General features: G+C 42.6%; 4 protein-coding genes and 1 pseudogene across 6 annotated transcripts; 2 read left to right on the top strand and 3 right to left on the bottom strand.

Moving 5' to 3' along the window:
- Positions 1–21,791: 21,791 nt before the first annotated feature.
- Positions 21,792–22,262, top strand: LOC122915764 (60S ribosomal protein L23a-like). The gene has a single exon (XM_044262509.1). The coding sequence runs from the start codon at positions 21,792–21,794 to the stop codon at positions 22,260–22,262; it is 471 nt and encodes a 156-aa protein (XP_044118444.1).
- Positions 22,263–24,646: 2,384 nt separating this feature from the next.
- Positions 24,647–127,993, top strand: ANAPC1 (anaphase promoting complex subunit 1). 3 transcript variants are annotated; one of them, XM_044261622.1, is made up of 49 exons: positions 24,647–24,905; positions 25,537–25,654; positions 26,641–26,877; positions 28,079–28,240; positions 31,941–31,992; positions 32,224–32,324; positions 32,855–32,937; positions 34,016–34,089; positions 35,846–35,991; positions 36,217–36,437; positions 37,140–37,349; positions 39,853–39,948; positions 41,565–41,655; positions 41,746–41,811; positions 46,058–46,192; positions 49,202–49,342; positions 50,297–50,357; positions 52,693–52,880; positions 57,962–58,036; positions 61,604–61,872; positions 63,105–63,196; positions 64,199–64,347; positions 67,957–68,035; positions 68,427–68,463; positions 68,556–68,626; positions 71,185–71,363; positions 74,652–74,866; positions 77,584–77,702; positions 82,349–82,620; positions 84,727–84,961; positions 87,507–87,598; positions 89,616–89,750; positions 89,937–90,019; positions 90,936–91,014; positions 91,730–91,804; positions 96,750–96,826; positions 97,352–97,442; positions 97,531–97,584; positions 98,481–98,674; positions 103,439–103,525; positions 106,007–106,124; positions 107,009–107,086; positions 107,442–107,509; positions 109,177–109,315; positions 111,771–111,857; positions 113,238–113,333; positions 114,948–115,146; positions 122,837–122,971; positions 127,621–127,993. In XM_044261622.1, the coding sequence occupies exons 3-49, from the start codon at positions 26,665–26,667 to the stop codon at positions 127,734–127,736; spliced, it is 5,835 nt and encodes a 1,944-aa protein (XP_044117557.1). In that variant the 5' UTR covers positions 24,647–24,905; positions 25,537–25,654; positions 26,641–26,664; the 3' UTR covers positions 127,737–127,993. The 3 variants fall into 3 exon arrangements, with proteins under 3 accessions (XP_044117557.1, XP_044117556.1, XP_044117558.1); XM_044261621.1 differs by lacking the exon at positions 25,537–25,654; XM_044261623.1 differs by lacking the exon at positions 25,537–25,654 and having other exon boundaries at positions 41,749–41,811.
- Positions 104,690–105,754, bottom strand: LOC122915839 (annotated as a pseudogene).
- LOC122915096 (protein S100-A10-like) lies at positions 120,410–120,853 on the bottom strand. The gene has a single exon (XM_044261624.1). The coding sequence runs from the start codon at positions 120,835–120,837 to the stop codon at positions 120,526–120,528; it is 312 nt and encodes a 103-aa protein (XP_044117559.1). The 5' UTR covers positions 120,838–120,853; the 3' UTR covers positions 120,410–120,525.
- A 7,593-nt stretch (positions 127,994–135,586) lies between the features above and the next one.
- Positions 135,587–148,127, bottom strand: LOC122915464 (speedy protein E4-like). Its single transcript, XM_044262235.1, has 7 exons — positions 147,987–148,127; positions 147,690–147,821; positions 138,432–138,789; positions 136,829–136,887; positions 136,423–136,508; positions 135,734–135,908; positions 135,587–135,646 (listed from the first exon to the last, which is right to left on the bottom strand). Exons 1-7 carry the CDS (start codon positions 148,125–148,127, stop codon positions 135,587–135,589), a joined length of 1,011 nt encoding a protein of 336 aa, XP_044118170.1.
- Between the last annotated feature and the right edge of the window lie 100,375 nt (positions 148,128–248,502).

A 248,502-nucleotide genomic window follows, 5' to 3' on the forward strand; every position in this document is an offset into this window, starting at 1 on the left:
GAGAGAGGATGAGGGGCAGCAGGAGCCAGAAGAGAGAATCTTAAGCAGATTCAGAGCCTCATGGCTCCATCCCATGGCCCTGCTGAGATACCACCTGAGCTGAAACCAAGAGTGGGAGGCTTAATTGTGCCACCCAGGTGCCCCAAGATTATTTTTGACAACGTTAGCCAGATTATTGTCATTTCTCTGCTCAAAACTTTCAAAACTCTAGTGTTTCCTGCTTTTGTGCTGCATAACGGCTGAAGGCCTGCAAAGTCCTAGGGGATCTGGTCCCCTCTCCCCTCTGACCTCATCTCCTTGCTCCAGTTCTATTTATGCTGGTTTGCTGTCAAACAGTCCCTGAACCTTAGGCTGGCTGGCCTCCTTGGATAGATTTGGTTGTAAAGAGACAACAAATCCAAATGGATTTAGGCAGGTGGTTAAACTGACAGCAAAAGCAAAATTAGCATGGTGTCAGGTCCTTGTGTCCCCAACCCCATAGGAGGACACCAAAACAGAGGGGCCAGATGTACATACTCGAGCAGTAGGGGGCTCTAGAGCAGCCAACTCTAAACTATTGCTAAGGGGTTGTATGGACTTCCACTGGGGCCTGCAGCTGTATCCTTCAGGGGAGGGGGAGGCATGGAGGGAAGAAGATGAAAAGTTCTGTGCTCAGCTAGAACTATGGAGAAGAAAGAAAAAAGGCTTGCCACAATGTCCCTGCCTTCCAAGAGCTGCTCACCAGGCTTCGCTGCTCTTGTCCCAGGAGGAATCATACAGCTATCTGTCAAGACTTGGGTAACACTACAGTCAAGCCCTGCCTACATGCCTATGTGGAAATGTGCAGGGTCACCAGAGCATCTCAGCAGGATCGTTCTAGAATTTTCCTACTGTAGTTCATATACAGTAGACACTCTGCCAGAGCAGGGTATTACACTGACTGTTTGCTCAGAATGCTCTTCCTCCAGACTCACACCCTCTTGGTTAACTCTACTTCAAGTTTGCTCAAACCTCTCTTGGTGAGGCCTACCTTGCATATAACATTCCCATATCTATTTCTATGTGACATATCACCCCAAAGATAGTGGGGATAAAACAATAGCCATTATATTAGAGTCATGGATTCTGTGGGTTAGAGATTTGGACAGAGTACAGGGAAGATAATTTATCCCTGTTCTCCCGTCTCTGCTGGGATCTTAGCCTCAAATGACTGGGGACTAGAATCATCTAGAACAGGGGTCAGCAAACCAACAGCCTGCCAACCTATCGCCTGTTTTTGCAAATAAGCGTTCTTGGAATACAGCCATTTGTGCTGCTTTTGTACTATGACAGCAGAGTTGAGTAGTTGTGACAGAGATCACATGACCTTGTGATCTGGCCCATTTAGAAAAACTTGGCCAACCTCTGGTCTAAGGGCTTGTGCTGGGACTTGCACTGGGATGACCTGAAGACTAAGGTCATAGACCAGAGCACTTAACAAGGCTTCTCTATGATGGCCTCAGTGTAGTTGGGAGTCTTGCATGGTGGTTTGGGCCACCAAGAGCAGGCATTCGCTCTGGTGAACAAGGTAGAAGCTGTAAGGCCTTCTAAGACCTATAGCCTCTGAAGTCATCTGGTTCTACTTCACCAGACTCTCTTGATGGGAGCAGGTACAACCCTACTCTCACAAGGAAGAGCTGTAAACCCCCTTTCACCTCTTGATGGTGGAAGTGTCAAAGAATTTGCAGCTATGTTTTGTAACTTCCACAAATAGGAAAACATAGCTAAAATGTGGGATGTCAGCTCTATTGTATTAATTTCACACAAGCCATGCATCTAAAAGACATTGGAATTTATTTATTTATTTAAATATTTGAGGTTTTTAAAATTTAAATCAATTAATTAACATATGGTTATTAGTTTCAGAGGTAGAGATCAGTGATTCATCACTCTTACATAAAACCCAGTGATCACTGCATCATGTGCCCTCCTTAAGGTCCATCACCCAGTTACCCCATCCCTCACTCCAGTTCCCCCCAGTAACCCTCAGTTTCTTTCCTATGTTTAAGAGTCTTTTATGGGGGTGCCTGGGTGGCTCAGTCAGTTAAGCATTTTCCTTTGGTGCAGGTCATGATCCCAGGGTCCTGGGATTGAGCCCTGTGTGGGGCTCCCTGCTCAGAGGGGAGCTTCTCCCTCTCTCTCTGCCTGCTGCTCCCCCTGTTTGTGCTCTCTTTCTGTCAAATAAATAAATAAAATCTTAAGAAAAAAAAAGAGAGAGTCTCTTTTGGTTTGTCTCCCCCCCCCCCAATTTCATCTTGTTTTATTTTCCCCTCTCCTCCCCTATGATCCTCTGTTTTGTTTCTTAAATTTCACATATGAGTGAGATCATATAATTGTCTTTCCCTGATTGACTTATTTCACTTAGCCTAATATCTTCTAGTTCCATCTATGCTATTGCAAATGGCAAAATTTCATTTCTTTTGCTGGCTGAGTAGCATTCCATTTATATATACCACTTCTTATTTATCCATTCATCTGTTGATGAACATCTGGACTTTTTCCATAGTTTGGCCATTATGGACATTGCTGCTATAAACATTGGGGTGCAGGTGCCCCTTTAAATCAATATGTTTGTAGAAAAGTATTCTAGAATATGTATGTTCTGTAAACTTAGGTCTTAGTAATTTAAAAATAAAAAATAAATAACACCTCCAAAAAATAATCGATGTATTTGTATCCTCTGGATAAATACCTAGTAGTGCAATTGCTGAGTCATAGGGTAGCTCTATTTTCAACTGTTTGAGGAACCTCCATATGGTTTTCCAGAGCGTCTGCACCAGCTTGCATTCCCACCAGCAGTGTAAGAGGGTTCCCTTTCTGCGCATCCTCGCCAACATCTGTCATTTCCTGACTTGTTCATTCTGACTGGTGTAAGGTTGTAACTCCTTGTGGTTTTCATTTGCATTTCCCTGAGGCCAACCAATGTTGAGTAATTTTTCATGTGTCTATTGACCATTTGGATGTCTTCTTTGGAGAAACGTCTGTTCATGTCTTCTGCCCATTTTTTTTTAAAGATTTTATTTATTTATTTGACAGAGACAGTGAAAGAGGGAACACAAACAGGGGGAGGGGGAGAGGGAGAAGCAGGCCTCCCACAGAGCAAGGAGCCTGATGCGGGGCTTGACCCTGGGATCATGACCTGAATCGAAGGCAGATGCTTAATGACTGAGCCCCCAGGCGCCCCTCTTCTGCCCATTTCTTGATTAGATTATTTGTTCTTTGGGTGTTGAGTTTGGTAAGTTTTTTTATAGATTTTGGATACTAGCCCTTTATCTGATAGGATATTTGCAAATATCTTCTCCTATTCTGTCGGTTGTCTGTTGGTTTTTTCGACTGTTTCCTTCCCTGTGCAAAAGCTTTATATCTTGATGTAGCCCTGATAGTTCATTTTTGCCTTTGTTTCCCTTCCCTTTGGAGACATGTCTAGCAAGAAGTTGCTGCAGCCAAAGTCACAGAGGTTGCTGCCTATGTTCTCCTCTAGGATTTTGATGGATTCCTGACTCACATTTAAGTCTTTCATCCATTTTGAGTCTATTTTTGTGTGTGGTGTAAGGAAATGGTCCAGTTTCATTTTTCTGCATGTGGTTGTCCAATTTCCCCAACACCATTTGTTGAAGAGATTGTCTTTCTTCCATTGGATAGTCTTTCCTGCTTTGTTGAAGATTAGTTGACCATAGCGTTGAAGATCCTGACTTCTCTATTCTGTTCTGGTCTACGTGTCTGTTTTTGTGCCAGTACCACACTGACTTGTTGATTACAGCATTGCAATAGAGCTTGAAGTCAGGGATTGTGATGCCACCAGCTTTGGTTTTCTTTTTCAACATTCTTTTTGCTATTTGGGGTCTTTTTTAGTTTCATACAAATTTTAAGATTGTTTGTTCCAGCTCTGTGAAAAAAGTTGTTGGTATTTTGATAGGATTGCTTTGAATGTGTAGATTGCTCTAGGGAGCATAGACATTTTAACAATATTTGTTCTTCCAATCTATGAGCATGGAACGTTTTTCCATTTCTTTATGTCTGCTTCAATTTCTTTCATGCATATTCTACAGTTTTCTGAGTAAAGATCCTTTGCCTCTTCGGTTGAGTTTATTCCTACATATCTTATGGGTTTTGGTGCAATTGTAGAATGGGATGGACTCCTTAATTTCTCTTGTGTCTGTCTCCTTGATAGTATATAGAAATGCAACTGATTTCTGTGCATTGATTTTATATTCTGGGACACTGCTGTATTCCTATATGAATTTTAACAATTTGGGGTTGGAATGTTTTGGGTTTTCCACATAAAGTATCATATCATCTGTGAAGAGTGAAGGTTTGACTTCTTGTTTGCTGATTTGGATACCTTTTATTTCTTTTTGTTGTCTGACTGCTGAGGCGAAGACTTCTAATACTATATTGAACAACAGGGATGATAGTGGACATCCCTGCAGTGTTCCTTAGCTTAGGAGGAAAGCTCTCAGTTTTTCCCCATTAAGAAGCTGTGGGCTTTTTGTACTTGGCCTTTATGATATTGAGGTATGCTCCTTCTATCCCTACATAGTGAAGAGGTTTAATCAAGAAAGGATGCTGGGGGCGCCTGGGTGGCTCAGTGGGTTAAAGCCTCTGCCTTCGGGTCATGATCTCAGGGTCCTGGGATCGAGCCCCGCATCGGGTTCTCTGCTCAGCAGGGAGCCTGCTTTCCCCCCCACCCCCGCCCTCTCTCTCTGCTTACTTGTGATCTCTTTCTCTGTCAAATGAATAAAATCTTAAAAAAAAAAAAAAGAAAAGAAAGGATGCTGTACTTTGTCAAATGTTATTTCTGCATCTCTCTCTTTTTTTTTTAAAGATTTTATTTATTTATTTGACAGATGGAGATCACAAGTAGGCAGAGAGGCAGTCAGAGAGAGACAGAGAAGCAGGCTCCCTGCCAAGCAGAGAGCCCAATGCGGGACTCGATCCCAGGACCCCGGGATCATGACCTGAGCCGAAGGCAGAGGCCTCAACCCACTGAGCCACCCAGGTGCCCATATTTCTGCATCTCTTGACAGGATTATATAGTTCTTGTCCTTTCTTTTATTAATGTAGTATATCATTGATTGATTGATTTGTGGTTATTGAACCACCCTTGCATCCCAGAAATAAATTCCACTTGGTGGTGGTAAATAATCCTTTTAATGTACTGTCGGGTTCCATTGGCTAGTATCTTAGTGAGAATTTTTATATCCATTTTCATTAGGGATATTGGTCTGTAATTCGCCTTTTTGGTGGGGTCTTTGTGTAGTTTTGGGATCAAGGTAATGGTGGCCTCAGAGAAGGAGTTTGGAAATTTTCTGTCCATTTCTATTTTTTTGAAACAGCTTCAGAAGAATAGGTATTAATTCTCCTTTAAATGCTTGGTAGAATTCCCTTGGAAAGCCATCTGGCCCTGGACTCTTGTTTGTTGGGAGATTTTTTATTACTGCTTCAGTTTCCTTGCTGGTTATGGGTCTGTTCAAGTTTTCTATTTCAGAAAGGCTTGTGTTGCTATATTATTCCCTCTTAGGACTGCCTTTGCTGCATCTCAAAGTTTTGAACAGTTGTATTTTCATGTTCATTTGTTTTCATGAATTTTTCTAATTATTTTAATTTCCTGGCTAACCCATTCATTCTTTAGTAGGATGCACTTTAACTTCCATGTATTTGAGTTCTTTCCAAATTTTCTGTTATGATTGAGTTCGAGTTTCAAAGCATTGTGGTCTGAAAATATGCACAGAATGATCCCAATCTTTTGGTACTAGTTGAGAACTGATTTGTGATCCACTGTGTGATCTATTCTGGAGAATGTTTCATGTACACTTGAAAAGAAGGAGGATTCTGTTGCTTTAGGATGGAATGCTCTGAATACACCTGTGAAGTCCATTTGGTCCAGTGTGTCATTCAAAGCCCTTCTTTCCTTGTTGATCTTCTTCTTCGGTGATCTATCCATTACAGTGAGTGGAGTGTTAAAGTCCCAGACTATTATTGTATTAATATAAATGTGTTTCTTTAATGTTATTATTAATTGGTATAAATAACTGGCTGCTTCCATGTTAGAGGCATAAATATTGAAAATTGTTAGATTTTCTTGTTGGATAGACCTTTTAATTATGATATTGTATCCTTCCTCATCTTTTATTACAGTCTTTAGTTTAAAATCTAATTTGTCTGATAGAAGGATTGCTTCCCTAGCTTTCTTTTGATGTCCATTAGCATGATAAATGGTTTACCACCCTCTCACATTCAATCTGGAGGTGTCTTTGTGTCTAAAATGGGTCTCTTGCAGACAACATACTGATGGGTCTTGTTTGTTTTAATCCAATCTGATACCCTATGTCTTTTGACTGGAGGTTTTAGGCCATTTACATTCACAGTAGCTGTTGAAAGATGTGAATTTACTGCCATTGTATTACCTGTAAAATCACTGTAAAATCACTCTGTTCCTTTCTGGACTATATTATTTTTGGGCTCTCTCTTTACTTAAAAAATTCCCTTTAATATTTCTTGCAGGGCCAATTTAGTGATCACAATTCTTTTAGTTTCTGTTTGTTCTGGAAGCTTTTTATCTCTCCTTCTATTCTGAATGACAGCTTTGCTGGATAACATATTCTTGGCTGCATATTTTTCTCATTTAGTATCCTGAATAATCATGCCAGTCTGCCAGGTCTCAGTGGATAGGTCTTCTGCCAGTCTAATATTTCTACCTTTGTAGGTTATGGACCTCTTATCCTGAGCTGCTTTCAGGATTTTCTCTTCATCTCTGAGATTTTGTATGTTGAAGTGTTTACCTATTTTCATTGATTTTGAGGGGTCTCTATGTGCCTCCTGGATTTGAATGCCTGTTTCCTTTCCTAGATTAGGGAAGTTCTCAGCTTTACTTTGTTCCAATTACCTTCTGCCCCTCTCCACCCTTTCCTCTTCTTCTGGGATCCCAATTATTCTAATACTGTTTCATTTTATGGTATTATTTATCTCTTGAATTCTCCCCTCATGATCCAGTAGTTGTCTATTTCTCTTTTTCTCAGCTTCTTTATTCTCCATCATTTTGTCTTCTATATCACCAACTCTCTACTCTGCCCCACTTATCTTAGCAGCTAGAGACTCCATTTTTGAATGCATCTCATTAATAGTCTTTTTTATTTTGACTTGATTAGATTTTAGTTCTTTTATTTCTCCAGAAAGGGATTCTCTACTGTCTTCTTTTTTCAAGTCCAGCTAGTATCTTTATAATTGTTATTCTGAACTCTAGTTCTGACATCTTACTTACATCCATACTGATTAGGTCCCTAGCAGTCAGTTTGTACTACCTCTTGTTCTCCTTTTTGAAGTGAGTTTTGTCACCATGTTGTTGCAGAATGTGATTGCTTTTCTATTTGTTGAATTGTATCAGTTCTTTTCTTAGATTTCCATTTGAGTTCACAGGTGTTCATAATGATTTGATAGGTATCTAGCTGAATTCCTGGGACCAGACAAAACTCAGGTCTCCTACAAAACTCAGGCCATCTCGGAAAGCCCATTACATTGTAATTTCATGTCTTAATTATTCAAGTGATCAAATATGTGAAGGGAAATTTGAACCAAAAAAAAATTAGACCCCCACACTAAACCAATATTTTCATGCTAATAGAACCTCTGGCCCCAAATGCTACAGGTGTACAACTTCAGCAGGGCGACACCATACTTAAATGCCTGCTACATATCTTACATTTACTAAGAGTCTGTGTATAACAAGGAGGAGCCCCTACTGTTAATTACCTAAGAAAAAGAAGGAATATCAAGGGCCCGTAGTTGCATTCATCCAGGGTCTAGGGAAGACTACCCCCAATGTTTCAAGTGTAGAGGGCTGTGCCCCAAATCAAGGGGCAGTGTGATGACAATCTGAATTTACTGTGTTCAACATAACAGTGACTAGATTAAGACTTCCAATCAATGCAAAACTTGGGTATTCATCCTTTCTGATGGATGAGTATATTCCATTTTGTATATGGACCACATCTTCTTTATCCATTTGTCTGTTGAAGGGCATCTCAGCTCTTTCCACAGTTTGGCTATCATGGACATTGCTGCTATGAACATTGGGGTACATAAAGAGGGCACGTATTGCATGGAGCACTGGGTGTTGTACATAAACAATGAATCTTGGAACACTGCATCAAAAACTAATGATGTATTTTATGGTGACTAACATAGCACAGTTAAAAAAAAAAAAAACTTCCAGTTGAACTCCCCATGAGCACACATGAACTATGAAGGGACTCATTCTCAACCACCCCATTGGAAACCCACACCCTACTTCTCTTTGTCCTCCTGGTATCCCACACTTACCCTTTCAGCTTTGTTCCCAGATGCAGTTTGTAATTTACTTCCCCCTTCTACTTCCAGTCTACCACATGGACCCCCAGTTCAGAGCTGGTCTCCTCTTGTCCACTTTCACATAGTGCAGACCACCCAATATAGTATTTACACACCTGGCTTGGCCTCAGGATACTCTGAATGAGGATGTACTGAGTAATGGCTTCATCCCTCTTTCAGGGCCAGAGAGCCATTCATTCATTCACCATTTCACAGACATTGACTGAGCACATGCTCAATTCCAGATATAATATCGATACCTAGGACATATGCGCAACACCTCCCTCAGGGAGCTGGTCCAGTGAACCCTCATGCTAGTCATAGCCTGGACTCACTCACTCAGCAGCCATTCACGGTCTTCCAGTCACAGCTCCCTGGATTTCCTTAGCAGGACCTTGGCTCACACACTCACATTCCTTCTTGTCCCTGAGTGCTGAGGTGGGGTTCTCCTTTCTGCCTTAACACCATTCCCTGACCCTCCTCTCTAAAGTCTGTGGCTTTGATCATTATATTACCAGCCCTGCTTGCTGCAGTTATCTATAGACCCCTGGGGCTTTCTCTCTCATTCCTTCAAGATTTCAGTACTTGCACCACAGTCACTCCTTCATGGTATCCTTTTAGGGATACTGTGATTATATATACACCATATAATGACATTCCAGCACTATATATTTCAAGCTCCTTGACTTCTTGGACTCTATTCAGTGTGCTGAGCAACATGTAGATGTGCGTGCTAAGTTCTCAAAATTTACTGGGTAACTGAGTGGTGACAATAAGATAGTCAACTTAGAGTGCCCCACATCTTTCTTTCTTTTTCTTTTTCTTTTTTTTTTTGAGAGAGAGAGAGAGCACGCACGCGTGCACAGGGGCAGTGCTGGGAGGGGCAGAGGGAGAGAGAGAATCTCAAGTAGACTCCATTCTGAGTGCCACACCTGATGTGTGGCTTGATCTCTTGACCATGAGATCATGACCTGAGTTAAAAGCAAGAGTTGGATGCTTAACTGACTGAGCCACCCAGGCACCCCAGTGCCCCAAATCTTAAGGAAAGCATAGCATCAGAGCACCTCCGTGGCTCATTGGTCAAGAACCTGCCTTTGGGGATGCCTGGGTGGCTCTGTTGGTTGAGTGGCTGCTTTTGGCTCAGGTCATGATCCCGGAGTCCTGGGATTGAGTCCTGCATCAGGCTCCCTGCTCAGTGGAGAGCCTGCTTCTCTCTCTCTCTGCTGCTTGCCCTGCTTGAGCTCTCTCTCTGTCAAATAAATAAGTAAATCTTTTAAAAAAAAGAAAAAAAGCAAGCACAGCATCTTGTAGTTTCTTGGGCAAAAAAGATGGTGCATGGAAGAGTCAGTCTCCATTCAGTAAACCGAACAACATATTAGGTGTACAAGTGTATAGCTCTTGGAGGCCTGTGTTGTAGGGAAGGCAATCCACTAGGAATACTGAATCTAACACGAGTGTGCCACAGCACTTGTAGACCTGCTAAGCGGCAATTAGACAGAAATCCATTGCTAAAGGAGACTCACCAGATCCAAATCCTACAGTTTGTTACAAAAAGAGAATATGGATAGAAACAACAATAAAGTAAGACTATGCATCACAATTAAAGGTTAGTTTATGGGAAGGGGTCCAGAGAGGCCAGGTACAGGATCCTTTGTCCTCCCTTCTGTAAGGCACGTGGCCAGATGCACTTTCTCTTTTGGATCAGGAACCACCTGAAACACATTGGAAACAGGGAGCTCAAAATAGAGGCTCAGCTGGGAATTTTAATATTTTTGTTTGGTCATCTAGACATATTTCCAAGGCATAACCAGCCTCAACAGCAGAGTCCTCTTGGGGGTCTGGCTGAGACCAGGTGCAAATCATCTGTCTCAGTGTTTTCAATAAACAAGGCTGACAAGCTGGTACAAATCTGCTTGAACCTCTACAAACCCATGATTACAAAGCAACATTATTAATCAGTATGCTTCATGCCCTGACCAGGAATCAGGGCCATGCAGGAACTTCAGCAAAATAGCTCAAGCTGACTCCAGGCCCTCATGGTACAATAGCTTTTGTAGTCGTTGCAAAATGAAATGGTACAAGTAGAAGTTTACATTCAGCACAGTGATTACCAAAGTGAAATAAAGGCATTTCCTTTCATGGTATTGGGAACTCTTTTGTGAGAAAATCCATTCACTAGACTGAAACACTTACTGAAAGTAAAATTGTCTAGCTCAGAAAAGGGATAGTACTGTTTAAAGATGCCCCTCAATGTATTGAACAATTGCATAAAAGAATTGTTGGGCTTTTGCAATTCACGGGAGAAGTGATGTTGGGCATGTCAGAGAGTCCATTGGGTGTCCGGGAAAGAGCAGAAGTGCAAGTATTCAAGTGTTCCATTTTGTTATAAAAATGAGATGTGTATGTTTTCACCATGGTGGAAAAAAAGGGGAAGTACTCTTGTGTGGCATCTATAATTTGTTATGGGGCCGAGAGAATTTTGGAATACTTCATTCAGCCAGCAGACTGAATAACACAGTAGAAAGCCAGGTGCTCAGTTCTTGAATTTTTGGGGTATAATAATGGGGTATTTAAGATACCTCATTCCACGTGCTGAACAGATTGGAAATTGTTCAGCTCATGTATCCACATGTATTTGCATGGGTGTGGTGGGGGTAGGGAGGGCAACTTTGAATTGTGTGTTTAAAAGGCTCAAATCACAGCCAACAACATATGGGAAGTACAAGTATAGGAGCATGTAAGTGACTGCATTTGGAGGAGTAAATGACAAATAGGAAGGACCAGTGTCCAACCCTTGCAGCTTTTCGAAACCTGAGATGGCGTTGATAAGATATTCCTTCACGATGCTGAACAACATCTGGGATGTTTAAGTGTCTAGACATTAGAATTCACTGAGGCACTCAGATGGTGCTTAGCAGAGTCTCAGATCAGTGTAAAAGCATTCTGGATGTACAAGTGTTCAACACTTGAAGCCTGGGGGATACTGAGATGGTGGATGTAGAGGGTTATTCAGCATGCTACAAAACATAGTAGAAGCATAGAAATCTAGATTTTGGGGGCACCTGGGTGAATCAGTCATTAGGTGTCAGCCTTCAGCTCAGGTCATGAATCCAGGGTCCTGGGATTAGCCCCACATCGGGCTCCCTGCTCAGTGGGAAGCCTGCTTGCTTCTCCCTCTCCCACTCCCCCTGCTTGTGTTCCTTCTCTCCCTGTGTCTCAGTTCATAAATAAAATCTTCAAAAAAAACAAAAAAAGAAATATAGATTTTATAGTTTAATGGGAAACTGAGCTGATGCCTGTATGCAACTCCATTTAGCTTCTTGTGCAAAATACCAGTAGTCAAAGTGTTTTGCCTTTGTAGTTGTAGGGAGACCTGAGCTAGTTCACGTAAAGGACTCCATTTTGCTTGCCAAAACCATTCTGAAAATAAGAAGTTTCTAGTTCTTATAGTTTGTTGGCAAAATGGAGATGGTAAGGATATGAGGTTTCATTTGCTGAACCACATGCTGAAATTACAGGGGTCTTGTTTTGGTGGTTTCTCAGGAATGGCTGCTGTCTGGTGATCTCCGAGGTAGCAGACAACAGAATCTGATTGATAATAGCTTTTGATCATCTACTTGGATACTTGTACTTCTGTCATCTCCTCACATTCTCTGTGCTCTTTGATGTGTTCATTTACCACTTACAGTGCAAAGACTGTGTGCGCGCGTGCGTGTGTGTGTGTGTGTGTGTGTGTGTTGGAGCTGCTGGACTGGTGTTTTTGAGTTTCAGATTTCCTGTTAACCCTTGGCTGGAGCTGTAAAACCTAAGCTTGTAGTTCTTTTTGTACGGGTGAACATTTAATTTTATTTTACTTATGTATTTATTTTAAAAAAGATTTTATTTATTTATTTGACAGAGAAAGAGAGAGAGAGAGAGAGAGCACACAAGCAGGTAGAGCAGCAGAGGGAGAGGGAGAAGCAGGCTCCCTATGGAGCAGGAAGCCCGAGGCGGGGCTCCATCCCAGGACCCTGGGATCATGACCTGAGCAGAAGGCAGATGCTTAACCCACTGAGCTACCCAAGTGCCCTTGTATGGGTGAATATTTTTAAAAGGAGTATGAGAGGAGTGCCTGGGTGGCCCAGTCAGTGAAACGTCCAACTCTTGGTTTCAGCTCAGATGGTGATCTCAGGGTCATGGAATCAAGCCCTGTGTCGGGCTCCACACTTAGCAGGGATCTGCTTGAGGTTCTCTCTCCCTCACCTTCTGTCCCTCCCACTCCTTCTCTTTCTCTGAAATAAGTAAATAAATCTTTAAAAGGGAGTCCAGGGGTGCCTGGGTGGCTCAGTGGGTTTAAAGCCTCTGCCTTTGGCTCGGATCACGATCTCAGGGTCCTGGGATCGAGTCCCACGTCGGGCTCCCTGCTCAGTGGGAAGCCTGCTTCTCCTCTCTCTCTTTCTCTGCCTGCCTCTCTGCCTACTTGTGATCTCTCTCTGTCAAATAAATAAATAAAATCTTTTTTAAAAAATAAAATAAAAGGAGTCCAAGAGAGAAAAAAGACCTTTCTTCACCAAAGATGACAATCTTTTTGCAAAGGCTAGTTTGTCAATAACCCTTTCTGTATCTCTCTTGTCTCTCAATTTAAGGGGAAAGCTCCATAGGCAACAATAAAGTGTTATGAACTCTTAAAAGCTATGCCACTAACTTCAGCCACAAGCTGCCCAGACAAGCCTACAGCTAAGGGTGTGGAACAAAATAGCTAGAGGTAATCTAGCTATTAACTCCTTTTTAGGGTCCTCTTGCCTGAGATGAAATGGTCTTTGGAAGAAACACCAAAAGAACCACAGTCAAGGACTGTGGATACAGAATAGACTGACACTGTCAGCATAGACTGCTGTCAACCTGAACTAAAGGACTGGGGTAGGTTTTGCAGACTTCTTAGTCCAGAAGCAGACAAATGCATGAAAATACACTGCTTAACCCAGGAGCCACAAAACCTACTTTTGATTTAATTATGGGTAATATTCTACTTTTAGTGAACATATCAAAAAGCTTTTTCCTTCATCTCTAACCACCAATTTTACTGCCATACTTGTTCAAATTGGAATGAGATATCCTTTATATAGTATCCTGTACAAACTGACCCCTTGGAATTCAGAATAAGCAATCCCATAAAGAGTATAAAGTAGATTAAAAGCTAACAATGAAAACATATGATAAAGATTATGTTATGATTAATGATATAGCTTGGTTAGCTTTATCTACAAAACTGCTCAGAATAATGGTAACATTGGTTAAATATTATGCAAAGTGTCTTTACCCAGTTCTCTTCTTTCCTAACCATAATTTTTTTTTTTTTTGCATAGCTTCACTAAGAATCTGTCTTCTTTTTTACCAGGTTATAATTGGATAAGTCAATTTATAACCATGATCACGATGAAGATTTCATTTAAGTACAATAAGCTTTATCAAGGAACAAGGTGGTATGTTTCCTTTTTTTTTTTTTTTTGAGTTTTGAGAATTCTTTATATATTCGGGAAGAAAAGATCTGTCACTGATGTGACTTGCAAAATTCTTTTCCAATCTGGGCTTGGCTTTTCTTTCTCTTAACAATGTCTTTAACAGAGCAAAAAGTGTTAATTTTGATGAGGCTCAATTCACTATTTTTTTTTCTTTTTTGGATTGTGCTTTTAGTGTCTTATCTAAGAACTTTTTTTTTTAAAAAAAAGAGCTTTATTCAGGTATATTTCACATAGGATAACATTCTCCCTTTTTAACTATATAATTCAGCAGTTTTTAGTATATTAACAGACTTGTGCAACCATAATTATTTTAGAGCATTTCATCAACCCAAAAAGAAACCCCATACCTATTAGCAGTCATTTTCTGCTCCTTCATCCTCACGCTCTGTCCTAACCCCCAGCCCCTGGCAACCACTAATTTATTTCTCTGCCTATTCCAGGCCTTCATTATAAATGGAATTATACAACATGTGTCCATTGGTTACTGAATTCTTTCATTAGGCATCATATTTTCAAGATGCATTCATGTTGTAGCATGTATCAAAATTTCATTCCCTTTTATAGCTGAATAATACACCATTGCATGTGTATGCCACATTTTGTTTGTCCAGTCATCAGTTGATGGCCATTTGGGTTACTTCCACCATTATTAATAATGCTGTTATTAATTATGAATTAATTATGAATATTATGGCTATTATGAATAATACTGTTATTATAGCATTCATGTAGAAGTGTTTATGTGAGCATATATTTTCAGTTCTCTTGGGTATATAGCTGGGAGTAGAATTGCTGAGTCAGATGGTAACTCTAGGTTTAAATTTTTGAGGATCTGTCAAACTGTCTTATGGAGTGGTTACACCATTTTGCATTCCCACCACTAATGTGGGAGGGTTCCAATATTTTCACATTCTCATCAACATTTGTTACTGTACAACTTTTGGGTTACATAACGCCACCCTAATGGGTGTGAAATGGTATCTCACTGTTTTGAGATTTGCATTTCCCTGATGACTAATGATATTGATCATCTTATCATGTCCATTTTTTTGGTCCATTTGTTCATCTTCTTTGGAGAAATGTCTATTCAAATCCTTTGCCCATTTTTAAATTGTGTTGTCTTTTTATGTTGAGTTATAGGAGTTCTTTTTTTTTTTAAGATTTTATTTATTTATTTTAAAGAGAGAGAATGAGAGAGAGAGAGAGAGAGACCATGAGAGTGGAGAGGGTCAGAGGGAGAAGCAAACCCTCCGTTGAGCAGGGAGCCCAATGCGGGATTCAATCCTGGGACTCTAGGATCATGACCTGAGCCAAAGGGGTTTCTTAACCAACCGAGCCAACCAGGCGCCTGAGTCCTTTACATATTTTAGATAATAAATGCAGATGTATGACTTGCAAACATTTCTTCCCATTCCATGGCTTGTCTTTGCACTTTCTTGATAGTATCCTTTGAAACACAAAATCATAAATATTTTTATGAAGTCTAATTTTTTTTGATTCCTTTGGCTTCTGGTGCCATTTCTAAGAAATTAGTGTCTAATTCAAGGTCACAAAAATATACACCTGTATTCTGTTCTTCTGAGTGTCTTACAGTTTTACTTTTACATTTTTTAAAAGATTTTATTTATTTATTTGACAGAGAGAGAGAGATTACAAGTAGGCAGAGAGGCAGGCAGAGAGAGGTGGGGGGTTAGGGGGAGCAGGCTCCCTGCCTAACAGAGAGCCTGATGCAGGGCTCCATCCCAGGACCTGAGACTATGACCTGAGCTGAAGGCAGAGGCTCAACCCAGTAGGCCACCCAGGCACCCCTTACTTTTATATTTAAGTCTTTGATCCATTTTGAATAACTAGTATGAAGTACAGATCAAGTTTCTTTCTTTCTCTCTCTCTCTTTTTTTTTTTTTTTTGCTCATGGATATCCAATTTTTCCAGCACTAATTGTCAAAAAGACTTTTTCCTCCATTGAATTGTTTTGCAACTTTGTAAAAAAAAAAAAATCAATTGGCTCCACTCTTTAAATGAGGGCTGCACATATTGTTTTCTTTAAGGGGGAACAGTAATTTTAAAGTATATAAAGTAATACGTCACAAACATGACTTTGGCCAGGGACCACAGTTAAAATCAGTACTAAATCATGTGGTTGGTATACTTACGATGGGATGAAATGGCACTTTATCTCTATAATCTTCCTCCCTCAAATCCTTATCTCCAGTCTAATCAGAAGGAAAACAGCAGACAAATTCCAGTTGAACATTAAACAAGATACCTGACCAGTACTCCTCAGAACTGTCAAAGTTGTTATAAACAAGAGGAGCCTGGGTGGCTCAAAGGGTTAAGCCTCTGTCTTCAGCTCAGGTCATGATCCCAGGATTCTGGGATCCTGGCTCTCTGTTCGGCAGGAAGCCTGCTTCCCTCTCTCTCTGCTTGCCTCTCAGCCTGCTTGTGATCTCTCTCTCTCTCTCTCTCTGTCAAATAAATAAATAAAATCTTAAAAAAAATTCTTTTAAACAAGAGGGGCCTAAGGAAACACAGCTACTTAAATGTAATGTTGTATCCTAAATGGGATTCTGGAACAGAAAAAAGACTTTAGGTAAAAACTAATGAAATCTGAATAAAGCATGGTTTTAAATTAATTGTGTATTGATATTGATTCATTAATCTTCATAAATGTACCCACCTTACATTTGATAAATGTAAAAAATATCAATCATAGAGGAAACAGATTGTGGGATCTATGGAACTCTCTGAACTATCTTTTCAATTTTTCTGATAAACTGTTCAAAAAAATAAAGTTGATTTAAAAATACCAATTGACCCTCTTTGTGTGTATCTGTTTCTCAACTCTACCTGTCCATGGATCTGTGCATCTAACTTTTCCCCTATAACCCACCCTCTCTTTTTTTCCAACTTTATTGAGAGGCATAGTTGACAACTACAATTGTAATATATTTCAGGTGTACGACATGATGATTTTATGTATGTATACATTGTGAGAGGATTTTCTCCATCAAGTTAATTAACACATCCGTTACCTCACTGATTTCCTTTTTTTTTTTTTTTTCAAGTGTTTTCTCCACTACTGTCCTTTTGACCAACGTAAGTCATATGGCCAAAGCCATAGTCAGAGAAGAAAGGGACTACAAAGTTACATGGCAGGGGCACCTGGGTGGCTCTGGGTTAAAGCCTCTGCCTTCAGCTCAGGTCATGATATCACGGTCCTGGCATTGAGCCCTGCATCAGGCCCTCTGCTCAGCAGGGAGCCTGCTTCCCCACCCCCCACCCCACCTCTCTCTGCTTGCCTCTCTGCCTACTTGTGATCTCTGTCTGTCAAATAAATAAATAAAATTCTTTAAAAAAAAAGTTACATGGCAAAGTTTAGGGATATAGGGAGGCCTTTAATTAGGGCCCTTAATGCAGTCAGTCTATCATGGGTCTGAAGCCATTCTGACTCTAACACTTTGTGTAGAAGATCTGTTTTATCTTTTCAAAAATGTATCTGAAATTTAGAACTAAGAGTTGGTGTACATCTTTTCTCATTCACTGTGGGGCACTTGGTGGGTCCTTTTAATAAGTAAATCATGTTCTGGACAATTTCGGTGGTTTTATTGATTCTGTGCTCTCTCTTTTTCCTATTCTCTCTTTTCGGAACTCCTGTTTGAATTTTGATTTCTGGGACCATTCTTCTAATTTTCTTACCTATTTTCCATTTTCCTGTCTTTTTGTCCTACTTTTTGGGAGAGCTTCACTTTATAACTATTCTAGTGAATATTTTTCTTTCTATAACTACATTTTTAATTTCTTAGAATTCTTTTTTGTTCTGGCTATTCCTTTGTATGGTATACTCTTCCTAGTTCACATTACCGTATCATTTAACTCCTCTTATCTGCTTGAAAATCTTAACTTCTTTTTTTGAGAAGTTGTCTTCTCTCTCTATATTCTCCCTCTACTCCAAGTTTCTTTTTATTGTTTTTGTTTTAGTGTTAGATGCTGTATTCATTTTTTAGGGCTGCTGTAATGATTACCATAAACTGAGTGGCTTAAAATGATGGAAATTTATTCTTTCACAGTTCAGGAGGTGAGAAATCCAAAATCAAAATGTTGACCTGGTTGGTTCCTTCTGGAGATTCTGAAGGAGAAACTATCCCATGTTTCTCTCCTAGCTTCTGGTGGTTGCCAGTAATCCTTGGTGTTTCTTGGCTTTTGGCAACATGACTCCAATCTCTTCCTCCTTCTTCACATGGCCATCTTCCTTCTGTGTGTGTCTATGCCTTTTAATCATTGGATTAGGTTTAACCATAGTCTGGTATAAATTCACTTTAACTTGACTATATTAGCAAAGACCCCATTTCCAAATAAGGTCACATTCTGAGGTTCTGGGTGGATATGAATTTTGGGGGAGGATGGGTGTAGGAGCTACTATAGATTTCTACTACAGTTTTCTCAGATGTGTGTTAATTCCTCACTGTCTGTCTGTTCCAAATGTCTATTGCTGTGCAACAAGTGACCCCAAATTTAGTCCCAAATTTAGTGGTATAAAATAACAAATATGTTATTTTAACATTCTATAGAAACTGTGAGATAATAATAAATGTGGATTGCCACTAGGTTTCTGGTAATGTTACAGAGCAAGAAATGACTAATACATAACTGATGTGAAATTAGATTCTGTGTCTTTTAATTTACCTGGATGGAAGAAATTTTGATCGATGATAGAGTTGTACTTTGCCATGCTGGGAGACACGTCTGCTTGCCTTTCAAGGGGGCAGTCTGACCTTGTTCCTTTGGTAGGAAACCTTGGAAGATAGAAATAGTGTCTGTGTCTGGTGCAAAGGGCAGGTTTGTTTATAGCCTTTAAAGACACAGATTGTGTCTCCTTTTGAGCAAAGGGCAGATGTTCTTACTGCCCACTACTAAAGGTTTTTCTAATCTCACTGTTCCTTTCCTGTGATGCAACCCAATGTGTATGCAGCTGTCATGTGGCCCTCTTCACCGCACTCTGGAAATCAGGGCTCAAGGCACTGGCACAGTAATGTGGCTACTGGGCTGTTATAGCTTCAAGCAATAAATTACCCTTCATCTCTGACCCAGTGGTTTTCTGGCTTCCACTGGCATTCATGGAACTGTGGCAGGCAGATAGGGTAAAATTTCAGACCCTTCAGAATTCTTAAAAAGCTACAGAGAGTGGTGCCTGGCTGGCTCAATGGATTAAGCCTCTGCCTTCTGCTCAGGTCATGGTCTCAGGGTCCTGGGATGGAGGGCTGTGTCAGGCTCTCTGCTCAGCAGGGAGGCTGCTTCCACCTCTCTCTCTGCCTGCCTCTCTCTCTACTTGTGATCTCTTTCTCTGTCAAGTAAATAAATAATATCTTAAAAAAAAAAAGCTATAGAGAATGATATACAGCACATATTTACCTGTGGAAATTGGAAAGCATTTTTTTTTTGCAGAGGTGGAAATGTAAAGACTATACATTTATACATATATTATATATATGTATACATATGTATACACACATATACATGTAAATACACACTTATACATTAAAGAGGCAAGTGAGAATTCAAGCTGTGTAGTTCTTTCTCAGAATATGGTGTTACTTCTTCTCAACCAGCCTCAACTAGTCACCCTCACTTGGTAAAGTCTCCCTACCTGGGATTGGTTAGGCATGAATGATGGCTAAGAATACCTTTATCACGGAGGGATTTTAGAAACCACTACCTTAATTGTTGCTTGCTACTTTATGGGAACTGTTGTCCCCTCCACAGAGTGATTGCTTGCTGCCATTTGTACTTCAGGTACCGTACGATAACATTCTATACCGTACGATAACACATTCACTGTACTATGAAGAAGTCCACTACCATCACCATGTCAAGTCTTATGGCCTAGTTTAGCAAGTATAGTAACAGCAAAGAGACCTAGAGGCCTGAAACAGTAAAGGATTGCTGGTTAAGATCAGAAGTGAGGGGTGCCTGGGTGGCTCAGTGGGAGGCCTCTGCCTTTGGCTCAGGTCATGATCCCAGGGTCCTGGAATCGAGCCCCGCATCGGGCTCTCTGCTCAGCAGGGAACCTGCTTCCTCCTCTCTCTCTCTCTGCCTACTTGTGATCTCTGTCTGTCAAACAAATAAAAAATAAATAAATAAAATAAAATCAGAAGTGAGAAGCAAGAACTTGTTATAAAATGTACTAATTGAACTAACCTGAGTTGCCTTTGGAAAAAAAATGGTAGAACACAATCTTTTATTATTTAGTTTCCACATGCCACCTACTCTCAGTTTAATCTCTAATTATAGTTGTCTGATTGTTGTGTTTTTCTTGGGGAAAATGGGCCATTATTGGAAGAGGTAGCATTTAAATTGTGTAATCAAAATATTGTAAACCATCTGTTTGATAAAGAAAAATTTTAGATCAGAAATATGAACCTTATCGTTAAGATGAGACAGGCTTTGATTAAATGAATAAAACCTCTAATTTCCTAGGTTTTTAGGCTTCCTGTTTGCTCAATGCAATGTTGGAAATTGTTCCTGATCTTGCAAGTGTTTTTTGCAAAGACATTGTGAGACATAAAGTTGGACCATCCAGGCAAGCCATGTGTTTGAAATGGAGAAGACACTGTGTTTTATATGCTGTTTTATATATAGGGGTTCATGTCCCTGAACTGTCCCAATACCCAAGATCCAAGAAAGTAAGGGTTTGCTCAGCTGTGTATAAAGCCTGCATTTTGTCATTTCAATTGAGGGTGACAGTAGTCTCATTTGCTGTGGGACGTCTGTTTTTAAAACTGCAAGTCCTGTGTCCTGGGAAACCCTAGTCCTGGGAAAACTGGGATGATTGGTCACTCTACTTCAAATATAAATCCTAACCCTTTTGCTTGAGTTGACTTCACATTTGCGAACCATGTTTTGGAAAACTGAATACATTCAGAAAGCATTATGTTATAGCTCGTTAATTGTACCTCTTGTTATTCACTTACCGTGTAAATGAACTGGTAATGGTCCCCTGACTTTTTGGGTCCTTTTTCTTCAAATGTATAAAAATCACATATGATTTCAGGCATTTGAGAAGCAGTCTGCCTATCCTCTGCAGTAGTTAAAACACAGAAAACTTGGCTTTAACCAAAGTCCTTTCATAGTTTCTGAGATTATGAAGTTGTTGAGAACTGGAGGGCGGGATGTGGTCAGCGGTGGGCCCAGGACAAGCCTGGTAGACAGGCAGATAAAGGGCGCTCGGCAGGCCCAGAGAGGAAGGGCAGAGGAGGGGTAACAGCAACGGCTCAGAAGAGAGGAAGAACCTGGCATACATTTCACTCTCAGTTAAATTGGGTAGTCTAAGGCCTTATAGTTACCAGATAGATGTTGGAGACAGCAGTGGGTTGCTTCTGAGAAGGCCTCCGGTGCTCCCTGCTTCCTTATGTAATGCTCCCTCACCCCTGAGGGTGACTTCCTTCTAACCCTCAAAGGTGATTAGATATCACTTTTGTGGTATTGTGACTGACTTCTTGCTAGTAAGCGCTATTGCCTTCTTGGCTTGCATGCTTTGATGATATTGGGGAACTCCAAGTGGCAAGGAACTGTGGGTTGCCTCTAGTTTCTGAGGACAACCTCCTGCTGACAGTCAACAAAATGCTGAAGCCCTTAGTCCTATAACCACAAGAAACTGAGTTCTGAGTGAGCCTGGGAGCAGAACTTTCCCCAATAGAGCCCTGGATGAGACCATACGCCAAGCAACACCTTGACTGCAGCCTTGCGACACCCTAAGCAGAAGAACCATATATGCCTCTCTCTCAACACACAGAAACTGTGACATAATAAATGTACATTATTCTAACCCGCACATTTTGTGGCAATATTGTTATGCAGCAATAGCTAATGCAGAAACTTGTATATTTTGTCACAAATAGATTGAAAGGGACAAATAGGCCTTTTACGAAGATGGCCCCAAAAGCTAAGAAGGAAGCCCCTGCCCCTCCCAAAGCCGAAGCCAAAGCAAAGGCTTTGAAAGCCAAGAAAGGGGTGCTGAAAGGCGTCCACGGTCACAAAAAAAAGAAGATCCGCACATCACCTACGTTTCGACGACCCAAGACTCTGCGTCTCCGAAGGCAACCCAAATACCCTCGAAAGAGCGCCCCCAGGAGAAACAAACTTGACCACTATGCCATCATCAAGTTCCCCCTGACTACTGAGTCAGCCATGAAGAAAATAGAAGACAACAACACACTTGTGTTCATTGTGGATGTCAAGGCCAACAAGCACCAGATCAAACAGGCTGTGAAGAAGCTCTGTGACATTGATGTAGCCAAGGTCAACACCTTAATCAGGCCTGATGGAGAGAAGAAGGCACACGTTCGGCTGGCCCCTGACTATGATGCTTTGGATGTTGCCAACAAAATTGGGATCATCTAAACTGAGTCCAGCTGGCTAAATCTAAATACAGTTTTTTCATGATTAAAAAAAAAAAAAAAGAAAGGGACAAATAGGGATTTTATTCATTTTTTTTTGGCACACCAATTACATATGGAGAATTTTGCTAATTACTGGGTAAGTACACCAACAGAAGAGATCTAATTCATAATACTGGATATACCTGTACCTGTATCCAAAATGCAACCTCGGGAGGCCTCAAGGTAATCCATGCTTCTTTGGAGGACATGGCAGAAGTGCAGTAAATTGGCTGCCTGTAGGAGTCTACACCAGGGCTTCCGTGTTCTGACCAAGGGGATACCTCAAATGCTAGCAGAAGAGAATGGGAGGATGATGGAGATAACAGGAGATGACTGTTCTCTGAAACTTCTGGGTTTGTGGTTTGGACCCCCAGGAGTGCAGGTTAGCAGCAGAAGCTAGATTTGCTTTCTTAAGAGGTTTTGTTAGATCATGAGAGCAAGCAGTGCTGTGATTGACTCTGGAGTGCTGTGATTGGAGAGAATGACTTGTTCGGCCACTCTGCGGGGAACACAGCCCTGCTCTGGCACCTGAGGACGGATGGTCTTTGAGACTACTGGAGGGGCAATGTCAACATCCCCCTTGGTGTCTTGACAGAGGGCATTGTCAGCTGAGGTTGCAGAGAAGCATCTTGAGAGAATTTGCAAACAGCAGGGGAACACTCAGGACAGAGAGCTGAGTTGAATCCTTTCAGTGACTCCGCTTTACAGATTGGATAACTAGCAGCATAAGAAGCTCTTTATGGCTTATGCTGCCTGCATTCCTTAAAAGACAAGTTTGATGAGTGTTGATGTTCAAGCTGGAGAGCATGAAGGAAAAGGAAAAGGACGCAGGAAGCACAAGAAGTGCTGAGTTGGAGTTGCTTCACACAGGATGCCAGAACATCAGGAATCAGCTTGGCAGGTGGCGCGCTCAGCCACACACATCTCCTGACAGGTGTGCAGAGAAACCATGCCTTACACTAGTCCACATGGGGGAGAAGGAAAGGGAATTTATTTGTCTGGCTCCTTCTGGCCTTATTCCTACTGATCAATTTGCCTTGATCAAAATTTGCTCCTTGTATCAGGCCAGGGAAGTCTGGGGTATTTTGGTTTCAGGCAAATGACTATACTGAAAGGCAGGTCTACTCAAGCTTCTTAAAGAGTCTCTGGCTTAGTCCTTTTGGGCTACCATAACAAAGTACCATAAACTGCCTGGCTTATAAGCAACAAATATTTATTTCTCACAGTTTTGAAGTCTGGGATGTCCAAGATCAGGGTGCTGGCAGATTGGGTATCTGGTGACACCTGCTGTCGGCTTCACTGATAGCTGTCTTTTGCTGTGTCCTCGCTTGGTGGCATGGGCCTGGAGTTCTATGGGATTTCTTTTAGAAGTACATTAATCCCATTCATGTGGGCTCCACCCTTATGATCTCAGCACCTCCTAAAGGTCCCATTTCCTAATACCTTCCCATGGGGCATTGTTTCTACACACGAATTTAGATGGGACACAAACTTTCAGTCCTCAGCAGCCTCTTTCCTGTTGGAGCGAAGAATTTGAGAAAACTAAACCCTAAGGCTGACATTCCAAATAAAAGGAAGATAATGGACCAAGATACCAGAGCCAGGAAGTGCAAAACGTGTTAGGGGAATCCCAGTGGACTTAAAGTTTCGGCCCACTTTACATTTCTGGATGAAGCACTTGAACTTTATTTTTTAGGCAATAACACGCTAATCAATAGTTTTAACCCAGAGATATCACGCAATGGGAGATTAGAGTTTAAGAAAAGTTTTCTAGTTTCTGTAAGTGTGATATTGTACAGTTGAATCCACACAGAGGGAGGGATAAAGCTGGATTAACCTCTGTCTGTTGGGGGAAGTGTCTGTGAAGCTCAGAAATTGCACCCTACGTTTTTATTGGGGGGGGCTGCCTAACTTTCATCAGCTTTTCAAAGGGTCCGGAACCCAAAAAGTTATTAAGTGCCCTGCCAAAGGGAGAAAATCAGCACGTCCCTTTCTGTCCTAAGCCTGGAAGACATAGCTCCCGTTGGGGGACTAGGAGTCTGGAGTGAAACTAGCCTGAATATCTCCTCATTCAGAGTTAAGAGGCAGTTTCAGTTGTAATGACATGACCTGGAGAAAGATCTTGGATGCCAGGAGGGACCTATCACGGTACACACTCCAGCAGACACAGGCCGTATTCGGAGATCCACGTTGCGCGCAGGGAGATGAAGCACCCAGCACATCCTGCCTCACACTTTCTTCCCCCAGCTGCGCAGGCGCTAGGACCCAGGCCCGGCCGCGCGCCACCCGCGCGCCACCCGCGACGCTCCACCCCGCCCCGCCCCTGCGCGAGGCAGGACGGGAAAGCCAAGATGGACGCGTTCATTTGAACATCTCGCCTGAGTGGCTTCCTAGCACTCCTGCCTGTACCTGCTTGTCGTTCGCTGTCGCGCCAGTAGCTGCTGCCCGTTCTTCCTCCGGAATAGGGGAGGGAGAGGGAATGAGAAGCTGCAGCGGCCGAGGAGTCACCGTGACCGACCCCGCCGCTGCCCTCGGGCCCCCTCGGCCCCGCGCCTCCGGGGAGCAGCCGGGGCTCGCCGCGCCTGACGCGTCCCGAGTTACACAGGTGTGGGCCTGGGCCCGCAGCGTCCGGTGGTTCACCGCGTGCCCTGTGACCCTGCACCCGCCCCGAGCTGACCTGCGTTTGGTGACCAGAGGGCAGGGAGCCTAGGAGCAGGCCCTGAGCGCGCGTTTGCGCCAAGTGGCCCCCGGCCTGCGGACTGGGCTTTCCGGGGTGCACCTCCCCGTGCCGCTCCTCGCCGACTTCCTTCCAGAGCTAGACGCAGTGTCCCATGTGGGCCTCAGCTTCTATATTTGCCCCTTGCTTCTCCGACAGGATTTTTTGAGGCCCAAGGGCTTAGCTTGTTGGGTTTCATCTAACCCTAAAGAGGCTGTTCCTGCTCTGCCTTTTTGCGGAGACTATGCATGATGCCTTTCCTGTGCATTTGGGTCTCTCTCTTGAAGCAGTTTTGTGGTTACCTTTGGCAGGGTAGTTTTTGTTTATTGTAAACAATGCCGATAACTTGATTTATAGCTTATCAATGTAATATAGTACTTTTATATGTAGCTTTTTATGTTGCCCTAATAAGTAAGCACATAGAAATTTGGGGTACTATAAAGGTATTAAATATGTTTTAATCGTACAAAAAGATACTGCACTGTTAAAATAATTTTGTAATAATGTAATTTTCTCAAAGTTTTAATAGAATAACATTTCGAAATTGCACAACTGAAGTTGGATAAAGTCGCAAGTTTAATGCTGGCTGTCCTGTTGACTAGGAAATAGGAAGACCAGCAGAGTTTTGTTGTTTTCTTGTAAGTTTTATAAGGCACGTTATTAGTTATGTCCTAAATTCAACTGTTCTCAATTCTGAATTTTAGCAGGAGGAAGTAAGTGCCACCATTGTGACATACAGTTTTCTCAGGAATAATGTTAATTCACAGCAAAATAGGTTTGCAACCTTGGTTGCTGCATAGGAGCTACAGAGGCTTTGAGATAGTGCAGCAAGGAAAACTACTGATGCCAATAAAACCACCTCAAATGAGAACTCTAAATCAAATTTAATTAAACTCTTCATTTTGAGTGCTTTCCAGATACTAAACGTTGTCTGTGGTGTTGACATCTAGTGTTTGTTTTGATTCCTTTGTTCGAGGATTGCAGTTTAAATGTGTTGCCACAAAACCTATTTCTAATGTAGGTGTTGTCTCAGACAGAACTGACTTCCACTTTACATACCATATTGCAGAGTATCAGAATTTTATTAGCTGTCAGTTGCTGTGTACAAAAATGTTTTGGAGGTAAAAGAGTATTTTTCCACCCACAGCTCATCTACATCTAATGAACTGTGCTGTAATAGATTAAAAGCTAGCACTCTTAAATTTGCTACAGGCATGAATATTTCATGGCCATGGTTATTCTTGCCTTGGTTCTGGTTTGACCAAAAATTGGAATCGGTTGTAATTACATGTTTAAATGAATTGGGGTGTCAAAACTGTGGATGACACTTGACAGTTTATTAGGTCTTTTGTGGACTGGTCAACCAAAAGCAGTACTTCAACTACTGATGAGTTAGAAGTAATTTTTTTGTTGTTGCTTCCTTTCAATATGCCAGTGATCCTTTTAGTATGCTTCTCATGAAATCTGGAGTGCCCTTTGATGTTATGATTACTTGTATACCTACAATACGATAGGATTGTTTGACATTCATCTAAGGATTAATGACTCTTCTGTAAACTTTTATGATATTTTTATTCTGGTTTTGATGTTAGAAGCTGACAAGAATGTGTTTGAATTCATGCAGAAATAATGTTGATATTTGGAACCCATGTCGAACTTCTATGAAGAAAGGGCAACGATGATTGCAGCCGGGGATTTGCAGGAATTTGTTCCTTTCGGTCGAGACCACTGCAAGCACCACCCTAATGCTTTGAACCTTCAGCTTCGCCAGCTACAGCCAGCATCTGAGTTATGGTCTTCTGATGGTGCTGCTGGCTTGGTGGGATCCCTTCAGGAGGTTACAATACACGAGAAACAGAAGGTTCCATTAAGCTTCCCATTATATTTTTGAAATGTAGAGTGATGTGATCTCTGTAATTTAAGGCTACTCAGATGCAACAGAAAGGAATATGATGCAACTTGTAGAGTAGAGATTCAAATTTCAGTCAAGGCTAAAATAATGACATTATTGTATTATAGGGTCATAACTGTTTATTTATTTATTTTAAAGATTTTATTTATTTATTTGACAGAGATCACAAGTAGGCAGAGAGGCAAGCAGAGAGAGAGGAGGAAGCAGGCTTCCCACTGATCAGAGAGCCCGATGTGGGACTTGATCCTGGGACCCTGAGATGATGACCTGAGCCAAAGGCAGAGGCTTAATCCACTGAGCCACCCAGGCGCTCCACATAACTGTTTATTTAGACATGTGTAACTCCTGGTGTCATAATGAGTGTCAATTTCAATAGTATGATTATGGTCTATTTTAGACCATATTCATTTAGGTCTTCTCTTCACTTAGTATGTAGTGACCAGATTTCATGTTATTTGATGAGTAGATTGTAGAGTTAGAAATGGTCCCTAGTGCAAAAGACCTGTATGTTTCTAGAGGAGAAAAGAATTGCTACACAAGTAGATAGAGTAGGGGAATGAGATGCGAGTGTGTGTCAGAAAATCAGTCTTTCCCACCTTATGCCCTTTTCCTATCCCTTTGTGATACCAAAATATCAAGAGAGGGGAGGTTTAAACCTTTCTGGTTCCCATTTCTTTTGATGGCTAGGAAAAGGGAAGGAAGGTGAGCGTATATGCAGTTGTGAAACAGGGAAATCTGTATTATGCATTAACTCTGCTGGTGATTCCCATGTGTACCTCACTACTCCCTTTCCATCATCCCCACATACACTTAATACAGCTTTTTAGTCTCCCAAGTATGTTGGTTTCATTCTATAGATAAGGATTATTTTTGTTTGTTTATATTTTTTGCAGGTTAATGTGTTATAAGGCAGTTAATATAGAGAATTTTGAGTACATTTTTGTTCATGAAGACATGTAAGATTTATAATACACACCCACTCTGTTAATCAGCAGCACCAGACCTTCTGAGAGATTGAGTCTTACTCCACAGGCAGAGAGAGAGTAGGAGACTTGTATCTGGATGACCATTTGATTTAATTAATTAATCTTGTTCCATACTGTTGTAAAAGAGAGTGCTTTAACATGTCTTACATTTATTAATTTTTAAGGAAAGCTGGCAGTTAAGGAAAGGCGTCAGTGAAATTGGAGAAGAAGTGGATTATGACGAGGAACTCTATGTGGCTGGAAATATGGTGATCTGGAGCAAAGGAAGTAAAAGCCAGGCATTGGCTGTTTATAAAGCGTTTACAGTTGACAGCCCTGTTCAGCAGGTGAGTTGATTGGAATTTTAGCATTTCATTGACTATTTAAACTTTTTTTAAGAAAAGCTTTTTGTCCTAGAATTTAACAGAAATGATGAAAACATAGTTGAATGATCCCAGCAGCTGGACATATATTTAAAAATGTAGTGAAGATAATAGTAGGAAAATAAAAATTTCACTTGTTTTCTTTGTCCTCACTTTTTAAATTCTGTCCTTTGTCAGTTTAATGATAATCTTTAAACATTGTCCTTGATTAATTTGATTTATTGTCAATAAAAATTTATAAGATGTTAAGGGTACAAAAATGTTTTAACACATGATGATTATAATTGGTTGCAGAGTATTGAATAAAAATTTGGGTTCAGAGTAATAGAAAGGGAAAGGAAAATAGCCTACTTTGCTATCATTATAGTTGGCTATTAAAACGAACTCTTCTAAAATTGGTAATTAAAGGGAAAGAATTAAACACTTGCCCTGCCTTTTTGGAAGACATGCAGTCCATCTCCATTTAATGAGAGAAAACCCTTATTTATAAAATGCTGGTGAATAAATTAAAAGGGGATGGTAGGATTAGAAATTACCATTTTTTGGGAGCCTGGGTGGCTCAGTGGGTTAAAGCCTCTGTCTTCGGCTCAGGTCATGATTCCAGGGTCCTGGGTCGAGCCCCACATCGGGCTCTCTGCTGTGCGGGGAGCCTGCTTCCTCCTTTCTCTCTGCCTGCTTTTTCTGCTTACTTGTGATCTCGGTCTGTCAAATAAATAAATAAAATCTTTAAAAAAAAAAGAAAAAAAGAAGTTACCATTTTTTAACCTCCAGTGTAAACTGATAATAGACAGTGATTGTTAATGGACACTAACTAACACAACTGAGTAAAAGGATGCGACCATGGCACCGAGGTGTCACCCTGTGGCTTACTTGTTAATGTGAAGGAACAAATGTATCTCTACTTGGGAGGTATCGCTGGTCTCTGCTTCAACCACATTGATTGACTTTATCAAGGTAGTGAGGCAAAGGAGTAATACGCACCTTGAGCTGTCATGCAGCATGAAATACATGTTGACATCTACTAAGTTTTCTTCCCAGAAGTACTTGACTATCTAGAGTTAACTTTTAGTTTTAGGAAATATGGGGATAATAGGATTGGTTTTTAAAATATCAGGAAATGAGGAGTGGGTTGGAGATGTAGATGAAACAAGAATGGCCAAAGCTTGATAATTATTGAAGCTGGCAGATGGGAATTCATTGCTATTCCTTTTACTTAATACATATTTGAAATTTCTCATAATAAAAAGTTAAAAAAAAAAACACTATGAGAAAACAATTGCGGGGTATAATCTACAATTCTGGTCTCTTTAAAAAGTTAGGGACGGGGCGCCTGGGTGGCTCAGTGGGTTGAGCCTCTGCCTTTGGCTCAGGTCATGGTCCCAGAGTCCTGGGATGGAGCCCCGCATCGGGCTCTCTGCTCGGTGGGGAGCCTGCTTCTCCCTCTCTCTGCCTGCCTCTCTGCCTACTTGTGAACTCTGTTAAATAAATAAGTAAAATCTTAAAAAAAGGGACAAAAAAAAAGGTCAGGGAGAAAGAAAGAAAAGGTGGGGACTGCTCTAGTTAAAAAAGAATAAAAGGGCATCAAATGCAGTATTTTTTGAAACTTGTTGAATGAACTTCCAATTGAATCCTGGTTTTGGAAAATTGGCCAAAAAGACATTTTGGGGGAAAATTTGCAAAACTTGCAAATGGACTGGGTATTAAGTGATGTTAGAAAGTTTTTCTTAGGCAGTATGATGATTTTGTAGGTATAGGAAAACATCTTTATTTGTAGGAAGTGCATGATGAAATGTTGAGGGGTAAAGTGTCATGACATGATCCACGTGTGCCTCCTCAATCCCACATGGACACAAACAGATAGGGTGAAATATTAGTAACTTAGATTTAGGTGAGACAGATTTTCAGTGTACTACATCAGCTTATTGAGGATTTTTAGAAAGAAAGTTGAGGGAAAAAGGAATACATTTATAGTAGTTGGATTGTTAGGCTGTTTATGAGATGAGGCTTTTGACTAATATTAAATTTCTTATTGGTATACACTGAAAACTTTGTACCTGATACTACTTATTATTTATTATTTTTCCATTAACTCTTTTCCTGATGAGCACTAACAGTTTATTGGGAAAGATAAACTGAATTATTTTGAAACCTGAGGGCATGTGTGAAAGTGTTCCTGTTCCGAAGTGTTAAAGTCAATGATCTGGGAGGTTGGGGTACCAGGTTGTGGGTATTGGAGAGGGCACAGATTGCATGGAGCACTGGGTATGGTGCAAAAATAATGAATACTGTTATGCTGAAAATAAATAAATTTAATTAAAAAAATAAAGTCAATGATCTTTTTTTAAAAGATTTTATTTATTTATTTCAGAGAGTACACGCATTCATATGCTTTTGCAAGCTGGGGAAGGGGCAGAGAGTGAGGGAGAATCCCAAGCAGGTTCCACATCCAGCATGGAGACCTAGGTGGGGCTCAGTTTCATAACCCTGAGATCTCAATCTGAGCTGAAATCAAGAGTTGGCGTGTTTAACCAACTAGGCCTCCTAGATGCCCTGCCAGTGATCTTTTTGATGATGATTTTTCTCTATGTAATTCATACGGTTAGTATAGATGTGAAAAATGGATTTGATGATGTCCAGATAGTTCTTTGCTTCTGTGTTTCCATCTTAATTTCTCCCAAGAATGATTGTCTGTTTACTAGATTCCATTGGTATGTGGTTAGATATATTGTCTCTTTTTCTTGTCTCCTTTCTCTTTTTTTTTTTTTTTTAAAGATTTTACTTATTTTATTTGACAGACAGAGATTACAAGTAGGCAGAGAGGCAGGCAGAGAGGGGAGGAAGCAGGCTCCCTGCCGAGCAAAGAGATGCGGGGCTCGATCCCAGGATCCTGGGATCATGAACTGAGCCGAAGGCAGAGGCTTTAACCCACTGAGCCACCCAGGCGCCCCTTGTCTCCTTTCTCTTAAGATTGTTTATAAGTAGGGGTGCCTGGATGGCTGAGTTGATTAAGTATCCAACTCTCATTTTCTGCTCAGGTCATGATCTCATGGTCATGAGATTGAGCCCCAAGTCTGGCTCTGCACTGGGCATGGAGCCTGCTTAAGATTCTCTCTCTCCCTCTTTCTCGCTACCCCCCATCCCCCAAAAATGGTTTAAGTGGTAAGTTTTATGTTGCATATATTTTACCACAATTAAAAAAATAAAACATAAAAATGCTGTTAAACAGTTTCAGTAAGTGATGGTCAAGCATAACAGTTGAAGTCTAATGGTTTTTCTTAATTTGTATTTTTTAAGAGGGGCCTTTAAGAAAGGAAAATGTTAATTTTTCTAAAGCTTTTTTCTAAAATGAGTCTAGGAGAGTCTGAGAATGTTAAGATCATTGGGTAAGTCTGGAGATTATAAAATGGCTTTGCAGTTTTGAACTCTTCTGATAACTTTTTAGCTTTCTAAAACTTATTTGCAAACACCGTTTGTCTTTCCTTCTATTTATCATTAATCTTATTTTATTTTATCTTATTCTTTTTTGTTCCAGTGGTGTATGTATTGAGCTGATAAGGAGAGACAGGTATTATGTAGGTGTAATTGTTATTAATCAGATACCATTACTGAATAGGTTGTTATTTAGATACAATTTTCTCAGGTAAGCATTTTGTTTTGATTTTAGGCATTGTGGTGTGACTTCATCATATCACAGGATAAGTCTGAGAAGGCCTACAGTAAGTTTCTTTCTGAAATTTTACTTCATCTTACTCCAAATGTTTATCTCTTTGCTTATTTTTTTTTGTTGTTGTTCAAAGTAAGTAGCCACTAATAATAGTGATTTAGCCTAATCATATTTTTTTTTATGGTATGTTAAATAACTTGTCCTGTTGGGAATTGTAGTTTGTGATTGTTGAGTTTTTTTTTTTTTTTATTAAATGTATAAATCTTGTATCGTTTCTTTTCAGGTAGTGATGAAGTAGAAAAATGCATATGTATATTGCAAAGCTCATGTATCAACATGCATAGCATAGAAGGAAAGGATTACATAGCTTCTTTACCTTTTCAGGTAAGTTGAGTATTTCACTATTTTTGTGTTTTGTTGTAGAATATTCTTGAATTAATTAGGTGCAGAACTATTGCTATTCTTTGTAGTAATCAAGACCGGCATTTTTATTCAAATAAAGTAACCAAATTTTAACAGTTTTAATCCATTTTTCCATCCTTTGCATAAAAAAATAAATTATTTAATGAAGTGGATTATGGAGTTTTTTTCCTGAGAGATTTTTTTCAGTTTAAGTTATAAAAAGAAAGCATTTTGGAATATTAAAGCATGTGAAGAAGATTATTGTCTTTTTCCTGTTTCCCATCATCACATTGTCATTTTGGTACTGTTATTAGCCAGTGGCAGTAATTTCTGATTGCACTCTTTCTTAAATTTGACTTTGTCTTGGACTTTAAAAAAATGTTGCTAATGATCACATTGTTTTGTGAAGCTTTAAGTTGGAAGAAAATCTTAATGTTCTACAGTTTCCTAAGCACATGTTACAAAGAGTAATTTCTTTTACTTCTGTTTTTTCCTATCCTTTTACCTGATAGGTTGCAAATGTTTGGCCCACCAAATATGGATTGTTGTTTGAACGAAGCAGTTCTACACATGAGGTACCTCCAGGTCCACCCAGGTATCCTACTCAGTTCAGTATATTATTCGTTGGGCTTTTTTGGTGCTGGTTTTGAGGTAAAATTTTTTACCTAAAAGTTCAGGACGATGATAATTTCTGTGCTGACAGCATAGATAAATGTGATTTTCTCATATCAGTACTGTACACTTATGAGGGTTACTTCCGACATGGCACTTAATTATCTACTGCTTCCCTCCTCCCCTCCATAGTAAAATTAAACGAGCATATACTCAGTGGATATGAAGATTGTTCTTAGAGCCATCACTGTTTTACTGTGTTACTTTGTGCAAGTCAATAGAGCTTTCTTAGCTTTAGTTTCCTTATCTGTCACAGAAGTACTGTCATTTACCTCTGAGGATTTATGCAAAGATTAAATGAGCTGACATATGTAATATATGATGTAAGATTTAGTACATATTAGATGCACAACAAATGGTAGGTGCTTATTGGTAGCATGTTTACCTTGTCTCCCTAATAAATTGTGAGCTCACTTGTCATAGTCCGGTGTAAGTAATAGACACTGTTTTTAAAAAAATTGCTTGTAGATTTTAATCTTTCTGTGTTTAGACAGAAGGCCTGTTTTTTTGTCCTTTTTAAATCACTCCTTAAAAAAATACAGCCTTTTTATTCACTCAGTGTTTTTCTTCCTTTTTTGTGACACTTTTTTGTAAATGGATATAGGACACCAAATTTCTTTCTTAGCTGCCAGAGACACACTGCGACCAAGGAAGGTTAAAAAAAAAAAAAAAAAAAAAAAAGACTACCTTATGCATATTACTCCATTGGCTCTGTAATGTGATGATTCCTGTATGTAGAGATTCCCTGGGCTGTATTGATTTCCCTGTGTGTGTGAATGCATAGAATTACCATGTACAAGAAGAGATATTTCCAGGAATGAAATAGAAGATACTGTGAGAAATAGTATGTAAAAAGTTTAGAGGCTTGCTTTTTGAGATGATGGATTTCTAGTTGCTTGTATAATCTGGAAAAGATATTTCTTTGCAAGGAAAGTACAAAATTTGCACATACATGGAATCATTTTGTGTTGGTGATTGACTGATTATTTGTTTATTACTAGAGAACCTTTACCCACTATGTTCAGCATGTTGCATCCACTAGATGAAATAACCCCACTTGTTTGTAAATCCGGAAGTAAGTGTATTTTTATAAATTCTTTCATTCCTTTTTTTTTAAAATAAATTCTTTCACATAAACTTTTTTAAATTTGGGGGATAGGAGGAAATGGAAGAGCTTTATGAAAATTGGGCTTGTTTTATAGAAATAATGTAGTTTAAACATTTTTATTATGAAAAATTATATTAAAGCAAGAACTTGAATACTATGGTATTGTTTTTAATTGTTATTTTATTAACAATTTTATTGTTAAATGTTATTAATTTTATTAATAGTTATTCTTTTATTAAAAATAGGGCCTATAATCAATCAGGAATATTGATATATTTGCTACCCTATCTGTAGATGACTGGATTCTGTTCTTCATTCATAAGTAAATGAACAATATTTAAATGAACTATAATTGTTTTTTGTTGTTGAAGAAAAAAGTATAGGTTCTTAGGCCTCTTCTGTGTAAATTTTAATAACTCATTTTCTGTGCTCATAATAAAAAAATTTGCTGAGATGCAGAACTTTTAGTATTTCCTAAGGTATTTCTAGTTGCTTATCTTAAAAATTTAAATGTGGCCAAACATGATAGGTAATTATAAATAATGAGGACTTGAAAACTGAAAAAAAGTGTTTTATATTTTTTGACCAATTTTACTTGTAGGACTTTATCTCAAGAACATATTCTGAAATTCCCCTGAGGTTTTTAATCTTGTGTATCAGGGCTTGGTAAACTGCAGCCCATGGGCTAAATCCAGCCAACAGCTTATTTTTGTATGGCTTATGAGCTAAGAATGGTTTTAATCTTTTTTGAAGGGTTGTAGAAAAAACATTATGCAACAGTCATTATGTGGTCCACAAAGCCTAACCTATTTATTCTCTGGCCTTATACTGAAAAGTTTATTGATAATTCTGTATTATAGTGGTAACGATTACAGACAACCTAAATTAACATGTTAGGATGGTGTGAACCATTATTGATCATGTTTTTGAATAATATTTAATGACCTCAGGAATTGCTTGTGCATAATGTTAAGTAGAATATAAAACTAGGTACGGTGATTCTAATTTTTGTAAAGGCATTAAAAAAATGTGTGTATACATGTAGGAAAAAAACACTAAAAAAGGAATATTCCCTAATGTATTAAGAGTGGATATTTTGAGATGGTGGAATTATGAGTGATTTTTATTTGTTTCTTTATAAAATACCTCTTATTTTTATAAAATATTTAAAATTAAAAAATATTTTTTTTAACTGGGAGGGAAGGGAGGCATTTAGGAAGCTGTCAGATAAGGTTATAGAAATCAATTCAGGGTACTGTAGAAGTAAAAGCTAAACTCACTAGGAAAAACTTATTTTGCAAGTATACTTAGTAAATAGTGTACTGTTCAGCTCTGTTTGAATAGTTATTACAGGGGACAGATTTCATACGGAAGAAAAACAGTCAAGAGGTCAAACATGGCAGGATAGTTGATTGCAGTTTGCAGATCAGTTAGTTGTTGAGTAGTCACAGACCTACCTGTGGCCCATGGGATAGTGAGTCAGCATGCATCTTCAACATGTAATTGCATGTATGTGAATTGAAACTGGTAATATATTTTGTATGTAGGTTGAGGAAGTTGTTGCCCAAAGTAAATTTAAAAATTCAGGGTAATTGTGTATTAGTGGATTTTTGTGTCTTAATTGGCTGGGTTTCTCTTTAGGAATTATAGAAAGTCATTTCATAAATAACTGTCTTGTGAAGTTCATTGTTCAATACCTGATCATTTCTATTTTATCTTTAAGGTCTTTTTGGTTCATCAAGAGTGCAGTATGTTGTAGATCATGCAATGAAAATTGTTTTTCTCAACACTGACCCCTCCATTATAATGACCTATGACACTGTTCAAAGTTTGCATTCTGTGTGGGCTCTTCGGAGAGTCAAAACAGAGGTAAGGATAATGGCAAGTCACTCCTTAGCATGAAAGGATAGTTAACACTGAAAACTTTTCACATGTATTTGGAAGAATCATTTGTGAAATGCATTGAGCTTCTTAGGAAAAAAGAAGTATTGTGTCTTTAATAACTGGCTTCTACCCTGAATTCTCACCAGGAAATTACCCTTTTAATCTAATTATTGCCTTTTTTTTTCCTCCTTCTCATCATTTTGACTTAAGGAAGAGAATGTTGTCTTAAAGTTCTCTGAACAGGGGGGAACCCCACAGAATGTGGCCAGTAGTAGCTCCCTCACAGCACACCTCAGAAGCCTCTCCAAAGGAGATTCCCCTGTGGCTTCACCTTTCCAGAATTACTCCTCCATTCACAGTCAGAGTCGCTCGACCTCCTCACCCAGTCTACACTCTCGTTCACCTTCTATTTCCAACATGGCAGCTCTAAGGTGGGAATTAAGTGTGGAAGTGTTTCCTTGTTTTAAACAAGATATCCCAATAAAGAGATTCCTTCTTTTCAAACTTTCTTTTAATGTTTTGAAGGATTTAAAATCTCTGTTGATAGCTCTTGGGTTTTTTTAGGGAAAATAGTGATTATCCCAGTCGTGTTGATAAGTAAAAGTTAGTTTTTTTAAAGTGAGTCCTATTTAGAAACTGCCTGTGCTTGTCATAAGATTCGTTGCCTCATTTCCATCAATAAGTGGCAGCAATTTGATGAATATTAATTGCAAAAATATTTTGGTTTCTCTTTCCTTTCTTGTTTTTGGTCTTTGAGCTTTTTCATTTTTACTAGTATCTATCTGGTAATGGGGGGACATATTTTTATTGGTATATATATATCAATATGTAGGAATGTAGTTTGGACCTTTCTGAATATAAAAACAGTTCATGTTCTGAGGCAGAAATGAATAAATTTTCCTTTTTAAAATTATAAAGATTGAATTTTAAGAAGAATTTAAATCTTTAGAATACAATAAAACACGTAATGTGAGCCATTTAAATAGTTATTCCCCTTAAAAAAAATTTATTCCTGACAGAGATTATACCAGGAATGCAGTTGTTACATAAGAGTTTCAGGAAGTGTGATTGGAAAGCATGTTCTGTCAGCCCGCCTTGTTAATTGTGATGCCCTCTCTCTGTTTATTTTGCAGTCGTGCTCATTCTCCTGCCTTAGGAGTGCACTCTTTTTCAGGGGTGCAGAGGTTCAACCTTTCAAGCCATAATCAGTCTCCAAAGAGACATAGTATTTCTCATTCTCCAAATAGTAATTCTAATGGCTCCTTCCTTGCACCAGAAACAGAGCCAATTGTTCCTGAACTTTGTATTGACCATTTATGGACAGAAACGATTACTCACATAAGGTTTGGGATATATATTTTTATATTCAAAGAAAAATGTTGGTACAAGTCTTAGAAAACCCTTGGTGTTTTGCTCAGAGTTTCCTTTAGTCTTTTAATATAATCAGTTATTAATACTTATAAAAATGTAGAGATAAATGTTAAGGCTGCCTCAGTTTCAAGAGGCTATTAATGATATTAAAAGTGATTATAAAAGTATTCTTTTATCATTTCCTATTTCTTTATAGTAGTAAGAATCTCTTAGATTTGAGGTGTTTGATGTTTTAGAGAGAAGCAACTAATTTCTGTAGATTAAGGAACTCGGGGTTTTATTAGTGTTTTTTTAAAGTTCTGTCTTTATGTTAGTTGAGTGTCAGGAGTTGTTTCTGGGATATGCAACTTAGACCTCTATTCTGGGTGGTCTTTCTCCTTTTATGTTGTCTTTGATCAATCATTCATTCGGCCAGTTCCAGTGTGTATGCTAGTGGTTGTGGGTTAACAGGCAGATTGGTCACTGTCCCTATCCTGAAAAAGAGATAGCTGAAGTTGGTGACACAGAGGCACTGCCTGCTTTGTTGGTAGGGCTTTGGGAAGATGAATAGGAGGTATTTGCTGGGTGGGAAAGGGAAGAAGTGTGCAGTAGGCAGGATGATCAGAACAGAAATTTAGAAGTATGAGTGTGTGATATATACAAATGCTCTCACTTTGCTTATGCTGGAAGGAAGGGCAAGGGTTGGGAATGGGGACGGTTGAGAGGAAGATTGCCCTTTAGGGCTGCTCTATTTGATGAGGGCTGTTAAGGTGCTTTATGTGTGGGTCATAAACTTAGGGGATAGAGCAGAGCAATAAATGTGGGAGTTGTTGGCTTGTACGTGGTGATTGAGGCAAGGGAGGTGGATTAGAAGTTAAGGATCGTGTAGACATCAGGTTCCTGGAGGGCCTGGGGATGAGCTTGTGGTTGCAGAGGGCCTAGTGACCTAGCATCATACGGTAATCATGTGCACATTAGTTTATAAGACTTTTCCTAAGGAGAAGGTTTTAACATTTATTAGATTCTCATAGGGGGTCTGAGACCTCCAAATAATAGATCTGGTTGTGTAGAGTCAGAAGAGAGTTAGGGACTGAAGTCTTGGAAACCTAAGCTTTTGGGGGTAAAAAGAAAAAAAATACAACTGCTATAGAGAGACACAGCAAGAAAGCTTAGGTGTGAGAGGCAGCAGAAATGTCATGGGACACTGGAAAAGAGAGCCTTTTAGAAAGAAAGTTGCCAGTATTGCCAGGTGTTGGTGAGGTGTGGCACTAAGCGAAGAACTCAGGACATACCTAGTTGGCAGTGAGTTCGCTGGTGACCTTGGCCAGAGCACTTGGGAGAGGTGCTGTGGAGTGGAATGACGTGAATGGGGACTGAGGAAGTGAACGTTGACATATAGATTATTTTATGGATTGGGGATGGGGATACAATATTAGAGGGAGTCTCAGTGTCAAGAGAGAGTTTTGTTCCTGCTGAATTACATTAGAGAAAATTAGTCTTTGTGACTAAATACCTCAGCGAGCATCTCTAAAATATAAGGACATCTTACCTAACCACAATACCATTTTTTACACCCAATTAACAGTAAGTCCTTTATATCATTTATTATTCAGGCTATCTTCATATCTCAAGATTTTTATCTTTATATGAGAGAGTAGGCTGCAAGGATGATACTCAGTGTAGGGAAAGCATCGGAAGTACAGGAGAGAGGAAATGACAGATTGAACGAGGAACCAGAAAGGAGCGCAAGCAGAGAGATTAGCCTTCAGGAGAAAGACAAAAGGCACTGATGGTTATTAGATACATAGGGCAGGAGGCTGGGCTCAAGCCTTACAGTCCCATTTTCTCTGTTACGCAGAAGGCAAATGCATGTTCTTAGGGGTTAGGGAATAGTAAAGTGTGGAAAGTAAAGTGTGAATACAGTGTTGAAGTAGCTTCTCTGGTTTTGTTCCTCATAAATGAAATAAAGGTTTCCTACATTTAAAAATTGTTTGTCTTTAAATATCTGTTGGTAAATTTAATATATTGCAGATTATTATTTTATAGAATTCTGTACCACTCCAGAAAGAAATCTTTGGAAATTAGAGATATGGTTTCAGAAAGAGGGATAAAGTAGAGCCTAATCTGAGAGAGGATGAAGAGGAGAGGTCATGTTATAAGAGGTCTGACCCCGTACAACCTTTAAAGGATAGGAATCCAAGTTTGCAGCTTTAACAGTACATAACTTTACTAGTATGGAATTAAAAAGGTCATTGTTAATGATTAAATTTATTATAATTTATTCCCCAAAAAGCTATAGAATGGACTCAGAATCAAAGAACTGAAAGGAATCTCAGAGATCAATAAGTTCCAGTCTTAGAAGTGTTGTGGGGTCTTCAGTGTTACTGCTTGGTCCAAGTAGTTTTAAGATTTCTTGCAGGATATTTTCATTAAGAGTTACAGTGGCAGATTTTGGAACCAATGCTGACAGTTACTTTATTAATGTATCTACTACAGAGAGAAAAATTCACAGGCCTCAAAAGTGTTTATTACATCTGACCTATGTGGGCAGAAGTTCTTGTGTTTTTTAGTGGAGTCTGAGCTTCAGTTACGGTAAGTATGCCTACTTCCCTTTGATTCTGTACAAATAAACTTAGGGCTGCTTTTTTTTTTTTTCTTTTTTTAACTTAAGTAGCTTCACTGAAATAATTTACATGCCAGGGGCACCTGGGTGGCTCAGTGGGTTAAAGCCTCTGTCTTCGTCTCAGGTCATGATCTTGGGGTCTTGGGATTGAGCCCTGCATTAGGCTCTCTGCTCAGCGGGGAGCCTGCTTCCCTTCCCCTCTCTCTGCCTGCCTCTCTGCCTACTTGTGATCTCTGTCAAATGAATAAATAAAATCTTTAAAAAAAGAAAATTTACATGCCAAAAAATTGACATTTTTTAAGTGTACAATTAAGTGATTTTTAGTAAAATTACAGTTAACACAATCATCACTATAATCAGGTTTTATAACATTTCTGTCCCCTTAAAAAGAACCCTTGTGTTTGATTGGCAGTTAGTCTCTCTTCTGATTCTCAACTTCAGGTGACCACTCTATATGTAGGCTTTCTGTGTAGTAGATTTACCTTTTCTGGAGATTTTATAAAATCATGCCAAATGTAGTTTTTTGTGGCTAGCTTCTTTTACTTAGCGTAATATTTTCTAGGATCCACCATGTTGTAATGTGTATGAGAACTTTATTCCTCTCCCAGTGTAGTAGTCCGTTATGTAGATATACCACATTGTGTTTATCCATTCATCTGTTGATGGACATGGTTTCCACTTTTTGCCCATAGTGAGTTATGGCCCTGTGAACATTGGAGCAGAAATCTTAGTGTGGACATACATGATTTCTTTTTTCTTGAGATAGCTAGGAGTGGAATTGTTGGGTTGAACAGTAAAAATTCATGTTTAACTTCTTAAGAAGTTGCCACTGTTTTCCAAATAGGTTACATCCTTTTATATTCCCACTGGCAATCTATGAGGGTTCCACTTTCTTTATCGTGTTGTCCTTTTCTTTGTAGCCATTCTAGTGGATGTGATGAAGTGTTTGTAATTTGCATTTCCCCAATGACTTAATGATGTTGAGCATCTTTTCATGTTCTTACTGGCCAGTCATTTATCTTTTTAGGTAAAAATGTGTATTCATATCTTTTGTCTACTTACTTACCTTTTTATTTTGAAATAATTATAAAACACAGGCAGTTGCAAAATATTAGGGGGGCAGTCCTGTGTACCCTGTACTCTTTATCCCCCAAGGGTAACATCTTACATAATTATAGTACATTATCAAAATAAGGAACTTGGCATTGGTACAATCCACAAACCTTATTCAGATTTCATTAGTTTTATGTGTCCTCATTTGTATGTTTATAATTCCGTGAAATTTTCTCATGTGTAAATTTATGTAAATATCACAGTCAAGATATAGAACTTCTTTATTACCTCAAAGATGTCCCTCCTTTATGGTCCCGTACACTAAACCCACCCACCCCATCCCTAACCACTAGCGACCAGGATCTGTTCTCCATTTCTAAAATTTTTGTCAATTGGAAATGTTACATAAATGGAATTATACAATATGTAACCTTTCAAAATTGGCTTTTCCCAGTCAGCATAATACCTTAAAGATCACTATAAGTTGTTGCACATATCAGTAGTTTGTTTCTCTTTTTATTTTAATGTTTAGCTGTGTAAAGTTTCAAGAGAGTAATGATAAAACTCAGCTCATCTTTGGGTCCATCACCAACATACATGCAAAGGATGCAGCACCAGTGGAGGTAAATGCAGGCACATTTCTTGAGAGTTGAAAATCATTATGTTTTATAATTTGCACAGATTGGCAAATAAAATTTTTGTCTTTCTCTCAGAAGATAGATACCATGCTGGTCCTTGAAGGCAGTGGAAACCTGGTGCTGTACACAGGAGTGGTTCGGGTAAGTAGTAAGTAGCCTTTCATCCTTTTGTAGGACCACCTCCTTGATTATTATTATTATTATTATTTTTAAACATCCTTTTTTAATGATTTTATTTATTTATTCATTTGACAGAGGGTGATCATAAGCAGGGGAAGTGGCAGGCAGGGGCTGAGGGAGAAGCAGGCTCCCTGCTAAGCAGAGAGCCAATGCGGGGCTCAACCCCAGGTCCCTGGGAGCATGACCTGAGCTGAAGGCACTTAACTGACTGAGCCACCCAGGTGCCCCTGATTATTATTTTTTAATGTGAGTTTAGTTTAATATTTGTATTAGTGACCTAATATTAAATTTGGTTGTAGAATTTGGCAGAAGATTTTTTTTTTTTAGTTGAAAATGAAGTTCCTGCCCAGGAAAAAAGAAGAAAGAAAATGAAGTCTCCTGTTAGGTTGGTCCCAATTTGGAGGCCTAGGACTCATTGCCATTAGGTGGATTGGTGCTTTCTGGCACAGATGGGGACTCATTAATGAATATAGGTAGATTATTTAAAAAAAATAAAAAATTATATATATAAAATAAATGAGTAAATCTTAAAAAAAAGAAAAAAGTTAACCTGAAGTTTTATAAAGAATGTAGTTTTGAAATTGATGTATGGGTGGGTAGCTTTGTTAAGTCTCAAGGTTTTTATAAAATTTCATTAAATGTGTAGTCTGTTTACCATATAGTTTTTTTTAACAGTTGTGAAATTTACATATAGAATTATGTTAATTTTTAACAATTTAGATTGCAAAATTTAAATACATATACACAGTTTGAAGACTAATGAAGTGGCCCTTACAATGACCACTGGCCACCAGTTTGGGCAGTATCTTTATTGTCTGTAGGGTGCTGTTTTCTTACTTACATCCTCATCTCCCACCTCCCCCTGGATAGACTGACTTTTTACAATAAATCTTGTATATTTGTTTTTTATTTGGAAAGCTTTTCATTGTTATTGTCATTTACTGAGTTAAAGAAGTGGCAAGAGTGGACATCCTTGTCTTGTTTTTGATCTTAGGAAGAAAGTTTCAGTCTGTCACTATTAAGTCTGATGTTAGCTCTAGGTTTGGATTTGTTTTGGTTTTTTTTAACATACTCTCTATACATTGAGGAAAATCTTATTTTTATTACAAGTTTTTTTTTGCAGTTATGTACATGTCACTAAGGAGTAAATTGTTTAGTTTTCCTTAAATTTGAATTTTTATATAAAGGAGATCATATCATATGATCTTCTCTGGACTTCATTATTTTGTTCAACATTATTACTTACTTTTAGATTTACCTATGTCCATGTGTAGCTGTATTTATTCACTGTTCTCTAGTAGTCCATTGTATGGTTATACCAAAACTTTTACCATTTTATTGTCACTGGGGGTGTTTGTGTTGCTTCTGCTGTTTCCTCTGGTAATGCTTTAAAAAAGTTATTACACATGTCCCTTAACCTTCAGAGTTTATGCATGTTCAATTTGGCCACAGGGGGTGGGGCACCAAATTATCTTCCAGGATGTAGGTTGTACCAATTTACAATATGTCCCCTTCATCCTTGCATTCAACAGTGTATGAGAGTTCTGAATGATGCTTTATGTAGCGTTCAGATTGGTGCCTTGTTAGAATCAGGTGAGAATGGAAATCTAGGCTCCCCACTTGGACTTTGTTGACAGGACTGAGAGGTAGGACACAGTTTTTCCCATGGTGGTTTTTTTTTTTTTTTTTTAAGATTTATTTATTTGTCAGTGAGAGTGCAAGCAGAGGGAACAGCAGGCAGAGGGAGAGGCAGGCTTCCCACTGAGCAAGGAGCTGACTGTGGGACTTGATCCCAGGACTCTGGGATCATGACTTGAACTGAAGGCAGACGCTTAACTGACTGAGCCACCCAGGCATCCCTTTCCCATGGTGTTTGTCTGGAGTAGATCACTTATTGTCTAAAAGTTTTTGATCTTGTTAAGCTATTTCTTTCCTGATTTTCTTTTGGCCAAGGAGAGAGGTATTTCTGGGGCTTGGTTTTTTTTTCTGGTCTGCTCTTACTGAAACTGTATCTGCCCCAATTTCTTTGCTACCCAGAGGCCAGCTTGATGAACTGAGTGGTGTTACAGATCAGTGTTTAGTTCTTAGATCTTTTACTGTGTTATTTTTGATCAGTTTCACACATAGCTCACTCAGAGGTCTGCCCAGGATTTCATACACATACTTAAGAAATCCTTCTTTCCTCTCATTCCCTAGGTGGAACAGAGAGGGGCTACTGCCTTGTTACTGCAGGGTGGTGCTGGAACGCAGTGCTCCACCCATAATTTCTGTGGAGGGGAGAGGTATGCTGCCTTACTATTGTAGAGTAAGGATGAAAGCCAGTGTTCCTCCCCCTGCACCATGGGGAGGTGCAGAGAGGCTGCCTCTTGGCTATGAAAGCAGCAGTGGTCTGTCCATAGTCTCTGCACCTGCAGTGCCTGATGAGGAGGGGAGGAGATAACCAGCTAGTTACCACCATGAAGAATAGGCCTGACCCACAGTCCTTGTGCTGAGGGAGGGATGCCACCTATTCCTTGGAGAGGGAATGATAGAACTCTGCCCATAGACTCCAGACCACAGCTCCTGATACAGAGGAAACTGAGGGCCGTGACTTTTTTCCTAGTGTTTCCTGGAGTGGGGCAGGTATGGTGAAGATGTCTCTGTCTTGCTTTGTCCCTCTTTTCCTGACATTTTTCTAAAAAGAGCAAGGTTTCTCTTGGTTTGCTTCTGTGGCCATTTCTGAGTTGCAGGCCCCTTGAGAATGCAAAAACTAGTTATGGAAAGAGTGAAAGAAACAAAAACACCTAGGGAATTCATCATAGGTTATTTCTGGTTCTCAGGTTCCTAGCCAATGTCTTCTTTTTCTCAGCTTTCAGAGTCTTCCATTGCATTATAAATTTTGTGCAGATTCTATTGTAAATAGTGGGGGGGATAGCATGAAATGTGCTTACTCCATATTTTCATTAACTGGAGGTTTCTCTTAGCTTATTTTATTTTATTTTTTAAAAAAAGATTTATTTATTTCTTTGAGAGAGAGAGCATGAGCAGGGGAAGGGGCAGAGGCAGAGGCAAAAGCAGACTCCCCACTGAGCAGGGAGCCCCATGCAAGGCAGTGTGGCGGTGGATACAGGGCTCAATCCCAGGACCCTGGGATCATGACCTGAGCCGAAGGCAGACACTTAACTGACTGAGCCACCCAGGCGCCCTCTTGTAGCTTTTTAAAAACTTTATGTTTGCTGGTTTTCACCCTCACTTTATTTTCTAATCCTGAGGATTTTGTTAGGGTAACTTTGCAATTTTATTAGTTTTGGGGTAATATACGGACATAAATATGGATTTTGTTAGAATTTCACTTGAGTTCTGATTATTTCTTTTGAGTCTTTTTTTTTTTTTTAAGATTTTATTTATTTATTTGACAGAGAGAGATCACAAGTAGGCAGAGAGGCAGGCAGAGAGAGAGAGAGGAGGAAGCAGGCTCCCTGCTAAGCAGAGAGCCCGATGCGGGACTCGATCCCGGGACCCCGAGATCATGACCTGAGCCGAAGGCAGCGGCTTAACCGACTGTGCCACCCAGGTGCCCATTTTTTTTTGAGTCTTATCAGAGTTTTCAGCCTGTGTGGATTTGAACTTCTGTTGTTTTTCCTGAGAACCTCATGAATAGCTCTTTTAATGAAGAATATACATAAAGTTTTTTGAGGAAATATTGAGAGTTTGTGAGGGAAGAAGGCAGATTATGAGCTCAAGAGCACAGTTCGGTTTACATTGGATTTAATATCTGGAGCATCACCTAGAGTTTTTTAAGCCCCTTGAAAGTAATTGATGTTCATTCTTTCTGACCGGAGATGTCATCAACAAGATTGCTGCTTACAGTTTCAGAATGCTTAGTGTCCCTGATCTCTTTACCACCAATATGGTAGGAAAATGCATAGTATATGGGATTTTGCATTATGTTCTGACTTTATTAGCATTCACCCACTTTCCTATGCCAAAATAAGTCCTCAGTAATGAAGAAAAGGAATCAGATGAAGAAAAATTGTATCAAGATATTTGTAGGGGATAGTGGAATTACTGAAATTTTAGTTCTTTTAAATTAATTTTTTAGATGTGTTCAGTGTGTGTACAATTTAGAATATGAAAAGAAATTTATGCTTATGTGCCATAACATTTTATTTAAGGATATCCTACATTAAAGCCAATATTTTTCCCCACATCTTTTTATTGCTTAAAGGTGGGAAAGGTTTTTATTCCTGGACTGCCAGCTCCTTCCCTGACAATGTCTAACACGATGCCTCGGCCCAGCACTCCTCTTGACAGTGTCAGTACTCCTAAGCCTCTTAGTAAACTACTTGGATCCTTGGATGAGGTGAGTAATGAATTAGGTATTGTCTAAAATTAGAGACTCTCTCTTTTTTTAAAAAGAGTTTATCTGTCAGAGAGCACAAACAGGGGGAAAGGCAGGCAGAGGGAGAAGCAGGCTCCCTGCTGAGCAAGGAGCCCAATGTGGGACTCAATCCCAGGACCCTGGATCATGACCTGGGCTGAAGGCAGATGCTTAACCAACTGAGCCACCCAGCTAGCCCTAGAGACTCTTACTCATAGGAAACAAACTGAGGTTTTCTGGAGCGGATAGGTAGGGGAATGGGTTAATTGGGTGATGGACATTAAGGAGGGCACATGTGGTAATCAGCACTGGGTGTTATATGAGACTGATGGTCACTGAGCTCTCCTTCTGGGACTAGTAATGCACCATATGTTAATTCAATTAAAAAATACTTAAAATTTAAAAAAGTCAATAGTGTTTTAAAGAAGTTTGGTTCAAATATTAGTTCTTCCCATGGTTAACTTTTTTCTGTTTTAAAAATGACAGGATTAGAAGTTTAGGTAATACTTGGTAGAGTATGTATATTTTCAAACACAGGTGATTCAGTAAACTTACTGATTGCCCTTGTGATGTGTAAGGTACTACAAAGATGAGAATGAGACATTCTTTTTCATCTATGGGTGGTACAAGTGTAATGCTGCATGAGAAATTATAATTTAAGGTAGATTATTAAGATTTAGGAATGAGGAATAGAGAGTGCCACAGCGGATTTGCTGATAGAAAGATATATCCTGATGTGTTGATGTGGCAAAACCAGAAGCTTGTATCTGAGGGGCATGTTTAAGTTGGTTTGGACCTTTACAGTAAGTAGGATATCTATAGATTAAAAGGGGCATTCGGAGCAAAGAGGAATCTCATGGGAAATGAGTTTGGAGGCAGGTTAAGTGCAGAACATTTCTTTGGAATATTCATATTTCCATCATGTTGTGTGTAAGACTGGAATGAATGAGTGCTTAATAAAAGTACAAGTCGCCTCTTGGGTGGGGCAGGGCAGGGGATGGGTAATAATAACTTGCTTTTGAGTGTTTTCTATGTACTAGGCACTTTTCTAAAATGTTTTATATGTATTAACTCATTTAATCCTTAGAATGGCTTTGTTGGGAAGATACTGCTCCCCATTTTACAAATGGGTACATAGAGATAAAAGGTTACTTATCTAAAGTCATATAGCTAGTAAGTGTTAGAGTTGGGATTTAGACTCTAGCATGTTCTTAAAGGCAGAAAGGATGAAAAGATTTTTATTCTGAATGCTATCACCAGAACATTACAGGTTTTTGAGGATGGAGTTATATTAGGCTCTGTGTTTTAGATGTTTATTTTAGGACTTAGACAAAAGAGATTCCAAGTGTTGTTTTTTGTGCTAATTCAAGAGGCATAAAGAGGATCCGAGGAGTTATGCCAGCATATTGGAAAGGAAGGGAGTGAGATGAGAGGTCTGGAGAAGTGGAAATGGCAGAGTCTGTTAGCTGATTGGTTTTGTGCTCTGCTGGGGAGAGGTGTTGGGGAACAAGGCTCAGAGTTCTCTGAGCAAGCTGGGTGGACACCCATGCTTACCAAGTTAGGAAGCCTGGAGAAAGGGGGTCTGTATTTGAGAGACATTTGGATGCAGATGTTTAGGGGCAGTTGAAAGTGAAGGTTGGTGCAAGCAGTTTTATTGGTCAATGTCTAGGCCTTAGTTTTGTTTTTTAAATATGTGCATTATTGCATTTTTTTCCCTTAAAGCAGGACACTTACAGAATTTTCAAAAGGCAGCTGGAGAAGTGTCAGAGTTTCGTGTGATTTGGAGGGATTTTTGTCTTGGTGTTTTTGTTTTGTTTTGTTTTAAGATTTTATTTATTTATTTAACAGAGATCACAAGTAGGCAGAGAGGCAGGCAGGCAGAGGGGTGGGGAGAGCAGGCTCCATCCCAGGACCCTGAGATCATGACCTGAGCCGAAGACAGAGGCTTTAACCCACTGAGCCACCCAGGCACCCCAACTTTTGTCTTTTGTAATGTAAAATGGTTCCTAACTTTCTTAGAATTCCATTAACCCAGGAATGATTAGTGTCTTTGTGGTAGCCATGGAGTCACAAGATCATTGTATTATACATTAGCCGATGACTTCCCACATCTCTGATTGATTGTGCAGTTAGTCTTACCTTCAGGACTAGTGGAGCTCAGCTCCCTTTTTGTGGTAGCTGTGGGAGTAGAAGCTTGAATATAATAAATAATCTTATACTTGATGGGCTATCCGTATTGATAAGATATTCACTTAGAGATGTCCTGTGATTTGAATTATGGAATTACAAAAAGGGTCCGTGTTTAGGACTCAATCTAAAGCTGGAAGCATGTGTATGTAATTAGTAATTAAGATCATTTAAGTTTTTTGTTTGCATGTCTACAGTTGAGCAAGTAAATATTCTCATATGTTCAGAACAAACATTTGGCTGTAGGGGAGATATGACTATGTACCTGTCTTGTTTGTTTGCTTTCTCATTGCTCTCCTTTCACTCTGGGCTCTTAGATCCTCAAGTCATCTCTGCCTTGGCTGCCTCAAGTTACAGTTTATTTATCTAGCTCTGTAAGATTGCCAAAAGTGTTGCTATCTCTTTTTCCTCTTAGCACTGGCCTTCCTTGCCCACTCAGTGTATCCATACTCCCTACCAAATCCCTACCAAATATTGCACATGCCAAGACCAGGAAAAGTGGTATAAGAATTTTGGACCATCTCCCTGTGACTCCCTTCTTTCTCTCCTAGATCTTGGCTGCTCAGGTCTAGGTTGACTCCATAGCTCTCCAGTGCTATTGATCAGATGTTTTACTATTTTACTGACTTTTTCAAGTTGCTTTGGGTGAAGATCTTGGTGTGCTGTAAGGTGCTTCATCATACCGAGAACAGAATGGCTTTAAATCATTATGTACAATTGTTAGACCATGTACAAAAAGAGCTTTCTTTATCCTTAATTCCTCAAAAAATATTTCATCTGTGTTATATTTATAACTGTTTACAGGTGGCTCTGTTCTCCCCAGTTCCAGAACTGAGGGATTCTTCAAAACTTCATGATTCTCTCTATAATGAGGATTGTACTTTCCAACAGCTTGGAACTTACATTCATTCCATAAGAGACCCTGTCTGTAACAGAGTAACTCTGGTAAGTATATTTATTTTTAAAAAAGATTAGGTAGCTCTCTAAGAAATACAACTATCATTTCAAATTTGTCAGAATGGAGAATTCTGTTTGCAACATGAAAACGTATTTTTTATTTTTTAAAAAAATAGGTCTTTTTTTGTACTATTTTACTTTAAAGTAATTTGAAGTAATTCTGCTTACCTTTCTACAGTTGCTTTATTATTAAAAATTATTAAAAAACAAATCTTATTTAAATAGTTGAATTTTGGGCATCTGGGTGGCACAGTCAGTTAAGTAGTTGTTTTTGGCTCAGGTCATGATCTCAGGGTTCTGGGACTGAGTCCCACATCGGGTTCCCTCCTATGTGGGGAGTCTGCTTTTCCCTCTCCCTATGCCTGCTACTCCCCCACTTTTACTCTCTTTCTCTCTTCGTGTCAAAGAAATAAGTAAAATCTTAAAAAAAATAGTTAAATTTTATATTAATAGGATTTTTGTCTTTTTTAAAAAAGATTTTATTTATTTATTTGACAGATCACAAGTAGGCAGAGAGGCAGGCAGAGAGAGAGGGGGAAGCAGGGTCCCCGCTAAGCTAAGCTAAGCTAAGATTATTTATTAGAGAGCGCATAGCAGGAGAGAGGTAGAGGGAGAAGAAGAAGCAGACTCCTTGCTGAGCTGGGTGTCCCAACACAGGGCTCTAATCCAGGACTCTGAGATCATGACCTGAGCCAAAGGCAGATAGATGCTAACATGGCTGAGCCACCTAGATGCTCCTGGAAATGTTATTTAAATAAGGACATTTACAGTTTCTGAAATTTGAAAGTATTCAGTTCTGTTTGAAAAATATTTTTCATTTATTGTATGAATTTTACTTTGACAGGCAGTCTTATAAAGCATAGCCATTTTTAAGACATTCAGAGACTTAGAACGCACAAATTCTAATTATGTGCTCCTGTTTGTTTTCATTCTTTCCCCTAGGAATTGAGTAATGGCTCCATGGTTAGGATCACTATTCCTGAAATTGCCACCTCTGAATTAGGTATGATTGAGGTCAGACCTCGCTTCCGTGTACTCTCAGTTTGATTGCTAAGATTTGTAGTATTTGCTGATTTGCAATAGGAATTGGGATTTTAAAAAATTTGCTGTTTCTGAAGTTGTGGGATTGAGGTTTTTACTTAGTGGAGAAGCTGTGAAGAGCTGGGGATCACTTTTCAGTGTCTACTCCATATGTGCTCTAGGACTAGGGGTATACTTGAAGGATGTACTCGTTCTGTTTCTCTGAGATTTCATACGTTGAAGAAGGCCATAAGTGAGTAGATATGCCTCTTGCAAGAACATCTGAGAAACAAGGAATCCTAAGCAGCTAAAACATCTTTTGGCGTATGTGGTGGCTTTAAATCATGAGAGACTCTTAATCTCAGGAAATAAACTTGAGAGTTGCTGGGGGGCGGAGGGAGGATAGGGTGGTTGGGTTATGGACTTTGGGGAGGGTATGTGCTATGGTGAGTGCTGTGAATTGTATAAGCCTGATGATTCACAGACCTGAACGCTTGAAACAGATAATACATTATATGTTAATTTAAAAAATAAATAAATATTTCTATTGTTAGATAAATTGAGAAATTAACATAATTGACTTAATTGAATAAAACTCAGTGTTATAGTCAAAATACAGTCAGGTGTATTTTAATAAAATTAGTCTGTTTAAGTTATTGAAACACAATTTGAAAAATACTAGGAGGATATTTCTGAATAGAGAATAGTAAAACTTCAGAATTGGCAGGATTTATCAACAGTTGTAAGTTAAGAAAAGAATGTATAAGAAAATTCACAACATCTGTTAGTTTCAAAATCTAAGTGGCAAAGCAAAGCATTGGCAGATTGAGTGGATTCTGGAATTTGGTTAAGTAGGATAGAATGACTTTTTGTTTTAGGAACTATCTTTCATTGGTGTGGTAAAATGATACTGTGAGAAGATGTAGAGATACCTTGCTTTTCTTTTCTTTCTTTTTTTTTTTTTTTAATTTATTTGATAGACAGAGAGAGATCACAAGTAGGCAGAAGGCAGGCAGAGAGATAGGGGGAAGCAGGCTCCCCGCTGAGCAGAGAGCCTGATGTGGGGTTCGATCCCAGGACCCTGAGATTATGACCCGAGCTGAAGGCAGAGGCTTAAACCACTGAGCCACCCAGGCGCCCCGAGATACCTTGCTTTTCTAAGAGGTATTTAACCAAGTAATTTCAAGGGTATATACCTCAGAAGTATAAACCTAAACAAAAAATATATGAAAACAGATAACAGACTAAATAAAATAAAATGAAAGCAGAGTAAAATCTTACTCTCTCATAGCCAGATAGAAGTCACATAAGTTTCTGTACTTTGCTTAGAACTTTCTGTACTTATAAACATTCCTCAGCCCCTTAGGCAGTATCTGGTTTACACTTGTTCTGGATTCAACTGTGACAAACTTGGTTATTTCATTTTTCTAGCATTTATTCTATTTGACTCTAATCTTTGCTGTATGTATACACACATAGCAAATTGATGAGAGAGGATATGCTGCTGAGGATGGGCCTGGTGACAGTGGGAAGGGAAGAAGAGAATCCTCTAAAGAGAAGATGTGAGAATACAAAAACATTGCAGTTTGAGGCCACTTAACTATGAAAAGCAGACCCAGGCCTCTTCAGCACAGTAGCATGATAGTGTAGCACTGTGACTGATATTTCTACAGCACTAAGGAAGTCACTAAGGAAGGTATAAATTATGTAATATTGGCTGCTCCCATGATGTAAAATATTTATAAAGTAAATGGTGTCAGAAATAATTAAAAATTATAAAGTTTTGGTTAACAGGGATGTTAACTCATTGAGAACATCGTTTAATGATAGTTAAGCATTACTATTTGAAGTTGCGTATTTTGACTATTGAATATTTACTGAAGTATTTCAGTAGTATTTTATATGAACTTATTCATGTAGAAATTACATGTTTTTGATAGAATGTCCTTTATTTTCCAAGCTAGAGTATTTCTTAGAGGAAAACGGGAGCTGTTAGTAATTGCTAGGGCAGTAGGTATAAATCAGTTCTGTCTCAGGCTAATCTGGACTGTGGGATGTCTTATTTCTGATCCACAATCAGTGAGCGAGAGGAAAGCTGCCCTGAAACCTCTTGCAGTTCCTGTTGGATTCAGTAGTTGGTTTAAGTTTCAAGTGATCAGCTGGGAATGTTTTTGTCCCACTGGGTCTGTACAGTTCTCTTTTCAGAGTAATTGGCATTTACACTGAAGTAGTTAAAAAAAAACAAAAAACTTTCTTATTGAAAGGGGAAAAGAAATGCATATGGGAAGCATACTAAAAGTAATCTTTGCTTTTAATAGTGCAAACATGTTTGCAAGCAATTAAGTTTATTCTGCCAAAGGAAATAGCTGTTCAGATGCTTGTCAAGTGGTACAGTGTCCACAGTGCTCCAGGAGGACCCAGTTATCATTCCGAGTGGAATTTATTTGTGACTTGTCTCATGAACATGATGGGTTATAACACAGATCGCTTAGCATGGACCCGAAATGTAAGTACATATAATTGTGTTTTTTTTTTTTCTGAGTTATGCTGTTGTTACCAATGTAATGTTTGCATAATTGGTAATATAGTATTTACAGTACGTAACAGATCAATTTACTAATAGGTAGAATAGACCCAGGCCTCTTCAGCACAGTAGCATGATAGTGTAGCACTGTGATATTTCTACAGCACTAAGGAAGTCACTAAGGAAGGTATAAATTATGTAATATTGGCTGCTCCCATGATGTAAAATATTTATAAAGTAAATGGTGTCAGAAATAATTAAAAATTAAAAAGTTTTGGTTAACAGGGATGTTAACTCATTGAGAACATTGTTTAATGATAGTTAAGCATTGCTATTTGAGGCTGTGTATTTTGAGTATTTAATCAACAAAGTAGAATAATACTAAGGCTTATTATGTCTACCTGTATGGTAAATCACAGTCATTTAATATTTAAAGATCGTATTTTACTAGTAATTATAATTATTGAGTTTTGTAACATGGGAGAACATGTTTGACTATAATTTCTCATTTCATCTTTGTAAAATGCCTGGAAGTTATGCTAGGATTAGTAGTAATCATCTTGGTTTTATTAATGAAGAAACTGAATCAGAGAGAACACAGACTGGTGATTTGCTCAAAACAGGGCCTAGACAGTGTCTTCTGAATGATGGCTTAGTGTTCTTCTCTGTAGTTCATACTGTTTTCACAAAACAAATTGCTTAGTCTTTGGGGAGGAAGGTTTGATTTGAGGGTGATTTAAAGGACTTTAGTCTAAGTATCTACTCTGTTAATGATACAAAGCTGTATCCCTCATTCTATCCCAGAAGCTTTCTTATAGGCCTTTAACAAGGTTATTTAGAAAACCAGTAGAGTAGTGTCTTCAGTATTGGTGATTCCTTTTGTGTCTAGAGATAACTCCCAGGATAACCTTGCCTGGGTTACTCTGAAGAAAATCACTCTAGAACATACTTACCTCTCTCTGGTAACACAGCTATACATTTTAGTCTCATACTAGTAAATTCATTTAAAAAATCATTTTTTTCTTCATTATGACTGTACATTCTTACAGAGGAAAATCCGGAGAATTGAAGAATTAAGAAAATAATTCTACTCAGATAACCACTCTGAACATCTTTGTATTGCCTTTTAGATAAACACAACAAATGAAAAATTCCACTATCATTAACAATTCTTAGGAAACACCCCCATTTTATCATCTTCATAATAGGCTACCAAGTGGTTTTATCAAAATTAACCAGCAGCTAATAATAGAGCATTGTTAAATCAGTTTTTTTTTCCCTCATTAGGAATAGTTTGCAAACACATATCTTATAGCTCTAGTCCTTTCCTAAGAATTTAACCTTAGAAGAGCTATTACTAGGTCAAATAATTTTCAAAAAGGGTTGTCCAGTTGACATTCTCACTAGTTTTATTTAGAAGTGCCCATTTCAGTATAGTGAAATGGTGTGGTGTGGTGAACCTTTGCCAACTTAGTGAGATATTTTCTCTTATTCCTGTCTAAGTAAATGGGAATGGGCTTTTCAGATTCTCACTGGTCATTTATTTATATAGGCTCCATGCCCAGTATAGGACCCTGAGATCAAGACTTATATGCTTTATCAACTGAGCCAGGCAGGAGCCCCTCTCATTGGTCATTATGGTTGCCGGTTTTTGACTCACATTTCATGTCCTGACCTGTTTCATTTTCTTCTCTGCCCAACAGTCAAAGTAATCCTGTCTGACAAAGTCAGGTCATGTTACTCTGTTTAGAATCCTCTAGTACCTTTCTTTCCTACTCAGAGTAAAAGCCAGAAGCCTGCAAGGTGCCATGTGACCCATCCCTCTCTTACTTCTCTCATCTTGTCTCCTCATCCCTGCCTTGCTCACATTGTCCCCGCCACACTGGCATTCATTTCTCTGCTTAGAACACACCAAGCATGTTCCTGCTTCAGGATCTTTGCACTTGCTATTAACTCCGGAGAAAAAGCCTTCTTAGACAACACAAGCCTAGGTCTTCTTCAGGTGGCATCTCAGTCTAGCCTGCTCTGTCCATTCCATGTGGAATTGTTACTATTCCACATACTTTTTTTTTTTTTTAAGATTTTTTTATTTCTTTATTTGAGAGAGAGACAGTGAGAGAGAGCATGAGAGGTGAGAAGGCCAGAGGGAGAAGCAGACTCCCCATGGAGCTGGGAGCCTGATGCGGGACTCGACCCTGGGACATCCGGGACCGTGACCTGAGCCAAAGGCAGTTGCTTAACCAACTGAGCCACCCAGGCGCCCTATTCCACATACTTTTTTATCCCCTTTACCTGTTTTATTTTTCCCTTAGCACTAATTAAATATGCTGCATATTTTACTTATTTATGTTGTTTGTGTGTCTCTCTTCCTTCTAGAATGTGAATTTTATGTAAGCAGGGATTTTTGTTTAGTTTTGTTCACTGTCTCTAGGACCTGTAGTAGTGCTTGGCATAGATGGATACTCCATGAATTTGTTAAATGAATGCCCTTTTACATCTGAATGAGATACTGTTTTTAAGAATTTGTGTTTATATTATCATATGGAAGAATTTTCCTCTGAAATTTCCTTGAGAAAAACCTTCCTGGGAAAATAGGGACAATTTTCTTATTTTAAACAGTTGCATGAAAACTACTTTATTCCACATTTTCTCATTCTTCATTAAATATGAAGAAATTGAGCCTTACTAGGAACTGAGGATTTCAGTAATGCTTCAGCTTTTTGTGGTTGTTGTGTGTGACTGTGCTGTGGAACTCGTTGATGAATACAGGTTCTTCTGCCCCATTCTCTGGCAGAGAGCCAGGGCCTCCCCTCAGGTTTCCATGTTATGATGGAGCACTCACCATTTTTTCTTTTGTAAAGCGGGATGGGGCTCTCTGACTTATTTATTGGATAACAGTCCTAAAAGAAGGAATAAGGAAATCAATTCTGAGGCTGAGTTGCTTCACATTTATTTACAGGACTGCATAATTAAGCCCTTGCTATTCTTTTGTCCTTACATCAAAGCTCAGGATGAAATGGCCCTCAGTGGCAAATGGTTTCCATTTTGCTTTGTTCAGATTTATTCTTTTTTGTTTTCATTGTTTAAATGAGTAAACATCTGCGGGGAGAGCAGGCAGTACAGAATTTTTGCCAATGACTAGTTAAATGATTTTTGGCACTTCTTTGGGCCTTCCTTAATTTACTGATGTGTTAGATGAGAGTACTGGGCCAGATTATGTTTCCTTCTGGTTCTTCCATTCTGTGAACAGTTGCATCTGGGGTTAATGTTTTGTGTCCTTCAGGATGCCCATATTTTCATTAGTTATAAGTTGAACCTCTGCTGAAGGCCAGGTGTGATGCCAGGCTTTTCAGATATGCAAGGTAGTTAGTAGGTAGTTAGGCAAGGTAGTTCCACTCATGGAATTGACGGTGTGAGGAGAAGCCAGGTAAGTATTTTACATCAGGTTATGATAAAGGTCAGGAATTTACTACAGAAGTGTATAACAGGTAGGTAGCCTGCGGAATATTAAAATAATGAAAATAAAATAGATCCATATATGCTACAAAGAGGTATCCGTATCAGATAATTTCTGTTGTTTTCATAACCCTAGGTCTTGAAATGTGGTAACCATAGCAGGAATGAACATTCTTTAGACTGTGTGAGAGAGAATGTGCGTATGTAGGTGTGCATGTATGCACTAAATTTTGGTTGAAGCTTTAAGATAGCTAACAGAAATGCATTCTTTGATTTTTACTCTCATCATTTTGTTTTTTGATAGTTTTGTCTGTGAGTTGGATGTGTTTCCTCTGAATAGTTCTTAAGAAAACCTTTTCTATTGATCAGTTTTAAGAATTACTCAGTTTAAAAAATACTTTATTCCATTTTATATTTAGTATTTAAATATCTTATATTTACTACATATTAAAAATAATTTATAAAAATTAAAATATTTATATTTAAATATTCAGCTTTAAAAATTACCTTATTGCTATCTTTAGTCTTTTTTATAGAAATCAACTTTCATGTCAGTAATATTGATTGATAAAATGTAAATTTTTTTAATAAGGCATTGGAAAATAGCCATTGTCATTTATGGGCTTATGGTTGATTCATTGGTAGTTCAGTGCCCATGTGAAGTAGCAGAGGTGGCAAAGGTGATGCGGGGGGAACCAAATAAGAGTAAACGTTAAGAAAAGTGCTTTTATATAACTGTATTAGTTAGGACAGGCTAAATATGATAGAAAGCTCTCAAAAGATATAATGACTCACACAATAAAAACATTAAGTCTTGCTCATTTAACGCCACTTAGCAGGTAAAGAGGCTGCACAGTTATTAGGGACCCAGGCAGAGAGAGAGAGAGAAAGAGAGAAAGAAAGCAAGCACAAGAAAGGGTAATGACAGGCAGAGGGAGAAGCAGGCTCCCTGCTGAGCAAGGAGCCTGATGCAGAACTTGATGCCAGGACCCTGGGATCATGACCTGAGCCGAAGGCAGAGGCTTATCCCACTGAGCCATCCAGGTGCCCCTTAACATCCACTTTCATTCATGGTTATGCTGTCACAGGGTCATACCTAACTTTGAAGGAGGCAGGTATATGTAGCGTGGCTGTGGGTCCCAGAGGAGGAGGAGAACTCTTTACTTTAAAGAGTAGGTACCTGCCTCTGCCCTAGAATTGTTAGCCTGTCCACTATAGACAGACTCTAAATAAATGTCTGCTTGGTTCTGACATTTGGCTAACATTGGGTGTACTTAGCGTATTTGGGATATGGCTCAAGGTCCTCGTTCTACTAAAGCAGTGTTGATCTGTGTCATCACAGAAGTTGGGTTGGAAAGAAACCACAGTTGCAGTGCCTGTGAGCCAAGGCACTGTAGTAGATGCCTTGCATATATGATTTCGTTTCTTTTTCACAGTGACCTGAGAGGAAAAGTATTCATACCATGTTTTTCTGGATGAAAAAATGAGTTTTGGTGACTTTCTTTAGTTTCCGTAATTCATGGAACTGATATTCGAATTCTTTAAGTTGAACAGCTAGCAGTGATAAATGTATATGATTTTATCTTTTTTGTGGTTGTCTTTTTCAGTTTGACTTTGAAGGATCACTTTCCCCCGTCATTGCACCCAAAAAAGCAAGGCCTTCTGAGACAGGATCTGATGATGTAAGCATTATTATATCTTGCTACTACAAGTTCATTTTTGGGTACTCTTGTTGATTTGTGTATCTTTTTTTTTTTTTTTTTAAAGATTTTATTTATTTATTTGACAGACAGAGATCACAAGTAGGCAGAGAGGCAGGCAGAGAGAGAGAGGAGGAAGCAGGCTCCCCGCTGAGCAGAGAGCCCGATGTGGGGCTCGATCCCAGGACCCTGGGATCATGACCTGAGCCGAAGGCAGAGGCTTTAACCCACTGAGCCACCCAGGCGCCCCTGATTTGTGTATCTTTTAATACCTTTTGCTTTAATACTGTATAGCAGTTATTTTGAAGATTGGATATGTTATGTTTTCTGTGGTTATTCATACACTTTTATCTTTAATGATCATTTAAAATTACTGAACATAGGTAATACTGCATGATTTGAATTTGATTTGTTGATGTTTTCCTGCTAATTCTCTGAGTTAGGTTCTCAATCATATTAGATTCCATGGTTATATTCTTTTTTTTTTTTTTTTAAAGATTTTATTTGTTCATTTGACAGACAGAGATCACAGGTAGACAGAGAGGCAGGCAGAGAGAGAGAGAGAGAGAGAGAGAGAGAGAAGCAGGCTCCCTGCTGAGCAGAGAGCCGGATGCGGGACTCGATCCCAGGACCCTGAGATCATGACCTGAGCCGAAGGCAGCGGCTTAACCCACTGAGCCACCCAGGCGCCCCCCATGGTTATATTCTTAAGTGATTAAAAAAATTTTTTTTTAAATTGAGGTATAGTTTACGTAAATGAAATGCTCAGATCTGAAGTTTACAGTTTGATCAGCTTTGACAAATGAATACTCAAGTAACCCATACCCCTCTCAAACACAAAACATTTCTATTATTCTGTAAAGTTTCCATGTGCCATTTTTTTAAAAGATTTTATTTATTTATTTGACAGAGAGATCACAAGTAGGCAGAGAGGCAGGCAGAGGGAGAGGGGGAAGCAGGCTTCCGGCTGAGCAGAGAGCCAGATGATGGGCTTGATCCCAGCGCTGAGATCATGACCTGAGCTGAAGGAAGAGGCTTAACCCAGTGAGCCACCCAGGCGCCCCCTCCAAGTGCCATTTTTAATCATTCTCTTTCTCTATTTTTGAAGCAACCACTAATTTGAATTGTGTCACTATAAGTTAATCTTGCCTGTTCTAGAACTTGATAGAAATCAAATGTGGTACATAATCTTTGGTATAAGGTTTCTTTGATTCAGCATGATATTTTTGAGGTTCATCCCAGGCATTGCAGATATCAGCACTTTGTGTCTTTTATCGTTGAGTAGTATGAATATACCATAGTTTGTTTATACATTCTGCTGATGGATACCTAGGCTATTTCCATTATTTGCCCATTATGAATAAGGCCACCATCAGTATTCAGTGACAACTATCTGTGGACGTATATTTTCATTTCTTCTGGATAGATACCTAGTAGTGAAATTGATGGGTCCCAAACTCATTATACTAAATTACACTCTAATGAGTGATATATGAGAGTTCCTCTTGTTCTTCATCTTGGCCAACATTTGCTGTTGTCAATCTTTTTCATTTTAACCATTTGAATGTGTATAAAGTAATTTCTCTGAGGTTTTAATATGCCTTTTTCTTAGGACTAATGCTGTTAAACACTTCTTTAAGTGCTTATTAGCCACTTACATATCTTTTTGTCAAGTTTGTGCTCAAACCTTTTACAATATTTTTTAAAATTTATTTATTTTCAGAAAAACAGTATTCATTATTTTTTCACCACACCCAGTGCTCCATGCAAGCTGTGCCCTCTATAATACCCACCACCTGGTACCCCAACCTCCCACCCCCCCCGCCACTTCAAACCCCTCAGATTGTTTTTCAGAGTCCATAGTCTCTCATGGTTCACCTCCCCTTCCAATTTACCCAAATTCCCTTCTCCTCTCTAACGCCCCTTGTCCTCCATGCTATTTGTTATGCTCCACAAATAAGTGAAACCATATGATAATTGACTCTCTCTGCTTGACTTATTTCACTCAGCATAATCTCTTCCAGTCCCGTCCATGTTGCTACAAAAGTTGGGTATTCATCCTTTCTGATGGAGGCATAATACTCTATAGTGTATATGGACCACATCTTCCTAATCCATTCATCCGTTGAAGGGCATCTTGGTTCTTTCCATAGTTTGGCGACCGTGGCCATTGCTGCTATAAACATTGGGGTACAGATGGCCCTTCTTTTCACGACATCTGTGTCTTTGGGGTAAATACGCAGGAGTACAATTGCAGGGTCATAGGGAAGCTCTATTTTTAATTTCTTGAGGAATCTCCACACTGTTCTCCAAAGAGGCTGCACCAACCTGCATCTTTTACAATTTTTAACTGGATTTTTAGAAATATTTATTGAGCTGTAGAAGTTCTTTTTAGGGGCGCCTGGGTGGCTCAGTGGGTTAAGCCGCTGCCTTCGGCTCAGGTCATGATCTCAGGGTCCTGGGATCGAGTCCCGCATCGGGCTCTCTGCTCAGCAGGGAGCCTGCTTCCCTCTCTCTCTCTCTCTCTGCCTGCCTCTCCATCTACTTGTGATTTCTCTCTGTCAAATAAATAAATAAAAAAAAAAGTTCTTTTTATATTCTGAATAAGAGTTCTTTGTTTTGTATGTCTTAGTATATGGCTTAATAGTGTTTTTTAATGTGATTTTTTATTTTATTTAATTAATTATTTGACAGACAGAAAGAGAGAGAGACAATGAGAGAGGGAACACAAGCAGGGGGAGCGGGAAGAGGGAGAATGAGGCTTTCCGTCGAGCAGGGAGCCCGGTGTGGGGCTTGATCGCAGGACCCAGGGATCATGACCTGAGCCAAAAGCAGACGTTTAATGACTGAGCCACTAAAGCTCAGTCAGATTTTTAAAATTTTAGTTAACAATTTTTTACTTTTATGGCTTATTCTTTCTGTATCTGGTCTAAGAGTGTTTAAGTTAGAATAACACACTGTATTAAACCTTACAAAAGCATCAGTAAATTCCAAGACCTGAAAATAGGATAAACCATATTCTCAACACAATACAATAAATCAAAGTAGAAACCAAAACAGACTCAGTACTTGGAAAATGGAGTACAATCAGTGTGAATGTAAAATTCAGTTGATTATTAGGTTGTAATTCCTAGCCCCAGCATCTTATAAATAAATATACAAACTGAATACAAGTAGACTTCACTCTTTATCGAAACAGATCAGTGTAGTGGTCACTAAACTTGCCTATCTACACTGCCTACCTTTTATTCTTTACTTTTGTCCTCATAGGAAATCACCTAAGATAATCTTAATTTCTTCCTCAATCTCTATAAATAGTGGAATTCTTCTCTCAGTCTCTTTCCTAATACGGCACAACTTAAACTTTTCAAATGGCTTTTGAAGTGATTTGTCTTAATGTCTGTTGCTGGCATCTGGAAATTGCTTAGCTATTTTGATGTAGGTTTTAATTTTTTTCAACTTATCGTAAAAATAGAACTTGTATAGTTTTAATGATGACATTATAAGGAGGTATTATTTAAAAAATTAATATCTTCTTTATTTTCTCAGGACTGGGAGTATTTACTGAATTCAGACTACCACCAGAATGTTGAGTCTCATCTTTTGAATAGATCTTTATGTTTAAGTCCTTTGGAAGTTTCACAGATGAAGGATGAAGATTTTTCACAGAATCTCATTCTGGATTCTTCTACACTTCTGTTTACTCATATACCTGCAATTTTTTTTGTTCTTCATCTTGTCTATGAGGAGCTTAAGTTGAATACTCTAATGGGAGAAGGAATTCGTTCACTTGTTGGCCTTCTTGTTCAGTTGGCAAGGTAAGTGTTACTTGTAGATCAGAAACTCTCAAGAGGTCCTGAGATGACTTGATCTCAGCCATGAATATCATAAGGAACCTTATAAATAAATTTTTGAAATCTACTTTTTCAGAAAATCCAGAGCATTTTCTATAAACCACAGAAGTGTTTTAAGGTACTGCCTGTATAAAGCCTTGTGGGCTGTTAATGGGGTTCTTAGTCTTTGTCCTAAGATTAGTGGGAAGTCACAAAACTGTATTAAATAATGGAGGTGACCTGTTCAGCTCTTCATTTTGACGAGATGACTTGGCACACTGGTGGGCGTTCTGTAACACCTGCTGTTTTGTAGTAATACCGAAATTCAAATAGGAGGTATGGTTAACATAATTGTAGTTTACGTAGATGAATTATAGATATTATGACCTCTATTTTAATGATGATGAAACTTGTCTAAGGTTGTTCCTAAGAACATGAATATTATTTGCTAGTTGAGAGTTCTTTAGCTGTGTTTTTGTTATCTCAGTCTGTGGTTGTCCCTGTCTTTGAGGCTCTTGCAGTGTATCCATAATAAGATTGTGTTTGGCTCTGAATTCTGAAGGTCACCTTTAGGTGCTGTTTCAGCCTTTGTGACCCTTGGTAATAAAGAAAATTGAATTTGAATTGAAATGTCAACCTCTGAGTTAAGATTATAGCACATTTTCTAATTTCTAGATCTTCCTTGAAACTTTGAAATTCTTTTCTGAAATGTAGCAGTTTTAATTGATGGTCAGTTTCTCTTATGATGAATCATTACTATCATGAAAATTCTTTTGTAATGAAATGACTTCCAAACTCTAATCATGGCTTTCTGAAATAAGTAACATTTTTATAATGTTTACATTTTAAAGCTATTTTACATATATTTATTATTTAATCTTCAAAACTTCTGCATGAGTGAAGGAGAATTTGCCTTCTTCCTGGAAGAAAATACTGATGTTCATAGAGATAACTTGCTGAAGACAACAAAACTAACAAATAATAGAGGAGAAACTAGTTTTACCCCCATAAAAGTTACCTAGTAAAAAGTTCGAGTTGCATTTGTTATACTGGGCACTTCAAGGTCCAGAAATAGAGTAAAAGGTTTGTAGATTTGGTTATCTTCTTTGTCATAAGTTTTTTAAATTAAGAAGTTGAACTGATGAATCCTTTCTTTGGGGGAAAATACTCTAGTATCTTTCTTGGGATTTCTTTTTTATATGCTTTTATTGTTTTAGGGATTTAAAATTGGAGCCTTATGTAGATCATTACTATAGAGATTACCCAACACTTGTCAGAACTACTGGACAAGTGTGCACAATTGATCAAGGTAAGTGTTTTTATCATTAAAGATTTTCTAAATGGTGAGTGATGTTTGCTTGTATTTTTATCGGTGAATAGCACTATATTTCCTACCATTAGTCTCTCTCTTTTTTTTAATTAATTTATTTATTTTCAGAAAAATAGTATTCATTATTTTTTCACCACACCCAGTGCTCCATGCAGTCCGTCTCTAAGTCAGAGGTGATATCTTTCCATCAGGTAGATTTCAGTTTATAGTGTTTGATCTCTGACTTACCTAGATAGTAAGAGATAGCATTAACTTCTTCATTGTGTGGGAAAAATTCTACCCATCCCCATGTGCTAAGGATGCTTTTGCCTTAGACTTGTCTAATCAGTAGCCAACAACCATCTGTTATTTCATACTGAAAGTTCAGTTCCTTAGTTGCATAAGCCACATTTCAAACTTTCAGGAACCATATAGGGTAGTGGCTGCCATATTGGATAGTACAGGTTATAGAACATTTCCATCACCACTCTACTGCCCTAGACCTTGAACTATAGGTACTCACGATCGGAACCCAATTGTTAAGAGTGGAATCCTAGGTTTCTCTTGTTTTCTCACCGTTAGGATTAGGGTACGAAATTTTAGTTAAATTCTTTATGCCTTGAGTACAAAAATTTGTTAAATTTCCATCCAGAATGGGATAGTAGTCATTTGGTTTACATATTATAATATAGTAAAATATTTTCTGTGGCAGAAAACATGAAGTATTTTGGAGAAAAATGTTATTCTGTTTCCAAATAGCACATACTGCCCATTTTCCCTTTAGAATAAAATGGTATTGTGGGGTGCCTAGGTGGCTCACTTGGTTGAGTATCAGATTCTTGATCTCGGCTCCGGTCCTCATCTCACACTCAAGAGTTGAAGCCCCATGTTGGGCTCTGTACTAGTCATGGAACCTACTTTTAAAAAAAAGGAATAAAATGGTATTATCTTAATGTATTCTTATTCTTACATTCTTTATAAATGTTTGCTCTAATTCTAAAGGTCAAACAGGATTTATGCATCATCCATCATTTTTTACTTCTGAGCCACCAAGTATTTATCAGTGGGTGAGTTCTTGTCTGAAGGGTGAAGGAATGCCTCCCTATCCTTACCTTCCTGGAATCTGTGAAAGAAGCAGACTTGTAGTCTTGGTATGTATTGCCTACCTTGTTTATTTTTTTCTTTTTCTTTTTCTTTCTTTATTTAATTAATTTATTTTTTAAAGATTTTGTTTATTTATTTGACAGAGAGAGAGAGAGATCACAAGTAGGCAGAGAGAGAGGAGGAAGCAGACTCCCTGCTAAGCAGAAAGCCTGATGCAGGGCTCGATCCCAGGACTCTGAGATCATGACCTGAACCGAAGCAGAGGCTTTAACCCACTGAGCCACCCAGGCGCCCCTATTTTTTTCTTTTTAAACTTAATTTTAAAAACTATACAAAAAATGAACTTTTTTCGTTTTGTGTACATTCTGTGAATTTCAGCAAATGTATAGTTTCATGTAGTACCACCATAATTAGGCCATAGAACAGTTTCATCACCCCCAAAACTTCGCAGAAGCTTTCGCGATTCATCCAAGTTGTTGTCTGGTCAGCAGTTTGTTGCATTTAATTGCTGAGTGCTAGTCCTTTGTGGGATATTTCACAGTGGTTACCCATTTACCCGTTGAAGATATTTCGGTTGGTCCCAGTTTTTGGCAGTTATGACTACAGCTCCTATAAACATTCATGCCTAGGTTTTTGTGTGAATGTAAATTTTCATTTCTTAAGGGTAGATATCCAGAGATAGGATTGATGGTTAAAAAAGTAAGTATTTTTCGTTTTCCATTGGATAGTCTTTCCTGCATTGTTGAAGATTAGTTGACCATAGAGTTGAGTGTATATTTCTGAGTTCTCTATTCTGTTCCACTGATCTGTGTGTTTGTTTTTATGCTAGCACCATACTGTCTTGATGATTACAGCTTTGTAATGAGCAAGAAGTCTGGAATTGTGATGCCACCAGCTTTGCTTTTCTTTTTCAACATTCCTCTGGCTATTCAGGGTCTTCTCTGATTCCACAAAAATTTTAGGTTTATGCCTTGAGTACAATGAAATGAGTTCCATTTCATTAAAAAAAGTTGATGGTATTTTGATAGGGGTTGCATTAAATGTGTAGATTGCTCTAGGTAGCATAGACATTTTAACAATATTTGTTCTTCTAGACCATGAGCATGGAATGTTTTTTCCATTTCTTTGTGTCTGCCTTCATTTCTTTCATGAGTTTTCTATAGTTTTCTGAGTACAGATCCTGTGTCTCTTTGGTTAGGTTTATTCCTATGTATCTTATGGTTTCAGGTGCAGTTGTAAATGGGATCAATTCTTTAATTTCTCTTTCTTCTGTATAGAAGTTGGTGTTGGTGTATAGAAATGCACCTGATTTCTGTACTTTGATTTTATATCCTGGGACATTGTTAAATTCCTGTATGAGTTTTTAGCAGTTTTGGGTTGAAGTCTTTTGGCTTTTCAACATAAAGTATTGTATCATCTGCAAAAAGTGGGAGTTTGACTTCTTTGCCGATTCAGATGCTTTTTATTTATTTTGGTTTTCTGATTGCTGAGGCTAGGACTTCTAGTACTATGTTGAACAGCAGTGGTGATAGTTGGACATCCAATTCTTTTTTTTAAAAAAAGATTTATTTATTTATTTGAGAGAGAGTGAGTGCAAGTAAGAGAGAGCATGAGAGGGTAGAAAGTCAAAAGGAGAAGCAGACTCCCTGTGGAGGTGGGAGTCTGAAGCAGGACTCCATCCTGGGACTCCAGGATCATGACCTGAGCTGAAGGCAGTTGCTTAGCCAACTGAGCCACCCAGGAGCCCTCCAATTCTTTTGATACCATTTGTTGAGAAGACTCTCCTTTCTCTATTGTTTTTGCACTTTTGTCAGAAATGAATTTGCCACAATATTGTGGATCTCTTTCTAGGCTTTCTATTGTAGTTCATTGATAGTATTGCTATCCACACTGTGTTGATTCCTTTTTTTTTTTTTTTGGATTCCTGTAGGTGTATAGTAAGTCTTAAAAATTGGTTAGTGTAGGGGCACCTGGGTGGCTCGGTGGGTTAAAACCTCTGCCTTCAGCTCGGGTCATGATCCCAGGGTCCTGGGATTGAGCCACACATTGGGCTCTCTGCTCGATAGGGAGCCTGCTTCCTCCTCTCTCTCTGGCTGCCTCTCTGCTTACTTGTGATCTCTGTCTGTCAAATAAATAAATAAATCTTAAAAAAAATTGGTTAGTGTACTTACTCCTTTTGTTACTCTTCTTTTTCAAAATTGTTTTAGCTATTTTAGTTCCTTTGCCTTTTCATTTAAATTTTATGTTCAGCATATTTATAGCTACAAAATATTCTGCTTGAATTTTTTCTCCAAAGAAACTTTATTACTTACTTTAAAAAAATTAGTTCACTTTAAATAGTTAATACATGTCCAAGGTCAAACCTTCAAATAGAACCAAAGGCTTTGGTAAAGGTGAGTCCCTTCTCCCAAGGGCAGCTGACCTACAGGTCCTTTGTGTAGCTTTCCAGAGGTGGGGCCTTCCTAGGCTTATAGGAGAACCCCATGCTTTTGTTTCCTCCACAGATACCACCTGAATGTAAATGTCTTTGTATCCCACATCTTTTCCTTATTCTGCATTCTGCTTTGCTTCATGTTGAGAGAAGCTTTAGAGTCCCGACCTGTGGCTCTGAAACAGACATGTAAAATGGTGATTGTGCTTTTTTAAAAAAATGGTGGTAAAATCGACATAACATGATCTTTATTATTTTAACTTTAAGTGTACAGTTAATTCAGTAGCATTAAATACATTCACAGAATATTAAGATCAGGTTAATCGCAGAACTTTCACATCCCTTGATGCTTTTGTCGAGACATTTAAGTGAAACCACCAAATACCTTGGTCCTTTCCACCTCTGCTGAATGGGGGTTAGACTTGGTATAGTCGCTAGCCACAAAGAGGAGCCAGAGAAATATGAATATACCAAGCTGGTCAACCTCCAACTTAAATTATGTTAGTCAACTTATAGATACTCAGATTATGGCCTTTTTTTTTTGGTTAAATAATGATGTCAGTTAGGTTCAGGATTATGTCATTTGCGATGCTTATATAGGATTTTTAAGATTCTCCAGCATTGTAGTAAAATTTTAATAGTATTGTGCTACTTTTTTCCAGAAAAAAAATAAAAGCTACTTGCAGGTACAACTCTTGGTGGTAGTAGCAAGTAGCAAACACTCAAAGGAGAACTTTGAAGGCCAAAGTGGAGAAGGGTGTGGGGTAGGGTTCACCTAACAGAAGCAATCCAGGTTTATGAATAGAGAAAGTTTGGTAAATCTGCATAATGGAATACTACTCAGCAATAAAAAGAAGCAAACCACTGCTGTATGCAGTAATGTGAATGAATCTCAGAGGCGTGCTAATTTAAAGAAGTAGGACATCGAAGATTACCTATTCTAAAATTCCATTTATGCAACATTGTAGAATAGGCAAAACTGCAGGGAAGGAAAACAGGTGAGTTGTTTCAGGTGCCGGGTATAGGAGGAGTGGATTGACTACAGAGGCTATAAGGGAAGTTTTTGGTGTGATGGAAGTGTTGTATATCGTGATTGTATTATTGGTTATATTATTGCATAATGTTTGTCAGTACTCAGAGCTGTATACCTAAGATGGATGGATTTTCCTGTACATAATTATATCTCATTCCTTTAACAAATAATTTTAATTTTCTCCTTTTGCAGAGTATTGCACTCTACATACTTGGTAATGAGAACTCTGTTTCTGAGGATTCCTCACAGTATTTATCCAGAATAGCTATAGGTAAGTCAGTGTAGTGATAGGCTTCCCAAAATGAATTTTTTTCCAAAACAAATTTTCATAAATGTTGATATCAGAGTTGAAATTAAAAAATGAAAAACTTCCTAAGTGTGTGTTTTAGAGGCCATGTCTTGCCTCATTTTTGAGGTGACCTCTTGTACTGTTGTAGCCTGCAGTCCACAGCTGATTTTCAGAGACCAGGAGTACTTCAGATTTAACAAGTTTTTTGTTTTCTCAATGAATGTAAAAAGGGTTAGGGTTAGAGTTAGTATTTCCAGTCTGCCAATGGACAGCTTATTTTGTTATTTTTTAGGAGTTGTTTGTGAATTTTTATTTCCTAATATCTTCTACATGTTCTTCTATCTAAATAAAATTTCATTTTGCTACCTTTTAGCCCCTCAAAAGTCACAAGCAGAACAAGAAGAAAACAGGTAACTTTTGTTCAGATTGTACTTGTATATTAAAAATAGAAAGCACTATTGTGTTTTACTGTTGAATAACTTCATGTTTCATTCCCTTACAGGTTTAATTTCAAGCATTCTACATCAGTTTCTAGTCTAGCTGAAAAATTAGTTGTCTGGATGACTAATGTAGGTAAGGTAGTACTTGTTACTTTCTACATGTCTTTGAGATGCTGGTGAGAGCCACCTGCTTTCCGCAGACACATCTTTGTTAGTAGGCCCTGTTTCCTCCCAGTGAGCTAGAACTGGGTGGCAGGACAGGGGCGCTCACTCTGTGCAAATGCCCTGCAGGACCAAGATTGTGGCCCATCAAGCCACAGTTCCTTTCCCTGACATTGTCACAACTTCCATCTCATAATCCTGCTATATCAGCTTTTTATCTCTTACTGGGTAGTTTGCCTCTTATTTGCTTATTTGCCTCTCACCTTAGAGCAGTCAAAGCTGTGACTCTGCAGACTGGCCTCAGAATGGAGGACTGTGGTTATTACACATTCAAACTTGAAGCTATTGTAGTGCTCACATATCAGAAGGGAGGATTTCTGGCAAAATCTAAAAGTAATTATACAGACATTTCAGGGTGCCTCTGAAGAATATAGGTTAGTGATTTAGGCTCCAAGATGAGGATACAGTTGGGAGGGAGGGAAAGGGAAGAAAGGAGTTCCCTATTCCCTTTTCCCAAAGCTGGTGCTCTTGGGCTTTAAATGGAGTAAAATACTAGACTTTTTTTTTTTTTAAAGATTTTATTTATTTATTTGACAGAGAGAGAGAGAGAGAGAGAGAGAGATCATAAGTAGGCAGAGTGAGAAGGGGAAGTAGGCTCCCTGCTGAACAGAGAGGCCGATGTGGGGGCGCCTGAGTGGCTCAGTGGGTTAAAGCCTCTGCCTTTGGCTCAGGTCATGACCCCAAAGTCCTGGGATTGAGCCCCACAACAGGCTCTCTGCTCAGCAGGGAGCCTGCTTCCTCCTCTCTCTCTGCCTGCCTCTCTGCCTACTTGTGATCTCTGTCTGTCAAATGAATAAATAAATAAATAAAATCTTTAAAAAAAAAAAGAGGCCAATGTGGGGCTTGATCCCAGGACCCTGAGATCATGACCCGAGCTGAAGGGAGAGGCTTAACGCACTGAGCCACCCAGCTGCCCCTAGAAATTTTTTTTGAAAATGAAGAACTAAGAAAAACTTTAAATTATGGATATGAAGATAGAACAAAATGGCAGTGTTCTAGAATAGTATGTTATAAAGTAATGAATATTATAGGTTGTCTAAATTCTTATTTAAAGAATATTTTAAATGACTTAGTTTTTGCTTTTATTTTGTATGCTTCCTTGGAAAATTATAATAATTGTCATATAAAATTATAGATAGGATACCTATGCTGAAAAGTATTAGATAAGCTAGTTATATTTGTATGCTGTATAATATTTAGTAAAAGTGTTATAAGGAACTATTTTTAGCTCAATAATTAACTTTCAATATTAATAATATATAATAGTATAAAATTTAGAAAATCATTATAAAAATAAATTTTATCTGAGGATCTTAAAAATTTTAAATATGAATGTATTGGGTATGTAGAAAATAATAGTAAGGTGAACATTGTTGTATACTGGTTACCTACCATTAGAAGTAGAACATTACTAGTGTACCAGAAGGCCCTGCAACTCTGCTCCACATGTAACCTTCCTCTCACCCACCTTCCTACTACCCATAATCACAGCCTTACCTGAATTTTGTATTAGCTCTTTTTTTTTTTGTAGTTTCATCATCCGTGTTGTATGTCTTTGAACATCATATAAATGGATATAGAGATAAATTATTTTTTTCACTTACTTCCTCCATGTTGACTTGTATAGCAGTAGGTCATTCATTTTCACTGCTACATAATGCATTGTTTGACTACAGCACTATTTATCCATTCTGTTGATGAGAGTAGCTGTTTCCTCCCTTCCCTCTTTTTGTCATAGTGAATAGTGTTGTTACTGAATGTTTTAATAGTTGTGTCCTGGTGCACTTGTGTACAAGTTTCTGTTACTTCTATTAGTGGACCATAGAGGTGGACCTATCTGTACCTGCCATGTGTTTTCCAAAGTGATCGTACCATCACCAGCTGTGGGTGGGAATTTATATTGCTCTATATAGTTGCGAACACTTTCTGTTGATTTACCTTAATATTGGTCAGTGAGTGTGAAATTATAATTGTAGTAATTTTAATTTGAGTTTTCTTGATCACTTTTCATATGTTTATTGCCCATTTGTGTTTCCTCTCTGGGAAATATTTCTGGGTTTCTGGTTGTTTCTCTCTTTCTTAAGGTTTTTCTTTCTTTTATTATTATTTTTTAAAGATTTTATCTATTTGACAGAGTGAGTTGAGGGAGCACAAGCAGAGGGAGGGGCAGAAGGAGAGGGAGAAGCAGACTCTTCACTGAGCAGGGAGCCTGATGCAGGACGATCCCAGGACCCTGGAATCATGACTTGAGCTGAAGGCAGACACTTAACTGGCTGAGGCACCCTGGTGCTGTTTTTAGTTCTTTTCATTCTTATACTAATGCTTGCTGTCTAGACACTAGTCTGGCAGTAAGATGAAAAAAATCGATCTGTCTTTTGTCAGAATAGATACTGATTAACTAGAGTCCGAGGATAATTGGGACAGTGGCAGGTTTAAATGAAACATTTTCTCCCTTCGTTTCATCACAAGGTTTCACTTTGAGAGACTTGGAAACTCTTCCCTTTGGAATTGCTCTTCCCATCAGAGATGCAATTTACCACTGTCGTGAGCAGCCTGCTTCAGACTGGCCAGAAGCTGTCTGTCTCCTGATCGGACGTCAGGATCTTTCCAAGCAGGCCTGTGAAGGAAACTTACCCAAAGGGAAATCTGTGAGTATCAACATAGAAAGTTCCAAGTTCAGATTTAGTCTCAAAATCAAAGTAGAAATACTCCTCAATTTTTTCTTAAGTGTTTTTACAAGTGGATATATCGGTTTGTCTTTTACATTGTATGCCATATGGGATTTACTATTGGGCAGATTTTCTTACTTGTGAAGTGAACATGGGAATAAGAGATTTTGTGAAGGTTTTGTCTTGCCTAGAACTTTCTTTCCTTTGAGTCAGGACAAGTACTGAGTCAGTAGATCCACTGCCATGACTATTTACTTGTACTGTACTGGTAATTAACTACTTTATAACTATTACATAGAAAAAGAGGGAGCACAAGTATCTTCAATTTGAATATGTTAACTATTTTCTCTTTTATACTTTTTTGATGTGTTGAATTTCTAGAATTTAATCTTTTAAATAGGTGTAAATATATCTTTAATCACATAAAATTGAAGTTGCAGGCAAGAGTTTTTTTTGGGAGCTGGGATGAGATACACTGAAGTTGTTTAGAAGATGTCTTAGGTTATTCCTCCTGATTTTCTGTCCTTCATCAGTCTTCCTCTGCTTTTATAAAGAATGGGTTCTGAGAAGCCTACAAGTAGAAAATGAAATACATCATTACTCTTCGATTATCTCTCTTTTAAAATCAGCCTCTTTTAAAACTTAAACATGGAATTTTGACTTTTTCTAGAACTCTGTTTAAGTTAAAAAAACATAATGGTAGCACTGCATTACTCTGAGGGTCATAGGATTCAAGGATGGTTTTCTCACTCTTGGTAATTCTTTAACTTTGGATTTTTTTTTTCCCCAAGAGTGAGCGGGGTGGATGGGGGCAGGGAGGGAGGGAGAGAATCCTGAGCAGGCTCCACCCAGCTTGAAGGCTGACATGGAGCTCTATCTTACAACCCTGAGATCATGACCTGAGTGGAAATCAAGAGTTGGACTCCCAACCGAGCCACCCAGGCAGCTTGTTTGTACTTTGTTTATATCCCCAAGAGAACAACACAAGCTTGCCTCATCTTATATTAGCTTTTGAACCAACACCTACTCATCAAAATGGTGTAACTATTTATAATCCACATTAGGTCTTAGGCTATTGATGCTTCTTCAGAGCTTCAGAGTCTGTATCAAAATTTTATTTCTAACATCAGAGTTGCCTACTCAACCTATGAGAGTAGCAGTTTCCATGGGATTCCATCTCCAGCAGGGTTGGCCCAGCACATCTCTCTCTTAATCTGCACTCATATAATAGCTCTTAGTTGAACTAGTGTTTGTCCTACTTTAAACAGAAAACCATTTTTTTTTTTTGCTAATAATATGATTATCCTTTCCTTTACCAAGATAAGTTTTAGCTTTAGACCTCATTTGTTACTATGAGTGAGAGCAGTTTAGTATCATTAGCATTAAAACCAAATGACATTGATAATCTTTGATCTATTTAGATATTGTTTTGAGTAATTCTATCTAAATTCAGTTTGTTCCATTATTCGAGGTTATATTTTATGTTATTTGAGGCTACCTTTTATGACTCATTGAAATTCAGTTTATCAGCTATTTGGATCTATACTTTATAGTTAACTCACCCAGTAGAATAGTTTTTTTTAAAGTTAGATATTCCATAGGACCTATAATGAATATTTATGAACTAAGTAAGGGATTAATTAGTCATATTTGCTATAATTTTTTTGACTTTTTTTTTTAAAGATTTTAATTTATTTATTTGACGCAGAGAGAGCACAAGCAGGCAGAGAGGGGGGAAGCAGGCTCCCTGCTGAGCAGAGAGCCTGATGTGGGGCTTGATCCCAGGACCCTGGGATCATGACCCGAGCCGAAGGCAGAGGCCTAACCCATTGAGCCACCCAGGCGCCCCTGCTATAATTTTTTATAGGTTAATGTTGCTTCCATGTTAAATGTTGCAAAAATTTAGCATTTTAACTGGGAATTAATCTTGTTAAAGGAGTGTAAAATTCTTGAGAGAAAATGAGAAGATTTTATACTGTGCTCATCAAGGTTGCAGTGTGATTGAATTTTTTGATGGGGAAGACTCATAGGAAAACACATGCTAAGCTTCTGAGGACAGAATGATAATTAAGAGATTAACCTTCTTCCATTTGTTTTGCTGTTGCCACTTTCTGATTAAGAAATTTTTAAGACATCCTTACTTAAAAAAAAAAGATGAAAATCAATAATGACCCATTTAAAGTACTAAAGTAAGGGCACCTGGGTGGCTCAGTGGGTTAAGCTGCTGCCTTCGGCTCGGGTCATGATCTCAGGACCCTGAGATGGAGTCCCGCATCGGGCTCTCTGCTCGGCGGGGAGCCTGCTTCTCTCTCTCTCATTCTGCCTGCCTCTCTGTCTGCTTGTGATCTCTCTCTGTCAAATAAATTAAAAAATAAATAAATAAAAATAAAAATCTTTAAAGTACTAAAGTAAGAAAATATTGTTCAACTTCCTCCAGCCCTTGGCTTATATCCTTCCAGGTTGTTTTCTTCTGCTTATATTAATCAAAGATAATATTTGTTTGTATGGGTTCTTTAGTAATAGTGAGTGGGTTTCATGTTCCACTGCAGTAATTCGTTTCCTTTTTAAGATATAGTTAGGATAACTATATCTTAAGATATAGTTTAGGATATAGTTAGATCTTTATCAGTTATTTAGAATGTTTCAATGGAATCAGCTTTTTTTTTTTTAAATTTTATTTATTTATTTGACAGAGAACACAAGTAGCAGAGAGGCAGGCAGAGAGAGAGAGAGAGAGAGAGAGAGGCAGGCTCTGCACTGAGCAGAGAGCCCGATGCGGGGCTCAATCCCAGGGTCCTGGGATCATGACCTGGGCCGAAGGCAGAGGCTTTAACCCGCTGAGCCACCCAGGCGCCCCCGGAATCAGCTTCTTGACTATTGTCCTAAATTTAATGTGTTTCCCTTGGCTCAAAAAAGAATTTTCCCAAGTGAGCAATATAATTGTACTTTTAAAAAAGACTTCTAGATAAGAGCCCTAATATACATGGGAACCCAAACCAGCCTTGCTTTGGAATGCATATTTTCTCTGTATGATAGAGAGATAGATGGTTATAAATGCCCCTACTTCCACAATTCCTGTTTGAATTTGCTTTAAGGGGCTACATGGAATGTGATTTAACATAGAAACAAGTAAGTGTGGTGTATTAGTTTCAAAATATAGCCCACTGAAGCCATTTTAACTCAAGTACATCACGTGTATATCCTTGTGTCAGTAAGTGCATGGTGTTTGGTTTTTAAATTATTATTACAACCAAGTCTGTTACTCAGGTGCTCTCATCAGATGTTCCTTCAGGAACAGAAACTGAGGAGGAAGATGATGGCATGAATGACATGAATCAGGAGGTTATGTCATTAATATGGAGTGAAGATTTAAGAGTGCAGGACGTGCGAAGGCTTCTTCAAAGTGCGCATCCCGTCCGTGTCAATGTAGTACAGTACCCAGAACTCAGTGACCACGAGTTCATTGAGGAAAAAGAGAACAGGTAAAAGAGGCATGTTGTTATCTGTTATCAGTGTTTAACACTGAAAACCCTAAAAAGATAGTTAAGAATTAAAAGTACCATGTGATTTAAGTTTTTATCCAACCTCGGTAAACCATACATTTTTTTCAAAATATTTTGGCATTTGGTAACCCAAGAGTATCTGATGACATAAGTGATCCTCCTTCTCCTAAAATACAGCTTTGTGCTACTTAGAAAAGGTGACTCAGACCATTTTGCTTAGCTACCATAAGAATTTACTAACAAAGCAAAACTCTGAACTCATTCTTCTGTATCTTGAGGAGGAAAAAAATGTGTGTGTGTGTGTGTTTAGTGTAGCTTAAGCTTATACCAGTATTTTTTACCTGATGTGACAGGTAATACTCTATAAATCTTCTCTACTGCCAATCTCTAACATATATTATATCCCTTGATAATAGTAATACTCAGTAGTAACTATCCTGTGACATTCCAGAGTCATTGCCTTGGGACAATTCAACTTGTATTTGAAAATTCTCTCCTGTCCTATTACCTGCCGTGTCTCTGTCACCTGTCACTTTTCACCATTATTCTCTGGTTCTCCTTGCATTGCTTATGGTGGTCCTGCTTTATGGAGAAGGATCATCTATTACCTAGCTGCAGGGTGCTGAAGATCTGAGTTCGTCTTAATCTGCCTCTCACTGTTTCCTCTCCATCTCTATTTACGTGTTAGTCACCCATAATTGAAGACTCTGAGGGACAGAGAAATTGTGTGAAAACATAGTTGTTATTGTGGACTCTGGATCTGATGGGTGTCTTTGCATGAATTACTTAACTTCTTGCTGCCTCCGTTGTCTCAACTTTAAGAATAGGCATAATTGTAGTATTCATACCTCATGGGGTTGCTCTGTGTGTAGAATGAGTTATGTCTATATCGTGCTTAGAACACTGCTCTGTATGTAATAAAGCTTAGTGCAGTTAGCCATGATTATTAACTGAGTTTATTGATATATGAAGCTAGGTTTTTTTTTTTTTTTTTTTAACCTTTATAATCAGTGACATCTCAGAAGGGATTACAGTGTTTTGTTTTCATTATTACAGTTTTCTGGTTTCTGCTGAAAAGTTCTGTGGGATATGGCCTTGAGTTTTTCAGATTCTAAATTAACATGGGGCACTATTCCTAAATAACCTTGAGACCAACAGATTTTTCTTACCAGAAAAACTAGAAAAGCAGCTGTATGTATGTACAAGTTAGGGAGAGAACATGCTTATGAATAGCTTTGAAGAGAAAAATGTTAGCCTCTGCTTGGGTATTTCTGTCCCTTAACAACACAAATACCTTAACAAGAGTTTGATTGTTGAGTGTTTCCTCGTTATAAATGCCCCTATTTCCACAACTCCTGTTTGAATTTGCATTAAGGGGCTACATAGAAACAAGTTAAGTATGGTGTATTAGTTTCAAAATATAGTCTATTGAAGCCATTTTAACTCTAAGTATAACATTTATAGTGCTATTAATCCTGTAAGTCTTGGGCACCTGGGTGGCTCAGTGGGTTAGGCCTCTGCCTTCGGCTCAGGTCATGATCTCAGGGTCCTGGGATCGAGGCCTGCATTGGGCTCTGTGCTCAGTAGGGAGCCTTCTTCCCCCACTTCTCTGCCTGCCTTTCTGCCTACTTGTGATCTCTGTCTGTCAAATAAATAAAATTTAAAAATATGTATATTAAAAAAAAGATATTTGAAAAATAAAATCCTGTAAGTCTTAGCCATCATGTAAGTGAAACTAATTCTTGTTTCCCTGGACACACCATGAAATCCACTGACTTCTAATATAGGAACTTCTTCCTTTCTGTCAGGTCACAGAAGTGACACTTCTTTTTTTTTTTTGAAGATTTTATTTATTTGTTAGAGCATGAGAAAGAGATCATGAGGGGCACCTGGGTGGCTCAGGGGATAAGCCTCTGCCTTCAGCTCAGGTCATGGTCTTGGGGTCCTGAAATCTAGCCCCACATTGGGTTCTCTGCTTGGCGGGGAGCCTGCTTCCCCCTCTCTCTCTACCTGCCTCTCTGCCTACTTGTGGTCTCTCTTTGTGTCAAATAAATAAATAAAATCTTTAGGGGAAAAAAAAAAAAAGGGAAGGAGATCACAAGCAGTGGGGAGAAGTAGAGGGAGAATCCCTGCTCAGCAGGGAGTCTAATGTGGGACTCTATCCCAGGACCCCAGGATTATGATTTGAGCCGAAAGCAGATGCTTAACTGACTGAGCCCTTCAGGCGCCTGCAGAAGTGGCGCATCTGAGGCTATGTTGGCAAAAGGGATGGCAGGAGGATCCCAGATATACTGAAGGCAGCTAGACTGAAAATAACAAAATGAGGAAACCCAAAACATGTTATTTTCCTTTGATCAGGTTAGCATCAGAATGGCATTTTGGGTTTCTCTTTTTGGTTGCTGAGGGAGAGTTGGCTTGGTTTATAGACCAAGTTTTTCACTCAAGGACTGGTTTTCACTCAAAGCAAGTATGGAACAAAAGAAATGTGTATCTCCCTTAGAGTTTCTAAGAACAGGAATATTAAAATGAGAATAACCATGTTTGGATGATTCATCTACATCTTTGTATGAATTTACTATGATGTGATTTCCTCTTACATAGCAGTTTTTCTTTTGGAATGCTTAACTACAGATTATATTCCAGGTTTTTTTTTTTCTTAAAGAGTTTTCACATGTTGGTTTTGATTTTAATTATAGATTGCTCCAGTTGTGTCAGCGAACTATGGCCCTTCCAGTAGGACGAGGAATGTTTACCTTATTTTCATACCATCCTGTTCCAACGGAACCACTGCCTATACCCAAATTGAATTTGACTGGTATGTTAAATTCTGGGCTCAGTGAGAAAGGAAAATGGTTAAGTATATTTTTAGTGGAGTTATTGAATTATTTTAGTTAAAACCAAAGTAATGTCCCTACTGATTAAGATATCAGCCACTCTAACGGATGTTAGAACACAAATAGGAAATCAGACTAACCACTGTGGAAAGTCACATGCAGCCCATTACTAAATTTTACTTTTAATGAGACTGTTCCATGATACAAAAAGGCACTTGGGAAGGTTTAGAAAGATGATGATAGTGAGATTACTGGACTTTAAATAATCTTAAAGTATAATATATAAAAACGTTGTATCTTAATGTGTTTTGCTTTATCTTATTATGAGTATATGATCCTTGTACAAAAACACAAAAAGATACTAAGCAGAAAGAAACAATGCTCATGTATAGTATAGTATAATATAGTAGTCCCACTTGGTAGAGTGTTAACGTTTTGGTATATATCAATTTTATTCTTCTAGTTTATGATTTTATATATTTTTAATTATCAGAAAATTTAACTCTGTTTTAGAAATTATTTTCAGATTTAGAGTAAGCATCCTTTCATATCTAGCATACATAGGTATACAATTATGTATATATGTAGGTAGGTAGGTATTATGTACAGATATTTTTAATCAACTTCATTTTAATTTTTACTGGTGGAATATAGTATAGGTAAACAATGTGATTTTTGTTGGAAATTACCATTTTTTTGCTATTATAAATATGCTGTCAGGTTATAGTCATTTATTTATATTAATTGCTTTAGAGGTAGAACTACCAGCGCAGCAAGATTTTAAGGTTTTGATATAACATATTGTCAAATTACCTTTCTGATTTGTTTTTTGAATTTTTACTTCTGTGAGATAGAAGTGTGTTCCTTTCCTAATATTGATATCAATATTAGGAAAGGGTTTTATAGTGTATATTCATACCTGATGCTGGTGAGAATATGTTCTAAAGGTGACAGTTGTGTACAGTTGAAATTATCATTGAAAATTCCTAAAGGTATAGTATGTGTGGTTTTATGAGACCTGTACGAGGTGTATTTATCATACACGTAGTAATGTATAGTGTAATCATATATACTAATAGAATTCCACAATGTTTTAAATTGCATAATTTAAAAAAACTAGGGTCCCATTCAGATACGTGGAGAGCTCATACTCAGTAACATATGGAAAATGAGATCAGCTGAATGAAGAATACATTCTCATCTCCAATATTATACCTATTGTGGAGCCCTGATCTTATTTAGAGACATAGCAGGCAGAATTACCTTTAATATTTGTATTGTTTTCTCTCTTAGAGAAGGAGCTGTATGGCAAAATCTGAATTAATTATTGAATCTTCATGGAGAGTGGGCTATATAGGTGTTCCTTCTGTTAGTCTTTCAGCTGTTTGAGGTTTCCATATAAAGAATTTGAGTTAAAAAGAAAAGAATCTCATGTAAAACTGGCAAATGTTAAAATGTATTAAATTTGGGCAGTAATGCTAGGGTGGTATTAAAAAAAATAAATACATGAGTCATCTTTTTTCCCCCTGCATACATTTAGTTGAATTTGCATGTTTAGAATGTATTTCTGACATTAGTCTGAACTTTTATTCTTTTAGCCATTCTGGTAACCCTCCCCCGCCAAACAAACATTCTTAAAATACATGCAAGATACTTTCTTTTTTTTTTAATTTTTAAATTTTTTATAAACATATATTTTTATCCCCAGGGGTACAGGTCTGTGAATCGCCAGGTTTACACACTTCACAGCACTCACCAAAGCACCTACCCTCCCCAATGTTCATAACCCCACCCCCCTTCTCCCAACCCCCCTCCCCCCAGCAACCCTCAGTTTGTTCTGTGAGATTAAGAGTCACTTATGGTTTGTCTCCCTCCCAATCCCATCTTGTTTCATTAATTTTTCTCCTACCCACTTAAGCCCCCATGTTGCATCACCACTTCCTCATATCAAGATACTTTCTTAAAATAGCTTCTTAACTCACACTGATATCAGTACTTTTGTATGTCATTATTCTTACTGAAGAAAATTTGGTTTTCCCTTTGCCTGTCATTTTCTCTTGTGTGTAAATACTCTGGTGAATATGATGAATTCTTTTAGAAAGTTCATTTGTTTTTTCATTATTAATCTCTCTGCCTTTTGAGAAGGTGAAAGTATACCTCATGAGCTTGTCGCCCATTGTGGCACTGTCATACACCAGTATTTGAGTTAGCTCTTAGGTACACAAAGCAAATGGTAAAAACAAATATATTTCACTTTGTATGTTTGTGTATACATACTCCAGTTAAGACATTGTGCTTCTATCTGAAATTTATTTTACATAACTTCAGAACTCCTTTAAAACCATATTTTCAAACTTGTAGTGAACTATGTAATTTTATGCAATATTTAGAATAGTTATTTTAAATATTCATCTAAGACCTGACCTAATTTATACAGAACATTAAAGATGTAAAAAGCATTCAGTATTTCCATGTACACAGTGGAGATCCAAAAGAGAACCAGAAGACTCAGGGAAAGGAATTCAAAGAGAGCTTAGTAGCATTATGAACATTTAATTTACAGTATTCTTACATAAGTTGATCATAAAATTTAATTTAACAAATATTCTTTATGGTTCACTGGGTAACTCAGGTCTATAAAATGATACTTTTTATAGTACTATCTGAATGCAATTTGGCATTTTTAACAGGGGCATGTAATTAGAAACATATAGAGAGACAAACATATGTAGTAAGAGAACAAATTTATAAAGGTCCTTGTCTCTTTTTACAATGTATTTAATGTTCAGAGAAAAATATAGGCTGACATGTTTGAAAGTAACATCATTGTCATCAATCACAGGTTGAAATTTATTATTCATATAGCTTGACTGTGATGTTAGCTTTCATTTTATTTTTTAATAAGCTTACTTCTGTCAGATTTGAAGTAGTGGGTGTCCTAATCAGATCTGTATAAAGTTAAATTGGTATCCATTTTCATAACTTCATGTGTATTAGCAAAAAGGATAATGGATTATCTTGTTTTTAAACTTTTTTTATTAAAAAATTTTATTTGAGTATAGTTGACTTACAGCTGTAGATTAGTTTCAGCACAGTAATTCAGTAACTCTGTATGTTATGCTCACCACAAGTATAGCTACCATCTGTTACCATGCAGTTTTTTTACAATATCATTGACTGTATTCCCAATGTGGTATGTTTTATTTCTATGACTTATTTGTTCCATAACCGGAAGTCTAAATCTACTCTCCTCCACTCATTTTGCCCATTGTCCTACTCTCCTTCTCTCTGTTTATCATCTCTTATCCTCTGTATCTATAGTACTGATTCTGCTCTTTGTTTACTCATTTCTTTTGTTTTTTAGAGTTCACATATAAGTGAGATCATATGGTATTTTTCTTTCTCCATCTGATTTATTTCACTTAGCATAATACCCTCTAGGTTCATCCATGTTGCAAATGGCAAAATCTCATCATTTTTAGTGACTGAGTAATATTCCTCTGTGTGTGTGTGTGTGTGTGTGTGTGTGTGTGTGTGTGTATACGTACACGTATGTATACTACATCTTCTTCGTTCGTCTATTGATGGTAGATGTTTGGGCTGCTTCCATATCTTGACTATTGTAAATAATGCTACAGTGAGCATAGAGTGAATATATCCTTTCAAATTAATGCTTTTGTTTTTGGAAAGTAAATACCCAGTAGTGGAATTATTGGATCAAATGATATTTCTGTTGTTAAATTTTTGAGGAACCTCAAAATACTGTTTTCTTCAGTGGCTATACCAGTATACATTCTCACCAACAGTGCATGAGGGTTCCTTTTTTCCCCCACATTCTCACTAACATTAGTTAATTCTTGTCGTTCATTCTAGCCATTCTGGCAGGTATAAAGTGATATTTCATTGTGGTTTTGATTTGCATTTCCCTGATGATGAGTGATGGTGAGCATCCTCTCATATCTGTTAGCCATCATATGTCTTCTTTGGAAAATTGTCTATTCAGATCTGTCTATTCAGATCCTCTGCCCATTTTTAATTAGTTTTTTTTTTTTCTGATGTTGAGTCATTGTAAGTTCTTTATATATTTTGGATATTAACCCCTTATTGGATACATGATTTTCAAATATCTTCTCCCATTCAGTAGGTTTCCTTTTTGTTTTATTGATGGCTTCCTTTGGTTTTGTAAAAGCATTTTATTTTGATGTAGTCCCAATAGTTTATTTTTGCTTTTGTTTCCTTTGATTTAGGAGACATGTATAGAAAAATGTTGCTTTGGCCTCTGTCAAATAAATTACTGCCTGTGTTCTCTTCTAGGAATTTTTTGGTTTCAGTTCTCACATGTAGGTCTTTAATCTGTTTGGAGTTTATTTTTGTATATGGTGTAAGAAAGTGGTCCAGTTTCAGATGATGAATTATTTTAAATACGTTTTTTTTTTTTTTTTACCTTGCATCAAATTTGATGTACAAGTTAAAGTTTAAGTACTCATAATAACTAATGTCATTCCAGATATTATGGGGTTAAGGGTTTTGAATGTAGAAAAGGTAATCACTGTTCTCAAAAATCTAAATGGAGCAATTTTGGATTTATGAATTAGTCTCTCAATTTTAAATTCGTTTGATTGAATAGGACGTGCCCCTCCTCGGAACACAACAGTAGACCTTAACAGTGGAAACATTGATGTGCCTCCCAACATGACAAGCTGGGCGAGCTTCCATAATGGTGTGGCTGCTGGCCTGAAGATAGCTCCCGCCTCCCAGATCGACTCAGCTTGGATTGTTTACAATAAGCCCAAACATGCGGAGTTAGCCAATGAATATGCCGGCTTTCTCATGGCCCTGGGTCTGAATGGGCACCTTACCAAGCTGGCTACTCTCAATATCCATGACTACTTAACCAAGGTGAGACTCCCAGCACCTGGCAGTGTGCCTCATCCAGGCCCCTGCAGTAGCTCCTAATTGTTCTATTTGCTCTTCCTTCTTCATTCTTTACCTTTCAGTCCATTCTTCCCATAGTAGGCAGAGTCATTTTTCTGAAATGTCGATTAGCATGTATCACTTCCCTGGTCAAACTGTTTAAAGACCTTTCGTTGCTCTTGATGTACATTCTAGGAGTCTGTGTGATCCCTCTCACTTATCCAGCCTTACTTTGTATCACTCATCCTCTTGCTTTCCACACTCCAGCCACAGGGACTGGCCCTTTTAACTCCTTGGCAAACCAAATTCTCTCACTTCAGAGTTTGGCAAACAAACTCTTTCTCTTGGCATAAACTCTTCCACTTCTATGCCGTAAAAAGAGTATACAGTTCTGTGGTTTTAGTGCATTCAAAGAGTTGTGCATCCATTCCTGCTGTTAGTTTTGGAAAGTTCATTGGTCCATAAAGGACCCTTATAGCAGTAGCAGTCACCCTCCATTCCCTTTCCCTCCAGCCCCTGGCTACCACGGATCTACTATTTGTCTCTGGATTTGCTGATTCTGGGCCTTTCATTTAAATGGAATCCTATAGTAGGTGGTCTTTTATGGCTGGCTTCTTTCTGTTATAATGTTTTCATGATTTGTTCATGTTGTATCATGTATCAGCACTTAATGTCTTTTTTTTGCTGACTAGATAGTTCCATTTTGTGAATAGACTGTGTTTATCCTTTTATCAGTTGGTTGGTAGTTGGGTTATTTCTACTTTTTAACTGTTAACAAATAGTGCTGCTGTCAACATGTACATGTTTTTGTGTGGACATATGTTCTCATTTCTCTTGGGTTTATTCCTAGGAGTGGAATTGCTGGGTCATATGGTAACTCTTTGTTTAAATTTCTGAGGAACTACCAAACTGTTTCCAGAGTGGCTGAAACCTTTTTACAGTCCCACCAGCAATACATAAGGATTCTAGTTTCTCCACATTCTTGCCAACATTTGTCTGTCTTTTTTAATTATTGTCATCCTAGTATGTGTGAAGTAACATCTCATTATTTTGGTTTGCATTTCCCTGATGGCTGATGATGTTGAGCATCTTTCATGTGCTCATAGGACGTTTGTAAGTCTTCTTTGGAGAAATGTCTATTCAGATCCTATGTTTATTTTAAAGTTGGGTTATCATGCTGAATTATATTCTCTATGTATTCTGGATACTAAGGCCATTAACAGATAAAGGATTTGCAAAAATTTCTCCCATTCTTTGGGAAAGATACCATCACTTTCTGATGGTATCTTTGAAGCACACAGGTTTTTAATTTAATGAAGTCCAGTTTGTCTATTTTTTCTTTAATTGCTATGCTCTGGCGTCATATCTCAATGCCAAACCTGTGGTCCTAACCCATTAACACCTATTGTTTTCTTCCCGGAATTTTACAGTTTTAGCTCTTAGTTCTGTGGTCGCTTAGAGTTAATTTTGGGGAAGAATGTAAGGAAGGTGTCCAACTTTATTCTTTTGCATGTGGTCTGCAATTATCACCGCACGAATTTCTGAAAAGACTGTTTGGTTCCCACTGAATTGTCTTGGCACCCGGTGGTCACTTGACCATTACTGTGAGGGTTTATTTCTGGATCACATCAGAACCTTTTACATGTTGTTCTCTCACCTGACCTCATTTTCTCTTATTTCCTAAAGCTGCGTACCTCCCTTTCTACCACTTTTCCTGGTTAATTTGTATTAATCCTTCAGGTCCTGTTGTAAGTTTTACTTCTTTAAATATTCCTAATAATTCTTCAGCTCCTCCTAATTGAAATTAGGCTTTCAAGAAATACTACTTCATATTACTTTGTATTTTTTCAACATGCTGCTTTTTAATAATGTATTTATTTTTATATTTTTACTTTGATGCTTTTCCCCCACTTAGGGCGCTTGCCTCATGAGAGTAAAGACTATGTTCTTTAGTTTGCTGTTGTATTCTTGGTGCTTCTCACTGTGCTTGTCAATAAAAGTACTTACTGAAAGTCTGGCAGGCCTTACTTTATTCAAGATTGCATATTTGTTTTGGTAGTGACTTATATTTCATTTTACTTTCTACCATAGGGTCATGAAATGACAAGCATTGGACTGCTCCTTGGTGTTTCTGCTGCTAAACTAGGCACCATGGATATGTCAATTACTCGGCTTCTTAGCATTCACATTCCTGCCCTCTTACCCCCAACGTCCACAGAGCTTGATGTTCCTCACAATGTCCAAGTGGCTGCAGTGGTTGGCATTGGCCTCGTATATCAAGGGACAGCTCACAGGCATACTGCGGAAGTCCTGTTGGCTGAAATAGGTATGGCATTAACAGTGCTGTGTCTTCATAAGCGTATACTGCCCTCTCCACAGGAATCCAAGTAAAAACGATAGTAAAATTATAAAAGTTAAGGAAAAATAGTAGCTTTTATTAGAATGTTCTTATGCTAATTTAACAAAATAGTATAAGTAATATTTTCCAAGGCTGATACTCGTGTGCAGGTTATTTATGTGGGTGTTTATTTGGTCAGCCTGTTGTTGAGCTCTAGAGATCCTATTTAATGAGCTAACCTGTGTTCTTAATCACTAGTGAGAGTGCTATTTATAGTTCTTTGTCTTTGCTAGGCAATATCTGGCAGTGATCTGCACTTGAAATGTGAAGTTGATTACTTTGATCCCTAGAAACAGTGTTCATTATGTTAGGCAATTCTTACTTTCAGGAGAATGGGAGTGATTGACTCTTGCTTTTCCTCCTTTCCATGCTGGCGGTTATGTTGTTAATGAAATGCATTTGCTCTGTCTGTAATTGAGTCTAAACCTTTTGGAAATGTATCTTGTGTATTGTTAATCTTTTTCTGACAAGTGGAAATACTGTTGGCATTACTAATATATTCCCTAATTTAGATACATAGTTTCATGTCTTGTTCTATATTCAGGATCTTTTCTATATATATTTCAGGATATATTGTTGAAGATATATTTTCTCTGGACTTTTGTTAGCTAGCTATTGCCTCAATAATGCTACCTAACAAACAACCACAAAATTGGCCCAGCATCTCAGCTTTAGGCCATAGATCTAAACGTGGGTGTGCTGCTCTGGCTCCTGCTCCAGATGACTTATTCTGGGGCCCAGGCTAGAGGATGTGCTTGTTTTATGGTGATAACAGAAGGCCAAGAGGGAGAACCAAATAATGGAAGCACATTTCAGGCTTTTGCTTACGTTGTGCCAGCTAAAATCCCTGGTTAAAGCTAGTCATGTGTTAAGTCAACCATCAGGCTCTGTCAAGAGTATGGATGTGTACATATGAGCACTATAGGGCAGTGAAATATTTCAACAATTTAATCTACTACAGGATGAAATAAATTATTTATAAAACTGACATTTTTCTGTTACCAAAATACATAATAGCATAAGTTGGTCTGAGAAACATTTATTCAGAAGATACTTAAGAGTAGCTTTTATTTTTTATTTTTCATTTTTAAAAGATTATTTATTTATTTATTTGACAGACAGAGATCACAAGTAGGTAGAGAGGCAGGCAGAGAGAGATGAAGGGAAGCAGGCTCCCTGCTGAGCAGAGAGCCCGATGCGGGGCTCGATCCCAGGACCCTGGGATCATGACCTGAGCTGAAGGCAGAGGCTTTACCCACTGAGCCACCAAGAGTGGCTTTTAAAGCTTGTTCATCTGCAAGGTGAATCAAAGCACACCTCTTTTACGTGGTATATAGATTTCATCTAGATTCGTATGCATATGCTCTTTCATAGAATTATAGTCAGGTATACATACTATTTTATATTGCCCTTTATATGTATCATTGTCATAAATGTTTTTTAAAATTAATTTCATATTGTGTAATCTCATTGAATTGGTGTTCTGTAAATTGCCTGTTTTCTGATTTTCAGGACTTTTTAGTTTATTTCTAATTCTTTGCTATTATATATAAATACTGCTTTTGTATAATATTGCTTACTTTTGTATAAATTTCTTTTTTTTTTTTAATTACTTTTTTCTTGTGGGTAAAATCCCAGGAGTGTGAAATGTTTTGGACAGAGGGGTCTTTATGTATAATACATTTTGCTGTCCTAAAGGGTAGAATTAGAATCAGGAGGTACTTTTTAAAAAAATGAGCTAAGTATCTGAAAACATAATATTTGGCTTAAAAACTTAGTCTTTCCTGTCCATTGTTAGTATTTGAACAGTGAATTGGAAATAGTAAAATAAAAACAAAATGCAAGAGATTAAAAATTAAAACATTTTTAAGTGCTCTTCTTTTAAAATTTTTTTCTATTTCTTGATAATTTTTTTTCCCCAGAACATCAGTTTTACTTTAATAACGGAGAACATGTGAACACATCCTTTTTATACTAAACCACTTAAAATGTTTAAAAATAAAACAGATTTTTATATTTTAAGACAAAACAAGAAATACCTTACATGTAAAGATATATATTTATATGAGATCTCACAGACTCCATGGTGTGTCAGTTGACTTTTCCTTTTATTGAGATAACTTTTAGAAATATGGTATTAAGTCATTATCTTCTATTCTCAGTTTTTCTCATATGTATATACTTAGAAGTGGTCAAGTAGTTTTTTTTTTTTTCTTTAATAAAACCCAAGGTTTCATAGTGTATAAAAGTCACTGCTTTCAAATTGATACATTAAAAGACCCATCTTGAGCTTTACATTGTAGTAAACCAACAGTTGTGCATATCATCTGTGATAATGTCATATCTTTCTGAGTGGGGTTATATTGAATCCATGGTTCTTATGCAACTTACTAGAAAGCTAATTCTAAAACTTATGATAGAATTTTAAGAGGCCAGGAGGCCAGCTTGAACTGTGTTATTTTCTATTTTATAGGACGGCCCCCTGGTCCTGAAATGGAATACTGCACTGACAGGGAGTCTTACTCTTTAGCTGCTGGCTTGGCCTTGGGCATGGTTTGCTTGGGGGTAAGCATTTTCTGTGCCTTCACATGCTTCATTTATGATGTCTGCATGTTGAGACAAATGATCCTGACACTTAACTCTGAATACCACTCTGCCTTACTGTGACTTAACCTGATTCTCAGCTCTTTTTTCTTTTTTTCTTTCTGGATATTTTTCAAAGTGCTGGATTTGGAAATGGAGAGAATTTGAAGTGAAGAGTGGGGCTCTAAGGTTTTTATTCCCCTGGCTTAGATGTCAGTGTTCATGAATGAACCAAGGGAATGAACTGTCTTTGAAGAATTAAAGACATAAGATGAAGTGATAGCCCCTCAGACAGAAAAAAGAAAATTATACATGATCAGGAGCTCTAAGTGTCTGTAGTAGTTTCTAGAGATAAACTATGTCCTTTTGACATCTTGGTATTCACTGGGATCTCATGTTGTCACCATAGTATTTGCTTTGTTACAGAATGCAGTATGACTTTGTTCCATCTTTAAACACATCCATGAGACATAGTATAGAATTATCGGAAACGTTTGATCAAATTGACTGTGTCACCTGAAATGTGGGTTCTTAAGAACCACCAATACTGATTTATACCGAAACTAAATTCTAAAAAGAAAGTTCAAAATAACATGGAGGACATGGGGAGATGGAGAGAAGGGAGTTGAGGGAAATTGGAAGGGGAGGTGAACCATGAGAGACTATGGACTCTGAAAAACAACCTGAGGGTCTTGAAGGGGCGGGAGGTGGGAGGTTGGGGGAACAAGGTAGTGGGTCTTAGGGAGGGCACGTATTGCATGGAGCACTGGGTGTGGTGCAAAAACAACAAACGCTGTTACGCTGAAAAGAAATTAAAAAGAAAGAAAGAAAGAAAGAAAGTTTGCTGTTAGGTTTTTGATTCTTCACATTTGACACATGAACTAAAGAAGCAGATGGTATAATGGAAAAGCCGCATACTGGAAACTGGGACCTTGATTTGGTTCTGACCAGTGAGTCATGTCCTTTAACTACAGTATTGTCTAGCGGTTAAGCAACTCTATGGATTGTTTTATTTATTTTATTTTATTTATTTTTTTTTTTAAAGATTTTATTTATTTATTTGACAGAGAGAGATTACAAGTAGGCAGAGAGGCAGGTAGAGAGAGAGGAGGAGGAAGCAGGCTCCCTGCTGAGCAGAGAGCCCGATGCGGGACTCGATCCCAGGACCCCGAGATCATGACCTGAGCCGAAGGCAGCGGCTTAACCCACTGAGCCACCCAGGCGCCCCATGGATTGTTTTATATCCTTGTTTATACCCAACCCTGCCAGGTACTAGCTCTGTAACCTTGGGCTTTATGTGTGCCTCACTTTCCTCATCTGTAAAATAGTAGCCATTTGGTAGAATTGTCATATTAATTAAGTTAATCCATGTTAAACGCACAGAATAGTACCTGAAACAGTGTTCAATAAGTTTATTATTATACTTATTATTGCTGAAATAGTTGGTAGGTACAATAATGAAAGGACTCAGATATTCAGAGTTCAAGTTTCATTTTCATACCTCATATATTGTTTTTTATTAGTATAATTAACTGTATTTTGAAGCCTTTATTTTGTGATAATGAAAGTATTATACATATAAGTTTGTCATTTTTTTTTTAAAAGATTTTTTATTTCAGAGGGAGAGAAAGCATGTACACTAGCACGTTTGGGGGAGGGACAGAGGGAGAGGGAAAAAGAAAATCTCCAGCAGACTCCCTGCTGAGTGAGCATGGAGCCCAACCTGGGGCTTGATCTCACAACCCTGAGATCATGACCTGAGCCAAAATCAAGAGTCGAACGCTCAACCTACTGAGCCATCCAGGCATCCTGAAGAAATTCTTAATGTGAATAATTAAGAGCTTGTTTGAATGTTAAGTCTTGAATAATAGTTATTTTAATTTAAAAAACCCAAAATACCTTGTTTGAAGTTAGTTCATTCTTTTATTTGCCATGGGTGTGTGTTATGAGTCTTATTCCATAAGATTTGCTTTCATATGTTTGTTATCTCATTTTCCAGCATGGCAGTAATTTGATAGGTATGTCTGATCTCAATGTGCCTGAGCAGCTTTATCAGTACATGGTTGGAGGTCATAGGCGCTTTCAAGCAGGAATGCACAGGGAGAAGCATAAATCTCCAAGTTATCAAATCAAAGTAAGTTCAAAATAAAGCAACAGATCAAAATTCTGAAAGCTAAGAAGTTAATTTGAAAATAGTAATTTTCTTACCAACATTTGTAAATCTGTTAATTTTAAGCATAGGCTAGTATGCAGAAGAATTTGTAATAATTCAGAACTTTTTTACATAAATAAACTTTTTTTTTTTTTTTTTTTTTGATAGGAAGGAGATACCATAAATGTGGATGTAACTTGTCCAGGTGCCACTCTTGCTTTGGCCATGATCTACTTAAAAACCAATAACAGGTATCACATTCTCCCACTTCACCCCTTGCTATGATAGTGTGACTTCTTTTATGACCTCAGTAGTAAAAATAAATTATTTAATGTATTTATTTTCCTTATACTAGATTAACTTGATTTTGATTCTCTCCAATACTCAAGTTCCACAGATTTTTGTCTAGAAACAGTATATTTTGCTATTTTAATCTTTGATAATATAGTTGCTAATTTTTATTGATTTTTGTTTTGTAGTTGATGTCACAACTAGAAAATACCCAAATACCCAAAATACCCTTCATTAATTATGCATGTTATTTGAAGATTGGTTAAACCAGAATCACTTAGCATTATTCTATTCTTGGTTACCATGTATAAAAATGATTTCTGTTTAGTTCAAGAACTTGCCTAATAATCATACCAGCTTCCTTCCCAACTCCCAATAATTAGGGCTGGACATATAAAAGTAGACTTTTGGCATTTTTTTTTTTTATATTTTATTTAGAAGAGTAAATTAGGTAGGAGACATTAAACTATGTTTTATATTTTAAGTCTTTTAAGTTAAAAAATGTTCTGAGATTCAAGAATTTTTTCAGCATTGTGAATTTCCCCGTTAGAAAAAGTGAATGTATGTAAATTTACAAAATGGTTAAAAACAGGTATTTATTCATCTGTTTTGGTGACTGTGTATGTTAGTGCTTTCTTGGTAATGGAGATATTTCAGTGAACAAAAAAAAAAAACCCGAAAAATTCTGTTTTCATAAAGCATATGTTGTCATAGGACAGGCATTTATCCATGACAAATGCTGTATTAGAGGGTATGAAGTACTATGAAAAGCAAATATGGTAATGGATGGAGTGGGGGTTTCTCGAGTGTCTTGGGGTTCCTCATCTTTTTTTCTCTAGTTGAGCAATAATGCCTCCTGATACCCTCCACCAACAGATCGATTGCAGATTGGCTTCGCGCTCCTGACACTATGTATCTGCTGGACTTCGTGAAGCCAGAATTCCTCTTGCTTCGGGTATGGCACTTCGTCATTTTTTATTTCTGCTAACATGAGGAGTCTATTTGTGCTTCTCAAGTTTAGCTCGTGAATATAAATGTTTCTGCAGGGGAGCCTTTTGCTATTAATCCATCATCTAGATGTAATTGGTAGTAGTCTTTTGAAATTTCCCAAAGTAACTTATAGGAATGCCAGGAAACACAACCATATTGCTATATAATACTAGGAGTTAACATTTCAACTTCTTACTTGATTCAACAAGCAGTAAGTGGCTGGGGCTGCTTTATTTTATGTTCTTTCATTATTAAGGATGCAGCATTACTATTTAGGGTATAATTAGTGACAGTAACTATTTGACATAATTGCCTACATTTTTCCCTTTATTCTTTAATGTTTCAACTTGTATATTTTTAGCCCATGAAAGCTTTTAAGTTATATAGACAGTGCTAAGATTCCCTGTGATTTTTCTTTTATGAAGCGAGTGTTTAAAAATTCTTTAAACTTTGGTAACAGTTAATTCAATTTAGGGTTTTTTTGTGTGTTAAAATTTAAATCTTCAATTTATTTTAATTTATTTTAATGAGTTTAGCTTAGGTTGATATTTTGTACCATTTTTCAAATTGTACAATTTTTCAAATTGCCTTCAGTTAGGAACTGATTTTTAATATGATCATTGTTATAAAATCTATGAACTTTGCCTGCTCTAATTGATTTTATTTGTTACATTTTTAAGACACTTGCTCGATGCCTGATTCTGTGGGATGATATTTTACCAAATTCCAAGTGGGTTGATAGCAATGTTCCTCAGGTGAGTATATATAATAAATATTGTTATATCTTTAATAGCATAAATTATGATTTCTTGTGGGGTTTTACAAAACCCTGTAAAATACTTATTTTTAATAAAGGCAATATTGATAATTACAGTATCTCTTGAAAACATGGGACCTTTTGGTTTAAGATTGTGTGCTGACCAGACCACAGTCTTCTGTTTTGTCCCCAGATCCTGAGAAATTGTAGTATTAAAAATTAAGTATACCAAAGTACCCTAAAAAAGTATTTTGACCTTTTTATCCTCATTAAGCTGCCCTCTATAGCACAAACCAGGACCTGTCCTCAGTCCAGAAGCCATGAAAGAGGAAACTTACCAAGTGGTTTTCCTGTCTTCCAAGTGTCACCTCTCCTCTAGAAACTGCTTGCTTTTGTTTGATCTCTAGTGCATTTAGGTCAAGGATTGGGGAACCATGGCCCACCTATTTTTATAAGTAAAGTTTTTTCAGAACGCAGCTATGTCATTCATTTACTTATTATGTATAGCTACTTTTGTGTTAAAACAGCAGAAATCAGGAGTTGCTTTAGATACTATATAATTGACAACCCAGAAATGTTTACTCTTTGGCCCTTTAAGGAAAGGTTTGCTGACTCCTGCCATAATAGTTAATTTTTATAATACTTAATTTTTGTATTTTGCCTAGAGTTTATACTTGTTTCCTTTTTTTTTTTTTTTAAGATTTTACTTATTTATTTGACAGAGATCACAAGTAGGCAAAGAGGCAGGCAGAGAGAGAGGGGGAATCAGGCTCCCTGCTGAGCAGAGAGCCCGATGTGGGACTGAGGACCCTGAGATTCTGACCTGAGCCAAACACAGTTGCTTAATCCACCCTTGTGCCCCTATACTTGTTTTCTTTTTCTTCTTTAATTTTTATTTTTTATTTTTATTTTTAAGATTTTTATTTATTTATTTGACAGACAGAGATCACAAGTAGGCAGAGAGGCAGGCAGAGAGAGAGTGGGAAGCAGGCTCCCTGTTGAGCAGAGAGCCTGGTTTGGGGCTAGATCCTAGGACTCTGGGATCATGACCCGAGCTGAAGGCAGAGGCTTAACCCACTGAGCCATCCAGGCGCCCACCCACACTTGTTTTCTGCAAGAGAGTCAGTCTGATAGTTTATTCATCCATTACCTAAACTCCTAGATTTATTTCTATTTGTTTAGAAAACTTTACTTATAAAAATAGGTGGGCCATGGTTCCCCAATCCTTGACCTAAATGCACTAGAGATCAAACAAAGGCAAGCAGTTTCTAGAGGAGAGGTGACACTTCTAGTTTGTTAGTGAGGAACAGGTGAGGAGGAGTTGTTTTAATTGACTCAGCCATTTGTCAGCCAAAATTTTAACTCCTAGCACATCTGAATATCAGAGATGTCAGTTCTTTCTCAAAGTGCCATTTAAAATCTATATTGTAGGATAAAATTAAACTTTTTCCCTCATTGCTTCATTTAATGCATATTTTTTGATCTTCTTTAAATGAACTCTATAAATGTTAAACTCTAGGCTACATTTAACATGGATCTGACTTGTGGACTGTCCTCAAGAAACGCTAATAAATTTACTAAATTAGTTTGCAAAGTTAAAGATATACACAAAATAACTGTATTCCAGAACAGAAAGTGAAAATCCATGCCAGAGTTCTCTTTTTAACTTTTGTGGAAATGTGGCCCTTGGACTTTGAATACATAGTTATCTTTCTCACATTTCTTTTACTTCAGACTCAATATTTTAAAATTTGGCCTTTTTATATCAGGGATCCTCAAATACATGTTAACAAATTCCCAGTTACATTCATTGATACTTTTTGTCACTCTCCACTTTCTCCTAGTTTTCACCTATTCCTTTCACTGATTCTGTAGGATACAACCTAGTGTCAAAAGATGTATTAAAAATGTCACTTTATAAACGGCTTTTTTTTTTTTTTAAGATTTTATTTATTTGACACAGAGAGAAAGAGAGAGATCACAAGTAGGCAGAGAGGCAGGCAGAGAGAGAGGTGCAAGCAGGCTCCCTGCTGAGCAGAGAGTCCGATGTGGGCTTCGATCCCAGGACCCTGAGATCATGACCTGAGCTGAAAGCAGAGGCTTACACTGAGCCACCCACGCCCCAAACTGCTTATTTTGTTTGTTTGGACTTAAGGCACATCTAAAATAACAATAACTACATCTTCATAGCACTTTTTCCTTCATCACAAGCTTTACTCTATAACCTCATGTTATGCTCCTAGGCAGTGTTGTACTGTGAGTTGTTCAGGTATTGCCCTCTGTGCATGGGTGGGAACAGTGTGCTCTTTCTGTTATCAGTATGTCTTTGCATCCATAAGACTGTGAACTTCTCAAAGTCAGCTGCTATGTGTGTTCCTTCTTTCCCTCCTAGCAACTAGCACTTAGTAGCAAGAGCTACTGTGACACTGTTAGAGTTAGACTCTTAATTGAAAGAAGGCAGACCATGGCACTAGACTAGACTAGAGTCACCCAGTTAGTCAGAGCTGGGGTAAAACAGAAACTAGCTATTAGGACCTCAGATATTAAGGGTTTTGCATTGTACTCTCTACAAGACAGGAGTTTGGTGGTCTTTTTTTGTTCATTTCCTGTATGCCTTACCTTGCCTTTTTTTTTTTTTTTTTTAAGATTTTACTTATTTTATTTGACAGAGAGAGAGATCACAAGTAGGCAGAGAGGCAGGCAGAGACAGAGGGGGGAAGCAGGCTTCCTGCTGAGCAGAGAGCCCGATGCGGGACTCAATCCCAGGACACTGAGATCATGACCTGAGCTGAAGGCAGCGGCTTAATCCACTGAGCCACCCAGGCGCCCCCTTACCTTGCCTTTAAAGGACTACATTTCTCCCTTTGATTACTCCTTATATTTTTTATTTTTTTAAAAAAAAACTTCCGGAGACCATAGGAAAGATGACAAGGACCAGATTGAGGAGGGGTTCTCCCTCTCCTCCCCCAATTATTTACAACCCAAGTTCTTAGTGATGCTTTTTAATGGTTTATGATCAAGTATAGTGTTAGAATACCTAGCTTAATGATAATGATGGTGATGATGATGATAGCAGCTCACAAGACTTAGGCATTAATTTTAAGAGCTTTGAGTAGATTGAGTCTTCTAGTTCTCAAAGGAACGTGGAAGGTAGGCACTTAAATTGTGCTCATTTTACAGAAAAGACACAGAGCAGTCAAGAAAATTGCTCATGGTTACAGAGCTAGTGTGGGCCCTGCTGAACCTAGGCCTTAAACTCCAGTTTTAAAGACAAAAGGAGCTTATAAATGCCTGCTGTGAAAATAGAAATATTCCATTCCTATATGATATAATAGACACTTTATATAAATGTTATAATTAGGTTATTTATGTATATATAAATTACTCACGTTGACTCACGTTGGAGTTATAGCAGTTTTTTAGAATGTCAGTCAATTTCTGAGTAAGTAACATTCAAAATTAAAAATTAAGTCTGAAGAGGAAGGAAGAAAGATGGAATTAGTTATCAGCCTATATTACACAGCCAGCATAATTGCTTACCTCGTTGAGATTATCAGAGAGAAAAGGTATTTCAAGTTTTTTGATTTGGTGATGTTCAGTACATAAAAAGATTGTATCAAGGGCACATGGGGTGGCTTACTTGGTTAAGCGACTGCCTTTGGCTCAGGTCATGATCCTCGAGTCCCAGAATCGAGTACCACTTCAGGTTCCCTGCTCAGCAGGGAGTCCCCTTCTCCCTCTGACCCTCCACCCTCTTGTGCTCTCTCACTCTCTCTCTCTCAAATAAATAAATAAAATCTTGATTTGTATACTTTTTTTAAAAAAATATTTTATTTGAGAGAGAGAAAGAGGGAGCACAAGTTGTGGGGAGAGGTAGTGGGAGAAGCAGACTTCCCTCAGAGCAGGGAGACTGATATGGGGCTTGATCCCAGGACCCTGGGACCAGGGCCTGGGCCGAAGGCAGGCGCTTAACCAACTGAGCCACCTAGGCACCCCTAAATAAAATCTTAAAAAAAAAAAAAAAAGATTGTATCGTTAGTGAGTTTACAATATTTATTGGTTTATTATAGAAAGCATCCTGAAATGTTACTCTCCTAAACAGTCTTTGAAAAGATTATAAGAATAATTTTCAACATTTAATTTAAAGTTAATTAAATGATTTAATTGAGTAATTTAAATCAAATTTAAATTTGATAAAGTTGTTTACTAAAACTATAAGGAAAGGGATGTGTTTCTTAATAGTAGTTAAAGATTAATATATCTATGGCTTAGTTTAGCTTAGGTAATTTAGTGACTAACCTTACTCTGGTGGGCATAAGGCTAAAAATACCTCATGAATAAGAAGTATATATTTCTGATTAGAGTTATTTCTAGTTGCTTTTTACCTTCTTCCCACTGCTTTCTCATATCCTTGCTCCAGCCCTATTCTCCAGTCATCTTTGCATTTCACTTCACTGCTGTGAAGTATTACATCAGCCTGTTACTGACTCAGAATACACTTCAGTCCTCCAGTTCATATGCATTCAGTCCTAATCAGTTATTGTTGGGTCTATCTTAGATTGGAAGTTGGATTGCATTCAATGTGATTAAAATATATGTCTTTGAATGGAATGGCTTACTTTATGTAATATGACCATGAAAAGCAGTTATGTTCTTCTTTTTTTTCTTTTCTTTTTTTTTTTTTTTTTTGTGAAGGGGCCTGTGGGGCAGGGCAGAGGGAGAGGGAGCAAGAATCAGAAGCAGGCTTCCCGCCTAGTGCAGACCCCTTTGTGGGGCTTGATATCACAACCCTGAGGTCATGACCTGAGCTGAAATCAAGAGTCAGATGGTTAACTAGCTGAGCCATCCAGGTGCCCCAAAAAGCACAATGTTATTTTTCAAATCATGTAATATTTGTAACTTGAATATTAATGTCCAGGTAATCTTGCTTTCTTTCTTAACAGATTATAAGAGAAAATAGTATCTCTCTCAGTGAAATTGAACTTCCTTGCTCAGAAGATTTGAATTTGGAAACTTTATCGTAAGTCAGGAAATATGTAAATCAAATGAGCTATTATAGAATCTCTCATAAATAAATAGAAATATACTGTGTGGGAGAAGTACTCCTTGATTTGAGTAATTCTGAATCCCCTATGTTTCTAACCATTACTTACCAGATGCTCACAGAGTTAATTTTTTCTTTGTTTTTTGTTTAGGTCTCTGAAGTGTAGAGCTTTTGCCCTCAGAAAACAATATCAGAGATTTAGCTTGTACATAGTCCTCATTTATCCTTTTCATTAAAAATATTGGCAGTTATTTTTAAAAATTGCCTTCTTTGCTGTGTGTGAAACATGCAGTCAAGAGGCATACTTTATCAGTAAGGGTTACATGGTCCTTCTGCTGAAGAAATTCGCTGATGGAGTAGAGGCACAGTTGAGCATTCCCTGAAGAGTGTAAACTAGTTTTGAAAACAGGAATATTTATTATTTTTATCCCCAGAAAATAGTAATAATGAATTTTAAAGCAAAATAAAGGTAGTATTAAATTTCTTGTAATCTGTTTTCAGGCAAGCACATGTCTACATCATTGCAGGAGCCTGTTTGTCTCTGGGTTTTCGATTTGCTGGCTCAGAAAACTTATCAGCGTTTAACTGTTTGGTAAGAAGTATCTTAGTTTATTCTCTTTCTTTAAACAAAGTGTTAATAGGCTTCTTTTAACCTCAGATTTTTTCTTTTGTTTTTCCAGCATAAATTTGCAAAAGATTTTATGACTTATTTGTCTGCACCTAATGCTTCTGTAGTAAGTCTTTTTAATGATCATTCTCCTTGGGAATAAAATTGAACCTGAAAAAATTTACTGGTAACTTAGTTACTTATGGATTGTTAAGTATCTCTGCAGTTTGTTGAGTATGGGAGATTTGAAGTTTTGGCTCATCTTTGTATTTGTGGTCTGGGGTATTAATTAGGTCAGAGTATGCTGACTCTTGAAGGATATGCAGGTCTCTAATTCTTGTGATATCAAAAACCATATCTTTCATGGATTGTCATACCCTATGGCAGGGATCTCAGGACTGAATATTGGTAACTGGTTTTTTTTTTTGGTAACTGCTTTTTTAAAAAGAAATTTAGTCCTTAGTAAAAACGCAATTCCTTTTGAGGCATTGCTACTCTAATATAGGAGATTGTAAGATTTTCCTGATAAAAACCACACAGATTTCTGCAACATTATAATATGAGAAAACTAGAAAATCAAAAAATCTGAAAATAGTTAGGTAAATTTGATTATGGTGTATCCAGACATTGTTACACAATGGAGCTATCATACTCGTGCTCTAAGAATTTTTTATGAGTAAAGATTGGTTACATATAATAGATTTAAAAAGTGAAAAATATGTGTAGTGATATCTCAGTTTAATTAAAAAAAAATTCATAGATACAAGAAAAGATTTGAGGAAAGGCCAAAATATTTATGGCAGTTTTCTTTTGGTGTTAGTATTCCAAGGAATTGTTATTTCCTTTTTGATACTTTATTTTCTGACTTTTCTACGTTGAACTTAAATTTCATAATCAGAGAAAATTTTTGTTTTGACAGATATTTTTAAAGTTGTAAATATTTGTAGTCTCATGATGGCCAATTTAGTTTTGATAATAAATGTAATGCAACAGTTATAGTATGTCATCTTTTTGCATTTCCAGACAGGTCCTTACAACCTAGAAACCTGCCTGAGTGTGGTGCTTCTGTCTCTTGCCATGGTAATGGCTGGCTCGGGGAACCTAAAGGTTTTACAGCTTTGTCGCTTCTTACACATGAAAACAGGTGGTGAAATGAACTATGGTTTCCACTTAGCCCATCACATGGCCCTGGGACTTCTCTTTCTGGGAGGAGGAAGGTAAGTGAATATATATTTTTTCTTCAATGAAAATATCTCATGAATAAGATCTGTAAGAGTGAGTTATTTTGGTTTTGAAGATACTTGAAAAAAATTTTTTTTTAAAAAAGATTTGGTTTATTTGACAGAGAGAGACATAGTGAGAGAGGGAACAGAAGCAGGGGGAGTGGGAGAAGGGGAAGCAGGCTTCTGTCTGAGCAGGGAGCCTGATGCGCGCCTTGATCATGTGGGCCTGGGATCATGACTTGAACCAAAGGCAGATGCTTAACGACTGAGCCACCCAGGCGCCCCAATACTTGAAAATTTTTGATCCTGACTGGCTGTTAACATATTGAGGAGCATTAATATACCTTAAAAGGGCTTTTTGTTTGTTTGTTTGTAGTTTAACCATCAATTATACCTTACTTAGTAGAGTTATCATCCTTGCTCTATATTTGCAGAAGAGTCAGTACTCATTTCTTCAGCGTGTCACCTCTTGTTCCCCACTGTTTAGTGACTTTGCCTTTCTACTGAACTGCTCTCTCATAAAGGTTGTGAACACTATCAGTCATCAGGTCCTATGAGAGTTTCTTGGTTTTCCCCTTATTTGCTCTTTTCAGTATCTGTCATTCCTGACCACCTCATCTTTTTGTAAGACTTCCCCAGAATACCTGTCTCTACCCCTGCTGTGCCTCTCCTGTTAACTATTACTTCACTTGTACCCAGAGGTAATCACTATTTAGTCTCCTAACACCTTAGACTGGCTTTGCCTGTTTTTGAAATTCAAGTGGAATCATACACTCTGTGTTATATCATACTTAGAGTGGACCCTTGACCAGCATGGGTTTGAACTATGCATGTCCACTTACACACAATTGTTTTGGTTAAATAAAGTGCAGTGCTGTAAATATATTTTGTCTTCCTTATGATTTTTCTAATATTTTCTTTTCTGTAGCTTTATTGTAAGAGTACAGATTATAGTATATATGTTCAAAATATGTATATGTTTATCCACTTTTATCTACTTTCAGTCAACAGTAGGCTGTTAGTTAAGCTTTGGGGAAGTTCTAAGTTATTCATGGACTTTTTTGACTATGCAGGGTTGTTGGTACCTCTAAGCCTCACATTGTTCAGGGGTCAACTGTACTTCTTTGGCTCAATCTTTTGAGATTTGTCTATGTTGCATGGAGCAATATTGTATTCATATTTCTGTGCTGTTGAATTCCATTGTCTGATTATACCACAGTTCTCAATCTACTCTGCTCTTGATGGATGTGTTGTTTCTAGTTTGGGGCTGTTATAAATATTCTTGTACATGTCTTTGATTTTGTTATATGTAAATCTATACATGGATCTGTGCATATGTATGTACGTATGCTTAACTTCTGTAGATAATGCCATCAGTGCTCCAAATACACCCATCAGTGTTGTATACCGTTCTAGTTGTTCCCTGTCCTTCCCAACACTAGTTTTATTGGGTAGTCTTTTTGATTTTGCCATCTGGTAGTAGTTGTGGTTTTAATTTCCATTTCTCTGAATAATGATATTTAGTACCTTTTATATTTTTAATGGCTAATTGGAAATCTCCTTTTGTAATACCTAAGTCTCCTGCTACCCATTTTCATTGGCTTATTTATTTAAAAATCTTATTTGTGGTGGGGCGCCTGGGTGGCTCAGTCAGTTAAGTGTCTGGCTTCAGCTCAGGTTGTGGTTCCACAGTCCTGGGATCCAGCCCCAGATCGGGCTCCCTACTCAACGGAGCCTGCTTCTCCCTCTCCCTCTGCTTGTTGCTCTTCCTGCTTGTGCTCTCTCTCTCTGTCAGATAAATAAAATCTTAAATTTATTTGTGGTAATATACATATACATTAAAATTTATCTTCTTAATCATTTCTGAATGTACAGTAGTAGTAGTTAAGTGTATTCACCAATCGCCAAAACTTTTTCAACTTGCGGAACTGAAGTTCTGTCCTGCTTAAACAACAGCTCCTCATTCCCTCCTTCCTCCAGCCCCTGACAGCCTCTGTTCTACTCTCTGTTTCTATTCATCTGACTATTCTGTATGGGTTTATCATTATGATCCTGAATCCTCTGTCACTCTTACATGTTGTACTTACCTTCTGCTGTGTGGTTCACCTTTTTGGTGTCTTTTGATGAACAGTTGTTAACATTTTTCTTTTATGGTTTGTACTTTTTTGTCCTTTGGATAAAATATTTCCTTACCCCTCTCCCCCAAATGAAGATACTCTATTTTCTACAAGTTTTTTAGCTTTTCAAAAATTCACATTTGGATATAAAATCTACCTGTACTTGATTTTTCTATAAAATTTTTTAAAAATATTTAATTCATTTATTTGACAGAGAGAGAGAGAGAGAGAGAGCGAGCACAAGCAGGGGGAGCAGCAGAAGGAGAGGGAGAAGCAGGCTCTCCCCTGAGCCGGGAACCTGATGTGGGGCTCAATCCTAGGACCCTGAGATCATGATCTGAGTTGAAGGCAGACACTTAAGGTGTCTATCCAGGCGCCCGTCTATGTGATTTTTTGATAATTGTTGCCCCACTATTACTGAAAAATTTATCCTTTCTTCACGGTTCTGCAATACCATTTTTATTATAAATTAAGTGTCCATATATATACATTTATTTCTGGGCCATTCTGTTCATCTGGTCTATTTATCCATACTTGCACCAGTACCACAGCCTTAGTGCTTGTAGTTCTGTAGTAAGTCTTGATGTCAGGGAGAATGAGTCTTCCGAACTGGGATTTCTTCTTCAAAAGTGTGTTTTTCTGTTTGAATTTTTATATAAATATTTTAATTTGTTTATGATTTTCCACACTAAATAACCCGATAAAATATTGACGAGAATTGCATTGAGCCTATATATTGGTTTGGGAGAAATTGAAATCTGTTATACTATTGAGTCTTTCAGTGTATTGTTTCATTTATTTAGCTTTAGTGTGTGTAACCTTGGCCAACTGATAAAATTTCTACAAGTCATATAGGTTTATTTTCCTCTCTTCTGTAAGACTGAATTAAACATTGGAGCTCACCTTTCTAGAAGTATAAAAGGTAAAGATTGTCAGAAAGAGTGCTTTCCCTTTTAACAGGTTTTGTAGAATTTTTCTTTAATTGTTTAGAATTAAGAATAGTTAAAAAAAACTTACTGTGAAAATACTTATTTTATGATTTTTTAAGAAGATTTTATTTATTTGACAGAGAGAGGGTACAAGCAAGGGTAGCAGCAGGGAGAGGGAGAAGTAGGCTCCTGCTGAGCAGAGAGCCCAATGTGGGGCTTTATCCCAGGACTCTGGGATCATGACCTGAGCCAAAGGCAGAAGATTAACTGACTGAGCCACCCAGGTGCCTCTTATTTTAGGATTTTTGAAAATTTATTTACCTTTTAAAGTAAACCCCTGCATCTCTTGTTCTCTTATTCATTCTTTTAAATTTTAATTCCAGTGTAGTCTTACTCAATGTTAATCTTTCATTGTTTCACACTGTGACCCTACTTGCTCTGCTTTCATATTGAGTAAATTTTCTCCCACTCTGCTCTGCTTTTCTAATGATTTGTGGTCTTTAAATGGTTATGTGTACTTAGTGACAACATTTAAATTTCTCATTGCATAGCCACATCCTGTGTTTAATCTCAAAATTTCTAACATTAATATCTAATATTATCTTTGGGTTTTGGTTTTGTCAAAATGGTAAAGAGACAAAGGCCTATTTTATGCACATGTGAAAATGGATATATTTTCTTACTTAGATTTTGAAATATCTTCTTCCTAATTCATTAAATATATGTATATATGATAAGTGCTATGTTCTTACTTGATGCCTAAATTATTAAAATGATAAATACTTGGGGATATATATGTGTATGTGTGCATGTGAATGTATATAATGAAATGTATATTGATTATCTGCAACAGTGGTTTTATGTGATGTCCAGTACCATCTTTACTTCAAGATTTTTGTAAAATGTTTGTAAGAATAAAAATATTCTTATAAAACCTTTGTAAGAAAAAAAGAAAACTTTGTAAGAAAAGCTTTAGAACTTTAATCTGCCTGTTGGCCATGTAGAGTTTGAGCAGCGGTAAAATAATATAAGGAAAATCTCAAAAGATTTTATTAAGAGTATGTGGCTTTTATAAAAATAAGTTTATCACAGTGATAAGAAAAAAACTGTTTATACTTGGAGTTCTGTACATACCTCGTTATTGTCATGTCTTCATTCATGACTTTCAGTATCTGTAATCTCTAGGATTGCACTCATGGTCCTCACTATTGTGATATTTTCGGTTGAAAAACCGTGTTTACTAATTCAGGTTTTGAAAGTTAGCATCTGTGGAATGTTTCTTCCGCTTTCAATAGTAGATAATCTTAAAATGGCTTAAAGACTCACTGAAGGGGCGTCTGGGTGGCTCGGGGCACCTGGGTGGCTCAGTGGGTTAAAGCCTCTGCCTTTCGCTTAGGTGATGATCTCAAGGTCCTGGGATCGAGCCCCCACATCAGGTTCTCCGCTCAGCAGGGAGCCTGCTTCCTCCCTCTCTCTGCCTGCCTCTCTGCCTGCCTGTGATCTCTCTCTCTGTCAAATAAATAAATAAGTTTTTTTTTTAAAAAAGACTCACTGAAAAGTGAAACGTTCATAGCACTGGCACACTAGTATCTATCAAAGCATTTCGTCAGTGGGCCTTGCTAGAGTACCCCAATTACCGGATTCTCAAGAAGGCCTTGGAAGTTTGCACAGTGTATTTAATAACGTTTTTCCCTCCTGCATTTGTTTCACAGGTACTCTTTGAGTACATCAAACTCTTCCATTGCTGCTCTCCTCTGTGCCCTTTATCCGCACTTCCCGGCTCACAGCACTGACAATCGGTGAGTCTGATGATTGTGTCCTCAGTGTGATCTTCTGTAAAGTCTTCAAGGGGTAATTTGATGGTGCTTTGGTTCCATGGACTCATTTCCAAATTAATTTGTTTTCTTCTTGGACTTAGTTACCTTCCTGACTAAATCTTCTAAAATGTTTCTCCAAATATTAGACCAAAAGAGAACTTTGGACGTCTGATGGACTGATGGATCCATCTTCCACCATTCTTTAATCAGTAGAACTGCTCTGAACCCAGAAGTAGGCCAAACAGGGTTACCTTTAGGGAAAAATTAATCAAACAAAAGATAGTAGCCAACAGAAGCAAGATGATGTATTTTATATCATAATTGTTTAATTCTAAGAGAGAAATGGGTCTGATTTAGTGGCAGTGTCTATATGAAATTCCATTTTCCCCTCTTTCACATTAATGCTGAGAAGTTTTGTATAAGTGAAATAAAAGGGACATGAAAAGCAAAATGCAGCAAAGAATCAGAGATAACTTATAAGTGGCAGTGAGCCCTAGAACCTCAAACACGTAGGAAAGGAGTGATTGTACAGAAGCTCTGCATTTGAGAGCACAGACGGCCTTCAGCAGTGCAGTCTCCCTGGCAGTTTCAGGCATAGCTGATTCCTGCTGCATATGGAGGAGGGGGAAAAAATAGTTCCTTATGCTCCCGTGACATCCAAGGTGACCAGTGTGTTCGGCTCATCTCTCAAGAGACGCATCAAGGATTGGAGCACTAAGTAGTAACTGAGCTGTCATGCTCTAGTGTAATGTCGTTTAAAATAGTAATAATAAATGAAAGTGGCCTGATCTGACGTCCAAACTCTGATGATAGGTGGAGCACAAGCATATTCTTGTTAAATTATTGCAGCTCTGACAAGTGGTCTCTTGCTTGTCAATCAATTTAGGAAAAACTTTTTGAGCTGTTAATGTCAGTAATTAGTGGTTAGGGTACAACAAGGAGTCTCACTTCCCTATTGCTGGGAGAATTGTTTTGGTTTAGCTATTTTAAGCAAAGCTGTTTGGTGATAAGCACCAAGAACCTTTATGTAACTGATAAATACCTTTCTTTTCTTCCTGGCCTTGATTGTTTTTAATTTTTTCTTTTTTAAACAAGAACATATCTACACATTTATTTATTTATTTATTTATTTATTTTTCAGTAAGGTTAAATCCTTGAGGGGTACGGCATCACACAGATTCTGTGGCCAATGACTTTAACAGGAAGGTGGCTTTGGAATTAGGCACGAACCATGCCACTGTTTCCATGAGCATGAGTTACTTTTTCCCAGATTACTCTGGTTTTGTTCAGTTTGCCACCAGGAGTAACTGTGTCATTTTTTGATTTGTATATATAAGCATATCTCTTGCCTAGATAGAATTCAGTTTCATTTCAAGCACAAACACTTTCAATTTTAAGAGCTATGTGCTCCCTCTGGTTTCAGAGACCCTGCTTATAGCCAGCAAAAATGGCCTTGGACCACAGCCTTCATTTGTCATTATAGGAGTCCTCTTCTCAATAGGCCCCACTTACTTGCACCCAGAGTTTAGCAGCAGGAGCCCCCCTCTGCTTTTAATTCTGATTAATTTATAGGAAAGGGTAGGTTTGGGTGGGAGGAGGGAGGCTATTGTTGTAACTTAAATTTAAAAAGAAAAATTTGAAGTCTCATTTGATCCTTTTATGGCATCTTAAAATCTAAAAACTTTTGGTATCTAAATGCTAAAAAATAGAGGAGTGCCTGGGTGGCTCAGTCCATTTAGCGTTCCCCTTCAGCTCAGGTTGTGATCCTGGAGTCCTGGGATCAAGCCCTGTGTCAGGCTTCTTGCTCAGTCTCCCTGTCCCTCTGCCATTCCCCCTGCTTGTTCTCTCCTGTTCTCTCTCTCTTTCAAATAAATAAAATCTTTATAAATAAATAAATAAATGCTAAAAAATAAATGGTAGTTAAAAAATTTTTTTTTGAAAACCTAGAAAAGCATCATAATTTCCCCCATTAGTTTTCGGTGTCCTGGATCCCAGGTGTGTGTGTGTATATTTGTGTATAAGGGTGCATACGTAGACGAGCTTTCCTTCTCCCTACCAGCCCTTACGCCAGAAAAACAAAGACCTAGAAATAAGTCCCTTGGAAGGTAAAAAGGTGCCTATGCAGGTCATTAGAGGATTATTTGAGAACTGATTTTATAAGTGATGATTTTTTCAGTAAATATTTTCATGTTAAGGTAATTTTTACCTCATCTATAAAACCTTTTAACTATGAAAATGCAAGTAAAGAATTCTTGAGTCAAGGATCATGCATCTATAATTTTTTAAAGAGAATCTCTTCGTTAGTTTTTAATTGAATCTTGTCATCTTCCTAAATTTAGGACCGCTGTCATGGGAAGATAACAACCCCAGCTTCTGTCAGGGTTCAGTGTTGGCAGCAATGGGGTGGAGAGCTCACACTGTCTCAGCAGCTCGTTACCTCCTGTCTGTGTTTTCTGTGAACAGATATCATCTGCAGGCTCTGCGGCACCTGTATGTGCTGGCTGCGGAACCAAGGCTCCTGGTGCCAGTGGATGTGGACACAAACATGCCCTGCTATGCCCTTTTAGAAGTTACCTATAAGGTCATTCTCTCCTTTCATTTATCTGTAGTTTTGTTACCACTCATGCATCTTTGCAGGTCAAAATATTTCAGAACTGTTGTCCTTTAAAAGACGACAGAGTGAATTACTCTCTTACAAAAATTGAAGCTTCTAAAGTTCTCGTACATCCTGTCAGGCCATTCGGGCTCACTTGTAGTTTAGAAGGGTAATAGTGTAGAAGTCATCAGCTGCTCTTCTGTCCCAGAGTCTAGAGTTTGAAAATGTCCTTGTTCACAAGTTTTGAGTTAGAACTATTCTAGATCTGTTTGCGGAGCGTATTTGATGAGAGATCTTTGATTTAGATGCACACATTGTAAATCATGTGTATCCTTCCTTCATTCAGAATATTATTAAGTACCTTCTGTGCATCAAACTATGCAAAGGCTCTGGGGTATAAAAATTACATCTTTGTATTCCTTAAGGACCTGCTGTCCATTAGGTAGCCAGGCATGGATGCAGTAAGAGTAGCGCATGGGGGTATGTGTAAAATGCAGGGGAGCAGAAGAGAAATGTCCCCTCCAGCTGTTGAGGGCTGGGGAAGTAGTCCTGGTAGACACAGTGTTTGGGCTGAGGTTTGCCAGCCGAGCAAAGGCATGTTCCCAGAAGATGACATGTGTGTAAACCCAGAGGCTTCAGAAGTACAGATCTTCTGAACTGCTAGTATGTGAAGTGGTATAAGGTGATGCAGGCCTTCCAAAGGATTGTACACTTAGCCCTTAAGACTTGATACAACGAGGATTTTGCCATCTGGCCATCTGTATAGAAACGGTGGGGAAAGAGACGTACAGAGTAGATGGAGATCTTTCTTCTTTGTAGCTTCCCCTAACTACATAGTGAATTGTGGCTGTTCTTTTACTTCTGTAAAGGGTACTCAGTGGTATGAACAAACCAAAGAAGAATTGATGGCTCCTACCCTTCTTCCAGAACTCCACCTGTTAAAGCAGGTGAGTGGGATGTGATTTAGGGAGATCTGTGCAAGAGGTTAATTCAGCCACATCAGTGTGCATCAGAGGTAACTGAGATGAAGCCTCTGCTTTCTCAGTGTTCTGTAGGAAATAGGAAAGCAGCCCTGGGAGGAATTATCATGAACAGAGATGGTCTTTACTTGCAGATCTTTACTGAGAGGTTAGATGGCCATAGAATTTGATTCACATACATTTTTGTGTAGTAATGAAGCTTGTTGACTTTTCAGTGTCTCTTTCCGGCTTATTTTACTTCCTCTGAGAAATGTGGGTTTCATTTTGCCACAGTAGCACCTCTTTAGCGTTTGATTGATTGTGTTCACATTTATCTTGGCAGATTAAAGTAAAAGGCCCGCGATACTGGGAACTGCTCATAGATTTAAGCAAGGGAACACAACACTTGAAGTAAGTATACTGAATTTCTTAGATGTGTCTGTGAAGTGAATAGAAGTAAATGGGAAGGTAGAAATTGCAGATTATTATCTAGGATGGTTCCTTGTCATTCTTTGATCTCATGCAGGACAATAGAGTATATATTGAATAAAGTCTGTAACTTTGAAATGGAGTTTATATTAGAAAATGAGTTTTCGGGTTCTTTTTTTGAAGATTTTATTTATTTATTTGGCATGGGGGTTGGGGAGAGCAGGCACAAGCAGGGGGAACAGCAGGCAGAGGGAGAAGCAGGCTCCCCGCTAAGCAAGGAGCCCGATGTGGGGCTCGATCCCAGGACCTTGGGATCATGACCCGAGCTGAAGGCAGATGCTTAATCTACTGAGCCACCCAGGTGCCCAAGTTTTAGTTTAGAAGACACCCTAAGTAGTTAGTTATATTTATTTATCGAGAAGCTTGTAGTGATTTAAGTTGGTACAGAATTGGAATTATCTGTTGGAGCAGTAATAAAAGATAATCAGTGTAAAAAAGTCAGGCTGGGGTGGGTGGTGCCTGAGTGGCTCAGTTGGTTCAGTGTCTGCTTTTAGCTCAGGTCATGGTCCCCAGGTCCTGGGATTAGGCCCCGCATTGGGTTCCCTGCTCAGCGGGAAACCTGCTTCCCCTTTCCCTCTGCCTGTCGCTCCCCCTGCTTGTGTGTTCTCTCTCTCTCTCTCTCTTTTTCTCTGTCAAATAAATGAATAAAACCTTAAAAAAAAAAAAAAAGAAAGTAAGATTGGAAAAAAAAAAAAAAAGGCTGGCATGTATGTCCATCTACAAAGGGAACTTTGTAACAATTGATATTTGCCAGACCACATCTTGGATATTTTTATTACTGTTTTGTTGAATTGTTCTTACAAAATTAAGATTATGATAGATAACTTTTGAGTGGAAATAGTCATATGCAAGTAATTACTTTAATGAACAGAGTGCTAATTTTATACCTTGATTAGGGTAAATTAAGTCTTTAAATTTCTAGAAAGTTTAATAAGCCCATAACAATTTGGTTTGAGAGGGTTGGGGGGTGGGGGTTGGGGTAACAGGGCGATGGGTGTTAAGGAGGGCATATTTTGTGATGAGCACTTGCGTTGTGTTACATGCAACTAATGAATCATTGAACACTACATCAAAAACTAGTGATGTACTATACAGTGACTAACTGAACATATTAAAATAAATTAATTAATTAAAAAAAGAATTTTATAGTTTGGTCCCAATTTATATTTCCCTTAAACTATATATGATGGCTGTTTTCTCTATTGTTCTCTTTAGATTTGCGGCATCATTTTTTTTCTGCTACTAACCAATCAATAGATATCTAGTACTTCCAGAGGATAGAGGATAAAGGGAATATGGAGAAATGTTAGATAAAATATTGCCTTTGAAGCACACACTTGAGCAGGCAGAGCATGAACTGAGTTCTGGGAACTTAGATACCAAAGAGTAGTAGAACTTTATTTTGGCTTTCTCATAGGGACTGATTTAATTTTAGATACAGTAAATAATCATATGCCCTACTGGAAAATGATGAAGGCTTCATCTCATGTGAACATGATGTTGGGAGACACTGTGTTTCCAGCTGAGAACTACAAATAATACCTCACATAAAATTCATTCTTGTTTTTTTTTCTCCCCCCACCCCCCAGATCAATCCTTTCTAAGGATGGAGTTCTGTATGTTAAGCTCAGAGCAGGTCAGCTCTCCTACAAGGAAGATCCAATGGGGTGGCAAAGTTTGTTGGCCCAGACAGTGGCCAACAGGAACTCTGAGGCTCGGGCTTTCAAGGTAGTATTGACTGGTTAAAAACTGAAGGATGAGTTGGAATAATTACAAATCCCACTAGCCCACTTAAAACATGCACTTCTGTGGTAACATTTATCGTACCATTTGGGTGAATCTGCTCTCTCATCACTGCAGATTATAAAGACTGAATGACCTTGGATCTGTTTCTTGTTTTATGTAGCAGCTACAGTAAAATATGGGCCATCTGCCAGGACTCTAAGGATGACTTACATTCAGCAGTAGGGACAGTTTATCTTTTTTAATTTATTTTTTAGTTAACATGTAATGTATTATTTGCCCCAGGGATACAGGTCTGTGTATTGTCAGGCTTACACACTTCACAGCACTCACCATAGCACATACCCTCCCCAGTGTCCATAACCCAACGCCCAGGTCAGTATATCTTAACACTATAAAAATGTTTAGTTTAGTAATTTTACTTACTAATCTTCACATCTGTTAAGATTTGTTTAATTCATGGCAGAAATAGATAAAGATTTTTACAAGGTAGCGCTAATTAGTATTTTTTTAAACCCCTCATTTGTTGGTTAAATCTTGGTGAGGCTAAAAGAATGACAGGTTTAGGGGCACCTGGGTGGCTCAGTGGGTTAAGCCACTGCCTTCGGCTCAGGTCATGATCTCGGGGTCCAGAGAGTCCCGCATCGGGCTCTCTGCTCAGCAGGGAGCCTGCTTCCTCCTCTCTCTCTCTGCCTAACTCTCTGCCTACTTGTGATCTCTCTCTGTCAAATAAATAAATAAAAAATCTTTAAAAAAAAAAAAAAGAATGACAGGTTTATCAGTTTGCTTTATTATTCTCATAGTACTTGACTGCTAATTTAAGAGTATTTCAAATGAAAAAGCAGTTAAAGTAAGAGTGTATGAAACAATTTCATCCCTATTGTGGTCAGTACGTATTTTACTCTATACTTAAGAAGTTAAATATGTTCCCCACACTAGAAGTGTGTTCCACAGGGACGCCTGGGTGGCTCAGTCAGTTAAGCGTCTGCCGGGGTCCTGATCCGGGAGTCCTGGGATTGAGTCCTGCATCGGGCTCCCTGCTCAACGGGGAGTCTGCTTCTCCCTCCCTCTGCCTGCTCGCCCTGCTTGTGAGCTCGCTCTCTCTCTCTCTCACACAAATACATAAATGAGATCTTAAAAAAAAAAAAAAATGTGTTCCATAAACTAACATTAAAATTTCTCAGTTTAAGTATAGTTTTCAGGAATTTAATGAGCAAATGTGCTCCTGCTGAAGATGTATCAAGTCGCAGTATAAAGTGGTCAGAGCCCCTGGAGGGTGGCGGTAGAGGCAAAAATGTGGCTGGTGGACTGGCTAAGTGGTCGGCAGGGGACTAAATGAGCCACCTTTGTTTTTCCACATAAGGAGATAGCATTTATTTTAATTTAACTCATATTTCGTTTTAGACCAGTTACATACAACTGAGCCTTTATAATAGTTCCCAGGGTTTAAGTAGATGTAGTTGACATTAATGAATTTTGTTGGGCAGTATTTGATAGGATGTCTATGAAATAGATCTGAAGGACTTTTGGATATGGTTTAACTTAAGCTCTCTTGCTTGTATAAATTAGAGCCCATCTCAAAGACCCTAATCTAATTTGTAAAGAAAATAGAAAAGTTTATACTCGATTTTGAATTGGGAAATTCTGTAAAGATTAAAAGGCATCTCAATTCCCTGCTTCAAGGGAATTCAGAAGCAAGACATAAACCTCAGTGGAAAATTGTAATACCTTTGTATTCCATATATTCCATATTTCATTTTCTTGAACCTTGAGTGTTAATCTCTTTTTTTCCAATTTTTTTTATTGTGGTAAAATATACACAAAATTTGTTGTTGTAACCCCCTAAATGTATAGTTCAGTGATATTAAGTCCATTCATATTGTTCTGCAGTCATTAGCCACCATCCATCTGTAGGACTCTTTCATCTTGTAAAACTGAACCTCTGCACCCATTCAACAGCAACTCCTGTTCCTGCTCGCAGCCCCAGGTGCCCACCATTCTGCTTTCTGTCTCTGAATTTGATTATTCTAGGATCCTCATACAAGTGGAATCCATACAGCGTTTAGCTTTTAGTGAGTGGATTGTGTGGTAGTCTTTTTGCCTTACCTTATCGGTTTCAGTTCTAGTTTCTTATTTGTTTTTCAGTTAATGAGGGAGAGGGGAAAGCCTTTTGGGGGCAAGTTGTATAAGAAAGACCTGTTTATTATTGGCCTTTTGAGAAGTCAGTAGCTTATGTTTGGCTTACGTGAAAAAGCGTCTTGTAACTTCTCAGCGGAACAGGTTGGTGAAGCTACAGCAAATTTGTACAGCCTTGGGCTTTATGGGAACGTTGTGTGAAAACAGTGAGGTAGTTTTCTTACAACTGCATATACTACAATTTGAGCAATAAGGAAAATAACCTCTGATATTTCACATTTGTTGCTGTTGTTTATTTTTTCAGCCAGAAACAATTTCAGCATTTACTTCTGATCCAGCACTTCTGTCATTTGCCGAATATTTCTGCAAACCAACTGTGAACATGGGTCAGGTATGTATCGTGTTTTACTCAGCTACAGCTTATTGTAGGCTACAACTTATTATTTATCTGTGAGCACCACCGAAAAACTCAGGTACATTGGATGATTTTTGCTTGGCAAATACAGATTTTTCATAGTCTTTTTTTTTTTTTTTTTAAGATCTTATTTATATGACAAAGAGAAAACAGGAGTGTATAAACAGGAAGAGCAGCAGAGGGAGAGGGAGCAGGCTTCCCGCTGAGCAGGGAGCCTGACACAGGGCTCTATCCCAGGCCCCTGGGATCATGACTTGAGCTGAAGTCAGTTGCTCAACCAACTGAGCCACCTAGGTGCCCCAGATTTTTTGTAGTCTAAAATTATTAAATTTGGTAACTCCCTACCTTGATAGAAGAAATAACTTAAGGTTTCTAAGGTGTTAATTTCAATAGGTGATATTTTCTTATGTGCCTTCTTGTACTGATTGATATTTTCATTGTTTACTGTCTCTTATTTTTATCTAATCTTATTATTTGTTTCCTCGCATTTTATAGCTTTTTTCTCTTGGTCATAAAACTTGTTCTCTTCAGGATTCAAAGGGTGCCCAGTAGATCTTTTATTTAATCCAAGGCTTGAATGCAGTTATTTGATATCTGGGATTGAGGGCCTGTTGCCTATAAGTGTGTGTAGCTCTGGGAAAATTTTTTAGCCTCTCCAAAATGCAGTTTCATTGTTTCTAAAAGTGGGATTATGATAGAACCTACCTTACATTGTTGTTTAAGTGAGATAATTGTAACCCCTTTAACTTACTGAATCGTGACTATTTATTAGACACTTTGTTCAGTATTTTATGTAATTTTCTTATGGATTCTGACTCTGAGGGTAGGTACTTTACCATTCCAGGTTTGCAGATGAGGAAACTGCCACTCAGCTAGCACATGCCCAAGATCACACCCCTAGTGAGGGCTGGGCAAGCATTCAAGGTTGCAGGTCTCTGATGAAAGTCCATGCCTGTCCTTTAGCCCAACTGGGTTTGGTTGTGCTGCCTCCTCCATACCTGTTCTGCTCGGTGTTTTTAGTGCATCTTTGTGGATGCTGGGTTTTCTTTCTGGATCTTGCTCTTGCCAGCCTAATCCAAGGCACGTCTCTGCAGTGTCTTGTCAGCTCATTTTACTGCAGCCAATACTTCCTCTCCTCACAGCACTTATAGCCCTAACTGTCCCTTCAGACTTAATTTTACCACATTTGATTGATGTTTAGTGTTGCGTTCACTATGCTTTTATAAAGAGATAGCTGTTTTACCCTATGTATTATTGACTGTTGAGCTTAAGAAGGGCCATGTCGTTGCTCTACAACGTTGAATTGATTTTGGAATATACATTGATGTGCTACAAAAAGTTTCTAATTCTCCACAGAAACAGGAAATTCTGGATCTGTTTTCTTCAGTACTGTATGAATGTGTTACTCAGGAGACCCCAGAGATGCTGCCTGCATACATAGCAATGGATCAGGTATGGTTCAAAAACCAGTTCAATTCTGATGACATTTATACTGTATTTTAATTAACATACTGAACAGTGAGATAAGGTTCCCTGTGTGTCCATCTTTTTTGGTTTCTCATTGCTTTAGCGATTCAAAAAAGGAAACCCTATAAAACTTAAAAGCTTTACTTATGACAAAAAAAAGCTTAGAATTTATGATGCCAGGAACTCTAGGGCTCCCAGTCTCCCCTTTTTTCTCTTCCTTTGACTATCAGGGGAAGACTACGTTCCCTTCCTTTCTCCCCTAGCATCCTTCTCTTGACTCCTTCCTGCAAAGTCTCTTCATGGAAAAGAAATGCAAATGAGCAGTAAGTGAACAAACAGTACTCTAGCGATGGCAGTAATGTGAAATTATGCTTGTGTGATTGAGCGTGCAAGAGGTTATAGTATTAGTATGTAGGGATTTAGGAAGCTGGAGTTCATTTTTAAATTTATTTTATTTTATTGCTGTTTTAAAAGAGCCTAGAAGTGGTAATGCAGAAAATGATGCTTAACTGCTTCCCTAAAGGATCAGGCCAATTTATTCACTTTGGGTTATTAGTAATAAACAAGACTTTTTAATAGTATCAGACCCAAAATTGCAGTTAAGCTTAGCCAGTAGTTTTCTAACTGGGCTTAAATTTATAGAGTAATTTTCAGAATACAGATCTTTAAGTCCCGTTCTGTATCATCTACAGAATTTTCTGGGATGAGGTCCAGATATGTGATTTTTAAAGAATTCTTTAAGGGAATGTGACACGGTGAGTTCACAGATAAGCATGTGGGACTCATTGTCTAAATGCAAAGGAAGAAATCTCTAATGGCAAAATAATCTTTATTGAAAAGTAGGAAATGACAGTTAGGAAGGAGAGAATTTCCCAAAACCTGAAGATCACATTCTATCAAGTTATATTCTTAATTAAAAGGCAAGTTCTAATATAACCAGATAGGCCCAGAAGGGCATGATTGTCTGGTATCCATCCACATCTTTTAATTGGAAAGTATGATTTTGTGATGTCCACACTAACACTATTTGTCACAGGGCTCTCTATATAGCAGTTAAATAATGAGTTTTGTTTTTCTTTAGTTGGCCGAAAGTGTTCCCTTTTTATGCTCTGAACCTTTATCCCTTCACAGTCATGGGCAGGTGTCTACAGAAGAACATCCCTGCTGGTTGCAGCCATGGTGATTTTGCAGATGGGTCCCAAGAACAGTATTATTAGTAGTATTGTTTTGCCTTCTGACCCCTGGGTTCCCTGGCCAAGCCATTGTACTCTATTTGGGTTTCCCAGAAGTGATGGCAGTAGACCTAGCGGGTCTTCATTTTTCAGAGCCATTGAGCCAAGAATGAGGTCATTTGCCTTTGTTGCTTTTGCCTAAAAGCTATTTATGTGGGGACCACACTGAAGAGGGTGGACATGTATCTGCACCCTCTCCTCTGGGGCTAACTGCATCAAAACATGGAATGGATTCCCCTCTGCCCTTTATTGATCTATGAGCCATATTTTAAAAATACTCTATTATACAACTCTGAGCAAGAGATGATTATGGCAATTTCACTCTTTCTTTCATTAAGTGGACTGCTGTTACTTTTATCTCCTCAAGGCTATGAGAAGACTAGGAAGAAGAGAAATGTGTGAAACATCTGAACTTTGGCAGATAAAGCTGGTGTTAGAGTTTTTCAGCTCCAGGAGCCATCAGGAGCGGCTTCAGAATCACCCTAAGCGGGGGCTCTTTATGAACTCTGAGTTCCTCCCTGTTGTAAAATGCACTATTGATAATACTCTGGACCAGTGGCTACAAGGTAATAATTGCATTATGCCCAGTGCTTTTTTATTTTTTAAAATTCTTTATTTAAATTCAATTTAATAAACATATAGTATATTATTAGCTTGAGGGGTAGAATTTAGTGATTCATCAGTTGCATAGAACACCCATGTTCATTACATCAAGTGCTGCCTTAGTGCCCATCACCCAGATACCCCATCCCCCTCCACCTCCCCTCCAGCAACCCTCAGTTTGTTTCCTAGAGCTAAGTGTCTCTTATGGTTTGTGTCATTATTTTCATTTTTTTAAAATTTTTCCTTTCCTTCCCATATGTTCATCTGTTTCTTAAATTCTGCATATAAATGAAATCATTTGGTACTTATCTTTCTCTGATTCATTTCACTTAGTATAATACCCTCTAGTTCTACTACATCATTGCAAATGGCAAGATTTCATTCTTTTTAATGGCCAAGTAATATTCTGTGTGTGTGTGTGTGTGTGTGTGTGTGTGTGTGTGTGTGTGTGAGTGAGACATCTTTATCCATTCTTCTGTTGATGGATGTCTGGGCTCTTTATATTTGGCTATTGTGGACATTGCTGCACTGGGGTCCAGGTGCCCCTTCAAATCAATATATTTGTATCCTTTGGGTAAATACCAAGTAGTGCAATTGCTGGGTTGTAGGGCAGTTCTATTTTTGACCTTTTGAGGAGCCCCCATACTGTTTTTCAGATTTCCTGGTGCTTTTAAGATATTGGAATTCAGGCTTTTCAGTTGTAACATTTTCTTTCATTGTTAACCAAGATAAACCTGAATATAAGCTTGAATGGCTTTAGATGTAATGTTCTCAGTGAGGTGAATTGGACTCTGCTTATTTACTTCAACTTCTTTAAAAAATATATTTAACTCTGCTTAATACATTACGAGAATGTATATACGTCCACATATATATGTATGTATATCTATACATTTTATTTTATTTTTAAAGTTTATTTATTTATTTGACAGAGATCACAGGTAGGCAGGGAGGTAGGCAGAGAGAGAAGGGGAAGCAGGCTCCCTGCTGAGCAGAGAGCCCGATGCGGGGCTCGATCCCAGGATCCTGAGATCATGATCTGAGCTGAAGGCAGAGGCTTTAACCCACTGAGCCACCCAGGTGCCCCTATTTATACATTTTAAATACCACATGACACTTAAGAACTTGTTTTATCTTTTCTAGCATCAGATCCTGTTTCCTTTCCAGTGTCTCTCTCTGCTGTTTCTTAGGGGTGTGGCCTGTCACCTAGCTATGAAGTCAATAGGCTGTTTTCTTCCCTTCCCTTCTGCCCTGTGTACACTGAAAACTTGATGTGTGCTTAGAAGGAAGGTTTGTTTTACCAGCTCTTTGAGTCAGTCAGTGGGAACCTGGGACATCATGTGACTGTGGCTTAGAAGTATAGACTTACAATTGCAGGGGAAGAGTGGAGGCAAATGAGGGGCCTTTTAATTTTGGGAAACCTGTCTAATGTGTGATATATGTTTGAAATTGATTTTTAGCCAACATCTTGATCTTTTTATTCTCTTCAGTTCCTTTAAATAACTTCTGGTACATACCTGACAGCAACCTGTTTGGGGTAAATACTAACCTTAATAATAGCAGTAGTAATAATTCTTGATGTTTTAAAGCTGTTAGTAGCCAGTAGAATCTGCATTTGCATATGATTTAGGTAAAAACTATCTACTGTAATATAGGGAATAAATTTCTGGAAAAAAAAAAGTAAACCAGATTATGAAGAGTATACATGAAAAACAGCAATTTCAAACTCCTCGTGTTTGATTAACAACTACATTGTTCTGTCATTTTCTCTTACAATTCAAAAGATTATGCAGTTTTAAAATGTTTTTTTAAAAATCTAATTTTTTGGGAAATATACAAGTTAATACATGGGTTTTGATATTTTGTTTGTATTCAGTTCAGCATGATCATCTATGGCAGACCTTTGCTGTTGATAAGAAGTATGTCCTTAACCTTTGCAGCTTCTCTGATTTGCACATTTCATATCAGTAATGAACTTCGGCAGTGAGTGGAGCAGTCTCTAAAACAGTGCTCAGAGTTACTGTTTCTCTTACTGCTCATTAGGGCATTTGGTAGTTTACAACATTGCTCTTTACCAAATTTGACTTGCCATTGCGATTACCAAAATTTGCATTTATTTTTCAGGGAAGAACCATCACTTTTAAATTGAGGTAAAATTGATTGCATCAGTTTCAGATAATGCATTTATATTAGTTTCAGGTGTATAACATAATTTGATACTGACATATACACAAAGTGATCATGATAGTAAGTCTAGTTAGTTACCATCCTTCATCATACATCTGACTCCCTTCACTCTTTTTATCCACCTCTAGCCCTCTTCCCTTGTGACAACCATCTCTCTCTTTTTTGTATCTATGAGTTTTGTTTTTTAGGTTCCACATATGCACAAAAGCATACGGTATTTGTCTTTCTCTGTCTAACTTATGTCAGTTAGCATAATACCCTCAAGGCCTATCCATGTTATTGCAAGTGGCAAGATTTCATTCATTTATAAGGCAGAGTAGTATTCCATTATGTATATATAACCACTTCTTTATCTATTCATCCATTGATGGACACTTAGGTTGTTCCAGATTTTGGCTATGGTGAATAATGCTGCAACTAAGTAAATATCTTTTTGGTTTAGTGTTATTTTTCTTTCTACCATATATGATCCAGCAATTCCACTGCTGATTAATACCCAGCAGTGGAATTGCTGGATCATATACGGTAGATCTATTTTTAAGTTTTTGAGGAACCTCCATACTGTTTTTCTTAGCAGCTGTACCAGTTTGCTTTCCCACCAACAGTGTAAGACAGTTCCCTTTTCTCCACATTTTTCCAATACTTATTTCCTGCCTTTTGATGATAGCCATTCCAGCAACTATGAGGTGATAGCTCATTGTGGTTTTGATTTGCATTTCTCTGATAATTAGTGATGTTGAACATCTTTCATGAGTCTGTTGGCCATCTTCATGTTTTCTTTGAAAAAAAAAAAGTCTATTTGGATTTCCTGCACATTTTTTAAAAAGATTTTTTAATCATTTGACAGGGAGAGTTTGAGCACACGAGGGGGAAGAGCAGGCAGAGGGAGAAGCAGCGTGCCTGCAGAGCAGGGAGCCCGATGCGGGGCTCGATCCCAGGACCCAGAGATCATGACCTGAGCCAAAGGCAGATGCTTAGCCAACTAAGCAACCCAGGTGCCCCTCCCAGCACATTTTTAAAAAAGGTTTATTTGTTTATTTTAGTCAGAGAGCGCACATGTGAGGAGGGGGAGGGTCAGAGGGAGAGGGAGAGGAAGAGAGAGAATCTCAAACAGACTTCCTGCTGAGTGTGGAGCCCAAATGGGGCTCAGTCTCATGACCCTGAGGTCATGACCTGAGCTGAAATCAAGAGTTGGATGCTTAACCAGCTGAGCCACCCAGGTGCCTCTCCCTGCACATGTTTTAATTGAATCTTTTTTTTTTTTTTTTTTTTTTCTATTGGGTGGTTTGAGTTTTTTAAAATATATTTTGGGTATTAACCCCTTATTGGATATGTGATTTGCAGATTTTTTTTTTAATTTTTTTTATTTACCAGGTTGCCTTTTCATTTTGTTGATGGTTTCCTTTGCTGTGCAGAGCTTTTAATGTAGTCCCACTTGTTTAATTCTGCTTTTGTTGCCTTTGTTTTTGGAGTCAGTTCCAAAAATTCAGCACCAAAGAATGAGGTCAGGGATCTTACTAACTCTGTTTCCTTCTCGGAGTTTTATGGCTTCAGGTCTCACAGTCAGGTCGTTAATTTTGAGTTATTTTTTGTGTATAGTGTAAGATGCATATAGCTGTCCAATTTTCCCATCCCCATTTATTGAAAAGACTATCCTTTCCCCACTGTATAATCTTGACTCCTTTGTTGTAAATTAATTAACCTTATATGTGTGTGTTTATTTCTGGGCTCTCTATCTGTTCCGTGGATGTCCTGCATTTATGCTGATACTGATTGTTTGGTTCTTATAGCTTAGTAGTATAGTTTGAAATCTTCCTTTCCAGTTGGGATGCCTTTTGTTTCTTTATCTTGGCTAATTACTGTGGCTAGGACTTCCACTACTATGTTGAATAAAAGTGACAAGAGTGGGCATCCTTGTCTTGTTCTTGTTCTTAGAAGAAAAGCTGTTAGTTTTTCATAGTTGAATATGATGTTAACTACAGCTTTGTCATATATGGCCTTTATATGTTGAGGTGCATTTCTTCTATATCCACTTTGTTGAGTGTTTTTATCATAAATAGATGTTGAATTTTGTTAAATTCCTTTTCTGTATCTATTGAGATGATCATGTGATTTTTTTTTTTCTCCAAACTCCTGGTTTAATAAGGACTTGTTTATTTTGAGAAAAAAGGGTCCCAAACATCAGGCTGTTCACAAAAATAACCCACAGTATCAACTTTAGAAAACAAATCTGAAGACTATTACACTAATTATTTTTCTAGAGGATGCATTTGACATGCCAGCTCTCATTCACAAAAATACATTGTTACGTTTGTGTTGAACAGCCCCACATAGCACTCTTATGTGGGGTATAACACACATACCTCTAACTCAAAGCTGCTCTCATGTGATTTTTATCCTTTTTTAAATTAGAAGTAGTTTACTGTCTGGGGCGCCTGGGTAGCTCAGTGGGTTAAAGCCTCTGCCTTTGGCTCAGGTCATGATCCCAGGGTCCTGGGATCGAGACCCCTATCGGGCTCTCTGCTCATTGGGGAGCCTGCTTCCCCCGCTCTCTCTGCCTGCCTCTCTGCCTACTTGTGATCTCTGTCTGTCCAATTAAAAAGAAAAAAGAAGTAGTTTATTATCTTTAGATGTAATGATGTTTAAAATGTTTTAAAAATGAACAGTTTTAAAGTTACAGAAATTCGGAATAAATGAGAATATTCAACATTTGGAATAAGGAAATAATGATTTCCTCTTAATTTATTAATAATTGCTTAATTATCCTTGGTTTTGTTATTGTGCTGCATCACTTTGATTTGCAGATGTTGAACTATCTTTGTATTCCTGGAATAAATCCCACTTGGTAGTGGTGTGTGTGATCCTTTTAAAGTATTGTGGTTTTTTTGTTGTTACTGTTTTGAGGAATTATAAAAGAATTTATTGAGGGCAAGAGGATGCATGCAATATAAAAATCAAAAGTTTATCTGGCATTCACTGACTTTTCTTTCTCTGCTTGTCAAATGGTTGGATTTTACTCGTACATTTTCTGAGGATCCTGGCCTGTTCATGTAGTCCTTTATACAGGGGGAAGCTATGGGGCAGATTCCTTAAGGGACTACTTAAGAGTCCCTTTGGGAGAACTCTGATTGGGCAGGAGTGTTCCTGAATGATTCCTACTTCTTTCTCTTCCATGTCATGTATACTACAAAATACTCAATGCATGTGGTGGTAAGCCCAGCAGTTAGTGAAAAGAAGCTATGAAAGTCCACTTTGCCATCTCGGCACTGGTCTAGGTCCAGGTCTAGGTTCAGGTCCTTCATTATTTTGTCCACAGCCAGAGGGCCATTTTGATTTTCCAAAAATCCAGGGAACTGCTTTTCTGTGAGTACTCGTAGGTCCTCCTTTGTTAAGTAGCCTTTATCCCCAGCACACTTGTGGAACATGCACATCATGGTTTCCATGGTATGTTCCATTTGAGATAGCATTTTGGTGAGGTCTTTTGAAACCGTGGCCAGAGGTATGGTGGGGACCCCTTTTGATGTATTTTTTAATTCAGTTTGTTAATATTTTGTTGAGTTTTACATCTGTGTTCACCAGGGATATTGGTGTGTAATTTTCTGTATGTGTGTCCTTGTCTAGTTTTGGTGTTAGACTAATGCTGGCCTTGTAGATGAGTTTGGAAGCATTCTCTTCTCCCGATTTTTGGGAAGAATTTGAGAAAGATCGATATGTGTTGAATTTTCTTTGAATGTTTGCTAGAATTCACCAGTGAAGCTGTCTGGTCCTGGAGGACTTTGCTTATTGGAAGGTTTTAGATTACCAATTCAGTCTTGTTACTGGTAATCAGTCTATTCAGATTTTCTATTTCTTCATGTTTTGTCTCAGACATATGTTTCTAGGACTTTGACTTTATCTATTTCTTTTGGGTGGTCTCATTTGTTGGTGTATAGTTGTCCATAGTAGTCTCTTAAGATTGTTTGTAGGTTTTTTTTTTTGGTATCAGTTGTAATTTCTCTTTTTCCTTATCTCTTGGGACTGTTAAATATGCGGCTTTCCCTCCCTACAACCTTTTTCTTTCATTCTCTGCCTACTCAACTTACATTCATTCTTATAGCCTCAGTTTAAGTCTAGCTTTCTTTTTTTTTTTTTTTAAGATTTCATTTATTTATTTGTCAGAGAGTGAGAGAGAGCGAGAGAGCAGGCAGGCACAGGCAGACAGAGTGGCAGGCAGAGGCAGAGGGAGAAGCAGGCTCTCTGCCGAGCAAGGAGCCCGATATGGGACTCGATCCCAGAACACTGGGATCATGACCTGAGCCGAAGGCAGCCGCTTAACCAACTGAGCCACCCAGGCGTCCCAAGCCTCAGTTTAAGTGCCTCCTTTCTCATAGGCCTTCTAAGACAACACTACTTCAGGCAACTTTCCTGCCCTTTTTATTTCTTTCTCCCCACCCCCTTTCTTCTTCCCCTCCCCCAACTTTTTATGTATCAAAATGCCTTTGTATACAAGTACTAGAGGGCCTTACTGAACCTGGCTTAAACAATAAGGACACATATAAGCTTACATTGTTGGAATAGGTAAGGTGGTCTAAGGAGCATCTTATTTTAGTGCCTTCAGCTCCATTTCTCTGAGGTTCCCTTATTTATACTTTGTGCCATGGCTTTATTTTCAGAGTTCTTTTTCTTTTGGTAATAAAATGACTGTTCCTTTCCTCAAGCTCAGCATTTTGCAGAGAAGAATAGAGTTGCTTCTAGGAGCTTTGTCATAATAATGAGGAAATTTCTTTCTCAGAAGTCTCTAGCAAATGTGTTATCAAACATCTCATGTCTCTGGCTTGAATTGGAACTCATACACGTTCTTCAGTCAGTCTCTGTGGCAGAGATTGTCTCTTACTGAATAGCTTAGGTCTTCCAGTTCCTGAACCAGTCATTGTGTTGAGAATGGGATTGTCTTGATTGTCCTGGACCAGTGGATTTCAAAGTGTGATCTCTGGAGCAACAGTAGCATCACCTGAGAACTTGTTTGAAATGTAATTTTTCTGACCCCATCTAAAAAACTTTGGGGATGTAGGCCCACTCATCTGTTTTAATCAGCTTCCTCAGGTGATTCTAATGTGCCTTAAAGTTTGAGAAAGTCTGGCTAATAGTAATCAGGATCCAGTTCTGGACCTGAAGTCAGTCCCCTCAAATGTTGTATACTGCAGGGAAGAAGGGGCTTAAAGTGGGTGTCTGGAGAGGAAACCTCAGTGACCACCACTCCTTTATAGCACTCATCACAATTTCTAATTATGCATTTGTTTGTGTCGTTATTTGTATAATGTCTCTGTCCCTTACAACACTTCACACTCTGTGGTGATAGGCACTCTGTCTTGCTTACTGCTGTAGCCCTAGTTCCCAGCATAGTACCTATCTGGTGTATGGTCAGTGCTTAAGGAATTCTAGATGAGAAAACAAGTTGCTTCAGTTCCATTTGTGTTTCTCTCACAGCTGGGGGTGATGGGTGTGTGCATGCCTACCTCAGTGGGCAGCCCTTTGAGGAATCTCAGCTGAGCATGCTGGCGTGTTTCCTCGTCTACCACTCAGTACCAGCTCCATGGCACCTGCCGTCTATAGGACTAGAAGGTAATTGCAGATCTAAATCCTCTCGGTACCTGTATTATTGACTCACTTATTTTTTAAGTTTCTTGGTAGGAGGCCTTTCTAGCGAGTTATTTTGTCTAGTTAGGTTTTGGTCTTCATTCATGTTTGGGTGTTACTGTTGAGAACTTTTTCAGAACAGACTATCTGAACTTTATACATGCATAAACTTTTATTTCATTCAGAAAAGGATGGGTTCTTCTTCAGAGAGTCCCAAACACCAGTGTATACTAATAAATTAAATGATTGTGTTATTTTTCTTTCATAATTTTTATTAAAGTTATTTTTAATTTTCTTCATTTTTTTGGTTTTTAGTTTGGATTTTTTTTTTTAAGATTTTATTTATTTGGCAGAGATCTCAAGTAGGCAAAGAGAGAGAGGGTGAAGCAGGCTCCCTGCTGAGCAGAAAGCTTGAGGTGGGGCTAGCCTTTATTTAACCCACTGAGCCACCCAGGCACCCCTGGATATTTCTTTTTAATCACATAATCTTAATTTCTAATATTATAAAGCTTTAAAATGACCAGGTACCTGGATTTTATATGAATTTGAATGTTTCTTATAATACAGAGTTTAAAATATTAACACCTCACTGTATTTTTCAGAATATGTAATTAGATATGGAGCTTGCCCAGTAACGTGAATCCTAAAATAAAATTAATTCTAAGCAACCTTATTATTATCACTTTCAAATTTGTGCTTACTAGTTGAGGATTCAAAAAATTGTTTTTTTTGTGTGTGTGTTTTGTTGTTTTTTTTTTTTAATTTTTTTAAAAAAAAGAGATTTATTTATTTATTTATTTGACAGACAGAGATCACAAGTAGGCAGAGAGGCAGGCAGAGAGAGAGGAAGGGAAGCAGGCTCCCCGTTGAACAGAGAGCCCAACGCAGGGCTCTATCCCAGGACCCTGGGATCATGACCTGAGCCGAAGGCAGAGGCTTTAACCCACTGAGCCACTCAGGTGCCCCTCAAAAATTGTTTTTTAAGAAGAGCAAAGATTGCTCCATTTAATCATTTAAAATTTAATGACATTACTAGTTTATTGCTGTTTTGAAAACCTTGGATAAGAATGTACTTTCTAGAGACTTCCAGTTATAGCCGTGAGAGAATTGCTTATATTGGAGTGACCTTCCCTCAAAAACAAATACAAAAGTTTGACAAATCACAGAAAACAGCTATTTAAAGGAATTGGTAGCAACTATGCTGGCCAGACTTGATTGAGGGGTCACAGCCCCCATGAGAAGGGAAGCATAATGAGGAAACTCCATACTTACTCAAGCTTTCTTTCAAAGGAATTTGCCAGTTCATAGCACAAGTAGAGTCCCAGCAAAAGGCAGTGGTGCTACTGGGCAGAGTAGCCAGAGGTTAGGTTAACAATTGCCTGAGAATCTAGAACTTGAGCTAAATCCTTGGTAGGAGGGAATAATAGGAATAATAACACAAAAACCTGGATGTACTCTTCCCTTGAGACCCATACCAAATCTTACATGCACAGGATAAGACTTCAAGAAATCTAGCAGAAGCCAGGAGACTAAAAATGTGAGCAAAGATTTCAGCAACAGCATAGTGCCAAGGAGACAAAGGGTAGTGTTCCAGGGCTGCTCAGGTGTGAAGTGGCTCTGATAAGCATCCCAGCCATTACCACAGCAGGACCAAGCCCCAAGAGTAAAGGTAAAAAGTGAAACCGAGAAGACCTAAAGTTAGCCTCAAGTAGAACAGAAATCTGCATTCTGCCTGCCTTACAGAAGAAACCATAACCTTCTTAGGAGGAACAAAATATATCCTGAACCTTTATACTTTTTAATACACAGTATCCACTTTTGAATCAAAAATTACAAGACATAACAAGAAAAGAATGTAACAGAAGCTGACTTATATGTGACCTAGATAAAAGTTACTGGTTTGGGTCTTAAAATAACTACAACTAATATTACCAAGAAAATAGATGAAAAGATAGAGCATGTCACCAGAAATCTGGAATCAATAAGAAAGAGTTAAATGGAAATTCTAGGACTGAAAAATATAACCGAAATTAAGAATTCAGTGTATGGATTAAGTGGTGTATCAGACACAGCAGATAAATGAACCAGAAGGCAGGTATGTAGAAAGTAAGCAAATTAAACACAGAAGATGGGTTGAAAATACAGAAAAGGAACATGGTAGAATATGGTGAAAAAGTCAAATATGCACATAGTTGAGATGCCAGAATAAGAGGAGAGAGAAAATGAGATAGAAGCATGTTTGAAGAGACTGGGGCTAAAAATTTTTAAAAATGGAGAATGGACATCCACTTAGAGTGAACACTAAGCAGGATAATAAGAGACATACAAGATATAAAAAGACTGTAATTGAACTTTTTGAGATGTAGAATGCAGTGTTTGAGCTGAAGGTACACTGAATGGGATTAATGGGCAGATTAGACATGCCATAATAAGAAATTAGCGAGCTTGATGACATAGCAATAGAAACTGTCCAAAATTAGATGCAAAAGTGAAAGAAGGAAAAAAGAGGAACAGAGCATAAATGAAGTGAGTTGTGGAACTTAAAACACCTAATTCACATGTGATTGGAGTCCCTGAAGAAGAGAGAAATTGAGGGAGGAAGAGGTGCAACAGAAAAAAATATTTGAAGAAATAATGCCTGGAAATTTTCCAGATTTGGTGAAAACTGTAAATCCACAGATTCAAGAATTTCAGTGAATCCCAAGCATGAGAAACATGAATCAAATTATATTAAGGCAATCATAACCAGATTGCCCAAAACTGATGGTAAAAAAGTCTTAAAAGCAGCTAGAGGAAAAAGACATGTTACAGAGATAAAAATAAGAGTGACTGTGTATTTCTCATAGGAAGCAATTTAAGTGATAGATCAGTGGAGTAAAGGACCCAGAGGAAAATAAAATGTCTTGTTAGAGTTTTATACCCAGCAAAAATATCTTTCAAAACAAATGACCATGAAATAATTCCAGAAACACAGAAGCTGACAGAATTCGTCACCAGCAGACCCACACTACTAGAAATGTTGTCAATTAAGTCCTTTGGGCAGAGGGAAAATAATATGAGATGGAGATGGGGGGGTTACACAAAGGATTGCAGAACACTGGAAATGGTAATGGCATGGGTTTATTTATGCAAGGTTTATTTCTCTTAAAAAACACTTTTTAAAATACCAGTGACAGAATAAAAGTAGCAGCAGTATGCTACGGAGTTGATAAAACATGAAAAGTGAAAAATAGGACAATAGTAGCTCAAAGACTGGGAAGGGAGAAATGGAAGCACTATGGGAAGGCCTTTATGCTAGTATGTGAAGTAGAATAATCTCACTTTGGTGACATCTTGGGTGAGATCAAAGGTAATCTTTGATCATTTAAATGTGTATATTGGAAGTCATAAAGCAATTATTAAAGTAAGAAAACAGAATCAGAACTTACTTCAACAAAGGGGCCACAGTGGAATTGTAAAAATATCATAAAAAGTAATCCTTTTAAAAGAGGACAGTGAGGAACAGAGCACAGATGGAACAAATAGAAAGCAAAGAGCAAGACGATGTGTTTAAACCTAACCATTTCAGTATTGCATTGAATGTAAATGGTCTGTTACATTCCACGGTGTATTAGTATATTGGAGTTGTTTGATATCTTCCTGGATGTTTTTATTCTCTGTGCTTGGGTTTTAGTAAGGTCTGGGGAACACCATATAATAACAAATAAGAAATTTGTCTAAATTTCCCTTGAGGTTTATTGAATATTTAATTTAGCTGGCTGGCAGAGACCAGTCAATGAAAGGAAATAGGAGTCGTAGTTGCCTCTCTCATATTGTATGTAGCAGATCTCTCTCTTGTGTTAGTCGTGCCTTAATCAGAGAGCCACATGATCACATTGTGAGACTTTTCTGTTCATCTTCATGAGGTCCCATGATCATGCACATGCCTCTGGTGTCTGCATGTCTGCTAGGATGCTTCCTGTGGCCTAGAGTCATAGGGACCATATTCACGTATATATTGGAGCTAGGAGAGAGGGAATGGTTTACCATTATATGTGGTAGGATGGAGGCAAAAAGGAAGATGATGCTTAATAGGATTTTCAGGTTATATACTTCCTACTTCTTTAAGAGCAGTGTTTCTTGACCTTGGCTGCTCATCAGAATCACCAGGCAGCCTTCAGGCCTCCAGATGCCCAGGCTCCACTCCACGTGAATTATGTTGGAATCTCTGTGGGACCACAGTTGAGAACCTTTGCTTCTTGGAGATTAAGGCATTAGATTAATTTCTGTGTTACTCATTTTGAGCTTTTATTCTTTTTTTAAGATACGTATTAGAATATATAAATTATGGTAGTTGAAAGTAGACAGGCACATTTATTAATTATATTTCAGTAATATGTAAATATTAACAGTTTCAGATGTAGTTACAGGTCACTTTTTGAAGTACAGAGTAGGATACATTTGACATTTTTATATCAAATTATATTTTACAGTGCATTCGGGAAATTCATTATTTAAATATTACCTTTGGGGAATTGTTTTCAAAGGGAAGAATGTAGCTTTAATTGTGATTATGTTTCTGAAGCTTCCTTGAAAGGGGTGTACATCTGAATTTATATAGAAGTTTGACTTTCCCTCCATTTCCATTTCTTTAGGGAGCACAAGCTTTGCTGAACTCCTCTTCAAATTTAAACAGCTGAAAATGCCAGTGCGGGCTTTGCTAAGATTGGCTCCTTTGCTTCTTGGAAATCCACAGCCAATGGTTATGTGATCATGTCTGGTGGCAAACCTACCCTGAAGCGTGACTTCTGCACAAAAACATGACCAAACAACAAAGCTAAAGAAACATTTATAAGTTTTATAATATAACTAGTGGGGAATGAGCTGCACAAACCTCAATGTATTTTAAAATCCAAGTGTTTTAAATATTCCAGAGGCTCTGTTGCTGTCAGCATTAACATTATATGATATATAAAAGTGAGTTAAAATTTACTTTTGTAAATAAAGTTTTTTGGTTTGTTTTCAAAACTCTTGATTATTTTAGTTTGGGATCTCAAAGAGATTAGAGCCATGGGGGCTGGGGTGGATATTCATTTTTTAAGTCTTCCAGCTAGGGTGATTCAGATGAAGTGACTATGTTTAAATTTGCAAGGTTTTTAAAGAAGCTGTGTCATCAAGTTTTATTCTCTGCAGCAAGAAAATGGCTTTTTAGCATCTCCTAAGATGTCGCAGTGTTTGGGTCTAAACTTGGTGTGTACTTTCTGTGACAGTGCTAGGCATCCTCATAGTATGAGCAGTCACCTTCAACAGGAGGATGTTTATACCCTAATAAGGAATGGGTCAATGTGAAGCCTGTTCTAAATAGAGAAAATGTGCAGTTTCTACTAAAAGAGGTCTTTAGAAATTGCATTTAAAAATAAATGATGGTCCATTCCCACCCAAGATTTAGAGAATGTACATCTGTATGGAGAGTTTGTAGAGTAGGTAATGATGAAAGATACTCTGAAAGAGAGGCCTGCAGCTTCAGGTTTCCCGAAGAGGAAGAAGAAAACACCGTGCTGTCTGGTGCCTGACATGTGCCCTGCGCTTTCCGAATGGCCAGCTGGATTGGTAGAAATGGCAAGATCCATTCAGTGATTTCACATTGCCACATCCTGAATTTTGCTGTTTAGCTCTCAGTGTAAAAATCAAAGCAAACAAATGTTTCCATTGAGATTCTGGCAAAAACCCATGTGGCATTTGCTTCTGTGGGGGTGGGGGCACACCTGTAGTGGTAAGGGGTTCTCTCTAGACTCAGTACTCCGTCTGCATGCTTGCTCCAGGGACTTCCTCCGGCATTACTGCACAGGTAAGACACGGCTGCCTGGGAGGACGAAATGTGCTTCCCTTTCACACTTAGCTAGTTTTTTATATAATTAAAAAAAAAAAAAGGTTACAGAAATTCCATTTGAATCAAGATTTTAAGAACTCAGTATCTGGGCAACTTTTGCTATTTTCAGTCTCTGTTGTTTATGATTTGTATTCCTTTCTCTGAATGATGACTTGAGAGACTCTTACTTGCACATTATGTATTCTCATAGATGAGGGAGAACAGTCATTAGAATGTTGTCAACAAAAGCAATAATCAGGCTTTCTAAAAGAAAGAGCAGAATACAAGATTGCAGATGGTCTGGACACAGCATTTTCTTTGTAGTTTGGACCCAGTGTTTAGGTAACAGAGCAAAGAGGGTATTCTGGGCAGTCTTCTAAGCAGACTTGCTAGGATCATCAAAGAAATGAATTCTTGCTATTTGTGGGTTCTGAAAAGATTTGGAAAGTAGTTCTCACCATCTAGAATATTTCGGCCTCCTCAAAGTTAAGACAAGGGAAGAGCAGGAGAAGTGCATCTGACTCCTAAGGGTTTTGGCCCAGAAGTGGCACATGTCACTTCCAGTCACAGCCTCTTGGCAGGAAGTAGATCAATCCACATCGTGTGACTCCTCCTCCATGTGTCCATGAAAGGGAGGAGAACAGCTGCTGGTGAGTACTGGTTACTTAATGTCACAATAGGGTTCCTAACTAACCCACATTTATCTTTTCTACTTATACAGCTACACATGCTTCCATAGATGGGCATAATTAAATAATAGTTGCACACACACCCCAAGGGAGGCTGATATTGGTGTCCCTCCCTTGAGTACGATGTCCTATGAAGAGGTGAAGGCCTGAACTTGTGTGTAGCTCTGACGCATGGACGCCAGACCCTAGCAGTAACGTCTGTTGGGTTAAGCCTTACAGAGCTCCCCTCAGTGCTGCCTGATCTTCAGTAAGGCCACTTTTTTACGCTTTGTCTAAAAACCAGCCAACTTAGCTTGACTCCCAGCTCAGAGATCTTCTTACAGCCCAGTGGAAGCAAGGAGGCAGCAGCTGCCTCTCATCTCTCAGCTTGATCAGCAGACAGACCCATTTGGTGGGAGGCCAGTGTGCCTGGTGGGCACAGGCCAGAGTTTGGGAGCCAGGATTCCGAGTAAAAGCCAGAGCATGTGGCTCCAAGGCAGGAATTGCCAGAGGAGTGGATTTGTGGACTGTGTGTGTGACATGGATTCCGAGGAAAGCTATGTCAAAGCCCAATCTGAAGATAGGAGTAGGCCAAAGTCAGGAGAGGATGCTGGTAGCTGAGCGAAGCTGGAAGGCCATGGAGCAATTTGAGATCCAAACCAGGAAGATTTAGTTGGTAGCACATAGATTAACTAATATGCCTTTTGCATATAGGGCTGGGGCCTTGTCGTCTGGGTTCCTCCATCCTCATACCACATTTTGTAGAAAATGCCAAGTTGTATAAAGATCTCTCCAATTCAGCTATGGGGGAGGGGATGGGATTTGGTCACCTTTGTACCCCCAGTATCTGCAGTGTTCAACCAGCAATAGAAGGAAGCAGAGGGGAGGTTGGAGCTGTCGCTCCTAAGAGGGTACCCCCAGGCTGGAGGCCTCTGTCAGCACATAGCAGTCACCCTGCAGATAACCATGTGACTGGCTTTTCCTGCTTCCCGGGGCCAGCCAGGTTTCCCTGACTCTGAAATACGTTGCTTGCTTCTCATCAGTCACAAGCCGTGGGAAAGTCTTTTTTGCTAAATTGAAAGAAAAGCCCTTAAAACCGTATCCTTAATTCTGGCTTGTGGATGAGGATGAACTTGCCTGTGGGCCATCCTCTTGCTTTGCTCCATGTTCTGTCCTTGAATGAAAGGGAGGCTGGCATGGGAGTAAGGGTTGCCCAGATGGCAGGACTGTCTGTCTTTAGGCAGCTGCATAAAAGGTCAGCAGTGGAAGATCTCTCTGCCCCTCTTTCTATAGCTGAGACTCCTGAGGCTCAGGGAGGGAGGTGGCGGGTTGGCCCAAGGCCGCACTATTCCTGTCACAACCCCTAACAGGCCTGGGCTTTGAGACCATACTGTTTCAACCCCTCAAATCTGATTCAGTATTCCCTCTCTTAGTGCAGTAGATGCTGAGAAAGAGGCAGATTAACGTAAATTGGAAGGATGTTGCACCAGACAGAGTCTGTGGACCCTTCCCTTCTCTGCGCATCTTTAGAAAAACAAAGACCTTTGTGTACTTTCTTGGAATTAAATTAGTCCTGTGTGCTGCTTTCTGGGTCATATAACCACCATCTTAATTTAAAACATCTCTTTTAGCTGAAAATATTTCTTCCTATTCTGTGGCACATTATAACATGAAATAGGAAATTTAGAAAAAAATTTATACCAGGTTCAATAAAATCAGTGAAAATCTATTAAAAAATGCACATTCATAATTTCCACTGCTTTTACTCCAATACTTAGGTGTGAAATCTGTTTCCTTGTCTCTGTGGTTAATGGATCCATCTCCGGTCTTACATTCAGGTACGCTGCTTTGGGAAGCTATAGTCCATGGGCTTCCAGAACCCCGATGTGCTAGATTATGATCACGTCAGTGGGAGGACTTATCACAGGGACAGTGTTTGGAAGCTAGTTAGTGCTGCCCATGTTCTTTCATTTGTCTTGTGTTCATACTCGTGTGTATTTTTCGTTCAGTCAAGGCTTTTGTTTGCTTACTGTGCACCATTCCAGAGATTAAGAAGATAATCTCATCAACTGAAGTGTGGGTCAACGTATATAGCTCTTCAACAATTGAAGAATCATTAGCAAATCGTCGTAATTAGTATCCCTAGCTGCAGCGTCTCTGCCTGGTAAGATCTAGATGAGATGAGCACCAACCCCTACTTGAAATTTCTGCAAAACCCCAGAGGGCTGTGTGGGTGCTATCTTGTCATCTTGGTGTCCTCTTGCTCCGAACTCCCTCTCTCCTCTAGTTAATTTTCATTCGCGTCATCGCACTGTGCCCTCTGCCTGGACGGGATGTCAACTCGGCATCTTCACCTCCTCCTCCTCTTGCTGCTCAGCCTCCAGCTGTTTCCCGTGTGGGGCCAGGTAAGTGTGAGCCACTGGGAGGAGCCAGTGAGAGATGCCCACGTGAGGCCTGGAGGTGGAAGAGGTAGCCAAGGCTTCATGGGTCATGGATGGGCAGGAGGGCAGATTGTGCCACCACCAGCTGTGACAGCTGTCCCCCCACCCCCAGATGAGTTTTGCAGGGCCTTCTCAGGCTTCTGTTCCCTAAACATTTCCATCTACTTTCCTTCATCAACACCCTTTCTGCTTGGGTCCCTGAGCAAACCCTGTGCTGCTAGGTGGGACATAATGACCCAGGTGTGAAACCAGCCCCATCCCCAAGTCCCATAAAAGCTACTCACACCACTCGGTATCCCCTGGTTTTGCTCATGGAATTTCCAGCCCCTTGGCTATCTCTTGAACCCCCAGTGCTGTTCACTTTCCTTTCCCATGATCACACCCTCAGGTGTGCTCTAACACCAAGATTTTATGACAGTCTTGCAACTCATACACTAACTCATCTGGATGGGGCCAAACTCAGGCCACAGTGGCAGTGACCCCCCCCTTGAGTGGCCTTGGGTTTCTCCCTAACACCCTGAGAGGACTCCCTGACTAAAGGAAGAATGCATGGTCTTTCATCAGCTGAGTACCTCGAGCGGTGTGGGTTGGCCCCATATAGTGCCAGATTTCCCAGGACTGAGTCACTAGATGCATGAGTGAGGAGAGAAACCACCTCTTAGCCTGTTTATCCCTTGGCCTTCTGGGGCTGCAAGGACTAGGTGTCACCAATAGTAAGAGCTATGATTATTTGCAATTGCAAAGTTCCAGAGGACTCAGGAAGAAAATGCTAAGCCCTCATGGGATAGTCGGGTTGAACAGCAACTGTATTGCTTCCTGAAGGGAGTCAACTTTTTACAAGACTGCATATTCTGTCTCTGCTTGACTGTGAGGTTCCTGGACACCTTGTAGTCTAAGCAGTTTTGTGGCAAATCTGGCATTTCTATGGGAAAAAAGTGATGAAGAGCTAGACAGTGTCTGTCTGGTAACTGCAATTATTGCTCAGTAATTAGACTTCCTATCTAGAATAGTTATACATGTCTTTACAACTGTATATCCATCCACCCATCTATTCATCCGTCTGTCAAGAGTGCTATAAAATCTAGGAGCATCACTGAGCACATGGAGAGGCGGTGGACCAGCCCAGGCTTGTGGAATTGCCTGGAATACTAGGCACCTACCCCCAGATCCTGCCCCCCAACCCCATCCCAAGTGTTCCTCCACGTCTCTGAAGGGTTTTGCATCTGAAGGGTTTTGGTATCAAGATCACAAGCCCTACTCTTATTGGAGGGTGTTTGCATGGTGCACCCCACACCCTCAGCCCATTGTTAGCACCTTGGCATGATCTAAGGATAATCTGACAGAGCTGGGTTTTGCTTTGTGAATCCACCTGAAAGTCTTTTAGTAGTGGGTTCAGATTTGTTCATACAAGTAATATGACTGATCTCAGTTGAATCTCTTTTTTTTATTGCTTCTGTATTATATTTCTACTATATTTCTTATATTTACCATGTAACTTTGATTTTTTTTTCTCTTAAAATTTGTCATATTCATTTATTTGGCATTCAGGATGTCTTGTATTCTTGTGCATACATTTAACACTAATATCCGCATAGGACTCTTCCAGTCACCCCCCCTTTTTTTTTAACCTCAGCTTCCATGGACTGCCTTGTTTCTGGCCTCAGTAGCACCCTGGGACCTCCCCACCTGTCCCCAGGCATCCGTTCATGACATCCTCCTTTCTTCTCTCCCTTCTCCTCTCATTTTGAAACTTGGATTATTTCGATGATGTCAGAGCCTATAATGGCATAGGATTCCCCCCCTTGACTCCCATTCTTGTTTCAGCATTAGATCCACACATCAGTGAGCGCCATGCGTCCCTCCAGTCTCCTGGCTGGAATTCCCCACCATCTCTTCTAGTAGAGTGTCAGGAAAGCCTCCAAGGACAACTGTCCCCAAGATGCTGATTGCCTAGAATGGACTGACCACATCTTGTATCCTCTCTCCTCATGTGTTTCTCCTGCCTTCCTGTCTCCTTCTCTTCACCTCACCATCTTCTAGCTGTTTCTTTGGGCTCTTCCTTCAGGGGCCTCCTCCTCAGTGATCCAGGCCTCTTCCTAGACTTTCCATCCCCTCTCCCTCTGCCTATTCTCAAGTTTCCACAGAGGCTCCTTCTCTGTCTGGTCTCTTGGCTCCTTTGGTCCCCCCCTCCATGTTACTGCTACACTCTTCCAAATTACCAGGGGGCAGGGCCTTTGCAGGCTGACACTCACTGGAAGGTTGGGGAGCCATTGTGCTATTCAGGCTGTCATGGTTCTAACTGTTCCCACACTCTCCTTCCTGCAGGTCTGAGGAAAACTGGAGGCCCAGTGCTGTCCCTCGGTGCCTCCCGGAGCCTGCCAAGGAGGCAGCAGCTTGGTGTTGGGGCAGGGAGAGGCAGGGGATGGGTGGGAGCTACAAGAAAAGAAAGCGAGATCAGAGCAGGAGGCGGACTCCCGGGTGAGGAAGTTCTCAGCGCACCACCACAGGTGCATGTTGGAAAGGGGCTCAGGCAAAATCAGCTGCCCCCCCCCCCAGTGCTTGTCTAAGCGACCAGATCCAAGAGTGGCCCCTGTAGCCACTATTTGTCTCTCTTTCTTTTATTGTGAAAATAATGCAATTTTCTCTGGAATTTGAGACTCTGACATATATAGTAGTCGTTGGTCCTCAAATAAGAAGCCTGTGGATGAATTAAACTTTATCCCAAACTTGGTTTATCACAGAGCACACTTGACCTTCTTTTTCCTAGGGTCAGAATGGGCTCCGTCACACCCTGCAAAGAGGTGGGGGGGTGGCTCAGTTCACAAGATTATTCTGGTATAGCCATCTCCCCAGGCAAAGCGTGCCTTCTGTGTTTCACCAAAGGTCCCCCCCTCCAACTTCAAGTAAACCCAAAAATAAAAACCAAATTTAAACAAAAGAAAACATGTTCTAAAGAGTGTGGTGCTGGCCAAGCGTCCACTTTCACAGCTGTGGCATCTACGGTGTGCTTTCTCACAGTTCTCTAGGTGCTTGGTGCCCTTTTATGCCCACCGATCTGATCTTTGCAGAGACCAGGAGCCCTAGAAGCTCCTTTTGCCTGTGACAAGACGAAACTGACACATCCTTCAGGGACTCAGCTACTAAGCTTGCTTTATGTGGGAGGTAAACACTTTTGATGACATGCTGGAATTAATCTCTCTTTCCTCCAAAGAGCCACCAGGGGAACAACCCCCCTTTCCAGAAAGGGTGACTTCAGTGTCTTCCATTTATTTGTTTAAAATTTTCAACTCAGATCAAAACTCTACAGAGGTTTTCATTACTTAGATCAGCATTTCCAGGAGTTTTCCCAAAAAGTTTTTTTGATATGCAAATCGGGATCTGATGTTACATACTTGATTCCATAGTCAAATGCATTTGGAGAGTTTTGATATAAACACCGGTAATTACTTTCTGTATCATGGTAGTTCTCAGAGCCCTTAGATGCTAATATGCTCAAAGGGATGCTGTACTGCTTCCCCTTCAAGCCCACCAGCCCAGGAGGTGACTGCAGGGGCACAGAAGGTGGGGACCTCCTGCCCGCAGAGCCCCAGAGCAGCTGCACTCACCTGTACCACCTGCAGCCCCCGCTCTGTTCCCCGGGGACCTAAGGGGCGCACTGGCGCTCCCGACTCCAGACCCAGTGATGCGGGTTCTGGGCCTGGATCTGGAAGGGAAACAGCAGCATGAGCACCTGGAGCAAGGGCACAGCCCCACCACTGGGGTGCGCCGCCCGCCCTCGTCCCCAACAGACCTCCTCACACAATTCCGGGGTGACCCAGGCACGGTGCCCCATTGCATGGAAGAACTCCACCTTCAACTTCAGGAACTCCTTGTAGAGCGCTGGCCAGTGCTCCCTGCCCAGCAGGAACTGGAAGATGCTCCGTTTGGATGTGGGGTTGTCCTCCTCCATGTCAGACGCAATGTAGCTGCCATGGGGAAAGGGGGGACGCTTGTCAGGCCCAAATGAGGGCCGACCTCAGGCAGCACAGGAGAAGCTGCAGAGGTCACACCGGAGAACCCAGTGCCCAGGGCGGTCTGTCCAGGAAGGAGGGTCTGGGAAGCCCTATCTGTGGGGATTCTGGCTTCAGAGGGACAGCAGGACCGTCCTTGGGACCCAGCCGGTAGGGCCCGCACTGTGCCTGGCCCAGGCTAAGGTTCTGGTTGCTCTCCATTTCCCTGGGGCTTCTCCCTCTGGTCACTCGGTCTCTGAGCAACAAGTGATGTTTCTTGGCTACTTTTGTAGCCTTCCCCTTCCCCATGACCTTACTCATGGCCTTCCCCTCCCCTCCACAGAGCCTTATGTGCTCTGTGGCCAAGAGGAACCACCACTTGAGACCCTCAGGTGCATAGGCATGGCCAAGCCCATCCTGATGGGGTGGTGAGGCTGTGGGATGGGCAGCTGGGGGGCAGAACTGAGAGCATCCCCGAGGCGGCACTCACAGGGCCAGGAAGAAGTGGATCCTGTTGTAGAGGTGGCCGGGCAGCCCGACACGGCCGAAGTACTCCACCACCATGGAAAGCAGGTACTGTGTGGACATAGGAGGCAGGCAAACAGTAGAGGTGGGGAGAGTGTCCCACATGGGCCGCAGGTCCTGCCCCATCCAACGGCCATGGCGGGAACCCCTCAGGGTGGGCTGTGCTGAGGCCCTGTGGCATGTGGAGAGGAACCCATGGGAAGCCAGGAGAAGATGCCCATAGGCAGGCCAGGCCGCAGGGATGTGTCTTCTGACACGGAGGGCGGGTCCCCCCAGGGCTTCTCCCATCCGACCAGAAATCTGGTTCTCTGGTTCTCAGGTGGTGACTGTGTGGACCCTGCGGCCCCTCCTCATTTTGGTGCTGCAGATACCTTATCAGATACTTTGAGGAAAATGTCAGCTTCCAAGAAGCTCTGGATCACAGGGTCCTCTGCAAAGGAAGGGAGAAGTAAGGGGGGCCTTGGAGCAGCCCTTCTGGGAGAACTGAGCGGAGGGCTATGGGACATTCCAGAGGGAAGGAGGAAAACCGGAACCTCCCCCCTGTCCCTTTGTCTCCCTGAAGTGGAGGCAGCCTCCCTTCCGCCAGGAGGATTGTGAGTCTTAATATTTGTGACAGTGGCTTTTCTTTCCAGTGAGGCCTGTCGTGAGTTTCAGCTGTGGGTCTTGGATTTTGCTATTATCAGCTTCCACGTGATGGGCAGGGATACATCCACTGATCACAGAGATGTGACCTGACTCTCAGTGCTTAACACCTTTGCCCCAAGCCAGAGCTTGGCTGCAGCCAGGGTCTCTGTGACCGCGCATCTATCCTTGTCACTTTATCATGCCGCGGCCGTGTGACGCTTCCTGCCGCCTCCCATTAACCGAGTGCCCTGAGCTTGTGGTGTTCGGTCCACAGCCCCTGGGGGTGCTGGGCGTCCTGCCCTCTTCCTCCTGGATCCCCTCATTTCCTGCAGATAATGACCTGACCTCTCGGCCTCCCCTGCTCCCTGCTCTCAGCAGCCTTGTCTGGGATTAGAGTTGTGCCCTGGAGGTCCCATTTTCCAGGGGAGTCCTGAGAGATTGCTGGGCGCCGTCTCTCCCTCTCTCCTTGCCTAGGACAATGACACTTGCACAGCAGGGAAGATGGAGGAGTTGAGGATTATTTCATCCTCCTGGACCCTTCTCCAGTGAGTCTGGCTCTCTGCAATAGAACTTTCTTTGATGAACAAAGTGTTCTAGATCTGTACCATTCAATACGGTAGCCATTAACCATGATGTGGCAGTTGCATGCTTGAAATATGGCTTGTGAGACTGAGAAACTGAATTTTTAAATTTAATTTTAAATGAGTTAAGTAAGATTTTCATAGCTACCTGTGGCTAACAAATGCTGCATTGGACGATATGATCACAGTGTCCCCAGAGCTATCACCCTTAATCCTGCCTCTGCTCCTGATGGCACCTTCTCAGACACACGTCCCCTGAGGACCCCATTTCACAGAGCTCCCCTCTCCTTGCTCACACTCCGTCTCCAGGCATCGTTGCCTTTGGAAAAAAATATTACTTCCCTGCATTTGTTACTGACTGAAAGCAACTTATTTCTGTAGAGCTTTGTTTATGGCTCCTCCCACCTTGAACGTAAAGGCAGCGAGATCTAAGCTGTGTTTTCATCGCTGATCTCCAAAATCTTAATTGGAGGGAATCCGTGAATGTATCTCAGTGGGCAGAGGTCGCAGCCCTTGGTTTGTTCTGAGATGTCTTGACCATTGAGCACTCTCCTCTGTAGCCTCCCCCACTCCCGCTAAGAACTTGTCCCAGAGAGGAGAAACCTGTCGGCCTCTCCAGCAGAATCAAGGTCCCTCTGTGTCGGGTACCACCAAGACCCCTGACAGCTCAGAGCCCAAGGCGGGGAGATTTGAGCATGATCCCAGAGCCACTGCCTCCAATGTGACTCTCCGCAGGGCCCTGACCGCTCCGTCCGCTCAGAGCACACACCCAGAAGTCGGTAGAATGCTTCTTGGTCTTCAGGACGGTAACTGGGTCTTCTCCTCTTGTTCATCCTGAGTTTCATTCCCTCAACATGATTGACCGTCCAGATGTTCCTCTCCTGGCCCCTCTTCTTCCAGGACCTCAGCTCAGAGACAGCTTCCAAGGTGGCGGAGTTGGAGGCCGGGACGCTGCTGTCTTGGGCCGCTGCAGAAACAGAAGATTCTGAGTGAGCGTGGATGTGACCCACCTGGGAACTGGAGTCCTTGTCTTGCCGCTCACTCTGATCACTGGACCTGGACTCAGCCTTGTGAAGATAAGATGGTAAGTGGTCACTCAGCAGCAGGTGACGCTTCGTACAGGGACGCTGAGGCACACCGGGAGACACATACCTGCTGTGACATCCATCGATTTCCTCCTCTTCCGGCCTCTCATTCTCCTGGCTCTCCGCTCAGGGACAGCCTCTGAAGAGGCAGAACTGGAGGCCAGAGGGCTCCTGTTCCGTGGAGCTGCAGGGAGATAGGAAGGACCCTGTGTCAACATGGCAGGAAGACCCACCTGGGAATGCTAGGCTCTTCCTTTCCCGCTGCCCTTGAGAATTTTGCGTATGACATCTGGAGGGATAAGAGAGTGACCATCACCCCTTTGTGCCGTCTATAGATGAGCGTAGGGATTGAGTTGTCATTTCCCTTTCTTTGCCAGGAGAAGCTGCTCTCCTGTGCCTCTTTCCATGGATTGTTCTGCCTGGAGGATACCTCTACAGAGAGAGATGTAAAATTCTCTCGTCATGATGTCTTTAATCACCACAAATGTGCACAGGCTAGTGACATCCCTGCCTCACCATGAAAGCCCTTTCCCCTGCCCATGCAGACCCAAACACATGAGAGCAGAGAGGAGGAATGGGAAGTACTATTGGAGCCATGGTGTTCTGGCAACCTCAATCATTCAGACTGGACAGAAGTCAGACGACTGTACACACCTGCTTTGCCGTCCATGCATACCCTTTTCTTCTGACTCTGCTTTGCTGGGTCCTGTTGGCTCAGAGCAGTCTCTGAGGCAGCTCATGTGGAGCCCAGAGGGATCCTGTCTTCTCTGCATATGGAAAAAAACAGAGGGCACTCAACCTGATTCTGACCGGGCCATTTCTATTTGCTTAACCTGCTCCTGGTGAAACCTAATAATAATTAAAATGGCAATAATAAGGGCGCCTGTACGGCTCAGTGGGTTAAGCTTCTGCCTTCGGCTCAGGTCATGATCCCAGGGTCCTGGGATCTAGCCCCGCAATTGGGCTCTCTGCTCAGCAGGGAGTCTGTTTCCCTTTCTCTCTCTCTGCCTGCCTCTCTGCCTACTTGTGATCACTCTCTCTGTGTGTTTAAAAAAAAAATGGCAATACAACAAAATAAAATAGCTAACAGTTATTGGTTGCTTATTGAACTTCCAATATTGGTCAATGCATAAATAATGACCTCATTCAATCCTTATAATAATGATCTGTGATGTAAGGTGTATGACTTACATGATTTAAGTCATGTAAGTCTCCATGAGGAAATGGAGACTTGAGTAAGATTTGTTCCTTGACTGAGGTTTGAGCACTTTGGACTTGGGATTAGGACTCGTGTCTGACCAGTGCTCAACGGAGGAATGGCCAGGGGCAGCGAGAGTTGAGCCTCAGTCACCCTTCTAGGAAGGCCGAGCTGGGTGGCCTTACATACTCAGTCTAGTACAGGAACGAGTGACACTCACCCAGAGCAGACCTCCTGGCTCTCTCAGGATCTAGGCCCCTTACCCTCACCCGGAGCACAGCCTCAGAACAGTGTGAGAAGAACACTTACTGTAGCCAGGTTTTTGGAACCAAATGGCTCCCCAGATTCCAGAGCCCTTGACAAGAGTCAGTGATGACATCACATCATTCCACCACGAACTGCTTTTTTTCTATAAAAGGAGGTCAAGAAATAGAAGATGCGCCTCAAAGGCAGGCGATTAGTGCCCCAGCCTGAGTACTGGGCTCACCTCCTTTTATCCCAACGTTGTCTCCACTTTGAAACTCATCCTGTGTATAACCAAGTCAATTAATGATTCCAGATGAAAGCAATGCACCCACATATCCAAAACACAAACTTAAAAGTTGACAAATTGCTCCTCCATAATAAAAGCAACTCAGGTAGTTTATTTTTGCTATCATCTTATTTCTGTTTAGCTATGATCACAGTAAGATTAAAATTTTTTAACTTTTATATTTTGAGATAATTGTAGATTTATATGCACTTGTAAGAACTCTTTACCTAAATGTTAGATGTGGCTCTAAACAGGACACTGCTAATTTTTTTTTTTTAAATGAACACATTGGGGCACACACTTTCATGAATGTCATCTTGTTTGAAGTGGTCACTCTTGGAGATTTTACATACGGATGGTGTTCCTATTATCACTCCAAATTCTTTGTGAAGGGCCTTCTGAACATGAATATCCTCAGTGGCGGCATGTTTCCATTATTTAAAATTAGTTTTTTGGCATCAATAATGTCCTTACCCTAAGGCAGGTGATGAAGTCATTTCCACCAGCTGCTCTGCTGGGCCCCAGAAGGTAGTCAATTCATATTTGTTTAAATGAACCAAGAAACCAGGGAGGGGGTGGAAAGCTGGGGATGCTCATTTGCTTGGGGAACGTTTAAATAGGATCTTCCAAACTGTTAAGACAACACTTGGATATCTTTACGTTGGTGTGTTTGCCTTGGAAAACAGATCAAAAAGGAGCTATTATGTTATAGTTCCACATCGCAGCAGGTACCCTGACCTTTCCCTCTGCATGTTTGAAAAATATTGAACCCAGTGATTGAACCTCTTGGTTTTCTCATCTCTAAAATAAGAATAAGAGAACACACCTCATCAACTGTTCAAGGGTCAAAGGACCAAAACCTATTTGTCAAATGTTATCTGGCAAATGCTATAGTTGTAAGCCATAGGGAAGTGTCTGTCCCTCATCTTTAAGTCTGAACACATGTGTAGAATAATTCTGTGATGTAAGGTCCCCTGGTCCTGAAGTGCCCTCTCGTGGGAGCAAGAGACTCAGCGGTTGCCTTAGATAATAGCTCGGGTGACCAGAGCCCTTTGTTAGGAAGCACAGGTCTGGAGCTGGGTTCCAGGGTAGGACAGTTGATTGGTGGCATTTCCTAGTCCCTCCCCCCCCCACTCCCCGGCCCCGCAGGGTGGGTGGGGCAGTGCTTTTGATAAGTTCATTGGTAGGTGGCAAAGCCCAGTCCACCCCTTTGGCTTTTTACTATGTGATGCCCACAGTGGACAGTAGGTGGCGCAAGTCCCACACCACTGCCTCTACCGCTGGCTGCTCCTTCTCAGAAGGGAAAGGTCTATTTCTAATCCAGCCTGGGCTTTATGGCAATGCTTAATCACATGGAAAGGAACATGCAATAACTACTGGTATTTCTGTAAACACACATGCTAAGTGCAGCTGCCAGTTGGGGATGAGGACAGAAGGAACACTCAGGGAGAGGTCTCCTGAGGACAGTCTATAAAAGGAAAACCCTGCGGCTTTTTAATTCAAGAGCCTCCCAGTTAACCTTTCTGACTCATAGGAAGAAACATTTAGAACCCGGAAGGACAATGATAACACATTTTGTGGATTGTAACCTGGTCCTCTGTCCACGCTGCCCCCTCCCCATTTCCCCAAATGGCCAGTTTCAGAAGGAAAGACCCGTTCCCGGGCCCAGGGCGGGCATGCCCACCTCCCAGCCCCTGGCAAGGCCTGGCTGAGGGGCAGGGCCAGCGCCTCCTGAACTGACCGTGACTTATTTCTCTCTCCTTTGGTCCTGGCAAATTGCCTGTGTCTTGCGTTCCTTCTTTCTCTGTCTTTTCCTCCTTTCTCATCCTACCATTAATAAAACCGGCGTTGGATCGCGAAGCTGAAGGAGGAGACACGTCACAACAAAACAAAGAGTGAAATCTGGTCAGGAGCAATAAGGACCGGGGTCTCTTAATTTTAATGTGCGGACACTTAAAGCACTGTCATACGGTACACATAACATAAAATTAGCCATCCTAGCCATTTTTACATATACTTAACACATTCGTGTGGTGCTACCGTCACCCCCATGTACCTCCTAAGTTCTCCTGTTGTAAAACTGAAACGCTGTCCCCGTGAAAACACCAACTCCCCATTGTCCCCTCCCCATGACCCCTGGCCACCGCCATTGGACTTTCTCTGTCTATGAGTGTGACTACTCTCTAAGCGCCCCATCTAAGTAGAGTTGTACATCCTGGTAGTTTTGCGACGGGCTTATTTCACTGAGCAGAATGTTCTCAAGGTTCATCCGTGGAGCACGCACCAGACTTTCCTTCCCTTTTAAGGGCAAATGCTATTCCCTGACGTGTGCACACCAGATTTTCCTTATCATCCATCCATCCATCGACGCTGGGATTGCCTGTGTGTTTCAGTTATCACAAATATGTGGCTGTTAATGTGGGCGTACAAAGATCACTTTGAGATGAGCTTTCTGTTCTTTTGCGTAGGTACCCAGAAGCAGAATGGCCAGATCGCGTGGTAATTCGATTTGCTAGTGTCTGAAGAGCTGCTCGATTGCTTTCCATGGAAGCTTTTACGTCTCATCCACAGGCCTCACGGGTCCTAATTTCTCCACATCCTTGTCAGCACTTGTTTCTGTTTTGTTTTGTTTTTGGATAGTAGCCATCCTAATGGATATGAGATGCTGTGTGGACTCTGAATTTGTTTTCTCTAGGGCTTTCTCTGGAGTGGACTGGGTCACCTGATATCGTCTTATGACAGTGGTCTTATGATAAAGAAGATGTCTTCCCGCCCCCACCCTTTCCTCAGAACCTCTGCCCCCAGAGCCCTCCAAGTGTGGGTACATCTAGGGCTGGCCCCTCTACCAGGGGATCCCCTTGAGAGCAGCTTCATTTGGACCAGTCTTGGGTCACCAGTGTTTCCTGAGGTGTTACCGGGTCACAGCTTGAGCTCCTCTGAGGACGGGAGCAAGGCAGGCTGATTGGCTAACTGCACTGTGGTGCCCTCCCGCTCCACAGGGGGAAGGTCCCAGGGATCTCTCCCTCAGAAGGCTCTCACTGGAAGGAGTCGAAGGAGCCTGGGAAGCTTGAAGTCCTCAGCCTGCCTTTGAAATATCTCACAGCATCTCCAGGGACATGGCGTGGGCACATTTACCCGAAGAGTGACAGGAGTCACCGGGAGTGTCTGCCCACCCAGCCTTCCGTCGCCCCAAACGTTCTCTTGGGGCCAACTGCTATATACCGCTGTGGGACAGCCTCCTAATTACAGATGCGTTTCATTAAAAAACTTCCCAGAAACAAAGTGAAACTTTCTCGCGCATCTTGTGAGAGATAGGTTTCGCGGCAGATAGCAGTCAGTAAAGGGCCATCTGCCCCCGCAGAGCGGAGACTCGGGAGGAGGCCCAGCCGTGACTCAGGGTGAGTGACCAAGTGCTGGGGTCTCTGGGGGTGCGGGTGCCATGGCCTCAGGTAGGCTTGTGCCTGAGTCCCAGACTGGCACTTAATTTGTTCTGTGTCCTTGACAAAAATGAGCTTAATGAGAGCTACCGTTGGAGTTGCCCGGAGGTTTAATAGGAGGTAAGGATGCTCTTGCTTAGAAGCTTCTGGAATAGGGAAGTGCTGTCCATGGTCTCCCTCTTTTCCCTCTTGTCGTCTGCTCAGCACAAGATGGGAGTGTTGTTGAGCCCAAGTCCAGGCAGAGAGATGAGGAAGATCAGGGAGTAAAAGCCGGAGTCTTTTGGTGGACAGCTGCCCCGGCAGACGGACAGACAGATGTGCTCCCTGCAGTGGGGAGAGGAAAGTGCAGGGGATGGAGCTCCAGCTCGGGGATTCCTGGCTCACTCTGGCCATGGATGAAGTCCCACACAGCACCCACCACTTTCTGGTTAAACCGGGGTTTGGCCTTTGGAAGGGCTCAGCTTTCCAGGTGAGGGCTTTGCCTTAATTTCTGCTTCTTCGCTGCTGCCAGGGGCCCAGCTGCCCAGAGGCAGGTACAGCTTACGAAGCTGCAGGAGAATTTCTAGTTTTATTGTTTTAGAAAAATCACATCATTCATCGAGCATTGAGCTTACCTTTTGAGATGTTTGCTGGCTGGTAATTAAAGGGCTATTCCCGATAAGGGCTTTTTATTAAACGGAAGGTAATAACTTCTATGAGGTGGGTATGCAAATCCTCTTGGTTAATTAACAGTTTACAGTTTGCCTTTCGCTGATTTCTTCTCATTCTTTCCTTTGACGCTCCTGTATGGCAACAAGGTCCCCCTTTTATAGATGTGGAAACAGAGGCTGAGACGGAGGGCCCCTGCAGGCTGTGAGGGGTGCCTGGGGCATCTCGAGGGCACACTCGTCTTGGTGGTGGCTTCCCCAGTCCCCGTCGGTTGATGTGTGTCTTTGGCTGTGGTTCGGGGACACACTTGCGGGCACTAGAAGCTCCCTTTCCAAGAGGGAAGCTTAGTTTATATCTCAGTTTTAGGCAGGGGATGCAAAACACTACCTAGTTATGTCTGGGGTGTGGACAGAGGGAGAAGACAGATTGAATGCCGATCCTGCTTTGCTACTCATGAGGAACCCAAACCTTAGCATTTCACTCTGTTGTTTCTATCTTTCCCCTTCTCAGGGCTCTTCGGTTAACTAACCAGGGGCAGGAAATGACCAGCCCTTTCTTCTCCTGGAGAGGCTAGAGAACACGGAGAATGGTGAGGAGCACAGCTGTTGGGGGGAAAGGGGGTGGGCAGAGAGCGGGGCCAGCTCATTTGACAAGGAAGCCCTGGGAAATGTGAACATTGGATGTTCTTTGCTGAATCAGAGCATCAGCTGGCCTCCTCTATTTTTTGCAGATTCCCCGAAATTTGGTTGCAAAGGGCCCGGCACCTTCCCGGGGCTTTTGCAATCTGGAAGGTAGGCAGCGTTCAGCAGAGACTGACGTCCACGGCTGGGGAGGCTCCCACAGTCCTTCCATGCCTGGCGGCTGCACTCTTTAATTTGGGGACTATTGTGGTATTGTTGGCGTTATTCAGGGTTTTGGTTTCAATAGAATCTGTGATGATTTCTTTGTTATTTCACAGAAATTGGTACCCATGGTTGGCATGTAATGTGGTAGCCTTGGTTCTCTTGCTTTTGCCTAACACCCTTCCAGAAGAGCAAGGCAGTGGGAAAGGGAGTGCGGTGAGTTTGTTGACCTGCCGACATCAACCGTGGGACCTCATCCTCTTGCTCAAGAATTTGCCCAGGCTTGGGGCATTTGTAAGTTTGCAAAAATAATATAGTTGGTCTTCACTGTTTGCCCCCTAAATATGAAGAAGCTTCATGTTTTTTGTTTTGTTTTGTTTTTTTCCCTAGTGAGAAAGAAAGAATTCTGCTTTTCTAGAATCTGGCCAGATCTCACAGGGGTGACATGTTTTAGTACTTACATCTGCTGTGTTCCTGTCCCTCTGACTTTTTTTTTTTTTAAGATTTTTATTTATTTATTTGACAGACAGAGATCACAAATAGGCAGAGCAGCAGGCGGGGTGGGGGGCGGCAAGCAGGCTCCCCCTAAGCAGAGAGCCCGATGCTGGGCTCGATCCCATGATCCCTCTGTGGATGCGACCACGCTGAGATCATGACCTGAGCCGAAGGCAGAGGCTTAACCCATTGAGCCACCCAGATGCCCCCTGTCCCTCTGACTTTTACAGACTTGTCTTATTCCTTTGAATTACAGATGCTCATGGCACATACTCCTAGGGATCCTTCACGTTGTTTATGGCGAATTCCTAAAGGTCACACCAGTGTTTCTCTCCTGGTCTAGGAACTCACAGGGTTGATCCTTGAGGCCAGGGTTCCTCTCTGGACACCTGGAGCACCCAGCCCTGACTTTACCTGTTCTCCAGATGTTGCTGCATGAGTAATCACCTTGGACACACCCTCTCCTGTGTGGGGACCCCTCTTTTGCGAGGTGATGGAATGCGATATCTCTGCGGTGGAAAGCTTTATGTCTGCTTTTCCTGGGATGCTTGGTGGCCAGGCTGTGGACCCCATTCTGGCTTTCCGAAGGTATGTCATGGTCCTGACATAGACCACCCTGTTTTAGAAGGGAGAAGACCCCAAGGATCCCTCCTAGCCTCTTGTTTCCTATCACCACCTATAACTTTCTGTAGGAACAGAGGCTCAGACGGCAAGTAAGGTAAAGAAGGACAGAAACAGAATCTGTAGACTGATTTTTTGGAGTGGGTAGGTAGGATCTTTTAAAAAATATTGAGATATCATTTACATTACAAAATCAACGTATTTTGATTAATTAACCTATTGCACCCTTAATGAATTTTGATAATTATATAGAGTCATGTAACCATTGCCACAATTGAGATATGGAACATTCTAGCACCCAGAGATGTTCCTTTGAACTTCTTTGAAATAACCTCCTCCCTTTGGCCCCAGCAACCAGAGACCTGTTTTCTATCACTATAATTTTGCCTTTTCCAGAATTTCATAGAAACACAACCAAACAGTATGTAGTGTTTGCATCCGGCTCCTTTCACTCAGCATAACTGATTTGAAACGGGTCTGTGTCCCCATGTGCACCAGTGGTCAGACCCTTTCTACTGTGGAGTGGTTTTACCTGGCATGGATGGGCCACATTTGAATTCCCATTCACCAGCTGATGTCTTGTTTCTGGTGATTATGAAGAAAGCTGCTACAGGTCTTCGTGTCCATGTCTGTTTTCATTTCTCCTGGGTAAGTACCCAGGAGCTGGTTTGCTGGGTCGTGGGATGGATTTATGATTTGTAAGATACCGCCTGTTTCCCAAGGTGGCCACACCAGTCTGTTTCCAAAAGGGGGCACTTTTAGCCCAGGATGCATGACTGCCCTTCCTGATGTCTGTGGGTATCTTTCCATCCAATGATTTTTCAAGAAGTTTGTTGTACATGTAAGGAGGGTACGTGACTTTTAGGCAAAAGACAATTGCCTCTCTGTGGATGAGACGAGCCTGGTTTTGAACTCCAGATGCTGTAGAAAGGTTTGCATTGTCCTGCTGAAGAAAGCAGGTACACCCTGACACAACACAGGTGGGAGTCACGTCTCCCCCGGGTCCTTCTAACTCTCATCTGTCAGTTTTGCGTGTGGGCCTCACATGGCAGTTCCAAGTTCATCCTGAGTTGAGATAACGCCTGGAGGCCAGAGGAAAACTATCTGGGGCTGTCATATCTGGCGGGAAGTGATTAATCACGGAGACTTTTCTGGCACACTGAACTGACCTTTCTCCCACGTGCAGCAGGGGCAGACAGGGTCAAGTTTAAATCCGAGATGACAAGTGTCTGGATTAAGGAAGGTTGCTGCCGCATACTTGGCTTGGGGTCAGTGGCTTTGTGTCTCACACCTGGCGAAAACTGAGTCCCAATTGAAGAAAGAGTTACGGGGGCTGAAGCACGTGTTGACTCAGCTTTGGTCTAGAGCTCCCTGCAAGGTTTTTGTGACCCATATGCCCTTTGCGTGTTGGGGGCATCCTGACATCCTTGCGTGTTTCTGGCAGCACCTGAATGACTGTGTTTTACCTTGGAAGCCCCTTGCTCATGGTGCCTCTGAACCTTTGGAGTGCAAAAGGGTTGCTTCTCTTGGAATCCTTGGCTGTCTCCTGGAGAGTGGGTTTTGTTGGTCTGAGCTCGCAGACACCTGCTGCTATCTGCGGGCCCCATAGTCACTCCAGGTCATGTAATTTGTGGCACTTAGACAATGTCATTTATTTATTAGCAGGTAAAATTTGGCCTCTGGAAAAAAAGGTGCTCTCTCTTGCGTTGTCTGAGGCCATGGTTCCTTTGGAACCATAGTTTATTTATGGTTCAGTGGTGGGAGTCCACGCATCAGTTGGGGGACACACAAGGAGGTTAAGGCCCAGGGTCAGACTTGGGTGAGGTTCACTCCATCTAAAGCCTTGGTTAAGAAGGGTGTGTGTCTCAATTTTCTTATTGAGAGCAGTGATTGCACACTAGAAAATGTCCCATCACGAACTTCCAGGCTATAGCTTGTCCTTTTCAAAGATAAGGAGGTCTTGTTCCAATGTTGGAAGACCCTGGGAGGTCTGCCCCGCCAGCCAGGTTGGCAGTGAGAGGCTGTCCTTGGCACGCAGCCCTGTGATATCCAGGAGCCGAGTTTTTCTTGGGGGTCTGCTTCTCCTTGGGGCTCGTCTCAGCAACAATGTCCCTGCCTGCCTCCGTATATGCTCTGGTGTTCCCTCTCCTCGCTTAAGACCAGGCTTTCAAAATCTCTCTGAAAGAGAGCAGCAGGCAGTATTACCTAATTTGTCTCTAATCCGATAGTCCTCAGATAATCCTGGAGGGGAACGTGGTCTGCTGAGCACACCCTTGCTTACTCAATAAAAAACACATTGGGAAACAGCGGTATTTTTCTGTTTTAAAATAGGTAGGTTTGGAAGGAGCTGGGAAACTGTGGGGGTGGAGTTACAAAATGACTATAATTGGGGGAGAAGTATTTTCTTTCAATTTTGAAACACATTAAACAGGATATACAATTTAGAAATAATTTACGGTTGGAGGAGGGCTCTCGCATCTGAGGGGGGCACTTCTGTTGGAGAAGGTGGTCAGAGGGGCAATGGGGAGGAGCCCCAGGGGACCCCCGTCCAGTTCTCTTCCAGCTTCAATGTGGCGAAACAGAGCAAAAAGTCATAGTGTTGGAGGAAAAACCCCTGTTTTTCTCTCTCACAGGAAGCCGGAGGATGCTGGGCTGAGTGTGGATTATCAACAGGGGAAAGCTCACCCTGTTGGTACAGATGAAAGGCTGCTGTGGGCCTTGCTGGAGCCCCCAAAAGGCACTGGTCAAATGGGGTGCCATGATGGTGGCAGTTCTCTTTGCCTGCACAGTTCTCAGCGGTGTGAGGAACCAATGTCTGCTGGATGTCTCTCTGTGCCGGGTACTGTGCCCCATGCTGGGATGTCAGGACACAGAGAGGGACGGGTCACCTTGTCACCAGGAGAGAGAAAGCACCCTGGCGCAGGGCGATGGTGGTTAGTGCTGGGTTAACGGTAAAGGTCAGGAGCCTAGGCCTGGCCAGGGGAGGGGATGTCATGGGGGGCTCTGTGGGGTGGGGCTTCCAGCAGCGTTTGTGGGGAGGATGGCACAGCAGGAATGAGTCAGAGAGAAGGCAGGGGCCTGGAGACCCTCCTGTAAAGGCCAATGGTGTGAACGCGGGTGCTCAGGAAGTGGGCACGCTGTGGGAGCAGGCAGGCTTGGGGGAAGGAGTGGCCAGCAGTGGGCTTGGGAGGCAGGGCCCAGCTCTGGGCCCCGAGGACATCCGCCCGAAGTGTTTGGATAATGGGCATCTTGGACGGCCCAGGCTGGTAACCGTGGGATGTCGTTTTTCAGACAAACCTGCTAGAGGGCCCCAGACTCATTTGCAAGGCCTTTCCCTCTTTTCCTCCTCACTCTCTCAGTCGCTGGGTCTGGCTTTGGATTCCTTCAAAATGCGTCAGTCAGTCTTCACGTAGCTGCTACTGCACACGTATGTTCTGTCAGCAGTCTGCTGTCGAACACAGGTGCTACCACCTGTAGCATGCGTGCATGTGTGCACATATGTGCATGCAAACATGTCCCATACCGACGATGATGCTCCTCTCTCCCCACCCCTCAGTGCAAGTGTCACGGGTCTCCATTCTCCTTGAAGGGCAGGCGCACACAGCCAGCTGCCGGCTTCCGGTCTCCACCCGGATCTCTCTCAGGTGTCTTGACCTCTACATCTCCTGAGCCGAGCCCTTTATCCACGCTCCCTTCCCAGCCTGCCCTTCCTCCAGGTCCCCCCTTCCCCCACAGTCTCTGCTGAAGTCCCCGCCTTTCTCCCAGCTACTCAGGTGAAAACCCTGGAGTTGTCTTTGACTTCTTTTTTCCTCTCACACCTGGTGCTTCATTCGTCAGGGATCCTGTCAGTTCCTTCTCTGAAATACAACCAGAATCCGTCAACATCTCCTGACGCCCGCACTCGCAGCTGCCATCATGCCCCGTCTGACACTTGGGGGTGCAAGCCCCCACTGGACTCCTTTCTCCCCTTGCCTCGCCGCAGCCTATAAAAACAAGTCAGATAATCCTGCTTTCCTGCTCAGTACCATTTCCCTCAGTATAACGTTCCAAATTCTTCTCTTGGTCCACAAAACTCTCCATGGTCTGGTCTGTGGTACCTCTGTATCTTTACTTGTGACTCAGTTCATTCCACTTCATCTTCTCCTCTTTACCAGATTCTTTGAAGTCCTTTGATATGTAAGCACGCACCTGCCCCAGGACCTTTGCTCTAGCTGCTTTCTCCTCCCAGAAAATTTTCCTTCTGCAGGCTCTTCCTTTCCTTTCAGGTCCCTTACCATAGAGGCTTTCCTGGGCCACCTTGTGTAAAACTTCCCCTCCATCAGTCTTTTTTTTTTAATAACTAAGAAATAAGCCTCATATTGTGTGGTCTTTAGTAAAATACCAAAACACAGGAAAACTTAATGAAACATTTCTATTCCAGGGATTTGTTTGAGCATTAAAAATATTTTTCCTAGTTCACTTGAGTTTACAGAAGGATTTCATCTGTTTCTATAGATTCACTTCTTGGGACGAGGATGTTAAGAGGCCAGGTGTAAGTCAAGAAGTTCCATGAACATTTGCAATAAATTAACCCTCCATCATTCTATCCCTTAATTAGCCCTGCTTCTTTTGGTTTTACTTACCACTGCTTCGCTTTAATTTTGTAAATGGGCTCCTTGCTCTTAAGGAACTCCATGAAAGCAAAGAACTTTGCCTTATTTTCTGATCATCAGCAGAACCCAGAACAGTTTTGGCATTTGTTTTGTAAGCTGTTCGTAAGCTGCTGCTGAATGAGTTGAATGAACTCCTCTTTTAGCGGGTTTAGAGGGGCTGGCTTGGGAAGACACTGGATACTATGGTGGAGATCTAGTCATGGCGTGATTAAGGCCTAGACTAGAGGGGCGGCCTCAGGGATGTGAAGGAAGGAGTGAATGAGGGAAGAGCCTTTAGACTGGATACCGCAGGAGAGGGATGCTCGCTTGGTCACACTTCGGAAGACTCTATTTTATAAGGGTTTTGTTTCAGACTCAAGAGTTAACCATAGGTGCTTAGAGCCTCCTGCTGTCCCTTGCCAGTCCCTTGTTCTGTGATCCTGGGCCATACCCCAGTTCCTCAGCTCTCGCCCCATAACCCTAACCCAAGCAGCTAAGCCTGAGGTTGTAGACCGACATTTAGAGGAAAGCTTAAAGTGTCTCTTCCAAGCTAAGTAGAAAAGAACAAAATAAGTTGATCTGTGATGTGAGAAAATGTAAGGGCATATAAAGGTACTAGGTTTTACCCAAGTGCTTAAATTTCTTTAAATTTTGTAGATGGTTATTTGAAATTCATAATTTAACATTATGCTTTGTTTTTAGCATGTGGTTCATTTTCATAGAGGAGTAGAGTTGGCCGATAATCATGGCTTTGGTTGTGAGGCTGTAACTCAGCCTCATCACTAACTTGCTAGATGCTGCCCACGTGGCCAGCAAGGGGCCTAGGACATGTCAAGAAAAATTAACCCAAACTTGGAACTGAGGAAAAAGGATACCTCCATGTCCTTTTAATATCATACCTGAGCATTGTCTAATAGGTCCACTATTAAAGGGCTATTAAATCTCTAGGGGGACGTATCTTTGTTTCATGGACTTCTACTAGCTGTTAGGACTCAGAATCTGTAAAGTTACATGTTGACTTACAGAGGTAAGTCGCATGTACCTTTTGCTTAGTAAAAATGCAAACCATTTCTGTCTGGTTGAAAAGGTGACCACAGATGTTATAGTTTTATTGTATCATAGAATATTAACTAGTTTTATATGTAACTTAGTGCATGAACTGAATGTTTGTGCTTCTCCCCCCCCACCCCCCCTTGGCCCCAAATTCATGTTGAAATCCTAATTCCCAAGGTGATGGTATTAAGAGGTGGTGGCCCTTGGGAGATGACTAGGTCATGAATGGATTTATTTATTTATTTGAGAGAGAGAGAGAAAGAGTGCACATGAGCAGGGGGAGGGGCAGAGGGAGAGAAGCAGACTCACTGCTGAGTGGGGAGCCTGACTTGGGACTTGATCTCAGGACCCTAGGATCATGACCTGAGCTGAAGGCAGATGCTTAACTGACCGAGCCACCCAGGAGCCCAGGGTGGATTAATGCTTTTATGGAAGAGAGCCCGGAGAAATCCCCTGCCCCTTTTGCCATGTGAGGTACAGTGAGAAGATGCCTGTCTATGAGCCTGGGAACCGGTCCTCACCAGACACCTGATCTGCTGGCGCCTTGATCTTAGCCTTTCTGGCCTCTAGAACTGTAAGAAATGAATTTTTGTGACTTATAGGCTGCTCAGTTTATGGGGATCTGTTCCAGCAACCCCAATGGACTAAAACACTATTTATTACAGTGTTCTTCCCCCTAACTGTCCATCTCTGTTTCTCTAATACTGAGAACCAGCTTTGCCATCTTCCTGGCTCCCTCACTGATGAGTTGAATAAATGTGGTTAGTATATATTTGACCGTATGAGGCCACATTTCATCATTTTGAAAATGGTGCTTTGACAGAGGAGATAAAATGTCTCACGTGCTAGCTGTGTAAACCCAAACCTACAAAATGATGTCAGTGTCTCAGACTACATATGTAAATGTCTTAAGCTACTTTCCCCCCATCTTATTTCTATTAAAAAAAAAAAAAAAGTTTTTTTAAGTAGGCCCCATGCTGGATGTGGAGGCCTTGCAGGGCTTAAACTTACGACCCTGAGATCAGGACCTGAGCTGAGATCAAGAATCAGACACCCAAATGATAAAGCCACCGAGATGCCCCCATCTTATTTCTATTTTTGAGTGTGCATTTCTCAGGGACCCCTGGTCCAAACCCCTGCTCGTTCCTCTTCCTATTTCCTTTTTAATCAATTGATTTTAAAAATATAAAGAACATGATCCAGCAACGAATCCTGACCAAATCTATAAATGAGGTCGGGGGTAGGCTCTGCCAAGCACCTTCTCCACCGTCATCTGAGGGGCTCTAAACGGGACGTCGCAGTTTGCTTGTGGAGCAGGTGTGGTCTCGCATCTCATATACTTTAGGAGACAGAAGGCCTCAGCAGAGCTGCTGTGTGGGGCGGTGCAGAGCCCGGGTCAACCTATTGTGCACGGCCTTGTCTTGCTCTGGCATTAGTGCCCCCTAGAGGAGGCTCAGTTCTGCCCCAGCTCTCACTGTGTGTGTAATTCACCAAGGTTGTCAATATCCCGGTGGGGCTTAATTCTCCCCTAAGGGCCAGTATGGAAGCTCATCTCCCTACCCACCTCCTGGAGGTGTGGAGACAATTGAGAGAAGGACACCCTCCCCGCCAGATGGAAAAGTGTTATCTGAGAGTTGGAAATATGGGTAAAAGATGACTCCCTATCCTTCCAATGTGGCCCCAGAAAACACTGCTTTGTGCAGGGTCAGTATTCTGCAGATGGGAGAAATTGTGGCTGCTTCATTCACGGGGTCCATGTCACTTAAGACCACCTTTTTATCTTTAAGGTGGGGGGGGGCATCCTGGGGGGCTACAGTGTTCCAGAAATGGCCTCATTTTGTATTTCCTCAGGTCAACAGTTGAGACAGTTTCTATTCTAAGAACCTTTGAAAGTGGTTCTTGTTTTTCTAAGACTGTTAACCAGAAATTAAAAAAAAAAAAAAATCACCGGTAAGAAAACTCAAGAAGGTCTCCGGCTATTCTCTAGGTCAGCGAGCCCAGGTTTCTGTGGCTCCAGAGTGAGTAGCCACACCCAAAGGTGGAAGGGGGTGGGGGCGGTGGGGGCTCCAAGTGGAGCTTGTTGCAGGAGGAATGGGTGGATTTTCCTGGTGGTGAAGGCCCACAGCTGCGTGCTGACAGAGCTGGACCAGGGAGTGGGTCAGAATCTGCCCAGACAGATTCTGATCTGCGAGCTGGCCTGCCCTGAAATTAGGGGAATCGTGGGCCATGCGTGATGTGTAGAAGACTTCTTTTTGTTGAGATTGTGACTCGTAAAGGTATTTGCCTCCTTGGTCTCATTTAAAATGCTTATGTTTACAAGGTGACTTTACTGGGAGCAATGTCCATGAATGTTGTATTTCTAACCTGCTGTGTTGTTAACCTCAAGGAAAAATGGGTTTGCCTTACATTATTGACTCAGCTTGTTGGAAAACGTTACCATGGTAGAGATGGAGATGGGGCTGTCATTTTGAAATAACCTCAAGCTTCACCTGCTCAGGTAGGATGCATCTTCTCCTTTTATGCACAAATGGATTTTGGAAATTTTCTCATGGTTTGATACATGCAGTGGGACTGGTTTCACTCCCCTTCTCTACTCGTTCCTAGGGCTTACATGTATGCACCCATAATACACACACACACACACACACACACACGCATGCACAGATGAGGATTTTTTGAAGTACAACTCAACACTACAAAGAGGACCCTTTAGGCTAAGAGCACACAGGAACTCTGCTATGGTGAGTTCAGCTTTGGCAGTCTGATTGTCTTGTGGTTATTCTACCCTGAGGCCAGACCACAGTGAGGGCCTCCCCTGTCCCCATCCAACCACACCAAAGTGGGGGAAGGGGCCATGGGGAACACAAGAAGAACTTGGCCCCATCACCTGTGAGAAGGTGACCACAGGAGCCTCGCTTGAAGGTCTTGGGTTGGGGGTGACTTCTTCCCAGCTCCTGTCCCTGTGGATTCTGAGAGGGTTAGAATGTATGGCCTGGTGTAAAGTAAATGAAGGCCTTACTCATCCATCTGACTCTGTGTCTGACCAGGTATCAGTAAACGGTTGGAAATGCACTGTTACTTACCCTCACCTGCTGAAGGTGGCGTGCTTGGTGAGTTTGCTAGCCAGCTGGATACATTTCTATCAAATAGCATTGTGGACAGGGAACATTTCTTTGACCTTTCTCTAGCACACTTCTCCTTCCCCACCTACTTTCCTGTCTGCCACCATCTATCATCCATCTGGCATTAAATTAAATTAAATATTTTACAAGTGAGTCCCATGAGGCTTTGTTTTGGAACCTGGATTCAGAGAATAAGGCACATCCCTGTGTTTTGGTGGTCTTTCTTGTTATTCAGAAGGGATGAAATCATTCTATGATGGGAGTTAGCAGGACTAATATCTTCCACGGTCAAAGTGGTAGATTTTAGGGAGGCCTCACTCCCAGGTAGCTGAGTTCCCACATGGACCTCAGACGGGCGTGGCCTGGAACAGTGGCCGTGCGTGTGGCCCTCGGTTGCTTCCTATGGAAATTGGAAATGATTGTATCTGCTCCACAAGACCAGTGCAAGGATCATGTGGCGAGCACTGAGCCCTGTGTGTGGCTCCTGGGAAGGGAGGGCTAGTAACTGAGGGTCACTGTTGTCCTTGGATTGGGGAAATCGCTATTGCAGGTAGGCTGAGATGGCACAGCACGCCCGTGGAGGAGGACCTGGATACGGCCTTCATGGAGAAAAGAATGTTCCCAATCTTGGCTTCTCCATGACAGTGGGAGTGAACCCCCCAACTGGCTAACACAGGAAGATTGTGGGCCTGGGGCCCCTGGCCGCACCTGGGGCTCTCTGGGAGTTCTGCCTCCTTGTTCCAGATTCGTTACCTACCCCAGATTGAGCGGGAACTCCATGACAGGTGATGACTGGGAGAGTGGCCTGAGGTAGATACAATTTGCCAGTGCGGCTGGGAATAAGAAGAGGGGGCAGGAGGGGAACACAGACCCTCATGCAAAGGGGTGGGTTTTGAATTCTGTGGGTGAGCTACTTCTTGTTTTGAGCTACGTCATTTGTCTCTGTCTTAGAAAACCAGCCCTGCCTCTCTCGCGTCAGCTGACTCTTGGATTTTGTGAGTGACCCTCTTACAGTCTTCCAGCAAAACACTTCTGAGGTAAACTCCTTACAAAGCCCCCTGAAGAGAGGAGGGCGAGAGGCAAGGGGCAAGGCCTTTGGGTTCCGGAAGAGTTCTGGCCCCCAGCAATGTACTCAGGCTAGCCCATTCTGGTGTCCCCGTGGGAGACCCAAAGCTGAGCCCTGCTGGGGCTGTTACTGGAAGCATCTGCCTGTAACTGGGCCCTGAAAGGAGTTACAGAGAATCTGGCAGGAAAAGGGGTCACTGGGTGAGCTGGCTTCCTCTCAACTGCCCCTGGTCATTTCTGAACTAAAATCTGGCCCCAGCCCTCAGGCGTGACCCCCGATCCCAGACACCTGCAAATGGTGATTTCCTCTCACGGTTCTGGGTAAGTAGTACAGTGCAGCTAGCCGGCATTTAAATGACGCCACGAACATGGCTGAATTTATGGTACCCTCCTGAAAAAGGAGATGCAAAGATCTTTGGACAAACTGTTAAAGTAAGCAAGTTGTGGGATGATGCATGTAGCACATTTTTATTACATATGAGTGTAAATATATAAAGTTCTGGAAGGTTGTGCACTAAACCAGTGGCAAAGATTGAGAGAAAAGAACTTTAGCTTTGTACATTATGGACTTTTTTTTCTTCCGGAAATTTCAGATAGTCTTGAAAGCATGGCTTATCATATAATACCTATACTCTGTACTTTCCCTGCCACCTGACAACCTTGGAAAACACAAAACCAGTTGTAGCCTCAAAACTTCCATTGACTCTGCGCACATCTGCACCTTCCAGTCCTCTCCACACGCTTCTGGTCCCAGGGACCCCGGGTCTGATCGCTCAGCTCCGAGGCCTCGCTGCTATTGTCATCTGCTAATTTCCTTTGTGGATCGTGGGCTTTATTACTGACAATTTTTCCTCATCAAGATTCAAGCTCACAAAACCATCCTTTGCCTTGTAGGGAGGCAATTTGGGGAGATATTTTTCATAGGGCGGAGGGGAGAGGGGAAGAATCTGGAATAATACAAACTCAGAAACGGATCGAAGAGTCCCACAATGCTTTTGATTTCTTCTTCCCTTTCTTCCCTGATGCTTTTGCAGGATAAGCTTCCTTTGTTTTCCGTTGTACCTTGCCTTATTCCCCTCTACTTTGATTTCTTTTTTTAAGATTTATTTATTTATTTGACAGAGAGAGACACAGCGAGAGAGGGAACACAAGCAGGGGGAGTGGGAGTGGGAGAAGCAGGCTCCCCACTGAGCAGAGAGCCCAATGCGGGGCTTGATCCCAGGACTCCGGGATCGTGACCTGAGCCGAAGGCAGATGCTTAATGACTGAGTCACCCAGGGACCCCTCTTACTTTGATTTCTTTAAGAAATCAAACTCCTAGGTTGATGGAAGGCTGTCCCGAATGCTGAGTTTGCCTCAAAGTAGTTTCCTCTCTTAACTGTGCTCTGTTGATAAACTTATCACAACCACATTTTCTCCGATCAGAGGGTTGGTAAGGTGCCATCAGAGCTCTAGGAAATGTGAACATATCACCCTCCGTCCTCCAAGGATTCCATAGATATTCGGCATCAAACGTGGCATATCCCCACCACCCCCCACGTCTCCCACTCTGCAGGCTCCACAGATCGCCTACGGCCACCTTCAAGCTGCCGGACTTCTGCCTGGAGCAATCGGGTAATTAATTCCTGAGACACTAAGTGGGTGATGGAGGCTGGGATCCACAAGCAGCCAGGCCTGGGCGGTTCAGGGACATCCTCCTCCTCTGGCCATCCAGCCTTCCCTGTCTCTGCCGTGGGCCTCCACAGGCTGCCCCGTGCAGGCTCCTGCCTCCCTGTAGCTCCCTATGCCTGCTGGCCATTGCAGTCTGCAGGCGGTGTGGACCTCGGAGTGCGCTCAGCCTGTCCCAGATTCACGGGAGTCAGAGGGCGGCGTGAATGGAGGCGTGCATGTGCCTTAGCACAACCCTTCAGACTTGGGGAAGGTGTGCGTGAGGAAGGACTTGGGTATGACTCCAGTAGTTATCAAACAAATACAAAAATAATAATCGCACAAGAATAAAGAGAGAGCTTGCCTGTGGCAGCGCCACTGGAGGGTTGTGTGGCCCTGTCGAGTCCCCTTCCCCAGCCTGGCCTCACCTCCAGGGAGTCCACTCTGCCTTCCTCCCTGCTGGAGACCCTGGGCTCGCCGCTGCTGAGGCTCTGCTCACTTTCTGCTGGGTGGGCTGCTGTCTCGGATTTCTCAGAGCCTGGCTGAGGAGCCAGAGGAGGGCTTCTTAAGGCACTCTCCTTCAGCCTAATGGGGTTGACCCCCTCTGAGAATCCCAGGGAAGGTGTGGGACCTGCCATCAGTGACAACACACAGCTTGGGTGGCATCTTAGGACCTGCAGCCTGGGTTAAGAGCTGGAGTCTTAGGGAAGGGCCGGCTCCTTGAGCTGCGGGGTCAGCCCTCTGCCCTCCTTTGTGTTGGGAACCGGAGCTGTGAACCGCCAGCCAGACAGCAGGGGGGAGTGGTGATGCTCAGGATGAAGGTGGGGTGGTCTTGGGCCGCAGGAGAGGCTTGGGCTGCAGTGGTGGGGTGGCTGCTGGCAGGGCTCGAGGTGACTGCAGAGTCCTGGGGGGACCTCCCCCACATGCCCAGGGGAGACGGATGACTGACCCAGGGCATTTCTTTTTCTTTTTTTTTTTTTTAAAGATTTTATTTATTTATTTGACAGAGAGAGATCACAAGTAGGCAGAGAGGCAGGCAGAGAGAGAGGAGGAAGCAGGCTCCCCGCTGAGCAGAGAGCCCGATGCGGGACTCGATCCCAGGATCCTGAGATCATGACCTGAGCCGAAGGCAGCGGCTTAACCCACTGAGCCACCCAGGCGCCCCTGACCCAGGGCATTTCTTAACCATACACTAGTCACTTCTGCCAAACCTCCCAATCCTGCCAATGGCAACTAGTGAGATTGGGGAGAGCACAGGACGGTGGGGACGGGGCTCTGGGGAATGCTCTGCCCCAGCACAGCCGCTCTCCCTCCTCTTTTCCCTTCTCTCCCTCCCATCTGGGTTGCTCTGGCCTCACAGGGGGTGTCGGAACCATGGAGACTTAACAAAGTCTCCCAGGGTCGCTGTTAATGTTTTGGCAGAAAGGGCCTGCACCGCACCTTGCACGGCCGACCTCCACTCCCAGCCCTGCCCCTGGCATTTGGGAGAGCCAAAGCCCTTTGGGGAGCTGCCATTCCAGCTCCATACACTCCCTTCCTTGCATTTTCCTTTAAGACTCTGCAGCGTGTTTTGTGCTGCTGGGAATTCAGTCCGACGAATCAACAGCTTCGTTGCTTAGCATAGAGATGAGAGTTACGCGTCCTGGCTGTCCACCCACTCACCGGTCACCTCTCTGGCGACTGCCCGCTGCTGGCTGGCCCTCTGTTTCCACACGTGGCTGGAGGTGGCCCAGGCCTTCTACCCAGGCCCAGTCCATGCAGCAGGCCCGAGGCTTGACCTTGTTCGCACTGGGCAGGGGTGGGGGTTGGGGGGGGGTGAGAGGTTGGCCCCTGAGAACTGTGTTCAGACTCCTGGGATCTGAACCTCCTGCCGTCACACTTGCTGGGGGTGGGGGTGAGATTTTCTCTTCCCTGGAAAGTTCAAGTCTTAGAAGGGGAATGAGGACTTTGTTGACATGTTTTCCCTCTTAGCTGAGTCACCTGTGGTTTTTGTTCCCAGAACCCATTCTGCTGCATTTGGGTTTAGGGGGGAGCCGTGTGTGTGTCTTGCTTCTCCCACAACTGAGCTGAGCCTTGCCTCACCCCTTCCCACACCCCGACCTTCCAGGGAAAGCTTCTGGGCGTGCGGTGAGCAGCTTTCTAGTGGTTGAGAGAAGAAACAGAGAGGAACATGTCTGTTTGCCTCATTTTGCACATTTTTAGCTTGGCAAAAACAACCCACCCAAACCAACCTTGCACTGAAGTCACCTTTTAGAAACACCACGTGGCCTCTTGAACCCAGTGGTCGTGGTCCTGGCACTGGCCCTTGCTGGTGCTCCGTTCTTAGCCAGGTCTGGCTTGCTCCCCGCGTCCTCCCCAGCCTGCCCGGCCGCAGAGCTTCCTTTCCCACTGCTCAGCACTGGTCCCTCTTTATTGGTTTGCAGCAGATGGCCCCAACTTGATGGTGAACCCTAGAGCGGTGGGAACATTCCTGGAAAAGCAAATCAGAGTTCAAACACGGCAAAGCTCAGGGAAGAAAGTGAGTTTCAGTTGAGATCCAGCGTTCCGCACCCAAGCAAGCGCTGGCCACGTTTGCAGTGATGTCTGCCCGCTGAGTTCCCTGGGTGGGGAACCAGGTGAGGTTCGCGGGGTCTTACCCAGATGCTGTCCCGCCGGCCATCGCTGTGGTGGGAACCAGCCAGCACGGCACTGCCTTGTAATTTCTTTTCCACTTCTTCCCCTTCCTGGCCTGGAATCTACTATAATATTTTGTAAGATGTTGGTTTTGAAAGGGTCTTCGCTGATGGCCTTGGCTGATTATTCAACACACTTTTTATTTTTATTTATTTTATTTTATTTTTAAAAGGTTTTGTTTCTTTATTTGACAGAGATCACAAGTAGGCAGAGAGGCAGGCAGAGAGAGAGGTGGGGGGAAGCAGGCTCCCCGCCGAGCAGAGAGCCAGCTGTGGGGCTCGATCCCAGGACCCTGAGATCATGACCCGAGCCAAAGGCGGAGGCCTAACACTCTGAGCCACCCAGGCGCCCCTTCAACACACTTTTAAAAGATTTTATTTATCTATTTGACACACACAGAGAGAGAGAGCACCAGCAAGGGGAACAGCAGGCAGAGGGAGAGGGAGAAGTAGGGTCCCCTCTGAGCAGGAAGACCAATGGGGAACTTGATCCCAGGACCCTGGGATCATGACCTGAACCTAAACCTTAACCGACTGAGTCACCCAGATGCCCCCAACACACTTTTCTTGAGGGGCAGAATGACGAATGATTAGGAATAGACTCCACAGATAAACTGCCAGGTTTGGAGTCTTGAGTGCACCTGTCTGACCCAAGACAGGTCACATAAACTCTCTGTGCCTCGGTTTCCTCATCTCCACAATGTTTGTGTTTGTTTTGTCTCTTATTTTTTCTTTGTTTTCTTAAATTCCACATATGAATAAAATCAGGGGATATTTATCTTTCTCTGACTTAATTTTACTTATACTAAGACCCTCACGGTCTGTTCATGCTGTCCCAAATGGCAAGATCTCATTCTCTTATTCTTTTTTTTTTTTTAAAGATTTTATTTATTTATTTGACATAGAGAGAAATCACAAGCAGGCAGAGAGGCAGGCAGAGAGAGAGAGGGGGAAGCAGACTCCCTGCTGAGCAGAGAGCCCGATGTGGGACTCAATCCTAGGACTCTGGGATCATGACCTGAGCCGAAGGCAGTGGCCCAACCCACTGAGCCACCCAGGCGCCCTCTTATTCTTTTTGATGGTTGAGGAGTATTATATCTATCTATCTATTTGTCTATCTGTCTGTCTATCTATCACGTGTTCTTGATCCATTTATCCCTAAGGATATTTCCATATCTTGGGTCTTGGCTCTTATAAATAATGTTACAATAACATAGGGGTGTATACCTCTTTATGAATTCGTGTTTTTGTTTTCTTTGGGTAAATACCCAGTAGTGGAATTACTGGATCATGCGGTATTTCTATTTTTAATTTTTTGGAGAAAACTCCATACTGTCTTCCACAGTGGCTGCACCAATTTGCATGCCCACCAATAGTGTAGAAGGGTTTCCTTTTCTCCATATCCTTGCCCACATTTGTTGTTTCTTGTCTTTTTGATAACCACAATTCCAGCAGGTGAGAGGTGATATCTCCTCGTGGTTTTGATTTGTGTTTCCCTGATGATTAGTGATGCTGAACATCTTTTCATGTGCTTGTTGGCCATCTGGATGTCTTCTTTGGAAAAATGTGTATTCAGGTCCTTTGCCCATATTTTGATCAAATTGTTTTTGTTTTGTCGTTGCTGTTATTGAGTTATTTGAGTTCTTTATATATTTTGGATACTAACTCCTAATCGTATATGATTTGCAAATATCTTCCATCACTCAGTAGACTGCCTTTTCACTTTATTGATAGTTTCCTTTACTGTGCAGAAGCTTTTTGCATTGATGTAATCCTACTTGTTTATTTTTACTTTTGTTGCCCTCACCTTTAGAATTGGATCCAAAGAAATCATTGCCAAGGCTGATGTCAAGAAGCTTACTCCCTATGTTTTCTCCTAGGAGTTTTACTTACCTCAGTTTCATCAAGGTTTTTTTTTCCTGGGGTTTTATCTTATTCTTTCATTTCAATTATATTCATCTGCTTTTTCATTTTCTTTGGCTCTCTGCATTTGTATGCGTATTCTGTGAACGAGCTACCTCTCCCAGTCTTAAAGAATCGGATTTGTGTAGGAGTTGAAACTTATTGTAAGATATTGTCCTAGCTCTTGGCTGTCTCTTGAACCTTTGTGGTTGTCTAAGCAGCCTGATTTATCCTTGAGGGGTCCCAGTTGTTGGGGGTTTGCCAAGATGTGCTGATGTTCCGAAATGAGGGATCTCCATCAGCTCCTAGTTTCAGGCTGATTGAAAGCCAGAGCTTCAGGCAACAGCTTTTTTTTTAAAGTTCACTTCATTCATTCATTCATTTTTGAGAGAGAGCGAGAGAGCACATGTACCAGTGGGGAGTAAGGGTAGGGGCAGAGGAAGAATGAAAAAGAGAATCTTGAGCAGGCTCCTTGGCCAGCCCAGCACAGAGCCCAGTGTGGGGCTTGATCTCACCATGTTGAGATCATGATCTGAGCCAAAATCAAGAGTCAGATGCTTAACCACTTGAACTACACAGGCGCTCTAAAACAACAATTTTTAAAGTCTGCAAACATATGGGGCCTTCTGGGACCACAGGTGCCAACCCTGCTAGCCTCCAACCAGGTGCTATGGAGGTATCCTCTGGGTGGCAGTTGCAAAACTCAGAGCTCCAGATGAACCGATAAGCTCCTTTCTGGAAGGTACCAGTGAGCTGTCGTGAGGCCAGCAAGAGTGCAAAGGAACCAGCCTACATTGCTTGGGAGGCTCTGCGGACTCTCGATGTGTGATGAACCTGACATGTGCCCCTTAGACTAAAGATCCAGAGAAGGAAATAGACCTTTTCTTCACAGTAAGAGTGGCTGTGTTTCAGTCTGCTGTCTGTGCTGTGCCCTGGGAGATAGCCTGCCAAGAGCCGTCTCTCTGATGGTTTTAGTCCTGAGGAACTCAGAAATGCAGTTACCCCAGCCACCAGAGCCTGGTGTTCAAGGGTGTCCCTTCCGTGAACTGTGTGCCTGCTGGCTTTAATGGAGCTGTGGGACAGCATGGGGGGGAGGGCGCGCACCCACTGGCATTAGTGGGTGGGGATGGAGCATGGGGGCTGTGTGGTGTCCACTGGCACTAGCAAGGTAGGGTACTTGCTGTGCCCCTCCATCCCTGACAGAGTCCCAAAGGCCCTGTCCCTCTGGCAGACGCTCAGAGATTAGCTGATGAATCTCTCCTTTGTGTGAGGTCTAGCTTTCCTAAACTGCGGCCTTTGTGCTGGGTGAGTGAGTCTGTTCATAAGCCTTTTAAGAGCAGAGTCTCAGTTCCCTGCTGCGCTTTGCATCTCCTGGAAGTCAGCCCTGTTGTTTTCAAAGCCAGATGTTTGGGGGGCTGTCTTCCTAGTGCAGGTCCTGAGGTGGGGGTGCCTGATGTGCTATGCAAACTCCTCACTCCTGGGGGGAGACACTCTGTCGTTGTGAGTTCGCTTCCAACCGTGGGTCGCAGAGCCAATGGTGGGGCTCTGGGGGAGACCACCTCTCTTCCTCTTGTACCTGTCTCCAGTGACCCTTTTCTCCTTTGTTGTGTGTGTGGGGGGCTGTTCCTCTGTCTTTTAGGTCTTTTTTAGATTGGATGGGTCTGTGGGAGGAGCCGAGTTCAGGATATTGTTATGCTGCCATCTCGAACTGCCAGCACAACTGTGTTTCCAACAGGGCCTGGCATGGGGCCGACACCGAGCCGGAGTCATCTTGACTGTCTGTTAAGGCGTAAGCCTGTGGAGCACGGACAGTCAAGGCTACGGCAGCTCTTACTCATGCGTACGTACACAGCAGCACGGGAAGGCTGTTGGATAGAAGTCAGCTCAAGATTTCTACCCATGGTGATCCCAAGGAAGGGCACTTAACCCAGTATGGGAGGGCACGGAGAGCGTTGCTCCTGCAAGGGTGCATCAAACCTCAGCACTCCTCGTCCACAGAGAGAAGAACATTTGTCTCACAGCCTGGGGCCTTTATGGGAGAGGTTATTCATGGCTGCAGGTGGCCAGCAGGGTAGCCTCCTCCAGGCATCCTAGTCTCACCATTCACTGCCTTCATTGGGGTGGTATGGGGCGGGCATACCCCGCCTGCATACCTCACCCATTGGGGTGGGTGAGGGGCGCTGGTGGCATCTGCCCTACCTGAGCCCCTTGGGTGCGAGCTCCCCTTGGCCCTGTCCTTTCTCTGGTCCCTTCTTGCCTTCGGTGCAGCAATCCTATGGGCCCTTTCCTTTCTCCTCATTGTGTTCTCCATCTCAGGGGCTGGTGATCCTGACTCCAAGGGTCACCGTGGAGGCAACAAGGAGCTCAGCAGTTTCTTTCTGCCCAACAAGAAAAGAGCATGATTCCTTTTCTTTTCTGGTCCAGATTAGAGAAAGGGGAGATGGGGAAAGGGCAGGATCCATGCTATTTTAATTATATACCCAGATAAATTTTTAAAAAAGTGTTTTCAGGGGCACCTCAGTGGCTCAGTGGGTTAAAGCCTCTGCTTTTGGCTCAGGTCATGATCCCAGAGTCCTGAGATGGAGCCCCGCATCGGGCTCTCTGCTCAGTGGGGAGCCTACTTCCCCCTCTCTCTCTATCTGCCTCTCTGCCTACTTATGATCTCTGTCTGGCAAATAAATAAATAAATAAATAATCTTTAAAAAAAAAAAAGTGTTCTCAGCCACCAGCCTTCTGTGAGGATGATAAGAAAACACTCTATTCCAGGGCTCACCCTTGGTCCCGAGCCTCAGCGGGGAGTGCTTCTCTGCCCTACCCTTCCCATGAGCCCTTGAGGGTAAGCGACACGGTTTCCCGAAGGGGCAGTGAGCAGGGATTCCACGATGGTTTTAAAACTCTGCTGTTTTGGTTGGATTCTCTTGTTCTGTTGGCTCCTAATGGGTGGAAATCTGTGTATGTCAAAGCTGAAATGAGCAGCAGTGTAATTCCAAACAATATATGACCCACATGTGTATGCGGCATTGGGACACGTGGTTTAAGGTTCGATCAACAAATTTACTTCACAGCATTGCATTTGGGGGTAATGGGAAAGGGGGTCACACAAGGAGAACATGGGGCATGTTGGGAGGTCTCCTGGATGGGTATGAGTCCCAGTCCAGGTGCCCCTGGGGGGAGCAGACAGGGGGTCTGGGGCTGCTTCTGACTTCACGGTGAGTCAGTCACGTGACCTTGGGCAAGTCCTTCACCCTTCTCATTCCTGTATCTTCTTCTTTCAAAGGAGAACAGTAAAACAATGTCCAGATGCATGTAGGGGTCTTATTGGGAGGGTTCCTTGGTCAAGCATGTCTGGAAAAAACACCCCTTCTGCGTCCCTTCCATTGTAAGACTCATTAGCACCTTACAGATCTGCAAATACCTGCAGGAAGAAAACTGGCAGGATGTTCAGCAAGCACTTCCCTCACTTTTTGATCAAAAATCCCCCTTTTTGTGGTGATGGTGGTGGTGGTGAGGGTACAGTTTGGGAAGCATGGGTCTAGGTGTCCTTCCTGTTCTTGAACCTGTGATGTGCAGATCGTTGCCTGCACAGGGCACACTGGTGACGGGGGTGTGAGTGTGGCTCTGTAGAAGCTTGGCCTCTCTACCAGCTTCCCTGAGCACGGCGTCCACTGTAGCCCCAGCCCCGAAGTCAGTGCCAGAAATCCTCACGGCTCCTTACAGGAGAGTAAGAGAGCACCTCCTACTGCCATCTCCTCTGTTGCTGAGTCTGGCACGCGGCAGCAACCCTGGGGCCTCTTCGTTCTGCTCCCTGCCCTGCACACCCCGTATCCTCTCTCTGCCAGGCTCTCCAGAGTCACCCTTGCTGGTCCAGGCCTTCCTCAGCCCTTCCCTGGACCACTGTCATTAGCTGACCCAGCCTCTCCCCTCCCTCAGCTCTGCCGGGGCCCTCACCACCCGGGTCTGCCCTGAGGAGAGCCAGGCTCAACGGATTCCTGGGGTTCCTTCCTCCTCCCCCATGATTCTTCAACTTGAGGCAGAAACCATCTACCTGTTACCTGCCATCATGAGTGACTGTGTCCCTAGCTTATTACTTTGTATGGCTTGAAAACTCTTTGTTTGTTAAATCCAGATAATTTGCATGTGTGTGGCTTTTTCTTTACTCTTTAAAGCCCTCATTCATGATCTCACATCATGGTCTCTGATCCCCGAGTGGGGAAGGGCAGTGATCACAGAGGTCTTGTAGGTCCCACAGCCCACAGAACAGAAGGGGCCGGGGCGGTTGTCACCTTGTCCTGGCAATGGCAGGAATCCCACGTGGCCTTCCTTCAGGAACCCGTGCACCTTGGTGGCCTGGCCAACGGGGTAGACAGGAGCATCCATGCCATCTGAAACACTGCCCCTTCTCATGGACACGGCACTGTGTGTCTGGGCCGGCTCCCAGGAGGGCCACACAAAGCCACGTTTTTCTGCTTCCAGAAGCTTGGGAGCAGGGTGCAGAACGTCCTTCCCCGGGAGGCTTGGCTTCTGCATCAGGAGCCGGGCTTCCTTGCACTGGTGTTTGTCAGGATGGTTTGGGGTGTGCAAGAGTCTGAAGCCAGATTTTTTGGCCTCTATTGGAGAAGCAGGTTTTATTATGTAAACATTTGAAGAGGGAGTGGAGGAAGCCAGCATGGAGAGCCCTGGGGGGAAAGGGGGTGGTTATGCAGAGTCTCCTGTAGCGCATGCGATGGGTCTTCAGTGCTTCGTGGGTCCTGACCTGGGGAGACACACCCGCCCTCCTTCGGGCTGTCTCTGTGGGACACCGGCTCGTCTGTCTGTCTGTCCGTCTGTCCATCTGTCCAGACTCCTCTCTTTTGCAACCAGCGCAGCTCCAGAACCCTCCAGTGGCACTCCAGGTGGATGTGCCCACTGATCAGAGTTGTGGGACAGGGACGCTGTGGACATTGTCATTTTCCACACGGGGGTCCTTGAGCACCTTCAGCACCTTCACATACCTCATGGCTTACACCTGACATCCTTTTTTCAAAAACAAAGAAACAAAAAAACCTCCCAATGTACAGAGTAATTATGGAACCTTGTCTTGCAGCCCAATACAGCATTGAAAAAAATCCTTAAAAAAATACACAAAAAGGAACCGGATGCTCTAAGTCAGCTGTATGGAGACATTTTGTTGTGAGTTTCAAACACGACTGTGATCCTTCCCTGCCTGGCCTTAGCTCCAGCCCCACTTCCTGTTGCAAACAGGGGCCAGGAGCTGGCACAACATGCCAGGCCCAGCTCTGCAAGGGCAAAGCTAGAGCAGGACTGGATTCCACTGAATTCCACAGACAGAATTTTGCTATTAGTCCATACTTGCACTGTTAACTATGAGAAACTTTTTCTTGTTATTTTTGGTGGAAGTTGCTCTTCGATAGCCTTTTATTATTTAGTTAGTTAGTTAGTTAGTTTAAGATTTTATTTATTTATTTGACAGACAGAGATCACAAGTAGGCAGAGAGGCAGGCAGAGAGAGAGGGGGAAGCAGGGTCCCTGCTGAGCAGAGAGCCCAATGTGGGGCTCGATCCCAGGACCCTGGGATCATGACCTGAGCCGAAAGCAGAGGCTTTAACCCACTGAGCCATCCAGGCGCCCCTTCAATAGCCTTTTAATTAATTTGTTTTAATTTTTAAGTAAGATTTTATCTATTTGAGAGAGAGAGAGATTATGAGCGGGGGAGGGGCAGAGAGAGAGGAAGAAGCAGGTTCCCTGCTAAGCAGGGAGCCCAATGCAGGACTCAATCCCAGGACCCTAGGATCATGACCTGAGCTGAAAGCAGCTGCTTAACTGACTGAGCCACCTACGCGCCCTTCAAATGACAAAGACAATAATACATAGAAAACATAAAGGGAAAAAGGAGAAAGTAAAAAACGAACCTTACCATTCAGACGAATCTTACCATTCAGAGATGTCGTTTGACATTTTATAGTATTTCTTTCCAGTTTATTGCAGTCTTGGAATTGTTGTGTATATAATTTGTGTAGCTATAGCTTTCCACTTAACATTACAGCACATCGCTGGTTCTCTCATTAAATGCTCTTGCAATCCCCATCTTGAAATCACGGCTGTTTCTTCCATCGTATGGATGTACCATAACCATCGCCGCATTACGAGGCAAATATACTGGTGCCAACTTTTTCCAACTGTATAGGACGCTTCAGTGAACATCTTTGCAAATAAATCCCAGTTTCTGACTTCTTCCTAGCAGTGGCTCACCAGAAGGTCTGTGAGTGGTGGAACTCGGACGGCCACATTGCTTTCCAGAATGGCGATTCCAAACATGGACGGGTGAGGCTTTTGGGGCAAGTCAGCAGCCTCAGCTGGGGACGGCGGAGGTGTCAGAATTGTCCATCTTGATTTTTGCTTTCTTCCTGTCACTCCTGAGATGACATGAGAGGTCAAGATTTGACTTGTTACTTTAAGAGGCCCAGGCCAAAAAAGAGTAAGAAAATGAACGCTTATTGAGAATTTACCTTGTGTGGCACCCTGTGGAAACAAGAATAATAACGTGATGCCTGGGAAGGAGCACTTTTCTGGAACATTCCACACACTTTCTTGGCTTCATGAAGTTTTTACTAACATCTTTATTATTTTCACTTTAAGGGTATCCAGGTTTTAAAGACTTTGTATATGAGGTGAAGTCATATAAATCATCTGAACTGTGGTAAGCAGTAATGTCCAGAGGGTGTATGGACGCCTGGACACCGGCCCTTCTTACTTCTGATTTCTCTGTTCCTGGTCAACAGCCAGTCAGTCCTGGGCGCACTTAAGCCCAGGCTGGACGCTGCCCCTGAGCAATGTCAAAATTGTCACTTGACACATCATTCTAAGGACGTAGACACCGAAGAAGGCCGTGCTGGGGGTTGGGGGGAGTCTGGAGAAGGGGAGTTGGCTTTCTGAGATAATTTTTCTCTTTCTTTCAGGTTCAGATTTTTTTTTTTTTAATTTCCCTGCTAACTGCTAAGTTCAGAGTCTCAGGGGGTGAAGTAGATTCTGAGAAACCGGTTAAGTGGAACACTATGATTCTCAAATTCAGGTTTGTTTCTTTTAAATACGCAGAAAAAAATGTGTAGAAATCTCTTTGTTAAAACCATGACACTTGCAGCCAGAGGTACACTCAGCCCGCTTTTGAGGTGCTGAAGTGACGTGACAGATGTTGCCTGGGGACATGACCCAAAGAATATTCTCCAGGAGACAAGCCCTTGGTCTGAGGGTTAGACCACCTGCTACCGTCTTCTTCCTCAGACACCCAGGGGCCGGGGATCACCCTGGGGCAGAGGGTCTAGCATTAGACCCTCCAAGCTCCTTTCTCTCCGGGGTGTTGGCCTCTGCCCGGAGTCAGCAGGAAAGTGAGAAACGGCCCGTTGTGCTACACGCCAGTATGGGACACCCCAAAACAACATGGTAGCATCTGATGTTCACAGGATTGATCAGGGGCTCCAACTGTGGCTCGTGTGGGCCTGTAAACATCACACAATCTCACTCAGCCTCAGCTTCCTCATCTGTAAAATGGGCTCATAGAACCGCCTCCCCTCTAAGTTGGCTGTGATCCTGTATTGAAAGATCATAGATTGGAAATATACCGTAAAAGCTTAGAGACTGGGAGGGAGATATTGCCCCCCCCCTCCTCAGCACAGAGATATTCTTGTGTCCTCCGACGGTGCCCACGCCACAGGCACGAGTCAGGGCGGTTCCACCTCATGGGGCTTGGAGTCCCCCACTCCTCCTTATCCTGGTGTTCCAGGGAGTCCCTTTGGATTCCTGTCCTCTGTGTCTTCCTACGCCCCACAGGTTGCCTTGGCTGAGAGACCCCCAACCCCTGTGCTCATCGGGCAGCTCTCAGGCAGAGGTGCTCCCTGGGAGCCGAAGCTGTGCAGGGAATTGCACGGAGCCCAGCCTGGTGCAGGGTGCGGGACGGCAGGTGCATAGACCCTCTGGAGGCCCATGGGTAGAGCCAGGCCACAGGCAGACGGAGGTGAGGCTGTCCCCTCTTCTGCTGTGACCTCCATATGATCATCAGACCAAAAGCAGGAAACTCTGATGCGCAAAGAGGGCCCCAGTCGCCCCTAGGTCTGTGCTCGGGAACAGGCAACTTCATAGCCCACGGCTGCCCATAGTCGAGCCCCAGGCAGATAGCCTTTGGCTTGTGGCCCAGGCCCAGTTCCTGCCAGGTGTGACCACACCTCCTGAGCTACAGGACACAGCGTGGTGACTGTCGTGCCGCCTGCCTCTTGGAGGATGGCCCTGGACCCTGGCTGGCCCTGGTGCAATCTTGGACAGCTGGGCTTCTGGCAGTTAGCCCTACAGACAAGGAAAAGGGCCTTGACCAGTGCCTGTTGCGTGGCAGCCAGTCCCCTAAGAGGAGGTTATCCCCTAAGAGGAGTCCCCTAAGAGGAGCCCAGGACTGATTTGGAGCTAACTAACCTTAGTTTCCAGAACCTGGCTTATGTTGTGCCTACCCTGGAGGCTGTATTTTTGTTTGTTTGTTTGTTTTAAGATTAAAAAAAAGAAGAAGAAGAAGAATATGTTACTCAGGGTGTAAGTAACTCTTCGCAGCTAATCCCAGTGCAGAGAAGAGTGAATGTTCTTGGCGTTTTCTCGAGGTTTCTTAAAGGAAATCTCTCACCGTTCTCTTGGGCGTGGCACTTGGCTGCTGGGAACAGACACAGTTTATCTTGCAGAGGAAACTGTTTTGCAAGAGGTTTCCCACAATTATGGTCTGAGGGAGGGTCCCTGCCAGCTTTTCTTAGTCATTTGGGCTTAGGGGGAAGGTGGGTTTTTGTTGTTGTTGTTCGCCTTTTTAAAAAATTTTTTATCTGAAGGCAAGAGCCATCTGGGAGTAGGCACACATGGGTAATTACCCCGAGTTAGGGAGACAAAAGGATTGCTGATCAGCAGCTCTCAGGGCTGCTGCAGGTGGCTGATGGCTTTTGGTGGAATGTCACAAAGTACTCAGGCTACGGGGTGAGTCAGAAATCCTTAGGTCACTTGCGGTTTTCTTTCATGGTTTTGCTGTGACTATTAACTTGTTTTTACTTAACAAGAAAAACAGGTGTTTGGGTGTCTGTTTGAGCTAGTGCTGCCCTCTCTTAGCAGCTTACTGTAGTCCCACGGCTGCCCCAGTTTGGTCCACACTAAACAGATAACCAAAAAACCCTTTAGACGGGGCCTCCTGGGACACTCAGATCTTCCTAAGGAGGGAAAGAAATCGAGCTTGGAGCCATCTATCCTTTGGTGAGTTTGAATTGCTGGCTCAGTGAGACATCCCTTGGGGCCCTCACAGACCCTTCTGGAGCTCAGTCCTCCTTTGGAAGTGAGCGTGTGTATGCTCTGCCCCTGGTTTTGATTTTTCTTTATCCTGCCCAGATGAGTTGACAGCTCTCTCCTCGAGTTCTGGTGCTTTTTGGATGGAAATAAAAGCAGCACGTTTGTCCAAACATGGTGCTGGGTTTTTTTTCCACCTGGCCATGCGGCCAGACTCTGCAGCTTTTCCGTTCCTGCTAACATCAGTGCACATACTCCAAATTCCCAGTACTGGAGAGAATGGCTGTCTCCCCAACTGCGGGCGCTTGCTGCCGCTTGCTGCTTCCCTCCGGTCCTCAGGCCTAAAAGGATGAGTTTCAGTCTTCACTGCAAAGACCTTCAGAAATGGAACTCTGTGTTTCCAATCAGATCTGCTCCATTCATAGGAGTGAAAGTGAGGGAGGTGCTGGGCCCTCAGCCTTGGGACTGGAAGTCGCTAGAATCTGCCAGACAAACACAGAGCAGGAAACTTTTTTTTTTTTTTTTAACCAGGAGTTAAAGGTGGCCCCAAATATCCTCCTTTAACCCCATTTCCACTGGACCTGCATTATACCTTGTCCATGACTTTAAGACACGGAGTTCTTCAGGGTTGCGCCCTTCATTCACAGCTTGGAGCACAGGCGGCTGGGCTGGCGACCAAATAGGGACTACCAAGGTCATGCCTTCCTGGTTCTCTGCCATAGAGCCAGACCCCAAGGCTGCCAGGCCCTGGAAATCTGGGGTGCCCGGACTTTCCCTTCTAGAGCGGGGAGCTCCAGAGATTTGCCATCTCACCCCATCACCGCAGCAGGCAGGAAGAATCAGCATGCTGGGGTGAGTCAGACATTGGGGTCATTAGAAATAAAGGTTGCAGGAATCGCTCTCAAGGGAGGGAGATGGCGATTGCAGCCGGCCATGTCCCCAGTCCTCTACTGCGCACTCATCGGTTGGAGGGACTATTCTCTTCTCTTTGGAATGTGAGAACTGGTGCAAGGTGGAACAGCTGTCAGTGCATCACGGGTCACTTTCAGGGCCATGTTTTATCTTCCTCTTCCCGTTTGTAGTTCTTGGAGGGACATGTCAGCAGGATGGCAAGTAGACACCGGGGCTGCTGTGAATGAATGAATGAACTCATTGGACGGGGGCTCCAAGGCCCTTGGCTATCCTTGCCGAGGGGTGGGCTGCCCATGGGAAACAGAGCTGGAGCCCGGCTGACCTGAACCCTGGTCAGTGAGAGGGCAGCCAGCCAATGCAAATGAGGGGGCAAGTGGCTTATGGATAGAAGAACGTTCTCTCTGGCACATCCTTGCCAGGAATGGGGAACTTCCTCAGGACGAGGCCCAGCGTGCACTGGAAGCTGCCGTTGCAGTAGATGAATTTCCTCTAGTCTCTACATTCCCCATGTTTGGAGAGCAACTGTATCCGTGCTGCACCCCCTCCCCACCAGCAGGCCTATGGTCAAGCAGTGAAGGGTGGCTTCTCACCCCGCTAATGAAGCCGTAACCGGCCACTGCGCAAAGGGCTCAGGTCTGCTGGAACAGAAGTCCCCCCCCAACCCCCGGCTCTGCCGACTCCTGAGGGTGTGGGTGCAGCCGGCTGGTCAGGCACCAGTCAGCTGCCTGCATTCATCAGGGGCAGAGGTGGCCCTGCTCAGGCTGGTGTCCTCCCAGGAGACACCTGTCATGCTGGCAGGCACCAGAAAACCCTAAGAGCTAGCCACTCAGCGTCAGAGGTGGGCAAGGGTCTTATAATCCATATGAGCCATTCCTAAGGTTTCCCTTGATTTGACCAGCACTGATTAGGCACCTTCTGTATATGGGGAAGTGTATCAGAATCAAAAGGAGGTAGCCGTCGCTGGTAACAGATGAACCAAGATACCCAAACAGGAGTTGCTGTCCTGCTCCCTGGAGACTGAAGGAGTTCTTAGCGAAATGGGGTGGCTGGGGGCGGGAGCCAGTGGTCCTCGAAAACTGTACACAGAAGACAAGTGTTAATACTTTTACTGTAAAGAACGGATCCCTAGTTTTTGTCTATCTGGCAGTAGCTCTAGGAACAGAATCTTGCCAAATACCTGCTTCCTGCTTACCTCCCTGGTCTGATCTTCCCATCTAAGATCAGGTGTGGACACAAAGCATGGAGGGTTCGTGTCCAGAAGAGGGACCAGGAAGAGAGAGACCCCCTTCCCCAAGCCCCTGATGCCTCCTCCTACTCTGTACTGGCTTCCAAAAATCCAAGGCGTGTCTGGGATGAGCTTTGCTCTATGTGTTCCCTCCTCCCTCTTCTCCCTGTGCTGGGCAGTGCATGGCCTTTCCTCTCCCAGCACGCCAAATGGCTACAATCTCTGCCCCCTCTAGAGGCAACACTCCCCCGGAATAGCTTCTCATGTTGTGCCAAGCAGCGTGCGGCCAGGGGAGAGACAGCCAGGCTGGGCCTGTTCCCAGAGAACAGTTCCATCAGGAGAGAGAAAGGACACAGTGAGCCCAGTGCAGACCCTCCCAGCACAGGCTGGGCACCCAATTTCCGAGCAGCTGAGAGCTGCAAACACGTGGGAGGTGTTGTCACTTGGACCTTCCTTCCCGAGGCCGGGCCAGCTCACTGTCTGAGCTCACATTCCAGCATGGTATCTTGGAGAAAATGGTGGACTGACCCCCACACTCCTGCAGCATTGGGATAAAGACTTTGTTTATCTCCACCCAGTCTGCTGACCTGCCTCCGGGGAGGAGCTGCGTCACATCTGACTGGGGGTAGGGGGGTTACTGGTGAGAACCTGAACACACTGGAGCACATTTACAAGGGAATAGGGCCACCATGTTGTTTCATTAATGTTCTCTCTTTTTTTTTTGCCACCCATCACCATGAGTCTCACCCATTGGGAGGAAGGACCAAGGCTCTTCTCTGGTTTCTGTCCAGATGGGAAGCACATCTGGGGTAGAACTAGTCTTTTTGACAGCCCGTTTCTGTCCTACCATCTGTTGGACCTATGGGTTTGGCATAATCTTCCAAACAGTACTTAGCAGACCCAGACTTCCCCTGGAAGTTCCAAGGCCTAGACTTGAATGTGATGCCAGAAGCTCCCAGCTTGCCTTCTGACCAACCAAGTTCTCCAATCCAACTTTTTCACAGAGCTCTGAATTTTGCAAATTTTAGGGCATGTCGTCCTTATTTTCATCAAGATTTTTTTTTTTTTCCATTCACAGGCTGCAAGATTTTAGGGAATTCTTGTTTTCTTGAGCATTGATTAGTCACGATTAGGAGAGACAAATTTGCCTCCATGTCTTTGTTGTAGTAACACCTTACAATCTCCATTGGCCTCATAGGCCAGTCTCTGCTCCCTAGTGTCTGGGGCCTCAGCTGGAGAGACACAAAATCTCTCCAGATTTTGTGGGGAGATTTTGTATCTGGGGGCTGAGGACTGGAATCATCTGAAGGCTTGTTTGTAATTTTGGTGGTTGATGCCAGCTACCAGTGGGGACCTTATCTCTGGCACTGTTACCTGGAATACCTAGGTATGGCCTGACCTTACACATGGTGGCCTCAGAGGGACCAGACTTCTTACATGGGCCTCAGGTTTCTTCTGGCTGCTGGGTGGAAACTGCATCACATTTTATGTCTTAGCTTTGGAAATAAGATGTGACCGTTTTGCTCCATAGTTTTGGTTGAAAACAAGTCCTAAACCTGCCCAGATCAAGAAGAAAGGAATTAGATCCTAATCCTAATCCTAATCTCATAATCTTTAATAAGGGGCCCAACAGGAGTGATATGTCCTTTCTCTTCTTTAGAGGGAAGATGGAATCCATGAAGGTTTCTTTCTTCCTTCCTTTCTTTCTTAAATTTTCTTTTTAAGATTTTATTTATTTATTTGTCAGAGAGAGAGAGAGAGAGAGATTGAGAATGAGCCAGAGGGAGAGGGAGAAACAGACTCCTCACTGAGCAATGAGCCTGGCTTGGGGCTGGATCCCAGGACCCTGGGATCATGACTGAGCTGAAGGCAGATGCTGAACTGACCGAGCCACCCAGGTGTCCATCTGTGAAGGCTTCTGTCTGATTATTCCTGAAAGGATTTAAAAAGTTGATCCTAACTCTTATGAGCAATTCCTAAGAGGCAAGGAATTTTGTGATAATAATTTTAATATTAATCAGTTGAATAGCTATTCAAATGGATAGAAAACTGGTTATTCTAAATACTATATTTTAATGACTTATTTTATTATGTTGTTTTGGGCCTCTGGACATAGATACATCTTATGTGTGGTAAACGTAATTATTTAAAAAAAAATCTAGATCCAAGGATCCTTTTACTACCATCTTCTTGGGCCTGCATGCTAGCTGTCTATCCCTGGTCATATAGGAAAGAAAGTTCATTCTTCCATTGTCTGAACTGAAGTGAACGGAAATATCTCAGGGACAAGGAAATTTAGGTGAAAGTCAAGATGGCTTATTGTAAGGCTTAAAAAAAAACTTTTTTTGTGGCTATCATGTTTTGATATTTAAATGCCTAGATTCAAAACAGTAGCTTTGTGTGTGGGGGAGGGTAGTGTGCAATATGGAAAGCCGGGAAATGGCCACACGTGGGTGTATGTTCTCTGCTGGATGGATCCAAGACCACGGGGATGCTCACTGAGGTCTGCCAGCTTCGATGCCAACATCAAGCAAGCAGATGGTGCTGGCAATGTTAGCAGCCATTAAAAATCATGTTTTTCAAGAATATTTAATGACACAGGGAAATATGATCCAATGTGAAGTGAATTGCATCAGTACTCCAAGCTGTGTACCAACTGTATCTAGTGAATCAGCTGAAATAACATGGGCAGGAGGCAGAGTCAGCCAAACCCTGCTTATTCATTTCCCAGGACGGGGGGTGGGAAGAAGCCCCAACAGTAGGGACAGAGGCCTGAAAGGCCAGTTAAAGCCTGATAGGGTCAGAGTGTTGGGAGGGTCTTGATGGGCAAGAAGGAGCCCAAGGCTGGTGGGAAAGAGATTAGGGGAACACAGTAGGAAAAAATTCATCACTGTAGACAAAGCTTACCACCATAGACAAGGTTCATCACTGTAGACAATGTTCATTACTGTAGACAACTGTGGGCCAAGTTCATCACTGTAGAAAAAGTTCATGACTGTAGATAGACACAGTTCATCACTGCAGGCAAGCTTCACGACTGTGGGCTGTTTCTTCATGAGCCTGCCCTGTTGTGTTATCTCACATCTGTCCTACCCCTTTGACTGAGGCCATCAGTTGCTACCCTCTTTTTTGGCAGTTCCTTTAGGTGTTCCTAAAGTCCTCTCTGCATGGTCTTCTTTTCTTCCTTCCTGCCTTTTTTCTTTCTTTTAGAGAGAGAGCACACACATGAGTAGGGGAGAGAGGCAGAGAGAGAGCAAGAGAGAGAATCTTAAGAAAGTTCCATGCATAGCACAGAGCCCAAACTGGGGGTTAATCTCATGACCCTGACCTGAGATCATGACCTAAGCTGAAATCAAGAGTCAGATGTTTGCATGACAGAGCCACCCAGGCGCTCCTACATGATTCTTATTTTTATTTTAGACTATTCCTTGAAAGGCAGCTTGAAAACAGTCTAGTCCCATGATGGAAGGGTCTGCTTAAACAAATCTACAAGCTTCAAAAGTAAGTTGCATCCCTAATTTTCAATTGTCCACTCTGACAGCTATAAATAACTTGCTTTAGGAAGGGCTTGTCATTTTCACGGGCTTAATATATTCATATGAATGGAATCTATTAACAGATTTGTGTGGCCTTTGTAGACAGTGGGGTTTATTTCTTTTCAGCTGTTGGTTTGGGTAGATACAAGGAACTTGGTTTTTCTTAAGAAGGTGAGGAGGTGGAAAGGAACAGATTCTGGTGCCCAAGTGGTTGTTTCCTTGTGCCATGGGCCCACCACTGCCACCCCTACAATTCCTGGATTACCCAAGGAGAGAATGAGAAGGCAGGTGCAGGGTTCAAGTTTTCCACCGGTGGTCTGACAAGTCTGACAACCCAGGGGTTCGACTATCTCAGTGGCATCCAGGCAGAGGGCCTCCTCATGCTTGCTTCTCAGGCAAGTTCCCTCGGCTTCTTCCTCTAATGGTTATTAACAGGCATCAGTGCATTAATTGATATTGGTCTAATTCCTTCTGAGGGATAAGTTTTGGACATTCTTATAAAAAAAGAAAAATAAAAAGAAGAAAAGCATGCATTATTTTAGGAGAAAAATGTGTTCATTATTGAAGATTCCCTTATTGACTCTTTGTTAAAAATCCTTGTGGTTCTTTTATTTCTTTAAATTTTTATTCTGGAATCTTTATAGATCACAAAAAGTTGCAAAGACAGCACCGAAGCTTCCTGTGTAACCTTCCTCTAGTCACCCCACTGGTTACATCTTGCATAATTATAGTCTGCTACTAAAACCAGGAAACTGGCCTGGGTACTATGTGTGTGTGTGTGTGTGTGTGTGTGTGTGGTTTTATGCCATTTTATTACACATATAGATTCCTGAAAGTGCCAACTCAGCCGAGACACAGACCTGCTCCATCACCAAAAAGGTCCCCCTTGTTCTTCCCCTTAAAGTCATGCTACCCTCCCTCCCCACCGTCCCTAATCCCCAACAACCACTTATCTGTTTTCCATGTCTGTATGTTTGTTATTTTGAAAAGTTATGTAAATGGAATCACAGAGGATATGACCATTTGAGACTGCAACATTTTACTCAGCAGAATTCCCCTTAGACCTCTCCCAGTTGCTTGTGTGCCCATAGCCCACTCCTTTTTATTGCCAAATAGTACTCCATTAGGATGGTTCATTTTATGTGTTAAGTTGGCTAGGTCAAGGTATTGACTCAGATAGCTGGTCAAAATGTATTCTAGTTGCTTCTGTGAAGGGCTTTTGTTTTGCTTAGTTTCTTTCTGTTGTTGTTTTTTGGTTTTCATTTTTGTTTTGTTTTGGTGAGATTAACATTTAAATCAGCAGACTTTGAGTAAAGCAGATTATCTTCCATAATGTCCATGGGCCTGGTCCAATCAGTTGAAGATCTTAAGAGAAAAAAAACTGCCTTCTCCCAAGAAAAAGGGAATTCTGTCTGCAGATTCCCTTCCGGTTTGAGCTACAACATCTACTCTTCCTTGGGTTTCCAGTCTGCCAGCCTGCTCTGCAGATTTAGGGCTGGTTGGCTTGATAATTACTTGAGCCACTTCCTTAAACCCTCTCTCTATCTCTCTCCATATATCTGAATCTGTAGACCCCTGGCTTATCCATCCATACTATGGTTGTACCTGTTTGTTTAGCCATTCACCCACTGCAGGACCTTTTGATCACTTTGTTTTGGGGTGTTATATATAAAAAAGCAAAAATAAAAACTTGTGTGTAAATTTTCATGTGAATCTGTAGACCCCTGGCTTATCCATCCATACTATGGTTGTATCTGTTTGTTTAGCCATTCACCCACTGCAGGACCTTTTGATCACTTTGTTTTGGGGTGTTATATATAAAAAAGCAAAAATAAAAACTTGTGTGTAAATTTTCATGTGAACATATATTCTTGTGATTTGTCTTCTTACACTTGTTGATGGTGGACTACATTGACTGATTTATAAGTATTGAACCAACTTTGTATCTCTGAAATAAACCCTGCTTGATCATATGGTATTCCTTTCATATACTGCTAAGTCTTATTTGTTAATATTTTGTTAAGAATTTTAGCATCTATATCCATGAGTTATACTGGAATTTTCTTTTTTTGTACTGTCTTTGTCTGATTTGGTATCAGGTAATACTAAGTTCATAAAATAAATCAGGAAGAGTTTTCTGTTTTCTGAAAGAAATTGTGTAAAATTTGTGTTAACATTTTTTAAAACATTTGTTAAAATTCCCTTCAATGATGTCATCTGGGCCTGAAGGTTTCTTTTTTGGGAGTTTTTAAATCAAAGTTAAAATTATTTAGGGGCACCTGGGTGGCTCATTGGGTTAAAGCCTCTGCCTTTGGCTCAGGTCATGATCCCAGGGTCCTGGGATCGAGCCCTGCATCAGGCTCTCTGCTCAGTGGGGAGCCTGCTTCCCCCTCTTTCTCTGCCTGCCTCTCTGCCTACTTGTGATCTCTGTCTGTCAAATAAATAAATAAAATCTTTTAAAAAAGAGTTAAATTTATCGATTATAGGGCTATTCATAATATCTGTTTCATCTTGCGTGACTTGTGGTAGTTGGTAATTTTCAAGGAACTGGTTTATTTTACCTAAGCTGTCAAATTTATGGAGCTAATGTTTTTCATAGTATTTCCTTATTACGCAAGTAATTCACTATATCTGTAGTTTTGTCCCATTTCATGGGACAAAACTACAGATATACTGGTAACTTGTGTTTTCTGTCTCTTTTTTATTCCTTTGTCAGTCTTGCTAGAGGCTTGTGAATTTTATTGATATTTTTTTTTTGCCCCAAAGAACCATTTTTTGTTTGTTTGTTTCATTCATTGTCTCCATTGATTTTTTTCTGTTTTTAATTTTAGTGATTTTTGGTTTTCTGATTTCTGGTGCTCCCCCTCCTCCCAACCAGGAGAGGCTTGGACTGGGCCATGGAGGTAAAAGAGGAGAAGTGAGTAGGAGTGAAAAAGCTATCCCCATCTTTATATTTGGAGGGTTGCTGATGGGGGGGAATGGATAAGTGGTGGGAAGGGGGGGACTCCAGCAAGTCTCACAGACTTCAGGCTGCACTGTGAAGTGAGATGTAGGTGGGGAGGGAGGCAGCCCCACCAGACCCTTCTTGGCCTCTCCTTTTTTTTTTTTTTTTAAGATTTTATTTATTTATTTGGCAGAGAGAGATCACAAGTAGGCAGAGAGGCAGGTGGGGGCAAGGGGGATGCGGAAATAGGCTCCCTGATGAGCAGAGAGCCCTATGCAGGACTCGATTCCAGGACTCTGAGATCATGACCCGAGCCAAAGGCAGAAGCTTTAACTCACTGAGCCACCCAGGCGTCCCCTTGGTCTCTCTTGAAGGGGATCCTGGATCTAGCAGGGCTCCGGACAATGAGGAAACTATCCCATTGAAACCCCAGCCAGTCAGGAAGAAATGGCAGAGGAAGATGAGACTCTTAGCTTTGAAGGCTCAGAATGTGTCCCTCCCTCTCCCAGCTTCAATCTGGAGAACTCCGGGAGACTTCTCATTTGCATTTAAGGAATGCTCTCTGGGGAGGAAATTTCCCCAAAATGTTTGCATTTGGGAACTCAAATCTCCTGCTGGTGTCCAGCATTTCTTTCCTGTTTGTGGAGGTGAGCTGGCCAGGATGGAACCCAGCCTAACCTCCTGCCCTGAAACGGCCTGGGGTTGGTCTGCATCTAATAAGCCTGCCCAGGCAGCCCCGGGTGGGGGTGGGGGGCAGTTGGGAGCAGCACAGAAGGGTATGCCGGCTTAACAGAAAGACCCAGCTTGCTTCTCACATATAAATAAACCAGGGGCAAGTTTCCCAGACCTTTCAGAGGTTAAACAGCTCTTATAAAATGGCATTTTGATGAACTGAGCATAAATAAATTGGAAACATTCAGATAACATTTCCCTGGGGTCTGAAAAACTGAGCAGAAAAGTACTTGGCAGAGGGTCTAAGGGGCTGGACCAAGAGACTGAAAAATGATTTGAGATGTTGTGATGAACCCAAATTACCAGCAGCTTCTCCTGTCTCCCATCACAGATGTGGTAGAGAGCCCAGGAGAGGGAGGCCTCAGGCAGGAGGGGAAAGCCCCTTTCTCTCCCCAGGAATGTAAGGAGGCCCTTCCATGGTCATCTGCATGGGCTTCCTACCTGAGCTGTTTGCTCTCAGGTCTGTCTGTCCACCTGGCCATCTGAAAACAGTGGTGTCTGTACCCTGAGAGTCCAGGCTGGAGACTGGACCTTGGAAAAGCTTCAAAACAAATCAAAGTACTCCCTTCCCTCGATGTATGCAGTGGCTGATTCCTGGGAGATTCAGGGTTATTAGAAACCGTGTAAAAAAGTAAATGTAAAAAAGCAATGTTGTTCAATTCATGCTCAGGGAACAATGAACAGGTTTTCACCTACACGGATGTCAAAGAAGATGTTTGAAAATCATGTGGGATGTGGTGTGAGTCTCTTGTTAGGAGGGAGTCTCTTGGAATTCCTGATTCGTATCTGATGAATGCTGTCAGTGTCCACGCCATCATGGTGACAACAGAAAAGACCCCACTGACTTCCTGAGTGTCCCCAAAGAGGACTTGCTCTCCTCGATAAAACCCATTGCATGAATGAGACATTTGGGAAAGCATGACAAAATGGGCTCGAGATGCCACAGCCTCTGTTGGGTGAAGGGACTCTTCTCTCTTTCCCTCTGAGAACAGCGGCCGTTCTAGAACTCTAGAAACTTCTGAGGTCCATCCAAAATTAGCTCCTTTGAAACACAACATCTTACAATGGTTTTCCTGGACAGGTGATGTTTTTCTTCTTACACTGCTCAAAATAAGAAAATGACTGTTGTATTCCAAAACAACTCACGAAAATACCCTTTGAAAAAATTGGTGCTTTCGAAGGCCAGCTGCTCTCAGCCCCAGCACCTACATAAATGCTGCCAATTTTTAAGCACAGAGGTGGGAAATATCATATATTTTACGAGCCCATCACCACATGGATAAAGGCAAATTTCTGTCTTGGGCACCTTTGCCTCAGGCTGTGTTGTCAGCAAGTTCCTGGTAAGGCCTCCAGGCCTGCAGACAGCGTGATGTGAGAAAGGGCCCCATCTCCTTCACAGGCCAGCAGTTCTGGGAATCTTGAGTCACCTTGAGAACCGTAGGTGGGATCTAAGTGCGAGGGGCTTGGACGACCCCATCCTCGGCCAGGCTGGAATATCCACCCATCCCTAGTGTCCCCAGCAGGGACTGGGGGCAAAGCTGGGAGACATTCAGCACGCAGCTTCCCAAACTCCTTTCCATCCAGGTCTAGACACCAGCCCCCTCTGGGAGCTGACTCTTTCCTACCAGGAAATTAGTTTGCATAATAGAAGTTAAGAGCTCGTGCTTCAGGGCTGGGCCTGGCGATATCTGGAGAGGAGACTAAGCAACAAGTGGAAATTTGGCTCTTCCTCACGAAAAGAACTCAAAGGGACTGAATTCTCCCTGAATGTCCGTCGGGCTTGAAAGCAGACCTAATGGGGGCGGGGGAGAGTTCTGGGCCCTTCGTGTGCTCAGGCCGCCCCTGAAGCAGGGCCATTCAGTTCCTGATTTCGCAGGGCAGGTCATGAGGTTTGGAGAGAGAGGGATGCCAGCTGTATGTCAAAACCAGACCGACAGCAAGAGTCTGTGGGAGGAGTGTTTGGGGAGCAGGTGTCATACCTTTAGACCCTAAACTCTTCATCCGCTGACTCTTTTCCCCTCTCTCCCTCATCCCTCACTATAGTCCTATGAGGGAGACACTCTTAAGGTCCTTGCTGGAAGTCACCTTGCTGGTCAAAGTAAAAGCACCAAGGACAGAAATGCAGGCCACCAGCTACGAAAGCTGCAAGAGAGCTGCTCTTTCTGGAAACTGCTGGAGCCGGTGTTGTCCTGAAGAAGATACCCCTGAAGGCCCAGGTTCTGGGATCTCTTGTCCCAGGGGAAGGCCCTCACCCAGCCACAGGGCTTCCCTCACACGGCAGAGCTGCGTTCTGTCAGGGAAGCCTCATCTTCCCGCTGGAAACCTGAGAGCCAATGCAAGCCCCTCCATGAAGCAGGCCGTGAGGTGCCAAGCCCAGCAAGTAGGAGGAAGCCCTCAGCACTCAGGCTGAGGGCTGAGGCTGCGTGGCCATCCACCCTCACGCCTCTGTCAGAAAACCTGCCGGTGGAGAAGGGGCTCTGGAGCTCCTGAATTGTGCGCTGTCCTCTCAGAATGCGTGGAAGACAGAGGCGGCCCAAAGGGCACTTGGGCGGGCGGGGGTGGGGTGGCTTTAGACCATCCCCAGACTCTCTGGCCATGGATAAGTGTGGGGCATCTGACAGGGAACGCCAAACCAGCAGGATTGGCTGCTGCAGGAAACCCCAGAGAGATGAAGCACCCTGCCCAAACCGTGACGTGGTGAGAGAGTCGGGAGTCGGGCTTGTTGCCAGACTACAGGGTTCCTGTCTCCCAGCTGCTGACCTGTGGTCCCCTAGGCGGAGAGCTGTAAAGTCATGATTAGGAAAGGGCCCAGGGGTGGGTGGCAGAAGCCTGCTTTCGGGAGTGCCCGGCTTTCTTGACACATAGCAGGTCTGTACTGACTTAGGACAGGAGACTCAGAAGCTGTTGTCAGTAATGTAGTCAGTAGTAGGCCGCCCTGTCTTGCTCTCTCACTACCCCTCCACCCAGCACCAATTCCACGTTTTGCCTTGACCCTGTGCAGGCAGCGCTCGCTACCCTGTGCCCCCAGAGAAGGCCTGCAGGTCCGAGAGCAGCTCAGACTGGGCCAACCTACATCCCCTACCCTCACTCACCAGCTTCAGCCCCGCACTGCAGGAAATGGGAGCAACTTCAGGCTCCTTGCCCGAGTTAGGAGATTCCTCCCCCATGGCGAGCTGTGACATGGATCTAATCCATTATCAGGGCTCAGCCTAGGCAGGGAGCCGGTGCGGCTGTGTGGGGGAGGGGTGGCCTGTTCTGTGCTTTCGTTGGAGCAGAATGAGTGGCTTTGGGTGAGCGGTTTCCACCACGCTTCTCAGCTCTGCTGAGAATTATCTAGAATCCTGTTGAAAGGCAGAGTCTGGTTCAGAAGCCTGGGTTGGGGCCCGAGATTCTGCATTTCCTCCAAGCTCTTGGGTGGTGCCAATGCTGGGGTCAGGGTCACTCTTTGGAGGTGCCCAGGCGCCCCACCAGAGCTCCTTCTAAGAACAGTGAGTGCTGGTGAGTGGACAGCCGGGTCCCCCGTGCAGGCCCCCACTCCAGGGAGGAGAGCCCTATGATGGCTTGCAGTGCCTGAGCTGTCCCCTTGTCCTCGTTATAGTAATAGCTGGTAAGAGGTTTTCAGGCTGGACCCTGCTGCACAAACAGGTTTCAGAATAGGCTAGCTTTTATTTTGGTCTCTGAAATTTCTCCAACTTGGCCACAGAATAGATTGTCAGCTCCAAAATGAGTTTCATTTTCTGGCATATTGAAATAATTAGAATAAGGGACCTTTTCCTGCTCTTTCTGGATAAAGAAGAGAATGAAGCCAATGAGCCAAGGCCAAGCCATTGCGGTAGGTGGAATTCCAAGATGGCTCCCGAGATCCCTGCTCCAAGCACACACCCTGTCCCACTCATTCAATCCAACACTAATCTAGCTGCTGCTGTGAAAGGATTTTACAGATGTAATTAAGGTCCCCAGCAGTTGACTTAAAGGAGGAGAGCTTATTGTGGGTGAGCCTGGATTAATCAGGGAGAGATTCGAAGTGTAGGAGGGACTCAGTGGGAGGGAGGTTCTCCTTTGCTGGTTTTGAAGGTGGAGGGGGCTGTGTGGCAGGGAAGGCAGGTGGCATGTGGGAGGTGAAAGTAACCCTTGGCTGACAGCCAGCAAAGAAACATGGACATTAGTCCCATAACTCATTCATCCAACATCCTGATCAACAACCTGAGTGAGCTTGCCGACAGAATCTTTCCTCCCGAGAGAGATGCTGCCAATGGATACTTTGATTTCAGTCTTGTAACACACACTCCGGGCAGAGGATGGAGCCACGAAAGCCATGGACTTCTCACCTGCTAAACTGTAAGCTGACAAGTTGGTGTTGCTTTAAGTCTTACGTTTCGGATAATTCAATATACCAACCTAGAAAACTAACACAGCCATCAGAGGAGATGTTTAGGACCTTCAGCACATGGGCTAGCAGTGTTTCACCTCTTGACACTAACTTTATGGGTCAGAAGGTCACAAATCAGGTGCTTAAAATCTGAAAGGCATCGTTTTTCCTACCTTCAAGCTGATTGTGTATGTAAAATTTGCTCCGTCTCTTCCTCTACTCTCAAGAATTTGTTTACCTCCCAAAGACCCCCCCCCCAATACCATCACTCTGGGAGTTGGGGGCTTCAATATATGAATTCAGAGGGAACATATTAGGTAAGAGGGGTACAATAGTGTTGTTGCCCAGACATGTTGGTGGTAGCATTTTTGTACAATGGTTCTCAAGAAAGGCCCCTCAGAGGGATGTCCCATTCCCCTGTGCTCCCCAGGGCAGTCAGCAGGGAGCTCTGACCTGCTTGACAACAGCCTTTTGAGACTCCAAAGAAGTTTCAGTGCTGGGATTTGCAGGGATCAACTTCTAAACCTACAGGCTGAACCCAGTTTCCAAACAACCCAATATCATTTTTTTATTACTACTCTTTCACTATTATCACAATGATACCTGGTGTTTTTTGTTTTTCGTTTTTTTGATACCTGTTATTTTTTTTTTTGAGAGGGTTTTGTTTTATTTCGTTTTGTTTATTTCTTTTTTTAAAAATTTCTTTTCAGCGTAATAGTATTAATTGTTTTTGCACTACACCCAGTGCTCCATGCAATATGTGCCCTCCCCATTATCCACCACCTAGTTCCCCCAACCTCCCACCCCCGCCCCTTCAAACAAACCTGAGGGTTGTTTTTCAGTGTCCATAGTCTCTCACGGTTTACCTCCCCTTCCAATTTCCCTCAACTCCCTTCTCCTCTCCGTCTCCCCATGTCCTCCATGTTATTTGTTATGCTCCACAAATAAGTGAAACCATATGATAATTGACTCTCTCTGCTTGACTTACTGCACTCAACATAATCTCTTCCAGTCCCGTCCATTTGCTACAAAAGTTGGGTATTCATCTTTTTTGATGGAGGCATAATTTTGATGGAGGCTGATTTTGGGGAGTGTCCATGTTTCATCTCTAAGTCCAAGTTGAAGACCTGGCTCACTTTGGGGGGATCATTCAGCCTCCTCTTTGCCACCTGCAAGTTCATCTTCTCTCAGTCCTGTTTCTTCTGACTATCAGAGGAGATTAATGACCGTACCTAAATTTAGTGGGGGTCATAAGGGATAGTTTCAGACATCCTTGTCAAGAACTTGATTGTACTGGAGGGATCTATCTAGACTCATCTTTTTGGCAGAAGGTGGGAGTGGGGGAGTTGGGGAAGGAGTGAGCAGATAGGCCTGCCTCAGCTGGGAGTGATGGGACCGGACCTGAGTTATACCAAGTTAATCTGCAGGGAGGCGCAGGAGCACTGCAGGGAGAAAGGAGAGCAGGGGGCCCATTTCAGAGCAGGGAGCCTGGGAGGCAGGAGTGAGGGACTGGGAGGTAGATTGGATGCCTGAGTACAGAAGGACAGAGGGGCGGGCCTGACGGCAGAGCTTGGGCCCGTGGACGAGGGAGAAGATAAGGAAAACCCAGTGAAACAGGGTGCCTGGTGGACGCATCCCTTCGGCTCCAGACTTGCTGTATTTGATGCGTTGGGGACAGCCAGCGGGAGAGAGTTAGAGTCTGTTGCAAAAATGTGCAGAGCTAAGGAGAGAGGTGGGGATGGGCTATGGGGGAACCACAGATGACTATACTTTCTAACGCTCATCTTATTAACCTTCCCCTCTGACCATCTCCTTTTGTATCTGTTCCTGGGGTGGCTGTAACCACTTCCCACAAACTGGGGGGCTTATAATCTCAGAAGTTGATTCTCTCCCAGTTGGGCAGGCCACAGAGCCGTCCTCTCTCTGAAGTCTTTAGGGAAGGATCCTTCCTTTCCTCCTCGGGCTGCTGGCGGTTGCCAATTGTCCTCCCTGTCCCTTGGCTCCCAGATGCACCACTCCAATCTCTGCCTCCCTCTTCATATGGTGTTCCGTGTGTGTCTTCTTGTAAGGACACTGGGCATGTTGGATTTGGGGCTCAGCCTAACCCAGCATGACCCCATCTGAATGATTACACCTACAAAAGGATGTTTTCTGAGCCTTCACGTGGACAAGAAGAATTCATTGGGGGATGTTATTCAACCCAGTATACCTTCCTTACAACTTTCATTTCAGACTCCACATGAGCAAAAGGTGGATACTAATTTTGGGACCACGGTTGCAAAACTATATGATAGTAATAAAGTTTGCATGCATGATGCCAGGCTATCCTGAAGTCAGGATTGCCCATTTATATGATGTAAGAGTAGTGTAGGTTGGCCGTCTTACTTTCTCTCTACCTAAGACCAGATGCAGAACTCAGTGCCTTTTAGCTCCCCTAAAAGGAGCCAGTGGTACAAAAACATTATGCACTCCCAAAATTCCACCGAAGATTTTCTGGGGAAGGTATGATCCGCAGGCGCCTGCTGGCCCCACTACGCTGGGCCTTGCAGCCTGGCTCTGTTTCTGACCCCAGCCCAGCCCAGCCCAGCCCAGCCCAGCCTGGCCTCGTGGCTGCCCTCATCCTCCAAGACTTCCTTCCCTCCCTGGGGAGATTCTTGCTCCTCTTCCACTGAGTGGAGTTGTGGTGGCCAGCAGCTGCCCAGCCAGGGGTCATGTCCCTGGTCCCCCCTGCATCCAGACAGGGCCCCTTGACCAGTTCTCACCAGTGAGATGGGAGTGGACAAGGCATGGGTTCCTTCTTGACGCAAGTGGTCGGCTGCGGGCAGAAGGATCCCGGATCCCTGATGGGCCGCGTGGAAGGTGGCCTGCTGAATGCTTCGTTGAACGGCCTGTGAGCACGACAGTCTCTGTGAGAAGCCTCTGGGCTGTGGGGCTCACTGGCCACAGAGCTACTCTTCCTCTCTTATGCCTCCTCCAGGGCAGCTGCCTGATTAATGGGAGCGAGCCCGGCCCTGCTGTGGTTCTCAGAGGGATGCCCATGGAGCCTCTTCTCAGAGGGTAGCAGGGATGCGGACAACTCAGCCCTCTTCTGGAGAAAGTAAAACTGAGGTAGATAGGATGCTTCAGGATACCCAGGGTTGGAGGGGAAAGGGGAACAATCCTGCAGCCTCGAGGGCCTGAAGAAGGCCCTGCCTTACCCAGTCCTGCTCTCCTCTGAAGCTTCCCGTGTCCCACCCTGTTACTTAGAACATGCCCACATCACCTTTGCCCCTGATATGACAAGTTCCGTTCTCTGACGGCAGAGCATGTGCTGCAGTGTCTTTTTTAAAAAAATTATTTTTAAATTAAAAATTTTTATGTATTTATTTTAAAGATTTTACTTATTTATTTGTGTGTGAGAGAGAGAGGGAGAGCACAAGCAGGGGGAGCAGCAAGCAGAGGGAGAAGCTGGCTCCCCGCTGAGCAAGGAGCCTGATGCGGGACTCCATCCTAGGATGCTGGGATCCTGATCGGAGCCTGAGGCAGATGCTTCACTGACTGAGCCACCCAGGTCTCCCTCTCTCTCTCTTTTCAAAAAAGGAATACTTCCTGTTTTTACCCCTGCTCACCTGAAAAATTCAGTCCCAGGTGCAAGACCCTGGTGTGTGAGCAAGGCTTTCCACCCATCTCATCTGGATACAGGATGCGTCCCAGGGGGGGCGCTATCACCAAGAAGCCTCTTGTCAGCATCCAGCGTCACTATCGGATGCCCAGATTGGGGTAGGAGAGTGGCTCATTCCAACACATTGTTATGATTTATTTTTATTTATTTTTTATTTTTATTTTTTACAAGATTTTATTTATTTGACAGAGAGATAGAGATATACACAAGTAGATTGAGCAGCGGGCAGACAGGGGGAGAAGCAGGCTCTCCACTGAGCAGGGACCCTGATGTGGGACTCGATGCCAGAACCCTGGGACCATGATCGAAGCCAAAGGCAGATGCTTAACCAACTGAGCCACCCAGGAACCCCGTCATCGCTGTGATTTTTAAAAAAAGATGTGGGCCTGTGGTTTTTGATCCCCGTGTCCATTTAGCTGGATGTCCTAACTGTGGCCACTTATCCTTTTAACTGCATGGTGCTTTAATATAATCTTTAAGGCATCAATTATTTCTGCAGGTTATTTTATTCAGTGAGTCATTTATTCACCAAATATTTATTGAGCAGATGTTTTGGACCAGGAACTGTGAGAGGCCTGGAGATATAGCAGAAAATAAAACAGGCATCCCAAAGGTGGTTTTCTCCTCCCCTACTTTGTAATTAAGTTGCCATTAGGTTTACAGTATTTCTTCTTGCCTTCCTGTTTGTATTCTGCAGCTGCATTTGACACTCAGAAGGTGACTGCTTCAGAGCCTGGCAGACGGGGCCTGGAATTGCCCCTCTGCCCCTGGGTTTCCCCTGGGTGCCTCGGGGAGGATGCCTGCCTATCTGCATGCGCCATGTGCCTCATCAGTGAGAACCAGTCAGTGAATTGCTTACTTGTATGAATAACACATGAGCATTTTGCATTTCACAAATCAGCCTGCGTTAGTGCAAATTAATCACACTGTTTGGCTTATCAGATACTTAAACAAGCTGGCTCTATTTCCAAGGCAACAGTGTCCTGGTCCCTCCACCCCGCCCAGGCTGCTGTTTCCTGTCCCTCCCCTGTCCACTCCCTGACTCAGCATCATCAGGTAAAAGGAAAACACACTTTGGGGCATTGCCAATGAGCCCTGACTGCTTAGGAGAAAGGAAGTGAAGGACTAGATTTGGGGGTGAAAGGGGCACTGTGGGAGCAGCAGATAAGCCACCCACTGAGGCCCAAGGCCACGGTTCTGTTTGTCTCCATTTCAGAGCAGAACTAGCACCATGAATTTTCCTAAGGCCTGTCCTCAGTCTTGAAGGGCTGACATTCAGACAGGCTGGCATTCTCACATACGCATTTGCTGATTTAGAATCGAAGAAGACGTATATACATATTAAAAAACAAAACAAAACAGAATGTGGTTGTTCTCATTGTGATTACACAGCCAAAACCATTTTCCCCCATTTGGCTGGAGCTCTGTCACTGGGCACCCCCAGTAGATGGAAAATGTTTTTGTGAACTTGAACTGGTGTGGCTTAATTTGCTACACCAATGCAATTTTGCAAGCACCTGGTTCTATGTAGGTAATGAGGGTTCCAGTTCCTATTTTAGATCAAATTGTCAGGAATGAAAAATAGGTGAAATCTTGTTGCCAAAAATATTACTTTACTCACTTTGAATTGATAGGTCTTTATTATAATTTTTTTTAGGTTTCATGTTCTGATGATACAAGCCATATCTACCCACTTTTCAAACTATGAAAATCAGCAAAGCACCAAGAAAAAGGTAAAAATCTCATATAATCTTACCCAGGATTTGCATTTTTACCAGTTTTATTTGGGGCTTTCTTAAGCTACTTCATGTTCTCCTCTCTCTCTTGAGAATGCAAATTCGAAAGAAGTCTTGGAAGTCTCCTGAGTGTGTCTGTCATCTGTCTTAGAATGTTCCTGCTGTTGATGTTCTTGTGTGACACCGGAGCCTTTCCTGCAGAGGGCAGCTTTAAGCTAAGGCTATGTGGAACCCTTCCCAGACTCCCAGGGAAGGCAGCCCTTAGTGAAAAGAACATTCAGGGCAGTTCCCAAGGATGGAAGGACTGAAGGCAGGGACAAGGACCTGGTAGAACACACCCATAATAACAGCTGGGGTCTACTGGAGGCAAGCCCTGGTCTGAGTGCTGGATGAGAATGAACAGGATCGCCTGACAGGTGCTGTGATTGCCTCACTGCAGGAACCATGGGGGAAGGGTGTGAAGATGGCTGAGCACCCAGGGGGACCTCCTGTTATAGGCCATGGCTGGCCAGAATGATGCCTGGCTTGTGTGTCCTGGTATCAGCCACTCTTGTATGGTATCTGAGTGAGTGGCAAATGGTGAAGGCCTAATAGTCATGTAAAGGCTGAATGTATGTTGCTGTTAAATATCACCAATAATTATTGGTATCGTAGGAAATGTTGCTAAAGAGAAACATCCGAAAGCCACCTTGGCCTAGGATGCCTAGTACTATGGGAAAGGACAGTCTCGCCTTAGAGTTCAATTCTCTGTGTTCTCGGTTTCCTGACTTAACCTCCCCACTGCTGTGAGAGTCCATCCAATTTTACCCCTGGGTGTGTAAGGTTAGGACTTTCCACCTGTTTGTTCCTATAGGGCCCCAGCCTGTGCCTGACACCCAGTAGGTGTCTTATAAAAAGTGGTGAAAAGAATACAAGAATGAATGCTATTTTATATTTGATGGTTTGAGAAAATGCTTGTGATTTAATTTTAAATTAAAAAAAAGAGGGGCGTCTGGGTGGCTCAGATGGTTGAGCACCTGCCTTTAGCTCAGGTCATGATCTCCAGGTCCTGGGATCAGGCCCTATGTTGGGCTCCCTGCTCAGTAAGGAGTCTGCTTCTTCCTCTCCCTCTGCTGCTCCCCTCTGCTCGTGATCTCACTCTCTCTCAAATGAATAAATAACATCTTTATAAAAATAAAACTACATTTAAAAAAAGATACAAAATGGATTTTGTTAAAAGGCAAAAATTTCCCTCCTCCCGTGTTTGTACACACATCCCTACAGTAGCTGGAACACCAGAATGTTCACTGTGCTTGTCTACTGATGGTCAGTACGCTTAGACATGATTTAGACATTTTTAAAAAATAATTTTTAATATTTTTCCAAAATATCAGAGTATGTATTGCCTTTATCACATGATAAATCAAATTAAAGTAAACAGAAAAACAAATATTGGATATTTTCTTTTCTATATAAAATAGTCATGAAAGTCAAATAGTGGAGGAGAGCTGGACCCTCACGGGTCGGGAGTTCTGTGCTTTAATATAATTGTGTGTGCCCAGAATGCGCACACACACGACTTGGTGGTTGGAGGTGTTGTAGGGAAAGATTAAAGATATTTGGATTTTGGCACCATTGAAAACAGGCCTGGGTGACTCACCCTGCACAGCCTGGTCACATGCTCTGCGCACAGAGATCCTGCAAGTTTGGTTCTTTATCATGTGGTACCAGGTTCTCAGGGCAACATGATTTAATACAGGTTCGGCGTCTTAGCCACGATCCATTCAGACTGAAAATGTAAGGCAGAAGTCAAGCTGGGCTATGAAGTCTCTAAACACTGAGGAAAAACAACCCTTGTGAGCCATATTCCTGCAAGGCAGCAACAGGGCCACACCTGAGACTGGCCTCTGGGCGTAATATGGCTCAGAAAGGACCATGAAATGGAATTCTTTGACTCCTTTGGCTAATTTCAAACCTTGTGGCGAGAGCCAGACTGGTTGGAGTCTGCCTCAGGCCTGTGGGTTGCAGTACCCCAGCTCCAGAACCTTGGTGTGGGGGCCTCGGTTCCTTGTGGCGAGACCAGTCACCATGCTGTGCAAGGTTGCTAAGAGTCTGTGAACGCTCCACACACAATGGCTTTCTTATTTCCTTTTTATTCCTGGATAGAGCTGATATCTAATTTTAAGGGGTTTCTGCATACTTTACTCCCTTGCTCTCTTTCATATTGAAAGACTTTATCCATTTTTTTTAAATTTTGTAGAAATTATTCCTTTCTCCCAATATGTGTCTTTTTGGGCTTAAGGATAGCCAAACAGAATTTTCTGGAATGGCTAATTCCTTTAAGAGATAAAAATCTCAAGCTAAGTTACATTTATTAAATACTTACTTAGTATGTAATACCACTGAGAAATCCAAAAGAATTGAAAGATGATGCTTTTCAAAAGGGAAATTACCTTCTTATTTTCCCTACCATAGGGCCTGAAATTAATATCATTTCAATAAATCCTTTGTTTCAGTACAACCTTGTCTTTAACTATTGCTACCATCACTACCATGACCACCACCACCAGTCATCTCCACCACCACCATCATCACCACCACCACCACCATCACCATTATCACCACCATCATCTCTATCACTACCACTATTACCATCATCACCACTATCACCATCATCACCACCACCACCATTACCATTATCACCACCATCACTGTTATCACTATCGCCACCATCATCTCCGGCACCATCACCATCACCACCAATATCTACACCACCATCATCACCACCATCACTACCACCATCATCACCACCATCATCACCACCATCATCTCCACCATCATTACCACCATCATCTCCACCACCATCATCAGCATTATTACCCCCACACCAGCCACCATCACCACCAATATCTACACCACCATCATCACCACCATCACTACCACCATCATCACCACCATCATTACCACCATCATCTCCACCACCATCATCAGCATTATTACCCCCACACCAGCCACCATCACCACCACCACCACCAATATCTACACCACCATCATCACCACCATCACTACCACCATCATCACCACCATCATTACCACCATCATCTCCACCATCATTACCACCATCATCTCCACCACCATCATCAGCATTATTACCCCCACACCAGCCACCATCACCATCACCATCACCACCAATATCTACACCACCATCATCACCACCATCACTACCACCATCATCACCACCATCATTACCACCATCATCTCCACCACCATCATCAGCATTATTACCCCCACACCAGCCACCATCACCATCACCACCTCCACCACCACCATTTGTCATAGCTGCCACTACTGCCATCATTGTTACCACCATCACCTTCATCACAACTGCTATCACCACCGCCATCAATGGCACCACCATCACTAACAATCTGTCACCACCCTCACCCCCCACTTGGATAAGACTTCATAGCCAAGGTTTCCAGATTGCATCTGCAAATCCCTCAGACTCTGATGAGCCCCTAAGGGTGGAGCATAAATGGGAATATGAAGGGCACTAAGCACATGGGGCTGTGGGCCCATCCTCTTCCACTCGTGTGTCCATTTCAGGCACCCTCATTATTTGCTTTGCAAATTAGGGTTTCTCACAAAATCCCACCTGAAGAATCCTGGACTTCAAAAACAAATTTTAATTATGGCACACAGAAACACAGCAGATTTATCATTAGAAAGCAGGGTCACATTGGGTGATGGTGGGAAGAGGACAGGACTTAGCTCCAGCTAGTCTTTGCCACAGGAAAATGAGAGTCTATTGTTGCCAGATTCTCTGCAAAAGTTAGAATCAGAATTTATAAAGTACAAAAACGTCTGATTTTAAGATGTTGACCACCTACAGCTTTAAAAAAATACATAGTATTGTGCACATTTGGGAATAGTATCTGACCTCCTAGTTGAATCCAATGAAGGATTTCTCATCTCCAAGTGAAGGTACGGAACACATGTTAGATAACCTCTGTCTAGAGAGGATTTGGTTGGTGGAAATCTGTTTTTCCAACCAGCAAACATTTAAGAATCTGTTGAGGAGGAATCCTGGTCCGAGAAGGTTTTGAAGGGTGGATGTTCAAGGCCCTTTTCCCAAGGGCAGAAAGCAATTAGTGTTCAGACCACTGGCGGTGAGCTGGGAGCACATGTATTTTAACCGTCACCAATGCCAATCGCTCCTGCCCCAGTCACCTATCTACTACATGTAAAATTAGAGAACGGGGTTGGATGGGTATTTCAGCATTTGTGTGTATCCGTGTGTGTTTAATACTCATACTCAAAATTCAAAGGCCAGGGGCACCTGGGTGGCTCTGTGGGTTAAGCCTCTGCCTTCAGCTCAGGTCATGATCTCAGGGTCCTGGGATGGAGCCCCACATTGTGCTCTCTGCTCAGCGGGGAGCCTGCTTCCCTCTTTCTCCACCTGCCTCTCTGCCTACTTGTGATCTCTCTCTTTCTGTCAAATAAATAAATAAAATATTAAAACAAACAAACAAACAAACAACAAAAACAAAACTCAAAGGCCAGAGAATGGAGCAGATGAGTGGAAAGCTTCTGCAGTTGGGACTGGGGAGGAGCCGGGAGGGTCTGAAGCCTCAAACTGCCTTTCCCTGCCAAGAGCCATGGACAGGCTTGTCAACCTCTGGCCTGTCTCTTCCAAAATCTTCACTCTATTTTTTCTCGTGCTCTTCCAAGAGCCAAGCTTTTGGGGACACAAATTTGGGCAGATGCCTTTAAAAAGGAGGAATTGGCCATAGTGCGTTCTCAATTAAAAATCAGAGCGGAAAATCCAGACCTCAAGGCAAATCATCTCTAAAGGTAAATTATATATTTCTGGGTGAGTTCCCACTTCCTGTAAGCAGAGAAATACAGCCTAAGGAAATAGGCAAGAATGGGAGGCATGGTCTTGAAGGGGGCACTTGGGTCTGGGTACTGTTTGGCCATCGTTCCTTGAACGCAAGTTCAGTCCTTAGGACGTTGATGGAAAGAACGAGATGGATTTTGTCCTGCCTGCAGATCGGGGCCTGGGGAGTGGCAGTTGTGTTCCGTCCGGCCCCTCCTGCTGAGCACTTGGCTTTCACTAAAGCAGCGACCACAGACGTTGAGGGGAAGCGTGAGGACGTACTTGCGAGGCCCCGCAGAGGGAGACAGAGCTAGGAGTGCGCTCAGTGTGCGCCTGCGCCCAGCTTGTTACTCATGAGCATGCGCACATGTGGCATTACAAATGGCAACTGTGCCCTGCTTTCTCGTCGCCCTCTGAACTGTCGTAATAGTGAGGAGGAGAGCTGCTGTGTGCCACGCTGTAGGTGGATTCCTTCACTGAATCTTCATAATGACTCTTGGAGCAAATCTTTTGGGGACACCCCGCCCCCCTCTGCCCACTCCCTAAGATGACGCAGCTGTAGAGGCGGGTGGAGGAGATTGGAGTCTCCAGCCCTGCCTATTGCCCGGGCTGTGCTCAGAGGTACCGATGCTCCTGAGAAGCCAGTTCCTGTTTACCCTACCGGTGAGTAGTATTTGTGGAAGTGTCCCTTTGGTGTCCTTGTCCGTTGCTTTTCAGCGGATGAATCCAGACCTGAGATGTGGCAGGGGTGACCTTCTGGGGTTGCTGCGGGCACGCAGTTCTCTGACGCCAGCCCGGGGAGGGTCTGTGGTTCGCTCCCATGAGGGCTGAGGCCCGAAGAGGTTCCTGGTTTGTCCTGTCCGTTCCACCTTCTCGGGCAGATTTTGGGTCGACTCAGAAGCTGAGTGTCAGGGCTGTAGACACTAACGGTTACCTGATTGCCCCTCGCTGTGGACTGGATGTTTGTGTCCTCTTCAAATGCTTGCGGTGAAGCCTAAACTCACAATGTTGTGGTATGAAGGGGTGGGGCCTGTGGAAGATGATTAGGTCATGATTAGGTCATGAGAGTGGGGCCCTCGCGAATGGGGTTAGTGCCCTTTTAAGAAGAGACACCGAAACACGATTTTGCTCCCTTTCTAGCATGTGAGGCTATAGCAAGGATACAGCCATCTGCAAACCAGGGAGAATATACTTACTAGATACCAGATCTGTTCCCAAACTGTGAGAAATACATTTTTATTGCTTAAACCACCGAGTCTGTGGTAATCTGTTATAGCGGCTTCAACGGGCTTAGGACATCCTGGTCTCCATTCTGCTGGAGAGAAATGCAAACCTAGGTCTGCCTTTTCCCTTCCCTGGGCTCTTTGGGACCACATCACTCTCAGAGTTGCAGGAGGCAGATGTGGCTTCTCTAGCACCAAAACCTAGGGGAAAGAGAAGCAGGTGCTACGTGAGAGGTGCTCCCCATGCCTCCTGGGAACCACAGGCTGGCTGGGAAGTCGGGGAAAGAAGAAGCTTTAGGCAGGGCAGGAGGAGCTCCAGAAAGGATGCCAGAGGCCAACAGGATTCATGGTTCAAGCCTCAGCCAGGCCTGGAGTTGGGGCCCAGTTAGGAAACTATGGGTACCTTCCAGCTGCTGTATCTGTGGTTCAAAGCTGGTCTCTTGATCTCAGATGTTTTCTCTGGCCAAAACCACATACTGGTTTTCACAATTGAAGCAAAGCAAGGCTTAGAAATGATTATCCCCAAGGAAAGAAGTTTGTTCTTTCCTCTTCCATTCCTTCAGCTACCCTGCCCTCCCACCAAATGAGCACCATCTCCCACTCTTTGATTTTCTTTGGCAGAATGCATGTCCCCACTAGGACCCTCAGCATTTTTGAGTTGCAAAGAGTTTGGAGCTTACTTCTTTCAGTTCCCTTCTTTCATAGAGGGGACCTTGAGGACTGGTACTGCAGAGGCACTGACCAAGGTCACACTGAGTTACTGGAGAGAGGAGCCATGGGGTTGGAGTCAGACCTTAGCTGGAGTCATGGCTGTACTATTTACTAGTTATGACATCTCGGGAAAACCACCTGATCTCTCTAAATATTCCTTCTCTCAATCGCAAAACGGGAATAATCATGGCATCTACTTGAGTATTTTGGTGAGAACTGAATAGATAAAATCATGTTCAATGCTTAACACCTGCTTGGAATAGTGACAGTTCTTATTTGGCTATTAGTGGTTTTAGTGCCTTACTCAGTTAAACCACTGGTTACTCCTGTTTATGGGTTTCTGACTCAAACAAATATTTATTGGGTTCATGTTATGAATCCAGTGATTTGGCCAAACACATGACCAATTGAAGGCCTTAGCCTGACCCCTGGAGACTTGCAGTTTCCACCTGGAGATGGTGGTTGAAGAGATTGGCAGTAGTGTAGCTTGGGTGGAGAAGGCCAAGAAGGAGCTGGACCTTAGGGATGGGGAGGTGCCAGGGAAGGAGTGATCCTTACATCCGGAGACTCAGGGAAAGGAATAGAGCAAGAAGGCCGAAAAAGATTTGAGATACAGGAGGAGAAGTTCAGGAGTCTGAGTGGTGAGTAAAATAATGGGCTTGCTGCCCATTGACCTTGACTCTGTCGACCTCATAAGGAGGAATATTAGTAGGAAGGTGCCAGGGGAAAGAAGAAGCTGCTACAGATGTGTAGGTGACCTCACATCACTGGATCAAGATCTGTTGTGTTATCTCAAGGGAACCAGGCAGGGTGGGGCTTGCCCTCTGAACTTACACCCTAGATGGATGCCCAAGAATGCATGGAGGTGGCTTTTTGCTCTTGGGGGTAAGAAACTCGGCTCAGTTGGGGTGCCTGGGTGGCTCAGTGGGTTAAGCCGCTGCCTTCGGCTCAGGTCATGATCTCAGGGTCCTGGGATCGAGTCCCATATCGGGCTCTCTGCTTGGTGGGGAGCCTGCTTCCTCCTCTCTCTCTCTGCCTGCCTCTCTGCCTACTTGTAATCTCTCTCTGTTGAATAAATAAATAAAATCTTTAAAAAAAAAAAAAGAAACTCGGCTCAGTTGCTTACTGGCTGTGTGGTCCCAAGGAATCTCTTTGGCTCCTTTGAACCTCAGTTTCCTCATCTGTAAATTGGGTCACTGATAGCACTGGTTTCCTAGGCTGTCGAAAGGAGCAAGTGGGGAAATCCATGGAAATGACCGTGGCCCAAGTGGAGTAAGGGCTTGCTGTAACTTCTGAGATTTCAGTATTCTCACATTTAAAAATGTGAACACATTAGCTTATAGAGAACACAATAGCTTTTCTGCTCTGGAAGGAAAACAGAAGGGACTACATGTGTGAAAGTCATTTGGAAATGTAAACTTGCAGTGCCGTATTTTTGTTGGAGGAACCTTCAGTTCAGTTTGTCGGGGAGTTGGAGGGAGCATAAGGGACATGGGGAATTTTTTGTCTTGAGTTGGGAGAACAAGATAGAGAATCTCATGCTGGGTTTCAAAAGAAAAAATAAAAAGGTCTTAAAGCTGTGTGTTTTCCTAACAGATTTGTGGAAAGAACATGAAATCCCCCACCACTGGCCTCTAGTTTTAGGAGAGAAAGGGAACTTGATTTAAGGGTCCTGCTGGCTCCATCAGCGATGTGTGGGTAACACCAGTGAGGGCGGAAGGGAAGTGTCCAAGGCGCACTAAGCTTTCAAAATGGGAGCAGGCTTCCTGTGTCTCTAATCCATTACTGATGTGTGCTCATCTTGAAGGTAGTCCAGTAAACGTTTATGAATAATGATACTAGCAGTGATGGTCAGCGTACATGCTGCTGAACAGAGATTCTCGTGTGTTCTGCCCATCACGTTATTGATGATGAGTCTTTCAAAGTTGTGTTAGTCTGCCCCACAGCAGAGACCTTAGTCAGTTAACACCCCTCTCTTAACCATGTGCTACTGTGTCGAACACAGCCAGTAAGTATCTGAGCTGGAGGCGGTGTGAAGGTGTGTGGTGGTGATTATTGCATCAAAAGAAAGGTGTATGATCAGAGAAGCTCTTGTAGTAGATGCTCAGGTACAGGATGGGGGCACTTTATCCAGGGGTCAGGAAGGCTGGAGGGCATGTCCAGAATTAATGCAGACCCTACAAGTTCAAGGGCTCAGTTCCATGGGATTGCCCACCATTTCAGACACCAGTGTTGGTCCTAGCTCACCAGGCTGTTCACAGTTCTGTCCAGCTTGGATATGGTTTTGGGGGTTTCCATGGTTCCATAATTTGCTAGAATGACTCACATTGTATTGCTCAGCAAAGTGCTATACTTAGAATCACCATTTTATTGTAAAGGATACAGGTGATCAGCCAGATGATGAGATGCGTAGGGCAGCAAGGTTGGGGAAGGGGTGGTGGGTATGGGGAGGTAGAAGGCAGCAATGGCAGGGGTAGAAGTGTCTGTCCTAGGGGAATCAGAGTGCGCCATCCTCCCACGGCATCCATGTCTCAACAACCAGGAAGCTCCTTGAGACCCACTGTCGTATCAGGTTTGGTCTAGAGTTTCATTATGTAGCACACCTGATTAAATCATTGACATGAGACTGGACTCAATCTCCAGCCCCTTCCTGGGGATGGCAGATGGGGCCAAGAGTTCTAGCTCTAATGATGTGCCAGGCAAGGCACTGGGCTTTCTGAATCTGGCCGTTTTGTCTTGTCTTTACATTTTAAAAACATTTTGTATATTTATTTGATAGAGGGAGAGTGAGAGAGCACAAGCAGGGGGAGTGGCAAAGGGAGGGGGGAAACCAGGTTCCCTGCTGACTAGAAAGCCCTGACAAGGGGCTCGATCCCAGGACCCTGGGTTGATGACCTGAGCTTAAGGCAGACGCTTAATCACCTGAGCCATCCAGGTGCCCCCAGGACCTGGCAGTCTTTATTGGTAAGGTGAGGATGGTAACAGGACCTGCCTGTGAGGGTTGTTATCCATATTTGATAGAGAAGACCAATGAGGGCTTTATGTATTGCCCGGCACTGCAGGAGCTCCGGAAATGGCAGGATTCAGGTGGTGGCGGTGAGGCCTGGGGTACAGATGACGCCAACACCACCTTGTTGATGTTTCTCCACCATAGTCCTGAAAGGCCTAAAAAAGTATAGTAGGACAAATAACTTGGTCAGTATTTGGAATTTGTTGTCTTGAGAGAGGGTCTTTGTTAAAAATCTAAATAAAAAACAATCTAAATCATTTGAGGTCAATGAAGATGATCACCAGCACTAAGATAGCCCTCACTGCTGATTTGGGAGCAAGGGCACTTAAGGACCTGTTTCCATGTGCTTTTGGTCCTTCTGTAAACATCTCATGTCCAGCACTGTGAGTGATGTACCCTTGTCTCAATAGCCTATGGACTTGACCCTGATGGCCTTTGTTAAGTTACTATAATTGTCTGATTACACTCACTGTTTCTCAGTAAGAGACATGCGCTCTGAAAATACTTTGTCACATTTCGTTCTTAGGAAGTTGAACTGTAGTTGTGATGAGAAGCATCTCTTGGACAAAAAGTATGTGTCAGGTCACACCAGGTTTTCTCTCACTTCATCCTTACCTGGGTAGTGTCACTGCTGAGACTTGGCAAAGGAGCCTTCACACAGCCTGGTCAACAGAGAGGGTAGGGGTGTAAGGAGGTACGGCCCCAACCCCTGCCACACCTGGGCATACCCAATACCCTTGGGAAACAAATGTCCGATTTCTGGGCTCTGATTCCTCATTTTAAGCTAAGAGGGTTCAACCAGATGGCATTTATTCTTTTGTTTTCTGGTTTTCTCCTCTATGAGAAAGCCCCCCCCACGCCCAACCAGTGACACTGTTTCATGAGCATTTACTACATGCCAGGCCTGTGTCAGGACTTTTCACACCCAGTCTCATTTCTTTTCTTTTCTTTTTAATTTTTATTTTTTTTATTTTATTATTATTTAAAAAAAAATTTTTTTTTTAAGATTTTACTTATTTATTTGACAGAGAGAAATCACAAGTAGATGGAGAGGCAGGCAGAGAGAGAGAGAGGGAAGCAGGCTCCTTGCTGAGCAGAGAGCCCGATGCGGGACTCGATCCCAGGACCCTGAGATCATGACCTGAGCCAAAGGCAGCAGCTTAACCCACTGAGCCACCCAGGCGTCCCCCAGTCTCATTTCTTCCTGGCAACAACTCAAAAGAATTAACACCTTTATTATCCTTGTTTGCCAGATGAGGAAACTGAGCCTCAGAGACTGAGAGACTTTTCCATGGTCTCTCTTCTGGTCACTGGGGAGCTGGGTTGGAATCCAGTTGTGGCTGAGTCCACTGAACAAGAGAGAGCGAGCTAAGGAAGAGTTCAATGGGAGTCAGCTCCATTAACAACTGAAGACTCAAGTAGGGATGCCCCAACGGAAAGACCAGGCTTGGTATGGTATAAGACATAAGGAAAGCTTTAAAAAAAAAAAAAAAAAAAAAAGAGGGAGCGTGAGAGAGAGACCCCCAGTCTTTAGGATAAGAGGCACACTGCCTCCCCTGCCTGGCTCAGGGCTGGCCTTGGGTGTCCTGGTCATTGTCTGCCCAGGAATAAGGGGTGGTCCCATAGTAACTTGGGAGCCATAGTGACAGCTCTTCGAGAAGAAACCATTTAGACATTTGCCCTGAGCTGATAATAAAATAAAGAAACATTCAGAGGAGGTGACACAGAACAGAAGTGAGAACCATGGCAAGGTTATCCCGAGAAAAACAGAGCAGGTTTGTCTGTTGGTCGTGGGAGGACCGAGCACTAAAGATTGCTAACCTGCTCTCTGCATGGCTTGGCTGCCAGAATTATCTTGAAGGCAGGAGGGAGGAGAAGGAGCAGGGAATTGAAACCATTTGGTCTCGGGGCTGAGATTGTATTTTGCAGATTTGGCAGAGGGATTTTTAGTCATTACTTTTATTAACCCTTACTCAGAAAACAGAGGGCAAACTGCTTGTATGTGTTGTCCTTTGCTGTGGAGACCAAGGTGGCAGGCGGAGCAGGGACTCATACGCGTATGTTTCCTGCCTGTTTAGTAGATGGCAATATTGTGTCACTTCGACAGGAAGGCACGCTAAATGCGCAGATGGTTGCAAAAATAAGATATTGTCTTTGCTAATTTTGCCTCTTGAGTGGCTTATTTCCCCATTTCATGTTTTCCCAACATGGTACCCCGACCCTGTCCCCTGACATTATCCACCTGCTTGCCAACATTAAACACGAATCCAGCCAGAAACTGTTGTCCTTGCAGGCTTTCTGTGAAGGTCTGGGCCGAAGCTGGCTGACACCATGTGGAAATCTGAGTGCCTTCCCGGAGGTGGCAGGCCCTAACATCTCTGCACTGGGGAGGGCCCGAGCCCACTGCCGGTACGGTGGTAACCCTAGCAGCACATGCTGTGACAGTTGGTAGCAGCTTAAAAACCTACTAATAAAGTCCCAGAGCAACTCTGGGAAGAGGGATTTATTCATGGCACTGTAGGTAAGCAGTAATAGAAAGGGGAAAGCTCAGTGTCGTCGTCGTCGTCTTCTTTTTTTTTGAAGAAATTTCGTCTTCAGTAATACTTGTAAACCTCTTCATCAATTGAAGACCCAAGGCAGGAGAGGGGATTGAAACACTCCTTTAAGAATTATGTGAGTTGTGGGATGCCTGGGTGGCTCAGTTGGTTGGACGACTGCCTTCGGCTCAGGTCATGATCCCGGAGTTCTGGGATCGAGTCCCGCATCAGGCTCCCAGCTCCACGGGGAGTCTGCTTCTCTCTCTGACCTTCTCCTTGCTCATGCTCTCTCTCACTGTCTCTCTCTCAAATTAAAAAAAAAAAAAAAAAAAAAAAAATATATATATATATATATATATATATAAAAGAATTATGTGAATTGTGTCCTTAGATTTTTTTTTTCCCCTCTTCTGGTAGAAAACTCTAACAACCTTATATATTTTGTGTCATATATTGATCAGATTTTGGGAAAAACCCCAAAACCGTTCTCTTAGGTTGACTAACTTCTCTTTCCTTTCTTAAAAAAAAAAAGAAAAAGAAAAAAAGAAAAATGGAACCTTTGTTCTCTAAAAGGTGGGGCAAAGTAGAATCAAAAGGTTGATGGCAGGGGTGCCTGGGTGGCTCAGTGGGTTAAAGCCTCTGCCTTCAGCTCGGGTCATGATCCCAGGGTCCTGGGATCGAGCCCTGCATCGGGCTCTCTGCTCAGCGGGGAGCCTGCTTCCCCCTCTCTCTCTGCCTGCCTCTCTGCCTACTTGTGATCTCTGTCTGTCAAATAAATAAATAAAAATCTAAAAAAAAAAAAAAAAAGGTTGATGGCAGTGCAGAGAGAGGGCCAGTGACAAAAGGGAGGTCTGTGGCTGACAGCCAGTGTCTACTTAGGAAGAAACAGCAGATGCCATGAAGGGCACCCTAAGGACACTGGGTGCTCCCAAATTAAAGCAGAGCGGTCTGGGGCTGCTGCCAAGGGTCAGCAGAGAGCACATCTGTGCATGTTTGGGGCCTTATGTTCTTTTTCTGAAGCTTAAGAGTTAGCTGCATCTTTATTGACAAAGAATCACTGAAACATCATTTTTGAACAGAAATAAGTACCAGAACTGTGGTTTCCCGTTTTGGAGACTCTGGGAGTGCAGGAGGGAGTGCAGGGTAAGGGTTGGACCAGTGCTGGGCTGTTCACAGAAGTATCCCCAGGCAGGTTCTGGCCATATCTCCCCAGCAGGTAAGAGTGGTATCTGCGCTCATTACTGAATGAGGCTCATTATGCTAATTTATTTAAATCACACAACAACCCAGTCAGTTGATCTAACTAGCCAGGTTTTTTTTTTTTTTAAGATTATTTATTTATTTATTTGACAGACAGAGATCACAAGCAGGAGAGAGGCAGGCAGAGAGAGAGAGAGGAGGAAGCAGGCTCCCTGCTGAAGCAGAGAGCCCGATGTGGGGCTCAATCCCGGGACCCCGGGATCATGACTTGAGCTGAAGCAGAGGCTTTAACCCATTGAGCCACCCAGGTGCCCCAACTAGCCAGGTTTATAGAAAGAAAAGGGAGGTTCACAGAGGCCGAGCCACCTCTTTGAGGTCACCTAGTTGTGATCAGTGATGCCGGAAATAGGCTCAGGAGGTCTCTCTACTCCCTGGGCTGCTGGGCAGAGGCAGAGTGCACAGAGCCCCCACTGCCCTGCTTCTAGGGCAGGGCCTTCAGGAACACTGTCTGGGGGCAGGCAGTCCAAGCAGATACCCAACTCTCTGGGTTATGTTTCCACAGTTGCCCCGAGAACTGGATGTGTGTCTTGGTCTCCAACACCAGAGCAGGGGGTTTGGGCAGCAACTTGCAAAGACGAGAATGTGATTTGCCTTTCCTTTCGTGGCTCAGGAGTCAGGGTAGCTAGAACACTCCCAATGTGGGATGCAGGCATCAGGTTCTAACTAGATTAGGGGCTTGGAAAGCCCGTAGCAGTATGTGTACGTCAGGATGGAGTGTCATGGTCCATAGAACCATGTATTAGAAATGGGAACACTTGCTTTATGTCTTGCATTGTTTTGGGCAGTGATTGTCACTTACACATAGCTTTGTATCGTGGTGGTTGAGATGTGGAGTTTTGTAGACACGATCTGGAGAGGACTGTGAATGTGCACCAACAGTGGAGACCCATGTTCCCTTCCCTGGGAAGGTGATCCTGGAGACAATAGTGTCCTCCACAGCAGGTGTAGCATCACGAGCCCCACACACTTAGCAACCATTTTATCACCTTTTATTTCCTGGTTGCCCCAGTGCCTTTGAGGACTTGCAGTTTAGCATTAGAAAGCAGCCATTCCCTTTGCGGCCCTGCATTTTGAGGAAGTTGTTTCCATTAGTTGCAAATTAAGGGTGACTGTGGGTGACTTGGGAGTGGCATTAATAGAAACTAATAGGATTACCAACCACAGTGCAGCCGATGTTGAACAAGTGCCAAACTGTGCTTTCATTTCTTTACCACTGTTGAAAGCTGGTCTCTTGGAAATCCCCATAAACGGTAAAACTGAGGTCTCTTTTGGAAAAGAAGCAGCTATCCCCGAATGCAGACTCTCCCAGCTTGGAACAGTTCCGGGGCGGGGATCCCCAGGCCACTTTACATGTGTGTTCCCACATACCAGCGCTTAGAAGCTGGGAGGAATGCTCACCCACACCCCCCACTCCCAGCCAAGCTCGGTTCTAGAATGCTCCAGAGAAGGAGGAGAGAGGAGGGCTTCCCAACAGGATGTTAGGGGACATGTTCTACGAGCTGCTTCAAGTGGCTGTGGCCTCACTGACCAGTGAACCACCATCCTGCAGGTACCCCCTGCAGTAGTGGTGAGAAACCCAACACAAACGATTCTTCTTACCTGCTGACCACACTCTGAGGATGTTCTCCCTGAAAACCCTCTTCTAAGGCTGGTGGCAATTCAGTTGTATAGAACAAAGAGCAGGACTTGTGGCTGGGACCGAATAAAACTTTCCAAAGCCAATATGCACCTCTTGAAAACAGCATCACTTCTAGGTGGTGAAATTTTGTGTTTGTGGTCACTTCCATAAGAAGTGTGACATTAGGCCTTTTATTAGCAATATGACACCCCCAGAGAGAGCTGCGACATCTTCCTCTGGACCATACATTTTGTCCTCTGTGCTGGGGTTAAATGTGCTGGCTTGGAATCCCTGAGGAACATTTCTCCAGAAATGAGCCCTGTGGTGCAGAAGCTGAGCTTGGGCATCTGTAGGGGTGGGGTGGGCCTGTGTTATCAGGCGGTGGCAGAGTGTAGTGATGAAGCAGGTGGGTCAGACCCCAGGTCCACTAGTAGTTGTTGGTGGAAGCTTGGCACGGTGCGTACATTTTTGTACCTCAATATTCTCCTCTGTAAATCGGGGATAGTTATGGTAACCATGCATCCTAAGCTTACTGGGGGGATTACACAAGTTAATAACACACAGAAAGTGTGGAGAACACTGCCTGACACATGGGCCACACTCAGCTGTGCCCCTTAGTGCTGTTGAATAGGTTGTGGTCGCAAGCAGCTGCAGAATCGAGGGCTGGTTTTGGTGTGGCTCATGTGCCTTCTGAAAGCTGTCTAGTATTTCCCCCTGGTCATCCTTGGAGACACTTGGAGTCAGTTCTGTGTGTACACATTCCTTCCTTTTGTGCTATCAGAAAGAAAGGAGTTGGATATGGTTCAAAACCACAGGGAGGAGGCAAGTGAGATAAAGTTTTCCACATAGATGGAGTCAGGCCTTCTAAATGGTCTGTCTCTGATCCTTGGGGAAGCAGCTGTCCCATCTCAGTGGGTCTGGCCTGAAGTCCCTGCAGGCACAGCTGATGAGAGGCGAATCTCTGTCTTGCCTTCTGACTTCACTCTCGGGTTCTGCTCAGCCTCACTCTCACCTGCACTGCCTTCTGCTCACCCTCCTCCCAGCGGTGTCTGGATGGCCTCTCCAGTGCTTTTCTGGCGAGTCTTACAGTTTAAGGAGAACTTGTGGGGGGAACCATGAGTGCAGTGTGCAAAACTGCTGCAGGGCCCACAGCCCCCCACCTGGAGAGAGACGTTGAGCCTTACCAGCATCCAGTATGCTTCCTTCATGTCTCCTCCCAAACATTACCTCCTCCCAACTTCCCTCACAACAGATTCATGTTGCCTGTTTCATTACCTTCTGGATAACTGGAACCGTGCAGTATGTGGTCTTTTGAGCTTAGCTTCTTTTGCTTAATGCTTAGTGAGATTCCTCTCAACAGTGGCAGTTCTGTCTTTCCTGTTGCTGTCTACTCATCCATTACTACTACTGTATACTCATCCATTCATTCTACTTCAAAGGTTACCTGCGCTCTTTTCTGTTTTGGGCTATCATGAATAATGGTGCCATGAGCATATCTTTTGGTGAATATATGTAGGCATCTCTGTTGGGTATGTGTCAAAGACTGGAACCGATGGGCCACAAGTTGTGCTTTACTTTCAGCATCAGTGAATATTGCCTTATGGTTGTTCAGACGGTTGAGCAAATTATATCCCCACTAGCTTTCCTTTGGAGAATGTCCTCACCAATACTTGGTACTACTAGTTTACATTTGGACTGGATGTAGAGGTATCTCATTGTGGCTTCAGTTTGCATTTCTCTGATGATTAAAACTTGGTTTTTGTGCCTTTTTACGTGTGTATTGGCCATTTGGATACTACCTTTTGTGAAGTGTCTGTTTACATTATTTGCTTAATTTTTAAGTTGGGTTGTTAGTCTTTATCTGATTGTAAGATTTTCTTCATATGTCCTTGATAGGAGTCCTTTGCCAGATATATTTGTTACAGCTACTTTCTCCTGCTGTGTGGTTTGCTTTTAATTATTTGTGCAATCTTATAGAAACTTTATTGTTTTACCTTTCTCATTTGGGTTTACAATGCTATTGGAATTGTTGTTTATTTCTGGAATCTCAATTCTAGTCCATTGATCATTCTGTGTGTATGCCTGTTCCTGTACCAGTACCAGACTATCTTGATTATTGTATCTTTTTGCAGGGTTATGTAGATTTTGAAATTTGGAAGTGTGAGCCTTCCAAACTTGTCCTTCTTTTTTAAGATTGTGTTGGCACTTAGGGTCTTTTTGTAATTCCCGATGAATTTGAGGATCCGTTTGTTTCTGGAAAAAAGCAGTTGGAATTTCAATAGGAATCACATTGAATCTGTAAATGAACTTGGGGAGCATTGCCGTGTTAACAACATTAGGTCTTAAGATCCATGAATGTGAGATATCTTTCTATAATTTAGATCTTTAATTTTGTCCAAGAAAGTATTATGGTTTTCCAGGTTCAAGTTTTATGCTTTTTTGTTTTTCTTCTTTTTAATACTATTGTAAATGGGATTATTTTCTTAATTTCATTATTGAATTGTTCATTGCTAGTATATAAAAATACAACTGATTTTTGAGCATCAACTGTGTATCTTATAACTTTGCTGAACTTGTTCATTAGCTTTAGTAGATTTTGTTGATTCTTTAAGATTTATATAAGATCATGTCACCTGCAGATAGAGATAGTTTTCCTTATTTTCCAGTAGGATACCTTTTATTTCTTTTCTTCATAAGATTTAGTTGATTTTCTTGACCAAAAGCTTCCTGGATTATGGTAAGCCTTTGGTTAATTTTCAGAGCTCTGAAAAAGTTGATTTTGAGAAATTTTGCCAGTTTTTTGGTTGCTTTTATGGAGGGGCAAACTTTCAGGTTTCTGACTTATCCATTTTTGTGGATGTCACCTCAGGCATTTGTTTACATTTACCCACATGGATGCCTTTTTCCTTGCTCTTTTTTGTTTCTTTTCTTTTTTTTTTTTTTTCTTTTTCTTTTTGTGGGGGAAGCATTTTCCTTCCACTGAAGAATTTCCTTCAGTATTTCATTCATTGTGGGTTTTGTTTTGATGAACACTCTCAGGTTTCTGTTTTAGGGACTTGGGGTCTGAAAGTGTATTTATTGTGTCTAGAGCTTTGAAAAATATTTCACTGGGTATAGAATTCTTAGTTGTAAGCTATTTCATTCCTAGCACTTAAAAAATCATTCCCTTGTTTCCATTAGAAAAGTCACCATTGGCCTCTTTGTTGTGCCTTTAAAAAACCTATGTCTTCTCTGCTCTGGCTGCTTTCAGGACATTTTCATCTTTGGTTTTCTATAATTTTACTGTGGTAGACCAGTCAGGGCTCCACACATTCTCCCTTGGATCCTGTCACTGGGATGTGATCACACTGAGGTCAAAGTAGAGACATACATCAAACAACAAAAGCACTGCAACACTTCTAATGACTAGTAAGTTTGAAATAGCACCAATGAAGTTTCTTTCCATGGGAACATTACACCTTGTAGTTCTAGAGATGTAAGGAGTCAAGTCTAGTTTTATATGTAATTAGTGCTCTGTAAGTGTTTCTCTAAATGTTTCAGTGAATGAATGAATGGTTGGATGGAAGAATTAGTCTAATTGAGGATCAGGCCAAGTTGCAGATAGGTGGGCTTTGGCTTTCGAGCTGGTGGTCATCCGGTTTTCCTGGATATGGGCCCTTTTCTTCCCTTGTACAGGAGGGCACTGGTGTGGGGCCAGTCATCTGAAAATGAAGTAGCTCTCTGCACGGAGCTCAGCAGTCAACCATCTTGGTGGCTTCTCAGCTCATCTAAGGGCTTGCCTCATCTATAATGTTTTCTCCACGATCTGGGAGTAAGGAGATGGTGCTGGGTGACTGCTTTGGCCCCGGTCAGACGTTTCCTGTGTCCACACAGCTCGCATTTGGCACCTGTGCTGTGTCACACAGCTGCATGGCTGTCTCTATGTGCTGCCTTCTTGCTCTCCCCAGTGCCCGCTCTAATATGTGGTGAGCCACATATCAGTGGGTCAGGAAGGGAGGAATGATGATACTGTGTTTCTTCTATGACAGCAGGAGCTCCACCACCCAGTATTTTTCATCAGGTGGAAACTTCTTTCCTCTTCTTCTTCTTCTTCTTTTTTTTTTTTTTTAAGATTTTTATTTATTTATTTGACAGATCACAAGTAGTCAGAGAGGCAGGCAGAGAAAGAGAGAGAGGAGGAAGCAGGCTCCCCGCTGAGCAGGGAGCTCGATGTGGGGCTCGATCCCAGGACCCTGAGACCATGACCCGAGCTGAAGGCAGAGGCTTTAACCCACTGAGCCACCCAGGCACCCCAACTTCTTTCCTCTTCCAAAGAGGGAGTTGATAAGTGATGGTGGGAGAGAGATTACTTTTATTTTTTTTTTTTAAGATTTTATTTATTTATTTGTCAGAGAGATAGAACACAAGCAGCGGGAGCATCAGGCAAAGGGAGAAGCAGGGAGAGGGAGAAGAAGCTCCCTGCTCGACGTTGGGACTCGATCCCTGGACCCTGGGATCATGACCTGAGTCCAAGGCAGATGCTTAACAGACTGAGCCACCAGAAGGAGATTGCTTTTAAAAGAAAGGAGCCCAGGGGCACCTGGTGGCTCAGTGGGTTAAAGCCTCTGCCTTAGCTCAGGTCATGGTCCCAGGGTCTTGGGATTGAGCCCCGCATCAGGCTCTCTGCTCGGCAGGGAGCCTGCTTCCCTTCCTCTTTCACTGCCTGCCTCTCTGCCTACTTGTGATCTCTGTCTGTCAAATAAATAAAATCTTAAAAAAAAAAAAAAAAGAAAGGAGCCCAAACTGCTCACTGGCTCTTCCTTGCTTACGAGTTGCTAACTTAGGGGGTAAGGGAGGAATGTGCTTGGCTCAGCTCCCCTTTTCTGCTTACACTCCTCCTCCTTCCCTCTGTGCCCTGCTTTCCTGCTCTGGATATCAGGCCCTTCATACTCAGAAGGTAAATAGGATCCTGTGCCAGAGGAAGGCCTGCTTATTTGGGAGATGGCTGTGTGCAGGTGCCCTTGTCTGCTCACCCAGCAGAGCTCACCCAGCCCCGTGTTGGAATCCCTCAGCAGCATCAGTTCCTCTTTCGGCTTCTCGTATTTTCCTTCTTCTGGTCCCTAGACGGCCTATGAGACCCTGTCTGTCTCATCTGCTCAGCCTACCTGGGGTGAACCGGTGGCTGGCTGTCACTTACTTCTCAGGTAGGAAGCCCTCTCAGTGGCAGCTGTTCCCTACATCCACCTTCCTCAAACTCGTTTCCTTTGGGGCAATGACAGTATGGTGTCTACCATGTCAATGCGAGTGACCCTTGGTAATCAGTGACAAGGATCCTAACAGCACCTAACATGTGATTGTATCTGGCTCTTGGCTTCAAATCTAGACCTCAGGGTCCACTAACTCTGTCTGGGCCTCTCTTTCTCCATCTGCATACTGGGGGCTTACAGCACTGCTGTGAATAAGTAAGAGGGTACGTGTGATAGGCAGAACAGAGTGACAAGCTCTGGTGACGCTGGTCTTTTTACAGCCTCTGTAGACATGGGACATGCTTCATATCTACTTTCTCCTTTCTTCCTGGCCTGGAGGTGTATGATCACAAGTCAGACTGATTTCTCTCTTTACTTCAGGAATCCCAAGAAGCACGTAAGTGCAAATGTCACTTCTGATGCTCCCACGGTTACCTGCTGACGTTGCAGCAGGGGCCTCATGGAAAAACTGTAACACTCTTTCAGGAACTTTTTCCTAATTTGTTATTTGCTGGACTCACAAAGTTTCTTCATGCCCAGGATTGCCCACATTTCACAAAATTGGCAGATTTACTTCTTTAAATAAAGAGATGTTTCCTTTGGAGACCAATGACAGCGATCTGGTGGGGCCAAAGTATGAGTCTTCATAGGAAACGAAGGTCCCTCCCAGGGTCATGGTTGCTGTGTCATGACTGCTCTCTGCAAAAGGAGGAAATTACACCAAATATGAAAAACAAAAAGTCATTGAGGAATTAACATAGGGTGAAACCCCTTTTGCAAGTCAGTAGGTAACACTCTGAAAAACCCTGGTTTATTATAATAATTGCTAATCCATTTCAGAATTCTGAGAATTAGTGGCAAAGGAATGTTAGAGATTGTGTCTCCTTTGTGTCAGATCATGATTTTTGTGATGTTTGTCATCTCGATCTTCCTCAGATAGTAAAAGAAACCACACCACCCTTAAAGACTCTTTTATTTCCTCCCTGCATTAAGCAAAGATTTTAATTTTAGATTTATGCATGGTTTGCTTGGCTTCTTTTTTTTTTTTTTTTAAAGATTTTATTTACTTATTTGACAGACAGAGACCACAAGTAGGCAGAGAGGCAGGCAGAGAGAGAGAAAGGAGGAAGCAGGCTCCCCGCTGAGCAGAGAGCCCAATGCGGGGTTCGATCCCAGGACCCTGGGATCATGACCTGAGCTGAAGGCAGAGGCTTAACCCACTGAGCCACCCAGGTGCCCCTGCTTGGCTTCTTAAAGAAGGGATTTTTAAGAAGACCCGTGGAAGCCAGTGGCTAAGCTCTCCCATGGGAGGGGGGCCAGGGAAATGGATTTTGGCTTAACCCTTTCTTAAGTGGCATGACCACCTTTGTTGTGGTGCTGGTTCCTGTTGGAGCTGCTAGTTTATGTCAAGTTTGCCAGAACCTAAACCAAAAAGTTCTGAACGATCACATAACCAGACCACATAGCAAGACATTCCTATACAAAAGGTACTTGGGGCCAGTCAGCACAACCATGGAGAAGCAAAGGATGGCCAGGATGTCTCTACTCTGTGTGTGCATGTGTGTGTGTGCGTGCGTGCGTGTGTGTGTGTGTGTGTGTTTATGTATGTACGCGTGTGCTTTAGGGAACCGACAACTTTTTTGTGGCTCTGTATGGACCTGGTCCTTGGGGAGGCACAATTACACGGTGGCTTGCAGACAGCCTCTGAAGTCTGATCAGTTTGGAATCCAGTCCCTACTCCCCACTCAGGGGATGTGTGACCTTGGGAAAGGGACAGAGCTTCTCTCCTCCCGTTCTGTAAGATGGAGCTGATGACAGGAGCTGTTAGTACCATTTTTGTCGTGGAGATTAAACATGATCGTGCATAGGGGGCAGTGTGCACAGGCCTGCACGATGAGTCAGGACCAGCTGTATTCATTTCAGTTGCTAATGTCACACCACCACAGGCTCTGGGACCTAAAGCGATACACGTTTATTTTCTTACAGTTGGAATCAGAAGTGTGACATGGGTCTTACCAAGTGAAAATCAAAGTGTGGGCAGGGCTGTGCTCCTTTCTGGAGAATCTAGGGGAGAATTTGCTTCCTTGTTCTTTTGGGTTGTTGAGAGAACCCAGTTCCTTATGGCTGTAGGACTGAGCCCCCTGTTTTCTTGTTGGCTGTAAACTGAGGGCCATTTCCAGCTTCCGAAGTCCGCTAGTTCCTTGGCTTGTGATACTGTCCTCCATCTCAAGGCCAGCAGTGGTGGGTTGAGTCCTTACATCACATCTGTAGCAACTCTTTGGGTCCCTCTCTTGTTTTTAAGAGTTCGTGGGACTGTATCGGGTCCAACTGGATAATCCAGGGTGATCTCCCTTATCATCTGATTAACAACCTTAAATCCTTCTGCATTCTTTGATTTTGTCACATCCAAGGTTCTGGGAATTAAGAGGTGAATACCTTTGTGGGGACCATGATTCTCCTACCGTGCCCTCATAGCCATCATCTTCAGTCAGGGCATTTAAAGGAAGTAGCTGCTCACAGGACTCAGCGTGCTGAGGAGCACCAATACCCCGTGATCGGGCCCTTCTGAAATCATCAGAATAGATCATGTTGGGGTGTGTGTTGGGGTGTGGAATGCAGGGATGGGGCTCAGGGACAGTGGTCTGGAGCAGAAGTGGGCACTGAGTAAAGCTGGTCTCAGGCGTCCACCCTCTCTGTTGCCCGTCCCTTCAGCTTGGCCATTCTGCATCTCTCACCATGCTCCCTCCACTCCTGCTGCCCTTCTGACCTGCGTCTGATGAGTCAGGGAGCGTGGTTCTTCTTTATGGTGGTTCTGCTTAGGGCCAACCTTGTGTTGGGTGCTTTGTCTACACCACTTCACAGCCTGTCTACACTCATACAAGCTATGATAGCACCAGCAATAAAAAGGGATTTACTGGAGGGCTATGGAGCTTATTTCTAGATTCCTGAGAAAATCTGAAACAAGCAGGCCTCAGTAGGAGCAGGTGTCGAGAGTCCTGGGGACCCTCGTGGCACAGTGACAGGCCTTCTGGCTTGAACGGTGCTGGGTACAGGCCTGAGGTCCAGCAGGCCCCTGTCTGGGAACTGTCAGTCACTGTGTGTTCTAGGAGTGGGACCTGATGGTCAAGTGCTTAACAGCACTTGAAGTTTTTAGACATTTCTGAATCTGGATTCAGGATCAGATAAAGCTTGGGTTTGTACTGGAATCCCCAGTTCAAAACAAGAACAGTACATACAATGAAAAAGAGGGTTTGCCACTGGCTGGCTGTTAGTCTGTGAAGGGGATTGGCCAGCTGTTTCTCCCCAGGTTCTGTCAGCTCTGGCCAGGGTCATTGAGCCCTTAGTTCCTGGGGGAGGTGGTGTGACTGGGCAGCCACCCAGTGATGACCATCCTACCGCTAGTAAGTGGAGGAGCTAAAATTTGAACCCAGGTTTGTTTGCCCCCATGCCCAGGTCAGTCTCTCCCATGATTTCATTCTCCAGAAGAAAATCAGTTTGATAGCACATGTCCTCTTATTAAGTAAGCTTCTGGTGCTTCCCACTAGTATTTCTGTCTTGCAAATGACTGTAGGAAGAGACTTCTGAAGCAGGTAGGGTTCCTGACACTGAGGCTGCTGGCAGGGGAGGTCCTGTGCCCCTTGCTTATGACAGTAGGGGAACCGCCATCCGCGTTCCCTACAGGAAGGCCCTAGAGGAGGAGGTAAGATCCTGGCTGTGAGGCACTGATGGACACGAGCCTGCCCCTGCCCCCAACAGAGGGCTGGCACATCGAGGCACCAACTGCATGACTAGATTGAACACAGAAACAAATTTGCCAGAGATGGGATTGTGCAGGCTATTCTGGGCTGAGAAGAGATTGCATTTTTTGTTTCTTTACTGTAAAAAGGAGCAAACACAGCCAGAAGTAGGAGTAGTTGAGGAGAGGGCTATCTGCAGAAACCTGAAAAAATCTGATGTTAGCTGAAATGATTGGGTCCAAGGGCCACCTCAGCATGTGGAAAACCTTGCCCTCAAGGGAAGTGTGTGTGGGGAGCTGGCTTAGGGCCTTCACTCTGGCACCAGCCAAGAGTGTGTTTCTGGATGTTTAGGTGGTGAGGGGCAAAGAGATGTGGGTCTAGAACCCAGCCCCAGGTGGCTGCAGTGATGCGTCCCTAAGCTGCTTCTCGTGGCATGGCCTCCAGTGCTCAACCCTGAGCCATCTGGAAGGATGTGCAGGTCGCTCAGCTGGCATCTCTGTGTGTGAAAGTTGACTCATTGGACACACAGACACACACACAGGACTTGGTTAGGAAATATGAGTCATCTAGAGGAGTTTGAGATTGAGTACAGAAGATGGACAAATCTTAAATCTACAGAACAGGCTGATTTCCAAGTGCTGCCAACACTGCACTCATGCTAAGCATCCGGCTCAGGGCCAGGCGCTCCTCTGCATCAGCGCACTGCACGTGCTGCACACCCTGCACAGATTTCCCCCTTGGCCCATGAGAAAACCAAGGTGTAGCAGGGTGAAGGGTGTTGTGAGAAGTCCTCCAGCTTGTAGGAGGGGGGCAAGGCAGAACCTTCATTGAGCACAAGGAAGAGATGACATTAAGATACAGCACAAAGGATTTAGGTTAGACATGAGGCTAATTTTGGGAAAATAAGGCTCACTGCAGGACTTTGCAGTGTCTCACTGTGGAATCTTCTAGATGCTTTTAGAAAAGGCCTAGGATGATGTTTGTAATAAGCAAACAGTAGAAGCAACCTAAAGGTCTATCCATAGATGAATGAATAAGCAAAATGTTGTATATACATAGAATGGAATATTATTCAGCCTTAAAAAGGAAAGAAATTCTGACACATGCTGCAATGTAGATGACTCTTGAGGTGATCAGTAAGCCAGTCAAAAAAAGAGAGAGCTCCTGTATAATTCCATTTCAGAAGTGCTTGCTGCCTGGAACAGTCAGATTCTTAAAGACAGAAGTGGACCCTTGTTGCCAGGGGCTAAGGGTGGGGACACAGGACACAGTGAGTGTTTAATGGGTACAGAGTTTGAGTTGAGACGGTGGAATGAGTCTCTGGGCAGACGGAGGGGGGATGTTGCACAACAATGTGAATGCGCTTCATGCTGTAGAATAGAACCCACAGAAATGGTTAAGATGGCAAATGTTCTGTGTATTTTAACCGCAGTTAAAACCAAATCAGATGGTTAAGTGAGGACTGGTCTCTAGGACAGGCTCTCATGCCCCTACATGCCTTGTGGCTGGTGCTGAGTACTTTTTAACTGTCCGTTGTCCCCTGGGCTGGCCCATGTCCACTGATGTTCTCTTCATTGTGAGCTATTAGTTTGGCCGCTCCTGTTTAGTTCTTAATGTCTTGTGTGGTTGAACGCACTCCACCAGGGCTCAGCGGCCTTGGGCCCCTGGGAGTGGTGCTTTCGTGGGCAAGCCTGGGTCTGTGGTTTCTAAGACGTTGACTAGGTTTCATGTTGCAACTCTGGGAAGACGGATTGGGTGCTTTTTGCATGAAAACATTGTGGCCTGATTTACACGTGGGGACTTTTTAAAGAATAATTACACATAAGACTCTCTGCTGAAAGTGTGATCCCAAGAGGAAAACAAAGTGTGATTGTATTTGTGATGCAGACGGCAACAGTTTTGTGTTGCTGTCAAAATTCCAGAAATTTGGAGGCCTAACTTGCATCGGATCAAAGGGGCCCTTTAAGTCACAATTCAGATTTTGGGGAAAGATCCTTGGATAATGTCTCCTTTTAGCACACCGAAGTTTTTTTTTCTCTATGGTTACTTTGTAGACATTCTAAAAAGGTTCAAGTAAAGAGTCTTTGCTTTTCTTTGCCTTCTCTCTTCCCCATCGCCAGGTGGAGGTGATAGGTCTTGGTGCAGAGACTAGTGAGGCTGATGTCCTTTTTTATACTCAGTGCCTGCTTGTATTTCTGCTTTTGTAGGTTGCCTATCTACCTTCTCCTGTTGAAAAAAAAGGGGGGGGTGGTTTGTTACCTTGCTGTAACACATATACAAAAGTTAAGAGAGTAGATTTCAGGAGTTCTTATTATAAGGGAAAAAAAATCTGTCCTCCTTCTTTTGAGTTTTTGTTTTGTTTTGTTTTTTGAGGGGGTAAATATCTAATAGTATCATTCTTGGATCATAGGGTAGTTCTCTTTTGAATTTTGTGAGGAGGTTTCATACTGTTTTCCAGATTGCCTGCACCAGTTCCCATTCCTACTAGCAGAGCATGAGTGTTCCTTTTTCTCCACATCCTTGTCCACACCTGTTGTTTTTTGTGTTTTTGATTTTAGCCATTCTGACAAGTGTAAGGTGATATCTCATTGTATTTTGATGTGCATTTCTCTGATGGTGAGTGATGTGGAGCATCTTTTCGCGTGTCTGTTGGCCATCTGGATGTCTTCTTTAGAGGAGTGTCTGTTCATGCCTCCTGCCCATTTTTAACTGGATTATTTGTTTCTTGGTTCTTGATATTGAGTTATATCAGTTCTTAATATATTTTGGATACTAATGCAAACTAACTATAACAAATTATATAAAACTTTTTTAGCTCTCATAATGACAAGAGCCTGTTAAATATCAGTTTGCTTTATGTAGAAATCAGAACGGCTTCTCATATGGGACATTAATTTCATCTAGCTGTACAGTAAAGGAATCTGCAGAGACTGTGTTCTAAACAAGCAGGAAGCACTTGGAACACAAACACAAAATCATTTTAGAAGTTATGTGTGGTGAGATCTATGTCTCTCTCTGGACGACTGTTCATCTAACTCTCCATGAGCATTCATTTTCTATCAACATATTGGAGTCAGGTGACTTATGCTGTGGGTTTTGGAAGATGTATTTCCAGTAGTACATACCAAGTCTGTGCAGAAAGCAAAGGAGAATGAATGATGAAATCATGGAGCTGTTATGATACTCCTAGTGTAGAAAAAAAAGAAGGGTTGTTACTTTTGTTAAATTTTTTATAATTCTGAATGCTAATTCTCTGTTAGGCATATTGCAAATATGTCGATCTATTCTTTTGTTTTTAAACTATATTTTTCTGGTCACTGTAAATGATTGAGAAATGTATATAGTCCTTTTCTTTGTAGCCTTTGCTTTTTATTTCTACTGTACCCTAATTTTACAAAAATGTTATATTTTTTGTAATGCTTGTATTATGTTTGTTTTATGTTTTTATCTTTGATTCATTTGGAATTTATTTTTGTGTGTAGGGTGTGAGTCAAGTATCAAAACTTAATTTTGTTTCAATAAATTTTATTGATCGTCCCAATAGCGTTTGATTTCCCCCTAATTTGAGATTCCCATATTTACTCACCTATGCAACACCCTCACTCACACACACAACTAAATTCTAAATTCTTGACTCCTTTATTTATCTAGGTATTGTAGCTTTCAAGAAATGAAACTTTGCTTCCTTGGGCAAACATTTATCTATGCTTTTGTATTTATTAATTCTGCATTTCTTCCTTGGCTACTTTGATTTTCTTTGCTTGTTTTTGGTTTTGGTTTTTTTTTTTTTTTTTGCTTCTTAAGTTGAATGCTCAGTGGATCCATTTCATTAAAAATTTTTCCTGATATTTGCCTTAAAGACTATAAAATTTTTTCAGAATACCTCTCAGACTGCAGTTTATAGGTTTTGATATGCACTGCCTTGTGCTTGTTTTAAAGTACTTCACAGTTCTGTTTGAAATTTGTTTTTTAATATTTATTTACTTGTATCATATACATGTTTTGAGCTAATATATTACTACCAGAAACATTCACTTTTTTGAGTTACATTCTGATCTTGAAAACCACAGCAAACAGCTTGATGAAGGAAGAGTACAATAAGTCCTACATATATATTTTTATTTTTTAGTGGCCAAGTCTCCCTGTTGAAGGTGTAAAATTAGAAAACTTATTGTACCTTTACCATACTTGGCCTACTGCAGGATATCCTAAGTTCTTATGAGCACAGTCTCTCCTCAAAGGTCTCATATTCAACAGCATTTTATTTTATTTTATTTTTTAAAAAGATTAATTAATTTATTTATTTGACAGACAGAGATCACAAGTAGGCAGAGAGGCAGGCAGAGAGAGAGGAAAGGAAGCAGGCTCCCTGCTGAGCAGAGAGCCCAATGCGGGGCTCGTTCCCAGGACCCTGGGATCATGACCTGAGCCGAAGGCAGAGGCTTTAATCCACTGAGCCACCCAGGCACCCTTCAACAGCATTTTAGATCTAAGGAGAGAGTTAGAGGATACAGGTTTTAAAATAAATTATGTTTGTTGTTTACAGGTTGAGTGTGAGAGGAAAGATGCACATACAAGGCACATTTTTCCTCTACCTGTAATACATGTTTTTTTACTTACTTGAAGACCCTTTTAGAAAAAGTACAAAAGCAGCAGTCTTATTTAGTGAAATATTTTTGAATGTACAAAAAAGGGTCATATAGAAAGCATAATGTAAAAAGATACTGATTTTAAGAGCAAAAGAATATGAAAATCTTCTCTTAGGTCCTGCACAGCCAGTTACTTCCATAAAATTTCCGTACTATGAAGATAAGCGAAGAATACTCCTACCCACATCGCCTCTGACCACAGTTCTCAATTAAGAACTAGCATACTGGATGACAAGCAGGGTTGTTGCCTAAAAATATTCATACACAGTTATCTAAGCAAATCCTAAGAGACAGACATGCTCAGAGGGAAAAAGAGCCATGTATGCAGAGAAAGAGCACTCAGTAGTGGGAGACGTCACGAGTAGCCGTCTAGGTGGAGAGGGAGAATGATTTGCTGTGTCTGTTTTTCTCCGCTGGTTTTAAAGTTCTCAGATGAAGTGGGTTTTTAGCTATTCTTTTGCCATTCATTTATATTTTATGGAATTGTGTTCAGTGAAGGGGCCCTATGAGATTTCTGCTTTGAGAACCTGTTGAGATTATCTTTGAAGCTGGTAGTGGCCAGTTTTTGTGAGGGTTTCATGTGTTTGAAATGAATGTGTATTTTCTGCTTGTGGGATACAGAGCTCTCTATTAAATCCGTCCCGTTTATTATACTATTTGTATATTCTAGATCCTCCCTTTTTGGGGTCAACTTCATCTGTTAAGTTTTGGAAGAGGCGTGTATTCATTGTGAGGGGGACGTGTCCATTTCTTGCCTTTCTGTCAGTCTCTGTATCCAGTATTTTGGAATTAGTGGTCAGGTCCATCAAGGTTGAAGACTGTTATATAGATTCCACTTTTTATTCAATATATATATTTTTGTCTTCTTTAGTGCTTTCAGCTTGGAATTCTACTGTCTGGAAATGATATTGATTCAGTATCTATTAGTGTTTGCCTGCTATGTTTTTTTTTTTTCTTTTTGTCCTTTCTGCATTATTATGTTTTAGGAGTATCCCCTAATTTTTAGAATTTCTGCTTTTATGGAAGAATTTGACCTTGACTTTTTACTGATTACTGATGTATTTGAATTCATTCCTGCCATGTTATCCTGTGTCTTATCTGCAAAATGTTGCTGTTGTCTTTTTTTTTTTAAGATTTTATTTATTTATTTGACAGAGATCACAAGTAGGCAGAGAGACAGGCAGAGAGAGAGGGAGAATCAGACTCCTTGCTGAGCAGAGAACCTGATGTGCGGCTTGATCCCAGGACCGTGAGATCATGACCTGAGCCAAAGCCAGAGGCTTAATCCACTGAGCCACCCAGGCGCCCCGCCTGTTTTCTTTTTCAATTAAAAAAAAAAAAAATTCTTGCTTTTTGTTTGATTATTGTCTTCATTTTTCTTGCTTTTTATTCTAATAGATTGAAAGTAATGCATCTCAATTCTACATTTCTCCAGTAATTACCCTTAAAACTTTAATACACACATTGACAGTTATTCTGTAATTACCCTTAAAACTTTAAAACACACATTGACAGTTATTCTGTAGATTTGAGTGCATCTACATTCCTCATGCTCTCTGATACCATTTAAACAAGCTGAGAACCACTGCTCAACTGGAGATCATCTGGAAAGGTCATCAAGATTATTATTAATTTCGGGGGCACCTGGGTAGCTCAGTTGGTTGAGTGTCCAGCTTTTGATTTTGGCTCAGGTCGTGATCTCAGTGTTGAGGGATCAAGCCCCAAGTCTGGCCTCATGCTCAGTGGGGCATCTGCTTAGAATTCTCTCCCCTTCTTCCTCGGCCCTTCCTCCTGCTTATGCTTTCTATTAAAATGAATAAATAAATTTTAAAAAGATTATTGTTAATTTTTTCTTATAACCAGTATCTATACAATTAATTATATATTTTATTCTTAACCTTTTTTTTAAAATAATTTTTTATAAATATATATTTTTATCCCCAGGGATACAGGTCTGTGAATCGCTAGGTTTACACACTTCACAGCACTCACCAAAGCACATACCCTCCCCAGTGTCCATAACCCCACCCCCTTCTCCCAACCCCCCTCCCCCCAGCAACCCTCAGTTTGTTTTGTGAGATTAAGAGTCATTTATGGTTTGTCTCCCTCCCAATCCCATCTTGTCTCATTTATTCTTCTCCTACCCACTTAAGCCCCCATGTTGCATCACCACTTCCTCATATCAGGGAGATCATATGATAGTTGTCTTTCTCCGCTTGACTTATTTCACTGAGCATAATACGCTCTAGTTCCATCCATGTTGTCGCAAATGGCAAGATTTCATTTCTTTTGATGGCTGCATAGTATTCCATTGTGTATATATACCACATCTTCTTGATCCATTCATCTGTTGATGGACATCTAGGTTCTTTCCATAGTTTGGCTATTGTGGACATTGCTGCTATAAACGTGCACGTGCCCCTTTGGATCACTACGTTTGTATCTTTAGGGTAAATACCCAGTAGTGCAATTGCTGGGTCATAGGGCAGTTCTATTTTCAACATTTTGAGGAACCTCCATGCTGTTTTCCAGAGTGGTTGCACCAGCTTGCATTCCCACCAACAGTGTAGGAGGGTTCCCCTTTCTCCGCATCCTCGCCAGCATCTGTCATATCCTGACCTGTTGATTTTAGCCATTCTGACTGGTGTGAGGTGATATCTCATTGTGGTTTTGATTTGTATTTCCCTGATGCCGAGTGATATGGAGCACTTTTTCATGTGTCTGTTGGCCATCTGGATGTCTTCTTTGCAGAAATGTCTGTTCATGTCCTCTGCCCATTTCTTGATTGGATTATTTGTTCTTTGGGTGTTGAGTTTGCTAAGTTCTTTATAGATTTTGGACACTAGTCCTTTATCTGATATGTCGTTTGCAAATATCTTCTCCCATTCTGTCAGTTGTCTTTTGATTTTGTTAACTGTTTCCTTTGCTCTGCAAAAGCTTTTGATCTTGATGAAATCCCAATAGTTCATTTTGGCCCTTGCTTCCTTTGCCTTTGGCGATGTTCCTAGGAAGATGTTGCTGCGGCTGAGGTCGAAGAGGTTGCTGCCTGTGTTCTCCTCAAGGATTTTGATGGATTCCTTTCTCACATTGAGGTCCTTCATCCATTTTGAGTCTATTTTTGTGTGTGGTGTAAGGAAATGGTCCAATTTCATTTTTCTGCATGTGGCTGTCCAATTTTCCCAGCACCATTTATTGAAGAGGTTGTCTTTTTTCCATTGGACATTCTTTCCTGCTTTGTCGAAGATTAGTTGACCATAGAGTTGAGGGTCTATTTCTGGGCTCTCTATTCTGTTCCATTGATCTATGTGTCTGTTTTTGTGCCAATACCATGCTGTCTTGATGACGACAGCTTTGTAATAGAGCTTGAAGTCCGGAATTGTGATGCCACCAACTTTGGCTTTCTTTTTCAATATTCCTGTGGCTATTCGAGGTCTTTTCTGGTTCCATATAAATTTTAGGATTATTTGTTCCATTTCTTTGAAAAAGATGGATGGTACTTTGATAGGAATTGCATTAAATGTGTAGATTGCTTTAGGTAGCATAGACATTTTCACAATATTTATTCTTCCAATCCAGGAGCATGGAACATTTTTCCATTTCTTTGTGTCTTCCTCAATTTCTTTCATGAGTACTTTATGGTTTTCTGAGTATAGATTCTTAGCCTCTTTGGTTAGGTTTATTCCTAGGTATCTTATGGTCTGGGGTGCAATTGTAAATGGGATTGACTCCTTAATTTCTCTTTCTTCTGTCTTGTTGTTGGTGTAGAGAAATGCAACTGATTTCTGTGCATTGATTTTATATCCTGTCTTCTTAACTTTTTAAAAAAATATTTATTTATTAGAGAGAGAGAGAGAGAGCGAGCCCGCGAGCACACTCCCGCGCATACGTGTGAGCACAAGCCGGGGGGCAGGACAGAAGGAGAAGAAAAAGCATGCCCCCTGCTGAGCAGAGAGCCTGATGTGGGGCTCCATCCCAGGACCCTGAGATCATTATCTGAGCCAAAGGCAGAGGCTTAACCCACTGAGCCACCCAGGCGCCCCTATTTTATTCTTTTCTTACTATTTTTTTTTCTTACTATTTTTGTTGTTGTTGTTGTTGTTCCTTGCCTCTTGAATTGTACTGTAATTTGCTAAAGGATGTCCTCTGGTAATTCTTTCAGAAAAGGGGCCTTAGTAATTCAGTAAGCTTTCTGTGTTTTTCTATTAATTACATGTTGCTGCATTAATGTTCCATAATAATTTACCCATGGTCTTGTGACTTACAGTGACAAACATATATTTTGCTTGCTTGTGGGTCTGTGGCTTAGCTGGGTTTGGCTCCTTTTGGTTAGGCTTGGCTGGGCTCAGCCCCAGCTGTGAGTTGGATTTGGATCTGCTCCATGTATTTTATTCTGGGAGAAGCAGCTCCCTGGAGTGTACTGTTTCTATGGCAAACTGGAGGAGCTTGAGAGGCTGTGCTGCAGCATGCAAACACAGCCCAAGTTTTTGCTTACCTGCCATTGGTCAAAGCAAGTCACATGGCTAAGCCCAAAGCCAATGGGGTAGGAGCTATTCCTTCTTTCTGTGCTGGGAGGTACTTCAAGGCAACAGAGCCAAGAAAGGGAGTGAAGAACTGGGAACAACAATCCAGTTTTCCATGATGTAACTGGAATTATTTCCCCCTTCTCATTTGAATGATAGTTTGGTTGGGTACAAAATTTTCTGTCCTGTTTCCCCTTTAATAAAGCTCATTTGTCTTGTATCTGAAAGATTTCACTTGTGCTCTTTTTGGTAGTTTTTACTTAAAATTAAAAAAATTTCTATCTGTGGAAGAATGTGTACATACAATTGCCATAAAATTAATTACATTTCCTTTTGGATTTTCTTCTGCTTCATCTGAATTCTTTTTCTGGAGAATTTATTCTTCCACTCATGAGTTCAGAGCTTTTTCTGGATGATCATTCTCTTTAAATACTCATTCCTCTGTGGATGTGTTTTCCTGTTTTGTCTTAAATGCTGTATCTTCAGTGCTATAATCTAGTGATGGGGTTGTGGTGGGGATAGGTGTGCTATAATCTAGTGATGGGGGTGTGTGGGGTGAGCAGGTCCACTCTCCATGTGATCTCTGATCTCATTTCTTAGCACCCCTGCCTCTTCTGGTTGTCTAGCATAGATGGGAATTGTTTTCTTTTATAAAGCATACCTTATTGTCATCTCTAGAGATCTTGGATGAGACAGAAGGCGGTGCACATGCTCTGGCTAGTTTATTCTCAGATACTTTTCTGAGAGTAAGTGTTAAAAGGGTGCAAGAGCCTGAGGACCAAGGAGAGAGGGTCAGGAAAGAAGCGAGATGAGAAAATGCTCTCCATATGGCCCTTCCTGCAGTATGGCCCTGGCTCAGGCTTTGGGGACCATCACTGGGCCAGGGTATAAGCAAGATCTACTCTTGCCCTCCTCTTCCTTCTGCCTCTCCTAGCATCCCACTCCCCCATGCTAGGGCAGGTTGAAAGGAGAAGCTGGCCATGGCTCTGGGCCTTTCTCTTCTGGTTTTTGCTGGCCATGAACACCCTCTCTCTGCATGGTTGGTAGTCACATGGTGGGAAGGCACATCTCTGTGCTCTTTGGAAGTCCCTGCTGGCAATTCCCTGATGTGGCAGGTCTCCTTGGGCTCAAGCACTTTTCTTTTGAATGTATCTTTCATTACAGAAAGGATTTGGAATTCTTTGCCAGCTGAAAGATGCATTCATTAGCTTGTCAAACATTCGGTGAGTGTTATGTGCCAGGTATTTGGGTGAAAGGCTGGGCATACAAAGATACTTTTCAGGATCGTATTTTCTCTATTTCATTCACTAGTGAAAGACCTGCGTGTAAGGCTATAATAATTACAAAAATATGTGGTGTGTCATTTCTGCTTGCTGAGGTGGGGAGGTGGATGGACAGGCTGGGGAAAGTTTTATAGAGGATAGGAGACTTAACTGAGTCTTGAAAGGTAATGAGTGTTTTCTGAGTATGTAAAGGGAGAGAGGAGTGTGGCAGTGAGGGTAGATGGTGGGTCAGACCCCCCATTCTAGACAGGGAGGCAGTGAGTCCCCAGACTCTTCTGATGAGGGGACATGCAGCCCTTCTTGGTTTGGGGGTTTCAGAAGAACCCATCTGGTTGGCACGAGAGGGAGCAACTGGATGGATCAGATCAGATGTTGGGGCACTTTTAAGAGACTAAGTCCCGAGAGCTGGTCAGGAAAAAAGTGCCTGCAAAGGTATTCCTGTTTGGCAACAATCTATGTGCACTCACACACACACAAACTCACACGTATGCACACTCACACGCTGCCAGACACCAAAGCTGTTGGACCACAGTCACTGCTCGGGCTGGTGCCACGTCACGTATACCATGGAAGGGCAGAGTCCATGGAACTGACAGTGCCTGAGAGCCCATTTCCTTAAGAAGTGTCTTTTTTGGAGCCCTGGGGACGGAGACCGGGATGAGCCCAGGCAGTTGTCATGGGGCCTCAGGATGATGTAGTTGCCCACCTCATTTTGGGGCAGGGTGGGAAAGGGGCCAGATGATCATCTGAATAGCTCAGGCTTTGTTCATCAGTGTGTTTGGAAGGGGCTGCCGACTCATCTAAGGAACACTTTTTTATCGTGCATCGGAGGGAGACAAACAGGAGGTTTGTCCAGTCCCGATCTGTGTGCCACTAATAAAGGTTTCATAACCTCAGCCAAAGGGCTCTAGGAAATCGGTACGTGATTATTTCAGGGACCCATGTTGGGTCCAAACAAGTGAGTTTACAAGTATTTGGTGGTCTATTATTTTTGTCCTGTTAAGTCACACATGTCTGTTTACCAGTTACGCCTACCTTGAGGGCCTGCGGTCTAGTCTTCCAGGTTTCCTTCTGGGTGATGAAGGCCCCTGGCACAGAGCCTCGTCATTAAAATCTGGGTCCAGGATAGGAGTGTTCTACATGTTGGAAATGGTGTTATCCGGTCCATAGTTAATGCTCGTTGTAATTGGATTTAATTTCCAACAAAACTCAACTGAAAACCCCCTTTTGCCTTCAAACAGTTTTCTTGTAGATGAGCTATAATTAAGGTACCCGTGGTAATGTCAGATGTTATTTTGGGTTGAAATATCTCATGTTTGATTTTGGCATAGAAACAATTTCTTTTGGAGAGTGTAGTAAAATACCCTTTCAGCTGTTTTCTTGTAATAGAAAAGTAGAAAAAAATGTATCTTCACTTTTGTGTACATTACCCAAAAAAGAATTACGGGGCCTTAGTCATGAGCTTGAAACTGTTAGGCGTTGTATGGGGTGAGGGGTGTTTACCAAACAAATGCAAAAACACTTCATTTATTTAGAGGCCCCTTTTTGAGCAGCCTGGATCATCTGGAACACACCCAACAACAAGGATGTGGTGAAAACAGCCACGGAGCTGCCAAAATATTATCAAAACCAAGTACCCAAGCTCTGGTTGGTAACACACACGTCTGTTAAGTGCTCCTCAGAGTTAATTTTCTCTTAATTTAGATACAATAAAAATGATCTCAGCTACATAATTTCCCTGACCCTCAGCAAATCCTCAGTAAGGATTGGAAGGAAGAGCCTTCTAAAAGTAGGTCCCCCAAAGTCAGAGGGACAAGTAGCAGGCTGACAGCAAGGCAGGAGGGAGGAGAGCTGCAAAAGTGGGCTTACTGAGCTGGAAGGACAGGAGACAGAAGTAAAGCAAGGGATGGAGGGCAGTGCCAAGCGGGGAGCCTCCCAATTTTGATCCCTTTAGTGACTGGGTAATACGGAGAAAACTTCATCCTGTGATGAAAACAAGGGCCACCTTGGAACTGTGGATTAAAGGAGTATCCACCTTTTGGGCTCCACTGATCCTTGATCTTTTTCAGGGGTTCCACTGAGAAACACAGACAGCCTTATAGTAGAGGCCACCCATCTGCATGGTCTAGGCATTCAGAAATTACATGGGGATCTGCTTCTGTCTAGTTAGCTGTGGAAGCAGAGGCAGTGCCTTGTACAGAGTGAGCATCAAAATAGATGCTAACTCTTCAGTTCCAGAACAAGATGGCGTATACTCACTCTCCCCTGTTCTTCACCTCTAAATATAATGAGACGCACTGGAAATTCTTCAACAGACAATGATACAAGGACTCTGAGAGCTGGAATGATGCCATAGGTGCTAGGGGAAGCCCTGGCCTCATTACTTCCAGGCTCTGGTAGAAGTCCTGACACCACTGTCTGGGACTACTGAAGCAGGGAGGGAATTCAGCCTTCCCAGGTGGCCTCCACTGACACCTGGTCTCCAGAGGTGGTACGGGTGCTGCTCAGTGAAGATGAGCATCTCTGCTCTCTACTCACTCTTCTCTGACACCATGCGAAAAGGGCGTTGGGGCGCCTCCTTCTAGCCTAGGGAGGGTAGAAGTCTAGTCTCTTCATTAGGGTAGGGGTGGGGCCACCTTTTTTTCTATGGTATTTGGTTAGAGTTGGGTAGTTATTGTCTTAACGGTATTCTGTCTTGCTAGACTGATTCTTCCTGTCCTTTGGCTAGACAGAGCAGGCTCTTGTTGGGGTTGCCTTTGTGTGTGTCCATTGGTGTTTCCAGTTGGCTGGCTTCTTTAACGCCAAGCATGGGTGGGGTCAGGGTCAACTCCAAGGACTCATCATTTTGTTACTCGGGTTGTGAGTTCCCTAGCTTACCACCTCCTGTCCACCTTTTAGAGTCTCTCATTCTGTCTCTTAACGTTACACTTAATGTCCAGGTTTTTTGTTGGATTCAGCAGGAAGAACAGGGAAGAGTATGTGTAATTCATCTTCCCGTGAGCTGGGATTTTGGCATCATGTTTTTAATGTTAAGAAACTTGCTTATTTTATCTAACATGTAATAGATTCCAGTCCTGGAGTCTTAATTTTATTAATGTGATCAAACTCCAAACACAACAAAAGCACCCCCAGTGGGGCTGTGTTCCATAGACCATGCACCAATTATACTGATGTTTACTACTGTGACTGACTTCTGTTAGTAGATCTTATAATCTGAACCTTCACTGTAGCTTTCTTCTTAGAAATCCATGTTGAGAAATGCTCTACTCTACTGGGGTTAGGTAAGATTAGCATCTGCACATGTTGGTTAACAAGGCTGCTATTTCTACACAAACCAATTTATGTCAGCAAATCTACTGGGCATTTCTTAAAGGAACGCAACCAGCAAGTTCACAGCCAGCACATACCTGGCACACTTGAATTAGCAGAGACAGAAACAAGTCATTCAGTAAAAATGGTGGGCTTGCCTTATGCAAGAAGGACTGTAGATGCGGAAGATGGAAAACGAGAAGTGGTCCCTGATCCAACAGTTCACTGTCAGTGGGAGAGAGAGATGCAAAGAAGCATGGGTGGCGTCAGGGTCCAGTTCAGTGGGACAGGTTCTGGGAGAGACTGTGGAGGGAGCCACCCTCTGGCAGAGGAGGGTGACAGGGCACAGATGTTGGAAAGGTGTAATGGAGAGGTGAGAAGCAACTTCTGAGCTGGGATTGTGGGAGGGTGATGGTGGGATGGAGGAAGCTGCATTTGCCGGCTCATGGAGGAGAACAGTTTCTGCTGAAGGGGATGGGATGTGGGGCAGTGTTAGAGGACGTGGCTGGACGTGCCAGCAGGGAGAGGTTACAGAACATCTGAACACCCTAGACTGGGTGAAATTCCTCTTTAAAAAGAATTTTTAAAAGAAAAAGTAGCATGGAAGGAATAACACTCGTTAGGTTTTGATCTGTAACTTTGTAGTAGTTAAAAACAGGGAAGCAAGGGGCGCCTGGGTGGCTCAGTGGGTTAAAGCCTCTGCCTTCCGTTCAGGTCACGATCCCAGGGTCCTGGGATCGAGCCTGGCATCAGGATCTCTGCTTGGCGGGGAGCCTGCTTCCCTCTCTCTCTGTCTGCCTCTCTGCTTACTTGTGATCTTTGTGAAATAAATAAAGAAAATCTTCAAAAAAAATAGGGAAGCAAGATCAAGAAGATGAAAAAATGGGAAAGCTTGTTATTTGGGAAAAAATGGAGGGGACATTCTCTAAAGACATCATTGAACCAAACAAATATGAGAGTAAGGCAGGGCCTGCACCCATGTTGGGAAACATCCAGCGGGAGGGGGATTGCTCTCCTGTTGTTGGGAGGCCTTGGGGCATAGAGCCAAACTCTGTGTGGACCAGAGTCAGGCCAGTTATTTCTCTTCAGTGATGTTTGCCCAGAGCAGTGTGCAGAGGCACAGGATGCCTCGTGATGTGGTGAGTTCCCTGTCATTAGAAGTATGCAAATGTCAGGAATGTTGGCTGACTACCCACCAAATTGTTGGAAAATTTTGGTAACCAGTGGGTGATTGGATGAGGTGATCTTCAGGGTCCCTTTTACTTCTGAGAATCTTTGCTTCTCTTTGAACCTTGAGTAGAGTCTCATGTAGAACATAGTGGATTATTGGTAAATATTTATTGATAGCCCAAGGGAAAATCATGTTGGGATCAAAACATGAAACATACAAGCCTGTCACCATCCATTCTGAGGGAAATGAAAATTTTATAATTTTTATTTATAATTTTTATTTTTAAGTTTTCTCTATCTTTTTTTTTAAAAAGCCCTTTCCAGAATTTTTAGTCCTTCCACACTTGGTATGATTCCTTTAGAGCTACTTTGGGAACCTGCCATGGGTTTAACTGGGTGAATTCTTCTACTAAATCTAGATTGGCCCATGTGCCTGGCATGCCCCAGAATCAGAGTTGGTCCATGCTAGTATTATTTCGACTCTGGGCCATTCTGTTCTGTTGCAGACTCAGTATTTTCAGTTAGGAAGGAACTTAGCCAGTCATGGTAGGGGCGGTGGGGAGGACTGGGCGGCAGAGGCAAAACACACACTTTGCAGGAAATGCTGTGCTTTTCCTTCTCTGTTTTCTCACACATTCATTTCCCCTCCTCTTCTCTTTTCCTTATCTCCTACCCAAACCTTCTTATTAATAATAAAGGTAAAAATAAATAATAGCCAACATATTGTATGTTTGTAGTGTTTGAGGCGGTGTGATACACATTCAAGTCTCCTTAATACCCCAGATGGAGGGTTTTTTTGTTTGTTATTTGATTTTGGTGATTATTTCCATTTAATATATGGGGAAACTGAGGCCCAGCATGACTGAGGAACTTGCCTGAGCTTGCAGAGTAGAGCCTCTGACTCCTGAGCTGGAGTCTTAGAGTCTCACTTGTGAAGGCTCATTTGATCTCTCTCAAAGGTTCAAGGAAAGTTCTCTTTGCTTCGGCCAAATAGTGCCCCACTCGCTCTTCCCTGCCAAGATGTTTGGGGATGTTAAGAGGCTGTGTCTGTGAAAAAGGCTCCATCCACAAGTTCATTTTCACAGGCTGAGCATTCTCAGCTAACCACCACCAGGATCAAGATGCAGAGCAGCACCAGCCTGCCTGATGCTCCCGCCACGCCTCAGAGCGACCTCCACCCTGACCTCCATCCCTGTAGGAGGCTGCGTCTGTTCTTGAACTCCTTAGAAGTGGGATCAGCGCGTCCTTTTTTATGTCTGGTTACTTCAGCTCTGCGTCTGTGAGATCCATCCAGCAGTGTGCTGGTAAGTTGGCTCTCAAAAAAAGAAAAAAAAAAGTCTCTGTTTGGAGTGTTTGCCAATTTCTGTGGTATAAACACTCCCACCATGGCTGATTTCAAGCCACTAATGATTTAAGAATCAGCCTGGAAAATTCCAAAATATTTCATAATCAGCTCTTAGGAGCTGGTACAAGCCAGCCTCACCATGCCACAGGATTCATTCATATTGTAACATGTAGTTGTATATCATTGTTTAGCATTTCTTGTGTGAACATATGTGGATTATTTTAATTGTAGCTTTTTGGCAAAAGTCATCGGTTTTCAGAACGAGCCTCTTTGGGGAATTCCATTTACGTTGCTGCTGGAGGGCAAAGGCATGAGCTCTGGGGCCAGAAACCAGCAGTTCGAGCCCCATCTCCACCAGTACCTCTCTTGACCCATGTTCTCAGCCTTAGCTCTGCGGACAGGAAGCGCCAGGCCTGCCTCACAGGCTGTGAGCACACTTGGCATTCAGTAAGTGCTCAGTAAATGTTCCCTCCATCCCTTTACTTCTTTTGTTCATCCTAGGGAGGGTGATTGTACTTGGGGTGAAATCTTGTGGAGAAGGTGGAATCTGTGTTCCCACATGGATCTCTGGAGGTTTTGCCCTAGTGCCCAGAGCACCTGCAGGAACCCTCAGCTTTATTTCCATTTAGTCTCTTTGAAGAAGAAGAGGAGAATGAGAAGGGAAAGAAAGAAGGAAGGATGGAGGGAAGGTGAAGGAGAGAGGAGGGAAGGCAGGCAGGCAGGAAGGAAAGAAGGATGGATGTAGGCCCGTTAGTTTTGTCTCTGTGGGTCTGGCCTGGAAGAAGAGTTTTGTGTTTACAAGTTGACCACCTGATTTGGCTGGCTGTGACGGGCCCAAGAAATCTGTTCACATGGAACAGATTTGGAAATGACATTCGCTTTGTTCCAGAGCTGCCTTCCTGCTTCTAAACCAATCACACAGTCCAGATGTCCTCTGGAGAGAGACCCCATCTCCAGTGGATCATGAAAGGAAACCCAAGGAAAGAATGAGAAATGAATGACACAAGTGCCAAAAAAAGAGAGTTACAGACTGACGGTCAGTGTACCTGCAACTTTTCAGGGTGAAGGGGAGTGGAGACCAAACCATGGAGAGGCCCCTGTGGCCTCAGGGCAGGGGGACCCGGCTGACGTGTAGCTTGTGGCCCACTGAGGCCGGCATTCTCCCACTGTGAGCTGCTCCCGAGTGTCTTCTGTGGAGCTGGTACCATGAGCTTTCTATCTGTAGCAGGCAGGAAAGTCCTCTCTTGCCTCCCTCATGGACTATGGAATACACAGATTGTGGCCCAAGGAAATAAAATGCCCCTCCCTGCTGGCCAGTTCAGGCTGTGTCTCCCGGGCATGATGGACCACAGTGTTGGCTGCCAAACCTGTTTGCTTTGGATCCCCCTCCTGCACCCCAATCCCAGGGCTTGGTGCCTTGCTGGGAAAACTTCTGGCTTCTGTGACCTTTTGAATCAACTTCTTGTGTCCCAAGGGCAAAGGCCACATTCAGATCCCCAGCTGGAGCCCACATCTCAGCCACCTGTCTGTGGTTCCTGCTGCTGCTGTTTCCCCTTTCTTCTGGGAGGAGAATCTAGAGGAGATTGCATCGTATAAGGAACAGAAAGAGTAATGATCTTGGAACTGGCTGGATGTCATCCTAAGTCCTGGCTCCACAGCATGCTGGTTGGGTAACCCTGGGCGGATGCTTGCTCCCATGTAGGTCCTTTGAGAGGACCCAGCTGGCTGAGGACCTCGACCCACTTTGCATGGGTGGATGTGGAAATGCTGCCAGGGCTGCCTGGCCACGGCAGGATTGAGCAGGATTTGAACCTGTGTTGGTCTGGCTGCAGAGCTGCCTTCTGTTTCCTGCCCCACACTCTTCATGCTGTGGGCTTGGGAATGCCCCTGGGCCCCTCACTGTCTTTACAGGGGAGGTGAGGGGCGCCCAAGGACTTTCTGTTCACAGTGTGGCATGTTTAGTTACTCATTCTTTCACCGTTACATATCAACGTTGCTTCCAACTTTTTATTATCATGAACAAATTTACCAGGCATGGTGACACCAGGAATTGATGCAGGATGGAAATCCAGGAACAGCTGGCCAGTGGTGAGCCCCCTAGGCTTTGGCCTGCACTCTCTAGCTAACACGTGGTTGATGCACAAATGATTTACATGGTCCTATTTTTTCTTTAAAGTCAATTTTAAAGTAATGTTCACTGGGAAAAAAGTCGAATAGGCAAACTGAAAAAATACAAAGAAAAATGTAAAAATTTTAAACTCTTCACGTACTAACATCTGTGATGGGCTGAATTGTGTCCCCTCAAAATTCAAACGTTGAAGTCCTCCCTCCCAGTACCTCAGAATGAACTGTATTGGACATAAGGCCTTTAGGAGGGGATTAAGTTAACATGAGGCCATCAGGTGGCCCTAATCTGATCTCACTGGCGTCCTTGTAAGAAGAGAAAATTTGAGCACGAGGGGTGCACATAGAGGGATGACCGTGAGGACACGGCAAGAAGATGGTCCTCTGCAAGCCAAAGAGACACGTCTCAGAAGAAACAAGACACCTCCTCCCCCCCAACTCTAATCTTGGCCTTCCAGGCTCAGGATCTATGAACTCCGTAGTGTGTGGTATGTTGTGATGGCGCCCAAGCTGAGACAGCACCCCTCTGTCCTCTCACTGTGAGTCACATTGGAGGCATTCTGCACAGACACCTTTATCCCATCCTTCTTCACTCGCCTTTGCACTCTGGGCACTTTCCTGTGTCCCTGGCTCCCTGCTGACCGGGAGAATAAGGTTCCATCTCTGTATTTGGGCATTCAAGATCATCCGAGGATGGCCCTCTACCAGCCACACCGATTTGCTGGCTCTTTGCCAGACTTGCTCCCTCTCTTCTGCTTCTGCCACCTGCCACCCCTAAATGTGCTTTCTTTCCTCTGCCCTCCTTCCCGGCCTGGGTCTGACCGCAGCTCCGTCACCACGCAGCCCTCCGGTAGTGTGTTTATAAATACACCTGTGTCTACAGCCCCTACCATGGCCCCTCTAATGTATTCTGTTTTCAACCAGCCTTAGATGACAGTGACATTTGAAAAAGTAAGGATTGAGGATTTGGGACAGAATTAAATTCTTCCTGGGCCCCTATCTCCTGTTTCAGCGGATGTTAGAGAAATGATAAAAAATAATGACCAGGTTGGGTTCATCCCAGGAATGCAAGCCTCATGATGAATTAGAAACAAAATCAGTGTAACTCACTGTATCAGCAGAATAAAGGATTAAAATAAAGTCATTTCAATGGTTGGGAAAAGCATTTGACAAAGCTTGCTATCCATTCATGGTAAAAACAGAACAAAACAAGACAAAACTATCAGTAAGTTTTAGGAACAGTAGGGAATTTCCTCAAACAGTAAAAGGCATTTATAAAACTCTTATAGGCCGGATCACACTTAGAGAGCCTGAATTGTTTCCTGAGCCCATTCATTCCTCCCCAGAAAAGCTTTCCTGACCCCTTGGCCAGGTCAAAGACCCATTATATGTTCCCCCAGGATCACCCTCTTCTCCAGAGCAATGCTCATAGCTGCAACTGAAACTGTGTTTGTGCCAGGCTTCGGTCAGTGTTTGTTGGCAGTGAGCTCCATGATGATGGCATTCTGCCCAGTGCCACTGCGCTATGTCCACACCAGATTCAGGGAGCAGCTGAGTGAGTGGTGGGCACGGTCCTGCTTGCACAGATCTTGAGGCTGGGGAAGAGCTATCAAATGAGCACCCATGATCTCGGCAGCAAAGATGACGCTTGTGGTTCACTCTGGGCCACTGCCCCACGGAGAATGGGAGCTGGTGCTCTGTCTTCCGGCTTGAGGCTAGTGGGGGTTCTCCAGGCCTCTCACTGCCCACCTGAAATAAGTAGATGAGGTCACTAGGGCCCAGGATGTGAAACTGTACACAGAAAGAACCAGAAACCCTAGTTCAGAGAGAGTAGTTGTGGTAACTGCAGAGGGCGTCTGCGTGCAGCAAGTTCAGGGTGGTGTCTCCTGATCAATGCCCCAGACAGACGTCTGCAGTGAGAAGCAGCTGGCGGGATGCTGTGACTCGGAGGGTCCTGCCTGGGGTAGAGCCTCTGCCGCTTAGGCGGCTCATCCACCTGCCTTCGCTCTGGTCGTCAGCAGTCTGGCTTCTCTGTCCACAGTCACCAGACAGGACACAGGACCCCACTCCTTCTCCCGCCTGGAAGTGGACTTTTCCTTTCTTTTCAAAGATGAGTAGACAGCTCCTCACGGATAAAGGAGAGCAGGGCCTCCTCCAGGATTTCTTCATCCAGTGGTTGTTGGGGGGAGGGGCAGGGCTGGGAGCTGTGCTGGCGCAGACTGTATGAGTCTGAGAAGCTGGCTGCTGTCCACCCCACCGCCAGAGCTGGGAGGGGCCGGGAGAAGCCAAGGCTCCGTGGAGGGGCCCCTGGAGGAGTGTGTCAGGAGAGGTGGTCCCTGGGTTAGAGGTGAGGGCAGGCTGGCGCCCTAGCAGTCCGGGGCGTGTCCTGGCAGACTTGTGCCTCTGCTTACTGGCCTGGGCAGGTTTCTGTTCTGTTCCTTCTGGGATATGCCTTGTCCAGCTGCTCCGTATGGTAAAGGGAAAGGAAGAGAGAAAGCACAGGCTTTCCTCTCTCAAGCCATCAGCTATCGAAGCCACCCGTCAGCTGTACATTCTCCAGACAACGCATAGCCCCCGTCTGCCGCAGCGGCCTCTCCTGAGATCTCAACAGGATGATTGTTTGTTTGATTGTTTTTTAAAAGAAAAATCAGACACACATCAACTACTTTATTTAATTCATTTATTCCTGAGGGAAACAGTTAGATGTTACAAAGCAGTCCAAAGGAGAATGAGAAATACTGCACAGACAGAGGCAGGTGGGAACGCTGCACGAACGTGCAGGCGGGTGGGGAGTGGACTGTGGCTGCTGGACAGAGTGCACCTGCATGTCTGTGGACAGGCCTGGTGTGCAGTCCTGGGGGTGCAGCTCCTAGTCGGGAGCGGCAGGGAGAGCCCGGAAGAGTCTTCCAGAGGGAAGTCTTCCAGCGGTCATCTTCTCCATTTTAATCTGTCACAGACCCAAGGAGAGGTGAGAGCAGAAGGAAATCTGGGCATTTCTGTCACCAAAACCAGAGAGCTGAGACAGGAGACATACCCGTGCCCCAGCCACCCTGACATGTGTGTGTGTGTGAGAAGTGGGGACCGGGGAGAGAGAGGCAAGGGGATCAATAGTGTGAGTATGTATGTAAATAAGAGTTTATAAAGGGAAAAAATCAAGGAAAAGATAAACGAGGGAAAGGGAATCAATATATAAATAGGTAAGAGGGAAAGGGAAGAGACCAGCAAATGAGAAGCAAGAGGAGGCCTCGGGGAGGCGAGGAAGACCTGTTTTGCTCCTTCACTCCTCCGCTCATTTCCTTGTTCATTCACTGGACAGCATTATCGGGCAGTGTGCTCCCCCCTGGAGTACAGGCTCAAGCAGCTGCCCGTGACCCTTACCATTCACATCCTATAGGAAGGGACACTGTACAGTAGGCAGGGTAGTAGCCCCTAGAGTGGTCCACTCCTGATCCCTGGAATCTGAATATTACTGTACAGGGCAGCAGGGATTTTGCAGATGGGATTAAGTTCAGGACCTTGAGATGGAGAGATAATTCTGCATCTATCTGAATGAGCCTGATGTACTCACGCGGGTCCTGATAAGAGGGAGGGAGGTGATCAGAGGAGGAGAAGGTGATGTTGTGGTGAAGCAGAGACTGGAGTGATATGGCCACAGGCTACAGAGTGCTGGCAGCCTCTGGAAGCTAGTGGAGACAAGGAACACGTTCTTTTCTGGAACTTCTCACTGGAGGCCCTCCAGCATCTCATCTGTAGCCCTGTAGGAGCTGGGTTTCTGACTTTCAGAACTGGAAGAGAATAAATTGGTGGTGTTTCAGCCATTAAGTTTACAGTGCTCTGTTACAGCAGCAGCAAGACGTGAGTACACACTCTGGACAGGTGCACTATGGCACGACTGCAAGGTGGATGGGGAAACTGAGTCAGGCAGGAGCGCCGCTGCCTGTTGTTCTGGGGGAGAAGGACTCCGGCTGACACCTGAGGGTTTTGGAGGATGTGGCTGGCAGAGCATTGGGCTTATTTTGGGTGGGGGTGAGGGATGCCATCCCAAAGTATATTAGAGGATGGAATAATGTTGCAGAGGCCCCAAAGCACGGTTTTCTTACATATCGGGGCAGAGGGAGGCCGGAGGCAGGAACCATGAGCATGTGGTTGTGGTGGTTTGTGCAGGATATACAAGGCTGAACCCTGTCATGGTGTGAAAATGTAAAGGAGAAGAATTCTCAAGACTATTAGGAGGCTTTTGCAGGAAGGTGGGTGCTATATGAATTCAGCATGGTTTTAGACAAAGGGCTTAAAACCATTAATCAGGGGCGCCTGGGTGGCTCAGTGGGTTAAAGTCTCTGCCTTAGGCTCGGGTCATGATCTCGGGGTCCTGGGATCGAGCCCTGCATCAGGCCCTCTGCTTAGCAGGGAGCCTGCTTCCCGCTCTCTCTCTGCCTGCCTCTGCCTACTTGTGATCTCTCTCTGTGTCAAATAAATAAATAAAATCTTAAAAAAAAAACAAAAAACCATTAATCAGTCATCTGAAGTACGTATTAGCTTGGGTAGGTGGCCCCATGGAGCTAGCTGCCGGCCTTCCTGGGAAAGCAGCCTCAAACTCCCTTCTTGGTGTCCTTAGAAAATGTGAACTTAGAGGTACCCACATTGCCTGAGTCTGTTAATAACTGGGTAAAAAGAAAGATCATATTTACCATGGCCTTGATTCTGAGACTAGCCTAAAATTCACTTTAGAAATCCAGGAAGGTGTTTTTTCATCTATCCATTCCTAAAGGCCACACAGGCAGAAGCCTCAGCAGCTGTGGCCCAATAGCACACTGCCTGTGGGATCTCCGAGAGGCTCATTGCGGAGGTCATGATTGGCCAGGGTGCGGTTCTCAGGATGTCAGTAGTCCACATGCCCGTTTGCTACATAGTGAGCATGTCTTTTGGCCGGCCACTTGAGGTACTTGGTTGTGATTGTTTATTTGCTCTTTGAGCCTCAGAGAGTCTCCCGTGTTGAATGCTTGTGAGCCAAATGATTTGGCAGTAGACTTCGGTGTCGTGGCCAAATGGGGAACAGCAGGATCAGTGTCTTTTCAAAACTCCTCCCACAGGCCCTCTCCTCTTTCTGCTTGTATACGTGTCCCTTTCACAATCCCAGTGGCTGTGGAACACACCGGAACAGCTTGTCCCACAGCATAGATTCTCCTGCTATCTCACTCCACTCTGGGCCTGATGTTGCATTGGCTCATGCTTTTCCCCTGAATGGTATGTGACGGACCCTTTCTCTTGATTTCCCATATTCTTCACCTAAATTTCCATTTCTTATTAATTTGTCATTTGTGGTGTTGGTTCTGTTTGGGGGATACCTTGAAAGCAGCATGGGGTCTCACAGTGAGAAAGGGATCCATGCTGGGGTCCCCATGCAGGTGAATTTTGGGTGTGTGTGTGTTTTTTTTTAAAGATTTTATTTATTTATTTGACAGACAGAGATCACAAGTAGGCAGAGAGGCAGGCAGAGAAAGAGGGGGAAGCAGGCCCCCCGCTGAGCAGAGAGCCTGATGTGGGGCTTGATCCTAGGACCCTGAGATCATGACCTGAGCTGAAGGCAGAGGCACCACTGAGCCACCCAGGTGCCTCTTTTGGGTGATTTATAACTAGAACAGTGGAAACAATCCAGAATTGAGGGATGTAGGCCAGTATGAAAGACATATAGATTTGGGGGCCCTCTGCCTGCAGGGTCGTATGCCTGGGCAGGAGCTCCCCTTAGCAGTTCTTTTCAAAGCTAGCTCTAATCATTCTGACAGACATTTAACTTTGGTCTCTTTTAGGGTCAGTAGCATGTCCTGAAGAACTTAGCGAGGGCCAGCAGGCATTCTCTCTCTCTGACCTGCTCACACAAGGAGCTAAAGCTGAGTGTGTTCCAGGCACAGCCCATGTTCTCAGCTTTCCTTGGCCATGTTGGGCCAAGCGTGTTGCAGATCACTCAGGGATCAGTCCTTATACGGACATTGACATTCCTTAGAAATGTGGCAACAAAAGCGATTTCCTAAAATTGGTAAACACAGTATTTCTTCATTCTGCTTACTAGGCCGTGCTCTCGTCCAGGGAATTATTTTTTCCTCTTCTAGAATAGATTAGATTAGAATAGAATAGAATAGTTTTTCCACCTTCTATTTCCTCCTCCTATGGAATGATGATAGGCATCAGGAGGAGGGGTTCTGAATTTTCGTGGGTGTTTGTTGCTGGTGTTGATCCTGGCACCCCATTCTTATTGAGGCTTATTGGAAACAGGCCACCCATGTACCCTGGATTTGTTGGAACTTCAATTTGGAAACAATTTCTTGGCATCACTAGTTCTCTTGATCATACATGTTATAATTAAGAAGGTACGGGAATTTTAGAGGCAAGACCTTCCATGGAACCAGTGTGCATATTATCTTCTAAATAAGGAACATTCATGGGGGTCCATTAAACTGCGGCACATGATAAGTAGATGACTTGAATCAAGAGTGTGAGTTCGGAAATGGAATTCAGGAGGAGTGGACTGACCGTGTCAGTCTGTGGCTTCACACACAGGCCTTTCCCACCCCTCCTCCTCTGACAGCAGGTCCATGTGGCTCTGGTTTCATAATGCTGGGTACCCTCTATATTGTCACATGAAGAACCTGTGTGCTGGGAGCTGGGGGCTGGAGAGGAGGGGGCTGGTCTCCAAAGTCCTGTCCATATACTCCGTCTGTAGACCAGAGTACTAAGGGCTTGGGTAGGCTGCAAATAAAGGAAAATCCAAAAGGCAGAGGTTTATAAGAAATGGGGTTTGTTTTTTCTGCCTCCAAGAAGTCTGAGTTGTTGGAAGTATAGGGCTGGTTTGGGGTTTAGGGAGGCTGAGGCTTTGATGGCTTCTTTGGCCTTCTCCTCAGAGTCGTCTAGAAGGTGGCTGATACAGGTGGGTCGGCCTGGAGGGAGCAGTGGCTGTGAGGCCGGCACTCTCTCTGGCTGGTGGGGGCAGGGCTGCAGCTTCCTTTCCACCTGGCCACTCTGGTGTGGAGGCAGCCCTTTTTTTTTTTAAGATTTTATTTATTTATTTGACAGAGAGAAATCACAAGTAGACGGAGAGGCAGGCAGAGAGAGAGAGGGAGGGAAGCAGGCTCCCTGCTGAGCAGAGAGCCCGATGCGGGACTCGATCCCAGGACCCCGAGACCATGACCTGAGCCGAAGGCAGCGGCACAACCCACTGAGCCACCCAGGCGCCCGGAGGCAGCCCTTTTGAGAAAGGATAATGTGTACTCATGCCAAAGGGCCAGACAGGAATCTCAGAGGTCAAAGGGTGGCCCCAAGGCATGTGGGAGCTTTGGTAGGTCTCATAGTTCTTGTGCTCCTGGGAACTCCTCAGTCACCCCTCTCAACAAGGCCTGTATTGGCCTTTCCAACACGGCACTGCCTGGAACTCTGTCAAAAACCTAGATGCACGTCGGCCCTTGGCCTTACAGTATTCACTTTGCTCATAGACTACACAAGGTTGAGGTGAAGGGGGAAGCAGTAGTTACCTAGGGAGGCCCAGCATTGTGACCCTTGGGAGTTGTCATGGGACAAGACAGTGGGACAGCTCCCACAACAGTCTTTGCTTACCGCTTTTATCTGCTTTGCCTTCAAAACTTGCCTCTCCTTCTTTCCTTCCACCTCTTCCTTGACTGTTCAGTTAAAGGCAGGCCAAGTTACCTAGCATGCCTCGCTGCACCTCTCCCCTTCCCTTTTCCTGGACGACAAAGGAGAAGCTGCCACAACTCAACAAGGCCCATATCCTGGGGGTGGGCATCAGTCTCAGGCCCAGGAGTCGATGTGCAAGAAATACACACTGGTTTTTCTTTAACATAATTTCTCAGGCTCTCATTATGCGCTGGCAGAGGAAGCTTATTCTCGGTCAGCTGGCATCCTCTGCCTTTCCTGAGGATGTGCTCAGTGCTAGGGGCTGCGCTGGCTGCCTAGTCGTAGTGCCAGCATCTCTCCACTTGAGTTCATCAGGTGTTTTTCCAGCCATATCATGGTCATCGGGCCCTGAAAGTCACTGCTATTGTCTCTTGCTCTTAACTTATTCCTGACTTTGCTTCCAGCCTGTTCTTTCTGGGCCTGGGAAGCTCTCAGGAGCTCCCACCCATCCCTAGGAAGAAGTCAGATGAAGTTGAGTCTGGCTTGCCAACTCTGAACCATTAAAAAGGTATTTATTCTGCCTGCTTCTCCTGGGGAATTTAGGGTTTTGCCCCACCATGGGGTTTAGCTTGGGATTTGAGATTATCCTTCTGCTTATTAATCACCAAAAGGGCAAAGTGAGGCTGGCACACACTTTGAGGCATAGACTCTTCCCAGGACCCTCCACTCTACTCAGGAGAGCATTGCGGCTGAAGACAGAGACGTCCTTTGTAAGGTCACACGTTCCTCCTGAACCCTGGTCTTATCCCAGGACCTGAGCTTTGCACTCAAATGTGAAGGTGAAGATTCCATTTCCTCTGCCAAGTCATGTCTGGATGAAGTAGGAAACATGGAATGACCCTATTATATGACCCCGGAGAAGACCTTGGGAACAGAAGAGCCCCGTTGACCACTCAAGAAATCCCACCAAATCTATGTAAGAGGAAGAGAGAAAGGATGAAGAGAGGTTTTTCCCTTTTAATACCACACTGATTAAATTTTAGATTGTGTATGTGTGTGTGTGTGTGTGTTTTAAATTTTGGTTCTCTAGATGGCAGAGAATTTCAGAATATCTGAGTAAAAATAAACTTACTTTTCAGTACTCTTGGAGTCTCTTTGAGATGATCAGAAGTTAAGAAACTCTTTTACTTAAAATTCTTTTTAACTTGTAAAGTGATCTGATAGGCCATCTGACTTTTTAGGTGCACCCAAAATAACACCCGATTTCTGAAACCACCGTATTTTACACTTTCACTTCCCACATACAACAGCTCGGTGACAAGAAACCATCTGAATGATGTGCGGAATTGAAGTTCTCGGAAACACACTCAGGACCTGTTGTTCACAGTGCATCTTCTCAGCCGTTCCTTCTGCCTGGCGTGTCCCCATCCCGTCCCCCTGGCACACTCCTGCCTCTTCTTCAGGAACCCATTCCAGCACAGTCTCCTCAGCTTTACCCAGCAGTCTGCCCCACCGCCGGCAGGGGAAGCGGTTCTCTCCCTGGGTTCCCTCCTCTGTTAGAACTCTCCCTCGCTGTATTAGAGAGATGAGGTCCCCCAAGGGCATCCTTCATGCCATTGTAATCTATGATTTACACACCTCTTAGATACACTGCCTAAAATTTTAGACCCTCAGAATCTGCAAATCTCCTTTAACTCTACCCATCTGCCTGTAAAAAAGGTGTTATCCCGGTGTGCGTTGGTAGATCCCTGGGCATCTAGACCTGCGCTGGCCTAACGTGTATTTTGATGGGGTCACAGCTGTGAGAACAGAGGGGCACATGGCTACTGGTTTCCCGATGGGTGAGCTGTTTCTTTCTTAGGACCAGCACTTACTGATTTCTCAATCTCTGGGGGTAATGTGGTGCCAGACACATAGTGTTATGGGTTGAATTATGTCCCCCCAAAATCTTTATGTTGATATCCTAAGTCCTAGTACACCAGAATATGGCCTTATTTAGAAATAAGATGGTTGCAGATATAATTAGTTAAGATAGAGATCATGCTGGAAGTAGGGTGGCTCCGTAGCCCAGGGTTACTGGTCCTTCTGAAGAGGGGAAATCTGGATACAGACATGTACATAAGCAGAACATTATGTGAAAATGAAGGCCACAGATGGCAAGCAGATCACTGGAAGCTGGGGTGGAGGCATGGAAAACAGATTCTCCCTCGTGGCCCTCAGAAGACACCAACCCTGCCAACAGAACTTGATTTTGGGCTCTTGGCCTCCAGAACTGTGAGGCAATAAATTTCTGTTGTTAAAGTCCCCCAGGCCATAGTCCTTTGTTAAAACAGTCCTATAAAGGAGTACACCTCATATATCTCCTGGATAAATACTAATCAAGTGAATGAATGAGCAAATGAATGAACTTTCCAGGGGCAAAGGCCCACTGAAGAGCATCTCATGACAACTCATGGGCCAATCCACATTGTCCGATGACCTTAACGTTGGGAGAGCCTCACCCCTTGGCAGTAGGTTGAATTTTGTGATGTCCATATGAAATATCTGGTATCCCACAGGCTTAATGACAACTAGTGGGGTGACTTCAAAGGGGTGGGATAGCTGCATGAACATCTTTGCTTCTAAGGGGGTCTTGGAGTTTTTAAAAATGGAGGAAAGAACAAATGAGAAACCATGCAGTCTGACATGTCTTAATATGAAGCTATTTTGAACCTTTTATTCTTTTAGGAAAATACTTGCTTCTTTAGGGCAGATTAGTTAAGGAGCATACACATTGGGGTCTGAGTATGATAGGAGATCTCCCCCTGCTACAGCACTCTGGCTTTGTTCAGAGCCTCCAAGCTGCTGCCTGAGCACTTGGGCCAGGTGGGGATGGTGGGACATTTACATGGTTGAAGACCAAGGTGGGGTCTCACACCCCAGTCCTCACTCATCAGTGCCTTTCAGCTGTTGCTCTCACCCTTTTCTCCCTTGTGCCCAAATCTGAGGAGCCCTCACCATCCATCTTTATCTATCTGCGCCTCTCATCCAGTTCACTGATGCTCTATCCATGTAAGTGTTTTATGTCTGAGCAGTGTCATGGGTTCCACTGGCGAGGTGGTGTGGGTTAAACCCAAAGATGTTGATGTCCTTAACCCCTCATCCCTAATACCCGGGAATGTCATCTCATGTGTTAATAAGGACTTTGCAGACAATGAAGCTAGATGAGCTCATCAGGGTTGAGTACTAATCCAGTATGACTGGTGTCCTTATAAAAATGGAGAACGTGGACACACACACACACACACACACACACACACACACATGCACACACACAGAGAAAATATCGTGTGGACACAAAGAGGGGATCAGGAGAAGTGTCTGCAGTCAAGGAATGCCACAGATTTCCAGCGAAGGCCCCAAGTGAGGAGAGGGGCCTGGACAGATTCCACCTTACGATCCTCCGAAGGAACCTGGAGCCCGAGCTCCCAGCCCCCAGAGCTGGGAGATGATACACATCTTGGTACTTCGTTACAGCGGCCCTCACTCACTAACGCAGGGGGTGATCTGGAAGTTTGCTCTCGGGAACAGCGGCTCATTTGGAGGATGGGCGTCAGTTGGCCTTTTTCCTTATACAAGCATCTCACATTTAAAGAAGTGGTTCTGGGCTGAGGATACCTGGCAAGTGGTCATCTCAGTCACAAACTTCCGAAAGTAGCGTTGTGAAGAATTTGATTTTAATAGCCGTCTTTTCTTTCATGGTTTTCTTCCTCCTCTGTTTCCTTGCTGGCCCCTCGTTCTTCCTGGCACACGGACTGCCTGCTCTTTACGCCGAGGAGTGCTTTGGTTTGGGTGCCTGCTGCCCAGTTGCCAGGAGCCTCTGTCTGCCGCAGGTGGGAGGCTGTGGAGTGTGTTCTCGGGCTTGCTGTCCCCTCACAGACCAACGTGGGGACCTCCTCTGGCTCTTCAGCTTGCTCTGTGGCATGTGTCACTGCCGTATGGCCTTGCTGGTAGATGAAGGAGAAGCACAGAGTCCGAGAAGGCTGTTGCGGTCTGAATATGTGCGTCCCTGCAAAATCCTTCTGTGGAAGCCCAGCCTGCCATGTGACGGTACTTGGAAATAGGGCCACTGGGAAGTGATTAGGTTCAGATGAGGTCCTGTGGGTGGGGCGTCTTTTAAGAAGAGGAAGAGACCAGAGCCCTCTCTCAGCCATGTGAGGACCCAATGAGAAAACAGCCCTCTGCGAGCCAGGAAGAGGGCTCTCACCAGACACTGCATCTGCTAGCATCTTGATCTTGGACTTCCAGCCTCCAAAACCATGAGAAATAAATGTCTGTGCTTTAAGCCACTTGGTCTGTGGTGTTTTGTGACAGCAGCCCAAGCAGACTAAGACAGAGGCTTTACTTTTCTGCTCCTCGAGAGCTGGGCCTCCTGGGATGGAGCAGAAGCTGTGAAGGCTGGGGTTTGAGTCTGGCCACTAATGACTGGCTGTCAAGTCAGAGCAGGGACAAACCAGCTGTGCCTCGAAGAGACAGGGTGTTTTCCAGCCTCTATTCAGTGGGGTTAGAAACCCAAACATGTGTCAATTCTCCTAAGTGCACAGAATTCAGCTAGCTTCCCTCTGGTTGGAGAAAGCCAGCCCCCCGCGTGCCTTCCTCAAGCGCATCCTTGTTTGATGTGCTGGAGGGTCCTGGGACCTCAGACATGTCACTGTTGCTGAGATCCTGCACACAGGAAGCCCACCGCCTCTTACGCAGGCACAAGTTAAGGGAAGGGGGGATGCAAGCGGTATCAGAGGCAGAAGGGAGGGGGCGGTCACTTCTAGACACGTGACACCTCTTCCACAGGTGTTGCCCAGTACTTCCTCCTTGGCTGCCCAAGTGAAGGTGAACACTATGGTGACTCTAAAACACATCAACATTAATAAACCCTCCCCAGAGTCCTACGAATAGATCAGTTTGCCTCATGCTTCTCCCTAACTTAGAGTCTGAATTGTTTACTTTTGTGGGCAAGTTTGGTTCAGTTCAAAACCAGTCTGTTTGGTTCCCACCCTTTGTAAGCATGGGAGTAGCTCTTAGGGTAATTCTGTCTGGGACCCTCAGGTGTGCAACCTGTGAGGGGGGATGCTGTGCACAGAACAGTGACATACACGTGAGGCTGAGTGTCCTGCACAACTTAAGGATGGAGCGGGGAGAGGCTGGCTCCCTGGGGCTCTGCAGCGCTGCCTTGGACCACACCTCCGGCATGGTTGAGAGGAGCAAGGGCCAGCTCTTCCAGCGAGGGCTGGGGGTTCCTCCATGCTTGACGAGTGGGGAGATTTTAGCAAGGACTGGGAGGCATTCTGGTTGTGGGGCTGTCACAAGCAAAGTCTGGCTTCACTGGATGCTGGGAGCAGAGATCTCATGATGGGGTGGAAGAGTGGAGATATTCATAGAAGAGATGGTTTCTGCCCCTGTAGCCAGGTGGGATTACACTTTGTCTTCCGGATCCTGGCTGTAAGTAGCTTACAAGGAGGTCAGTTGGGTGGCAGAGTATGCTGAGCCAAGAGATGGCAGAGAAGAAGGAGAAGCTCACAAAGCACAACCCAGGGCTTGGGTTGGCCGGCCACGCATGTCTAAAGGAACAGAGGGCAAAGGGTTACCCCATTGAGCCTCTGTATCTTTAACCAACTTTGACAGGATCAGGGACCCCTGGGGGGCTCTGTTGGTTGAGCATCTGCCTTCAGTTCAAGTCATGATCCCAGCGTGAGGGATCAAGTCCCGAATCAGGCTCCCTGCTCAGCAGGGCATCTGCTTCTCCCTCTGCCAGCTGCTCCCCCTTCTGTGCTCTCTCTTTCTGTCATATAAATAAATAGAATCTTAAAAAAAATTTTTTTGACATGGATCACATTAGAACCTACTGAGTTTGTCACCTGTAGGTTCTTATTCTTTTTCCATAAATGTTGGTATTTTAAAACTCACTTCTTTCTTTTGTAATGAATAGGCGCTGAATTCTATGCACAGAGATGACTGTTTTGTTTATACTCACTTGATGGTAAATAGCTTTAAGGACATTTTTAAGGACAGCAAAACTTCCTTTTCCATTTTGTCAATAAGAACTTTCACTTTGGCAAATGGAGGACAATGAATGCTATTGTTCTGAAGCTTGATGTGGAGCAGAGGTGCCTGCTGGGGGGCACAGGAATCAGCTTGGTGGAGGGTGCCCCTCCCTTTATTCCCATATGGAAAGAGACATCGATCTGGGGAGCGTCTGCTCCTTCCCCAACTATCTGTGGCCCACGTTAACAATCTTCTCCAGTGAATTTCAAACACTCTTTCCAATGAGCTGCAAAAGTACTTAAACTCTTTATTTGTTCTGGTCCTGAAATCAGAGTTACTCAGTAAACTCCCAAAGTGCCTGAACCACGAGAAGTCAAAGGTAAAATGACATGTTTTAAAGCTGCCGTAAATGCTGGCAACTGGACGTGATGATAAATCTGAGCCATTTCACATGGTCAGTTTGGTCAGTAATAAAAGATATGAACAAAAATATATTTCTTCTTGCCTCTCGTGGCCATAAAGATCAATAAATTTTGTAAAATTTAAAGATAAAATGTGAGACATTTTGAATTTTATGTGAATGGCTTGCATGGTGACAGTAACCATATCGTGGCCCTTGAAACAGAGGTAATTTACAGTTGATGGTTTCTTGGCAACATATGTATGTATTTTGGAGGTAATATTTAAAAATCGTTCTGCACATGGTTTCTGATAAAATGCATAACTCAGGTACTTGGAGTTGTTTTATAGGAAAAAGATGAAGGCACATTGTGTAGTTAGGATCTGGGCACGTTTCTCCTCCCTTGGGAATTATGAGCATGGAAACCTGGCTCCCGCCAGGGAATGATAAAGTGTGCCTGTGGAAAATGAGTCCCGGACTTGAGCTCAGTGCCAGAGTGCTCCGAAATTCAGGGCTCTCCCAGGACTGTCTGCATTGTTGCTGTCTCGACTGTGACCACTTGGAGCTGCGGGGGCAGGTGGGACAGGGGAAGGAGGATTCCCTGCCTGAAAGGGGGGTGCTGGGCCGTGTGCTGTCACTAGGTCAGTGGGTGCACTGGATCCCCAACCTCCACCCAGACTTGAAGCCTTGCTCTCTCGATACTTAGTTTGAGAGGGCTGGGTAGAAGGATGGAGACAGGCCTTCACAGTCAAATTCTGCTTAATATGGAGGCTTGTCTTCTGCTCTTTTTGTACAGGTACTTCTGCGTGTGCGTGTGCATATGCATTTGTGTGTATGTGTGTGTGTGTGTGTGTGTGT

Source organism: Neovison vison, chromosome 8 (genome assembly GCF_020171115.1).
Source record: "Neovison vison isolate M4711 chromosome 8, ASM_NN_V1, whole genome shotgun sequence".
Lineage (NCBI taxonomy): Eukaryota > Metazoa > Chordata > Mammalia > Carnivora > Mustelidae > Neogale > Neogale vison.

Coding starts and splice junctions, on each gene's coding strand:
- LOC122915764 (XM_044262509.1), top strand. CDS start 21,792: ATGGCCCCAAAAGCTAAGAAGGAAGCCCCTGCCCCTCCCAAAGCCGAA.
- LOC122915464 (XM_044262235.1), bottom strand. CDS start 148,127: ATGGGGCCCGCAGATAGCAGCAGGTGTCTGCGAGCTCAGACCAACAAA. Junction 147,822..147,986: donor ATGAGCAAGGGGCTTCCAAG/GTAAAACACAGT, acceptor ATTGGGACTCAG/TTTTCGCCAGGTGTGAGACA. Junction 135,909..136,422: donor ATCCACTTCTTCCTGGCCCT/GTGAGTGCCGCC, acceptor TCCCCATGGCAG/CTACATTGCGTCTGACATGG.
- ANAPC1 (XM_044261622.1), top strand. CDS start 26,665: ATGTCGAACTTCTATGAAGAAAGGGCAACGATGATTGCAGCCGGGGAT. Junction 46,193..49,201: donor TACTTGGATCCTTGGATGAG/GTGAGTAATGAA, acceptor AACTGTTTACAG/GTGGCTCTGTTCTCCCCAGT. Junction 89,751..89,936: donor CTCCAAGTTATCAAATCAAA/GTAAGTTCAAAA, acceptor TTTTTTTGATAG/GAAGGAGATACCATAAATGT.
- LOC122915096 (XM_044261624.1), bottom strand. CDS start 120,837: ATGCTATCTCAAATGGAACATACCATGGAAACCATGATGTGCATGTTC.